This window comes from Crotalus tigris, unplaced genomic scaffold (genome assembly GCF_016545835.1).
Source record: "Crotalus tigris isolate CLP2741 ecotype Arizona unplaced genomic scaffold, ASM1654583v1 scf7180000017765.3138416, whole genome shotgun sequence".
Taxonomy (NCBI): domain Eukaryota; kingdom Metazoa; phylum Chordata; class Lepidosauria; order Squamata; family Viperidae; genus Crotalus; species Crotalus tigris.
The window spans coordinates 48-272,738 of NW_024096620.1; the positions used below are offsets into that span (position 1 = coordinate 48).

Sequence of the window (272,691 nt, forward strand, 5' to 3'; positions counted from 1 at the left end):
CCACGGGCGCCGTGGCCAGTGAGGGGCAATGCAGACCATCTCTGCACCCTCCAGGATCATCTTGCGTATGGTCGCTGGTATTAATGGCAGCGGTGGGAAGGCGTACAGGAGTTGCGCCGGCCACCGGCACCTGAGAGCATCCGTTCCCTCCGATCCCGGGGACGGGAATCTGGAGAAGAACCTGGGGAGTTGTGTGTTCTTGTGGTTGGCAAATAGATCTAGGTGCGGTTGTCCGAACCTCCGGGAGATCTCCTCGAAGAGAACCGGGTCCAGACGCCATTCCGACTGGTCCACCTTGGCTCTGCTCCGGGAGTCTGCCTGGGTGTTTGTCTCCCCTGAGATGTGTTCCGCTCTGATGGAACTCACATTGGTTTCTGCCCACCGAGCCAGAGCCAATGCGTCCTTCATTAGTTCCACTGATCTCGTTCCTCCCTCCTTGTTTACATGTGCCTTGGCTGCTACATTGTCTGTTAGCACGAGGACGTGCCTCCTCGTTACTAGGTGAGAGAACTGACGGAGGGCCAGGTGTATGGCCCGGAGCTCTAGCCAGTTGATGCTGTGTGACAGGTCCTTCTGTCCCCACTGGCCCTGTGCTATCTGGGTTCCCAGGTGGGCTCCCCATCCGAACAGGCTCGCGTCTGTCGTGAGTGTGACCCTGTTCGGTTCCCTGAATATGCTCCCCTTGAGTGTCGTGGGGGATAGCCACCATTTTAGTGATTTCATCACCTGTGCTGGTACCAGCACTCTCTTGTTGGAGGTGCTGAGGTTCCTCCTCTGGTAGGGTAGGAGGAACCACTGCAACTCCCTCGAGTGGAGCCTTTCCCATGGGATGATGCCCATGCAAGATATCATCTTTCCCAGGAGCTTCGAGAGTTGTAGCAAGGGCACTCTCCTGATCTTTTGAATTTGGTGGATTAGCGTGGATATGCTGATCAGTCGCTCCTGGGAAAGGAATACCCTGCACTGTGACGTGTCTATCACCGCGCCCAGGTGTTGCAGTCTCCTTGAGGGAATGAGGTGGCTCTTGTTTAGATTGACCGAGAATCCGTGCCCCTGGAGGGTTCGGATTGTGGTCTCGAGATCTGCCCTTGCTTGCTCCCGAGATCTGGATTGAATCAAGATGTCGTCCAGATAAAACTGAACGCGAACCGGGATCAACCTGAGATGGGCCGCTATTACAGCTAGGATCTTGGTGAATACCCTTGGTGCTGATGATAGTCCGAAGGGTAATGCCCTGTATTGGTAATGCCGACCCGCGTAGGTAAATCTGAGGAATTTCCGGTAGCTGGAATGGATGGGGATGTGTAGGTACGCCTCTATGAGATCTATTGAGGATAATAGATCGTCTTCCCTGACGCTGGCTAGGATGGATTTCAAGGAGTGCATCTTGAACCTCCTGTACTTTATGAAATAGTTCAGGCCCTTCAGGTCCAAGATTGCTCTCCACCCTCCTGATGTCTTTGGGATAACGAAGAGGATAGAATAAAATCCTCTTCCCTCCTCTTCCTTTGGTACCCTCTCTATGGCCTGAATTGACAGGAGGTGGGCTATGGCCGAAGTTATCAGCCTCGTCTTGTGTACTCGTCTGGAGATGGGACATCTGATGAACCGGTTTGGTGGGGGAGAACAGAAGTCTAAGGTCAGGCCATGCCTGATCGTTTCCAGAACCCAGGCGTCGGTCGTGGTCTGCTCCCAGACCTCGATGAAATTTCCTACCCGACCCCCAATGGGAGTATCCTGTTTGGCGTCACTTGGTACGCTTAAAGGATCTGCCTCCCGCTCCCCTATATGGGCGTCTGGACTGGAACTGGCCCCTGGCTCCCGGGCTTTGGCGATCCTGGGTTCGATCCTGTCTCGGGTAGAAGGATCGTGAGCCTCTGGGCCAGTCCCAGGATTGCCCTGATCTAAAGGGCTGTCTCCATTCCCAGGGGCTTCCTGGGCGGGAGCCCTGTCTCCGGAAGTCCTGACTGCCTCTCCTGTCTAACTTCTTTGATGGATGTACTAGGATTTTTTTCTTGTCTCTGCCTTCGCTGACATGTGGGTCCAGAATGGAACCAAATAGGGCTGCTCCACTGTATTTGGACGTCGAAAGACGCCATTTGGACCTCAGGTCTGTCTTCCAATTTTTGAGCCACAGTAGCCTACGCGAGGCCACTGTGGCCGCAATGGATCGTGCCGCATACTTTGTTGCGTACAGTGAAGCGTCAGACACGAATTGCGAGGCCGCGAGGAGCTTAGCCAATGTTTGGTGTACTCTGACCTGGTCTGGAGGCACCGTGCCTTGCAGTTCCCTCAGCCACATGATACTGGCCCTCGCGAAGAATGATGATGAAGTGGCTGCTCTGGCCGCCCAGGCTGCAGCCATATGGGAACGCCGGAGGAGTGTTCAAATTTCTTCTCCTCAGGTCTCAAGACCTCCGCCATGTCTCCTGGAATCGCGGAGGTAGAAAATAAGGAAATCAAGGGGTTATCTACAGTAGGAACCTCTAACATGTTAGAGAAGGAGGGAGATAGGTTGAAAAGCTTTCTTTCCGCGCTGTTAGGTGCCGGTGGGCTTGCAAGTGAGGACCATTGTTCCTCCAGCGTGGTCATAAAGACCTCCGCACATGGAATGTACTTATCTTGTGGAACCTTTTTGGCAAATAGAGGATTGGCCTCCTTGCTTGTTGAGGGCTTCTCATCCTGTACTGATGTTAGGTTGACTGTGGAAACTGCCTTTATCAGGAGTGATTTTAGGAGCGCTGGGTTAAAGAGGCCAGAGCTCGTCGCCTGCTCAGGTGCAGTCTCCTCGTCCTCTGAGAGGGGCATGTCTGACATGTCAAGGTCTACTGAGTCACCCTCTCCCAGTTGAGAGGAAGTTTCAGAGGTGCTGGTAGGGGGTGGCCTAGCCCATCCCTTACGGGGTGTGTGAAAGGCCACTTGCCCCTTAGAAGCCATGAACTGGGAGAATGCATCCTGCATGAATGCATGAAATTGTGCCGACCATATGTTCTCCTGCGCCTTGTCGTTGGGGTGAGGCGCTGGAGTGTGGTCGGGTGACGAAGCTGGTGAGGAGGGATTGGAGGAATCTAACTGTTCAGTTTCCCCAGGAGGAGACCAAGTCTTGAGCACTTCCTCGGCAGTAGGTTCTGTGCTGGGTGCCACCGCTGGGACAGGGGAAACCAAATTTGTCCCATTGGCATTGGTTCTCTGTGCCCTGCTAATTTGCCTTTCTAAAGCCAAATGTCTCCTCAAAGCCTCTCGCTCAGCCGTTTTAGACTGTCCCTTCTGAGAAAGGTGCTTTGTTTTAGCTTTCTTCTTCCCCCCCCCCTCTGATTCAGAAGATCTGCGTTTTTGTTGTTGCTGTGGGGGGGACAATTGAGGGACCTGCGTGACTGAATACGAGACATTGTCTGCCATTGTGCCAGACACCCCGAGTCGGTAATGCCTGGAGTGGGGGAATAAGATACGCAGATCAGATGCAGATGCTTGGGGCTGAGCCCTCCTCTGCCTATACAAACAATGGCCGGACAGACAGGAGTCTTTTGACAGAAGATCCTGCAAGGCAGTGACTAAAGGCCACTATAGGAACAGTCAGGGAAAAATACTCCTCCTCACCTCCTCACCTAGTCCAGACACAGTGCAGTTTATATCTCTCTCTCCCCCAGTCTGTGGCTGTGGCAACAGACCACGATCAGAACGGTTCTCTTTCTTTTCCCTCTTCCTTCCTCTTGTCTCAATTTCTTGAGATAACCTCAGATCATAGCATAAGGGGTCCCCCTTTGTCTGCAGGGAAATGGAGTCCGGGTGGTGGCCCCACCCCCAAGGGAAAAACGGCGGGTAGATCCGCTCGTTCAAAATGGCGAATGGGGAAGAAGCCACGCCTCCCAATGGTAGCCCGGGAATCCACGAGGTTCAAAACAATGGCGGATCTTTGAATTTAGCTATCAGGGAGACTCCTTTAGTCTTAAGAGGGCTGCGCCTCTCCTCTGAGGAGAAAGAAAATTTAGCGCTAGTTCTGCTCTTGTCGGGCTGCTTCTCGCGCCGCTCAGCTGATCTATGCCGAGCGGCGCCGCGGTTTGCCGCTTCCCGCGCGGCTCAGCTGTTTCGCACTGAGCGGCACCTCGTTCTGTCGGCCAAACCACTCAGCTGTTTGGCGGACCCGGAGGGCGACGAGCAACCCGGTGTGAGGTCCCCGCGCCAAACAGCTGCTCGGCGGGCCGGAAATCGGCGAGCGATCCGTTCCCGCTCCAAGCCTCCCGTTAGTCCCTGACGCCCCACTCACGAGTCCGCCGATCCTGGCTGCATCTCTCAAGTCTTATCAGCTGCCAGGAAACTTTTCTTTCAACTGGAGGAAGAGGGGATTCCTTTTCTCTCTCTTTTTTTTTTGAGTTAAATTAGTTTTGTTCTGAGAGCTGCCTCTCGCACTTCTACCAGGCTTCGAGACTGAGTCAAAACTGGGGTCACGCACAGAGGAAGGGGTGTGGCCGAAGTTTTTACCCAGTCTGCCAGGCAGGAAGGCCGTCATAGAACCCATCCATTTGGACTCTACAGCCATCCTGCTGGAGAAATAGCAAAACTAAGATATTGTGATATGGGATTTATGCAAACATCATCCGAACTGCCACTACATATCCAAATATAAAACGAAGAGAGAAAAAACTCATTCATTTCAAGCTTTCATTGTTTGCAATTCCCACTTTATGTCTTGCTGGAATATAAAACAACAGTGCCTTTGTAACCAAGATTGGAAGGGGGAAAAAAGTAAAGAGAATTTGCAGTTATATTTTTGAGACAACAAAAAAAAAGCTGCCACATTAATATACAAGTATTACAGAGACAATTCTGAGCAATGATTGAAAGATTGAAAATAGCATTAGAAGAGTTTAGGTTTTTAAGTGGCAATTGATTATGTCTCTTAAATACACAGAGAATAGGAGTTATGGAACATAAGGATGTCTTGAAGGCAATTGTTTCTCAAGCTTTTTGACTTCAATATCCCTGTTAAACATACTATATACTTGTTCTATAGATGCAAGAGAATTCATTACTTTGGTAAGGACACTAATGAGCTAACAAAAACATCCTGAATGTTCACAAAAGCTTCACTTCCCAAGAGACATACATACACATAAAAATCTGTCTGCAAAACACATCTATCTATATTTGCTTGTGTACTTATGCACACAAAGAAATATATATACATTACCATGCCGTGGTCAAATGTGAAAACACCAACATCGCGCCCGTGATGAATGTGATTTCGTCTTATAATAGGGTTTCCGTGGTTTTTAACCCAAATCCCAGCTAATGCATTATTAGAAATCTCATTATCCTCATATATCCCCTAAAAGGTTGGAAAAGAATGGCTTTAGAATGAGTTAAAATACTTAAGAAAACAATAAAAGAGATAGCAAAAAAGAAAAATGCAAGAAGTGTTACCTGTGCATGATCTGTGATGTAGAGTCCAACATTTTCACAGTCACTTATGTTACAATGCTTGATAGTGGGACAAGCCCCTTGGCCACTAACACAAACTGCAGAACCAACTGAAAATGAAGTTTGTACATATAAAAAATGAAATAAGTGTTTGACTTTCATAATATATGTGAAACAAATGCGACCAATTGTTTTTGCAACTAGAATAACTTGAATAGTTATTGCAATTTATGTAATCTTGGCCTTTCAAAATACAATACTAAGCTAAGTAAATTACTTTTTATAGAAGACAAAGAGCAGTGTAGCAATCTATAGTACTAAATTAAGAATATACAAAATACTCTGCTCTAGAGCTCTGTGGAGTAAGAACACAACAAACCACCTCCTGTTCTGGAGGTCTACCAGACCACTCCCAGAACAGCTGGACTGGGTTGAGCTGTAAGAAGCATAACATTTTCAAGTACTCCTCAGAATGGAACTTTTGCATATCCCTACCATAAATTATCTGTTAAGGACACCTGGGAACAAGTGAAGAAACATTTAAAAAGTAAAGCTCATTAGGCTGAAAGTTCATATTAACACATGAAATTTCACCACCTAGGAAAGCAGGTTCTATTACACACACACACACAATTTAGATATCTACAAATAATATTCGCTACTTAATTATTTCTACAAAGAAATTACTTACCTGTACAAGTACTTCGAATAATACAATGATCTATTATTGGACTGCAGTTGACTGTAATCTCTAAGCAATGGTGCGCATTGTGGTGTTGTGCAGATTTGTCATCAGGGTTAAACTGAAATAACATACAATAAATCCCTTTACTAGCTATTCATTTCTTTCAGTGGAGTAGGTTCAAGACAAGTATTTGCCCATGTTTCTTCTTACCCTGATTGTCATATAACCAACATAAGCATCCTCTGATCCCTCCATGAAGACAAAGGTTGAATCTCTTGTGTTTTCAATAATAACTTTATCTGCTACTTTCCCAGGAGCTTTACAAAAATATAAAATTTGTAAATAAATTACTAGATGAAAATTACAAACCATAGTTTCTAGTTTCTTTAAAAAGTAATAACACAGAATCTGCCATCATTTTTTTTTCAAAATCAAACTTTATATTGAACAGTTCAGATGAGTTTGGATTGTTTTAAGTATATTGAGACATTCAGTCCAGTAACTTTATTTTAAAAAAATTCAAAAATTGTTTTTTCTCATATTTAAATCAGACATTAATTTTAGTTTTAGTAGAAGAAACTAGACCCTCAATCAAAGCTCAAATGACAAACAATGACTTTCATACAGTGGACATGACAAGCAAAGAGAAAATCTTTGTGCTTATTTAAGAAAATAGATAGACAAAAGAAAACCCGCAATGCAATGGATTAATACGACAACAACAGTCATAGTTGTTATTCTAATAACGATCAGTCACCTAACTGAAGAGAGAACAACTATCCATAGAGTTGTCATGAGCCAATATTGACTTCACAACACAATCTCATTCAGGGCAGAGAAACAGAACACAAAACTGATTATAAAGTATTAAAGAGTTCAGGTTGTTATATACTATTGTAAAGTTCTTAAAACCAAAATAAGTTATAATGGTACCTATATCTGCACTAAGTTTAAGCAAATGAATATCTATTTGAAAAACCACCAGGAGCACAAAGTTATAATTAATCATTTGAATTTTAATCTCAGCAGTGCTAATGTACAAACTAGCCAGCTGTAAAAATGAAAGAGTACATTTTCAAGATAAATTCAGCACAGGAAACATGCTGTCATTTTGGAACATTTTTTCCATTAAATCTAAGGAAGGTATCCATTCCATCTGATATTGATAAGGGGATGGATAGGAACAAATGGATAGGTGACAAACAACAGGGAGAAAGCAGAACTATTTAACTCGTGTTTTGCATCTGTCTTTACACAAAGGGAAAAAACAGACCAACCTATCAAAAATAGTGCCATAAAAAACAAAACAGAAACACAAGTTAAGATAGGCAAGAAAATGGTTAGGGAGCACCTGTCCAGCCTAGATGAGTCAAATCGCCAAGGACCAGATGGATTACACCCCAAGTTCTCAAAGGAACTGGCAGCTGTAATATCGGAGCACTGGGAACTATATTTTTCAAAGATCCTGAACACATGAAAACTACCCGAGGGACTGGAAAAGAGCTGATGTAGTTTCCCATCCTCACAAAAGGAAAAAATGGATCGCAGGGAATTACAGAAGACCTAATCATCCTGACCTCAATACCTGGGAAGATCTGTAAAAGATAATCAACATACGAATCAACGACGAACACCTAGAGAAACAAAGTCATTACTAAAAGCCAACATGGTTTGTCAAAAATAGATCATGCCAGACAAATCTTATTGCATTCTTTGACCAAGTGACAAAATTAGTGGATCAGAGGAATGCTGTGGACATAATTTACTTGGACTTCAGTAAGGCATTTGATAAAGTATATCACAACCTACTACTTGATAAGATAGAAAAATGTGGGGTAGACAGAATCACCACCAGATGGATCCGTAGCTGGCTGACTGGCCGTACTCAGCAAGTGGTCCTCAATGGAACCGCATCTATATGGAGGAAGTGTGTAGTGGTGTGCCCCAGGGCTCTGTTCTGGGCCCAGTGCTCTTCAACATCTTCATCAATGATTTGGATGAAGGGATAGATGGGGAACTCATCAAATTTGCAGTCGACATCAAGCTGGCAGGAATAGCCAACACTCCAGAAACAGCTTTTAGACAGAAGTAAATCGGACAGACTTGAACACTGGGCGACTAACTAACAAAATGAAATTCAATGGCGAAAAAGCAAGGTTCTACATTTAGGCAAGAAAAACCAACTGTCAACAAGTACAGCATAGGGGACGCAATGCTCAATATAGTACCTGTGAGAGGACCTCGGAGTCACTAGTTAGACAATCCTTAATATGAGCCAGCATGTGCTGCGCTGTCACAAAAGGCAACACATGCTAGGCTGCATGAACAGAGGGATTAGAATCAAGATCACGTGATTATTAATACCACTCTTTTAATGCCTTGGTAAGGGCCGAGCCACTGGAATCTGCATCCAGTTTTGGTCACCACGATGTAAAAAAAGATGTTTGAGACTCTAGAAAGAGTACAGAGAAGAGCAACAAATATGATTAGGGGACTGGAGGCTAAAACATATAAGGAACGGTTGCGAGAATTGGGTATGTCTAGTTTAACGAAGAGAATGACAAGGGGGGACATGATAGCAGTATTCCAATATCTCAGGGGCTGCCATAAAGAAGAGGGAATTAAGCTATTTTCCAAAGCACCTAAGGCAGGACAAGAAGCAACGGGTGGAAACTAGTCAAGGAGAGAAGCTTCCTGACAGTGAGAACAATTAATCAGTGGAACAGCCTGCCTCCAGACGCAGTAAATGCTCCAACACTGGAAGTTTTGTCAAGAAGAGACTGACGCCATTTGTCCGAATGTGTAGGGTTTCCTGCCCGAGCAGGGGGTTGGACTAGATGACCTCCAAGGTCCCTTCCACTTTACTATTATTATTATTATTATTATTATATTATTATTATTATTATTATTATTATTATTATTATTTCAATCATCGCACAGTCAGCCAGATGTTCAGACTGGATTTGGCATTTTGTCTACCTATCGAGTCCTTACCCAGGACCTGGGATAGGCAGATGTGGATGTTTGATGGTATTACAGGTATCGTCGCAGGATGGAAGCAGTTCCTAGTAAGGCCGCCTTTTTCAATTGACTAATAGCGAATTTGTCAATGCCAATGGTGTTCAAGTGGTGCTCCAGTTGTTTTGGGATTGCACACAAGGAGCCTATGACTATTTGTACTACCCTTGCTTGCTTTTGCCACAGTCTTTCTATTTCTATTTGTAGGTCTTTGTATTTTGTTATCTTCTCCAGTTCTTTCTCTTCTATTCTGCTGTCTCCAGGCACTGCCACGTCCACTATCCAGACTTTTTTGTCTTTCTTATTGACAATTGTTAAGTCTGGGTGTTATGTTGCAGGTGCTTGTCTGTTTGAATTCTGAAGTCCCAGAGCAGTTTAATTTTATCATTTTCTATGACTTTCTCTATTTTATGATCCCACCAGTTTTTGCTTACAGGCAAATGATATTTTTTTGCAGATCTTCCAATGCACCATTGTTGCTACTTTGTCATGCCACTGCTTGTAGTCAGTCTGTGCAATCTTCTTGCAACAGCTTACCAAGTGGTCCACTGTTTCTTCAGCTTCTTTGCATAGGCGTCACTTACTGTCTGTTGCTGTCTTCTCAATTTTGACTTTGTATGCATTTGTCCTTAAGGCTTGGTCTTGTGCAGCCAGAATTAGTCCCTCGGTCTCTTTCTTCAATTTTCCTGCTCTTAGCCATTGCCAGGTTTTATTATTATCGGCTTTCCCAGCTATTTTTTTCATGTATTGGCCATGTAGTGCTTTGTCTTCCCATGCCTCTATTCTGTTCTTCATTTGGTCTTTCTTGTAGGCCAGTTTGATCTCTCCAGTAGTTAGTAAGCCTTCCTGATATACTAATTTCAGTGCATCTTCATCATTGTTCTTCAGATATTCTTCCAAAGACATTTTTCTTCTTCAACCATCTGATGTACTTGTAGCAGTCCACGCCCATCTATTTGCCTTGGTAGATAAAGTCTATCAATGTCACTGCGTGGATGAAGGGCATGATTCATTGTCATTATTTTTCTGGTCTGCCTATCCATTGCTTTTAGTTCTTCTTGAGTCCAGTCCACTATTCCAGCTGTGTACCTAATGACTGGGATTGCCCAGGTGTTGATTGCCTTTATGGTATTTCCTCCATTGAGTTTGGACTTTAAGATTTTCTTCACTCTCTTGATGTATTCACCTCTAATCTTTTTCTTGACTTCATTGTGCTTGATGTTGTCAGCTTGAAGGATACCCAAGTATTTGTAGTACTCTTCCTCATCCAGACTCTTAATGTTATTTTCGTGGGGCATCTTGATTCCTTCAGTTTTCACTATTTTTCCTTGTTTGATAGTAAGTGTGGCACATTTGTCCAAGCCAAACTCCATTACAATATCTTGGCTATATATACGGACAGTGTTGAGCAGCGATTCTATTTCAGATGATGTTTTTCCATACAGCTTCAGATCATCCATGTAAAGGAGGTGGGATAGTCTAGCAGATGTTTTTGATGTTTGATAGCCATGTCCTGAGTTATTCAGTATTGTTGACAGAGGAAACAGTGCAATAACAAATAGTAATGGTGATAATGAATCTCCTTGAAATATTCCTCTCTTGATATTAACCTCTCCCAGCTCTCACCATTGATCTGCAACTGTGTCTTCCATTGTGCCATCGATCTTTGCACAAATTTTCTGATGTTTCTACTGACTCCTGTTATTTCTAGGCACTTGATTATCCAATCATGTGGCAGAGAGTCAAATGCCTTTTTGTAGTCAATCCATGCCACATTCAGGTTGGTCTTCCTTCTCTTGCAGTTTTCCAAGATCATTTTGTCTATTAGGAGTTGATCTTTTGTTCCTCTGCTATTGGGGCGGTTTCCTTTCTGCTCAGGTGGAAAGAGATTGTTTTCAACTAGATGCTGTTGTACTGCATCAGCTACCACACCAGTTAGTAATTTGAAAGTTGTTGGTAAGCAGGTAATTGGCCTGTAGTTACCTGGTGTTGCCCCTTTTGCTGGATTTTTCATTATTAGGTAGGTTTTCCCAGTTGTTAGCCACTTTTCAATTTCTCCTCCTTGTAGTATATTGTTGAATTGCTTGGCAATGAGTGGGTGTATAACAGTTAGATGTTTCAACCAAAACCCATGCAGTTCATCTTCACCTGGTGCTGACCAATTTTTGATTTTCTTTGCTCTTTTTTCTACCATTTTTGTTGTTATTACTAGTTCTTTCATTTCAACTTCTGTTTTATTTGCATCCACCTCTTTTAACCAAGCTGCATCCTTGTTGTATTTCTTTGGGTTATCCCATATCTGCTTCCAGAATTGCACTGTTTCTTCCTTGTCATGTTACATTTCTAAAAGGAATACTTACATATAATTCACCTTCCCTATAATTTATTTTGACAAATTCAATATAAATAAAAGCTAACTTTGTCCCTCTTAAAATACTTTTGCCATTAATTACATATATTTGAATGAAATTCTATATGACTCATCAGTAAGTATTTCCAGAATAATACATATAAATACTAACATATAAAAGGAAAAAATGCTGCTAATCAAGACCTTGAGACAACACTTGGACTGTCTTAGAAACAAGATTCAATAAGATCACATTTTTGATGGTAATAAACCACTGCACACTGCCCCTTATTTATAAACAACCAGAAGCTCCTTGGCTTACACTCAGAATAACAGCCATAATAAACTGGGAGATATAGGGATGTGCGTAAAATTCCACACCATGACCGCTGAGGGGAATGGTGAGAGGGAAGAGATCAGGAAAGGAGGAGGTATTTGACTCTTGGTTGATGCCAAGACTACTGAGGAACAGGGCATAGACCACGCAGAGAAAGCAATAGTGGCACCACAAATTCTCATTTTTGAATATATCCAGTCCCTGTTTAAACTTCCAAGTTAGTGATCACAACATAAAATACATACCGTATTTTCCGGCGTCTAGGACGACTCGGCGTATAAAATAACCCCTGACTTCGGCGCCGAGTTGCATGCCTAGAAAGTCGTCTTATACGCCGGAAACTACCGTAATTTCCGGCATATAAGACGACCCCCGACTTCGGCGCCAATTTGAATGCTTTAGAAAGTCGTCTTATATGCCGGAAAATATGGTAGTTAGGTTAAGTATATGCTATCTCTTTTATCTAAATCTTCCAATGAGCTTCACTGGAAGAATTCAAATCCTATTGTTCTGGGAGGATGAAAACTTATTCAAGTTCTTCACAATATTTATAATGTTTATATGCTGTAATCATGTTCACCTTCAGTCTCCCTTTTCCAAAGCTAAAAACACAAATTACACAGGACATTGAAAAGCAATTAAAAAAAACATTTTTTCAAAAGACTAGATGACCACGTTGTTTGAATATGACATATGTAACTGAATCTATTCAGCAATATTAAGTACACTTGGTTTTCATTCGAGATTCTGAAACAATCAGAATCAGAACAAATGTTCTTCAGTCAACCCTCTGAGATACGGGGCGTCAGGAAACAAGAGTCCCTGAGGGTCCTGGAATGTATCTTAACCTCTCTCTAGTTTAACATGCCTAATACAATTAAGGTGCTCTCTACATTCTTCTGACATTACTTTACACTACCTCCCCATCAGAATCATTCCTTCCTCCTGCAAGCGAAGATGGTCCCAGCAGCTTATCAAGATCAAGAAAAAAGTTTGAAACAGGTGTAGTCAAACCTGGAATATGCCCCCCCAAAAACCCCATTGTCTGGCAGTAGCAAGCCGAGGACCTAAAGCAGTAGAAAGATAAAATGAAGGCATTGCTGGGAGACTTGAGAAGTCTACTTTGACCCTACTACAAAAGGTTAGGCATTGCATCATGGCCTATGAGGTAAGCAGATCACATTTGTGGTTATTCCAGTGGAATTTGCTGAAGGATACAATTACCATTTCTAGCTGTTGATTCTGATTCTGTTGATACTGCTGTGGTTTCTAAGTATGGATTACTAAAAATGAAAATACAGCAATGTATCTGTCAATGCAAAACCTATAATGGAAGGTGCAAGAAAAACCTTGGACTTCTTGTTTATGGACCAGTCTACTATGGAATTTTCTGAAATAACCTTGACAATCTGGTCATGTAACAATATTTAAAATCAGTCACCAGCAGAGGGATTTGATGCAGGCAAACCAAGAGGATGAATTGTCTCCTATTCATCTGGAGGACCAGTACCTACCAATAGCAGATGGGAAAACAATTAACTGAATGTATATCTATTATGCCTGTTTTCTTCTAGCAACCTAGACTGAAAAATTTCCAAAGAATAAGTATCTCAGAGCTTTGATTAATAATATTCTTTTGAAATGGTTAAGTTTACAAAACAAGAATTCTTAGCAAATATTCTACTCTTAACAGAGAATAATATATATGAGCAAGTTAAAGTGGCAAGATTCTGCATACATTTCTTGTATTTTTGTGATGTAAAGGGGAATAGATCAGTTTTCTATGAAGACAGCACTTTTTGATTTTTTTGGGGGGGAGGGAGATACTAAAACTAGCTCATAAACTTGCCTAGTAATTGGAGAGTAATTACTTTAACTGTTGTTATGCAGGAGATCTTGAATACAAGTACCTGAAGAATACAGAGTTGCAATAATGGGAGGAAAATGGCTCCTCTGGAGCCATCTACATGTGCCACTATGATTTGGATAATCTGCAAAGAAAGAATGAAAGTTTTATAACTGAGCCATAAATTGATGGATGGTAAATGTTGGATTACATTAGGAATATCTTAGGGCAGAACTGTTGCCTACGTACAGTAACCATTTAGCTCCATGTTTGAGAAGCAGCAGGCTTAATGTTTAAGCTATGGGAAATATGGGAGAAAGAAAAAGCATAACTTAATTTAGGGCTTTTCTAACTAAGGTTTGTGGAGCTCTAGGGTTCCATGGGATCTTGATGGACAAAAACAAATAAAGTTCACTCAAATGCAGCCAATTTTCTATCACTACAGCTTTGCCTCAATTGTTCCAGTTTTTTTTTTTTAAATAGGTTCAGTGGTTGTTTGAAAACCCAGTTTCAGTGATGGGAGTACAAGTAGTCCATCAAGTTGGAAGTTGGGACAAATGTTAAATAAAGTGCCTCAAGTAACAACTAGCTATTGTTGCATTCATTAAACAAATATATGGTCTTTAAGTGGAGGTCAGGGGTGGGAGATACTGGGAGGTCTAGTGCAGGGACAGGCCCATCTGCCTCAGGCCTCCCCCACTCCAAGATATCCCATGCTCGGCTTCTTACCCCAAGTGCTTCCTATGACAGCATGCTGGCCAGCTGAACAACTGTCTTCCATCGAGAAACAATGGGGAAGGAAAACACTGGGTGTGCCTGCCTTTCTTAATTCTGCTCCTACCCTTTCTCTTGCCAAGGTGGTCTGTCTTTCTGGGGTAAAAAAAGGACCAGTTCTCTAGCTTTCAGAACTTTCTCCCTATTAGCTCCAAAAGTTTAGCAGGATACAATATACATGCAGCAAAACAGGAGAGACAATGGATCCACTAGGACTTGCCTTTAAGTCACACAAACAGGTTTGCAAGGACCAGTGTCAGCTAAACTTTTGGAGCTGAATTCAAGGCAAAAAGCTGCAGAAAGATGTTCTTTGCTTGCTTGATTCCATCCCTTTACTGTTCAGCCTGGAATCAAGGTAAGGTTTTTAAAAGGGTTAGAAATTGGAGAGCAGAGGCAGAGAGTTTAGTTTTAGTACTTAGCTCTGAGGGATGGGGGTGGGGAGACAGCAAAAGTCCAACCCTTCGAGTTTTTTGTGTTTTCTTCATTGAAGAACTGTGACTTCCTCAAAGAGGGAGGGATTAAACAAGGAAAAGGTTTTGAAAAGTTTATCCTGAAGCTGCCGGTTTTGTATGCAGAGCTAATTGCCCAAAGTCTAGCAAAAGCCAGGAGACATTTGCAGCCTTGCAAAGGCTAGCTGATCAAAGCAGAAAGCTCCAAAAGCGGCTGCCATTTTCTGCAAGGAATTGTCAGGGTGCTGAAAATGGCAGCTGCTTCCAAGAGAAATGGGGAGCAGGCCCAAGCAGTGCAGGGTCTTTTTGGGATGGAAGGAAGAGAGGCGGGGTGGGTGGGTGCTGCAACTGTTGTAACTTTGAAACAGGGTCATATGTAGTTTTGGGGTATCTGTCATAACTTTGAACATTCATTAAGTGATCTGTGGTTTCTTGAGGACTATCAGTACAAGAAGGGTACTTTCATACTGGCATAGCAAAATTAAATGACCTTGTTTATTGACATACAATAAAGATTCTTATCAAGCCATGCCTTATTGAACAGATACCAAACTGAAGTTTAACAATTCTGCAGGCACACAACCCATAAATGTAAATCACAGAAATCATAATGAGTAACAATATGTTTACCAGAATGATTAGGAAAAACTGGCCAGAATATGTCCTTGTTGTTGCTTGACACAATGACTGAAAAAGCAATCTAGTGAAAAATACATTTCATCCACAGCAGGAAGATTTGTGATCACATACTTGACCTAAATATCTTGGGAACTTCTGCAAAGTTCAAGCCTGAAAATTTGATAGTAGAAGGAGAGGGACTTGAGTTACCCAGGGAAACAGTTCAGCATAGGAATGTACAACTGGCACAGTCACCCAATAAAGAAACAAAATACCTTGATGGTGAAGGAGCATAACAATTCATTTTTAAAAAAAAATCTCAAGAGCATGGGGAAGTCAAACAGTACAACACTGAACTGGTAGATGTATTCAGCAATTATAAATTAAAAGAAGAACAGTGGTATAATAACTACAAAAGTAGTAGCCTATTACACGTACTGAATTGTTTTCCTATATTTTGGCTGTTCTAGAGTGAGACCTCATGAGGTAACCAATTCTGATATTAAAATCATCAAAGGAGAAAGTCTCAATTTCAATCAGTATAAAGTATAACAAGATCTCACTTTGAGATTAATTCCTCTACCTGAACATAACTGGAAAAACATGAATACTACTAATAAGAAGAATCCATAAATGGAAGAACTGGTGTTAAAGGGATTAGAGAATACCACTATAGAGACTTTTCAAAATTAATTCAACCACATATGCGTTAATCCTATGATAGTAGCTATGCTTAGACATATGGTATGCATGGGGGGGGGGGGCTACTGAACTGTTGAAGATCCTATATTGGTCTCTCTGCAGGTACATAACCATAAGTGTAAATCTCAGAGAACATGATGAACACGATGTTTACCAGAGTGGGCAAGAGACTGTCTTTCATTGTACCTAGAGACATAAAAGTAAATTCTTTGGTCCTGTCTGGTAGAATGATAGAAAAAACGATCTAACAAAGAATATGCTCCAGCCACAGTAGGAAGATTTGTGATTGCACATTTGACCAAAAGAAGTGAAATCCGCTATGCATTTGCCAGTTTTATAATTCACAAATGATCACAATGGACAGCTAAGAATTATGATCAAGAAGCAAAGAAATTAAAGGCAATGGTAGGGCTACTTTAACCTAAAACGTCCATCAACCATTAATTGGGAAAGGAATTGGGAAGGTAGCAAGAGTTGTCTGCTTGCAAGGTACCAGCAATGTGAGATTGTAGGGGCATCTTGGGCTCAGATTCCCAAGGTGCATGACTGTTGTCTTGGCTAATGAGCAGTAAGATCCTTTCACTGAGAACCATTGAAGGTAAGTGGCTCCATTCCTTTCCCTTTACTCTGCTACAGAGGTGTGACCACTGTTTATTCTTCTTTTGCCACTTTCCCAGTTGGCAGTAGAGAATGAATTGTAATCAAGCTCATATGAACATGTAACTAACAAAAGAGTTTCATGGAAACAGTACCTTTAATCAAATAATGCTCTTCTGGAGGCAACAAACATTATTTTCTTCTGTGTGCAGTGATCAATTCAGGCAAAATGGAATACAACTCAGAAGATCCATTAATGTCCATGGGAGTTAAATGGATTCAGGGGAGTACTTTAAGATTTTGATTTGGAGGAGGCCAAGCAGATGATTAAATATTTTTGCTGGCTCCTAATGGCTTTGATTACAAGTCTGGAACATACATATAAATACATGTTTATTCAGACATTTTGGACTTAGTCAGTGACTGGCCCAAAGCCACATCTGAGTTTCTGTGGCTGAGAGTAGTCTAAAACCCCAATTTTCCTGCACCTTAATCACTACATTACATTGGTATTAGATTAGGAAAACAGCACTAGGAAATTATTATTCTTTCTCCCATCGTGTTTTCCTATCCACAAATATCACTCTTTTAGTTATTAAAAGCTATTTGGGAAAGAGATATATCCAGTGGTGGGATTCAGCCAGTTTGCACCACTTCGGCAGAGCCGGTAGCTAATTTTTTGTTGCCCAGGACCAGAACTGACTTCCGGAAACGGCATCCACACAGAGAACCGGTTGTTCACATATTTGAATCCCACCACCGGATATATCCTTCCCTCCCGGATATATCCTTCCCTCCTTCAGAAAAGAAGAAAGGTTACATGAATTTTGAATGGCAAATTATGCTATGAAAAAGGTTATGTATATCTTCCATCTCCAACTAACACACACCTAACTAAACAACTTGATTGCTGCAGGTTGTGAGATACCAGGAGAGCTGTTTGATTCAATTGTAAATGAATGAAGATTTTAAGGTGTCTGCAGTTTAATTAACCCAATAATTATATCAGTCGATTCAAAAGGCACCTTTAATATTATTAAATAACAACATCTATCCAGGTCCTTGGGAAGGACTTGATAGGTGGACCTAAATTCAAAATCTAGTCTAAACATCTGGCTGACTGTGCAACCAACCACAATATCTTAGTCTCTAGTGCCTCAAAGTTGGCACGGTTGTCGTTTCCTTATTGGCACGTCATGTTTGTGTCAGAAGCAACTAAGGCACTTCTGGGTTGAAAGGATTAGCTGATGACATCACGGTTGCCTAGAGGACACCCAGTTAGGAACTTTTTTCATGTCCCCATTAATGCACCCACCAAAGTGGTACCCATCTATTTACTTGTGATAACTTGTTCTCAAACTGTGAGATTGACAGGACCTGAAGTAAATGATGGGTGCTCACCCGGCCATTGCTATTAGTCAATCCAGCATCCTAACCATGTGAACCACTGCGCTCCTCTATTTTTGGCATTTAATACTACATCATAATGTAATTTGTTTTCTGTTTAGTATAATGTATTAGCATGTTCCAAAAGGAAACCATTGTTTATTTTTTATATATAAGCCACTACATTTATCAAGATCTTGGCTTGCTTAGGATCTTAAATTACGTCTAATTTCTTTTTGTGCCTGTCCATTTGGAGGCAGGGGAGAACGAACTGCCAGAAAAAAGACATAAAGTAAGAAGCGGCCAACCTATTCATAATTGTTTCAACACAATTCTGTGTTAATGTGAAGGGCAAGGCTAGCATCTTTAAACTAAAATAACATATTCTAAGGACAAAAGAAAAATTTATTGACAATAAAATTGTATCCAATGTAGAAAAACATTGGGGTAAAATACTGCATGGAAGTTTCCACTGCAGAACACAAAAGTAAAACCCCCGAACACAATTAGGAAATTTATAATTAACATCCCTCTGCTAAGGAAACTCCAGTTTATTAAGCTGTTTCTGTCAAGGTCAGTAGAAAGGCTTTAGGAACAAAAAAAATGCAGTATCAAATATAGAAACCAAAAAATAAAGTGAATTAGTTTTACAAAAGTGCAAAATATATAATCATTTCTACTTTAGCTCAAGAGAGGAAGAACAATAAAATAATCATAAAAAAGAGAAACCAGCTATTGCAAAATAAGTGGGTTTATTTGAAATATTGGATTAAAAAAGAGGGAAATAACTTAAATGCTGGTCTCTTTCTAAGAAAGAAATCTGATGAGGCTGAACTTTATTGTAGAAAAGAAGAAGGGGGGAGCTTGTTCAATGTTTTAATGTTTCCTCAGAAACAAAAAAAACCCTAATACGAAATGAAATAAAGAGTGCTGTCTGGAACTTAGTGTAGTAAAAATAACTTATTAGTTTTGTAGCTTGTTGTCTTGGTATTTCTCACATGACTATAAAGCAAATGGCTCTGTTTATGAAAGTTAAATACAATGGTTAATTAAAGCAAGTGATACTAAGATGTTTTCAAATTGAATACCTGCACCAATCATCGTTATAGGAGATTCAATGTATATCCATTCATCTGTGTATATGCCCGAGTGAACAAAGATAAGTCCATCAAAGTGAGCTTCTTGTACACCACCTAATGCATCTTCAATGGTGTCATAATACTAAAAGAAAACAAAGGAACTGCTTAGAGATAAATAGCTATTGAAAAAGTATACTAGTAATCAATTAGGGTAATTTTAAGATGTACCAGCATATTTTCTCTTCCTTTGTATCTTGCTGGGTTGCTGTAGAAATATTCAGCAAATCCTGGCTTTACATGTGCTCCTTTATACTAAAATTTGAGAAAAAAATGTTAAGTTATGGTAAACCGTATTTTTTGAGCTACACCAGAGAAAGAGAGAAATAATAACACACGTGTTAAATATTGCATTGCAAAACACCTGGAAGTAATTCACATCATTTCAATACATTATTAATTGTGCTCAGTAGATGGTTCTAAATTTCAGGCTTCTTTAATTCAAGAACAGATATGAAAATAATTTGGTGGGAGTTAGGAAACAGACCTAATTAGAATCTTGTTGAGGTGCTTCCAACTTTAAAAGGCAACACTGGTCATAGGACTCCCAGAAGAATGTGCCCTTGGTCTGAAATACAGTGAACTTCATTCTTTAAAACTTACTGGAATTTGCCATAAAGCTGGCTCAATAATGTATGAAGAATGCAAAATAATATTATGCATTTTGCTATTATACACTGCCTAAGCCATGTTACTGCTTGCTTTACATACACACACAAATATATTAAAATACACTGGCACTGCCGTAAGCCAGCAAAAATGAGGAAGACTATGAATAAAAGAGACTATGAATAAAATGATTTCCTAAGAATTCTCAACCTGTTGAATTAGTCATATTAATTACTATTCTTGATTTACCTTTTCTTGATTTCACAAATTATGTGACAATAGAATGTATATGGATTGAGTATTAAAACTTCTCATTTTAGTAATCACTTTTGACTTAAATTCTTGAGTTCTCACTCAATGTTATTTACACTTTATTCATATTACAAGTAGTCCTTATTTACAGATTGCCTCATTTAACGACCACTCACAGTTGTGATGATGATGATGAAAAAGTAATTTTATGAGCAATCCTCGCATTTACGACCTTTGCAGGTCTGTAAAGCAAAGGAAAGCTGAAGTAAGGTCCTAAATACAGTTGTGGATTTAGTTAGTTATCACTTTGCTGAATAAAGTGTTTCTGGAACCAAATATGGTCCCTAAGACTATCTGTATACTACAATATTGACATACTAATTGTCTTTTATTTCATACCCTTTGATCAGTTCCCTTCTCTAGTTTTTAAGTTTTTCTATTAATATGCTCCCAATAGAACATTCTTCTCAAAATAAAAGGCACCCTTTTCACTGCAGTTTAGCCCAAAGAACTGTATATTAAATGCACCATATAACATCTCAAGAATTATATTTCATCAGCGTAGAAATGAGGAACTTTAATGTAATGATTTGAGAATATAAAACTGAACCAGGGACTTAGGAAATGAAGCTATCATGGTAGTAGCGCAAATCAAGATCTCAAAACTATGAACTGATTGAAAGATAGCAGATGAATAAATGTTGAGTATCCCTACTCTTGACTATTCTTCAGCATTTCAACCATTGTAAACATGTAACATAAATAAGGTTTTAAAAAACATATATATATACCAGTTGCTGAAAACTTTCTTTCCATGGATTTGGATGTTCATATTCTTCTGGATTTATTTGATAAAATTTACCAGGTTCAGGATGCATCATTGGACGTGTATATTCAAATACTTCCATGTATAATCGCTTCCTGAATAAAGACATTATGAATAGAAAATTGCAAATAAATTTTAAGAGAACACAGATATAAATTATACAGATAAAAATTATATGAAATCATAATCATTAAGAGTAATTTTTAATATAAATTTCTTTGAATACAAGGAAACATGAACAAGGAATTAAGGTTATAGATCTATAAAAGCACCTGGCTGAACAGAAATTGTTTATCAACTCTTTTTTTCTCTTTTTCCTTCACAAATTAATCCTCTTATTCTACTAAAGATTCTTGTATAAAAGCAAGATGTGCTGCCTTTTTCCATTTTCTAAATGGAAAATTAAATCAAGCAACTGCTAAGCAGCATTCATAGAACTACATGATGTTTTATGAAAGAATGCACTCTGCAAATACAGATATATATTACTCCTGTTATGAAATAGTCCTTCCTTAAATTAATATCTGAAGAGGTGAAAGAACTTCCACATTTTAGCATTGATTCATGATTTATTCTGTGTTCAAGGTCATTAACTTTTAAAGCTTGTTGTTAATTGCGAAGTCGTGTCCGACCCATCGCGACCCCATGGACAATGTTCCTCCAGGTCTTCCTGTCCTCTACCATCTTCTGGAGTCCATTTAAGTTCACACCTACTGCTTCAGTGACTCCATCCAGCCATCTCATTCTCTGTCATCCCTTTCTTCTATTGCCCTCAATCTTTCCCAGCATTAGGCCCTTCTCCAGTGAGTCCTTCGTTCTCATTAGGTGGCCAAAGTATTTGAGTTTCAACTTCAGGATCTGGCCTTCTAAAGAGCAGTCGGGGTTGATCTCCTCTAGGACTGACCGGTTTGAACGCCTTGCAGTCCAAGGGACTTGCAGGAGTCTTCTCCAGCACCATAGTTCAAAGGCCTCAATTCTTTGGCGCTCAGCCTTTCTTATGGTCTAACTTTCACAGCCATACATTGCAACTGGTAAAACCATGGCCTGGACTATACGCACTTTTGTTGGCAAAAGGCTTTTGCATAATCAATGAAGCAGAAGTAGATGTTTTTCTGGAACTTTTAAAGCTAGAGCTTTTTTATTTTAGGTGCTAGCTAAAATCAAGTTTTTGATGACATATGAACTGCCTTTTTAGATGTATAATGTTATTTACAGACCTCTATTTTTATTATTGTTTTGTTTTAATAGATTTTTGTTTTGTTTTATTTTTTTTCCTGTGACCGATTTTTTTTCTATTTTACAAATCTTTTGTTTGTATTTTTTAAAAACAACATTCAAAAACTATGTTAAATACAGTCCTTACACCTCAGCAGGTGGCAGCATCTGGCTAATCTTATTTAGGCTTGGAAACTAAGTAGGATTGTAAAGCTACAGGGATGTTTTCCTAAAGTCATTAGTAGTAAAATGTAAACTTAAGGAGTTTACTTAACAGTTAGTATTCAATATATATTGATATGGAGATAATCAGAACATTATTAGCATACTTTTACAATGGTGGAAATAAAATTAGAGAAAGCAAAAATCCTATTGACTATGAAGAATTCAGAAATCTTTTCTGGATTTTTCAACAGCATTTCCACAATTCTGAGTGTACAAATAGGTTTCTATTTAAAAAATAGCGAAATTTCTGTGATTAGCCAAATTAGACTGACAGGATGCATTAAAGAAAAGTAGGCATACAGTTTGAAGCATGTGCCAAACTAATTTCTTGCAAGTCAAATATCTGTTTTCATTCAAGGTAATAGGAACAACTAAGTAGGAATTCATTTTTTCTTATGGTTGCTTGATAACATGTAGGATATTTCAGAATAATTAAGAATTATCTTTTCACTTACCACAAAATTGGATCATTAGCTAGCTCACTGAAGCGTTTACATACACATGCTGCTCTACAAAGATCTTGTTCCAGCAAGTATGAAAAGATTTTCAGAACCACTTCATCAGGTAATTTTTCTTGAAGATACTGTTCTGCAGGTGCTGCTATTAAAATACAAAATAACAGGATTGAATTGTCTGGATTATTTTTATCAAGAAAGATCATAGACATCTTGTATCTTTCTTATATTCATGATCTGACTGAAAAAGATGTTATTAGAAGAAGCAGCTTGTAGGTTACTTACCAAAGCATAAAAACTAGGTATGCATAAAACTAGGTATGTTGACAGATTTTGGATAAATTCCAACAAACCACCCTTGCTTAGCAATCAATACGGACAGGCAGTGAACAATATTAAATTTCTGATTTTTTTTATCTTCCTGATACTTGCACAATGTAGACAGAAATCACTCAAAGATTTTGATATCTCTTAATTTCAAGTAAGGAGCCATCAAAGAAGGCAAGCGCATATTCCAAAATCTAGTCTTCGCATTCCTGAATAATTCATAACAGTCAAGATATACATGGCTGGTGGAGATCTTCCAGTCTTTCTGTGTTAGGAGAAATTATTCCTACATTAACTCCCAATTTAGTGAATAACTACAACAGCAGACTTCTATACAAAGGGGACAATATGTAAGCAAAACCTTATCATACAAAAGTTGAACCAAAGTTGGTAGATGGCCAACTTTGCTGATGCAGAACAAAAGAATACTCAAAATAGCTTTGCTTGCAGCATGGTATTGTATGAGGGGAGAGCTTCTAAAGACATAGCACTCAGGACCAGTGTAAGTTCAGCTGTCTGGATGACAGGAAAATACAGGAAGAGGAGGGGATAAAAAGTTCTCCAACACCCAGACGTTCCTAAAAGAATTCCTCATTCCAAATGGAATGTCCTCCACAAAGACATTCTTCTAATGTAATGGGTTTATATATTTTATTCCTTTTGCTCAAGCTGCTTAAATACAATAAAAATAATAAATGAGGGCACATTGGTACAACAGCAATGGGAAAAGGGCACATTAAGCAACAAAGAACATGTAAGAGATTTTTCCATTTCTTCAAATAAATTTCTTTGTAACACCCAGTCAAAAGATTACAAAGAAAGCAACTAAATTCTTCATATTTATTTGATATTAATACTTTTCTTTTAAATGGTTTGCTTAAAGTTTTGAGAACCAAAAAATACCTCTATAGCCAATTTACTGTAGGCAGGGTTTATGGATTTTATTTTTTCCAGTTTTTCTTCGAGGCTATTCTAGTTACTTGCACATATAGCTGGTAATAGGCTGAAAAGGGGGGATGGGTGAGACTCCTGCTGCTACTTAAGCTGCACAGAGGCACTTTGATAGTGAGATGAACAGCACATAAATTTAATAAAATGAATCAACAAATAAACATTAGCATTACTACAAAGATAATGTGCAGATACACATCAACCAAACTAGCACTGTGCTAGACATTTATTCAACAACACTGGCAATACTTCTGTGCAAAGTGAATTAGTGTACATACATCTTTGCATTATCAACCTGCAAAATAAAGCACCAGACAACATTCATGAAAATGGATATCTATATGAGGTCTAAGAAGAACCACAGCAGTAGTATACAAAACAACAGTAGCAACATGCAACTGTTAAAATCTTCTGTCAGCTATATTTTAACTGTTTCCTTTCCAACAATTCATCCCCACATAATGTCATTGGTCTAAGCTGATAATAGCAAGAACATGCTGATGGTTTTTGTTGCAATGTGGCTAAGCTACAATAAATTTGAGGAAACAAGCAGGACCAATCACAAGCCAAGGAATATCAGCTCAACTACACTGCTTACAAAAGCCTCAAAATGACACCTCTTGAAACAACTAAGTTTTGTCTCGTGCTTGAAAGAGAATTTTAGAAAAGACAATTCATGCTCAGAACACTCAAAAATAGGTGTTTTAAGGTTTACAATGCTGTAATCTTTACTATATCTCTATAAGATGAGATTTTTTTACTTCCTTCTAAAACGACTCATAGGATTGTGTTGTTCAGAAGTGCTATCACGTTTCCCCAAAAATAAGACCTACCCCAAAAATAAGACCTAGCTTGATTTTTGAGGTTGGGCCTTATATAAGCCCTACCCCCAAAATAAACTTTACTTGACACCCCGCCCACTTTGCCCCACCGTAAGTTTTTTGGCAGGCCGGATCGTGTGTCCCCCCGCCTTGCCTGCTGCCAGTGCTGCTGCTACAAGGTGGTCTGAATTTTAAGAGAGCCGGGGCCTGAGGCAAGCAGAGCTGCCTCTTTTCTATCCCTACCCTGGATTGGGGAATCCAGCAGGCAGGCAGGGGTGGGAACTGGCCAGGGCCTCAACTATCAGCTTCTTTCACCCACATCACGAAGCAGCTTCCAGAGGTGGCCTGCACTGTCCCACGGGCTTTGCCAGCTTTCTCTTCCTCTGCAGAAGGGCGGGAAAGAAATCTGGGCATCCCAAGATGTCTCATTATGAGAGGCGACTCAGGTTTCCCTCGTTGGGGGAGGAAGGCTTTGGAAACTGCCTTTTCACTTACATTAATAATCAATATTGTAATCCGTCCCTTATCCAAGGCGGCCAGCCAGGCATCAAAGCGCTGCCGAAAAAAGCGGCGTCTATATGCGCATCTGTGTGCGCGTCTGTGTGCCCATTTGCCTTGCTGTTTTCGGGAGCACTTTGGTGCCTGGCTGGCCGCCTTGGATCAGCTGCAGCACACCGTGGAAAGGATGGCTGAGGTTTGGGGAATGGTCTATCCCCATTCGTAGTGTGGCCACTGTTCAATTGCCATTCCGCCTCTCGGGAGGGCAGCATCAGCTGCCAATGCAGTGGCGGGGAAGGCAGAAAGCAATTCTGCCCACCAGATCAGCCTGGCGGGGATGGGGTGGGAAACTGAGTGGTGCCAAAAACAGTGCTCGGAGCCTCCAGGAGCTGCAGGGATCAATGCACACCCTTGGCAGTCATCCTGCTGCAACGCGCAGCCTCTCCCTGTAAGCAATCCGGCTCGCCCAGGGTCAGGTTGGCTGTCGTGGGAGGCTCGTCCCGTATGTGCAGCAGAGGTGGAGGATGGGGATGGGCCACGCCTCCCGTGATGGCCAACCTGACTCTGGGCGAGCCAGATTGCTTCAGCTGCGAGGAGCCTGGCCTAAGGTTTCTATTGCCCAGGTTTCCTGAAGGTGATGAGAACTGCAGCCCACTGCAGCTGAAGAGTTTAGCTGAGCTACAAAGTTGAATGCACCTGTAAAGCAGTGGTGAACCCTGAGCAAGGAAGTGTGAGATTTGAGGGTGCGAGTGTTTGTATTTCTGTGGCTCATGCGCAGAATTCACACCATGCCTTCCCACTGACTATCATGATTCTGACAGATGAAACTCTTCAAAAGAACTTTGAGGCATTGTTTACCTTAAAGAATCTTTTATTTGAGAAACTAAGTATGGGCACTACATAGTCAAAACCAAAAACTAAATTCTCCTCCCCTGGACACAAAGTATCAAAGCACAACTCCTTCCTCTAATCATAAATCACATTCCCCAATTAGTTTGAAGCACGGGCTTTCTCCCAAGCTCTCCAGTCTGCCAAAACTCTATCAACTCTGAGCCCAATGACCTTGGGTTCCCAAGGCTGAGTTATTATTGTTATGACTAGCTGGACTCTCATCCACATTCCCCCTCCCAGCATCAACTAACTCTAAAAGCAATAGAGAAAGATGGCTGCATTTCCATCTGTTATCAAAGCAAGAACATCCGATGTTAGCAGAGTTGACACTGACATTCAAGGAGACTAATCGTGTTAAATACAAATCATTTTTTTGAAAAATAAAGGGACGGATTACAATGTTGATGATGAATGTAAATGAAAAGGCGGTTTCCAAAGCCTTCCTCCCCCACCAAGAGAAACCTGAGTAACATAGGAAGCGCCGGCCGGACTGGGCCTTGTGATGAAAAAAATAAGACATCCCTCGAAAATAAGCCCTAATGGCTCTTTTGGACCAAAAATAAATATGAGATTCAGACTTATTTTCAGGGAAACACGATATTAACTGCATCTATCAGTTAAAAATCTTGTTCTTCTACCTAGCAAATAGGACTACTTTATCTTATCTGATATTTATTAAAATCAGATTACTTAAAACAAAGAGATCTAAAGTCGGCATCCTAATTGTTTTCCATTTAAAAAATTCAAAGGATGTAAGACTAAATTTTTTTACACCGCACTCTATACCATAAAACAGTTATTACCTGATAAATCCTGTAATTTTCCAGATACTCTAGCACGTTTTGCTCGATGGCCGAAGTTTTCTGTAGCTGAAGTAGAAGCACCCTGACAAGAAAAAAAACATTTTAAGCAGCTCTTCTAGCTACTACCCCTCAAAAGTTAGACCCAGCCTGATAGTAAGCCCTAGCTTGATTTTTGGGGGTAGGCCTAATATAAGCCCTACTCCAAAACTAAGCCCTAGTTTTGCGGCAAGGCACACTCCTAAAAATCAAGCTAGTGTGGGGGTAGGGGGATGAAACTGTCCCACGCGCCCTGCACCCACTTACCTTACCGGTAGGACCAACACAGCTAGGCCTCCCACACCTCGACACCTGTTGCAACGCTAATTGACTTCTGAGACTTGTCGCCACTTGTGGCCAGAAGCCATGTGGCGCATTGCATTGTTGTTGCTTCTCCCAGCAGGGTGCCTAATAGTGCTTTGGGCAGCTTCTGCTGCTCACGTGCTTTGGGCTGCTTCTGTTGCTCGCTGCAGAAATGGCCCAAAGAGCCACACAGTGTCCTGCCACGAGCAGCAGAAATGGCGCAAAGCACCATGCGGTGTTCTGCCGGGAGGAGAAGCAATGGCACAATGCAAAGAAATCAGGCAGCGGTGCGACAGGTGTCAGGGTGTGAGAGGCCTGGCTATGTTGGTCCTAAGGTAAGACATTCTCTGAAATTAAGACCTAGTGTCTCTTTTGGAGGCAAAATAAATATAAGAGCGGGTCTTAATTTCGGGGAAACACAGTAGATACAGTCAAGCATCCCAACCAGTCTTCATCGATTTTTTATTGATATTGGTATTCTTACATATGCTCCCTTGACAACTCTCTGGACTAGATTATGCCCACAGTATTATTTATCTACTCTAAAAAGCTACATGTTTTTTTAATACCTCCATATTGCTCTTTGCAGGACAAGCTGTTCTTTTAGGTAAAAGAGTTTTTCTGCGAAGTTGGTATGGACTATTTTGTGCACCAGGACCCGATTCTTCTGCAACCATATCTGCAGGTACATCATCATCTACCAAGAAACAAAGAACACATCATAGTTTTTCATACAAAATAACTTATTTTATCACAATAGGAAAAACTTTGTAATTAAATTATAGGAAGTCAAAGCTGGTGTATTAATGCAATTATCAGTCACATGTCCATCACGGTTAAATATTATGCTGCATATCTATATATTTATTTAATATTAGTAAACACAATTGCATTGTATTCATATATTTTAAACTTTTAAAATCCTTATTGTTAACAGCCTTGACTTCTTCTAGAAAAACCAGAAATTTTGAAACAATACAAGGGAATGTGTCTGAGTTGTTAAATCAGTGGTGATCTAACATTTCAATAACTGAGCAGTTATTTCAAATCCTGCAGCAGTTTAGAATAGAATATACAGTGATATATCTCAAGTTTACTGATCTAGTGTGTACACACAAGGGCAATACAAAAGTTAGGAGCACAAGACTTACCTATAGTTAATTCACAAATATATATTAAAACTAAAAGCATTGTAGTCTTCTAATCTTTTCTGCAATGTGCAGTGAAACAGATGGCACTTTCAAATTTACAGGATCCAATCTGGGTTAGTCACCGGGACAAGACGTTTAATTCGAGAGAAGTTCCCTGAGGATGGGCACCAGAACGAGTCTGAAAGCTCGGAAGACTAAACCTCTGGTCCTAGTGGCCAACGAAGACTAGATCTTGTGATATTATCCTGGAACACATATATTTGCCTTTATTTGTGCTTCTCAAATTTTTGCAATTATTTAAAACATTAATTTTAATTCAAAAAAGTGCTGAATGTATATTGTACACTTAAGGTTTCAAAGAAGCTGATTACTTTCCATTTGCAATGCTATATGTTGGTTTAAGATGCAACTTATTATTATTTGGTAGACCAGTTTGTATTTCTAAACATAATATCTCCTTTGAATTATGCATCTTTCACTATTAACTACTACAATAATGCTAATATAAAACAAAATAAATTCTATATTTTGAAGTCCAGGACGTTACTGATGGGATACACAAAATGAGAAGTTTATAGTCTTGGTCTGTCTGCTATTCAGAATAAAAAACAGAAAGAAAAGTCTTCTGACTTGTTAATATAAATCATTGCATCTATTTTCCTAAAGGTAAGAACTCCATTATCATAATGTTACAGCTAGAAAGAAAGCTAAATATTACCAAGCATTTAACTGGTACAGGCATAAAATGCCCTGGTAAAAATACAGGTAGTCCTTGATGTCCAATCATAATTGAGTCCAAATTTTTCATTGTAATGCAAAGCAGTTGTTAAGTGAGTCTTGTCCCATTTTACAACATTTTTGCCATACTTGTTAAATGAATCATTGCATCTGTTAAGTGAATCAAGTAGTCTTTAAGTAAGTGGTTCTCAACCTGTGGGTCGGGACCCCATTTGGGGTCAAACGACCATTTCACGGGGGTCGCCAAACAACACAGTCCGCCTTTTTTCCCCCCTTTTCCTTAGCTGTGCTACTCCCTTTTATTCTATTGGCTTTTGAAAGTCAATAGGAATTGTCCAGGCTGTCTCTGCCCTGCTGAGCCCGCCAAAAGTCCCATTCTTCAAACGGTGCTGCACCAGTTGAGTAGTCCTCGACTTACGACCGGTTGGGGGTCGCGGCATTAAAAAGGTTGAGAACCATTGCTTTAAGTGAATGTGGTTTCCCCCATTGACTTTGCTTGTTAGAAGCCAGCTGGGAACATTATAAATGTCTCCAGGATTTTGCCAGGTGGCAAATGCCCAAATTTTGAACATTTGACTATGGGGATGCTGCAATGATCCACAGTGTGAAAACCGGCCATAAATCACTTTTTTCAGTGCCACTGCAACTTTGAACTGTGATTAAATAAATTGTTGTAAGTTGAGGACTACCTGAACAATATAATCCACAGTGTAGGTAGTCCCCAACCTATGACTGTAATAGAGCCTGCTGGTTGTAAAATGGATCAGCAACATGAATGACCTGTTTATATAATTTTTTTCCCGGCAATCATTAGTGACTACCAGTTATAAAGTGCTCATCACAGTCATTAAGCAAACACTGCAGTCATTAAGCAAAAATGTTGGAAATACAAATGCAGACTGATTGCCGAGTGCCCAGCATGCAGTCATGCAATTGGGGGGGGGGGGTGCCGTTGTAATGTTGCAGCCAGTTTGTAAGATCTGTCCTGTAATCTATAAACCAGGTAGATCTGTCCTAACTTCCAAACTATCTGTAATATAAACAAAATGTCTACAATAAAAATTATTAAACTAAAACTAAAATAATAACATACATAAATAACATATAAATGAACAAATAATATCAGAATATGTATCATGTATTTGTAATTAACAGCAACATAGATAGCATCTCCACCTCCATACTCTGTCTATATATACCCCTCATGTGTATCAGCTGGCTATCCTCCAAACTCAGGATGATGCTGGTCACTGCTTTCTCATTCTTTCTCCGGTCCCCATCATCCAGGGCTACAGGTGGATCAGCAATTATCACCCACAGCTCCTCCCTTCGCAGTTACATCTCCATTTTCAGACACCAGGAGAGGTAGTTTGTCTCATTCAGCCGAGATATTACAAAACCTCCTTCCATTACGCTGACAGAGTCCGTATTGCCTGTTACTACCACAAATCACAAGCCTTAACTTTTCTGGCTCTGGGTCAAGCTCTCACAGGGTTTCTCCTCTCTCTGGGCCCATAACCTGTCAGAGCGTGCACAGTCTTATTGTGCGAGATAACCCAGGAGTAAATACAGTAAACAGTGGTCTATAATAAATGGTGGTTTATCTTACACTATCTACAATATCATACACCAGGACCAATATACATACAGGTGCTAATATAGCAGGATCCAACAAAACACAGTTACAGCAGGAAACGGAAAAGAGAACACATCAGCAGAGCCTTCCCTTTATATAAAGGCTCTTAAAGAGACACAGACCCTGTTGAGTCATTTCCACCATTACAACTTTTATCTTACATTACATAAGCTGGTTAGCTGTTAAATCAATACCTTGACAGAAAATACTCAGTTTTCATTAACTTCTAGAAAGACAACAACATGGGGGCATGTCTAATCTCTGACTGCTTCATAGATCAGGTGCACCAACTTGTTAAGAGAAAATATCAGTGCTAACAAAGAACCTTGCTACATAAACAGCAACTCTTATCTTGCTTGGGTTCAACTACAGCCTGTTTCATCCCATCTCTGACTGTTTCCAGAAATAGATAAGACATCTCTTGTATAGCTTCAGGTGATAATGTACACTGATGGTATCATACCCTACTCATAGATAGCCTTCTCCAGTAACTTTATGTAAATATTAAAAATATTATGCACATATTACGTCTCAAGTCCTTTTGCATTCCTGAAACATCTCCTTCCCATTTGCTTTTCCTCCCCCAAGTTCTAGCGAATGACTTTCTGAAAATATAGTAAAACATCTGGAACAAAGGATTCAAAGTGAAAGGAGCAAATGGAGACAATGTTACTAACATAGAAGAAAGGCTTTTTCAAAGACATGAGAAAATAATTCTCTAAAACTAGGACACAGAACATTTTATAGAGTATAAAATGGAATGGAATTACAAAATTGAATTGAATAGATTACATCTACCTTCATCCAACAAAATATAGCATGCTAAACTGATAAATGACTGTTTATTACATCATTAACAAAACATAAATGAATTTCAGTTTCTAAACTCATATTTAGGTTTCAATGGAAATAAATACCAGAATTAATTTTATCAAAAACAAAAAAGTACTATTTGATGGACTGAAATTTATAATCTTCAACTTTCACTTTGCGCTCCTTAAGATTCTGAAAAATGGAATGTTTATGTGAACTGAAAAAAGGCATTCAGTGCTCACTTCATACACAAGGAATTCAGGAAAAATGAGAAATGAATATGATTATAGGTAGTCCTTGGATTGCAACCTTTTGCCCAATGACTGTTCAAAAATATAACTGTACTGAACAAGGGGGATTTATGACCCGTCCTCAAAAGTTGCAGCCATGTCAGCATCTCCGTGGTCACATGACTGTGATTCAGGTGCTTGGCAACTCACCCTCACAACTGTTGCAGAGTCCCAGTTACATGATGACTATTTGCATCCTTCCCTGCCGGCTTTCCACAAGTAAAGTCAATGGGGAAGCTGGCAGGAAGTCACAAGCCATTCCTGCAAGTAGCTCTTACTGCTTTTTTTTCCTTAAGAGCTGCAAGGCAGCATGGAGATCTCATATTCCATAGCACTCTTCAACCTGCACTTCATAGCATTCCCTATAGCACTTGCTCACACTCTATAGCACCAATGACAGCCATTCACCCACACATATTCCATAGCATCCATAGCATCTCCTTGCCCAGCTGACCCCCTAACACTTACCCACAGCAATCATCCACCGGCCTATTTACCCTGGGATACGGTTTTTTACCTCTTCCAATGTCACAGTCGTGTGAAAGCCTTATTTAACAACCTGTTAATCCTTTGTTAACTACAGAAACGGGAATGACCAGGACTGCCATCAATAAGTAATGTGGTCATGTAACATTACACTTTACAACTGCATTACTTAGCAATGGAAATTCCAGGATAAATTCTTGGCGTAACCCGAGGACTATCTATAACACATTTCTATCTTATACTCTGATATCACACTTATGAAAATGATCTGAATTATGCAACATTTGAAAGTAGCCAAAGGGCAATAGCATTCCAAATTGTGCGCTGAGTGAGCAAATAAATTGATGACACAAATAAAATGCTATCGTCACAAACATTAATACTTTAAGATCGTGTGTGTGTGTGTGTGTGTGTGTGAGTGAGAGAGAGAGAGAGAGAGAGAGAGAGAGAGAGAGAGAGAGAGAGAGAGAGAGAGAGAGAGAAGTGGCTATAACAATGCTACTATAAAGCACTGCTATGAAATATCTAATTATAATTCAGAAGAAATTCCTTCCTCTTTTCTTCCGTAATTTTCCATCTTTCCTTGAACATCCTTCATCTCAAGTATGTCATTTTTCCACTAAGGACCCTAGAAAAAATAAAGGGTTTTTTTTCCTATAAAGACAGCATCTGGAAAAACTGGGCTGCTTTACATCTTTTAATATGTTTTAATAAACTCTCTTTACATTTAAAATATTTTCTGTATAAAGCCAAAATACACTTTTGTAGACTAGGTTGTATAACCTTAATAGAAAGTTATACCTATTTAACTTGTTTAGATTTAGCAAAGCAGTGCATGAAAGATACACCAAATAACACACTTTGAAAATTTGCCACTATCTAAATGAGTTAAGTAAAACCTGTATCGTAATTGGACTGAGGAATAAGGATTTCAGAGCTATTTTGTCCAACTGATGCAGCATATAAAGATTGTTATAAACATGCAGACAAACAGCAGCTAGGAAATGTTAAAACCTTCACTTTATATTTGCTAATAATTTGCCATCCTGCAAATTTTATTTATAGCTAGTCTCACTTGTATAATCTCTTTGTATAAACAGACACTGTAGGAAATTTTCAGGAATATTATTAATAGTTACTAAAATGCATACAAAATGAATGAAACAGAAATGTAACAGCACACATGAGTTGTTAAAAATCAGAGAAAAATAAGTTAGAATAAGCTGAACAAACACTTTGAAATAAGATTTTAAGAAAATGCACTCTGTGATTTACATCCATATTCATTACTACATATTTAAGAAAATAATAATTTTCTTGTATTACTTATACACTAAATTAGCATCTTATTTTATCTTATTTTTTTTAATATATGAATACTAAATTCAGTATACCCCAAGAATGCTGACACAACTATTTTATATCATGGAGTTTTCATCAAGTAGGGCCGCAGAAAGCATACATGCCAGTATTCATACCATTAAGGATGTGCAACTTCAAATCTGAAGCCAAAAAAAGTTGTCTCCCAAGAGGAACTGAAGTGAACTCCTTCAAAGGCCTATTTTTGGCAGAAATAGCCAAAATCCCAATGATTGCAGCTCTGTTCCAGCACCCCACCAAAGGAGTTTCCTTCTAAGCACAGAGGGAAGCCGAACTCCTTTTATGGGTGCAGAATTGGGCCCAAAATCCTGAAGATTTCACTCATGTTCCTGCACTCTACCAAAGAAGTTCCCTTTTGTGCATGGAGGAGAGCTGATCTCCTTTGGCAGACAGTTCTTTCAGTCAGCCACCAGTAAGAGGGAGCTAAAATCCAAGCAAATAGTGGAGAGTCAATGTGATAAGATAAAGAGTACAGAGTGCCTCAGGAAAGAGAGAGAGGCCCTGGGAGGCCAGCCACAGGGTGCGCACAAGCATCTCTCTGCTCAGGGGCTTAAAATCCTGCTTGGATTTCAGCAGGGAGGATTTTCAGTTCCTACGTGGAGCCTCATATGGTTCTCCCCCCCCACCCACAAAGTATCCCGTGTTCCATACCTGGAACTCTGTCTGCTTAATGACCTATATAATTGCTTGACATCAACAACTAGGAGTGCCAAGATTGCAGTTGTTGAGCAAAGCAATCACATGATTTGTTGCTTAACAACCACTTTACAGCAAGCATATACAGTAATTTTGTAGCAAACATAATGCTGGAATTAACAAATTCCATTTGCTATACCCATAATTACATAATCATACTGTACTTTCTTAGCTACCTTTTTTTTAGCTACCATATTAAGAAATATTTGATAAAAGGTAATTCTACATATAACACAATGGAAGTAGGCTGAGAGTAATAAAATGTGGACTTATACAGAAGACTGAAAATTTCAGAATACAGGTAATCCTCAAGTTACAAGAGTTCACTTAATGCTCGTTCGAAGTTATGCAATAAGTGTCCCCTAGTGCTTACAAGAAAGTCCCAAAATTGTGAATATTGCAGCACCACGGCAGTCTTTCGCCCTTACGAGCAACCGCAGTGCATTGCAACATTCACCCTGGTTATTCCCTCCCTCCCCATCCACGCCCCGGATCTTCCTAGGCACCAGGCCTTCAATACTCACCTTGCTAAGATTAAGATACTTCACTTTCTTGGCTGCTCCAGGCCTTTGGTACATTTGCAGAGAGTGGAGGCCTAAGCTAACGCAAGATCAGTGGGGCAAGATCTCACACTACTGATCTCACATGATCTCATGGTACTTTAGACTTCTGTTCTCTGCAACAGAGAAAGGAACCGAAGCTGGGAGACCCTTCCATAGCCCAATCTGGGCACCAGAGGCCTTCTCCAGGCCGCTCCCACCCAGATCTGAGGCTGGAGGACACTTCCGCAGCCCTCCAGTGGCCCTTTTCCAGGCAGCAGCAGCCTGGATAAGGCCTCCGGCGCCTGGATCGGGCCACCAAAGTGTCCCCCGGCCTCATATCTGGGCAGTAGTGGCCTAGAGAAGACATCCGGTACCCGGATTGGGCCACTGGAGGGCCACAGAAGCGTCCCCAGCCTCAGATCTGGGCAGCAGCAGCCTGGAGAAGACGTCTGGTGCCCAGATTGGGCCCCTGGAGGGGCATGGAAGCATCCCCCAGGCTCAGATCCAGGCAGCAGCAGGAACCACGGCAGAGAGGAGACTGATCTTTTCAAGGTGAGTCCGGTGCGGCAAGAAGGGAAGGGGAAGCATGAGGTATCTTAGTGGGTTGGAAAGACCTTAGGGGCCTGTTCCATCACTAGGCTCTCCATGGCCTTCCCCATCCTGAGATACCTCATGTTCACTTAATGAGCCATATGCGTCTTAATGAGCAAGGGAGTAATCTCATTTGAGGTACGAGATTCACTCCCATGAGTTTTCGAGTTACAAGTAGAATGGGCAGGCTCCATTACACTTGTAACTTAAGAACTACCTATAAGTGGTTCAAAAGCAAGATATCTTATTGAATTTGAATTTGCCATTTTCTAATTCATATTTGGTCAGAATACACTTATATAACTACTTGGTTATCATAACAATAACAAATATACTGGTCTCTCATATTACCTAAGACAACAATTTAAAATAACATCTTACTGACTGGATGAGAAACAATGGAGAAAGTAACTATCCCCATTGGCACTTTTTAACGGTATATAAATAGATTGATAAGTAATCTTGTAAAATTAATTCAAAAACCTTATAAGCAAGCTTAGCAGGGAGTACTTGCATTACTGAATAATGTGTCTTGCTGGGCTTTTTACACTAATAATTTTTCAGAAGCAAAGAATTATGAATATTTTTTCATTTCATGGAAAATATTCATGTCAATTGGTGAATTCAAATTCAGTCACAAGACATCAGATTTATAACATAAAATAATCAATTTAGGTATATGATCATGATGGGACATAGAAGTATGTGTGTGTTATAAAAGAGAAAAAAGATTTGAAAAAAGAAAAAGGAGAATCTCAGGGAAGAGAAAAAGTGAAAGTGCAAGATAGAAAGAGTAAAAGAAAAATAGAAAAAGAATTATTTCCTATTTTTTTAGTATAGATTTAAGCAAAAAAAATCAAATTCCTACTCTAAGGTTAATATTTGTGTACATTATTTTGATAATTTCTAAATTTAAATAAAATTAATATATTCTATATTTCTAAAGATAGAAATTCTATATTTCTAATTGTCAAATCTCAAAATCAACCTTTCACTTCTTTTGGTTTCTCGCAAAAAGTCCAAAAATAGTGTCTAGGTAGAAATAAAATCTGTCAAGGTCTTTCCTTTCATCAAGCTGTCAATTTCATCATTTCCACCAATTCCACCAGCTTTACCATCTATTTTTCCACTGCAGTTACAGTATTTGTTAAGTATTTTCACCTGTGAGCATATAAAGGTTGTCTTCATTTGTTTGTCCACTAAGCCCAAAAGAAAGATCTCTGGTTTAATTTATACATTCACTTTTAAAATTTTCTGCATTTAAATAAATATTGATTCCAATATTTTCCACTTTGTTACATGTTCATCTAAGATGAAAAAATGTTCTCTCAATTTGATTACATTTCCAACCAATATTTGAAATTCATTTATATATTTTTGACAATTGGTATCAACAACACATCATTTTATAAAAATTCTCTGTAAGATTATAATTCAATGTAAATTTCAACTCTTTCTTCCACATACTGTCCCACTGATCCAACTATATATTGTATCCAATATGCTTTGCCCATTTCATCATACAATCTTTTAACCTGTTTCCATTTTTAATCAGTTTATATATTTTAGCAATATATCATTTGTACAGAGCTCTACATCAAATTCAATTTTACCCTTTTCAAATTCATAATTCTTCTTATCCCATTTAAATCTTTCCATTAGCTGAGAATAAGGAAACCAACTGCATCAAAAACTTCCAAGTTTTCCAATACATTCCCAAATCAAGCGCAGAAAAGGAAAAAAGAACGAGTGAAGTAAGTGTCCCACATGGCACCCAAAATGGCGCCTGCAATGAACTATACCGAAACAGACAAGCTTGAGGCTTCCTTTGAAGCCTGCGAAGTCTGTTGAAGAACTGGATGGTTTAGCGCTGTGTTGTTCACAGCGCAGTAAAGGGAATGGGGGGAAAACAAAAAAGCAATAACTATACAACTTGAGCACTGCTTCTGTCTAAGACTAAGAGCCAAGCTTTACCATGTCTCTCTCGTGCAAAGACTAAGTCATGACTGAGGATTCCTAGCCTAAGGAGGCGTAGCAAAGATTGATTGACTTGGTCCAGTGGTGGCGAACCTATGGCACGCGTGCCAGAGGCGGCACTCAGAGCCTTCTCTGTGGGCACGCATGCCGTGCTTCGGAGATGGCAAGGGACTGGCCCCCGCCTCCCTGGCCCCACCCACCCAGTCTGCCACGCCCACAGTGGCCACACCCACCTGGCACCCGGTGATAAATAAATGGGGCTTGGGTTGCAATTTGGCCACTGGGTCTCTAAAAGGTTCGCCATCACTGACTTAATCTCTAGGGTAGGAAGACAAGATCAACCCATCTGTGGATTCTCCATTCGTCATACTGGAGAAGTTGTGGGTGCACCATCAACAGAGGCTTTTAGAAAAGAACTAAACAGACATTTGTCCTAAGTGGTATAGGGTCTCCTGCTTGAGCAGGGAGTTGGACTAGAAGACCTCCAAGTTCCTTCCAACTCTGTTATTCTGTTAATACAATAAACTGAATTGTAAAAGCTAGACTACTATATTATAATAAGTACTGCTATGAAAGGGGCGTTGTCTTACCTGAACGCCTTTTCTCAGCATGACGATGGAGAATCCACCAATGGGTTAGCTTCGTCTTCTGCCTGTATAGATTAAGTCAGCCAGCCACGCCTCTCTCCCTGGATCAGGAACCCACTCTCAACTGAGGCGCAGCTATTGGCTATGATTCAAATACATTGGCTCAGTTTTCCCTGACACAGGACATGACAGGCCCTAAGGGTGGGAGTGGATTCTCCATCGTCATGCTGAGAAAAGGCGTTCAGGTAGGACAACGCCCCTTTCATAGCAGTACTATCCTTGTCTTCCTGCCCAGAGACTAAGTCAATCAACTTTTGCCATGCCTCTTCCCTTGGCCCAGGAGTCCAAGTTTTCGACTTAGTCTTCACCATAATGAGACGTGGTAAGATTGGCTTAGTCTTTAGCCAGAGAGAGATCAGGTAATATTCTTTTACTTATTTCCATCTATTGTGGATTTTTCTCCAGTCGCTGTGCCTTAATAGTGCAGCGTTAAATCACTCCATTTAGGGGATTGAGGCTTCATATGGGAGCCTTCAACTCATCCTGGTAGGCAGCCTGTTTAGCGGGCACTGGAGGACGCCTCATGGAGGTGCGATCATTCCCCTTGTTCACTTGCTTTTTCGCATTGTTTGGGAGTGTGCGGAGACCTGTTGTTTGCAGGTTCTCAAGCGATTTCGGATCGTTTGTTGTTGGCTGCCCCCAGGCGTTGGCTTGAGTCTCTTCTTTTGTTTTCGCTGGCAGTGGTCGCCATTTTAGGCGCCACGCAGTCACATTGCAGGGGAGGCAGCAATTGTGTTGTTTTTCTTGGAGATGCTTTCTTTCGTTTTCGTCAGCAGTGGTCACCATCTTGGGCACCACGCAGTCACGCTGCATGTGAGGCAGTGATTGTTTTTGGCTGATTCGGTCAGAGTGCTCCTTTTAGGGGCAGAGTAACCTGTCTTGTCCCTTTGGACTGAATTTCATCAGGACACAGGAAGGCAGCAATAGAATTCAATTCTGGCTGCAATCTTCCCAAGGGCTATCTTGGGCTCGCACAAGTCCCCGGCCTAGCGTGAGCTACTCCTTATCCTGACAGAAGAAGGTATGGTGGCCATACAATTAGGTTGGTCCTACTGCCACTAGCAAGGCTAGTGTGCTGGCCGTGGCCATTAAGTGAATTACTTGCGAGCTGACCATACCGTTGAACTTAGGTTTTACCACCATGGCGACACTGACCAGAGCACGGGACGTGCTCTTACTGGTCCTGCTGCCATCAGGAGCATTACATGAGTGAGGGCAGTATCGTTAATTTGGTCCCGCAGCCACGTTTAGTCCTTGAGTACAACTGTTCATTCCATCGAGTGGCCCTACTGCTATCAGTACTCTGCTCCTTACTACTGAGACCCCTCTCGGCACACCACTGAGACATCTCCTTTAAGATCCCTCTTGGCCATCACCTAGATATCTCTGATTGCAATGCCAGACAAGGATGCAATGGCAGACAACGATACAAGGGCAGACAACGATGCAATGCAGACAAAAATACACCTCTCAATCCTTGAATTTAAAGGGATTAAATACTCACTTGGCATACGAGAGGTTCAGGCATGAACGCTCCAATCCGGCATTTCCTTAGGTCCTGCTACGCATGCCAACACTTCATTGTAGGGCCCTACTCTTCGGCCTCTCATCGGCCCTCAGGGTGCTTACAGGGCCTTGGCAGCACTGATCGCACATTTAAGGACTGTCCGGGGCGTATCTAGTACTGTTTGGTCGATATCTTCATTCCATCTTCCTTGGTTCAGTCGGCTCGGTCAGGCCTGCCATTGTCTGTCAAGACCCTTCAAGTCACGGGTCTTCAGTACATTTCGGAAGAGCCAGACAGTTCCCTCCACCCGGATTCATCACCGGGGCGCAGTGAAGAGACACAGAAGGTGCAAAGTCTACCTATCTCGGGAACGTCTACACTGCATCCAATCCCTGGACATCCAGGTATAAGGGGAGCGGGTAGCTGCCCTGGCTATGCTTCCCAATTATTTGGAAATATGATTTCCTGCATAGCAATAGTGCCTTGGACCAGACTACATTCCAGGAGCCTGCTATGATTCTGGTTTCCGTTCCAGAGGCCGGGCACAAGTCCCCCCAACCCAAGGGTACAGGTTCTGTCTCAGACCCTATGATCCTTCCAGTGGTGGATCTCCACAGCGAATAGCCAAGTGATAAATTGAATTTGGGCTGGGTTGTCAGTGGCTCAACTGGTACAGGGGGATGCAATTATCCCTGGACGAAGATGGTTTTGCTGCTGAGGAGAGGGGGTGGTGTGCGATTCCCTTCTCTCCCCTGGTCAGAGCTTCACCGGCTCATGCACTTCCCTGATTCAATTTGGAGAGAATTGAAGCTAAATCACACTGTGCCACTCTGAGCCAGCTGCAGCTTACCACTGCTGCGCTCCAGAGGCAATTGATGCGTAACCTGTTAGATTCTGAGAGGAAGCTGGCAAGTCGGTCCTTTTAAATTTCGCGGCTTGAAAAAATGGTGGCCGCAAGCTTTGTCTTTTAAATGGCGGCCGTTTTAAATTCGCTCCCTATAGCTGGTGATGGAATGAGCTGATAGCAAGCGATCCGGAGGTTCAGCGATGACTAGGCTGTGATCTTTCCACCCGGGGGAAAATTCCTCCCTCCTCCTTTGAAAGCCCATGCAGTGCCAAAATGGTGACTGGCTCTTTGTTAGCCTGCCGATGATCAGCTGGGGCTTCAAACAAAGCCTGCCGGATCCACTCCGAGTGGCTGAAGCGGTGGCGAACGAACAGCTGTTCGTTTTCTACCCCTCCACTCTAAGGGAAATAAGAATAACTTAAATACAACCTGATCTGGTGATCTGGATCCTAGAGCCAAGAAGCATGTCCTCTCGGGCGAAAGACTAAGTTGAGACTGGGTTCCTGGTCCAAGGAGAGAGGTGTGGCAACTTGGCTGACTTAGTCTATACGGGCAGAAGACGAAACTAACCCATTGGTGGATTCTCCACTCATCATGCTGGAGAATTGCTGTCTGCTAATTTCACACTACCATGTCAAGATTCTTAAAATCAGCTCAGGCCAGAAAAAAAATATTTATTGCACATAGATCTTGCTTAACAACTACTCTGTTTAGTGACATTTGAAGTTATGATGGTGATTAAAAAATCCTAATTAAAGAAATATTTGTATCTTTGAAAATACAGTCAGGTCCAGAAATATTGGGACATCGACACAATTCGAACATCTTTGGCTCTATACACCACCACAATGGAGTTGGAAGGAAACAAACACAATGTGCTTTAACTGCAGACTGTCAGCTTTAATTTGAGGGTATGTACATCCAACTCAGGTGAACGGGGTAGGACTTACAGCAGTTTGCATATGTGCCTCCCACTTGTTAAGGGACCAAAGGTAATGGGACAGAATAATAATCATAAATCAAACTTTCCATTCTTAATACTTGGTTGCAAATCCTTTGCAGTCAATCACAGCCTGAAGTCTGGAACGCATAGACATCACCAGACGCTGGGTTTCATCCCTGGTGATGCTCTGCCAAGCCTCTATTGCAACTGTCTTCAGTTCCTGCTTGTTCTTGGGGCATTTTCCCTTCAGTTTTGTCTTCAGCAAGTGAAATGCATGCTCAATGGGATGCAAGTCAGGTGATTGACTTGGCCATTGCATAACATTCCACTTCTGTCCCTTCACAAACTCGTTGGCTGCTTTTGCAGTATGCTTTGGGTCATTGTCCATCTGCACTGTGAAGTGCCGTCCAATGAATTCTGCAGCATTTGGCTGAATGTGAGCAGATAATATTGCCCGAAACACTTCAGAACTCATCCTGCTGCTTTTATCAGCAGTCACATCATCAATAAATACAAGAGAACCAGTTCCATTGGCAGCCATACATGCCCACGCCATGACACTACCACCACCATGCTTCACTGATGAGGTGGTATGCTTAGGATTATGAGCAGTTCCTTTCCTTCTCCATACTCTTCTCTTCCCATCACTCTGGTACAAGTTGACCTTGGTCTCATCTGTCCATAGGATCTTGTTCCAGAACTGTGAAGACTTTGTTAGATGTTGTTTGGCAAACTCTAATCTGGCCTTCCTGTTTTTGAGGCCCACCAATGGTTTACATCTTGTGGTGAACCCTCAGTATTCACTCTGGTGAAGTCTTATCTTGATTGTTGACTTTGACACACATACACCTACCTTCTGGAAAGTGTTCTTAATCTGGCCAACTGTTGTGAAGGTTCTTTTCTTCACCAGGGAAAGAATTCTTTGGTCATCCACCACAGTTGTTTTCCGTGGTCTCCCGGGTCTTTTGGTGTTGCTGAGCTCATCGGTTTGTTCTTTCTTTTTGAGAATGTTCCAAACAGTTGTTCTGGCCACGCCTAATGTTCTTGCTATCTCTCTGATAGGTTTGTTTTGTTTCTTCAGCCTAATGATGGCTTGCTTCACTGATAGTGACAGCTCTTTGGATCTCATCTTGAGAGTTGACAGCAACAGATTCCAAATGCAAATAGCACACTTGAAATGAACTCTGTACCTTTTATCTGCACATTGTAATTGGGGTAATGAGGGAATATCACACACCTGGCCATGGAACAGCTGAGAAACCAATTGTCCCATTACCTTTGGTCCCTTAACAAGTGGGAGGCACATATGCAAACTACCCCATAAGTCCTACCCCGTTCACCCGAGTTGGATGTACATACCCTCAAATTAAAGCTGACAGTTTGCAGTTAAAGCATATTGTGTTTGTTTCATTCCAACTCCATTGTGGTGGTGTATAGAGCCAAAGATGTTCGAATTGTGTCGATGTCCCAATATTTCTGGACCTGACTGTAAATAACTTGAAAATATCAAAACATCATTAACCAGGAATCAATATCAGCACGGTAACATTCTATTAATTTTCCAAATAATCAGTTTATTAAAGTGCATGCCAATGATTTATGAAACAGCAGAACCTAATTCTAAACATTTGAACTATCAAATTGTCCAGAAATGATATGCCAAATAGAACCAGTGTCCAGACGAGATCTCATTACATTCAGTAACAAACATATGCTAAAGCCAATCCAAACCAAAATTAAAAAGTACAGATGCTCTCATTCAATTGAGTTGTTTTAGAATAAGTCTTTCTAAATAATTTTAGTTTAATAACTCTAGAATTAAATTCTGATTATTATTCTCTCTTCACAACAATGTTAAGTCACAACTGCCAGTTCTGTAGTTGATTTTGGCCTTCACACAAATTCTTCCTAAGAACCTAGGACAATGATGGCAAACCTTTTAGAGACCGAGTGCCAAAACTGCAACCCAAAACCCATTTATGTATCATTGGTGCCGGGTGGGTGTGGCCGATTGTGTGGGCGTGGCCGATTGTGTGGGCGTGGCTGCAGTGGTAATGGCAGACTGGTTGGGACTAAAAAATTCAATCAATCAATTCCAAATTTGCGAGATCTTTTTTTTTTCCCATGAGAAGTTGAAATTGATTGATTGAACCTTTTTTTTTTTTTTGCACATGGTGGTGGAGATCTAAAGCAAAAAGGTTTTATAAAACCCAGCTGAAGGCCCAGGACTGGGGCGACAGTGCATGTGCTCACAGAGAGGGCTCTGCATGCCACCACGGACCTAGGATATCATAATCTTTTAGCATAGTATATGTGCCAATCCAAGCAGTGTGCCTTTTGCAATTGATAGATGGAAATTTTGTCAATGTGCAGGATTTTCTTAAGTGCCGTCCAATATTCTTTTTGTATGACACCCAGTATGTCTCTAATCATTGGGACCACCATGGCCAGTTTATTATTGTTTATTACTTATTAATAAACATAAACATACACTTTTGTGCACACACATATACATGCACAAAGATAGTCCTTGATTTACAACCATTCACTGGATGTTTGAAGTTACAATAGAACTGAAAAAAGTGAATTACAACCAGTACTCACACTTACAACCATAGCAGCATCCCCATGATCATGTGATCAAAATTTGGGCATTTGGCAAACAGCATCCATTTTCGATAGTTGCAATACCCTGGGGTCATGTGATAGCCATCTACAATCTTTCCACAAGCAAAGTCACTTAACTGCATCATTCACTTAACTGCAGTGATTAACAACAAGGCAAAAAGGTCATAAAATTGGGCATAACTCACATAACTATCTGGCTTAGCAATGGAAATTCTGGCCCTAATTGTGATTGTAAGTTGAGGACAATACATATATGGATGATAGAGAGAATCAACTGAAGGCAATATACGAAATGTAACTGGGACTGACAACTCATCATTAAGTGATGCAATCGTAAAGCGAAACATTATGTAACTGTGCCAAATTATGACATAGTTGTTAACCACATGCACAGTTGTTCAACATAATATCAGTTTCCTATCAGCTTCCCCCAATGGCTTTGCTTGTTAGAATCTGGCAGTGAAGGTCATAAATGATGAACACATGACCACAGGATGCTGTGGCCATCATAATTGCATGCCAATTGCCAAATCCTAAATCACTAAATGTGACTATATGCAATGGCCACAATTTCAAGGACTGGTTTTTAGTCTTCTCATTAAGCACTACTGTAACTCTCTATAGTCGCTGAATAAATGGTTGCCAAGTGATGACTACCCACAATCCTATTTTCCTCACAATAGGTCTGTGAAGAGGGTTAGGCTGAGAAAGAATGGCTCAAAGTCATTCAACTATTTTTCATGCTTAAGGGAAGCATAGAATTTAAATCTTCTGATTTCTAGACTAGAACTCTAACTACTATATCAAATTGGCTCCATGTAATCCTTTTACTAATATTTACAATATAAAAGAAGATAAAATATAGCATTGACTAATACAAGAGGGGAGATAATATTCAAAGATGTAGAAACAGAGGGTAGGCAGAGGGTTTTCTTCTTCTATAAAGACAATTTGTACAGTTGTTCAAGTGCAGGACTAGGAACTGTGAGATTCAATTCTATTCTACTTCAGCCATGTAAACTCCCTGCATGGCCTTGAGCCAACTACTCTCCTCAACTACTCTTCCTCGCAGGCTGCTGCTGTGGGGAAAAATAGCATAAAAGTGCTTTGTACATCATGAATTTAATAAATTTATATAATCTCTAATACTAAAATACTGTTTCATACAGCAATGCTGAATTGCAAGAAATTCAGGGGCAGATAAAATAAAATTCTTTACACAGTATATTCATTACAGGTTTATTATCAAGAACATAGAACAACAGGGTTGGAAGCGACTTAAGAAGTCTTCCAGTCCAACTCCCTGCTCAAGCAGGAGACCCTATACCATTTTGGACAAATGGCTATCTGGGTCTCTTCTTGAAAACCTTCAATGATGAAGCACCCACAATTTCCAGAGGTAAGATCCATTCCACAGATTAATTGTTCACATCATTCAGGAAATTTCTCCTTAGTTCTAACTTGGAACACTCTTTAATGATCTTCTACCCATTACTTCTTGTCCTCAAGTGCCTAGGAGAATCCCCTTCTTCATGACAGGCTCTCAAGTACTAAAAGACTGCGATTATACAGTGAGGGGGAAAAATTTGATCCCCTGCTGATTTTTTACATTTGCCCACTGACAAATAAATGACCAGTCTATAATTTTAATGGTAAGTTTATTTTAACAGTGAGAGACAGAATAACAAAAAAATCCAGAAAAACATTTCAAAAAAAGTTATAAATTGATTTGCATTTTAATGAGTGAAATAAGTATTTGACCCCAGGTTTGCTATCAGGTTTGCACACATCTCAGGAGGGATTTTGTCCCGTTCCTCTTTGTAGATCCTCTCCAAGTCATTAAGGTTTTGAGGCTGACGTTTGGTATCTCAAACCTTCAGTTGCCTCCACAGATTTTCTATGGAGATAGGGATGGTGTTCTTGGGGTCACAGGCAGCATTTCTCCTCCAAACATGGCGAGTTGAGTTGATGCCAAAGAGCTCGATTTTGGTCTCATCTGACCACAACACTTTCACCCAATTCTCCTCTGAATCATTCAGATGTTCATTGGCAAACTTCAGACAGGCCTGTACATGTGCTTTCTTGAGCAGGGGGACCTTGCAAGCGCTGCAGGATTTCAGTCCTTCATGGCATAGTGTGTTGCCAATTGTTTTCTGGGTGACTATGGTCCCAGCTGCCTTGAGATCATTGACAAGATCTTCCCCTGTAGTTCTGGGCTGATTCCTCACCGTTCTCAGGATCACTGAAACTCCACAAGGTGAGATCTTGCATGGGGAGGTCCAGACCAAGGGAGACTGACAGTTATTTTGTGTTTCTTCCATTTGCGAATAATCGCATCAACTGTTGTCACCTTCTCACCAAGCTGCTTGGCAATAGTCTTGTAGCCCATTCCACCCTTGTGTAGGTCTACAATCTTGTTCCTGACATCCTTGGAGAGCTCTTTGGTCTTGGCCATGGTGGAGAGTTTGGGATCTGATTGCTTCTGTGGACAGGTGTCTTTTATATAGGTAACGAGCTGAGATTAGGAGCACTCTCTTTAAGAGACTGCTCCTAATCTCAGTTCGTTACCGTATAAGGTAGAAATCTTGCTGATTGATAGGGGATCAAATACTTATTTCACTCATTAAAATGCAACTCAATTTATAACATTTTTGAAATGCATTTTCTGGATTTTTTGGATTTCTGTCTCTCACTGTTAAAATAAACCTACCATTAAAATTATAGACTGATCATATCTTTGTCAGTGGGCAAACATACAAAATCAACAGGGGATCAAATAGTTTTTCCCTCACTATACCACCCCAGCCCTTCTCTTCATTAGACTAGAGTACCTAGTTCCCTCAATTGTTCATTGTATGGTTTAGCCTACAGACTCCTTAACATCTTTGTTGCTCTTCTCTGCACTCTGCAGCTCAACATCTTTTTTGTATCATGATGACTAGAATTGGACCCAATATGCAGTGCAGTATAAGGCTGTAGTATCACTTCATGTGATTTGAAACTAACCCTCTGTTGATGCAACCTAGGATTGCATTAGCTTTTTTGGCAGATACAGCACACTACTGACTTATCCTTAAGTAATGGTCTATTACAGTGGTGGCGAACCTATGGCACGCATGCCACAGGTGGCACACAGAGCCATCCCTGTGGGCACGCGCACCATTGCCGGGCTCCTCCCGTCCCCCTCCCCACGCATGCACACTCCGGGAACAGCTGCGAGAGCTGGGCGGAGTCAGGGAACCTATAAAAGGAGCAGTTTGGGTGGGAGAGTGAGTGAGCGGCCTTTGGAAACGACCAGTGTTGGGTTTAAAATCATTTTAATAACCGGTTATCTGCCTCGCCTTCTCTCCATCTTGGTCAGGCTGGGCTGCTCGGGGGGTCAGGTGGAGTGGGGGCAGGAGGTTGGGGGTCATCAGGTCCTGACTGGGAGAAGGTGAGGGAATCTGGCCGGGGAGTGGGAGGGACCGAGACACCTCCTCGAAGGAAAGCCGCCCCCCACTGGCCGAGCCTCTCATCCACATTGCAGTCATGTAGGATTGCATAGAAGGGGCCACCGGGCAGGGGGTTGGGGGGCGGCCAGCAGGGGGAAATCAGAGTCGCCATCTCCCTTCTGCAGTGCAGCCCCATCGGCGTAAGTAGAGATGGCCCCGAGACAGCCAGAAAGGAGCCCTCACCTGGTGTGGGTCTTGTCTACATGGTGGCTCTGACGGGGGCGGGGGTGGCGGCTGCTCTCAGCCCCTTGACCGGCCAACCACACAGGGAAGCAGGAAGTGGCGGTGGTGATCCCTGCATTGCCTAGCCCGTCTGGCTGCATATCTGGAAGTGAAGCTGTGCCGACCATCCTCATGCTAGTGGAGGCAGCGGTGGGGGCAGATGAGCTATGGCGCATGCCCATCCCTCCCCGCTGCCCCCATCATCCCACATGCATGTCCCAGAGGCGCACAGGGGACTATGTGCGGCAGCAGCGGCAAAAGGTGGCTGCATGCCAGATCATGCCTTCCCCCGCAGTTGCCTCCACAAGGTAACACCTATTTCGTACCTGTACATATGGTTTTCCTGTAGGACCTTACCTTTCTCACCACTGAATTGAACTTTGTTGTATATGGCCCAGTGTTCACGGTCTTTCTGAATTTTGAGTCTATCTTCTAAAGATAGACTCAAGATATGGAGTCATATTCAATTTTTTTCTCTCCTTCTCAAGTTCTGCTATACTACTTCCTTATGATATGGGGATGGTTCTTGGAAGGGATGAACTAAGAATGCTACTTGGTATACTGTAACCAAGGCATTATGGTTGTCCTGGCTGCACAGTTAAGCGAACAAGGACTTTACCAGGCTGGAGATTATCATTTTAGGGATAACAAAGGCATCATTTCATGAAATACCATTTCAAGAAATGGTAAGTTACTTGTTTATTTTACCAAGAATACTACATAGGCAGGATAAGGTGATTAATGATATAGTGTCACATGATGAGACCTTCAGATTGGATAGAACTCAGCATGCTAAGGAACAATTGAGGATTTTTTAGAGTACATTACTGATCCTGTTTATAATGCAGTAGATTACATCTTTCAAAATTTAGTTATTGGTAGTTCCATGCAGGAAAATAAAATCCATCCACAATTTACAGCAGGAAAATGGAAAATAATAAGCATGAATATGGGAAAGCTTACCATGGTGAAAGATGAAATGAATTAATGACATATTGACATTTTAAATATGGACTGGAATTGGATACTTTCAGTTGAAAGATCATACTATTTACTATTCAGAACACACAAACGTATACATACAAAAAGAAAAGAAGGAACAATACTTTCATAGTCAGGAAGGTTATAATATAAACCAGTGGTGGCGAACCTATGCACATGTGCCAGAGGCGGCACTCAGAGCCCTCTGCGTGGGCACTCGTGCCGTTGCCCCAGCCCCGCCTCCCCCTGCAGCCCCCTCACCAGTAGCCCCCCTGAAGGAGAGTTGCCCTGGTTCGTGGCCTGCATGGAGCAGTGCAGCCAAGGACATAGCTGGGCAGCAGGGACAAGACTCCACCTTCACGCCCCATAGCATGCAGATGATGCTGCAGGGTGTGGGTGGAGGGCGTGGCTGCCATGGCACTGCAGGGCTGCCTGGGTGATCTGCGGCGGGCCATGGAGGCGGTACGTGGCCCTGTGGGTGGGCAGGGCAGGCAGGGACAGAGCAGGCAGGGTGGGAGGCGGACCAAGGGTGGTGGTTTTTGGGCACTCGGTCTCTAAAAGGTTCGCCATCACTGATATAAACAATACTTGATTGTAATGCAGTCAATAACCACATTTTTTATTTATCAAATTTATACATTGCCCATCTAAGTCAGGCATGTCAAACTCGCGATGTCATATGATGTCGCGCAACATATTGGGCCGGTTTTGCCATTGCCCACAATGGGGTGGGCGCAGCTTCCACATGACGCGTCCGACCCGCGGGCCGGCAGTTTGACACCCTGATCTAAGTGATTCTGGATGGTTTGCAAATATAAATCATAAGTTTCATACAAAAGGAGACAAAGTTAAAAAGGCTGAGGGGGAGCCTTCAAACTACCAACCATCCCTGTTGCATACCGCTACTGGATCCCCATATTAATTAATTTAAAACTGACAGCCTGGGTTCAAGACCCAAACGCTGGACAACAGGGTGAGCTCCCATCCTTACTCCAACTCCTGCCCATCTAGCAGTTTGAAAGCATGCAAATGTGAGTAGATAAATAGGTACCACTTTGGTGGCAAGATAACAGCATTCCATATGCCTCAGCATATAGTCATGCTGGCCACATGACCACAGAAATGTCTTCGGATAATACTGGCTTTCTTGGCTAAGAAATCGAAATGAGCACCACTCCCTAGAACCGGACAGGGGAAACCTTTACCTTTATTCAAGTTTATGCTTCAACCACTGAGACAGAAAAAGAGGAGCTGATTAATATGTTGCTTATGGAACATACTGTTTCCCTACTGGAAACAGTAAGGAAGAAAACAGTTGGACTATATGGCCTAGGAAATAGAAATAAAGCAGAATGACTTATCAGTTTCTGCCAATCTGTTGTTTTTTCATTGAATACATCAGTGGTTCTCAACATTTTTAATGTCGCGACCCCCAACTGTCGTAAGTCGAGGACTACCCAACCTGTCGTTAAGTCGAGGACTACCCAACCGGTCGTAAGTCGAGGACTTTCCCTGCCCAGGAGCGCCGCGCATGCGTGGTGCCGCCCCCTGCGCCAGCCAAGGCATAGCTGGCAAATGGCAGAGACGGAGCAGGCCGACCACCGGCTGGGCCACCAACTGGCCCAGCCCAAGGGAGGTAAGGCACCCGCCGGGCCCCATGTGCACCAGCAACCCTCCCTGCGCCCGCCGGCCTCCCACCTCTGGCCCTCTTTTACTTACATTTTTAGTAGTTGCTCAGCAGGGAGGGGTGGAAACTTCCAGACAGCTCGCCTTCGCTGCAGACAACTTGCAGCACCGTTTGCAGAATGGGACTTTTGGCGGGCTCAGCAGGGCAGAGACAGCCTGGACAATTCCTATTGGCTTTTGAAAGCCAATAGAATTAGACTCTATTCAAGAGAGTCTATTCTATTGGCTTTCAAAAGCCAATAGAATAAAAGGGAGTAGCACAGCTAAAGAAAAGGGGGAAAAATGGCGGACTGCGTTGTTTGGCGACCCCTGTGAAATGGTCGTTCGACCCCAAATGGGGTCGCGACCCACAGGTTGAGAACTGCTGGAATACATTGTTGAAAACAAACAAAACAACACTCAGGTATAAATTCCAAATCAAACTAAAGCAGAACAACAAAGCTAACCACTTTCCACAATATAATCTTGACCATGTACCTTTCATCTTCAAGAAAAATACCAGGAATTACTCTGGTCCTGAAACTCATAGGGAACCAAAGGAAGTATGGAAGGAAATGAAAATTGTTAACACTGAGCACAAAAATGGACTGCTAAAGGCCAAGAACTATAAGAAAGCAAATTGTGGAAATTGCCAAGAAAAAAAGAGAAATCAACGTTACAAAAAATAAATATCTAAGAAAGAACTTAGCAAAAAATGACAGAGATGTTAGAAGAGACAATGAGAATTTCTATCTCACCTCAAAAGAAAGTTCCAATCTCAAACTGAATGCGGAAAATGCCCAGGGACTGTATAATTATTAGTAAAAAATAATAACTTTCATAAAAGATGAAATACAGATGGAAGGAGCACACTGAAATTCTGCACAGTAAACATATCCACATCCCAGATATAATAGAAGATGCTCTCTATTTACAAAAACCTCTAACACTGTAAAATGAAGTTAGATCAGCAATCTGTTCTTTACTAAGTCCAAAAGCTTTTGTAGAGGGAAGAGGGAATGGCCTTGGTGGACAAGAGGAAGAGCTGCTAGCAAGATAACATTCTAATGCTGTTGGTATACCTTTTCAATAAAAATAGTACTGACCTACATGACATTGGATTCCTAGCTTGCTCTGCCTTGGATGGCTGATGGCTATAGGATTTGTTGGAATTTACAAAACCATGATAAGCAACAAAAAAAGAATCAATAGAAATTGCAACTAAACTGTGCCAACAAATCTGGAGAATGACCCAGCAGCCAACAGATTATGTCAATCTATGGATCATTATCAAAAAACAAGACCTAATAGAATATGTAAACTATTGCACAGTATTCTTAATTTCATACACTAACAAAATAATGCTTAGAACTACAAAACATAAACCAGAGGCAATATTTAATAACTCTAACCCTTAAGAAAATGAAAATCACACATTCCAACATTCACATCTATCAAAGTTATGCATTGGAAAAGACCCTATATTGGGAAAGATTGAAGGTAAAAGTATAAGAGCATGGCAAAGGATGAGATGATTAGATAGCGTTATCAATGCAGTGAACATGAATCTGGGATAAATAACACAAATAACAAAATCAATAATGTGCTTTAACTCAAATACAAAACAAATTTAAGCAAATTTTAAAAAAATAACAATATAAGCAATTCCAAATTAAAAACTAAAAATTATTCATAATCTAAATAATACATTTAATCCCATATCAACTCTAATCATAATTTATCCATTAAATCCCATATTTACATGTAATTTATCCACCTTCTCCACGCGGAGGTTTATATTTCTTTTAAACAACCATTCATCCATAATAAACACAAGATTTTCCCTCCAATATAATCCCACAAACAAACTTACATTCAATAAACTTGGCTCTTTGCTTTTTTTCCCCCCACCCTTAAGTAAATTTATTAATATCCTCCTACTTAAAAAGTTTTAGCAAACCATTCATCTTAATCACTAAAATTCTCATTAAGAATAAACAATGAAAGCAACAGCTAAAAAGCTTTTTTGCAGCTTGTTTGCATAACTAAGACCTGACTTCAGCAAACAAGCAACTTTTTTTTCAATTTAACATACCTACAACTAACCAGCACCACCTCAGTAAAATATATTTCTGTGGCTTTGGCTGGGTTCTTTCTAATGCACATATCAACTTTTGCTTTTGGCAACCTCCTTGAACAGGAAAGCATGAACTCTTTTTCAGAATTAAAAAACAGCAGTTAGCCCTGCCTACTAGTTGGCAGCAATGTATACATAACAAATTCTTCCCAATTCTCACTCCTCCCCTTCAATAAACTCCATTCACATCAAAAAAGCAGAGCTCATTCCTGCAGCTTTATTGGCTTTAAATTACTGTGGCTTTAAGGAAAACAACATCAATATCTGAATAGTGAAACCTTTAAAACAATATAAAATGAAATTTCATTTTGTCTCAAATTTGGGACAAAATTTATACACAACTGGTAAGGGGATGCCAACAAGTATTGGATGGAAGCACTGGTGGAAAAAATGGAAGAGATTGATAGTTAAATCTGTACTCTGGAGTACCTTCTAGAGGCTATTTAATTTACAGCAACATAAATGGACAATGTTTCTTCATTAGGATTTAATACGGTGCATCAGTAGTTAATATTGCTAGTAATACTTTTGAAGTCTTCAAAAACTCCTTTTTTACAATCCTATAATTTCTTAATTCAGGGTAGTGTCAGGGTGACTGGATAGAGCTGAGCATTTACTTCCTGATGCCATGAGGACAGCAGATATTTTTTTTCTTTGTGCCCTAGGAGAGAAACATCTGCCGCTACCTAGGATTGAACTCTCACCTTCCAAGTGGGAGCAAGAGTCTTCACCACTAAGTCAACACGCTGCTCTTTTGAAGTCTTCAAGAAAAGTATTAAATTATTTAACCACACCTTTGTAATTTATGCAAACTTAAAACCTATTAAATAACTAAAGGGTTATTTTCCACATATTCTCTACTGAGTATGTGCTGCATTGAACAGCAAGCTCCAAAGATTTCAGATTTCTCTTTTAAGGAAAAGGGATATCATCAATCTACCACTAGTTTACTGAAAACAGTCTACTGAAAACAGTTAAAATAAAAAAGTCCTTAAATGGATCAATTCTGACAATACTCAAATTCAGCCCTTGGCAACTGCTGCATACAGAATTTTCATTAACTGTAGAAAAAGGCAGACAGGATACTCTGCAAATCACATAGACTCAAACGTGGTACTGTTAAACAGAATATTCTAAGGTTAAAGATACAATGGAGCATAGAGAGGTGGGTCTTTGGATTACGATAGTAATTGAAACAAGGATTGTCTGAAGTGGTGAGAGACCCAGATAAGGAGCGTGAAAATGCAGTGGGGGGGGGAGCCCTGGGATGCCCTGTGCATGCCATTTACAAGTTGGAGAAGGAGGTGCTATGTTGTAGCACAAGAGTAGGAAGGTTGAGGAGAGTGCAGGTATATGAGAATACAGAAAGGCCAAGAGAAGGAGGGTGGCACACAGGAAATCCAGGTGAGGTGGGGCAACTTACCAGAGTGGCTTGCAATCTTCCCTGCCAAATTCTCCATTGACTTTGCTTGTGGGAACCTGGCAGGGAATGTGGCAAATAGTGATCACATGACTGCGGGATGCTGCAACTGTCGTAAGTACAAGCTGGTTGCCATGTGCTGAAATCACAACCAAGTGTCTGTGGGGTTGCTGTAACACTTGAAACTTTGAGGACTGGTCGTAAGTATCTCTTGTTCAATACTATTGCAACCTCAGTCACTGAACAAGTGGTTGATAAGCCAGGACTACCTGCGTTATATAGACTGATTGATCATTTAAGACTAGCATCTTAAGTTTACCAAAGAAACTGCATACAATCCAGAACACTGCACTGCCCACATTTCCCTAGCTGTTTCTGTATCATTTTTTAACCTAGCACCATCCAACCTTGAACTTTCAAATGTTATAATTTTCAAAAACTAGGAAAAGGCTTGAAAATCTATAAGCGACACATTTCAATGTTTTGCTCTCATGCCATGGCAATCTTTTATAATATTCAGCCATTTTACAAAGTCTTCATAAAAGAATGAACTGATGAATTATTTCTCTCAATTGCTTTTAATTGCCCTATTGATATCACATATTTTAGGTGTTACTAAAATTATCACAATCTAAATTTTAAAGATGTGGGGGACATATTTTATAATCCCTAGCAAAAAGTTATAAATAAATTTTAGAAGTTACATTAATTTATTATATTTTTATTACTTTATTTCTTATGAGAAAAAAAACTAAATACTGAATAACATAGTATCTAAACAGTAGACCAATTCTACACAATCAATCTGTACTTTGCCCATCATTAAGCATTTTAGAAATTGTAGTTTTAAAATTTGCTGCATATTGTTCCAATAATATTGTTTCTAAATCAGTCATGATTTTAAAATATATTATTTCCTTTTTCTTCCTTTTTTAATTTAATCATTTTATTTAAAAACTTTTTTAAAAAAGGAGAAAAATTAAGAAGTTAATGCAAAGATATAGCATCGGTGTAAGTAGACAAAGAAATTGAAAAAGTTGTACAGTTACTGCTCATTATATCACTGAGGAAGGATTAATCTTAAAAAGCAGAATATACTGATTTATTTTTAACCAAAAAAAGGAAAGGTTTTTTTTAAAAAAATTAAACTCTTGAGCTGAATGCCAATTCCACTACTTTATTTTATTATTTGAACATAAATCACAACATAAAAAAAGAAAACATCCACTAAAAACACTACTTTCTAACATCCCTTTCATTGTACTGATAAGACTTAAAATTTTCATATTTCTAAACTCAGTTCTTTAATTATTTTCCCCATGAAATCATACTCTGAATGTTTAAATTTGCAATGAAGGTAGATAGACAGAAAGACAGATATGAAAGCCATTCTTGTATGTAGTCATCCATTGTGAATATATATATGGTGCTATTGACATGGTACTCCTCGACTTTTGATTGTAATGGATCCTGCCTATCATAGTTTAAGTTGTTATAAAAATGGATCATAAAATGGATCATCCATATGGCCCACTCAATTTTACAATCTATGAATGCTGTTGTTGTAAAGTGAACACTGCGGTTGTAAAATAATTACACTGTTCATTATAGGCTAGTTTTGCCAAAAGCTTGAAGTAAATGCCGGTTTTGGGGAACAGTGTTGTAAAATGTGGCCACATATTCAAAGGACACTCAAAACTGCCATAAACACAAGCTGATTGTCAAACGCCTAATATGCAGTCACATGATTTTTCTCAAGTTTTGTCTTAAAGTACTTTCTTTTTACATTTTTGTCCTCTTACGTGTCCCTATACCACAGGCATCTACAAAGTGCATGAGCTAGGACTGTCCTTCAATACTGAAGTTCTACCACTTGGGAGACAAAAATCAAACAGTAAACTACTTGCTCTTTAATATACTCTGCGCTTTCCCCTGATGGGAAAAAAAAAATACTCTGCTTTCTCTTCAAATCTTATAAATCTTGTACCTTTTACTAAAAGACTTCATTTTCAGCTTCCAGATTTGAACAAAAAAACACACAGAACATAAAGAATTACAACTGAAAAGTTAAAGAAAACTACTATATTCATAATGAACCTAGTTCAAAAGTCTATACTAAACAAATAGAAAGATTTTAATGCAAAATTCTTCCCTAGTCAGTTAACATACACAGACTTCAAACAGTTTGAACCTAATCAAAGTGCTAGCATTTTTAGAAACAATCTAAAAAGCTAGAAGTACCAGACCTAAGAAATTGCAAATATTAAAAACCATCACTTCCAACCTATCTATAAATTTTCTTCATAGCAAGTATTAGGGCCGCTATGTGGTACAATGGGCATCAATATGCTTACACATTTTGTTTTAAATTTATATCAATTGGAAACAGGAGTACACCAAAGTTAACATCATCCTTTTTATTTACCAATAATGTCCTAGCATTATATATTTGCACAGCCATTATTAGACAAGAAAATGCTTATTTCATTCATCCTAATGCTTTGTTGGAAAATGTGGCTGCATATCCCACCTTGTCAATCAAATCAAATCAAATCAATCAAGGTAAGTTTATTAAATACTGCATGTTCTACTAACTGATAGGTCTATAAAGATAGCCTTGCCACACAGGTTTTTCCCTTCCCTTTTCCCTTCTGTGAAACTTTAAGTCAGTAGTAGCTGGGCCACACTGGCACTTAAGTGTAGGAAGAGAATACTTTCGGCACATAAGGCATGAATGTTGAGATGAGAGCTTGCAGTCAAGTCATGCAACAGAGTAGAAAGAGAAGATACAGAGAAGAAACACCAGGAGAAAATTGGCTTGGTACAATTGGTAATTGGTGATATGGGCAAAGCAAGTGCAGAATTCAGATATACAAGCAACTCAAAGCTGTACAGAATGAAGGATCCCAGCAGTCACCAACTCCTCCAGAAATGCTTACAACAGCCAGCTGATTTGCTAATTCCCTATAGCTATACAGATATTCTTATGTGTTGGTATCACAATCTTCATATTCAATAATATATTTATATTTTTGGAGAATTTTATTCATAGTTTTATCTCTTAATATTATAAGCCTCTGTGTTACTTTGTAAGATGGGTGGCCAATAAATTTAACAAACAAACAAATATGGGGATTTTAAGCCACACAGGCTTTTGGAGCTCCACAGAGCTCTTTCAAAAGCAGCAGGAAGCAATATTTTCCATTCTTTCACTTGAAAAGTGGAAAGGACAGAGATAGTGTCTTTGCCAACAGTGAATAAACAGTGAATAAAGTGTTTCAGGTGCCAATCAGTCCACATCTTTCTTCTTCTCTCTGCTGCTCAAGAAGTAATTGAGTTAATAAATTTATTTGGGCAGGGAAAAAGCCAAGGGTTAAGTTTAAAATTATGCAAGACTTCCGTGAGAGGGGTGGACTTAAGGTACCAAATTTGAAATTATATTACGATGCGGTGGTCTTAACACTAATCAGTGATTGGGTAAATTTGACAAATCCTGAGATACTTCATTTAGAGGGATGGGATTTACTTTATGGGTGGCATGCCTATTTAATATTTAATAAAAAAATGGACTGGGTCTTTAAATCTCATATTTTAAGAATTTCTTTACTTAGGATTTGGAGAAAATATTATAAAAGTGATTTTAAAGTTCCATTATGGGCTATACCTTGGCATGCGATAGAAGGAATAAAAAGAGGAGTAAAAATGGACATGGTGTCTTATAGTCAGTTACTTAGATGGGATGGGCAAAACTGGCAGTTAAGAATACGGGAAGATTTAGCGCAAGAAAATATTATTTATTCTTGGTTTCAATATAGGCAACTAGTAGATAAATGGAAGGTGGATTGTAAATTGGGTTTTCTTAGAGAAGATGGAAATCTTATTAAGCAAGTCAAGGATCAAAGACAAACCCATATCAAGAGAATTTATGGGGTATTAGTTGAAATGGACTCAGAAACGGAATTAATTAAAGATTGTATGATTAGATGGGCGCAGAATTTTGGTGTCCCAGTCTCATTGGACATTTGGGAAACCATTTGGGTGAGAAATGTCAAATTTACACAAGCACAGAACCTTAGGGAGAATTTTTATAAAATGTTTTATAGATGGCACCTTGATCCACAAAAAATGTCTCTTATGTACCCTGACGTGCAACCCAAATGTTGGAGATGTGGTTATAAGGATGCTTCCTATTATCATATTTGGTGGTCATGCAGAGAGATAAAAGCATTTTGGATCAAAATATGGTGGAATATCCAGAGAATTTTTAGAAGGAGGGTAAAATTTACTCCGCAATTATTTTTGTTAGGCATTGTTACAGATTGTGATACAAAGGAGGTTGTATTGATGTTAAATTTGATTACAGCCGCTAGGCTGTTAGTAGGACAATATTGGAAGAAGGAATCTTTGCCTACATTGCAGGAATGGTTACTTAAAGTAGCTTATCTGGCGGAAATGGCAAAGATTTTGGCTTTCTTAAAGCAACAAACGCAAGAGAAGTTCCTTGCTGTTTGGGACAAATGGATAAAATTTATACAATTTAGATTGGGTATACAAAAATATCACATAGCTTTTTTATAAGTTTTATTTTTATATATATATATAGATATTTTTTTTATATATATATATAAATATAAATTTTTTAATTTAATTTTTTATTTTTATTTCTTAATTTTTAATTAAGCCTATATTCTGCTCTGGGAAGCTCAGGGGGGGGAAGGGAGGGTTTTTGTGAGGGGTGGGGGATGGGGTTTTTTTTTTTTTATATATATATATATGTAATGTTTAGTTTCTTTTTTGTATATGTTGCCTTTTGTTTTGTATTGTTTTTGTCTTTTTGTAAAATTTATAAAACTTTCAATTAAAAAAAAAAAAGAAGTAATTGAGATCACGGTATTAGGGAAATGCATAATACAATGCTCACAAGTACACTGAAGGTAAGATTAGTTATTTAAATGAAACAGGATTAGCTATTTTCATTGTAGTTATGTTTCGGATCAATTTAAGAGTTGGGCTGGAAGCTAAAAATGTATCAGGAATACTCTAAGCCACTAGTGTAAAACTCGCCACTTCACGTGATGTGTCGTGACTTTTTTTGCATTGCTGGAGCTGGAATGGGCGTGGCCTCTGTATGATGCAACCAGCCCGCGGGCCAGCAGTTTGACACCCCTGCTCTAAGCAAACAGGGATGTTTCTTCCATCCTATTTCAAAAAAGGCTATTCTGCTTCCTTTTTTCTAAATTTGTTGTTGTTAATTGCGAAGTCGTGTCCAACCCATCGCGACCCCATGGACAACGTACCCAAGTCTTCCTATCCTCTACCATCTTCTGGAGTCCATTTAAGTTCACACCTACTGCTTCAGTGACTCCATCCAGCCATCTCATTCTGTCGTCCCATTCTTCTATTGCCCTCAATCTTTCCCAGCATTAGGCCCTTCTCCATTGAGTCCTTCCTTCTCATTAGGTGGCCAAAGTATTTGAGTTTCAACTTCAGGATCTGGCCTTCTAAAGAGCAGTCGGTGTTGATCTCTTCTAGGACTGACCGGTTTGAACGCCTTGCAGTCCAAGGGACTCGCAGGAGTCTTCTCCAGCACCATAGTTTAAAGGCCTCAATTCTTTGGCGCTCAGCCTTTCTTATGGTCCAACTTTCACAACCATACATTGCAACTAGGAAAACCATGGCCTGGACTATACGCACTTTTGTTGGCAGGGTGACGTCTCTGCTTTTTAGTATGCTATCTAGATTTGCCATAGCTTTCCTCCCCAGGAGCAAGCGTCTTTTAATTTCTTGGCTGCAGTCCCCATCTGAGGTGATCTTCACTCAATTACACCACTTGAAGCAGCATCAGTGGCAAAAAAAAAAAAAAAAAGCCACGGAATGTTATTTCCTGTCTCTTTATTCATAAAAACGTTCTACACTACAATCATGAATTTTAAGATACAAAGATTATACAAAGATTATACACAATTTATTTTAAGAGTTTGTTCCATTAAAAAAAACTATAAAAGAGTTTAATTACTTGATTAAAATACTAAACTTTAAACAGATTTCCATTTTTAGCATAATATGCCTTGGTTAACATTTCAGACATGTTAATGTTTCCAAAGAGTTAGAATTAATTGAAATTTGAAATGCGCATTTTGTATTCAGAAGGAGCTAGAATTAACAGCTAGTTTTAAACAACTACTGCTCCTAAGTAAATTTTATTGGCTATATGTCAACCTTTATCCACTCAAATTAATTATATAGATCTATTCCAAACAATCCACCACCCACTTCAAAACAAATTCTTTTGGAAAGCAATTAAAGGTAGCATAGAGAATTATACAAAAGCTATATAAATATGAAAAAAGCCTAATTTTGGATTACATTGGTTGTCATTAATGTAATAACCTAAGTTTATAATATCATATGTAGGATAACCAAGTTTTAATTAATTTTTCATACAATTGTTAACTTAAAAGCAATACATTTTGAATCAACATAGTTAACAAGCAACACCATAGAAATCTCAACTATATAGTTCCTACTCAGCCTCTCTTGGCATAGCACCTTAATGTTCTCCATTGTACAGACCAACTAAATTGTGATTCTATTTATACTGGTCAGGACAATGGGGAATTAAATACTTAAATACTAATACACATCTTACATCTTATTTATTTTAAATGTATCTATCACATTGTTACATTTGATATGAGCTAGATAGATTATGGAAGGTATATCAACTGTATCACATTTATTCATATATATACTAAATCAGCACATGGATTGAATCTTAGGTATATATACATTTTCCTTATTTTCCAAACATTCCAGCACAGTACTAGTTTACATTTTAAAAAGTTAAATGATTTTTTCCTGGAGATGAAAATAGAAACAAAATGGAAAATACGGGAAAGTGACAAAGACTATAAATACATGGTTTCATCTATCTCTAAATCTGGTCTGCATAGGTATTTATGAAAGTCCCAAAGGTGCTTTTTCAAAAGGCAACTGGACTTGCTTTGTTTTTCCTTGAAGATGTTTTGCTTCTTATCTAAGAAGCTTCTTCAGTTCTTGAATGAGAAGCGAAACATCTTCAAGGAAAAACAAAGCAAGTCCAGTTGCCTATGAATCGGATGACTGAAAACCTCCTTAGATGTATTTATGAATGCAATTTCCACTTCATTGTTAAGTTTTGATATCCAGTGAGGGAAATCTAAAAGTCAAACATCAGAGTTTGTCAGAACTTTAAATGAATATCTTGTCTTCAACTAGATACAGAAACCCTGGGGTAGTATAAACAGAGGCAAACTTTCTAAAGTCCAGTACCTTTCAAATATATTAAAGTTTATCCTTAGCTAACCTCATTAAACTCAACACTTTAGAAAGTAACCAGATGGGGAAAATTAGATAAGTTTAATAAAGAAAAACATGATTTCATTTATGCAATCTTGCACCAAGTATTACTCTGAAAATCAACAGCCTTTAATAGTGGTATCTGCAATCTTCTGCTACTTTTGTCAAAACAATGAAAGCAGTTCTGCCTTTTGGGATGTGTCTATATAACATAATGCAGACAAAAAAGAGATGGGGCTTACATTATAATACTGCTTTCATTACTTTGACCCCCCAATTACTCTTGGAATCTAATGGCCTCTTAAGTATTTCTTGCTGGGAATCAGCATTCTATTTACTGAATATGAGGGCTGAGATTTTGATGTTGGAGGGGAGATTCCAAATGACATTACTCTAGTCTTACTCCTCAGTAAGTAATTCAAGAAGAAAGCCTTTTAACAAAATCTACTTCATTCCAATAAGGTATGTTTAAGAAAAGTTCCTTATGAATTAACCTATAATAAACATTATTACCTTATCATCCAAAGATTTGCTTTTTACATAAAATATCAAATAGTTTGCTTTTCTGATATTTATCAGACAGTAAAATATCTTAAACATTTATCAAATTTTTGCTGCCTAATTTCATTATATTCAAAATCTTATAAAATAGCATTTTATAAGTGCAAGTAGCTCTAATTTTTATCAGCCATCCTGAGTGACATATTAGTGCTGGAAAGTAGACTATAATTTTTTTTAATCGTATAGGATATAAAATCCAGATTCCAATTTATAATGTCTATATTGCCTGCCATCATCTCCTAAGCACAGTACTTTTGCACTGTTGCCAGATAATATTGTGCATTTTCACATATATTCTTAATGCTACTTAAAGTCTTTTGTTTCATGGGAGTCACATTTGTAGACTTGCTGTTTTGTCTCACCATAGAAATAGAGCCAAAGGACCAGGAGTTCAACAGCAACTTATTCAGAAGCTTATCAAACAGATGTTTTGTGCAGGTGTTTATTTAATAATAAATTCATATTATTTATCTATGTATCTGTTACATTCTGGAATACAGTGGGGCAAAAAAGTATTCAGTCAACCACCAATTGTGCAAGTTCTCCTACTTAAAAAGATTAGAGAGGCCTGTAATTGTCATCATAGGTAGACCTCAACTATGAGAGACAAAATGAGAAAACAAATCCAGACAATCACATTGTCTGATTTGGAAAGAATTTATTTGCAAATTATGGTGGAAAATAAGTATTTGGTCAATATCAAAAGTTCATCTCAATACTTTGTTATATATCCTTTGTTGGCAATGACAGAGGTCAAACGTTTTCTGAAAGTCTTCACAAGGTTGGCACACACTGTTGCTGGTATGTTGGCCCATTCCTCCATGGAGATCTCCTCTAGAGCAGTGATGTTTTGGGGCTGTCGTTGGGCAACACGGACTTTCAACTCCCTCCAAAGGTTTTCTATGGGGTTGAGATCTGGAGACTGGCTAGGCCACTCCAGACCTTGAAATGCTTATGAAGCCACTCCTTCGTTCCCCGGGCGGTGTGTTTGGGATCATTGTCATGCTGAAAGACCCAGCCACGTTTCATCTTCAATGCCCTTGCTGATGGAAGGAGGTTTGCACTCAAAAACACACGATATGTGGCCCCATTCATTCTTTCCTGTACACGGATCAGTCGTCCTGGTCCCTTTGCAGAGAAACAGCCCCAAAGCATGATGTTGCCACCCCATGCTTCACAGTAGATATGGTGTTCTTTGGATGCAACTCAGCATTCTCTCTCCTCCAAACACGACGAGTTGTGTTTCTACCAAACAGTTCTACTTTGGTTTCATCTGACCATAGGACATTCTCCCAATCCTCTTCTGGATCATCCAAATGCTGTCTAGCAAACTTCAGATGGGCCCGGACATGTACTGGCTTAAGCAGGAGGACACATCTGGCACTGCAGGATCTGAGTCCCTGGCGGCGTAGTGTGTTACTGATGGTTGCCTTTGTTTCGTTGGTCCCAGCTCTCTGCAGGTCATTCTCCACCCCCCCCCCCGTGTGGTTCTGGGATTTTTGCTCACTGTTCTTGTGATCATGTTGACCCCACGGGGTGAGATCTTGCATGGAGCCCCAGATCGAGGGAGATTATCAGTGTCTTGTGTGTCTTCCATTTTCTAATTATTGCTCCCACAGTTGATTTCTTCACACCAAGCTGCTTGCCTATTGCAGATTCAGTCTTCCCAGCCTGGTGCAGGTCTACAATTTTGTTTCTGGTGTCCTTCGACAGCTCTTTGGTCTTCACCATAGTGGGGTTTGGAGTGTGACTGTTTGAGGTTGTGGACAGGTGTCTTTTATACTGATAACAAGTTCAAACAGGTGCCATTAATACAGGTAATGAGTGGAGGACAGAGGAGCCTCTTAAAGAAGAAGTTACAGGTTTGTGAGAGCCAGAAATCTTGCTTGTTTGTAGGTGACCAAATACTTATTTTCCACCATAATTTGCAAATACATTCTTTCCAAATCAGACAATGTGATTGTCTGGATTTATTTTCTCATGTTGTCTCTCATAGTTGAGGTCTACCTATGATGACAATTACAGGCCTCTCTCATCTTTTTAAGTGGGAGAACTTGCACAATTGGTGGCTGACTAAATACTTTTTTGCCCCACTGTATATTGAAAGCAGTTTTATGTGTATTACGAATCAGGCACAAGTTATGCTTCTATCACGTATCTTCCATTCCATATACTCTTTCAACTTTCTTAGAATCAATGCAAGCTATGCATAAATGGAAGAAGGACTAACCAAAATTATACAACATTTAAAAGAAGTGGCCAAATGTTTTTTAAAAAGACAATTGTTGTGAGTGAGCACCATCTGCAATCCTAGGTGCAAAAAGTTGGATCTTTTACTCTGGAGAGTTAAGAAAAGCAATAAAAGCAGATAAACATATATATTCATATACTCTTTAAAGTTAGTTTCTTTATTAAATATTCATTTTCTAATTCAGGGCACATCTTATTAAAACTTTATGATCGATTAATTTAACTGATTAATAAATAATGTTTACAAATTGGGCAAGTTAAGTGAATTTCAAATTTGTATTCTGGAAAAGGCATTCTTTGGAAAGTTTAGGAGGTTCCACAGTAACATCACTAAAAAGCAGAAACTTTCCCTGCGTAACAGTAGCTACTGGGCACTAAGTTTCAGATGAGCCAAAAAGTACATATATTCTGGAATTCACTGACAGCAAAAACTTAAGATCTTTAGTGAACAATGCCCCTCACTCAAAGTATTTGCCCTTTCTCAGGTCAGATAGGATGGTCACACTCCAGGTCCCTTTCATTAAATGTTGTCATCTAGTGGTATCTAGGCAGTGTGCCTTCTTGATAGCTACTCATGCCCTTTGGTACACCTTTCCCCCAGAGATCTGGCAGGCACCTACTCTCCTTGCTTTCTAGAAAGCCTAGAAGACCTGCATTTTCCACAAATGTTGGAGTAGAACTGACTGAGGCTGGAGCCCAGTAAAGCTGTTTGTTGATGTTTGGGAGTGTGTTTTTTCCAGTGATATTGAGAGTTTTATGATAGTTATGTTTTTACTGTCTTTATTGCTGTTTTTAAGCTGCATGAGGTTATGGTTCATAAGATAGGTGAATGAAATAAATAAAAGCCTTTTATTACTTTTGATACTACCCCAAACCACAGAAACTGAGAAAAATGATCTGCCACATCAAAATACTGAAAACTGGCTCTATAATTACTTCAGTAATAACTTTGTTGTTTTAAATTTTGCATGAACATAATATAAGTGACCTTCTACATTTTAAACAGGGGTGTTGTGGCTCAGCAGTTAAAGATACTGAGGGGGTCAGCTGGAAAACTGACAGCCCAGGTTCAAGACCCAAGCACTGCATGACAGGGTGAGCTCCTGTTGCTTGCTACAACTCCTACCCATCTTACAGTTCTAAAGCTTGCAAATGCAAATAGATAAATATGTACCACTGTGATGGGAAGGTAATAGCATTCTGTGCGCCTTGGTGTATAATCATGCTGGCCACATGGCCATGGAAAAGACTTTGGACAACGCTGGCTCCTCAGCTAAGAAACGAAGATGAGCACTGCCCCCAAAACTGGACAGAGGAAACATTTACTTTGCATTTTAAACATTTATTTTCTAACATACCAAGTATAATGGGCATTCCATAGCAAACATTCACTTAATAAAGTGGCAACATTTTAGCAGAAACAGTAACTTCTCCTTTATCTTTATATCAGAAAAAAATCTCCCCATCTGTTGATAGTAGAATGCATACAATTACATTAAGCAGTAAGTTATTTTATTGCAGTTATTTTATAGCAGTAAGTTTGTTGAATAAAACATGATTGGCTAAGTTGTACAATATACAAAATCACATATTTCTAGCACATGTGACATACTGTATACACTAAGCTGAATCAAAAACTGCATTATGTCTCAATATGAAGTGTGAGCCTAGCCTGCATATTATTTTTTATTCCTATATTTATTCATTGTTCTAACTGTACGTTGGACGATATTTACAAGAGCTGGTTGTTTAAATTAAATAGGTGTGATTTTTCTTTTTAAAAAATCAAAACAGACTTTACCTATCTAGTTAAGCAAATATTAAAAAATATATATGTAAAAACAGCATTATGATCAGGCCATGTATTATCCATCCATGATTTATAAATCAACTGAAAATGTAACTATATCATTGTGGAATACAGGGCTGGATAATTTCATTACCTGAAGCCAAATACATATAGTTCTACATTTATATATTTGTCTATGGTCACTTTATACAGCCTATATTGCTTAAGAGATCCTCAATGGCATAAGATACATTAATATTCATCTATTACATTCATAAAATTGTGGGAATCATAAGCCATTGAAAAACAGTGTATTTCATCGTCTATGTAAACACAGGAAATAGACAGCAGTCAGTAAAGACATCTCATTCAATACTCATTCCAAATCCAGTACAGGTACTTGAGATTTTTAGGACATAGGCTTTAGCTCTAGCGTTAGAAATAGACAGGTCCTTGAGTGAATGAAATGCATAAATGAAAACAGAGCATTCTATAACTTTCAGTTTCTCTTCTATAAGTCCAATATATGTATATATTAAAATAATGTGAAGTAACTCAAGGAATAATTAAACAATTCAGCAATTATTCTGCAACAATCACTGATTTCAAAAGTGTTTGAGATATTTGATTATTGGCTTTTTTAACGATAATTGAAATGCATAGGTTACATAGCATCTACTAGACTGGCCTAAAGCTAAATATATAACAGAAGTTACTAACCTTTTTGCCAGCAACTTTCACAAATCATCTAAAAACAGAAATGTGTCTGAGTTTTACAAATTACTATGTTAAAACAGCCTATTTTTTAGATTCATGTAGAACAAAATATGTACAACCAGAGTTTTATTTCAGTTTTTACTTCCATTTTAATCTCAATCTCTCCCCCCCTCTCTGTGTATGTGTGTGTGTGTGTGAGAGAGAGAGAGAGAGAGAGGGAGGGAGGGAGGGAGGGAGGGAGGGAGAGAGAGAGAGAGAGAGAGAGAACTTGCTGTTAAAAATACTGCTTAATTCTAACTTTTTAAATGGAATATGTATTCAGGAAATCTGTTTTCCATGAAAGAATAGATCAGTGGTTCTCAACCTTTTTAATGCCGCGACCCCCAACCGGTTGTAAGTCGAGGACTACTCAACTGGTGCAGCACCGTTTGCAGAATGGGACTTTTGGCGGGCTCAGCAGGGCAGAGACAGCCTGGACAATTCCTATTGGCTTTTGAAAGCTAATAGAATTAGACTCTATTCAAGAGAGTCTATTCTATTGGCTTTCAAAAGCCAATAGAATAAAAGGGAGTAGCACAGCTAAGGAAAAGGGGGAAAAAATGGCGGACTGTGTTGTTTGGCGACCCCAGTGAAATGGTCGTTCAACCCCAAATGGGGTCCCGACCCACAGGTTGAGAACCATTGGAATAGATGCAAAATTTATTTTTAAGTGCAGATTCTGGCAAATATATACAAATAACATCAAACCTAATGAAAAATACATTGTCACTGTATTGAATTCATATATGCAATTTCCCCTCTCAAATAGGTGATTATAGCAATTAGGTAATATAAAAAAACACATATATGCATTTTGTTTGAATTAGAAATCTTAAAAGTTTATTCAGTGCAGATAAATACTTTTCAGTCTGTACATATCTGGCTTCATGAAGTTGTCTTCTAATTATTTCACTTTTATTTTAGCATTGTGAAATGAGCATCATATCTGGTATACTGTGAAAGAGAACTTCCTCTTATGTACCACTGCCAATAAATCTTAATATAAAATCAAAGGCTACATCTGTCACCATTTGAGGTGTTGGAGCTCCACCCTCCCGTCAGCATATATTCTTATGTAAGTATCTGCAGTTATATTTTTAATACTGAAAATACATCACATATTAAGTATGAAACCTTTTGCATAAATTAAATTTGAATTTACTTTTGATTTATCAGGTATGTATGAAATACTGATTTATCTGTAGCAAATTCTATTATATTGTTCTATAGCTATCTACAGACCAACTCACATGAATCATAGTGCTTCATACAAGCAAAAGTGGACAAAATGCACTAGGCTAAAAAAATTAATATTAAAACAAAGACTATGTTGAGTTACACAATTCATACGAATTTATATTCTATTTATTTATGAAGAACCAACTATTTTTATTTATTTATTTATATTTACACACACACACACACACACACACACACACACATTTTCATGGCTGATAGAATTATTAAATTGAAATCAATTTTAAAAAATTAACTGCAGAATTTAAATAATAATTACTTTAAGATCAAACTTAAAAAGGCCAAATTTAAAAAAAATCCAGATTTTATTCTATCACCACAACTAAGCTAAAGAGCGCCATATGCAGATACAGATGTCAGCTATATATTATTTACTAAAATAAAAACTATTCATATTAGTATCAGAATGCATGCTGGAACATGCATTGAAACATGGAAGTCATCAACCAACACTCCTTTAGCAATACTGCTTTTGATTGGCTACACGTAATTTATATTAAAAGATAAATAAATCAATACATTGGGAGGAACTAGTGATATGTAAATATTGTCTAGAAGCTAACAAAGTAACTATATTATAGAGAAATTGGGTTGTGTGGGCATCTTTTTGTGAAATTAAATAACTATTGCTTATTTAGCACTCTAAATCTGTAAAATAAAACTCTTCAAAATACCATGTTAACAACCTTTTTACATTTATCTTTAGTAAAAAAAAATACTTCTTTATTATCATTTTTCCTTATTTCAAAATAACTGATTCAAGGATATTTTGAAGATAGCTGTTAATTTGGAATAAATAAGGAAAGATCAGAATCATCAATTCAGTACTGTATAATTCACTTATGCTTTGGACAATGCTCAAGATTTGCACATAACTGCATTTTTTTAAAAATATCTGCAAGTTACCAAGATTGAATATGTTCCTCTTGAATCCAAATCATCACTATTTTGACAATGCATTGAGCAAGAAAATAAATACTTCATTCCAAACCTGTCAACTAAATCATTTATATAATGAAATTATCATTATCCTTTGAACATTCAAACCAAGCTAAATTCAAGTTTTTTAAACTTTAATGAATAAAGTATTGATTCTGGAGTATGATGTAGATCTAAAATTTGTTAATTTTTACAGGGAATGTAATTTACCCTTTTATCTTATTATATGTTAATAACTGTATCTTACATTTACTCTTTCACTTGGGTGGTTTCTCTTAAAATTCCTGTCAACCATTCCCTTGGTAGGTTTTCTATTAAATAGATTTAGGGAACAAATTGATTTTGTAACATTCTTACAACTCAAGTCTTATTAAATATCTTATTCATGTCTGAACCATAAGTTGGGCAGTAAATACATACATACATACATACATACATATACATACATACATACATACATACATAATATATACATACTTAGGCCAAATGCCTTAAAGATTTAAATAGAAATTTAAAATACCAGAAAACCAAAACTAAAGGAAAACATGCTATTAGCTAAAGACTTTTAATAATAGATTAAAATCTTATTAAGAAGCACTTTAAAGTTACATTTTTATAAATTTGCTACTCTAACACTTCTTCAATCAATGAAATAAAAGTCTTCTATGTGTTAATTAGTGATCTAGCTTCATAAAATATTCTTTATCTGACCTGCTATGATTAACTAGATATACTCCTTTTTGTCTTAGTTGCAGCATGAATATTTATGTTTGATATAAACACAAGGATATTATCCAATTTTAATGTGTTACAGGAAACATAATTTCCAGGCGCTAAACTATACTGCTTGACTGCTACTTCTGAGATCTAATATCTAGTTAATTTATGTTACAATTCTCAGTCAAGCAGTAAGTAAATGAAATGCAATGTTACTTTAGTTATAATTTTCATTATTTACAAAATTTGCTAAACTATTTAGAAACTTTTTATATAAATCCGAAAGAAAAAAGTCTATAACATGATATTCAGAAGGAGGAAGTGATTTTGTTTCAAATGGTATATTAGAATATTACTAATTATGTAATTGATATCAGAATTATTTTTAAGTTTTACACAAACCCTATAGTTAGCCAAAAAAACCCACATTTTTTAAAAATAATCTGGTTTCTGCAACATTCTTGATTGGATGAATGTGGGGAATAGAGCTGAATTAAAAGCATTTTAGGATTCTTTATGAACAAATTCAGAGTTAACAATCCCACAATTACATCTTTTTAAAAAAAAAATACTGTATCACCATGTACTTCCGAAATCTATCATTTTGTCCTTAGTAAATTATTCTTACATACGCAAACAAAAGACATTCCTCTAACAACAGCTAAAGGTGTTTTATTAACCGACCAATATCATAGGTCATTCTCCTTTTATCATGAGAAAGGTGCGACACACTGTGCATAAAAAATTAAAATCCAGCCCAATGGATAATACATGCAAAATGTCTCCTACGATCCCACCCGTTCTTCTCCTTTAGAAAATAACCCTGCGACGACAGCACACCAACACTGGGAGAGAAACCTAGCCAATTAATATGGCAACAGTTACGCAGCCTAGAGAGAAAATGATCGCCCTCCTCCTCCTTTTCCAACACTTTTCCCCGCCCCCAGACACCCAGATCTGGGTTTTATTTAATTTTTCCAGTGATCATATAAATCTTCTATTAGAGAAAGAAAGAAAACAGGAATCCCTTTCATGATTACATTTCCAATTCTTTCAAACAATGGTGCTTGTCTAATTGGTCTCAATCTAATATTTTTATGCTAGGCCCCGACCTACAAGCAGGGAACTGAAACCTTCACACGCGCGAAAAACGACGAAGGTTTCTCTACCGCCACCCGCAGCAGGCTGACACCAGGAACAAATATTTGTGGATTTTTATTTAGGCCAGTGTGTGAGAGTGGTGCGACAGACTGAAGGGGGCGAGAAGGGGAAAGAGAAGCAGATAAATAAATGGCCGATGATCTACCCCGACAAAAACGCCGCCTATGTAGGGATGAGGGTCTGCAATTCCTTTCTTTCATGCCACCCTCCGAACACTTCCCTATCGCGGATCATTTTTTCCTTCAGGGTCCGGGTAACTAAAGCCATGCAAACTGCGCAGCAAAAACACTGGGGCAGGGCGAGGGAGGAGAGAGAGAGGGGAAGAGGAAGGGGAGGGGGTGAGAGAGAGCAGTTCTTGTCTCCATGAGACACCATTACAAAAAGAGAGAAAAACGAGGGGGGAGAGGGAGGGGAGAGCGGAGGAGGAGATGATTAAGAGAATAAAAGGAAAGGTGTCAACACAAGTTACTGGGATACACACCGTGTCCCGGACACAAGGGGAAGCTTTTTCCTCCCACAGCTAAAATAAACCACCGAGGAGAAGGTGGAAAGGACCCGGGCCTCTTCGTCCTCTTACTCTCCCCTTTTCTTTCTCCTTGGGCAACCGAGAGGAGGCTCTGTGCTCTCCATTCGAACCCCCCAACCCAACCCAAAAGTACCTGAGAGGAACCCGTGGTTTATTGGCAACCCAAACCTCAACGAGGGCCCGAGCCAAACAAAGCGCGGCCTATATGTCCCTAACAGGTCCTCGGAACGGGGAGAGCGTATCCTCCGCTTGCAGAGGGGTGGGGTGGGAAAAGGAACCCCACCCGCTTCGCCGTCTTTCCTCTGCCCGCGCCCCTTTGCCGCCCTTGCCCTTGCCGCCCCTCCCTCCCTCCCTTTCTCTTACCCCGTTCCCCAGCTGCGATAGCGGCTGCGGCGGCGGCGGCAGCTACGGCGTTGTTGTTGTTCCTCTCCGGCGGCGGTGGCGGTGGCGGTGGAGGTGGCGGCGGCAGTTGCAGTGGCTGCTGCTGCTGAGGCGGCTGAACAGGAGGAGGCGGTGGCGGCGGCGGCTGCTGCACCGGGCGCGGCCTGGACACTCGCCTGGGTCTCCTGTTGGCGGCTCGGACCGAGTTCATTTGCCGGTTCGGGCGGGGGGAGGAGAGGGGGTCGCTCCTCCGGCAACGAGACTTGGGGAGGGGAGGTGGGGGAGGAGGAGGAGGAGGAGAGGGGGAAGGAAGGTTTCCTGGCTGAGGAGACCGGCCCAGAGGAGCTCGCTCAGAGAAAAGGAAGGCGCCTCCTCCTATGCCTCCGTTGCCGCCCGGGTCTCTCCTCCGCCGGCGGCGGTTAACGAGGGGGATGCTCGTGCCGCTGGTGACCCCCTTCCCCCTGCTCGGGAGCTCGCGCTTTTCCCTCCCACCCCTCCCCAGCCCCCCCAAGAAGGTCTCTCTCAAGGGAGTCACCCACAGCCGGCCCGGCTTCGGCTTAAGTCCGTCGCCTCTCCGTGGCAGGAGGAGCCATGGACACCGCCAGAGAGCGAGAGAGACAGAGGGAGAGAGGGGGGGGGAGGAGGAAAAAAAGGCCCTCCCTCTCTCCGTCCCTCTCTACACTCTCACAACGGGCAAGGCGACAAGCCTTGGCTCATCCAATCAGCGCATCCCGCATGGAAAGGATGAGGCTGTTTGGCCAATGGTGGCGAGGCTTGCATGTTCAGGCCGAGGGGCGGCTGGTATTGAGGAGGTGGAGAAAAAAAAAGGAGCGGAGAGGGAGGGAGGGAGGAAGCTGAGAAAACTAGTGGGAGGAGAGACGGCGGGGTAGGGTGGCAGGAGGAGGCCGCAGAAAAAGGGGGCTGTATAAAAAGCTGAGAAGCGGGAGGCCAAAGAAGTACGGGGAAGGCTTGAGAGAGTGGTTCAGGGCAGAAAAGTCTCTAATTTGTCCAGAACTGAACTCGAGGTTCAGGAAAGGGAGAGAGCAAATGGGGTTCCGTCTTAGAACTGGGTCAAAGGTACAAAGAGTTCCAAAACAGTGTTCCTGACAGAGAAATATAAGAATTTCGTTTTTTCGAGAGTGAAGTGAAGGAGCATGGGATGATAGTAATGTAGTTATTATAAATGATTATCTCAGCTCCAAAGAAATGATTAATCAGTTCCTGAGTGGGGAAGGTGGTGGAGCAGAAAAGAAACAGTGGTTTAGTTCTGAAACAGGATTTGGTTTGGCTCATCTGGGACTCTTCGGTTTTCAGGGAGGCTGAAAATATTTCAAAGAACATAGAATAAAAGGGTAGGTATGAAATAATTTTTAGAAAATAGTCTCAATTGGGGGGGGGGGATTCTTGATATTTCTTGCCGGATGACTTTCTTCCCGTCTGTTTGGATACTACAGTATTCTGGAGTAGGTGAGTATAAGCTTTCTCAGGTGGAGGTACCAATATGTTATATTTTGTGGATCCAGTCCCTTTTCTTAGAAGCTATTTCTTCTGTTTTAAAATATCAGCATTGGAAGTATATTGTGGGATGCATCAATGAGTTGAATTTGTCCAGGCAATTTAAAAATGCCTCCCTTTTTAAAGCTGCACACTTATTAAAGTTAACATATTTATAGATCCCTCTTAATCTTCTGTGCTAGAGAGCCTACTCGGTTTTTATGATCTTGGATTAGAAATTTGCTTAGATGCTTATATTAATGTGTCTTTGGCAAATGCCCTTTTTATTTTCCTGACCATTTTTAACCTTTCCAAATTGCTTTTATGACTACAGCATTTGGTTAATTCTTACTGCCTTTACATCTATTTTCATGATATTTGTTTTAATGCATTTAATTATAACTTATTTTATCCCCCCACCTCTGCAAGATAACTATGTTACTCCATTGCATGAAAAACCATAAAGATTATTATAAAGGCTAACAAATTTGTAATAGGTTTTCAAGGACTACAGAAACTACATAGATGTACCATTAGATTTATATGAAAGGTTATCTTATTGTTCTATGACCTATTAGTCTTAAGATAAACAATTTAGAATTTGTAAAAATGCAATCTCTGTTATAATTAGAACATATTTACATTTGTTACAACTGGAATAAATTAATATCACAAATTACTATAGTTCTTTCTTTGGATAGCTATTTAATTTTATTCCCCATCTCAAAATCATCTTCAGCATGTTGGTCATATGTATTACATTTTTTATTAAATTATTTTGGTTTTGCACATCCTATATGTTTGATATATTGAGTGTTCAATGTACAGAGTACTCTTAACCCTAATAATTTCAAGCATATCCTTCCAACATGTGTGTGTGTGTATAGGAGGTAACCTCTCAGTGCCACCAAATTCTGTTATTCTAAAGTTCTCTTCCTCTTCCATTTTTATTTTTTTAATATATAAAAATCCTTAATTCTTACCAAGAAACTGGCATAGGTACAATCTAACATTATCTTCCTAACCAGAAGCAAGCAACATGGCATCATTCTTAAAAGACTAAAGATAAAGAATCCTCTACCGTCAACATATTTGTTGAGGGACCTCTTCTTCCCAGTTACATTTACCCATCCTATCAGATCCAGCAGAAGAGGCATGTTACAGGTCCCATCTATTAAGAAATGTAATCTGTCAAGAGAAGAGAGTGTTTTCTGCTATGATGTTTGCCCTTATTCCCCCGGAACTTAGATTGACACCTACCCTTCTGATAGGACCTGAAGACTCAGATATGCCATCATGCCTGGAAATCTGACAGTAACAGTGAGCTTTGGCAATGGCTATATTAAATGGGTATATGGTTTATATTCACCAACTAACTATGACTATGCTTCATGTTTTACTATCTAAGCTGCTGCAACTGTCTGCTTACCATAGTGGGAGAGCTCATATATTCTACAAAATACTGTGAACTTATCCAGCCATTCAGCCAAGGAGAATTGTCCAACCTTTCATGAGGTGTATCCTTTGACCCACTAAACCGACACATAATCTACAACTTAGATGAAACACTTTGTTTTCACTTGAAGAATACTATTAGTCCATTTAGTGATCTTTCAAGGTTATGACATTACTGAATGAACGCTATTTACAACCACTCCTTGCAGTTCTGACCATTGCAACACCCTCTTGGTGATATGATCAAAATTTAGGTACTTTATGACAAATCACATTTATGACCAGTTACAGGATCCCATGATCACAACTGGGACTGCGGAAACTGCTTCGCTAAGCATCACAGTCAAGTGTTTTCCATGAGGCCCTCTTCACTTGATGAAAATTCTGATCCCAATTAGGGTCATAATCCGAGACCTATACTTTCAAGATATTGTCTGGAACAAACATTCTATTTCTAACACATCATATCCTGGAACAGTAAGCAACCACAGTTCATACCAAACCCAAATATATTTTTAAAAATACTGCAGACATGCCCAGATGGATATTGATATTTGATTTCTACACTGAAAGCTATTGCTAATAAGCCCAAGCCACAGTTGTGTATTCTCCTGATACAACAATATTAGTAGAGCAGAATGCCATTCAAGATCTCAAAAACACAGCTGACGATGGAGGGCAGTTGTCATAAGCACAATTGATTATATTAAGGAAGCCAAGAAGTAACTCTCCAACGAACTACTGTGTACAAACAAGAACCACCATCCCACTCTTTCTGGCAATGGTTGGTTGGCAACTGCTAGACATGGACTGTTGGGCTAAGGAGATGATATTCTCTGCCAATTATGCAGTTTAGTTCCTGTCTCCAAAAAAACTCCGAATAATAAAGATTTCCCATAGCCTGGCTGATTGTGAGGATGCACAATAAGAATTGGCAAGTACATTGAACTTTGACAAATACACAATGATTCTTAAAAAAATCTGTAATATTAAACTACAGGAAATAAATAATTTTCCCTAAGAAAATGTGTGATACATAGTTACGGATATTCAATAAAGTGAAAAATTAGCACATATAACCCTAACGGATAATTATTATTCTGAACTAAATAGTTAAAAATATTATTAAAGCACAAGGAACAATGCAGTTCCATGACTAAAATCAAACAAGTTTGGGACTGATCAAAGCTTTAGCAAAAAAGTAATTTGGAGATAAATTACATACTTACGGAGAAAATTGTATTGAATGACTTGAGATACCAAGTTGCCATATGTCATTAAAAAAACAATAGACAATGGTCCTATTGATTGAGCATGATAATGTTTGCAGTTCAGTATGCCTGTTGAATCTAGGTTGGGAACCCTGCATCAGTATTGTCTATCTAGCTGTTTATCCCACGGGTCGGCAACCCATGGCTCCGGAGCCACATGCGGCTCTTTGAGCTGCCTCCTGCGGCTCCGGAGCCTGTTCTGCCATTTGCAGAGAGACAGAGAGGCACTTGCGCTTCCTTTCCCAGGCTGGCTCAGTCCAAGCACACATGGCTGGGGAGTCGCGCAGGGAAGCCCTGGGATCCCTCCAGGGAGCGGCCCACCAAAGCCTCCGCTAGCATGGGAGGCTCCAGCGTCACTGGTGGACAGAGCTGACCAGTCGGCAGGCCGTTGCAGCGGTTCCGACCCGAAGATGCCGGCAGCGCAGAAGATGGCCAGCTCAGTGGCTTGGGGACGGCCCGGGAAACGATGCCGTCGCTGGCCACCGCCTCAGCTGGGACTCCACGCTGCCCAGGCTCGCCCTCTGCCCATGGGATGTAGCCACGGTGCCGCTGGGGAGGCTAGTGCCACGACAGGCCGTCCCTGGGCGGTGGTGGCGAGTGCTGCTCCGGGGTGCCTAGACAGTGTAGCAGAGGAGGGTGTGGGGCAGAGGTGGCAGCAGGCAGGACACACAGCGTGTCGGGCAAAAGGCTCTCCAGGCTCTTGTTGGCCTGCTGGCGGTGCAGCCCCACCTGGGCGGCCATGACACGCTGCCACTCTTGTGGCTCTTCAGCCATGATAGCACGCCATGGTTGCAGCAACATGTGCAATTGGGCGTCCACTGCAAGGGCGCCTGGGCCGGCTGAGTCACTGGGCCGCCCATGTACAGGTACGGGGAGCCGTAGCCGTTCATGGCGCCCTCTCACCACAGCCGCTAGATCCACCTCACTCGCACCAGGGCCATGCTCGGCCAAACGTGGCAGCGCTGAACTCGTCCTTGGCTCCAGTGCAAGTTGGCTGATGGCTCCCTCGCCCGCCTTCCCCACCTCTCAGGCTGGTCTGCGGTGCCCTAGGTGCCTTTCAACGCCTTCTGCTGTCTCCTGCCCCCCTCCTTCGGCACCCACTCACCCCCCCGGCTCGAGAGTGGAGGCCCTGTCTTTTACGCTGGCCAGCCCGGCATTCACATGACGTGGGGCGGGATGGGGCTGGCGAGAGACGCACCTTCCCGGCACGGCACAAGCGCCTGCAGTCCAGGTGGGCAGGGAGGTTGGGAGGGGAGAGGCCGGTTGGACACTTTTGCAGGGTCCCACCTGGCTCTGGTACCGCCTGCGCTATGCCAGCCGTCCCCAGTGCTGCCCAGATGAGCGCCCGCAGGGTCCAGATCAGGCCGGGCAGAGGGGCTCAGACAGGGCAGGGGGGAAAGCGCAGAGGAGCTGCCCCCAAGTGCTAGGGCGGAGGAGGGGACCCCAGTCATTCGCCAGCGTCCCAGTATGTCTTGCTGGGCATGGACCTGATAAGTTTGTTCACCAGGGTCCTGGCTGGAAGAGGGGAGGTCCCGGGCCAGGCTCACTCTCTGCCTCTCTCTCTCTCTCTCTCTCTCTCAGCGCAATTGCAAGCTCGCCTGCCCAGGGAGGGGAGAGCTTAATAGGGGCGCGGGGGGCGCTCAGCCACCATTCTGGCTGCTGCGTCTGGGCACCAGGGCTGCTACCCTCTTCGTGGCAGCAGCATTGCCTTCCATGCTGGTCCCATAGCACGCTAGGCACGCCCCCGCACGCTCACGGGAATGATGGGGAAAGGGGTGGGCAGTACTGGTATTGGAGTGGGAGGAGGAAGAAGGGATCTGTGGGGGTGTGGAGTATGGGAGGAAGAGTCGGAATCCAAGATGCTCAAATCTGAGTGGCTTCCAGCAAACATGTGCCGAAGAAGTGAGGGGAGAAGAAAGAGAGGAAGAGAAACTGCGGGTGGGGGGGAAGCACCCCGTTTCTTCTTCTGGTGCAAACTCTGCTGAAGCCAGAATGGGGGGGGATGAGGAGGAGGAAGAGTGGCGATTGACAACCTGTGCCAGCCAATCTCTTTGGGGAGGGGGCGCAGGATGGAGAGGAGGGCAGCTTGCCTTGGAGAGGGAGAGGGAGAGGAGAGAGGGAGTCAGACCTTTTTGACATTAAAATGAAGATAACGCTGCATATATCCTTTTTTACCTTTGTGTGTGTGTGTGTGTGTTTATACACACACACACACACATATATATATGCAGTGTTATCATCATTTTAGATATCAAAAGGGTTTTGCGGCTCCCAGCGTTTTCTTTTTGATGGGAAACGGGTCCAAGTGGCTCTTTGAGTGTTTTGGGTTGCCTACCCCTGGTCTATCCTATTTTGTGAGCCCTCCCAGGTTAAACCAGGCAGGAAACATGACTAGAGGAGCTAATTATACACTATTGCAAGGCTACATTAACAGAATTTTGCAGTTCTGAAGGAACAGGAACCCTCCCAATCTGATCAACACATTGTAAAGTTTTATTACTGCTTATAGTACTGTATTTAGTATGCAGTTCTTTATTACTACTTATAGTAATAATTTCAAAAGATGAACAGGAAGTTTGTGGGTTAGTTGCCTTGTAGGTAGGATCTTTTTTTTTTTTTAAATGATCTGAAGTATAAAAGAATTCCAGACAGAAATGGAATATAAGGTAGAGGTTGTTTCTCAGTAACCCCTGCTGAATAAGAAAATGATCATTTGAGTTCTAATATTCAAAAATGCTGGAATAAATTGTGAGAAGTTAAACAGTTAAAAAAAACTAAGGAAAATAATTAATGCATACTTACTATTCTGAACCTTTAAATGAAATACCAAAGTTGTTAAATATTTATATTAATCACAAATAACTAGACAACCCGTGAGCCATTGAGTTAGTTTCAGAGATATTTCCTTACCAGATTCTTCCAAGCATTCAACAGTGCAAGAGCTTCTGTATTGCCTTCACTGTATCTACCTTGAAAATAGCCCATGTTGAACCGTAAAGCATAGTCAAATATCAGTACAAGAAATGTTTTATGACATTTGGCATTAGGTCATAAACTGTTTTATGATAATATTTTATATCCTAAACTGTTTTATAAAAGTTGCCAAATTTCAATTCCATGGGAGTCATAGGTCTCAGATTTTGGATACATTCTGTACGTTAGCCCATTTGAAGTCCCTTGGTTTAAAAATTGTTGCCCCATGATGTACCATTTCATCCAGTTAAAGGTTAAGAGAACAAGAGTTTTAGTAGTATATAAATTAAAACAAACTTCTCGGTAGTTTTTCCAATATCTTTAACAAATTCAGTAATCCAGCTTAAACCAATAGCATCTGAAAAAATGAGAAGTATGAAAACTATTATAAAGAAAATGCTTCCAAAAATTTCCTCCTCAACTTACATTTTGTTCCTGAAGTCAATGACAAAGTTTTCATATTTAGCCTGAAATGAAAATATATCTGAGTGAGAATAATAAACACTAGGGAAAAAATTGTCAAATGAAGAAATAAATTTTAAAATTACATTTATTTTTATTTATTTCAATTTAAACATTTAATGTCCATGAATTTAGAAAGAATCTGTATTTGTATTTCTGCTGGACAGAATTAGCAATTATTTATCAAGTAATATATCTGATTTCATCTTAGATATCTCTTAGGCATCCAATTTCCTTGGATAGATTATTTTCTGTCAACATTGTTTCTGATAGAAAAGAATTAATATCAGACCAACAATCAAGAAATAAACAATACCCCAATCAAGGAACTATCAACTCAGACAAGCAAGCTAATAGTAAACTATCAAGGAACCACTGAGACCACTCGGTGACAGGCTAAGTCACTGGTATAAGAGCAAAATCATATGTAACCTCAATTGTATCCTCTATCAGAAACAGTGTTGACAGAAAATAATCTATCCAAGGAAATTGGTTGCTTAAGAGCTGTCTAAGATGAAATCAAAAATATTACTTGATAAATAATTGCTAACTCTTATCTTTAAGTATTTAATTGTAATTAAAATGGCATCATGTAGTGCCTCAACTAATGCATATTCTCAGGCTTCTGACTTGTCAAGGTAATATAGGAGCAAAAGCAATATTGAAATGTAAGAATTAATTGGCATGTAGAAGATATAATCCTGCTCCTCACAAATTCTGATTCCCTTATGCATCCTAGTTTTTCTTTTGAGCCATGTTTTCTTCAGCTTTGGAGTCAAGTCATTAAATATTAAATTTAAATATTAGAACTACCTTGGGAACCAAGAGTGATATGAAAGCTTTGTCCACATGCAGCTATACATAAAACTCTTCTCTTCAGCCAAATAATGGTGGGGCTCTCAAACTATCTTAAGCCTAATTTTAACCATGATTTAAGTGTGGTTTAATAAAGCAAAACTGGCTGGGATTGCACAACATGCTAAGATGTAAGCTATTGTTTTTGGAATGGGAATAGAATAGAATAGAATAGAATAGAATAGAATAGAATAGAATAGAATAGAATAGAATAGAATAGAATAGAATAGAATAGAATAGAATTTGTCTCTGGTACCCAACTTCTTAATGTGCAGAATAATATAATAATACCAATAAGGGGGGGAGGGGGTAAAGAAGATAAGAAGGATAAATTATAATACTACAGCCATACTACATGGGTAAATATATATAAACATTAGACAGCACTGTGAGAATTAAGTGTTTAGCAGAGTGATGCCATGAGGGAAAAACTGTCTCTTTGTCTGGTTGTTTTGGCATGCAATACCCTGTAGTGCCATCTCAAGGAAAGGAGATGAAACAGTATGTCCAGGAAATGGGGGATCTATAGATATCTTCTCAGTTGAGTTAATATTTGAGTTCATCAAATATTGAAAATCAGATTCATATTTTGGTTTAACATGATTTGTGAGGGCTACTAATTTTGTGCTTTCCAAAACCCCAAATACAAAAACTACCTCATAAGTACCTTCCTAAATCAATCTCCGAATAAATCTTTTTTATTCCCCTACTTCCTTATTAGAATCAAATTGCAAAATGTGTGCAGCTCCTGTGTGCCACTTTTGGATATGCAGGGAAAAAATGCTCTTCTCTTATCCTCATCATTCTTTAATCCGTCAAGAAAGCATGGGGAGCATGAGCAACCTTGAGATCGTTCTGTACCTTTGATCTTAATTTCCAGATCCTGTAATTTCTTTAAAGTATACATATTTTTCTCCTTCTCACCACCAAACACATAGAGTTATTGGAGTGTCAAACAGGATTTTAATGAGTCCCATTAGAGAGTGGGTAAAGCAGCTGTTCAAGTTAGTTTCTGTAAATAATTCTATATGATCCATTGCTAAGATTTTAAAAACCACACTAGAGCTCTTCTGTTTCCTCTCATATCAGTTGGAAAGCAAGTTTGTAAATCAAATAACTTTCCATTAAAGATCTTATACAGCTATTCATTGTGAATCAAAGGCTAGGTTGCACTTTGTATCACCTTGATAGTCTCAATTTAATTATACTGACACAATATAAATTGATTCTGAGAATAATCATTTATATGGATCTTTATTCCTTTTTTCCCCTTTGGTCCATGAAAATGTTTACACAGCAAAATGCATCAATAGTGTATTCAAGTTTAACCTTACATACAATTTATTCCTTGCTGGAGGGATAATATAATCACAATTAAAACACAGTGATCCAACAAAAAATGTAGTTGGGTTTTCCAGCAATTTGCAATACCAAACTTAGCAGCTAACAATAATGAATGATTTTTTAAAAAATGTCTACATCAAACGATGTGTGTTAGGAAATATAAAGAATAAGCAAGATGCCGCATTCCTGCAGTTTGCTTATAATATAAAACCAATGAACATCACAAATAAGAAGCAGGCTACAAAGACCTTTGGACCACTGGATGACAGTGTTGTTATCAAAAGAGATTGTAAAATAAGTCCTCCCCAACTGTCTTTCGTATGAAGGCTGTTTAGCAGCACCTATTTAAAAAATTGTGGACAGCCTTATTATTTGGACAACTGTAGATGAGTTTCTTTAAAAGAGTCATTATTAAACTTGGCACTTAGGGAGTGAACCAATAACTGAAAGAACAAAACAAAGGTAGGAGTTTATGGCCATTTCTCACAATTGACGGATATAAATTGGGAAATCTTTCTGAGATCAGTATTGGAACTCTGCATTTTAACTTGTCTATAAGATGGTGAAATTTGCTAATACTTGTACTTCTTTTTCTTTTTAGAAAGTATCATGGCTTAAACATTTTAGATATCACTTGTTCTTTGGTATATTTGAAAGGGGTAATTATTCTGGTGAATGAACTTTGCTGATGCATCTCCTGATTGAAGTAGCAAGTGGAATTATAGGTGCATAAATCAGTATGTCAGGTAGTAAGTTGGTCAAAAACTTTTCTTCCTGCTATCAACATACAGGGTTTCCCTATACAGGTAGTCTTTGACTTATACCGTATATTCCGGCGTATAAGGCGACTGGGCGTATAAGACGACCCCCAACTTTTGAGAAGATTTTCAGGGTTTAGAAAGTCATCTTATACGCCATAAAATATAGTACAATATTGAATTTCTGTTTATAGATGAGCACAATAGGAGCTCCATTCCTTTGCTGCTAGAAAGCTTTGTCCTGTTAGTGCTTATTTCTGTAAAAAAAATAGGGCTGGTCACTAGGGGGCAGATTGGTTTTAAATTCAGAGAACAGCTACCCGTATATTCCGACGTATAAGATGACCCCCGACTTTTGAGAAGATTTTCAGGGTTTAGAAAGTCGTCTTATACGCCGGAAAATACGGTACCTATAATGGAGCTTGTCCATTATGGCTGCAAGTCAAAATGGTCATTAAGCAAGGTGTGCTGGGAAGGTGTGGCAGTATGGCCCTGGTTGATCGCATTTGGATCCAATCCACTCCTTGCCTTCTTTATATGGTACCCACTTCTTGCATGGTGCCACATAGCCTCCGTGTAAGAAGGTCATGTGGCGGAGTGGCTGCTTTCTAAAGATGTATGGTAAGTGGACCAGGCTGCAATGAGGGGTAGGGAAGAGGGTGTGGGATCCGGGTGAAAGGAGCTATAACCCAGAAGTTTTTTTTTTTTGGTAGGGTGGAGTTATTCCGCCATCTTTAAAAAAAAATTCAGCTATATGCTAGCAGTGGCATATGAAATAGCAGATTAAGCTCTTACAATGGTTGCGAACATTCATTTAACAATTATTCAAGGTTACAACAGTACTGAAAAAACTGACTTACAACTGGTCCTCACACTTTGACAAACACAAATATCTGAATTTGTCAGAATTCAGATATTTGGCAATCAGCATATATTTACAATGGTTGCAGCATCCTAGGGTCATATGATTTTCATTTGCAACCTTCCAAGTTTGGTAACTGTGGCAAATGTAACATTGGGCATGATACACTTAGTAACCACCTTGCTTAGCAACAGAAATTCTGGTCATAAGTCAAGGACTACCTGTATTTCAGATCCTCTCAGCTAGAAATTTGCTGCAAGCCATTAGGGAAGGCCCTATTTTATCCTGAAGGATGTGTAGGTTGTTTTGGTCAGAGGGTCACCCTCATCCTTTTAGTACTCTAATGCTATGAAGAGAGGATTATTATTTTTTATTTACTTGTATCCCACCTTTATTATTTTTGCAAATAACTTAGGGCAGCAAACATATCTACCACACTTTCTTCCTCCTATTTTCTCCACAATAACAACCCTCTGAGATGAATTGGGCTGAGAGAGCATGACTGGCCAAAAGTCTCCCAGCTGGCTTTCATGACTAAGATGGGACTTATTTATTTATTTATGAGACTTATATACCGCTTTAAGTGCGAGCACTCTCTAAGCGGTGTACACCAGTAAGCAATGTGTGTGTGTGTGTGTGTGTTGTGTGTATGTATGTGTGTATGTATATATATTTATATTTATATATATATATATATTTATTCTGAGGTTTTCGCGGGTGTTTGTATGTAGGTCTTTGGTTGTTCGGGTTTTCTCCCGCGTAAAATTGGAAGTGTCTTGGCGACGTTTCGACGAAGTCCCATTCGTCATCTTCAGGCTGGTGTTTTCAGCTTCGTGAAGTGTCTTGGCAGCCCAAAATCTCAAACCCCTCTGCAACTCAGACTAACCTGAGCACAACCAAACAGAACACTCCCCCAGCCAATCAGAGCACAGCCAAGCCCCTAACCATTCAGAACACACCTCCACCCAATCAGAACACAGCCAAGCTCCCACCCAATCAGTTCATACCCCCACTGGCAGTTAAAAGGAAGAAACAGCTAAGACCACACATTGCTGCTCAAAGCAGGAAGCTGAAAACACCAGCCTGAAGATGACGAATGGGACTTCGTCGAAACGTCGCCAAGACACTTCCAATTTTACGCGGGAGAAAACCCGAACAACCAAAGACCTACATACAAATACCCGCGAAAACCTCAGAAAACATATATATATATATATATATATATATATATATATATATATATATATATATATATATATATATATATATATATATATATATATCTCCTCATTTTACCTACCCCGGAAGGATGGAAGGCTGAGTCAACCTTGAGCCGGTGAGATTTGAACCGCAGCTAAAGTGATCTGCAGTACTGCACTCTAACTGCTGCGCCACCTCGGCTCTTGACTTGAACTCACAGTCTCCTGCTTTCTAGCTTGCTGCCTTAATCAATAGATCAAACTGGTTCTCGTTACAAATTACAGTTGTTTACAAATATTGTATGGATGCAAGAGAAAAAATAGTTAAAATTAAAATAAATTCCCCACTTAGTTAATAATTCTGTCACATTACTGACTGTAATCCCTTCCTGATGTATGTACATGTAGCTTCCCTATACAATACTGAGCTTGCTTCCATCAGGGTATGCCTGCATGTGAAGAATTCTTAAGGATAGAGACTCGCTCCTTCCTGACCTTCTGAATTTAAAGATGAATGGCAGTATTTCCTTCAAGAATGGTGCTGGATATAGCCAATCTGCTTCTCACATGTTTTAATAAATACATAGATAAGGAGAATTCATATAAACAATCTACTTGTCCCAATTGTGTGATTTTATCCTCTATAGCAATGTCTTCTTCAAAATAACTCAATGTTAGCCTTCTCCGGGACAGATTCTGTGTGTAACAGAACCATCTGAAGCCATGTGGAGGACAAGATGGAACCACATTTGGTGAAAGGCAAAATAGCTGGTGCAGTGGGGTGGTGAAACAGTGTTCATTTGTGTATGTTTTCATCACTTTTTCTACATACGTATATGTAACAAGAATACAAGGAGAAGTGTTTGTTTATCTGGATTTTTTTTGTCCTCAGTTAGATTCCAGAATTTATTTCAAGGAGTCTGATTACTGCAGGATCCAATCTGGGTCAGTCACCAGGACCAGAGGTGACTGACCCAGATTGGATCTGGCAACATTATCTTGAGACACATATATTCGCCTTCATTCATGACTGTGATTACTGTTTATGAATAGGAATCATATATTCAAGTCTCTGTGAAGTTCATTTATGTTCTAGAACTGCTCATAGTTATCTGTATAGACACCTCAAAATAGTTGTGTTTAGTGAAATGAAAAAGTGTTCATTCTTTCTTGGATTTTTGTATAACTTTGATATCAAATGTTATCAGAGCTTCATGGAGTGTTCTATAGATATATAAGGGGAGTTTAGTGCTCTGTTTACTTCATATACAAAAACATGGGAGGAAAAAGCAAAAGAAAACAGTTACCAATGTGCAGTGTGCCAGTGGGAAAAAGTAATAATTCCTTGGATTCAAAATATGGTTGCTCTACCTTTAGTTACAGTAATTGCAACAAAACATTTTCTGTAATTCTTGATCAGTGTCATATAGTGTAAGAATTATGGCACATTCTTCCATGGCAAACAGTTTCATTCAGCAATATTTAAGAATTTTCCAGTATAAATTGCTCATTTTGGATCCTGCTACAATATTTCTGTGAGGTTTAGGTCTGGACTTTGACTTGGCTATCCGAAAAATATTGAATTTATTCTTCCTTTACATAACTGCTTGTATGTTTGACATTGTTGCCTTCTTCCACTTCAGTTTATGGCCTAACATTCTCCTGTAGCAGCGGTTCTCAACCTATGGGTCGCAACCCCATTTGGGGTCGAACGACCATTTCATGGGGGTCGCCAAACAAGGCTGTCCACCATTTTTTCCCCTTTTCCTTAGCTGTGCTACTTTACTCCCTCTTATTCTATTGGCTTTTGAAAGCCAATAGAATAGACTCTATTCAAGAGATTCGATTCTATTGGCATTCGAAAGCCAATAGAATAGACTCTCTTGAATAGAGTCTAATTCTATTGGCTTTCAAAAGCCAATAGGAATTGTCCAGGCTGTCTCTGCCCTGCTGAGCCCGCCAAAAGCCCCAGTCTGCAAACGGTGCTGCAAGGCGAACTTTCTGGAAAGCTTCCCTCCCTGCTGAGCAACTACTAAAAGTAAGTAAAAGAGGGCCAGGGGTGGGAGGTGGGAGGCCGGCGGGTGCAGGGAGGGTTTCTGGCGCACATGAGGCCCAGCAGGTGGCTTACCTCCCTTGGACTGGGCCAGCTGATGGCCCAGCCGGTGGTTGCCCTGCGCCCTCGCTGCCACATGCCATGGCCGCCCAGGAGCACCTGGGTCTGCCTGCCGCCGCTCCGAACATGCGGTGGCCAAGGTAAGGCTAGCGGGGCAGCAGCGGGCACAGGGAGGGTTGCTGGCGCGCGTGGGGCCCGGCGGGTGCCTTACCTCCCTTGGGCTGGGCCAGCTGGTGGCCCAGCCGGTGGTTGCCCTGCACCTCGCTGTGGCAAATCTAGAAGGACGTGAGATGGAGAGCAGAGGAGGGGGGGAGAGGTTCGACTTCCACAGGAATGGAAAGAAGTAAAATTGCCTTTTTCTTTCCTTGCACGCTTCTTCCCCCTCCCCTGTTTTGGGATAAAAACAGATCGACTCGATGTTACACAGACGTAACGTACTCTTTCCACGCAGGTTCACATATTTTATTGCATTTCAAGCGCACTAATCTCTCTCTCCCTCTTCCCCCCTCTCTCTCTCCCTCCCTCCCTCTCTCTCTCTCGCGCGCGGCCCACCAGAGTCCTCCTTGCCCACCCGCGGTAGCTATTTCTTTAGAGGAGAGTTAGCACACCCGCCTCCCTGCCGGTACGCTCTGCAAAAGAAAAAAAACTCACTCACTTTGCCTGCGCAATGCCTCAAAGTTCTTCTCCTCCTCTCGTAGCCCGTCCTCTTTGCCTGAGCAGCCCAACCGTAGCAGCGCTACTGCTACTGTTCATACTTCTGATCTCTGTATACTTGGTGCTCTCTTTGGGAAAGCTTTTTTTTTTTTACCAGAAACAGATGGAACGGAAGTTTAATGCTGACTTGAGGGAGGGGAGTAGGGGGTGGGGTGGGGGGGATGGAGGGGAATAGAAAGAAGCGGCAAAACGGCAAATGCAGGTTTACCATAGGAAAGAGAGGGGTATTGAATTACAAACTCTGAGCAGAAACTTTGGACCAAGAACCAGCCAGTACTTATTTATGTTGCTTCCAATGCGCTGAGGGGAGAGCTGACTTTGAAAAGAATGCTGGATAGGATTGATTGGGAACATTTAACGACACTTACATGCAGTAAAATGTTTCAGCAAGGGGACATCAGGAGCCAAGGCGAACTTTATTCCTTTAAGCTCACTGGGCAGAATCCATATTTTTTTGAGGCCAAGAACAGTGCTCCCACGGATGGAAAACTGGGGGGGGGGAATTCATTTAATATATTCTGGCATAAACTTGCCTGGGTATACTTTTCTTCTTGCAGAGCTACAAGCGAAGAGAAGAGAAGAGAACCTTGAAGGCCTTCTAGTCCAGCCCCTGCTCATGCAGGATAACTTATACCATCTCAGACAAGTGGATGTCCAGTCTCTTCTTTAAAATCTCCAATGATGGAGTGTCACGATTTCTGGAGGCAAGCTGTTCCACTGGTTGATTGTCCTCACTGTCAGGAAGTTTCTCCTTAATTCCAGGTTGCTTCTGTCTTTCATCAGTTTCCAACTGTTGTTTCTTGTCCTTCCCTCTGGTGCTCTGGTGAACAACCTGACCCTCTCTTCCTTGTGGCAGCCCCTCAGATACTGGAATACTGCTATCATGTCTCCTCTGTTTCTTCTTTTCTTTAGATTAACCAAACCTAAGTCCTACAGCTGTTCTTCACATGTTTTAGTCTCCAGGCCTTTGATCATCTTAGTTGCTCTTCTCTGATTTTTTTCCAAACTCTCAACATCTTTTTTGTGATATGGTGACCAAAATTGGCTGCAATATTCCAGATGTGGTCTTACTAGGATTTTATAAAGCAGTGCCTCTTTATACAACCCAGGATTGTATTAGCTTTTTTGGTTGCAGCTGCACACTGCTGGCTCATAGTCAAGTAATTGTCCACTAGGACTCCAAGGTCCCTCTCACAGTTATTGTTATTAAGCCAGGTCTCGCCCAATCTGTACTTGTACCTTTGGTTTTTTCTGCCTAAATGTAAGACTTTACTCTTCTCCACATTGAAACTCATTTTGTTGGATAGGACCCGTTGTTCAAGTTTGTCAAGATCTTTTTGGTTCCTGAATTTGTCTTCTGGGGTGTTGGCTACTCCTGTCAATTTGGTATCATCTGTAAATTTGATGAGTTCCCCTTCAGGTCCCTCATCTAAATTACTGATGAAGATACTGAAGAGTACTGGGCCTAAGACAGAACCTTGTGGTACCCCACTGCTTACTTCTTTCCATGTGGATGTAGTTTACTGTTGTTATATTAAGACTGTTACTCATGCTACACCATGCTTCAAGACAAAATTTCATTTTTTTGTAATTAAAAATAAATATTTAACAATATATAATTACATATTGTTTTTGTGATTAATCACTATGCTTTAATTATGTTCAATGCAAATACATCCTGCATATCAGATATTTACATTGCGATTCATAACAGTAACAAAATTACAGTTATGAAATAGAAACGAAAATAATTTTATGGTGGGGGGTCACCACAACATGAGGAACTGCATTATGGGGTCACGGCATTAGAAAGGTTGAGAACCCTGTCCTATAGCATTCTCTAAGCAGAATTTATATCTCCTTCAGTGATGGCAAGTAAACAAGTCATTGAGGTAGCAAAACCTCTGCCAACTTGTGGCAGTACTACCTCCATCCTGGATAGTCAATATGAGGTCCTTACTGTGGAATGCAGTGTTTGGTTTCCAACAGACATAACAACACCATGTAGCCCAGAAAATGCCATGTTTGATACATCTGTCCCTAGACTTATGGCAAGTCATGCAGGTATTCATTTTGAGAAGGTGATCATCATTGTTTGTCTTAGTGAGCCACTTTCCTACTGTCTCATAAATCCCATTTTTATCATTTTTTTGTAGTAGGTTTATGAACATTGACGTTGGCTAAGACAAGGGAGATTTGCAGTTCCTTCAGTGTTGTTATTCTTTGTGAGTTTCTAGATGATTTTATGCTATGCTATAGAAGCGGTTTTCAAAAGAGAATAATTATTTGGAATATTTATTATTGTCCCAGATTTTCTGAATTTCAAGACTGTATCTTTGAAGTAGATCAATGAAAATCCAGAACTTTAAAAATAGTTAATGTAATCTTTTCCAGTATATATATATTTTTTTACAGAAGTCTTCAGAAATTTCTTGAGATCGGGCAGACGTCTGCATTTCCTGCATCAGATGAAGAGACCACATCTTTTTCCTTCTGTCCTGGCCACTTTTTACAGAGGCATGATTGAAAGCATTTTAACAAACTGCATCACAATGTGGTTTGGGGGCAGCAGTGCCTTAGATAGAAAGTCCATACAAAGATTGGTAAGGACAGCCGAGAAAATCATAGGAAGCTCCCTCCCTGATATTCAGGATGCTGCTTTATAAGCGCTATGCGCTTAGAGCTCAAAGCATTGTTAGAGACCCCACACACCCACTTTACAGTCTGTTCCTGTTGCTCCCCTCTGGAAGGAGGCTTCAAAGTATTTCTAGCAGGACTACCTGATTCTGTAATAGCTTTGTTCCCTATGGCATCCATCTGGTAAACTCGCAAGATTCATTTTTCTCGCCATGCACATGTATACATAACCCGAACTAAACTGTTGTTTCTCTGTGTCATATAATATATATGGATATATGCATAATTCTGTATTTTATTTATTTTTGTCATATTTATGTAGTGTTTATCGGAGGTGATGACCCTTTGAGAGCTGTATGCAATGAAATTTCATTTTAACGTTTGCCAATTAGTGTACATTCAAAGTGACAATAAAGTTATAGTTATTATTATTCCAGAATCTGTGTTTTGAGAACATCACTATATTGAGAGGTGCTAAAGTCAGTGAGATGTATAGTGGGGTGAGATGGCCAGGATCAGTCCTTTTTGTACTGAATAAAATATTTACACAGCTTGTTTATTAACACTTTAATTGACCTAATTGAACTGTGTATCTGCATACATATAATTGTTTTTCCAAAGTAGCACACTGAATTTTACGTTACTTTAATTATGAAATAAACAAGCATCAAACTTGGTATTTGTTTTCTTACACTTCCTTTTATGTATCAAGTAAGACCCACATTAAGCTTTGATAACAATCACTGACAAAGTTATGCAAAAATTCAGAAAATCTAAAAGGGAATGAATACTTTTCATAGAAGTTACAATTTTCATCTATAATATCCAAGTAGCTATCATTCAAATGTTTATTACTGGATTATAATTCAAAAGACAGATTTTTAATCAGTTTTGGTAAGAAGTGAATCTTAAAAATTATTCATGCTTTTCCAACTTAAATCCCCCTAGAAGTTTGAACTGCAATCCTTCCTTCATTATTTCCCTATAAAATATTACTCATTTTTATTAGTGATTTGAAAAGGACTTTGTATTTAATATGATATGAAGTATTTTAATTTCCCCGTGTAGATGACTTATTCAGCAATTTGGCATAATCAATAGCTTACATTGGTTTTACTGTTTTGTTTTTAAAAGCAAGGTTGGATAAAATAGTTTAAAAAATTATGTTACGTACGAAATGTTTCTCAAAGGCTTTGCTCATTTTCCCAAGGACCAATTTTTTTTAGGCATGTTTAAGTTTATAGGCACAATAATATACTTAGAGTCTGCAGGACTTTTATAGAATTTGCATTCTGCTTTGAAGATGCCATATGCTACACTGTACCAACAAACTGTAAGAAAGTTTAAAATACAGTTTTAAATCAGGGCTCCATAACTTTTATATAGCAGAGTATTTCATGTGCTGACAATGTATCTTCTAAAACTAATTCTAATAGGTATGGTTGTGATTTAGAAAAATTGAAATCAAAACTATCAAGAAAGCACTTTAACTGGCTTTAATGCTTTTTGGCACTAAAAGTAAAACAAGAGAAGTCACTACTGCCATCTATTGGAGAGAAAATAGCATTGCACAGAGAATTACTGCTCTTTCCTAACCTTCAAAGTGCTGTAGATGGAAGGTGCTTGTTTTCTTATTAAGCACATACAATATCATATATATATATATATATTTAGAATAGTTTAGTCTTTTTTGAGATGCAATCTGAATATATATACTTTATTATGGTGATTATTGCATTATTACTATTATCAATTTATAATCTTATTTAATTCCATTAAAATGAATGAAATTATTTCTTAGGACAATTTGAGGGTGCAACATCTCTATATGCAGGAATCTTCCTGCCTTGTTATTTACCCTGAGAAATTCCAATCCTTTTCCTGTGACAGTGAAAGGAGAACTAGATCTTTTTGTCAGCTACTACAGCCAGTACACTTTCCCCCTGTGGTTAAATAAAAAATCCAAGATTGGGAATACAGCTGCTTGTGTTTCTTCAGATGACTTGAATTACAGTGCCTATCATTCTCAATCAGATCATTTCCAAAATCACAATTGTGACTCTGACATTTATGTGCAAAACTGATGAATTCCTGACAGGCATTAATTTAGAAAAGCGATGGTATGCCACTCTCAGCCGTACAAGATTACTGTGTGATTTTGGTGCCAGCTGTTCTCCCTCAGCACACCCTACCTCAGGGTTATTGTTGTGGGGAAAATCTAGAGGTTGGTTTGTTTTTTATATAGTTTATCTACTAGCTCAATCCTTATGGACTCTTAAGTGGCTTACAGAAATTAAAATAGCAATAACAATAAAAATAGATTTAAAACATTTCAGTAAGAAAAAATAAGTAATATAAAAAAAATAAAGTATTTCTTTTCATTATGGATACTTACATATAAGACAGGGACCCACAGGTGCAGTCTCCAAAGGCCTTCCAGAAAAGCCAGGTTTTTTACTAACTTCCTGGAAGGCTGTCAGAATGAAGGCCAGAAGGTGAAAATGTATATATGTCACCTTAAGGTCTTGGAGGAGAAGTGGGATATAAATCTAGCAAATAATAAAAGAACAACACTAAATCAAATAAAAACTGCATAATTTTTTTAAAAAAAATACCTGCAGAAGAGTGTTTTTTTAAAGTACATAATTAAGTCATATATAAAAGTATATTAAGCAGAACTAAAACATTTTGAATATCCATATTTAATATTTCTACCCCTAAAGATATTTGCCCAGGTAGAGGTATATTAGGCATTACTATTTATTGTAAATAAAATATAGACCAAATATTAATGCAACAATCTGTAACTGAAGGATTTTTCAAGTTTCTGTGTTGTCATTGGCTGAAAAAGTTATTTCCTATTTTAAATATGACAGTTAAAGGAAAATGTTAGGTTAAAGTTAGCGGTAAAAGGAAACTAGGCCACCAAAGATCACATGGCTGGACACCATCAAAGCTGACATCAGTCAGAGCATAAGAAAACTCAAAGAAGTAGTGCAAGATTGGAAGATGTGGAGAGACCTGGTCCATAGAATCCCCAAGAGTCGGATACAACTGAATGGATACCGTCGTCATCATTACAGTTTGGTTAAATTGGAAAATTGACCCCATTCTTTAACATAGGGGTCCCCAACCCCCTGGGTCTATGGACCAGCACCGGTCTGTGGCATGCCAGCAACTGGGCCATGCAAACAAGTGAAGCCCCATCTGCAGGATGCAGGCAGCATGCAAAACCACACCCCCTCTGGCCCACGGAAAAACCTCTCTAGACAGAACTGGTCCACGGTGCCCAAAGGTTGGGGGCTGCTGCTCTATGCAGTACTTTATTTTTTCTTGTCATGTGTTTTATCTTTATGTCCAGTAGATGGCAACCTTCTATTTTAAAATGATTCTATTTTGACTCCAGGCTGCTGTCAACAGCAAAGACTACTCTCAGGCATTGTGCAAATGATAATATGATCAGATCAAACAGATATAGATTCTTTCAGATTAGCTATTATTGATTAATCATTCTGATGATTAAGCCACTGAGTGGATAGCCAATTCAAAATATTTTGGAATCTGTTCTTAACTGACAGATTTAGAATCTGTTCTTAATTTCTTAGAGTAGTAGATAGATGCATGAGAAACTTCACAGAAGCAAATTGTCCCCTTGAGACTACTTCATATTAGCTAACAGCAGCAATGCCACTTTTCAGCCACCTTTTAGTTCTAGTGTTGAACCACAAGTCAAAAGTCTTTTCATACCCTGGCCAAGGCAGTCACCTACAGTTAATCAGGAGCCAGGATTTGTGGGATGTGTCAGTAATCAGGAGTTTAGAGCAAGTGCTTATCATAGGACAAACTAGGAGACAGACTAAGAAATAATTGAGAACTCAAAGCCCAGAATTCAGACTACTATGAGGCTGAAGGTGTTTTATTCAGTCTGGAATAAAAGATGAAATAAAAAGGTAGAAGTAAGTTTTTTATATATTATTTCCAGATGGAATAAAAAAGTTGAAGGAAGTTCTCTTATATTCTTAACTTCAATAATCACCTAGTGGAAATGCCAAGTCACAATAGAACTCCAAGATAATTCACTGAAAAAACAATATTTTCATAGTTTTTGACATCTGTTGATGATGAAGATGATGCAGTGAAAAGATTTTGTTGTGGTTTGCCCTGGTATTTCAAGCATCACAAAGATCTTTACTTAAAAAATAGCCTGTCCTCATATACCAATGAGTTCCAATTCAGACTCTGGGAGACTTGACTGAAAGATCTTTCTTTGAAACCTTGCAATGGCATTTAGACTTATATACCACCCCATACTGCTTTACAGCACTCTCTGAGTGCTTTACAATCACAGCATATTGGTCCATCTCCGGAAGGATGAAAGGCTGAGACATCCTTAAGCCCCATCAGGATCAAACTCCAAGCTGTGGACAGAGTTTGCTTGCAATACTGCATTCTAACCACTGCACCACTAGAGATCACAAACTTTATGTTAATCAAGAAGCAATAGTCCAAATAGAACAAGATAAAAAAGAATACAAAGACATGAAACAAAGCTGCATATTTTCCTGAAGGACCTATAGAAGATTTTTAGCTGCAGAGATGCTAAGTTCCAACTTGTTATGACTAAGTTAGATGATGAAGAAATAAACAGAAAGAAAAGAAATAGTTTTGAATTCTGGCATGGCAAAGAAATATGATGAGCTGATACAATACCCGCCATGGGTATCACTCCAGCAATGATAAGAGCAAACACAGTTCAGGATGACTATGCACAGAGTTGTCATGAGTCAACTATAATGTAATATGATTACTAGTAATAAACACTGTTTTTAAAATTGAATTGGTGCAAATTCAAGTGGATTCCAAAAACATTGTAGCCAAACAGCTATGGACATCACTTTGGGAATCCAGGAATTAACACAAGATATGTGAATTCAGTTGAAGGGCTGATGGTTCTGTTTCAGTTATCTGGGATGTTACTCTGTGAGGCAAGAAGACTCAGGGTAAATGCCCAACAGTAACAATAGCAGAGGTGCCCAGTCTTAACGGCAGTTGGAACAAATAATTATATGGTCTTGAACAAAGGACTGAACCATGGTCAGATTTTCAGAACAGGCCACATGTGAGGCAAAACTAGAAATCTCAGGTGACTTGCATCCTCCCAAAGTTTTGAATCAGGACCCCCCAAGCCTTCCAAAGGTTGGAACTGACTAATTGAGAGAATTTTAGCTATATATGAACTGTATTTTTTTTAATGTTAATTCATCCAAAATTTAAAATGATTCATTATATGGTCATAATTGCCATTCTTGAATTTTTTTTTCACACACATACTTAAAGATATCTCTTATTACTATATTATAGATCCTCCTTTCTCCATGTGTAATTTTATTTTAATAGAAGATACTATATTTTTCAGATATGAAAAGTCTTTTGATTGTTCCCCTGTATCTTGTGACTTTTAAGTAAAGAAAAAATAATCAACAAAAATAATACATTTTAGAACAACTTAATTCACCAGCAGAATTTAATTCATTCTAGGAGATTGCTTCATATTCCTTGGCCTCATAATCCTACATGCACATATGAAGTAAAACTAATCTGCATCCGGATGTAGCTTTGTACTGTTTCAAGCAAAGTGCAAAAAGGTAATTAATATGCTTGATTAAAATAGAGATGGGGATTTCACTTCTAACCAGATATGTACTTAAAAATGGCAACTATTATGGATACATTAAGTGATACTGTGTGACATTGTAATACCACCAGAGAAGGCAGGACCAATAAAATGGCTCTTTTCGTGGAGCTTGTGGGATGTTGATATAAAAAAAATCTGTATTTTAAACAAGCTTATTAGAAGGCTAATGAAACACTTTTTCTATTCTTATTTTCACTGGAAACAATGCAAGGCTCCCTCCTCCTAAACATCCCCCCCCCCTCAAACATGTGTCACTGAAAATTGGTACCTTGTTACTAAATTTCAGCAACCTGATCTTGAGGAAGGATCTGAGGTCTTTAAAGCAGCAGTACAATCTCATGCAGTCTGTAGATTTCAGTAGCCTACCCATGGATTAAAAGTGAATAGACCCTGAGTGTGTAGCTTTTATAGTTAACTGCATTTTAAAACAAACTAATCAATGTGCATTGATGTTTTAAGGATAGTAATAGTAGTAAAGTTGGAAGGGACCTTGGAGGTCATCTAGTCCAACCCCCTGCTCAGGCAGGAAACCCTACACCATTTCGGACAAATGGCTGTCCAGTCTCTTCTTAAAAACTTCCAGTGTTGGAGCATTTACTGCTTCTGGAGGCAGGCTGTTCCACTGATTAATTGTTCTCACTGTCAGGAAGTTTCTCCTTAGTTCTAGGTTGCTTCTCTCCTTGATTAGTTTCCACCCGTTGCTTCTTGTCCTGCCTTCAGGTGCTTTGGAAAATAGCTTAATTCCCTCTTCTTTATGGCAGCCCCTGAGATATTGGAATACTGCTATCATGTCCCCCCTTGTCCTTCTCTTCGTTAAACTAGACATACCCAATTCTAGCAACCGTTCCTTATATGTTTTAGCCTCCAGTCCCCTAATCATCTTTGTTGCTCTTCTCTGTACTCTTTCTAGAGTCTCAACATCTTTTTTACATCGTGGTGACCAAAACTGGATGCAGTATTCCAAGTGTGGCCTTACCAAGGCATTGAAGAGTGGTATTAATACTTCACGTGATCTTGATTCTATCCCTCTGTTAATGCAGCCTAGCACTGTGTTGGCCTTTTTGGCAGCTGCAGCACACTGCTGGCTCATATTTAAGTGATTGTCTACTAGGACTCCGAGGTCCCTCTCACAGTTACTACTATTGAGCATGGTGCCACCTATGCTGTACTTGTGCATTTGGTTTTTCTTGCCTAAATGTAGAACCTTGCTTTTTTCACCATTGAATTTCATTTTGTTAGTTAGTGCCCAGTGTTCAAGTCTGTCCAGATCCTTCTGTATCTTAAGCCTGTCTTCTGGAGTGTTGGCTATTCCTGCCAGCTTGGTGTCGTCTGCAAATTTGATGAGTTCCCCATCTATCCCTTCATCCAAATCGTTGATGAAGATGTTGAAGAGTACTGGGCCCAGAACAGAGCCCTGGGGCACCCCACTACACACTTCCCTCCATATAGATGCAGTTCCATTGAGGACCACTCGCTGAGTACGGCTGGTCAGCCAGCTACGGATCCATCTGGTGGTGATTCTGTCTACCCCACATTTTTCTATCTTATCAAGTAGGATTGTTGTAAGCATTGTTGATTTTCCTGCTTTGTGTTCCTTTTCAGAAAATAGTCAGGAGAATACATGCCAATAAATAAATAAATAAATAAATAGGGAGAAATCTGAATCAAAACCTTTTATTTCTGTGCAGTTGCTTTAAATAGCACTAGTTAGCTATTTTTGTGGCAATGTTTGCAAATTGTCGAGCTTATTTAAGCATTTGTACATGTGCACACACACATATATATATATATCTAAAAATGTATTGAGAGTTAGAATGAGGGGAATCATATTCCTAACAAGATACTTTAAAATCTATTTATGTCAAGGTTCAGCGGGAAAACTGTACATAAATAGTAGCAAACCTTCAGCATCTTGTTGCCATGACAATGTCCTACTTATAGCACATTAAGCTGATTCAGGTCTTTTACCACCACCCTGTTCATAAATTATGGTTGCTGATGTAAATGAAAGCAAAAGAGTCTTGGAGAAAACAACCAGTAAATTAATTTGCTCCAATCCTTGCTGGCAAAAGATTCCCCCATGTAGAAAATATAGCAATATAGCTTAGTGAAGTGCTGATTACTTTAAAAGCCCAGGGATAGAACAGTAAGATAAAATGGTATCCTGTATCCTCGACCTTGCTTTTTAATATAAGGTGGAGTGGGAAAGAGGGAAGCATGGAACTGGCTAATGCTGTTAGGTGAAGGTTAGGACAGACCATCCTTTCTCACTTTTGTGACAGACTGAACTCAGTAAAAGTTGACTATGGATGCGATAATGGCATCTTGGAAGGAAAATAAATTCATATGAATTATTTTCCTGTATACATTAGAAGGGAATAATGCCACAGTTACCACAGAATATACAGCTATGTACAAAGTATAAAACAAGATTTTTGTATGAAAGATTGTGTTCTTAAGAAACAAAAAAAACCCCTAAATTTCAAAAATCTTCAAAAAGGAAGATTTTAAAACAAGGAGAGAAAACAGAAGAAACAAAAATTAACAAGAAAAGTCATAAGTGAAGGTGGTTGAATTTGTTGAACAAAGGTTTTTGACTGAGATATGAGAAAATATGCATATGTTGAAGTAGCTGGCACATGTCATATGTAGTGTGAATTTGAATAATAAAGTGTAAAGATTGAATGAACTTTGGAGATCATCTACACCAACTTCCTGCCCATGAAAAGATCTTCAACAGATGGTCATCCAACCTCTATTTAAACAACTTCAGTGAACTAGAATCCTGAGGCAGTTTGTTGACAGTTCTTATTTTTGGAAGAAAAAAAAAATCTCATGGTATCTATCTGAAATCAACTTCCTTGTAATATAAACTCAAAATTTCTTTTTGTGTCTTCTGAGAAACTTCTGAATGATTCTGTCTTTTCTTGTAAATAACAACCCTTCAGACACTTGAAGATAGTTATCCTGTCTTCTTTCAATTTTCTCTTTGTAAGTTAATCCCACCTAACATCTACAACTGAACAGAATTCTCTAGGTATGGTCAGGTGAATGCAGAATAGGAACAATGACTTTTCTTGAGTTTGACATGCTTTGGCTGATGAAACTTATGATTGCATTTGCTTTTTATATATATAACTGTGTCACACTGTTGGTTCTCGTTTAGCTTGGGACAAATATCAGATCCTTTTAATATGTATTGGTGCCCAGTATGGGTTATTGTTCCTATATACATTACTTTGATTTTTCCTATTATAATATACTCCTTTACAGATTAAATAGTATCTCATCCAAGTTCCAAGATGGAGTATCCTACCATCTGGATGACCCAAATACCTACAGCCATTTGATCTTGGTAAGATTGAGTTAGAGATAGTTCTTCCCCATCTGATGCTGACACACTAAATAGTTTTATCTAGTATTGACATCAGACTGACTGGCCTGTGGTTACCTGAGTAGTTTTACTACTCTTTTTTTTTAAAAAAAAAAAAGCAGGGGAGACTTTCTAGATGTAAAAGTTAAATTTTGAAGAAGCAGGATAGAAAGCATATTTAGGCTTTTGAACTTTTATATTGGAGGAGACTCTTGAGAATATCATGGACAGCCAAGAAAACAGAAAATGGATCAGTAAAAGAGAGGAGGACAATAAAAAGTGAGATGGATGGACTAACTAACTCATTACTAGTAGTGATGAGTACTCTGTTGGAAAACCTGAAGCACCAGGTTAGGCTTAGATCATCATGGAGAAAATCTATCTATATGGTTGTTAAAAGTTGATACTGACTTACTCAATCAATAGGTTGGCAGCTTGTGTCACAACACATGAACCAGTCTGTATTCAAAAAATGACTCTCACCTGAGATATATGCCAAATGGAATTTCTAGATTCCTTAAAATTTTGTTTCATCAAGCCTGTCACTTCCAATCACCTCTAATGAGTAACAACTGCTTTTGCATTAAACCAGTAAGGCCCAATGTACAATTCTAATTAAGGATAAACAACTTCGCTTTATTATTTGGCACTCAGAATCAAAATATTGTGAACTCTATTTTACTCTTTGCATTCAAACAATGACTACATAGCTTTACAAGCATATTTACTCAGATAGAAGAACAAAGGAATAATTTTGCAGAACAGTAGCTGTTGAGCTCAGTGGAACTGAATCCCGAGTCCTGGGATGCTTTATTGGAGAAAGTAGTCACAGCATCACCCAACAGAGATAGGATTGTTAAATCCCAGAATATTTTAAAGTCCAACATGCAGTACACAATTCATTAGCCTTATTTGTCTTGCAAGTATCTTATGGAGCAGATTCCCCTCCTTTCTCCTCTATGCTCTTCTGATTCCTTTTGCATCTCTTCTTACTGGTACCAACCTATATCTGGGCAGGCTACTCATTGGTTTGTCCAGTCACAGAACACATATCACATATAGCAAACTTCTAATCTTCTTTCCAAATGAAAGGTTGGGTAAAACTCGCCTCCCGATGGTCCTCTCTTGAATCAACTTTAATTGCATTTCCCTATTTTCCTCCATCCTCTTTCTTACATCATACTAATTACTAAGTGTGGGCAATCGGATTCCTGGTACCTAAAATGTTTCCCCCAGCAAACCTCTACCCATTTGTACCTGTTTAATAATTTCCTCAGCTTTACTGCAAAACCTAACTAACAATAATAATATTTGCCCTTGACAGTATGCAGCCCCTCCGTATTTTCTCAAACATTACAGAAAGGCATCCACAAACTCTTAGGTGTAATTAGTAGGATCTTGGAGTCTTAAAACTCAGATGCTTTTTCCATAACTCAGATGCTTTTCTATATTTATTATATACCAAATAAAATAAAATACCAAAATAAAATAGAAGTCCAGATGTTACTGCCCTAACATCTTCTCTCAGCACAGAACCACCTTTTCTTTTCAATAGTGACATTTTTTTTTATTTTTAGCTTCCCTTATAAGTTTGTGCTTTGTTTGCTTCTCTGTGTACATTACTGTAACTATTTGTTAGTGTTGAGTAATTCTTTGGTCTAGTTTCTCCTTTTTCTGTAGAACCCTGATCCTTAAGATTAAAGTTCTTACCTTTGATGAAAATCCCTTTGGGGTAAGTTTTACTCTTCAGTTCTTGCATTCAGTCATGAGTTTTGTCCAATCAAATTTCAGTAATATATGCTAAACTGTGTAGTATTTTCTTTCCTGCATTAAGAGTTTGTCATATGTATTTGTATAGACAGTGGAATCTTCAGGTCATGTAACCTAACATGCTGTTCTCCTTTTTCCATGCTCCTTATTGGGTTCCTCCATATTTTGCATATCTGTAGAGTAGGGAGTATCCCAGTTCTAAGCACCAGATTAATTTCTTGCCTCTCTTCTCTCTTCCCACAGAATTCATTTTAAAGACTAGATGAAATTGGCAATTGTGACATTCAGACATCTTTTAGCTTCTGTTCTTCTCTGATCTCATAAGCAACATCCATCTCTTGCCTAAATCTCTGATCTCAGAAACATATCCTAGGAACAAATAATTGAAACCAATCCCATAGGCACTTGTATAGGTATGTGTTCATGTCCAGCATTCTTTCTCTTCTTGGGCTGTGTCCTTTGACAAAAGAAAATACCCCATACATTCCCAACTCCTTCAGTCTTCTGCTTAGTATTTTATTGTCCCTTGCAGTGTCTTCAAGGTTATATATGGCTATGTGATTTGTTCCTACATGATCAAAGGAAAGGATATTTTCAGCAGAGGTAAAGTGTCTTTGAAGTCTGTCTGTCACATCCCAGATGTGTGCCCCAAATAAGCAGCACACTTCTGAAAGCTATCCAGCTGACAGAAAGCTGCTTCAGTGCCATTGATACTTCTTCCTCTTCAGGTCAGAGGCAGAAAAATCTTTATTTTTGGAAATCCTACACAGTCCTCTTACTCAGTCCCTAAGGCTTGACAGCATAACTGGTTTTGCATTAGCAGGTTATGTAAATCAGGATTTATTATACTGAATGATTTGTAAATCCATCCATTTATAGTTGCTTCAACAAATCTTGGTTTCATATGAAGTATAAATCAGGTCTTAGAGAAGGGCAAAATCATCAAAAATAAGGACAAAGAGTTTGTGAGGAATGTTAACTTATTATTAATCATTACTTGAGATGAAATATAGATTTATCCAACAAATCTTACTTGTTCTACAAAGCAAGTTCTGCTTTTCCCAAATTTTCTTGACCAGGTTGGATAAGAGAAGGAATTTTCCACTGGTATACTCTGAAAGGTCAGGTTCGCACCATATGCTTATATGTGTTTGAATTTAATCTTATTTTTTATTTATTAATCAAATTTCTATGACTGCATCTTAACAAAAGTGAACAAGAATCAATAAGAACAATAAATTTAAAACAAAAAAATACACACTATAAAAACCTCATTAATAAATACCATAAAAATGAAAAATACAAAGCACAGGAAAAGGAAGATTAAAATAGCCACTTCATCAATGCAGACATTTGAATAGGTCTCCAGTCACCTGGGATCCCTGACAGCCTAGCCAAAACTTGAGGGCTATTTGGAATGCTAAAAAGAATGGAGCTACTCTAATTTCAGGGCAAAGAATGTTACATAAGGTGAGTGCCTCAGCAGAGAAGACACATCTCCTGGGAGCCATTAAATGATAGTCCCTGCTTATGCTGCCTGCAATATGCCTATCTTCCAGATCTAGTGGGCTGGGCTGATGTACATGGGGAGAGGTGGTCCATCAGATAACCCAGGTTATCTAAGAAGGGCTTTAAAGGTTAAAACCAGCACTGTGAATTGGACCTAGAAGCAATCTGGCAACTGATATAGCTTGTGGAGCACAGGTGTAATGTGCTGCTCTAGAAGCACACCTAACTCCCATGTTATTGCATTCAATACTAGGTAAAGCTTCCAGATATTCAAAGGCAACCCTATGTAGAGGCATTTACTCAATCCTATCTTCAGAATACACAATGAATACACAGTGAACTATAAACTAATCACATTGATTATATACATATAACAGTGGTGGCGAACGTATGGCACAGGTGCCAGAGGTGGCACTCGGGGCCTTCTCTGTGGGCATACGTGCCATTTCCCCAGCCTTGCCTCCCCTGTGACCCCTCCTCTCCAGCAGCCCCCCTAAATGAGAGTCACCCCCGAGTGTGGCCCACATGGCAGCCAGGCAGCGTAGACAAGATTCTGCCCTCACACGCCATCATGCAGTTGATGCTGCAGGGCGTGGGCAGAGGGTGTGGCTTGCATAGTGCTGCTGTGCTACCTTGGCAATCTGTGGCGGGTCCTGGAGGCAGTGAGTGGTCTTGTGGGCATGTGGGGCGGGGGATAGGGGGCAGAACGGAGGCGGGGCAGGGTGGTGGAGTGGGGGCAGGGGCAGTTTTGGGGCACTTGGTCTCTAAAAGGTTTGCCATCACTGCTCTATGAGTTCTTGGTGACCTAACCCTAATCCTAAGTGTAATTTTCTTCCTAGGGGATTTTCCCATGTATTTTACCAGGAAACATAGATAGGGCAGCCTAGAAAAGGAAGTGCCCTCCTAACCATATCCAAGCACTCCAAGTTTGTTGGTGATGTCCATTTTGCTCTATGAGTTCTTGGTGACCTAACCCTAACCCCAAGTGGAATTTTCCTCCAATGGGATTTCCCATGTATTTTACCAGAAAAGATAGATAGGGCAGGTTACAAAAGTCAGTGCCCTCCTAACCATACCCAAGCACTCTGAATTTGTTGGCGATGTCCATTTTGCTCTATGAATTCATGGTGATGTAACCCTAATCCTAAGTCCGTGGTGGCGAATCTATGTCACACATGCCACAGGTGGCATGCAGAGCCCTCTCTGTGGGCACGCGCTCTCTCGCCCCAGTCCTAGGCCTTCAGCTGGCTTTAGGCCTCCGCCGCCATGTGCAAAAAAACCAAAAAAGGTTCAATGAATGAATCAATTTCAACTTCTCACTCGAAAAAAAAGATCTCACAAAGTTGGAATTGATTGATTGAACTTTTTAATCCCACCCAGTCTGCCATTACCACCGTAACCATGTCTACCTAATGGATGACGCCCACCCAATTGGTCACACCTAATTGGCCACACCCACTCAATGGGCTATGCCTATCCGGCACCTGATGATACATAAGTGGGTTTTGGTTTGCAATTTGGGCACTCGGTCTCTAAAAGGTTCGCCATCACTGACATATACCATATTAAGCTAATGCCATGGTGGCACAATGATTAGAATGCAGTATTGCAGGCTAATTTTGCTGACTGCCAGCAGTTCAATCCTGACTGGGTCAAGGTTGACTCATCCTTCCAAGGTTGGTAAAATGAGGACCCAGATTGTTGACCGCTGTAAACCGCTCAGGGCTGTAAAGCACTATGAAGCGGTATGTAAGTCTTAAGTGCTATTGCTATTGCAAAGCTAATTTGTGATTAGCTAATTTGTGATTCAACAAGTCCTGCAAATCTAACCTCCTATACCAGCATTGTGAGTGCTACCATAGCAACATCTGAGGCACCAAAACCCCTGGAAAATATAGTTGCCCAGGATCTCTGATACGGATGTCGGGCACTTTGGAAACTGCATATCTTAAAGAGTTTTTTTCCGTTGTTCTATAAATGGGGATGCAAAGAGACATGGTTTTCAGAACTAATTTGGGAGCCTTTGGGAGATATTTTGATTTGCAGGAACATAGCTTAATTTGCCAGTCCTCCTGGAACCTGAGGAGAATTTGCTCCAGGGCTATCAGATCTGGGCCCTAGACATATGGACAGCTACTAGATCTCAATAAAGAATTAGTTTTGTATCTCTTTGTTGCCATGTTGTAGTCCTCTGGAGATTTTGCAGCTCAGATCCAGTTGTTCTAGTTTGCCTATACCAATTATTATTATACAGCTAAAGCATCAGTACTGTAAACAATTGCTGTCCAAAAGTAGGACAACTGTTTGCATAAATGCTGCACCCTTTTAAATTACTTTTTCTTGCTTGGCCTTTCAAAATGGAGACATTATGAAGGCAAGAGACAGATATGCTTGATCAGATGCTGAGTATCTGGAACATTTTGACAAGATATATTTTGTTGCTGAGTGTTTCCCAGAAGTATATGCAGTTTTGTCTATGGAGATTCTCAGTCATCCTGGTCATGGTTATCCCAAAGGTGCTTTTTCAAGAGGCAATTGGACTTCCTTGTTTTTCTTTGAAGCTGTTTCGCTTCTCATCCAAGAAGCTTCTTCAGCTCTGAAATATGCAGTTTTCCTTTCTGAACCCATAGAGGCCCCTGCTTTAGTTTTTCCTCTGTCAGATAATGTCTATACTGTACTCTCTGATTCTTTCAATAAATAGAAAATGGAAGCCATTAAAAGCAAGGCAAAGGGAGGGGAGGGGAGGAAGGGGAAAAATCAATGCACTCAGCTGAATGGCACTTAACTCAATGATTTCAGACTTGCCAGTAAAAGCTTATTTTATGGAAAGCATTCTGGAGTTCTTGACTCCAATTGCAAGAATATTGAATTACTCTAGTTTTGTATTATTTTGGTAATGCCATACTGAATGGGTGCTTTGCATTGTTAGTCACCCAATATTTTTCATTCTTATACAATGGCATTTTAAATCTTTAGGAAATCAACCCTGGAAGAACTATACCTAGATCCCCTCTTGATTTAAATCACCACACACCATTTAGTAGACCTCAGGGAAATCTGGATGTTTTAGTTCACTAATGGAATTGATTTTTTTTTTTGTACTTTACCGCTGATGGGAGGCAACCTAATGTCATCTCAGTTGTTTAAGGTAAAGGCCTCCAATGGCTGATCAGAATAGGTGAAGACTGGGATTATGGAATTTATTTTCTAAATCATTTGGAGGGAATCAGGTTATTTTTTCACAGATTATTGGTTTTGAAGTTCTTCTAACTTATTTTTTGTTTTGGAAGTCTTAGTCAGTTTTGGCTATATAAAGTATCTATTGAAGGACCGAGAGAGAATCTTGAGACATTTACAAAGGAAATTTGTAATTTTCCAGGATAATTTGCAGAACAGTCAAGATACTAGTATTCTTCTGTTTGGATGCAAATTTCCCTAGGCCTATTTCAGTTAAGAAGAGTTTAAATGAGTTTAAATAATCATTTACAGGACAGCTGCCTTATAATTTTTAGAGCTGTCAGTAATTTCCAAATTTAGAACTATCCAACTTAGGTTTATACTTATAAATGGTGTTGTTTTTCATTTGCCAATCCTGAGTTTTGGGCTTATATTTACCATCACTCTCTATAGAGCTTGCCAGTCTGCCCGATAGCTAATTACCATAAATGGGCTACTGTCTGTATTGCTCTTGTTATTGATGGGTGTGCACAGCCAAACATAACCCAGTAGTTGGCAGCTATGGCTAAGAAAGTGAAACAGGGCGCTAGTTTTATTGAATTGTCAGTTTGGGGTATTTATAGTGGCAAGGGAATAGAAGTGCTAGTTTGGTCACTACTGGGAGTTACACTTAGTTTTAACAGTTAACTCTGGAACTTGTTGTCTAAAGTAAACTACAGTATATGAAGCTACCTTCCTATTAAATGTTTTTTTATATTTGATGAAAGGTCTAATGAAGGAGTCTCTGCTGGCTAAATGTGGATACCTTGCAAGAAAATTGAATTCATAAGCCAGACATTGCTCTGCTTTAGAGATGTTGGAATTTTGCAATATCACCATCTCAGGAATGAAATATCTATACTATAATATTCTGAAGGCAATAGAAGATAAAATTAATTAAAATAGTCCTGCCCCAAACAGAAAGAAGAAACATTACCTGCACCATTGCAACCATCTGTGTTATAGAATTAGTAGATAGTTTATTTTTGTTAGAGAATTTTAATTTCTCTGTTGGTGAAAAAATAAATCAGAAGCTCTCACAGTTGACCGCATTTAGCTGATTCAAAATAACTTCTTTATATTTATATCAAAATATTTACAATACCATACATTCTTCCTTACAGCAACATAGCTCAATTGAAGACTTCTTACAGAGAGATACAGAGACAAACCAGAGACTGAAAATTCAGCTTCTAACTCAATACTCTTTTGCACAGACTCAGTAGCTCTTTCTTCACATTGGTTGACTGAGTTACCACATGACTCTTCCTGCTCATGAATATTCCAACAATTTTCTTTAAAAATAATTGACCCCAAGAATGATCATCCCTATATACAGTAGCTGCATCAAACCACAACTGTATATCTTAAGATTGCTAGTAAAATATTGTGCTAAATATTTGCTGTTCCTTTGTGATCAGAGACCAAAATAATATACACAACAACAGAATACAATGAGTGGGAATAAAACCGCCCAAATAGCAGAGGAACAAAAGATCAACTCCTAATAGACAAAATGATCTTGGAAAACTGCAAGAAAAGGAAGACCAACCTGAATGTGGCATGGATTGACTACAAAAAGGCATTTGACTCTCTGCCACATGACTGGATAATCAAGTGCCTAGAAATAACAGGAGTCAGTAGAAACATCAGAAAATTTGTGCAAAGATCGATGGCACAATGGAAGACACAGTTGCAGATCAATGGTGAGAGACTGGGAGAGGTTAATATCAAGAGAGGAATATTTCGAGGAGATTCATTGTCACCATTACTATTTGTTATTGCACTGTTTCGTCTGTCAACAATACTGAATAACTCAGGACATGGCTATCAAACATCAAAAACATCTGCTAGACTATCCCACCTCCTTTACATGGATGATCTGAAGCTGTATGGAAAAACATCATCTGAAATAGAATCGCTGCTCAACACTGTCCGTATATATAGCCAAGATATTGTAATGGAGTTTGGCTTGGACAAATGTGCCACACTTACTATCAAACAAGGAAAAATAGTGAAAACTGAAGGAATCAAGATGCCCCACGAAAATAACATTAAGAGTCTGGATGAGGAAGAGTACTACAAATACTTGGGTATCCTTCAAGCTGACAACATCAAGCACACTGAAGTCAAGAAAAAGATTAGAGGTGAATACATCAAGAGAGTGAAGAAGATCTTAAAGTCCAAACTCAATGGAGGAAATACCATAAAGGCAATCAACACCTGGGCAATTCCAGTCATTAGGTACACAGCTGGAATAGTGGACTGGACTCAAGCAGAACTAAAAGCAATGGATAGGCAGACCAGAAAAATAATGACAATGAATCATGCCCTTCATCCACGCAGTGACATTGATAGACTTTATCTACCAAGGCAAATAGGTGGGCGTGGAATGCTACAAGTACATCAGATGGTTGAAGAAGAAAAAATGGCTTTGGAAGAATATCTGAAGAACAATGATGAAGATGCACTGAAATTAGTATATCAGGAAGGCTTACTGACTACTGGAGAGACCAAACTGGCCTACAAGAAAGACCAAATGAAGAACAGAATAGAGGCATGGGAAGACAAAGCACTACATGGCCAATACATTAAAAAAATAGCTGGGAAAGCAGATAATAACAAGACCTGGCAATGGCTAAGAGCAGGAAAATTGAAGAAAGAGACCGAGGGACTAATTCTGGCTGCACAAGACCAAGCCTTAAGGACAAATGCATATAAAGTCAAAATTGAGAAGACAGCAACAGACAGTAAGTGCCGCCTATGCAAAGAAGCTGAAGAAACAGTGGACCACTTGGTAAGCTGTTGCAAGAAGATTGCACAGACTGATTACAAGCAGCGACATGACAAAGTAGCAACAATGGTGCATTGGAGGATCTGCAAAAAATATCATTTGCCTGTAAGCAAAAACTGGTGGGATCAGAAAATAGAGAAAGTCATAGAAAATGATAAAATTAAACTGCTCTGGGACTTCAGAATTCAAACAGACAAGCACCTGCAACATAACACCCCAGACTTAACAATTGTCGATAAGAAAGACAAAAAAGTCTGGATAGTGGACGTGGCAGTGCCTGGAGAAAGCAGAATAGACGAGAAAGAACTGGAGAAGATAACAAAATACAAAGACTTACAAATAGAAATAGAAAGACTGTGGCAAAAGCAAGCAAGGGTAGTACCAATAGTGATAGGCTCCTTGGGTGCAATCCCAAAACAACTGGAGCACCACTTGAACACCATTGGCATTGACAAATTCGCTATTAGTCAATTGCAAAAGGCGGCCTTACTAGGAACTGCTTCCATCCTGCGACGATATCTGTAATACCATCAAACATCCACATCTGCCTATCCCAGGTCCTGGGTAAGGACTCGATAGGTAGACAAAATGCCAAATCCAGTCTGAACATCTGGCTGACTGTGCGATGATTAATAATAATAATAATAATAATAATAATAATAATAATAATTATAAAGTTGGAAGGGACCTTGGAGGTCATCGAGTCCAACCCCCTGCTCAGGCAGGAAACCCTATACCATTTCGGACAGATGGCTGTCCAGTCTCTTCTTAAAAACTTCCAGTGTTGGAGCATTCACCCTTCTGGAGGCAAGTTGTTCCATTGGTTAATTGTTCTAACTGTCAGGAAGTTTCTCCTTACTTCTAGGTTGTTTCACTCCTTGATTAGTTTCCATCTGTTGCTTCTTGTCCTGCCCTCAGGTGCTTTGGAGAATAGCTTGACTCCCTCTTCTTTGTGGCAGCCCCTGAGATATTGGAACATTGCTATCATGTAATTGCTTATCAATTTTGTAATATCAATAAAAACAATTTTACTATCTCAATTTTTGCTCTGTTTTCTAAAACAAAGAAAAAATGAATCCAAATGGCTGTCCTGGACCCAAAACAAGCTGCTCAAACAACAGATCCTTTATGTCCTGGGGAGGCAAACAGGAACAAGAATAGTACAGTATATAAAAGAGCTTCCTATTAAGATTATGGTGCTGAAATTATCAAATTAAAATTGTAAATGTTGAGTAGAGGCTCATGTTAGTAGAAATAACTTTTATTTCTGTGCAAAGGTGTCCACACTTTTGGATTTACAGAACAGATCTGAATGGAGTAAGCAAAAAACCTTTCTTTCTAGTTTATGTATCTCTGTGTACGTGTATACAGTAAAAACTAATTTTGGGATTCTGTAGTCTTCTGTTTCTCATTTCTGGCTGTCAAAGGGTGAGCTTATACTCTAAGAATTTAATGTTTCTCAAAATACTACTCAGCTCCAATAACAGTTGTATGTTTTTCATTGAAGAATGTCAAAAATAGGTGCTCCTTTCTATTTTTGACCTTTGTCACATCAGGCCACAAATAAATTCTCAGCTTCTCAAGTCCCCAATATTTTTAAAGCATCTTGGTCTCATCTTTTAAAAATTATATTTCCAATAAGGTATAATGAATTGAATGATAGTTTTTTTCCCTTCAACCTGAGGCCACTTTTTCCTTATCAAAAATAACATCTATCTTCTAGGAGAAAGTCCAAACAAAGTTATGATGGGTCCAAGATTGAACTAGCTAACTATAATGTGCTCCCTACTTAGCCTCCACTCCTAATTCATTTACTCTTAGTTGTTGTCTGTTTTTGTAGAACAAAATTCAAAAATATTACTTTGCTAAAAAAATACTTCCTTTTCCTGGAAGTAAAAACTTGTATAAAGCTGAAAACTATGATATAAAACTGAATGTTAAACCTTTTGCAGCAAGTAAGCACAGAAAACATAGAAACTCTTTTCAGAATTACATACAAACCTAGCAGAGACAACTAAACAGGCTGCCTGATTGAATTATTGGTTCAATCACAATAAATAAGCTGGGAGAGAGAAATTTACCACAGGCAAAGCTGACTTAAGACAGACATTTTATTGCCTAAGGCCAGCAGATATCTCCTATACCTCATTTGAATGGCCGCAGATTTCTTTTTGGTGCATTGCTGCCAGGAAGAATTTCAATTTTAGAAGACTTTTACCATGTAGTTTTTGGTAGCACACTAATCCCAAGACTGCCTGAATAGAGCTACAGATCTATTCCTTGAACCCCAAGTTGTTGATAATGAGAATTATGATACTAATACATTTAGAGATCTGATTTCATAGCTTGTAGGTGATAGGAGAACACTGAGCCCAATGGCCTCATATTTTATTGAGAATTGGGAAATCCAGAAAATTGGCTTATATCAGTTCTGAATTTTTATCTAGATCACTATTATCCATCTGACGCAGAGCAGTCATGAAAGTTCTTTTTCTCACTACTTGTTACCCCATTTGTATGACAATCTTGAGAAATGAACATGAATTTTCTACTGCAAATAATGTAATTTCTCACTGAACTCTTCATGAAAGAGGAAATGGACTGCAAAGTAGTGACAATTTATGAAAGGATCTATGGAACATGCCAGTTCCTTGCCTGAATTCAGTAACAGACAATGCAAAAAATTAATGGATAGGTTACAGCATAATAAAGCTAAGAATTTAAACTTAGAACTCCTGGGAATTACATAACTCCACTCTCTAGAAGCAGTGATGAGTTATTAGAGATCTTTGCTTCATGATTCACAGCACCTGCAGTAACCCCCCAGTGTTTTGTCTTCCACTGTCTTTAAACGGTCTGATGTGCTAATGGTTTGTTACTGGCTATCTTAATTATCTGAAATGACTAGATGTTCCACATTGCCAATTAAACAATGCTTGCATGAACATACCTTCTGAATAACTTAACATTTATATGCCTATTTTTTTTTTTTGCTTAATGGCACAGAAATACATACAAATTGTATGTTTGTGTAAGTCAGATACATCAAGACCAAGTTGCTCTGATATTAGGGCTACAATTGCATAAATACTCCTCTATATAGTGAACATAACTGGCTTCATGGAGATATCTATACAGCTGTCCTAGCATGGGTGTGAAAGCAGTTTGATATTGCCGCCTTTTGGAGGTTTTGCTTTATTTTCCTGTCTAACCTTCAACCATAGTATTATCCAGTATGTGTCTCCCATCCGAATACTAACTAGGATTGATCTCTTAATTTTTATGTTCATCTAACATTGGCTACAGACTACCACCCAACAGTGATAATACATTTAAGAGTGCTAAAAACTATTTAAGTCCTTTTTCTAGCAATACAATTTTTTTTCCAGTCCTAAGGTTGATAAAGGTTTCCAATATAAACTGATCTGAGTGCACAAAAGCTTATTGGTTAGTACATATCACATGCTCTGCACAACTCTGTGTGAATACCCTTCTTTACTACATACACAATTTTCTTAAAATCCCACCAATTTGCTTAGATATACATTTTTATCTCCTATTGATGTGAACAAAGAACTTGCTATGACTGCAATATCTTTCTCTCCAACCTTTACTTTATGAGGGAGGAGAAAACCTAAATAAATAAATTGGTGCTGTTGTTACTTCTCATACTTGTTCCATAAATGCTTCATCTCAATTCATTTTGCTAAGCAAAATGCAGGGAATTAGACCAGCACAGATTAGCACAGACATGTTCAATGAAGAAAGAGAGTATTAATTCTATTCACACCAATTACTATATTGCAGAGAACAGCTGTGAAAGCTGAATAGTTTGTGTTTATACAACACAGATAAAGGGAGATTATATAAAGATGAGCTGTGCCTACATTTTGCTAGCCCTTACATTAGTAAAAAGACTTGTCAGGAATACATGTCTTTTTTGCCTATTCTCAATCAAAGACTAAAAGAATGCATGACATATTGGAAATGTAGCCTAAAATCTCACAAGAAGAGTCGGAGTCTCCCAGCTCCCCCTTAATTGAAGCTGACTCAACCAATACAAATTTCACAACCATGCCTGATGTTGATTTCCTACCAATACTTCTGCTTCTGTTTTTAAGAGGGCATTTCAGCCAAATGAGGAACATCTACAGAAAACTAGCAACCTAGCAGAAAATTGTCCAGGGAATTAACTGCTCAGTAATATTAGCACCATTAAATACAGAATTGGAAGCTCAGGCAAAGAACTGTTCCATAAAGTATATAAAATTATTTTTTGGGCAAGGTGGAAATATGGGGTTAGTCCGTTAACTACATGGCTATGTGAAGGTTAGATCAGTTAGATTCCTATTGCTCCCACTATTCTGACTTTCCATGAACTGCTTAAGACCTGCTGTTTCTCCCAGAATTGGGCTAAGTTGAGAGCCAAATCTGTTCTGATGGTTTTTTTGCTGCTTGGCTTTTTATATGTTGGTCTTTGGTCATCTTTTCTTGATGTAGTTTGTTTTCTCTCAATTTTAATTTGTAAGTTTCCCAGAATCAGTATGAAGTTCAGCCGCTTTGAAATTGAAATAATAGGTTTTAAAAAAAATCCAGATATTTTAGTCAGAAGAGAGAAAACATATGTGGTCTTTATTCCAAAACTGATTCCTGTAATTTTTAGATCACTTTTCCCATATCAATGCCCATCCAGTATATTGGGTTATCAATTTCCAGAGTTTCCATCTAGCCTGGCTCACAGTTTAGAAACTGTAGCCTCAACACATGTGGAAGGCAACAAGTTACAGAAGGCTTTTAGGTACTCAGTGATACCCAGGTGGGTCTGATTTATAGAAAATCAATTTTCTTTTGAGTTTTTGTAATAGTGTGAGTCTAATAGCACAGAGTCTGTTACTAATCATTGGAAAATGAATTGTAATAAGACACCAATATTCATGGATGATGCTCTGTCTTTATTTTTAATTAGCATCAGGGGGAATTTATCACATTGAAATTAGAAGGAAAAAATATTGATGAATTTCTATTTATTGAGAAGATGGTATATCTTTTAAAAAATCACAATTGAACCTTCTCTGAATAATTCATGTGAGTTTTGAATTCTATTATTAAGAGATAAGAATAGTTTTAGCTTGATTCAAGCTACTAGATATAGAAGCATTTTGCATAAGTGCATATTTTTTCCTTTGTAAATGCTTTTTTAAGGTGTTATTTCATTTTGCACATTTTCACAATCATTTTAAAGCCAATCTGTATTGATCTTGGAATGTTTTTTGCAAGTCATCCTGGAGGTCCTTCAAAATCTAAAGTAGGGTACGAAATATTGTAATATGCTCCAAGGAACAATGTACATACTTTGATCAATGATAAAACAAGAGTAGCCAACCTGCAATCCCAGAGAACCTTGCAGGATTCAATTTCAAACCCTCTTTTTGTGACCTTTAGAGCTTCCTCTGAACCAGATCAAAAGGAGACAGCTCTCTCCAGGTCCTGTCCTTACAACATTGTCACCTGACAGGCTTCTAAAGCAGGTGTTCTAAGTACCTGCCTTCACACTTTGAAACTGCCCCTTGGCAGAGATTTCATCAGCTTCCTTCCTCTTGGGTTTTAGGAAAATTGTCAAGATCTTGCACAGGAACAGGGTGTGTTGTAATTGAAGGTGGGGTTTGCAAGTGCACAGCATTTGCAGTTTTTATGTTTTATCTCTTTTGATCTTTTCACTTTTATATGTATTTGGTATTGGAGGGCATTATTATGTTGACATTGTTAGTGCCTACAAGAAAGTAAGAAAGTACAGTTTCCACTGCTGAGGCGAAAACTAATAGAAATTGTTCTGCAAGTCCTAAAACAGACATATTACTATTAAACAAGTTCCTCCAATATTCCCACCAAACTTCAGCCCTGCCCATCTGTATGATGTAACTACACCAACTCTGCAGCCCATAGCTCCTCCCAAAACATTAAGTGCATTCTTCCCCACTGAATTTTTTCTCACCCTGGTTTACAACTTAAAATTTTAACAAAGCAATGAAATATTCTATAATTTGAGTTCCAAAAAGTGGCACTTACTCTTCATTACACACCTATTTTCAAACACAGGAAGAATAGAAGGATGTTTTGCACCTTAAAATGAGGAAGCAAGAGGAAGATCATCCTTGGCTTATTATCTATTAATATTCAGTTATCCTAAAACTTTTTATGTAATCACACTACAACACATTTCTCCAGCATGAGGATGGATAATCCACGGATTGGGTTTCCTGAAGTCCCTTCTGCCCAATAGACTAAGTCTGAGAGTTAGCCACGCCTCCCGCTGGGCCATGCTGCCCCAGTTCCGACTTAGTCTTATGCCCAGCAGGACGCATTGGTTCCCTCTCAGATTGAATCAGGTTATATTTCCGTGTATTATCCTTCCTCCTTCTGTAGAATTTATAGTTTTTCCCTATTTCTCCTTTCTTTAGCCTTAATTTCATTCGTTTGTCTTCCTTTGCTTCCTCTTTGTCTTCTGGGCTATTTAAGCCCACGAGGCTTTTCTTTTGATACAGCCAGCCAAGCCACAGCTCCGCCGATCGCTCCATCTGATCGGCTGACCTTCACGGAGGCCCCGAGCAACTGCTGATCAGCTGGGCTTCGGCCCGACAATCTCCGGTCCCACCGGCCCGCCGCGCGACCAGCAGCCACCATTTTGGCAATCCACATTGGAGCGGTTTTGATCGAGGGGAATTCTCTCTACTTTCCAAACGGCTTCTCCTGATTGCATTTCTCAGCAATTTCCTGGCCAATTTCACTTTCGGTTCTCAGATTGCCTGCTAATCAGCGTGGCGTAGACCAGGAGATTAACAGGCTCCCGGCCTCGTCGCGTGTTCAGCAGCCGCCATTTTGAATGACCTAAGGGCCGTTTAATCCTCCAAAATCATCAGCATTCCCCCCTAGGTTCCAATTACAGCAAACGGGGAGAGTAAGTGGGGGGATTTCAATCATACCACTGGCTCATCATAAGAACTTATCAGAAAATTTGCACTTCATGTGCCTTCGGACAGCCTTGCAATCATCCTGCACGTGGACGGCCGCCATTTTGAGTAGCCTATTTTTTGTGATTCTGGTGCCATGTAGCTTTTGCAAGACTACTCCTGCCACATCCACTTGACGTTGCCTCTGGCAATATACTGTGGCACCTGGGAATTATCCTGTAATTGCTACTCCACCGGTTGCTGGCCTCCCACAATATACTGTGGCTCACAGTGGCCTTATCAGGAGCTCACACTGGTTTTATCAGTTCTTCATCAGTCATCGAATCAGGCCTCAGCTCCTATTACCAGGAGCTCACACTGGTTTTACCAGTTTACAGCTGTTATCACATCAGGCCTCAGCTCCTATCTTCATTGAGATCTATTCTCAGACTTGTGCTGAAGGATCTCCATCGTAATGGCAGAAGACAAACAGCCCCAGGTTGTACTGTCACCTACCAGCCCCCCAAGTAAAAGGATGTGCAAATCTTCCAAGTTGGAGGCAGCAGGGAAGCTGAAAGCCAAGGCCAAGGCGTTGTCTAACAAGGTTCCTTCCAAAGCAGCGGAAAAGGAGGCTACCAGGAGGTATTTGGCTTTGGAGAGGCAGATTTCAAAGGCCCAAAAGGTGATTCCAAGAGGGACTCCTCCAGCTTTCACTATTACCTCTGAAGGCTCCCTATTCGGGCCCCAACTAACAACAATGGCTCAAGTTCACAGGCTGTTGTCCCCTGATATTGTGTCCCTGCAGAGGTCCATCAGCCCTATGGTTCCAGATCCAAACCTTACTTGGGTGGCCCCCCACCCAATCCTCAACCAGGCCCCTCAGCCACATTCACCCCCACTGCCGCTGGTCTCCGTCCTGAGGTTCCTCAAGCAATTGGGCTAGAGCAGCTTCAATCTATGCTTGCTCAGGTTTTGGAGAGTATTGCTTCATTACAGAGGCCCAAACTTTGGTCCTCCACTCAGTTCCACTCTGAACCCTCGGAATATGTCTGCTCCATTGCCTCTGATCACTCATCTCAAGACAGGGAGTCATATTCGGATGTTGAGGAGACATAGGATCTGCCATTGTCAGAGGATGAGGAATCACATCAGGAACCCTCTCCCTTCGTGGGGTTGTTTGATCCCACGTTGTTCAGATCTATTCTGTCTAAGACCACTACTGCATCTAAGATAGCGCCTGAGCAAGAACCACAACTCACCCCTTCCACCAGTCAAACACCAGACCCGTTGTTCTCTGAACCCACTGTGACCCAAAAACACATGTCCTCCTTTCTTTATCAATACCATAAAGAAACAATAGGCTAGTCTTAGCACTTCCCCTGCTCCTGGGGCCACTGATAAGAAGATCTTTAATGTGGCTCCATCCTTAACAAACCTACCAGAACTTCTGGCTGTAGATACTTCCTTAACTCCCATTTTTTCCCCCTTCCACCATTCCTGGTGATATGGTGGAAGCCTTAAAGCCAGAGGAAAGAAAATCAGAGTTTTCTTTACGTAGATCGCATCAGGCATCCAGCTGGGCAGTGAAGGCTTCCATGTCAGCTTCCTTCTTTTCCAGGTCTTCCATCATTTGGCTTCGGGAGCTTCAAGCCATGATTCCCCAGGATCAGGTGCGCGCCCACCAGACCTTGGGTAAGTTGATGGCAACGGCTGAATACACGGCCGATGCTATGCTCCATGCTGCCTGATTTTCGGCCAGAGCAATTGCCGCTAATGTTTCCACTCGACTGTTGCTCTGGCTGAAACAATGGCGAGCAGATTTAAAGTCCAGATAGTGTCTGGCCACCGCTCCTTATTCCGGTGGTCAGTTGTTTGGGGAAGCTCTTGACCCCTACTTGGTGGAGAACAAGGATAAGAAGAAGGTGTTAGTCCACCAGGCCAGGTGAGCGGACAGGAAGACTTCCCCGTTTTACCATAAGCAATCCTTTCGTAACACTTCCAGACCGGACTAGACCCAATCAACTTGCTCCTTCCCTCCTTCCCTCCCAGGACCGATCATCAATCAGACCAATTTGGCCCCAAACCCAGACAACAAGGACAGTCAAAACAGCCCTTTCGAGGTATGGGGGGCCCGTCCCTTTAGGAGGAATAAGTGACTCCAGGGAGGGACCCCCCATAGCTGGCAGGCTTTCTCTATTCACACACAGTTGGGAAAACACCACCACCGACGTTTGGGTTCTATCTACCATAGAAAACAGTCTGGCTCTGGAGTTTCTCTACAAACCACCGAATCAGTTCATCCCATGCCCAACCCCTTCAAACCTCATGAAAGAGGCTATACATCACCTTTTGGAGATAAGAGCTGTGGAACCCGTTCCAGCCGATCAGAGAGGGAAAGGCTTTTATTCTATACTCTTTGTAGTGCCGAAGGCCTCGGAGGATGGAGGACCATTCTCAATCTAAAAAGACTAAACACCTACCTGATTTACAAAAAATTCAAGATGCGGACCCTGCAATCCATTTTGTCCAGTATCAAGAGGAACGACTTCCTGACGTCAATTGACCTCACGGAGGCGTACCTACATATTCCAATCCTTCTCGGGCATCGCAAATTTCTCAGATTCTGTTACAAATCTTGTCATTATCAATACAGAGCTCTTCCTTTTGGCCTGTCATCTCTGCTGAGGGTGTCTGCACCGAGGATGTTTACAAAAATCCTGTCGGTCCAAGCCGCCCACCTGAGACAGGGCCCAATATGGGTCCAGTGCTATCTGTATGACATCCTCATACAGTCTGTGTCAGTTCAGACAGCGAGGTCGGATGTGGCCCTCACCATTGAGGTACTTCAGAACCACGGATTCTCTGTGAACTTCCTAAAGAGCCAGTTAGTTCCTTCCATGCGTCTTCTTCACTTAAGAGCAGTAATAGATACAGAACGGTGCATGGTCTATTTGTCACCGGACCGCCAGATCAGTATCCGGGCCCTGGTATGGCAGGTCCAACACGCCCGTGTTATTCCTCTGATTACTCTCTCCCAACTCTTAGGGAAGATAATCTTGTGCATCTCCATAGTGCCTTGGGCCAGGTCGCACTCAAGGGTCCTGCAGTGGTTCCTCCTTCCCTTTCAGAGGCGGAAGCTTGCCTCCTCCAACAGGTCAGTGAGGGTGACACCTCTTGTGTTGAAGTCACTCCGATGGTGAAGCCAGGGGTTCCAACTTCAAGGAACCGTCATGACTTATTCTCCCCACCGACGCCAGCCTATTTGGCTGGGGAGCTCATTTCCAATCCCAGTTGGCTCAGGGTCGCTGGTCTCGACGGGACCTGGAGCACAATATAAACTGGCTGGAGCTCAGAGCCATACACCTGGCATTGCAACACTTCAAACATAAGGTGAGGGGTCAGCACGTTCTTTCCTCACGGACAACATAGCGGCCAAAGCTCACGTGAACCTTCAGGGGAGCACCCGGTCCAAGTCGCTCATGACTGAGGCCAGGCTGCTATGCTTCTGGGCCGAGCACAACCTCTCCTCCATCAAGGCAGGCCATATTTCGGGGGTGATAAACAAACAGGCGGATGCACTGAGCAGGGCAACGGTAGACCATTCTGAGTGGCGTCTGAATCCACCTCTGTTTGCGGAGATAACGGGCAGATTTGGGCAACCAGCACTAGATCTGTTTGCGTCATCAGTAAATTCACAACTCCCGAGATTCTTCTCCCATTTTTCATCTCCGGGGACGGAGGGGTGGACCCTCTACGCAGTCCATGGCCCCGGGTCCTACGGTATGCGTTTTCCCCTCTTCCTCTAATGCCTGCGGTTATTTGCAAGATTTTACGGGAGAGGGCAAAGGTCATTCTCATTGCTCCACATTGGCCGAGACGTCCGTGGTTTGCCGACCTTGTGAGCCTTTCCATCTCGGCACCCTGGAGGCTGCCTCTGGATTGCCTAGTGCTCAGTCAGGGAGCATTTCAACACCCCAAACCCCAATGGCTTCAGCTAACCGCCTGGCACTTGAGCGGCAATGTCTGACTCAAGAGTCTTATCCAGCGAGGGTTATCAACATGATCCAGGCTTCCAGCTGTCCGTCTACCAATAGAATTTATGCCTCCACTTGGAAGGGCTTCTTCAGTTGGTGTTGCAGGAATCAAATTGATATGTCGTTGCTTACTGTGCCTAGAATTTTGGAATATTTGATGGATGGGGTCGACAAAGGCCTCTCTCTGAATACCCTCAAGAGGCAGGTAGCGGCCCTAGCATGGTGCTCTCATGCAACGATTCTTCTTCTCTGGCTCATCACCCAATGATTCATTCCTTCATTAAGGGGGTGATCAACACAAAGCCACCCACAGTCCATAGGTATCCCTCTTGGGATCTTTCATGTGTACTCCAAGCTCTTACTAGATCACCGTTCGAGACACTTAAGTCTTGTGACTTGAGACTTTTGTCAATGAAAGTAGCCTTTCTGGTGGCAGTGACTTCAGCCAGATGCATATCCGAGCTAGCAGCACTCTCTTGTCAGGGAGGATCTGTGCGTCTTTCATATGGATTGTGTGACCCTTCGGCTGGATCTATTGTTTATTCCTAAGGTGAAGACCTTATTCTGTCACTCACAGGAGATTGTTCTGCCGAGCTTTTGTCCTCAGCTGTCTCACAATCTAGAATGCCAATGGCATACCTTGGATGTGCACAGAGCGCTACGCCTTTACATAAAGTGGACTTCTGTCTTCTGTAAATCGGAAGCGCTTTTCATTTCTTTCTAGCCTTCTTCCATGGGGCAGAAGATCTCGTCGACCACCATTGGAAGGTGGATCAAGGCCTGTATCGCCAAGGCATACCAATCCCAGTCCTTATCCATCCCTAGCCATATCATTGCTCATTCCACCTGCAGTGCTGCGACTTCAGCGGCCTGGGTAACTCAAGCGCCTATTGAGGAGATTTGTCGGGCATTGACCTGGTCATCACCCTCTCCGTTTATACATCATTACAAACTTGATAAATTTGCTTCTGCTGACACTTCATTTGGCTGCAGAGTGTTGCAAAGAGTGGTATTGTCTGGTGGACCACATGCCCTGACTGTTTCCCCCCCATAGGGACAGAGCAGGCTTTGGTATGTCCCAATCCATCCTCATGCTGGAGAAGGGGCGTTGTCTTACTTGAACGCCTTTTCTCAGCATGATGATGGATAATCCACTCCCGCCCTTTAGTGACTGCCAGGTCCTGTGTCAGGGGTCAGGGAACCAACACGTTGGACTTTGTCTGCTGCTTCACCTTCGTCGGAGGTGGAGCAGGAGGCGTGGCTAACTCTCAGACTTAGTCTATTGGGCAGAAGGGACTTCAGGAAACCCAATCCATGGATTATCCATCATCATGCTGAGAAAAGGTGTTCAGGTAAGACAACACCCCTTCTGTTTTGTAGAAATAGAGTTCTACTATTTCTATAGTAAAATACTAACTGTAGACATTTTTCTTCTGGCAGAAAATTACAGTATTTACAAATCTATAAGCTTTGAAATGGTATACCTTTTTTCTAAAAGATATTTGAAAAGGCAGTCAAAATAATTTCTCAAGGACTGAGGAATATTATTAAGTTAAAAGATGATTGTTAAAAAATAGATGTTTTTATGATTTCACACAGCTGCACCCACGTGCAAATCCATCACAATATAAGATGGACATAAGCCAGAAAATAAAAAGGACATGCTTTTAATGGAGTCCTTCATTATCTAGCAAAACCTTTCATGGAGCCAACAGCATGTGTCATAGCTGTTATCTTACCATAGGCAGTTTGCATGCACTAAGAATTGCTCTCAATTCTCTGGTTGAAAAGATCATTCTTTAAAAAAGCATGGAGTCATGCTGATTTATTAACAATTAAACCTGAAGAATCTCTAAACCTTCTAAAAACAAAACCTAGCTGAGTAATTCTTCCAAAAAGAGATTATATAGCAGGTTATGTCAGCTGTCATTTTTAGGTTCAACAAAATCCAAGTCCCTTGGCCTGTTTGGAAAGAAGTTTGTGGCCTGTGCAGTTTCTAGCAGCAGTTGCTATAGAAATGAGTTACATGGGAATCCTTTCCAGTTATGAGAGGAACCTCTGCAGATTTCATGTAGAACTCTTCCTGTTGCATTCTGGGAAATTTATGGAGGTGCACTCAGTTGGTTCAGACTCCTGGTCAACTCTGTTTGTTTGCTAGTTTGTTAAAATTTACCCAGTTTATATGGCCACCCATGTCACTGTAGCATTTCTGGGCAACTAACATCCCTCACAGCTTTATTAACAATTTTCGCCCCTGAAATACAAGCCTGTTAATGTCTTAAAATATAATACAAATAAATTGGACAGCAATATAGATTTGCATGAATATGATGAGAATACTTAGAAATTCAACACCATACTGCAGTATTATGATTTTGAATAATTAAAGTATGTTATTTCCTTTTTTACTAAGGAGTTCCAGTGCCTGATTACTACTTCGGAAAGTTTTTATTCATTTTATTCACTGTATCTTGCTTGAAACAGAACTGCCCTGAGGCATGAGACAAATGTACTGAAAAACAGATACTAGTGTTGATTTCTTAGGTAAGCTTTGCATACATTTTATGACACCGGTGTCATATTTTAGTCATCGGGTAGTTCTGATGCCTAGTGAATAGAGCTGAGACTTTAAGCAAATTAAAAACCCAGAATTTAATATTACTCATATCCCATGACAATTTTCTTGTTTGCTGCTAGTGCTTATGGTAAGGAATGTTCATTGGACAAAGTTTATTTCAGAGAAATTAGTTTGCCTGATCAGAACCGGGTCCAGATTGGAATAAATCCTCAACAAGGTGTCTTTTGGAAATCCCTCCCAAAGTAGAATAGGCTCTAGCCACATACGTATTTGGTAAAAGCATGTGGCTATTTATTTTTTTCCCCAGAATACAGTACGGTAATGCTTTATGGAAAACTTAAAGTAAATCAGAAACAAATAAGTGTTCCAGCAGCTACATGTGCAGGCATTTGTCCTTCCTGCCTACTCCTCTGTTCTCAACAGCTTCTTTAAACTTATCAGCAACCTATTATTCCAATCCAATCCAACTTATTCCAAGCTTTAAAAAAGTGGGATAGGCGAGTATTCCTTAATGGTACTATGTCTACATGGAGGGAAGCAAGCAGTGGTTCTGTCCTTGGCTCAGTACTCTTCAACATCTTCATAAATGACCTAGATGAGGAAATAGAAGGGGAATTTATCAAATTTGCAGATGACTCTAAGCTTGCAGGAATAGCCAACATCCTAGATGATAGGCTCAAGATCCAGAGGGATCTTGACAGACTTGAACACTGGGCCCTAGCTAACAAAATGAAATTCAACGTAAAGAAAAGTAAAGCTCTTACACTTAGGCAAGAAAAACCAAAAGTACACATATAGATTGGGTGAAACCAGGCTTAATAGCAGGAACTGTGAGAGGGATCTTGGAGTCTTAGTGGACAATCAATTAAATATGAGCCAAAAGTGTGTAGTGGCAGCCAAAAAAGCCAATACAATTCTAAGTTGCATCAACAGAGAGATTTAATCAAGATCACGTGAGGTACTAATACCATTCTATAAAGCTTTAGTAAAGCCACACCTAGAATACTGCAATTAATTTTGGTCTCCACACTATAAAAAAGATGTCTAGAAAAAATGCAGAGAAGAGCAACAAAGATGATTAGGGGACTGGAGGCGAAAACATATGAAGAACAGTTACAGGAACTGGGCATGGCTAGTCTGCTGAAGAGAAGGACCAGGGGAGACATGATAGCAGTGTTCCAATATTTGAGGGGCTGTTACAGAGAGAAGGGGATCTACCTGTTTTCCAAAGCACTTGAAGGCTAGACAAGGAATAACAGATGGAAACTGACCAAGGACAGATTCAACCTGGAAATGAGGAGAAATTTTCTGACAGTGAGAACAATCAACCAATGGAACAGATTGCCTTCAGCCTCATGGGAGGCTTTCAAGAAGAGACTGGATTGCCATCTATCAGAAATGGTGTAGGGACTCCTGCTTGGTCAGGGGATTGGACTAGATGGCCTAAAAGGTCCCTTCCAATTCTTCTACTCTACTCTACTCTACTCCTTTGCAGATCTTTCTCTCCTGCCGTAGTGGTATTTCCTGTCTATAGTTGTAAGGAAGGAGCAGTCACACTCATGGGTGCTTTGGATGTGGATGTCTTGTGTTTTAGGCTTCTTCCTATTGCTTTTTAACATCTTAATTAAATTACTGGAAAACCATTTATTAGTCTGCAGGAAGGTATCTATATGCTGATATTTTAGTGGATTGATAGGCCACTCCAGTAAGTATAGACCCTGAATTGTGTTCAACAATTGTATAAAATAGATCCATAAAACTACGGAATCATGAGTGCTCTCTGAGCTTGGTTGCTTGCTTGCAAACATTTTATTATCCAACTAGGTAATATAATCAGTAGTATTGAGGATGGAGTTTGCTCCCTGTTTATATACAGTAGCTTGCCCTGTCACTGTTGGTAATGGTATGGTTTTCTCCTTGGTAATTCCTTAATTAGGGTATTGTTTTCTGCTTGATTGATAGTCTGGTGTTAATTTCTCTTATCTGGGTGTTGGCTGCTGGAGAAAATGTATTCTAGTCTTGTTTCTTTCTTAGCTTTTTATTGTCTCTTTTGAATGCTATATAAATATGGTTTATTTCTCTGTGTCTATTGAAATCTGATTTGTGTGAATGCTAGACTTCCAGGAGTTTCCTAGCATTTTTTAATTGGCTTGGTTTAGGATCCTCACAATTTTCCCAGTTAAATTTTGGTTAGTTAACATGTTTTGGAGGGCTTTGGTTGATTGTACGGTATGTGATGCCATGTGGTTGTAATAATCTGTTGGTTGTTTCTGGGATGTTTTTGATGTATGACAGTATTATCCTTTTCATAGCTTCTGTTTGTTCTGCTGCAGTAAATGTAGTGGTCTGGACTTTTTGATAAAGTTGTATGGGTGTCCATTTTGTTGGAAGATGTATAAGTGATCTGTTTCCTTTTTCTGATGTTCCAGGTTGCTGCAGTGCATTAGTTCTCATCTGAATAATGTTCTTACATGGCTTCTCTTGTGGGAATTTGGGTTGTTACTTTGGTAATGGAGCACTTAATTACTGTGGATTGTTTTCAACAGATTTCCATTTCTAATTTCTCTTCTATTGGAACATAAAAATATATAATCCCAAATACCTCAGAGACTGACAATACAATACACATCTAGACATTCCCTGGCAAGGAAGAACAAGATAATGTTATCAAGTCCCAAAGTTCTGTTGAAAAAACCCCCTGGTCTTTATGTCGTTTTGAAAACTAAAGAATGTGGGGGTCAATCTAATATCTGGCAGAATACTGTTCCAGAGTGTGACATGTCGTGATGTATTGTGACTTTTTTTCCATTGCCAGCAATGGGGTGGGCGCAGTTTCGGCATGACGCATCCGGCCCAGTTTGACACCCCTGATGTATAACTTCCAAGGCTGAGCTGGAGATGTTTTGGAAGTTCTGATTCAGTGTCCAGAGGCTGTGGAGGTTGTACAAACCAGCTCAAACTAACTCTTTACAAAGGTTGAATTGCTGCCTATCTGGAAACGAACTCAGAGGCAATTCCAAGGTTAGCTGTAGATAGGGCCACCTTTCACATGAAGAAGCAAGTCTGCAACTTGGTGTCTTCTTAGACTCATGCATTCTCTGAAACACCAAACAGAAACCATGGCCTTTGTTCAGCTGAGATATTGCATCCAGTTTTAGTCACCATGTTACAAAAAAATGTTGAGATTTTGGAAAAAGTGTGAAGAAGAGCAACTAAGATGATTAAAGGCCTGGAGACTAAAACATATGAAGAATGGTTGCAGGATTTGGGTTTGACTAGTTTAGAGAAAAGAAGGACTAGGGGTGATGTGATAGCAGTATTCCAGTATTTGAAAGGTTGCCACAAAGATGATGGGGTCAACTTATTCTCCAAAGCAGCAGAAGGCAGGACAAGAAACAATGGATGGAAACTAATCAAGGAGAGAAGCATCCCAGAATAAAGGAGAAACTTCCTAATAGTGAGTACAATTAACCAGTGGACTAAGCTTGTTGTTGGAAGTAGTGGGTGCTTCATCACTGGAGGTTTTAAAGAAGAGACTGGACAGTCACTTGTCTGAGATGGTACAGGGTCTCCTGCTTGAGCAGTGGGTTGGACTACAAAACCTCTAAGGTCGCTTCCAGCTCTATTCTGATTGATTTGCCAGTTTATAATCCTACTTCAACCATGAAACCCTGATAATAATAACTCCTATCTTCATCACATGTAATTTGATTAAAGGAAAATTCTCATTTATCAACCACAACTGGATTAGCAACTCAACTTTAATGGCTGTGCTTAAGATCTTACTGTATTTCAGGTTTCCTTTGCTTTATGGAGTTGCAAAGGCTGTAAATGTGAGAACTGTTACAAAGTTACAATTACCATTGTAACTGTGAACAGTTGCTCTACAAGGAATATGCTAAACAAGGACTAGATGTAAGGTCAAATACACTGTAAATACAGTAACTACCCTTGAAAGTGGTCCAGAAATTTCACTTGGTATAAAATGTGGCCAGAGGAGAATCACTATTGTGATATGACATCTATTTTTCTGTATCCATGTTAGAATTACATTCAAAACATTTCACTCCAGGATAATTTAGGGACTGTTCATTCCAGGTAAAACCTGCTCAGCCTAGGTAAGAGACATACAAGGTGCAGTCCCTGAAAGAAATCAGGGAACACAGACCTAAAGGACTTACTACTCTTGAATGAACCCCATTCTTTTAGCATTCTTTGTCCCCAAGGTGAGTATGGCACCATTGTTACTGAATTTTTTTTTCAAGGCTGTTCAGACATTGTTATTTGATTTTTGAGGTTGATTGTCATTGGGTTTTGTGATTTTTATGACTAGGATAGTTTACTTGCTGGTAGTGACTGTTTTGATACAGTGTATTGTGTTGATTTATCTATTTAACTTAGTTTTAATCATTGTCAACAGTGAAGGTTGACATATACTTGCAAATAAATAGAGGGAATATTATTTATTTAGTTTATATAAATTTATATAGTTCTTTTACATAAGTATGACTTTGGAAGAACATTATTAGTATAATCATGGTCTTGGTAACTTGGAAGCAGCCATGTCAACAGAAATATAATGTGCAAGTATCCCACAGCACTACTCACATTTTTAAAACTAGGTGACCAATTCTAATCACATAGTTCATATCAAACTTTTATTTCATCTAAAGCAATGATAGGTTCCCATGCTGAAATTTCTTCTCCCCCACCCCATCATTGATAGATTTAATATACTTGTAGTACTGGATCTGTACGATACCTCATAAAGACTAAAATTAAGTTTAAACACAATCTGACTGGAAAACTGATACTGTACCTTCTCTTCGGTATATAATAGAACAGTAATCTCAAATGCTGTGAATATACTGGTTGTGTCATTTCTTGTACTTTTATTTTATTGCCCCCGTGTTTAAATATAGAAGGCTGTTTCTGAAATCTTGTATCATACATATAAGAATGTAAACAAACAGTATCATATATTGACCTGAACAAATGCAATGCTCTTGGAAAGCTGAAAGTACAGGATAACATAGAGCAAATAACTGTGTATGATGACATAGGTTGTTAGATCCTTTACAGTTTGTTGTTCAGTTGCTTGACATATTTTTATATATTTCATCAATTCCTATAGCCTTCCAGTTGAGTAATGAGCGAAGTACTGATCTAATTTCATTTTCTAGCATTAGACATTCAGATAAGCAGGACACATTTTCTGGGATATCTTGGATGTTAATATCTCTAGTATACATAATTTCACTACATTCCTTTAGTCCTTGTTTGATCTTCCTTGAATCAGTTGTTAAAGGTAGTCCTCAAGACGGAATGGAGTCTGAATTTCCATAGTAAGTAATGAAGGCTGTAAATCGTAACTCAAGGCACCCATGTGACCAAACTTGATTTTTAATTTTTTTGCAGCAACTGTTAAGCAAATATGGCAGTCATTAAGTGAACCCAGCAGTCGTTAAGTGAATACACCAGTCATTAAGCAAATCCATATATTCCTGTGGGTATTTTTTGCTGGAAACCGAAAAAAAAATTATAAATCCCAATAACCTGATTGAGAAAACTGCAACTGGCAGTAAAGATGAGCTAGTTGCCAAGCACCTGATATGTGGTCATGTGACTGTGGGGCGCATACAACTGTCAGATCTCTGGATGTGGTAAATAGCTTGGGGAGGGATGTCTGTTGTAACTTCAAATGGTTGTTAAGCGATCAGTCATTAAGCAAATTATCTACCTCATCTTTTCTTCAAAAATTCTGTTGTTTGTTCTGACATCTAGTTTGCTTTCTTCAGTTCCTTCATCTTTCATTGTCTCTCTTTCACATTTATCCTTCCTTAACATCTTCTTTAAGATTATTCATAGTTTCTCTTGTTCCCAATCAATAAAGTTCAGGATTTCCTGATGTTCTCCTTGCAAATGATGAATATATAGTGAAGATCATGCCATGGAAACTGGTTGGCTTTCTTGGAACTTGCATGTGATCAATTTGTGATCTGTTCCACAGTCAGCCCATGGTCATGTTTTTGCTTTTATAACTGAACTCTTCTACTTCCTTCTCTCGATAATATGGTCAATTCCAATAATAGATTAATTCCACTTTTGTAATAGACAAAACTTTAAGGATGTTCCCTGAATGAACTGATTCAAGGTCAAGCTGTGGAGGAACTAGAGGAATTCCATGCCTTTTTCTTTTTCTCCAGAGGAGCACGGGATGCCGGTTGTGCGTGCATATTTACAGATATTAACATTAACTAAACGCCCCCCACCCCGACAAAAAATACCAGCCCACCCTTTTCCTTTCGAATGGATTCGGCTCTTCTGTCCTAGGAGAAGCGAGGAAAGGAATCGGCCCATTTACAATAAAGGGAGGCGAAAGTTGGCGGTGAGCAAGGAAGGTTAGCATGCGGGAAGAGGAGAAGAAGGAGGAGTTAATGGCTCGGACGCCTTGTTGCTATGGGGAGACAGAGGGAGGAGGTGGCTCCGCCGCTGCTATTGCTGCTTCGCAGGGCAGGGAAAGCCAGAGGCGGCGACGCTGCTGTTCTGTGACACATTTCCCATATTGCTGCTACTGCTGCCATATTGTGCCCCCATCCTCTCCCCCCCCCATGCGCCTGCTTCATGAGTACAGTGAGTTGGAATGTTTCCTTTATTAACTATTTCTGGGGAAAGTGGGCGGGAATCAAATATTTCTTTCATTTCCCTCCTAATTTGGGATTTTCTGTTCTTTCCATTTATTTGTAACTTCCAAATCTTTAAATGCTAAGTTCTAGCTAGTCTTTCTCTCTTTTTCCTTTCCCCTCCTTTTTTAAAATAAATATTTCCAGATGTGGGGCTAAGATGTGTGTGAGGAAGACGCTGCCTGAGCTTTTCTTCCCTCAGTTGCACAATGTGAGCTGGGTAACGCCGAGGCTTAAATTGCGCCGCTGGCGTCCTTGCGTGTCTCCGCGCGCTCTGGCTAAACGTTTAATTCGGGCAATGGGTGGAATCGAGCAAAAGCTGCAAATGGGGAGGAAAAGGTGATCGGGTCGAGCGTATGTTAGAAGAGTCGAAGATCTGTGTAAATTGGAGTTTGTACCTCCAGAGGCTCTATTTGTTCATCTGGGAGGAAAAATATTTGCATGGCCAAGGCAGAGCTTTGTGCCTTCTTGCTGGGGGGAGGAGTAGGAGAAGAAGGTTAAGTATTTCAAAGGAGCGACTTAAAAGAAAGAGGGGTCGCTTTCCACCAGCTTCGAAGTAGGGCTTCTTCCAGCCAATTTTGCAGAGGCCAAAGGTTGGGGAAGAAGGACTTTCGGTTGTCTGGCAGTTAGCATTTGCACTGGGAGCAATCGGTCTGCCCGACGGCTCAAATGGGACGCGGGGAGAAGTGAAATTAAACGAGAAAGGCATGTGAACAGGCTAGAAAGGCTTGTTTTATGAATGTAGGGGAACTACTGGAGACGATTGTGCTTGCTGATCGAAGAACAATATCCTCGAAATAGCTGGTAATGTCTGTGCATTGATAGGGACCTGCTGCGAGTTGTACTCCGGAGGCGTTGCGACGTCTAATCGAGGGGAGAGTTTTACGGCTTCGAGAGTAGGCAGGCAGGCGGGGGGGGGGGATGAGTTTCGGTGACGGTGGGGAAGGGCTCGAGTCTTTTCCGCGATCAGGGATTGGCTTTAAGATTCTGGGGACTCCTTCGGGCTGCTCGGCTGTCGCAAATACCACCTTTCTTCTCCCCCTGGACTTGGCGTTGCTCTCGTGGGAGACCGCTGCCATGTGGCTGTTCCTTTCCTCTACGGACGGTCATAATAGAGAGGGGGAAAGGAAATGCTTGAGCAACTGCAGAAATGTTATATCCTTAAAACAACGCGGGAGGAAGGAAAAGCTTGTCAGTTTTCTTCCGTGCGAAGTTGTACGGCAAAAATCTCTCGACCAGATTGCAGAAAACTTAGCTCTTGGAAGTTGCATTTCTTCCAGTTTAAAATAGGATTCCCCCTCCCCCTCCCTTGTCATCGGTTGCGATTTGTTTAGTTCCGCCAGTTTGGCTTCCCCCATTTTGGTTGAGGCTGTGACAGCCACGTGGCCGGCAAAGTCTTGCGCAGGGAGAGGCGGCCATGGGGTCACACGGGCGACTGTGGGAGCGTGTGGCTCTGTGTAAGCAGCTCAACACAAAGCCAGGCACACAGAGTAGAGCTCCTCCTCCTCCAGGGGAGCTTAAGAACAGGAACCCCCTCCATGCGATCTCTGCAATATTGCATCAACCCCTCCTCCCTCTGTGCCGTTTTTCTTTGCTTCCGGCTACTAAAAAATACAGTAATGTAAACTCTTTATTTATAAAACTGAATTGAAGTGCACAAAACAAACTTGCACCCTTTTCGTTTTGATTGTGCAAACGGGTAGAAAGAATAGTAATCTCCTTTTGAAAATTGTTAACTGCACAATTGCAAACATATTTGAAATATTTAGAAAATACATCCTCAGTTTTAAACACACTTTAACCCCCATCTCTCTATGTATGAAATATAGAACTTAGTGAAACAATGGTCTACTATTGTTCTTTTCTAATAGTCCTGAACATGAAAGCCATCTGAAGCCATTTCTGCAAATTGGAGGTTGTTGCATTGTTGTCTAGAAGATGCTAGTATTCTTCCCTCCTCCACAAATATTTTATTTTGCAGGTGAAAGGCATGTATGTGTCTCTGCTCTTTTAAAATACATGTTATATTAAAATACATTGTTCTTTTAATGTATCAGCACAATTTATGTGCTGTTCAATCCAAACACAGTTCTAAGCAGTTTACCATTTACTTACAGTTGTGTTTATTTTTATTGTATTTGTGATGAAAAAATTGCAGCATTTTTGTAGAGATCAGTTAGTTTGAATCAGAAAACACAGTTGAGAATAGTTCAGTGACATATTTTTAATGTGTCCCCTCACAGTAATTGGTTAGTATTAAACCATTAATTTTCATATCTGATGTGTTGAAATTTAATAATCTCAAAAAGCAGTTATACTTGAGAATTATAGCATATTTGCACAGGTGTAAAAGGGCACCAATGGGAGAAGGCTGAACTAGTGTACACCCTAAATTTCTTTACAGCTTAAATATATAACCTGGGTAGTGAGAAACTGGGAATATGTCTTCCCATATTGAAATATGGAATGTACTTCTAAAACAGTGTACTTGGTGCCACAGTTTAGGAAGATGGGAAAAACTTCTTTCACTAACTGTTTAGCAACTATTCATAATGATAGGATTTAATTTTGGCTTTGATTTTAACTGCATTTTTTTACGATGTTGTTTATTATTGAAAACTATCTTGAACATTGGAATAAATAAAATTTTTGAATGAATTTACTAAATTTAATTACTAAAGCTCACTTTTGCAAGAATTTGATTACCCTTCTCAATTTCCGCTACAGCCCATCAGAAGGAAAAAACTTTGTATAATTCATAAGTTCTTTCTTTCATTACAGATTATTAGATGATGTTCTTTTCAGCTGACTTGTATTATGTCACTTATGAATGAGGGTTTCCCCTATAAAGTTTGTCATGATCTCTACCAGTAAGTATTGTACTATCTGACCACCTTGTTTGTAATAATAATGAGTATTAATGGCAATATTTAAAGGAAGGGTTGGCATTTGTTGCAAACTCAGTTTATATCAAAATGATGGCACTTTGCAATGACTATACGGGGAATAATCCACTTTATATATCTGTATCCTGTTTTTTGATGTAATTTGTGTCAAGACTGCACGTTTTATCATTCATTCCCCCTTCCCCCCTTTGTGATTTGGAACAGTGTCCTTTCTGATGTTGATAAACTACAATTCTCAATATCTCTTCACTTACAGCTTTGTTGAGTGAACTGCTGGAGTTGTGATTCAGCAACATATAGAAAATCATAATTTTCTGCTTATGTTCTTCAGAATAGTGTGCATATTGCTAAGCAAAGTTAACATAGGCCAAAACATATGTACATACTGATTTTTTCACTAGAAAATTCAAACCTCCTGGGTGATATGGACTAGATTTTATCCAGGTCTTTTACTACACTCAAATGAAAACTAATGAAACCATTATCCTTTCCAAATCTTGTTTTTTAATGAGGTTGGAGATGGATAGGTTTAGGTGGACACACAAGAAGTAAAGGTAGAGCCAGCACACACTTAGCCCCATATTCTCCAATCATAGTTTACATGCCCTGTTTGAATTTTAGTGCTTCACCAGTGCTAATATGGAAAAAGTTCCTTGAAGATAAAAAGTTTTAAAATCACATGGACAAATTGACTTAAGTAACAGTAATAGTGTAAAATGTAGATAACATCCCAAAAGCTTTTTGCACAGTGCTGTATGTATCCATTCAAATGTGTTCCATTGAATTAAAAAAAGCAATTAAGTATGCATAGGACTGCACATCCAAACTGTTTTGAATCGTAAAAATCTATATTCTTCAAAGGGAACAAAAATCCCTGTTGTAATAGGGAAATGCACAATTGTGCAGCACACAGGTAATGTGTTCTTAATAAGTACTAGAATTTGGAGCAGAGGAAATGCCAGGAGAGCAATCATGACCTTGTATTGGAGTTTTTCTTACCTTTATACATTACATTGTCCAATATTTCAACTCCATCTAGACACAAAGTAAACTGGCAGGCAGTTTACTCATATTGAATTGATATGTTGATGCATATGAGCCTGTAATTTTGAACTACTTACATTACTGTTCCTAGTATCTTGACAGGATCTTTTGCATTTCCACAGTCAACATGATCTTTCCCTAAAAGAGAGAGATTTTATTAGGCAAAATGACATTGTTTTCCTTCTAAGCCTAGGGCAGAAAATCTGAACGAAGTTACATAATATCAGAACTGTACATAGTTGGGCATAAAAGGATTTATGTTTCAGAGGGCCAATATAATTTTTAATAGCCTAGTATCTATTCTGCTTGCTCATTATGAAATATAGGTTGAAATTATGTTTTCATTCCATTTTGAAACTGAGGGAATCAAACATCTGGTTGGCTGTAATACAGTAGGTAGTTGTAAACCAATCGTAAGTTATTCCATGTTATGTTGTAATATGGGATCTTGAATCACATCCATGCCTGCCACATAAAGTTAAATTAATTACTCTGTGTAATTGTTCCCCTTTTAATCTGAAACAAAATATGGTATAGTCCGCTCTAAGACCCATTTGGCCTTGCAAGTAGGGTTTGTAGGGCCTCAAACAGTTGCAATGATTTGCTCTATAGCAGTGATGGCAAACCTATGGCACGCATGCCAGAAGCAGCACTCAGAGCCCTCTCTGTGGGCACACCCGCTGCCAGCATCTCACGCAGGTCCATTAGGCCGCTGCTGTCACCCGGAGCAACAGCCCCACCCACCACAAAGGAGGCGAAGCAGCCGGCTAGCAAGCTCAAGTAGAGGTGGTAGAGCATGCCCCCATGCACTTGCTGGCCTCTGTGTGCGGGGGCCAATGGTGTCAGCAGCCGCCCCTGCCTCGCCTTGCCTTGCCCGGAAGCAATGGCACCCCTGCCCTATCCCCTGCTTTACCCCACAGGACGAGCCTGCTACCCACTGTCCCACCCACCAGAGATCCCCTGGATCTCCCCCAATCTTGCCCAGCCCCACAGGCATCCCCCCATGAGCAATCTGGAGGTGGCCACGCCCATCCCGGCCATGACAACCCAGTCTGCCATGCCCCCCTGCTGCCCCCCTCCGAACGCACCACAATGCTGATGCGGCCCTGGCACTTTGAGATAAATAAGTGGGTTTTGGGTTACGGTTTGGGCACTCAATCTCTAAAAGGCTTGCCATCACTGCTCTATAGGAAATTGAAAGGGTGTAAGGCTTTTGGAATGGTTCTAACTTAGTTAGATAAGAGGTTGAAAAATGGGGACAAGTTGCTCTTGCTCACTATTCTTGCTTCCCTCTGCATTTTAGGACTATTGTAGCATAGACAGCTTGCACGTTACAGAGTTCACAGTTTATTAGGTTTGATATTACACAGGGAGCTCCCATGGAAGTAGAAGTCAACAGATATTTTCCTGGATTATGAGGAGTGGGAAGAGTGTTTTCCTCTTTATGTGCAGAACTAAAGCCATGTAGGCTGTAGTGATCATCACTGAGGATGAGGGATGATTTTCCAATTTGTCTGGCATGCTGACCTGTACACCTTACTGATTTTTGCTATGGGGAAATTTATTTATTTATTAAATGTATTAGCTGCCTATCTCGCTGTGGGGCTACTATGTCTATAAAATCTTAGATACCAGAATAATTAGCACTACAAAATCAAAGAACAGGAAGGGACTATTGGATCCAGTCATCTGACTTCTGGGCATTTTGAAACATAGCTTCTCTTGTACATCTGGGAATTTTGGACATCTTGTATCTATTTTATAAATCTTGTACATCTGCATCTCAGAAAAAACATTCTCCAAACCAACAATCATGTTAATTTATGTATTTCTCATATTAGCATACTACAGACTCCCAACGTCTCTGGTCGGCTGCCTTTGTACTATCTTCTGGGAAATGGGTGCATTGTGACAAAAGAGCCATTTTGTGGGAGCATTTACAGCATAATCGTAAAATTGCAGTTATACATGCCAGTCCAAAAACACTATCCCTATTCTGTGCTCAGCCACTACTGAAATGGGAGGATTATAGGCATTTTTGGAACCTTTTCAGACTTCACAGAGTTTTTCCAAATAGAGCTATGGCCTTGCAAATCAAGTTGTATGTATATTTTGGTTCTTCGTGCTCATGAATTTGCCCTATCCATTCCAATAGATGTGTGTATATACAGCAAAGCAAAATCATCACAATTTACTGCCTGTCTACGGTTATACATTTTATCAAACAAATGATGCTATGTGCGTTGGCAGAAGGCCACATTTATAGTCAGGCTCAACAGTTGTCCAAAAATAGAACATACTATTTTCTTCCAAGTTTTGCTAGAATCTGAGCCTGATATTCTGAAAAGTTACATTTGGTGGGATGAATGGAAATGTTCAGTTGCATATATACAAAAAACAGACTTATGTTATTGAAGGATATTTAATTTAACATTTTAATTGGTAATGTAATTAGTTTGGCCTATGATTTATGTTAGTGTTTCAGGAAGTAGAAATGTTTAGGTGTTGATTCACTTAAGCCTCTAAAATCAACTGGAAATATTCTTTTTTTTCTTCCTTCCCCCCCCCTAAAAATCACTTAATGAAAAACAGTCACATATTGTGCACACCCATGGCTTGTTGAACAATTTGTTGAACTTATTCTTAGGCTAAAAAGTAGTCCAGCTAGGCTAACTGTTAATTTTGACACTGAAGCATTTAATTCTGATGCAGCTTTTTCCTCTCTACACTGTTGAGTGTTATCTGACCATACTTGAATTGGCAGGAAAGAAAAACTGATTGCTCTTTCAGCTCTGTCCACCTCACTTTCCTCCAAAATAATGCATAAATGTAAATTTCATATAACTTGCAATTATCTTTAGATGGTGTGGAAAAAAGAAGGAAAACATTATTTTAACACTGATGCACTTAAGAAGAACTTAAGCCTATCTTACTCATGGTCTGGGTGTAAAAGGAAAGCAACAACATCAAGACGCTGCAAAAAAATAGATATTACTAGGGCATGACTGTATTGTCGGTAGGTGCAAATGGGGGAGAAGCTTTCAAAGTGAAAAACATACGTCCATATTGAAAAACCTCCTTGCTCTGTTCCATATAGATGTACACAGGTAGACCTCGACTTATGACCACAATTGAGCCCAAAATTTCTGTTGCTAAGTGAGACATTTGTTAAGTGAATTTTGCCCCATTTTACAACCTTTTTTCCATGTTTGTTAAGTGAATCACTTCAATTGTTCATTTAGTAACAGGGTCATTAAGTGAATCTACCTGCCCCATTGGCTTAGCTTGTAAAAGGTCTCAAAAGCTGATCACATGACCCCAGGACACTGCAGCCGTCATAAGTATGAGTCAGTTGCCAAGCCTCTGAATTTTGATCACGTGACCATGGGGATGCTGGTCATAAGTCAATTTTTGTGTCGTCGTAACTTCGAACGCTCACTAAATGGTTGTAAGTCAAGGACTACCTGCATGTTTTCCCCCCTTTCTTAAGGCAAACTTCTTCTTTTTTCAGTGTTGAGCATATCAAGACATGGGTCATTTGAACCCAGGAGAAGCAATTGTGGAAAGTCCCAGTTAGCTAGGTTCTTTGCTAACGGCATTATACTTCCTATACTATTTTTCATAGCTGGTTTTTCAGTAGTCCTTTTAATTGCTAAATGAGGTTTACAACAAAGGATGGGTACATATAAGCATATATGAGCCATTTAAAAAATGGACCAGCCACCTGATACTTATGGGAAAAAGGCTGATTGTTGACATGTCTCATTAATAATGCAAATGGCAAAGCTGAGTGCACATCCTGGATGTGCTTAAAATCTTAAGACTGATTTAACTATCAGAAGGTCTTGCCATCAGACAACAGAGAATCAACAATAACTTGGATTTTTTGGTTTTCTGATGCTGAGCAATATTCCACTATGCATGTTTTGTCTGGCCAAGTGATATGCCAGCTTGTCTAAACCTATAACTGAGAGGTTTTTATCCCTGAGGAGAACATAATGCTTCAGTTGTCTTGGATACATGGTGGTGTAAGTAGGATTGTAATCAAGTATAGGCTCTCTGCAGTGCATTTTGGGATTTAAATCTGACCTCTGATCCCAGTAGCAGCTCCGGTGAAATGGGTAGTGTATACTAGCAGATATGTGGTAAATTCTGAGAACAAAGGGAAAAAGAAATGAATATAATTCTTTGCTTAGATCCCTTGCATTTTTCTAGAACGTATCCTACTTTCTGTGAATGATTGTTCTTACGCTTGATGGCTAAGCAAAATGAAGCTTAAGTTGCTTATTTAGGTTTTTCTCTGTTAACATGCAGTGGTTCCACTAGAATATTAAGTTATCAGAATGAAATGGTCATTTATTTCAAAGAAGCTGCATCTACTTTGAAAGTTGGGAGGTAAAATACTCTAATGAACTGTCAAGGTGCAGAATATCAGGATAGATTCAGTCTCCATGATCAAGGTAACATTCTGTGTTTTAGGCTCAAATACAGTTGAACCTGTATAACTGATTGTCAAATACACATACAGTAAGCAAGCAGAACTACTGACTGAGCTAAATCAAGCTAAATCATCATGTGCTCGTTTGAATTTGGCTTAGTTTGTTGGATGAATCTAGTCATTCATCCAGGTTATTGTAAAATTCTATTAATGTGTGATTTATTCAGTAAACAATAGCCTCTAATGACGTGTGAACTTCACCATATTCTTTGTTCCCACAATGCTAAACAGCATCAAAGTTTCACTGTTGCTTTTTGGGTTCTGGTTGCTCTGTGCATGAAAGTCCTCGCTGCCTTATAGTGCTGTTTCAGCTGTCTCTGTTTTTCACATGGAATTCCTCCCTTATTTTATTAAACCAGTTCAGCTTGGAACAAAAACAAGTTTTATGTGATGTCACTTAATAATTACAGGTTTGGTAACAATCCTCCTCTTCCTTCCCTGCCCCCACTTGCACTCTTCTGCACACACACGCCCTAAAAGCATCGTAACATAATGCACTCTAGCATTACATGCCAAAGGTTTAAGTGTTGGTAATGAGGGCACAGTCCATTTGTTCAGACGCTGATTGGAATGTGCAATGCTGAGCAAGCAGGAAGTCATGGAAGCTGAACATGACACTGTTCGGAATGTAGCACACTTGCTAGCTTCAGCCTTCCCAGGCTGCCTGATGTTATTTATTTTATTTTATTTTATTTATATTTCTTATTTCTAAACCGCCCATATCTCTCAGAGAGGGGCTCTGATGCCCAGACTATGAGCAAGGAGGTGAGAGGATCCTTCTACTGGAAACAAAAAATCCTACCTAAGTTATAACATGAGGCAACATATACTTTCTTGGGCAAAGCTTTGTAATGTGGATTTTTAAAACATATGTAGAATGTCCGCTTAATAAAAATAATTAGGAATTTAATAATTACCCATGGTACTAGTTCAGCTTGGCAGTTCCAAAGCTGCATTTGGCTTTTCAAGAAAAAAAGTCACAGTGACTATCTCTCACAAACAAGCAGGGGGAGAGAAATGCTCAGTTGCTTGGATGCACTGAAAAGTGTTTCCAATTCAAGAACATTTGTTTGAGCTGGAACAGCTAGCCCTTCTCTATGTGATACCGTCCCAATTGGATCAATTCTACTCTTGTGTGATCATATTAGTTGGGAATTATGGGCGATGTCACATATAGTTGGAGCGTTCCTAATTGGAGAAAATTGGACTAGGCTGGACAGATAATCTGACCTGAGCAAATGTCTTTTTGTGTTCTGTATTATAGTATGAAGTGGGGAGCATATCATAGCTCACAGGCTGTCTCTAACCTTCCCTCAGCAATCTGTTTCTCCTTATTCAGTTTGCTTATTTTCTAATTTGGCATCACAAATAAACTGTTGTTAGGGCTAACTTGGATTATAATTAGAAGCTAGTTTGAAATCAGCATAGTGCAGAGATGTGCCATTTTGATTTGGCAGAAGCTTTAAACCTTTGTGTGTTGAGATTTTTACAAAAGGGGAAAGGACAGACCAAATAAGTGAACAGGACACAATCTGAATTAGTTTTATGTCTGTTGCACTATATTAATGTGTTATATTAAAAGTTCTGGGACTTGTTCTTTCTACTTTTTGCATGCCTGGCTCAAAAGTTAACACTGAATAGGTTTGCCACTCTATTCATGTATGGTCTACTGTTACTTGCTTAGTACAGACATCATGGCTAACAATAAAACCTAAGGGCTTGGAAAACAGGAATGCACACTAACTCTTTGGAAATTTGAAATGAAATACTTTATCATAAATTTCAAAAATTATATATGAAATAATAAAACAGCAGCAGCTGGATTTATATATTGCATGGCAATTTTTAGGTATTCGAGACAGTAAATAGAAGTTGCGAAAAGGAACAGTTTTTGGCTAAGATTATTCCTTCCAAGCTGTTTGAAGTTAGATGGCTTTATCAGCTTTATGTGGCAAGGTGGAGAGAAATACTACTAGGTAGCTAGAATTAAAATCCCTTCGTTATTGTGAGAAAATCAGCCCTCTGTCAGCTCAGTACGTGGGAGAGAAACAGGATGGTAAAAACAGCAACCTCCCAGAATGCTTTTTTTTCTGTGGATGTTCACATATGTAAAGTATGGTGTATTTTGCCACAAATCAGCTGCCAGTTAGGTTTGAAGAAATCACAGTGCCATTGCTATAGAAACCTGCACTTGATTAGATGTCATAACTCTGTTTGATTCACACTGATGTGCTCTAGGTTCCTACTGTGAAATGAAGACAGTATTTCTTTTATGTAGAGAAAGAATATAAATTCCATTGCTTTACAACTTATCAAATGTCTTTGATGCAGAATTTAATCAAGGTGGGTTACAGCAAACCAGCAAGCATGAAGTTGCAGCTCTGTTGTAAGCTACAGGTTTAATACATTTGTGGTAAAAGTTTTATGGTGTTTTAATTTAGAGAAAATCTGTGTATTACAGAGTTTATCCTTCCCATTGGGAAATGTGTTCTTATATACAAAAAATAATTCCTTATATTCAAATGGAGGCATTTTTGGCTGGGTCCAAATAAAACTGAGCTTGATTAGCAAAAATCTCGATGTTTATTAGACTTTTTCAGTTCACACTTTAATGTCACAAATGTACGGTGCATTAAATTTGCTTATCCAACCATCTTTTTGGAAGGGCTTCTATTTTTTTAAGAGCTTGGTGCATCCAATAGATGAGGATATGGAGTCCTTGGTGATCTCTCAGTTTGGTTGTTCTCCAGCATGATAGATGTAGCATCCACCGATGGGTAATCTCAGCCTTCCTGCTCAGTTGAGACTTTAGCCACGCCTCCTTTAGGCGGTCTTTTCCCCAGTTTTTTCTTAGTCTCAGCTCATTAGGATGCAACTTTGGTGGCTCCTCTGTTAGACTAGTTTTAAACTAATTTGATTCTGGAAAATAGAGATATTTAGAATTTAGACTTAGGTTTGTTTTTGTGTTTTTTTTGCAGTTAGCAGTTTTAGTTCACTTGTTTTTAAGTGATTTGAGGCAGTTTACAGTCCTAATTTAGAAGAGGCTCTTAGGCCTCTGTGAGCCGATCGCAGCCGACTCTGATGGGCTGAGGAATAGCGCTAAGCAGCTGTTCTGCACTTAAACGGAGGCTGTTTTTTCAGTGATTTGGAGCGCGACTTGATCGTCCGGTCTTTTTGGAGCGTGGCTTGGCTGGGAGGCCTCGTTTCTTCCCATCGTGGTCACGAGGCTCCAGCAGGTGCAGGACTTGATCCGGATCCCAGTGGAGGCTACGCAACTAATCGCAAGTGTTCTACCTTATAAATAAAGAGGGGAAAGAGCAATTACTGCAAGGGTCCCTCATTGTTATCAGTCCGGACGGATTAACTGTTGGAAAGTTTCTCCCTGGGGCGTCACCATTTTGGGAGATGAGGAGGCTTGTGGCCGCCATTTTGTTTCAGTTATTGGACATGGTCGCCATTTGACGACCTTATATTCCATAGAGGCTTATCAGGCCTGATAGTTTAATACGTAGCCTGCTGTGTTAGGTTCTCAAGGGGGGAATTACACAGCACTCCCTTGCATACTTCCTAAAGGAAAGAAGAAGCAGCCTCATTCAAGCAGAAATATACATACACAATCCTACTCTGTTTATATTTTCTGAGGGACAATTTGCACTACCTGTTCCTAGTAGTTCGTGGTGCTGTGTCAGCAGGGCCTAGTCAGGCAGTTCTAGTGGACTGTCTGGCTGTTTGCCATTGCAGTTGTTCAGAGCGTGGGGACCTCCCTCTTTGACAACCAGATCTGCATGTTTTTCCCCCCATTCCTGGACATCTCCTATTCAGAATATCCAGCGAGCGATGGCAGACAGTGAAATTCCTCAGACATCGCAGGGTTCTGGAGTTCCCCCCACACAAACAAAACGCAGATCTTCTGAATTGGACGTGGTGGGAAAGAAAAAGGCCAAGACAAAGCATTTAACTACCAAGGAACCCTCCAAGGCTGCTGAGCGAGAGGCCTCGAGGAGACATCAGGCATTGGAAAAGGAATTTTCCAGAGTTCAAAGGCTCAGATCCAGTGAGGCTGAAGTGGTTCCCCCTGTTTCACTGGACTGGTCCCCATTTGAGCCTCCATGTGTGCCTTCTTATGACACCCCCAGGGCTTGGTCTCCTCAAGGGGAAACTGAACAGGTTGATCCCTCTTCCCCTCCTCCTCCTCCTCCTCCTCCTCCTCCTCCTCCTCCTCCCACTGTTTCTTCTGCTTCCTTCACACAACAAGTTCCGGCAGCCACATATATTCCCACAGCAGTTGGAGTTCGCTCTACAGAACAAGGCATGTGGGCAGAGCAGTTCCAGGCATTCATGCACCAGGCGTTTGATCAGTTTATTGCTTCTTCCATGGGTCAAGGGCTTCCCCAGGTACCACCGCTTTTGCCCATATCTTCATCTCAAGCAGGGCGTGTTCAGTTAGCTGGCTCAGGTGTCTCTGAAACATCATCTCAATTAGGAGAAGGGGAATCTGTGGACCTGGAGTCGGTAGACATCCCCATGTCAGAAGATGAGGAGGCGGCTCCGGATCCGACCCCGACAACGGGTCTCTTCGATCCATCCCTGTTCAGGTCATTACTCCTGAAGGCCTGTACCACGGCCAAATTGGTCATGGAGAAAACACATCAAGAAACACAAAAGGCCGAGTTAGTGTCCAAGGCCATATCTCATCTGCTAGAAATAGAGGCCATAGAACCAGTACCTCGGGATCAGACAGGAAAAGGGTTCTACTCCATCCTGTTCATGGTTCCCAAGGCCTCAGGAGGTTGGAGGGCAATTCTGGATTTAAAGGGACTAAATTACTTCCTAGCCTACAGGAGATTCAAGATGCAGTCCCTCAAATCCATTCTTGCCAGTATCAGAAAAGGGGATTTCCTCTCCTCCATAGATCTGACCGAAGCATACCTTCACATTCCCATCCTCCCTCAACACCGAAAATTCCTCCTGTTTTGTTATGCACATCGGCATTACCAGTACAGGGCTCTACCCTTCGGCCTCTCTTCAGCCCCTCGGGTATTCACAAAGATATTGGCAGTCTTAGCAGCCCACCTCAGATTGATTCCGGTGCACGTACAATGTTACCTGGACGATATAATTATCCAATCCAGTTCATTCCCTTCCGCCCAATCGGACCTACAGATTACAATAGAGACACTACAGAAACACAGATTTTCAATAAACTTCAAAAAGAGTCACACAATCCCCTCCACTCGAATTCTCCATCTAGGAACAATAATAGATTCCATCCTTTGCAAGGTTTATCTCTCCCAGGAGTGCAAGGACAGTATCAGGTCGCTTGTTCACGGAATCCGGAGAGAGAAGGTAGTTCCACTGGTTCAGCTGTCTCAGCTGTTGGGCAAGATGGTTTCCTGTCTGGGTATTGTTCCGTGGGCCAGACTGCACTCCAGAACTCTCCAGTGGTTCCTCCTTCCCTTCCAGAGACGGAACGTGAGTGCCTCAACAAGGAAGGTGAGAGTTCCGCACCACACTCTGTTGTCCCTCCTATGGTGGATGTCGTCAGCACTGAACAGGGGGTCCCTGTTCAAGGAACCTCCCAGGCTCATGTTGAATACGGACGCCAGCCTATTTGGCTGGGGCGCACACCTACAGACTCACATGGCACAGGGACAATGGTCCCAGTCAGATCTCTCACACAACATAAATTGGCTAGAACTCAGAGCAATACATTTAGCACTCTGTCAATTTTCCAACCTTGTGGTGGGGAAGCACGTCCTGATAATGACGGACAACGTAGCAGCCAAGGCCCATGTCAACCGACAGGGAGGGACCCGGTCATGGTCCCTCATGCAGGAAGCACTGGATCTGGGTCTTTGGGCAGAGTCCAATCTGAGATCTATCAGTGTGGAACACATATCGGGAGGCGAATCACCAGGCCGATTCGCTGAGCAGGGCGACGGTCAACCACTCGGAGTGGCGTCTAGACCCGGCTCTGTTCAGGGAAATTTCGGAAAGGTTCGGACAGTCACAGGTGGGTCTGTTTGCCTCAGCGACAAACTCCCAACTCCCCAGGTACTTCACAAGGTTCCTGTCACCAGGGGCAGAGGGAACGGACGCCCTCCGCAGCAAGTGGCCCAGGGGACTGCTTTACGCATTTCCCCCTCTCCACTAATACCAGCAACCATCTGTAAGCTCCTTCTAGAACAGGCGGAGGTGATCTTAGTTGTCCCACACTGGCCAAGGCAACTGTGGTTTGCCGACCTCATGGATCTGTCGGTCTCTCCTCCATGGAGGATTCCGCTGGGTCGCGTATCTCTCAGTCAAGGGAATCTCCAACACCCAGAGCCCCAGTGGCTTCAACTAGCCGCTTGGCACTTGAGCGGGAGAGTTTAGTCAGACAGTCCTATTCATCTGGGGTGATCTCCATGATCCAGGCCTCAAGGCAACCCTCCACTAATAGAATTTATGATACCACATGGAAGAATTTCTGCACGTGGTGTAATACACATAATCTTAGACATTTAACGGTCACCATCCCTGATATTTTAGACTACCTTTTGGAGGGATTGAATAAGGGTTTATTAAATAGTACCATCCGCAGGCAAGTTGCGGCCCTATCAATGGTCCTCACGTGTGACAATCTACACTCATTATCACAGCATCTGGTGGTTGCCGCCTTTCTAAAAGGGGCAATTAACACCAGGCCTTCTACGATACACCAATATCCCTCATGGGATCTACCAAGAGTGTTGCAAGCCCTCTCGGCATCACCGTTCGAGCCCCTAGGGTCTTGCTCACTTCCTCTCTCTGAAGGTGCCTTTCTGGTAGCCATCACGTCAGCAAGACGTATTTCGGAACTGGCCGCCCTCTCGGTCAGAAGTGATCTGTGTATGTTTCTGGAGAACAGAGTGGTCCTTAAATTGGACTCTTCTTTCATTCTGAAAGTCAATACAAGGTTCCATAGGTCCCAGGATTTGATTCTTCCAGACTTTTGTCCCAACCCGTCACATCGTCTGGCAGGGCTTTGCAGCACTACGTTAAGCGGACTGCCGCCTTTCGTAAGTCGAAGGCCCTGTTCGTGTCCTTTCAGCCCTCTTCCATGGATGGGTAAGAAGGTATCATCTTCAACCATTGGGAGATGGATCAGGGCATGCATTGCTCACACATATAGATCCCAGTCTTTGCCAGTGCCGACAAACATCACCGCTCATTCAACACGTAGCGCGGCCACATCAGCAGCCTGGTCTACCCAGGCTTCTGTTGAAGAGATCTGTCGGGCAGCGACTTGGTCTTCTCTCTCTTCATTTATAAGGCATTACAAACTTGATAAGTTCGCTGCAGCGGATGCCTCATTTGGCAGAAGTGTCTTGCAGCAGGTTGTTTCCTCACAGGGGACACATGCTTAGACAGTCCCTCCTGGCAGGGACATGGGTGGCTTTAGTATGTCCCACCGGTGGATGCTACATCTATCATGCTGGAGAAGGGGCGTTGTCTTACCTGAACGCCTTTTCTCAGCATGATGATGTAACATCCACACCCACCCTTAACAGTCAGTCTAGGCAGTTGTAATTACAGGAGGAGCCATTGCGTCAGACTTCGTCATGGTTGCTTCGCCTCGTCAAAACTGGGGAAAGGACCACCCAAAGGAGGCGTGGCTAAAGTTTTTTTCTTAGTCTCAACTGAACAGTAAGGCTGAGATTACCCACCGGTGGATGCTACATCATCATGCTGAGAAAAGGCGTTCAGGTAAGACAACGCCCTTTTGCTTGCACAAATTTCATTACCCAATAGGTAATATCAATGCACTGATCAGTGCAACAGCCACTATTTGAATAATGAAATGTATAAGCTAATAACCAAGTTCAGAGAACACCAAAGACTCCTACAGCTTAGTGCATATTGGCTATAGTAGGTGTTTCACTGTTGGCAAGTCAGATTTTGACAGCAAAGCATACCTAAACTGAGGACATCAAAGTGGAATTGTGTAAACATTGTGTATATGTTGTGACTAGCCATTGTCTCAGTTATGCAGCATTTAGTTATTTAATTGACAGATCTACTACTTTTATTATTGTTTCTTGGAAATTTAATATGCTTAAAGATTATATGCATTATCTTTAAGTCCTTTATTTTGAAATAGAAGCAGATTATATTGCCAAACGACAGTGCAGGTGAGTATTAGCAACATCATGTACAGTTAGTCCGTTAGTATTATTATGCGTAAGCCAGTTAACACTTTCCATGGCCAAATTTTTCTCACTTCATACCCTGCACTTTAAGTATTTTTTCTTCAGAATGATGGTGCATTTCCATCAAGCCAACCTATAGTTCTTTAAATGACTCCCTGTTGAGGATCCGTCTTCACTCTTCACTGCTCTAAATGGAAGCAAGTTGCCAGTGAAAGCTGAACATTAACTCGGAGATGAAAATGATAAGCTATCTTTATCTTACATTCGCTATATTTCTGATTTCTCTCAGTATCAGAGGAATGCATAATAAATTTTTGTCATGACACCACCATCACCACTGTGCCTTTTGGGAAATCGCAGCTAACTCCAAAGGGAAGACATTTAGGAGATTCCTCCAGTTTTAATATTATTAGATGAAGAGCTTGTAATTGTTGTAAGAATTATTAACAGATGGAATAATTGGAAAGATAGGGGAAGTTTCTTTTTATTTATGGCTATAAAAGACTAACTAAACTAGCAACCTAAGTACATTATGGAGTTTAATACATAAACTATAGGTAGATGTCAATTAGTACTAATAATGAATCCCATGAAATGGTCATATTATTTGAATTTGCACAATTCAGACTGATATTTCTATGAAAAATAAGATAATAGGTCCCAGCTTGATGGAAATAGGCAATGAAAATTTTTAAACATAATTTTTAAATGTCTATGAATGAAATGTAACAGTAAAAAAATAAAAAACATATTTACAACTTAAATGTATTTTTGCAAAGTCACAGAGTAGTTATAGAAAGCAAAATAAAACAAAAAAAATTCTAAATGTAATTTCTAAAGAATAAGCCTACACTGACAAAAACATCTTTGACATATAAGGAACGGTTACTGGAATTGTGTATGTCTAGTTTAACAAAGAGAGGTTATTAGTAGGTTTATACTTTCTTTGCCTACTCTAGAAGAATGGATATTTAAAGTATCTAGTTTTGCAGAAATGGCAAAAATTTCTGCTTATTTAAAGGATCATACACAAGAAAGATATATTATTCAGAAAAAGTATGGAATTAAAAAGTTTCATTTATTTTATGAATGAATATTAAATATTATAGAGAATTGCTTTATAGGTTATGGAGTTAAAGGTTAATTATGATATTTTTTTCTTTTCTTTTTTTTCTTTTTTTATTATTATAAATTTTGTTATTATTAACCCTGTATTCTGCTCTGGGAAGTGAAGGGAGGGGGGTTGGGGGTGGGAGGGAGGGTAAGGGGGGGTAAAGGTAGTATAGACAATGGTTGCTTATGAATTTATTTTACTTTAAAATTTTATTGTATTTTTATAATGTTTGTATGTTAAAAAATAAAAATTTTCAATAATAAAAAACAAAGAGAAGGATGAGGGGGGACATGATAGCAGAGTTCCAATATCTCAGGGGCTGCCACAAAGAAGAGGGAGTCAAGCTATTTTCCAAAGTGCCTGAAGGCAGGACAAGGAGCAACGGGATAGGCAGATACGGATGTTTGATGGTATTACAGGTATCGTTGCAGGATGGAAGCAGTTCCTAGTAAGGCTGCCTTTTGCAATTGACTAATAGCGAATTTGTCAATGCCAGTGGTGTTCAAGTGGTGCTCCAGTTGTTTTGGGATTGCACCCAAGGAGCCTATCACTATTGGTACTACCCTTGCTTGCTTTTGCCACAGTTTTTCTATTTCTATTTGTAGGCCTTTGTATTTTGTTATCTTATCCAGTTCTTTCTCGTCTATTCTGCTGTCTCCAGGCACTGCCACGTCCACTATCCAGACTTTTTTGTCTTTCCTATCGACAGTTGTTAAGTCTGGGATGTTATGTTGCAGGTGCTTGTCTGTTTGAATTCTGAAGTCCCAGAGCAGTTTAATTTTATCATTTTCTATGACTTTCTCTATTTTATGATCCCACCAGTTTTTGCTTACAGGCAAATGATATTTTTTGCAGATCTTCCAATGCACCATTGTTGCTACTTTGTCATGCCGCTGCTTGTAGTCAGTCTGTGCAATCTTCTTGCAACAGCTTACCAGGTGGTCCACTGTTTCTTCAGCTTCTTTGCATAGGCGGCACTTACTGTCTGTTGCTGTCTTCTCAATTTTGACTTTATATGCATTTGTCCTTAAGGCTTGGTCTTGTGCAGTCACTTGGTCTCTTTCTCCAATTTTCATTGCCAGGGTAAGGACTCGATAGGTAGACAAAATGCCAAATCCAATCTGAACATCTGGCTGACTGTGTGAAGATCCATAAATAATAATAATAATAATAATAATAATAATAATAATAATAATGAAGTTGGAAGGGACCTTGGAGGTCAGCTAGTCCAACCCCCTATAAGCCTATACCATTTCAGACAAATGGTTGTCCAGTTTCTTCTTAAAAACTTCCAGTGTTGGCGCATTCACCGCTTTTGGAGGCAGGTTGTTCCACTGGTTAATTGTTCTAACTGTCAGGAGGTTTCTCCTTAGTTCTAGGTTGCTTCTCTCTTTGGTTAGTTTCCACCCATTGCCAGGTCTTGTTATTATCTGCTTTCCCAGCTATTTTTTTAATGTATGGGCCATGTAGTGCTTTGTCTTCCCATGCCTCTATTCTGTTCTTCATTTGGTCTTTCTTGTAGGCCAGTTTGGTCTCTCCAGTAGTCAGTAAGCCTTCCTGATCTACTAATTTCAGTATATCAGTATTATTATTATTATTATTATTATTACTAGGACATTGTAGCAACATTGTTACTAATACTACCTTTCAGTCATTTTTATGTGGTTTTAGCATTTTTATTGCTTTCTAATGGATTATAGATCTCATAAATATTTAAAATATATACATCAAGCAAACAAAGGACATGCTGGAAGATAAACTCATATCTCTTATACTGCTGTAGTTCTTCAAAATGAATCTCATCTTTTCTGAGCTTTCTCCAGCAGAATCGTCCTTTTCTCCATTTTGCTCACACCATGATTAGCTTTTAAAACAAGTCCGCAACCTTTCTGTCTCTGTGGACTGTGGCTGTCAAATGGAGCTTTGTGCACTTGCCACTGCTTGCACTGCCCAGTTCCCAGTCCATGGACCAGGGTTGGGGACTCCTGCTCTACCAGATCTGGGACAACTCACTGCTAGACAACTCGCCATGGGACAATTCAATCCTGTATTGTTTCATCCAGTTACTTTTATTATTGGTGACCATGTTTTTGTCTAAACTATTGTAACTCTTGCATTTCTGAATTGACTTTATGTTATTATTATTGCCAAGGTTCCGTGAAAATTAATTTAGCATTTGTATTTGTTGAATTGTCCGACGGCAAGTTGTCTCGCAGCAAGTTGTGCCATTCTGGCCTCTAAAACCTCAATGACAATCACAGATGTGCTAGCCTCAACTGTGGATATGCTAGCCTTGCATTAACTGAATTTTGGTTGGCATTATACAGTAGGTTTTTGCTATCTTGCCTAAGATAAAGTTCCTGGAAACTTAAAAGTTTGCAAATATTTCATGAACATTGCTAACTAAATAAAAGTGTTGTCTGTGTGGATTTTAGATTAGGTAATGGATGTTTTAATGTTTTAATAATCCTGATCTACCTTGCAAGTTCATACTAGTTGCTGAAGTAATTAGCTTGACTGCTTTGAATGTTCAAGCTGTTAGGATAGTAAATGTTATAATCGTAATTACCAGAATAACTATATTTTACCATTTGGAATTTTTGCTCTGTGGGTGCTATTAGCTCTTGATTTTGTTTTTGTAGCAACAATATCCTCTAAGCACTAAGGAATGGAAAACTTTTTAGAGATTTTTTCTTGGCAGTCCTTTCTAGAATGGCCGCATGAAGAATCAATATTGGTCATATGATCACTTTGCTAGTGAGATTGGGGGCATATAAATTTAATAAATAAATAATAAAAATATTTATGTGGCTGCACAGTCTTTGCAGAAATACTGCAAAGAAGCAGAGTCCACACTCTTGTGAAGATGTGGGGTATTTTTGCAGTGAAGTGACTTTTTTTGAAAGCCAAGAATCCTTAACATCACTTTCAGATTCAAAAGTAAATAAATCACTACTTCACCATTAATAAGACTACAAATAGTCTTCATTTAGTGACCACAATTGGGTTTGGCAACTCAGACATTAAACAAAGTGATCTTTAAGTAAAACTGTGACTGTGCGCTCTTGATCTTACTTCAACTTGGAGGAGGGGTGTGTGTGTTATTGTTTTTTTATTATTTTTTATACTGTGTTTTATTGTTTGTAAGCTACCTAGAGTCGCTGTGAGCAAGTAGGCAGCAATATAAATTTTCTAAATAAATAAACAAACCTTTATTTGCTTTACAGACCTATGAAAGTTGTAAACGCAGGGTTTGTCATAAAGGTACTTTTTCATCATCGTAACAGAAAAAAATTGCTAAGCAAGTCAATCAGTAAACAAGGAGTATCTGTATCCCATTTTTGTCAGATATTTTGTAAAAAATATAGATGAAGATTTGTTAAAATAGAAATCTTAGATAATACTGAACTAGATGATCCAGTGATCAGACTAGATATAGGGCCACTAACAACCTCTCTTTTAATGCTTAATGTTTTATTTTTATGTCTAGGCCTACAAGATTAAATGGGTCCAGTAACAGGAATGACTCCGGATAAGAAAGCTGAAACACCAGTAGAAAAAGCGGCAGGTCTAAGGCATATCCAAAGAATGGGAAGCTTGCCGGAGGCAGGTGATGCTGCTCGACCAAAGGCCACAGCTGTGGATAGTGAAGTAGCGGACGATGAGCTCACCAATTTGAACTGGCTGCATGAAAATAGTAATCTCCTAACGAACTTCAGCCTGGGAAGTGAAGGTCTTCCAGTTGTTAGTCCTCTATATGATATTGAGGGGGATAATGTGCCAACATATCCATCCTCCTGCTATTCTAATCCGAAGAAGAAATCTGCCACATCTAAGCCCCCATATTCTTTCAGCCTTCTTATATACATGGCAATTGAACATTCTCCTAATAAAAGCTTGCCAGTGAAAGAAATTTACAGCTGGATTCTGGAACGCTTCCCATACTTTGCTACGGCTCCTACTGGCTGGAAGAACTCCGTTCGGCATAATCTTTCTCTGAATAAATGTTTCCAAAAGGTGGAGAGAAGCCATGGCAAGGTGAGATTAGAGTTGTTTACATGTGTTTTTTAAATTACTGTAAACCTATTTTCCTTATTGGAACCCTTGATTCAAATGTTTAGTAGAACATAAACAAATATGGAATGTTTGGGGTCTTTGTTACCTTATGCTGGTTTTACTAAACCAAGTGCCTTCCAGATATGTTGGGATTTCAGATTATGTTGATTAGACAGCCTAATCATTATAGCGTCAATGCATCTGAGAGAGACCTAGTTGAGGAAACCGTGCTCCTTATAAACATAAGGCTGTTACAGTCTGTTTTGACAGCCTGATATCTTTTAATCATCACATACAACCCATGTGGTTCAGAAGTTAGTGTGTTGGTCAGTTCTAAGGTGTAAAAGCTCAGTGGGTGAGTATGTATTTACAGATGGTTTTTATACTGCCCCAATTAAAAAAAAACAATTGGTAAGAGAGTAATTTTAGAGCAATGTCTGTCTCTCAGTTCAGTCTACGTCATAAAGTGATTGTTTGGGGGGCTGGGGTGAAATGGAAGGATGGAATGCTGTGTATGTTCCCTTGAATTCCTGATAGAGTTCAAATGATAAATATTTGTACCCACAAAAGCTGTGATAACAAATGACATTTGCATGAATTGAACAGCTGGAAATGAGATTATGCCTTTCAGTTCCATCCTCAGCTTCACTACCAGTTTCTCTCCCACTTCTATACTTATGAAGCTACCTTCTCCCCAGGCAGACATTGTTCCACCCAGCTCAGTACTGTTAATGCTAAATGTTAGAAGTTTTCCAGGATTTGTGGTACAAATTTTTCCCAATCTGTAAGAACTTAAACTGGTATGTCAGGAATTACTGGTTCTCAGGCTAGACAGAACTGTTGTGTAAGCATTGATAAGATGCCTCCAAGCCTCAGCATGGCCAGATTTCCACTGATTGAAAAAACTCTAAACCAGTGTTTCTCAACCTTGACAATTTTAAGGCATGTGGACTTCAACTCCCAGAATTCCACAGCCAGCATTGATGGCTGTGGAATTCTGGGAGTTGAAGTCCACATGCCTTCAAATTGTCAAGGTTGAGAAACACTGCTCTAAACAAAAGTCTTAAAATTTAAACCCTGGATCATATATTTAGATAGACAACTTGATACCTGCAGCTGGCAGATCTTCTATATACCGTAAATGCCGGCGTATAAGGCGACTTCCGCGAGCACTGAAATCGGCGCCAAAGACGGGGGTCGTCTTATACGCCGAGTCGTCTTATACGCCGGAAATACTGGTAGTTTCCGGCGTATAAGACGACGTTCTAGGAATGCGGCTCGGCTATAAAGACGGGGGTCGTCTTATACGCCGGGTCGCCTTGTACGCCGGCATTTACGGTAGTTTCTATCTTGTTTGTGGCAAGGTAGCAGATTGGACAGTGTTAACACCTGTAATGTGATTAGTTACTAGTTTGCTTCTGGGTCCAATTCAAGATACTGGTGGCCAACTTTTAAGTTCTACATGGCTCAGTTTCATGTAGATAAGACTATCTTTTCTATCTTTATTTGATTGAACCCCATCCATTAAGCCACCTGTGAAAATCAGTCACATGGCAAATATCCAGTGTGTTATAGATGTTTTTGACTGTGAAAGATTTAGAATAGAAAGGCAGAGCCATAATTGGACAGGGTGTTGCATTTATTTATTTATAATGGACATATGTTTTGTATAGTTCAGATTAAAAGGAATAATTTTAAATATACATCATCATTTTGGATGATCTGTTTTCCTACGGATGCTAATATCATGGAGAAATATTGCAAGGTTGCCATCAGTATGAAGGTTTAAAACAACATAAAACCTAGTATGTTGCCTATAATTTAAAAAGTAATAATGCCCTTGTATTGAGGTAATGAGTTGATTGACATTGCAGGTTCAAATCCAGTCTTAGCAACAGAAATTCACATATGACTTTGGGTTTGAGGAAGAAGCATCATGTATTTCAACTTGAGCTCTCAAAGGAAAGGTATATGAATCCATATAGTTTTCTTGGCAACAGTAATTAGTTGTGGAGATTACCTGCATTATGAGCCAGCAAATTTGGGATGACATAGCTGAATATACCTTCCCTTGTACTCAACAGAATGGGATTCTGTCTCTTAGAATGAAAATTTAAGAACAAGCCTGAATACTTCTGCATCTTGGATGTAGTCGAAGAGCATTGAAGACAAAAAGCCTGGGTTCACATAATGTGCTAGATTTGTTCACACAATGGGCTAAACTACCTGTAATCCTTGACTTATGACAGTTCACAGTCACGAGGTTATGAATGTTGTAGCACAACATTCACCCTGCTTATTCCTACTCTGCTGAGTCTCCACAAGCACTGGGCCTATGACCAGGCACAGCAGGATTGGGGGGGGGACGACAATTGTGGGGAACATGAGGTATCTCAGTGGATCGGAGGAGGCCTTGGGTGGCCTGTTCCATTACTAGACCCCCCCATGGCCTCACTCCCCCCCAAGATACCTCATGTGCACTTAACCTGCACAATCAATTAGCCAATGCATGGGCAAAAGGAGGGTGTTTTCATGTTCATTTTATATGATTCACTCCGACTCCTCAGTTTGCAAATGTAATTGGCAGGCTCCATTACATTCGTAACTTGAGGACTACCTGTATTGTTCGGTAATTTACAGTTTAATGTTTTGGGAATTCAGTCATTGCCTTAATACATTGTGAAAGCCAATTCATCATGTTAAGCCATAATATATTTGGGGGTAATTATGTTTATAGGCATTATGTTTTTAAGGTTAAGTTGCGAATTTTGCAGTTGTGTACTGAGTCAAGCCAACTTGTTTTGTTTTGCTTATACCAAATGGATCATTTCTAAGTTTTCCGAACAGCTTTCTTCCTTCACACAACCCACTAAGCTAAAACCAACCACATTACAACAATGTGAGTTGTGAATCCAGTGTGTTTATAGTAATTGAATTACATTGGCAGCTCAGAATCAAGGTGTTTTGCTTGTACAAAGCAAGGGTATAATTAAAGAAAAAAGTATTCAGGTGTTTACTCATCTTTGGAGTTGAAGAATTGTACCCACCCTTCCCCATTTGCAATTTCAGTGTTGGGAGGAAAGCTTAGACTTCTTTCACTCAGCATAAGGTGAAAAAAAAGCTTTGTGACTGAATTTGCCTGTAAGTAGGGTGTGGCAGGCCATTGTGAACTCTTTCAGATAAGACTTAAAAGGGCAGAGTGGGGTAGAGAATTGTTCCTGGGAATGCATAGCTAATCTTAAGGTCTGACAGGTCTGAATGCTTAAAAAGTCATGCTAGAAAAATAATTTGCAAGAACATTTTATATTTTTCTCAGAACAGGAAAAGAGTCATTCTTTTCCTTCTTGATTCCAGAAATACAATAATAGGGCTGGATATAAGCCAAGTATGCAGTGACCGGTAGAGTATAATATAAATGCTTACATCTCCAACAGTACTTCTTTGAATAACACGCAAGGATAGTTTTCCAAAAAGTAGTGAATGAGGCCAGGTTAAAAACTAAAATTGATTTTCTGTATCTTACATTTCATTTTAATTAAAATAGAATTAATAAGATTAATGTCCAATCATATACACCATGTAATATTTTCCCTAGTGTATTGAAAATGACAATTTAATAGTAACTTCTCACTGTCTCTTTAAACTATATTCAAGAAATGCATGTAACTGCACACTTTTGAACTAAACTCTAACAGTGTAGTTAATGTATTTTTTATTCCCTCATAACCTAATTTTTCTAATACTTTAGTTGGTGAAGAAATTTTAAAAACTGCTGAAAGCTTGTCTGCTTTTGAGATTTTTAAGTTAACTAAATGTGTTGGATTTGTTCTTATAATTATCTTGGTATATTTTAGAATGCTTGTGATAGCTAATAAGAAATGTGGATTAATTTTGGTAAAGAGGGATTTCTGAAGTGAAACTAGGTGGCATCATTGGCTGGGCTACAAGAATCAAGTAATAATCAGTATAGTGAGTTGTCATTGGGTTTTTTTGCTATTGCTCAACACTTGATTTAATGACTCAAACTACATCTGATTAAACTAGGGATGGGTGGGAAATCAACTTCTCATTTTATTGCAAATTTACAAAATGTGCATTCTTTAAACTAATGCACAAAACAAAGTATACTAAACTGACAATCGTGAAACACATTGTGATGTTATTTATGAGCAGTGAGCCTCAAAACATAATTATTTGTGGGAAATATGGACAAATATTTACATATTGATGGAAGTAGCATGTAATCATGAAATTATAAATTGTACAGTTTGATATGTTAGAAAAAGCAAGTATAAAAATAAATGTGTTTAAGAGAAATGAAGATGCAAAGAGATTGCAAATTAGGGCAGCAATCGCATCCCACAAAGCTGGTTGAAAAAAAATGGAGTACTGGAGCCCGCAAGGTAGACCAGACTATGAAACCAACACCACATGGGTTTGGACTACTTTTATTGTCTATGGAGATTCTCAGTCATCCAGGTCATGATTGTCCCAAAAGTGCTTTTTCAAAAGGCAGTTGGACTTCTTCAGAACTAATGAAGCTTCTTAGATGAGAAGTGAAATGTCTTCAAGGGAAAACAAAGTCTAGTTGCCTTTTGAAAAAATGCTTTTGGGGCTACTTTTATTGTAACATCTATAGTAACAGGCCTCCAAATCTGAATGTGTTTCCTCCTCCCTCACTTTATCTTCATGTGAACTAGGAAAGGGCTTGCTTGATACATTCTGTCTTACCAGTATTACTCAGTTACAGATTCATGATCTTCTTATCTTACTGTTGCTGTGGTAGTAACTCTTCCTCCTGTGCTTCAAGGCCATTCCCTATGTCTCCATAGATACTCAATGGAAAGTGCGCAAGGCTTCAAATTAGAGATGAGGCTATCTTCATTCTCCCAGTTTTCCATGGGTTTAGCTGTGAGATTTAAAAGGCAGCCATACATGGCTTGAACATAAATGTAACTGCACAATCCTGGACAACTTTTATTACAGAGCTGTATTTATATTTCAACTGAATGTGTAGAGGATGGGGAGGGAAAAATGGGATGTATGTGTAGATTTGTTCTTTGCCTGGTTAGTGCTTTTCGTTCGTTCAGCTGAGTAGAAATGAATATAAAGAATTTCTCCATTTATATGTAAACCATCCTGTTAGAATGAATGCCAGTGCATTTATTCACACTTGATTTCCTTTGGTACCTGTCCAGGTGACTTTAATTTTGCCAGCTTTGGGATGTACCTTACAGAGTTTGCATGGTAGGAGGATTGTGGTTGTTTTAGAAAAGCTGGAAATTGTTATGTTGCGTTAGTTCTGTTGCCTAAAGTAGAAAAAATGGCTTATTTGAAAGTTGTGCTGTTTGTGGTAGGGAGAGCTTAATGTGTAAAGTACCAGTTCTTTAAGCAGCCTGGTTTGTGTTGCCATGGTAGCATTTCCTCTTGCTTGGCTGGCTTGTGAGTGACTGGTAGTGCAAGGAAGAAGCTGTGCTGATCTGGTGTGCTGATCCTGGCTGGAGGTGGGATATGTCATCTCTCTTCTCTATCTTTTTAAACACAAGCGTGAGGGTGGATCCCAAGTGTTTGTATGTTTCGGTGTAATATAAACTCAGGAGCATCTGAGGGCACTTAGTTGGCTTTTTTAGTTGTTCTGCAGAATTGGTTTTGTAGAAATGAAAGAGGAACTGCTTATGCAATGGAAACAAGATATGCAAGCCAAATTTATTGAATGTTGCTTTGTTACATTGCAAGTATCTCTCTCTGGTATGATGGTGGTAGTAAGGCTTTCCATCTGAGTTAATGTTGCAGCTCACATAAAGCCCAGTTTTTATGGAGAGGCTTAAAGTCGCACACATTTATCCCTTTCCTTTATTAGACCATTGGGATGACTATTTAAATAAATAAGAATAACTCAGGTGATGGAAAACCCATCCTGAATCAAATGGACTCTTTCCCCTGTGAAGTATGACTCCACAAGAAATATAAAAATTGTTTCATAATAATAAAAATGTACATAAAATTTGCCAATTGTCTGCATTATTTGGCACCACAAACCTCTGGTAAAAGGCTCACTTTTTAAACAGGAGCTTTATGTTCTTAGTATACTAAGGATTAATTGCGAAGCTTTCTCTCTACTGGTATCCTTCCTACATGCTTGGATTAAAGTTTCCAGAACACTCAGCCAGTATGCTGTCAGAGTATTTTATTCCCTAATCCACTGAAACGAAAGAAACATACATTCTCCAGCACAGGAGATGGAGAATCCACCAATGGGTTTGCTCTGTCTTCCTGCTCTTGAGACCAAGTCAGCCACGCCCCTTGTTGCTAGGAGAACCCAGTCTTGACCTGGTTTCCAGCTCTGAGAGACGTGACAGGTTTGGCTATCAAAGTTTTGCAGGTAGTGAATCTATCCCATTAGTGGATTCTTTATTTCCTCACCTCCAAAACTATCTCAGCAGCGCTGGGAACAGCGCTGCTCCAGATAGTTTGTTGGTAATCTGAGGGGGGTTCCTCAGGGTCTGTTATATGGGCCACCACTACCCGTACAGGGCCCTACTGTTCGGACTCTCCTTGGCTCCCAGAGTGTTCACCAAAATCCTGGTGGTGCTTGCGGCACATCTAAGACTGGTGCCGGTATGCATTCAATGCTACCTGGACGACATTGTCATTCAGTTGTCCTCCCTTCTGGTGGCCCAGTCAGACCTGAGTTTGTCAATCCAAGTCCTTCAACAGCACAGATTCTCAGTGAACTTCCAAAAGAGTCACACAGTTCCCTTGACCCGAATCCTACACCTGGGCGCCGTCATAGACACAGTGGGTTGCCTGGTCTATCTATCACAAGAGTGTTGGAACAGTATCCGAGAACTAGCACTCAAGTTATGCAGGGAACGTGTAGTGTCGCTGGCCCTACTTTCCCAACTCCTGGGAAAGATGGTTTCTTGTATTGCGATAGTCCCTTGGGCCAGACTCCATTCCAGGAGTCTCCAATGGTTTCTGCTCCCCTTCCAGAGGTTGGGAACCAGTTCATCCAACCAACAGGTGAGAGTTCCTACCCAAACCCTAAGATGCCTCTGCTGGTGGTTCTCGCCAGCGGTAGCCAGAGGGTCATCCTTCAAGGAACCCGTCCGTCTCACACTTATGATGGACACAAGTCTGTTCGGTTGGGGAGCTCACCTTCGGTCTCAGTTTGCTCAGGGCCAATGGTCCCGAGCTGACCTGAGCCACAACATCAACTGGTTGGAGCTCAGAGCCATATACCTGGCTCTCCGCCACTTTTGCAACAAAGTTGCGAAGCAGCACGTGCTAGTCCTTACGGACAACGTGGTGGCAAAGGCCCACGTGAACCGGCAAGGGGGTACCTGGTCTAGGTCCCTCATGGAATGGCGTCTGCATCCAGATCTCTTCGCAGAGATGTCACAAAGGTTCAGCCAACCGGTTGATCTCCCAAATGTACTACAGATGTTAAACTTTGCTGTATTGATGAAATGCTGTTTGTAATATTGATCCAAATGTTAAAAGGGATCAGATCATTAAAAAAAAGTTACTAACAGAAGTATTCTGAACAAAGCAGGGTAGGATACACAATGCTTAGGTAAATGAGATTTGCTAAACAAATACAAATTCCAGGGGAATCTCTAAGTGAGTACTATCACAGCCTTCTCCAAACTGTTGAGAGGTTGTGCATCAAATTTCTTTGTTTTTCTTCTGAATTTCAGCAGCTCAATTTGGAAAAATAGCCTGGGGCTATATATGATGTAGAAAGGATGGTTGTCCATAGGAACTGGCATAGGAATCAGCACAGACTTCCTCTAAAGGAATTCTTTCCATCCAGAAAAGACTTGCAATATTCCAAAAGTGGTATGTTCTTTGAAAATTTCTGCTAAAGCTATTGGACACATGAACATAAATCACACATGCTCATGCTCACTGGGAATTCTGGGGCTTGTTCCTGATCATGCGGGTTAGACAGCATCACCACCAGATGGATCCGTAGCTGGCTGACCGGCCGTACTCAGCGTGTGGTCCTCAATGGAACCGCATCTACATGGAGGGAAGTGTGTAGTGGGATGCCCAGGGCTCTGTTCTGGGCCCAGTGCTCTTCAACATCTTCATCAATGATCTGGAAGAGGGATAGATGAGGAACTCATCAAATTTGCAGACGACACCAAGCTGGCAGGAATAGCCAACACTCCAGAAGACAGGTTTAGGATACAGGAGGATCTGGACAGACTTGAACACTGGGCGCTATCTAACAAAATGAAATTCAGCGGTGAAAAAAGTAAGGTTCTACATTTAGGCAAGAAAAACCAAATGTACAGATATAGTATAGGGGGTACCTTGCTCAATAGTAGTAACTGTGAGAGAGACCTTGGAGTCCTAGTGTACAATCATTTAAATATGAGCCAGCAGTGTGCCACAGCTGCCAAAAAACACAGTGCTAGGCTGCATTAACAGAGGGATAGAATCAAGATCACGTGAAGTGTTAATACCACTTTACAATGCCTTGGTAAGGCCACACTTGGAATACTGCATCCAGCTTTGATCACCACGATGTAAAACAGATGTTGAGACTCTAGAAAGAGTACAGAGAAGAGCAACAAAGATGATTAGGGGATTGGAGGCTAAAACATATAAGGAACGGTTGTGAATGGAATGGAATGGAATAGAATAGAATAGAATAGAATAGAATAGAATAGAATAGAATAGAATAGAATAGAATAGAATAGAATAGAATAGAGCTGGAAGGGACCTTGGAGGTCTTCTAGTCCAGCCGCCTGCTCAAGCAGGAGAACCTATATCTTCTCCAGCATGAGGATGGATAATCCATGGATTGAGTTTCCTGAAGTCCCTTCTACCCAATCAGACTAAGTCTGAGAGATAGCCACGCCTCTTGCTGGGTCACATTTACTCAGTTCCGACTTAGTCTTTACCCAGGCAAGATGCATTGGTGCTTATCTCTAGACTCAGGTTATATTCAAAAATTTGTTTTTTCCTTTTTTCCTGTCCGTGGATTATTTTTTCTTTCCCCTTTAAATTCTCTTCAAAACGCTGAATTTTCCCGTGCTTTCTTCCCTTAGTTCCACCTCTCCCCTCTGCCTCCCTATTACTTGCCTTCCCTGGCTATTGCAGCCTCACCATGAGGCTTGGGAGTTCAGGGCTTTAGGGAGCTTGCAACCTCAGCACGAGGTTTTGTTTACCTTCTGTGTTCAGAGCTTTAGGGAGCTTGCAGCCTCAGCATGAGGTTTTTTGTTTACCTTCTGTGCTCAGGGCTTTAGGGAGCTGCGGAGCCTTCTGTTCGATCCAGCTGGTTGGCGGATTGCCGCGGAAGCCCAGGATGACGGCAGATCGTCCCGGGCTGCTGGAGCCTCAGCAAGAGGCTTATTTCCTTTGTTTTCGGGGCTTTGAGGAACCACGGAGCCTTCCGGAAGCCCTGAACAACAGTTGATCATCAGAGCTTTGTTCGGATAATCGCGGCTACTGATAAGTCGCCACATGGCTGGCGGCTGCCATTTTATTTCAGTCTACTTTCTTGCATTGCGGAGAGTCATGTGGTTGGCATCCGCCATTCTTGCTGCGAGGCCTGTACTCCAGGGCATGCGCTAGGACCATAGGCTGATTGCCACGTGGCTGGCGGTCACCATTTTGGATGAAAAAGTTACTGTGCAGTTTTTTTCTCAACTTCGTTTATGAAAAACTAAAGTAAGAATTGTGTTTAAATTGACTTTTCTGATCTTATCGAGTGGCTGAAACAGCCCCCCCTTTTCTGGGGAGGGCAGAACTAGTGGAGACAATCTCCAAGCATATTTCCCCAGCCACATCCACTTGTCATTGCCTCTGGCAATATATTGCAGCAGTATAGTTGAATTGTCTTTCATTGGGAGTTAGATTCTCTCACCTCTGCTGCTTACTTAGAACCTATCTACCATATACTGTGTTTCACAGTTTTTGCAAGGAGTTCACATACTGATATCACCAGTTTTGCAGTCCTACACTGGGCCTCAGCTCCTAGCCTGTTTCAGACCCATTCTCAGACTTGTGCTGAAGGGTCTCAGGCCTAGCTCTTTTGCGAGGAGTGCATACTGATTTTCCAGTCCTTACTGCCTGGTGCAACCCATTCTCAGAGTTGTGCTGAAGGGTCTCAGGCCTAGTTCTTTTGCAAGGAGTCCATGCTGGTTTTCCAGCCTTTATTGCCTGGTACAACCCATTCTCAGACTTGTGCTGAAGGGTCTCAGGCCTCGATCTTTTACAAAGAGTCCATTCTGATTTTCCAGTCTTTATTACCTGGTACAACCCATTCTCAGACTTGTGCTGAAAGGTTTTTCAGGTCCTACCTACTGTGCCGAGAGCCTGAACTGATTCTGGCACCCACCAGTCCTCCAAGTAAAAGGAGACACAAATCTCCAAAAGCGGAGGCAGCCAGCAAAGTCAAAGCAAAAGCAAAGGCCTTATCCGGCAAACCACCATCCAAGACGGCAGAAAAGGAGGCCGCTAGGAGACATCAGGCCCTAGAGAGACAGATATCCAGGGCTCAAAAGACAGCTACATCAAAGCAGGAGCAAGCTGCATCTGAGACTTCTGAGACCTCTCCTTTCAGTCCTCAGGTAACCACAATTGCACAGGTTCACAGGCCATTGTCTCCGGAGGGTGGATCTCAATCTAGACCTATTAGTCCTGTGACATCTAATCCTAGTCCAAGCTGGGGGGCTCCCCTCCAAGCTGGGGGGCTCCCCTGCTTAATCCTCAACCTACTCCATCGGCCACGTTCACGCCCACGGCAGCTGGTCTCCGCCCTGAGTCTTCACAGACGATTGCGCCGGAACAACTGCAATCCATGCTCACGCAGGTATTAGAGAGTATCTCATCCCTACAGAAATCCCAACCCCCGGCATACTCCCAGTGTCGGTCCACCACCCCAGAATACACCTATTCCATTGCTTCTGATCAATCCTCACAGAGTGGGGATTCTTATTCGGAAATTGATGAATCACAGGGGACAGCTTTATCAGACAATGAGAATGCTCATCAGAAGCCCTCCCCTTTTGTAGGCCTCTTTGATCCCACTCTATTCAAGACCATTCTAGCCAAGGCCACGACCACATCCCAGATAGCCTCAGAGCCAGATCCACAACCCACCCCTTTCACCAGTCAGTCTTCAAATCCTCTGTTTGATGAACCCACGGTGACTCAAAGACATATTCCTTGTCCGCCATTCTTTGCCAACACAGTAAGAAAACAGTGGACCAATCTTGGGGCTTCTCCTGTCCCAGGGTCCTCTGACAAAAAGCTATTTAGCGTGGCGCCATCCTTAACCAACCTTCTGGAGGTCCCGACTGTGGACACATCCCTTACTCCCATTTTTTCAAACTTCACTATTGCTGGAGATATGGCGGAGGCATTAAGACCGAAGGAGAGGAAATCTGAGTACGCACTACGAAGGGTGCATCAAGCATCAGGGTGGGCAGTAAAGGCTTCCACATCAGCCTCTTTCTTCTCACGATCTTCTATCACTTGGCTCCAGGAGCTTCAGGGCATGATCCTGCAGGATCAGGTACGCGACCATCAAACGTTGGGTAAGTTATTAACGGCGGTGGAATACACAGCCGATGCTACGTTACATGCCACCAGATTTTCAGCCAGGGTGATAGTAGCCAATGTTTCTACCAGGTGGCCGCTTTGGCTGAAGCAATGGTGGGCAGATTTAAAATCCAAAGGGCGCTTGGCCATCGCTCCTTACTCGGGCGGAAAATTGTTTGGGGAAGCCCTGGAGCCATACTTGATAGAAAACAAGGATAAGAAAAAGGTACTTGTTCACCAGGCCAGGCGATCGGACAGAAAGTCTGCTCTCTTTTATCGCAGACAGGGATTCCGGGGCAACACCCAGGGTTCTAGCTGGTCACAACCCACATGTTTATTTCCTCCCAGATCGGACTGTCAAACAGAACATTTTGCCCCCAAGTCCAGGCAACAGCAACAGCAGTCTAAGCGGCCCTTTCGGAGCACGGGGGGCCATCCCTATCAGAGGAATAAGTGACTCCAGGGAGGGACCCCCCCATAGGTGGTCGGCTCTCCCTGTTCTCTCGGAACTGGGGGGACATTACCACCTACGCCTGGTCTTGTCCACCGTCACCAATGGCCTGACCTTGGAGTTTCTTTCAAAACCGGCAAACCGATTCATTTCTTGTCCGACACCTTCAAACCCGTCAAAACGGGTCCTCATGAAGGAGGCCATTTCCCATCTCATCGAAATAAAAGCGGTAGAACCGGTCCCTCCTGATCAAAGGGAGCGAGGGTTTTACTCAATCGTCTTTGTAGTTCCAAAGACCTCGGGAAGATGGAGGGCCATTCTGGATCTAAAAAGGTTAAATTCTTACCTGGTATACAAAAAGTCCAAAATGCAGACTCTACAATCCATTTTCGCCAGCATAAGAAGGAACGACCTCCTGATGTCCATCGACCTCACGGAGGTGTACCTACATATCCCAATATTTCCACCACATCGCAGCTTTCTCAGATTCTGCTACAGATCTTAGCTCTATCAATACAGAGCACTTTGGTTTGGCCTTTCATCTGCCCCGAGGGTATTCACGAAGATCTTGTCGCTTCTGGCAGCTCACCTCAGACTGGAATCCATTCGGATCCAGTGTTACCTGGACAACATCCTTATCCAATCAGTGTCAATCCAGGCTGCGCGGTTGGAGGTGGCCCGTACAATGGAGGTGCTCCAGAACCACGGATTCTTGGTGAATTTTCTCAAAAGCCAACTGATTCCATCCACGCGGCTCCTTCATCTGGGAGCAGTGATAAATACAACACACTGCATGGTCTACCTGTTGCCAGAGCGCATAGCCAGTCTTGGCCCTTGTCCGCCAGGTGCAACGCTCCAGGACAATTCCGCTTCTCACTCTCTCCCAGCTCTTAGGCAAGATGATCTCTCGCATCGCCATCGTACCTTGGACCAGACTACATTCGAGAGCGCTTCAGTGGTTCCTCCTCCCCTTTCAGAGGCAAAAGTTAACATCCTCCAACAGGCAGGTGAGGTTGACTCCTCTGGTATTGAGTTCACTCCAATGGTGGATTTCTCGGGCCATCAACAAGGGCTTGAAGTTTAGAGAGCCGTCATGGATCGTGCTCACCACAGACACCAGTCTCTTTGGTTGGGGAGCTCACCTCGAGTCTCAGATAGCCCAGGGGAGATGATCCAAGGAGGATTTGAAGCACAGTATAAATTGGCTGGAACTCAGGGCAATTCACCTGGCGTTGTGTCATTTCAGTCACAAGGTGAGAGCTGAAAAGCAGGCCAGCCGGAGACACCAAGCTCTAGAAAAGGAATTTTCAAAGGCACAGAAAATAGCCAAGTTGGAGACCTCTCAAGCCGAAGGGTTGACTTTTGACCTTTCCTTGGGGCCCACAACCTGCCCTCTGGGGATATGGTCCACAGGGGAATCTTTGCATTCCCCTACACAGTGTGGGACGGGCGGAGTTCTCCCCATTTCCCACCCCACGGCTACACGGGCTCATCACGGGACCCCCGAGGCTACTGTCACCCCTACTGCGGCCGGGCTTCAGCCAAGTGAACCTGCTCCCCTCCCCATGGAGGATTGTCTAGCCCTGCTGATTGCGCAAGCGGTAGACTGTGCCCTTGAGGCCAGAGCGCAAACTCCTAGGCCAGTGCCTGTCACTCACCTTGCTATTCAGCAACTGGTCCCTGAAACCTATTACACCCCTTCTTCCCCATCTGGGTCCACCTGTTCTGAGGGCTCATCCCTTCGCGAACATGACATTGAAAGGGGATTCCAATGTCTGAGGAGGAGGAGCCTCCTCCCGAAGCTCCTTCATTTACCGACCTCTTCAACCCTTCCTTCTTTGTCCCCTTACTCCGCAAGGCCACATCTACAGCCCATCTCGGGTCTGATCCTTCGTCAACAACAACCACTGTTCCCCCAGACTTGGAGGTGGACTCAAACTTCATCGAACCAGTGGCAGCTCAACATCACATTCCTTGTCCTCCCATGTTCCTGAATGTGGTCCGAAAACAGTGGACAGCTCTGGCCTCCCTTCCCCTCCCGGGTAATTCTGACAAAAAGCTACGTGGCCAAGGATCTGGAGGAGGCCCTGGAAGTGCCCGCAGTGGATGAGCCATTAGGGCCCCTAGTATCACCCACCGCAATTCCCAGCGATGTCTCTGAGGCTCTCAAAGCAGAAGACTGCAAGTGCAAGCTCGCCTATCGCAGGATGCACCAAGCGGCTGCATGGGCCATTAGGGCGGCCACCTCCGCATCTTTCTTTAACAGATCCGCCCTTCGCTGGCTCAGGCAGCTCCAGGCCCGTATCCCAGCAGAGGATATCCGTACCCACCAGGATCTTAGCAAGATGGTGGCGGCCACTAAGTATGCGTCAGATTCCACTCTCCAGGCCGCCAGATTTTCCTCCAGGGCTATGGCTTCCAATGTCACCAGTCGCTGTATGCTTTGGTTAAAGCACTGGCAAGCCGACGCCAAGTCTAAGTGGCGTCTGTTGGCTGCACCATATCAGGGAGGTAAACTGTTTGGAGATGCTTTGAATCCTTATTTTACTGAAAATAAGGACAAATGCAAGGTCCTTAATCATTTCCTTAAGAAATCGGACAAACGGTCCAATTCTTACCCACAAAGACAGTCCTTTCGTGCAGGGGTTAGGTACAACTACACCCAGACCTTCCGCCCTTTCCTGGACAGGCAGGACAGGCAGGATAGACAGTCTGACAGACAGACGGCCAGACCCAGACAGCAATCTCAGGGCAAGTGGCCCTTTCAGGGAAACGGCCGTCCATTCTGCCATTCCAGGTGACTCTCCAACTGTCCCTCCCATAGGGGGCAGATAGTCCACCAGTGAGAGGCCATCACCACGGACGCATGGCTACCCAACACCGTATGTCACGGCCTATCCATCTCCAACCCCCCAAATCGATTTCTCTGTTGTCCATACCCCCGGAATCGAACAAAGAAAAGACTAATGAACAAAGCCATTCAACATCTACTAATCATATGGGCCATAGAACCGGTACTGGCGGACCAGAGAGGTCGGGGATTTTACTCCATCCTCTTTGTCGTCCCCAAGGCGTCAGAGGGATGGAGGGCCATTTTAGACCTCAAGGGCTTGAATTATCATCTTGTATACCACAAATTCAAGATGCAAACGCTCTGCTCCATCTTGGGAAGCATAAGAAAAGGGGACTTCCTGATGTCTATCGACCTCACGGAAGCGTACCTTCATATCCCCATCTCTCTCACCCACCGCCGGTTTCTAAGGTTCACACACAAGGGGCGCCACTTCCAATACAAGGCGCTCCTGTTTGGCCTGTCATCGGGTCCCAGGGTATTTACCAAGATCTAGACGGTTCTAGCAGCTCACCTAAGGATGGTGCCAGTCAGAGTCCAATGCTACCTGGACGACATCCTAATCCAGTCTTCATCGACCCAGGCCGCCCTAGCGGACCTCGAGCTGGTGGTGAAGCTGCTCCAGGATCATGGGTTCTCGGTAAATTTCCTCAAGAGCCATATGGGTCCACAACAAGGCTGTTACACCTAGGGACCATCATAGACACAGTGGAGGGCTGAGTCTACCTATCAAGACAGATCACTGCTCTTTCCACAGTACTCACCTGTGATTCCGAGGTTTCCCTGGGACATCACCCCCTACTCCGCTCGTTCCTCAAGGGTGCCACTAACACCAGGCCCCCTGTAGTGCACAGGTACCCTTCTTGGGAGCTGCCATGGGTTCTTCAGGCTCTGACCAAGCTGCCCTTTGAGCCTCTAAAAATGTGTGATGTTCGCTATCTGTCCCACAAGGTTGCATTCTTGGTGGCGATCATGTCGGCGCGACACATTTCCGAATTGGTAGCGTTCCTATCGGGGATGACCTGTGCATTTTCCACCAGGATTGAATGGTTCTTCGCCTCGACCCTACTTTCCTTCCAAAGGTCAATTCCCTTTTCCACAGGGCCCAGGAAATCGTGCTCCCGGATTTCTGCCCTAAGCCATTGCATGATCTGGAATGGCAGTGGCATCTACTGGACGTCCTCAGAGCACTCCGGTATTATATCTCACGGACAGCGGCATTCCGCAGCTCAGAGGCCCTCTTTGTCTCCTTCCGTCCTTCCTCCAGGGATCGGAAGGTGTCCTCCACAATTGGCAGGTGGATTCAGGCATGTATTGTGGGGGCATACCAAGCTGATTCATTGCCGTTTCCACGACGGGCTACAGCCCACTCTACCCGGAGTGCCGCTACTTCGGCGGCCTGGACCACTCAGGCATACATTGAGGATGTTTGCAGGGCGGCCACATGGTCTTCACCATCTCCTTTTATACGGCACTATAAGATCAATAGGTTTACCTCAGCGGAGGCCTCCTTCGATAGGAGGGTTCTCCAACAGGTTGTATATCAAAGTGCGACACTGGACAGGCCTACTTCTCATCCTCAGGAACAGTAGGCTTTGGTATGTCCCATTGGTGGATTATCCATCTCCAGTGCTGGAGAAGGGGCGTTGTCTTACCTGAACGCCTTTTCTCAGCATGGAGATGGATAATCCACTCCCACCCCTGCAGGTCATTTAGGCCTAGGGTTAATTTTTAGTTAATGAGCCACAATGTCTTGCTGTCAGTCAATGGCTACGCTTACGTCAAGACTGGGATCTCTATGGTCCAGGACAGGTGTGGCAACTTTGGCTAACTTGATCTGATTGGGCAGGAACACAGTCTTAACCCATTGGTGGATTATCCATCTCCATGCTGAGAAAAGGCGTTCAGGTAAGACAACGCCCCATTTCCCTGGATGAAGAATTGCTGGTAGTCCTATGAAAAAGGAGGATAATAAGTATATATTTTAAAAAAATATGAAGTCCAATTATATAGCTATACCCCAGTGAAATCCAATTCTTAAATACTGTTGGCAATATCTCTTGGCCAGATGTACCTCATTTGAGATACTTTGTTAAGAATAAAAAAAAGACAGCCCCAGTTAATTCACCTTGAGTACTTGGAAAGGAAGATAGGGAACCAATAGGAAAAGTCATAGCTATTTTAGAATAGTGCCTGTTTATTCATTGTCTGAAGAGAAAGACATGGCTGACGATGAATGCATGCATTACGTTCTAAACATCCTTTTACAAAAGACCTCTCCAAATAAAAGCCAATTAGAAAGACATGCAGGGCTGCTATTAAGAAATTACTCTATTAATCCTATCTATTGATGTTTTCAACTTCAGTTTTAATGCTTCCAAGTAAGCATTTGAAGACAAAATATTAATATAACATGCATGCAAGCCCAATTGAAAAAGACACCGAATAACCAAATTGCCTAGAACAAGATAAATATATTTAAACCAGCAGAAGGAAGTGGTTTGGCCCTGGGTGTCAGAAAAAGGATTCAAATATGATTCAGCATTTATCAGCCTGCTGAATCTTTGCCTGATACAGTGTATGTTAAACGGGTAACACAAAATATGGATGGTCTGCAAAGACAAAACTAGATTGCCAGGGCCTGGGGTGATATTGGCGGAAAGAGCAAAGCTCAAAATCTTCAGCAAGCATTCCTAATCAGTTGTACTTGTCTGATGAGGAAAGGAGTAGATGCCAAGATCTAATTTTAGTCAATAATTTTAGAATGCATTTTTGAGGAGTTTATTCTAGGCTTTGTCTCAAATTTTTGTCAGTTTTACTATTGCTACATTGCTTTTGTTTTTTGTTTAAAAAATAGCTTTTTCAGAATACACACAGGCAGTCCTTGACTTACAACAGTTTGTTTAGTGACTATTTGAAGTTACAACAGCACTAAAAGAAGTGACTTATGATTGTTTTTCACACTTATGACCATTGCAGCATCCCCATGATCACCTAATCAAAATGCAGATGCTTGGTAACTGACTCATATTTATGACGGTTGCAGTGTTCCAGGGTCATGTGATCACCTTTTGCAACCTTTTATCATTGAGGAAGCCAGATTCACTTAACAATCGTGTTACTAGTTTAAGAATTGCAATGATTCACTTAACAACTTAACAACAAAGTCAAAAAATGGGGCAAAATTCACTTAACAATTGTCCCACTTAGCAACAGAAATTTTGGGCTTAATTGTAGTTGTAAGTTGAGGACTACTTGTATAAGTAAACGTTGGCTCTTTCAAGATCTTATGTTTGAGTGTTCTAGAGAAGTGAAGTCTATTTCTAAACAGGCAGATAACATAGTCTCATGTTTGGAATGCTCCCTGAATAGGGCCATTAAAAACAAAAAACAGCAAACGTTCCCATTAATCCATTAAGTTGAGGATTAAAGGTGATCACAGAATATCTGTTGGGTGTTTAGGGGCAAGAAACATCAGAGAGGATGGAATGGAAATTAATTAATTTGCTTGTTTACTTATTTATATCCTGCCTTTATTATTTTTATAAATAACTCAAGGTAAGCAAACATGTTGAACTCATCTATCTCCTCTTATTTTCCCCGCAACAACAATTTTGTGAGGTGACTTGGGCTGAGAGAGTGACTGGCCCAAGTCCACTCAGCTGGCTTTCATGGTTAAGACAGGACTAGAACTCACAGTCTCCCACATTCTAACCTGGTATCTTAGCCAATCCTGGAAAAGAGAAATGTACCTTGTTATAATGCTGAGCAAGAAGACCAAACTATAACAATATGATGAGGTTTTTACTATATGTATTACGATGGATAGAATTGCTTTCTGTGGTGGTTACTATGTTTTTATCTGATATGAATTGTCATTCAGAGTGGGCTGATTATTTTCTATGACCTGGAACGCTTGGGTTTTCCAGCACTGGAGATGGATAATCCACTAATGGGTTAACGTAATCCTCCTGCCCAGTCAGATCAAGTCAGCCAAACTTGCCACACCTGTCCTGGGCCTGTTTTCCCAGTCTCAACTTGATCTTGCCCATGAACAGACGTGCAGGTTTGGCTCACAGGAAGGTAGTTTTATTCTATTAGTGGATTATCCATTAGTTCTCTAATCACTTTACTTCATTCCAATAACTTTTAGCCCTCTGAGTAGCGCTGGGACCAGCGCTCCTCTGGAGGACTCTTCCTCCCTGATCCCCATTGGAATTCAGTTTCAAACGGAGGCCTCTGTTTTTTTCTTCTTTTATGGGAAGGGGATTTCCATTTTTTCTTCCCTTTCCAGCACAGCGCTGAGCCCAGCGCTGTTGCAAATTTCCCCCCATTCCCTCCAGCTCACCTCCGGCGTCGGAGCCTGCGGCTGCAGCTCTGATGGCCTTAAAGCGTCCAGATCTGCCTCGTGGAGGCCGCAGGGCCTCGGATTGCAATTGGTCGCTCTGGAGGCTTCCAGCGTTTCTCCAAACACTGCCGATCAGCTGGGGAGGGCGTTTCACCCCGTCTCCTTCTGAGAAGTGCGCGGCCGGCCGGGTGAGCATTCTAACCATTCGGACCCGAAGGGGGTGAACGGAGTTTGAGGTGGCCGCCATTTTGCGGACCGCGTGGCCATTCCAAATCCTTGCCAGCTGCAAGGGGAAGCGGGGGGGGGGGTAAAAAAAGTTTTTTCCACCCATTTCGGCAGTGATTAGCTTCCTCTAAAGGGCCTTTCCCCTTCATGGCACTCAGTCCCTGGTTATCGATCCGTCCTAATTAGAAAGTCTAGGCCTGGACAGGAGCCCTACAGACTACGGCCGCCATCTTGGAGGCTTCATCATCTCCTCAAGGCCACCATTTTGGTCCTCACTGAGGCGTCCTCTGACAAAGGCCCTTCCCAGGTTCTTGTAGCCAAGGCATGCCTGGGGGGAAAAATTCTTCCTGATCATCCTTGGAGATTCCCCTTGTGGCATTTGGAATTTATCCTTTCATTCCTTGGCGTAGGCCCAAGAGATTTCATTGGGCCTTCTAGTGTCTCAAATTCTAGTCACCACTTGGCTAGCTGATTACCACAGTAGTCCCTAGTGTCTGACACTGTGCAGTTGCCACCTTTTTCAATTGCTGGCATGGCAACACAGCAAGCCTCACTAGTAGGCCGCAATCCACCTCTGGTGGAAATTATAGCAACTGCGAGTAGAACCGGTTTTTTGGATACCACTGGTTTGGTGACTGGGGGAGGGTAGGGCAGTATCTTTTCAGCCGTTGCCCTACACCCTTATCAGCCAATTGATCCCTTTCCCAGGTGCACCTTCTCGCACATCTGAAGTTTTAATACCAGCATGGAGGATAACATGGCCTCCCAATCCAGGGATGCTTCCCCTCCTTCCTCAGCCCGGAAAAGGCACAAATCCCCTACCCAAGAGGCTGCTGGTAGGATCTCAGTCAAGGTCAAACCCAAGGCTGTTTCTGGGGAAAAAACCCTCCAAATTGGCTGAAAAACAGGCCAGCAGGAGACACCAGGTACTGGAAAAAGAGTTTTCAAAGGCTCAAAAACAGACCAGGGCTGAGACTGCTCAGACTGAATCCACCTTTTTTGATTTGCCTCTTGGTCTTTCCTCTTCTCCTCAGGAAGTCTGGTCACCGGTAGAGCCTTCCACTTCCTCCAGCCAAGCTGCTCTGGAACCTGAAGCACATACATTCAGGTCTCATACCACTCCACGGGCCCAGCAGGACCCAGAGGCCACCTTCACGCCCACGGCCGCAGGTCTCAGAGGGGAGGAGTCCACCCTTCCTTCCCTAGACAATAGGCTCCAAGTCCTGGTGGCTCAGGCGGTGGAGCGGGCCCTTGCGGTCAGGACTCCGTCGGTGCCCAGAGCAGAATCCTTACTTTCCCTCCCTTTCTCGCGCCCAGTGCATCAGAGTTCTCACGATCCTCCTTCCCCTTCCCATTCTTCTTATAGCGGGGTCTCATTAACCCCGGAGCAGCATCAGGCGCTCGACGTCTCGTGGTCAGAGGAGAAGGAATCGGCCACGGATCCGTCCCCGTTCGGCGGTCTATTTAATCCATCTCTCTTTCTACCTCTGCTTCGCAAGGGTAGTTCGGCAGCGCACGTGGGACCTGACTGGTCCATTTCAGTGGCATCTGCAACGGATTCAGAGGTGGACACCGTCTTCATTGAACTGGTTCAATGACATGTTGACATGTTCCATGTCCAGCACTGTTCCTCAATGCAGTTAAGAAGCAATGGGCTTCCCCAGGTACCTTCCCTCTTCCAGGTGGGAACGATAAGAAGTTATTTAGCGTGGCCTCTTAATTCGATGAAGCACTGAACGTTCCCACGGTGGATGAGCCCCTGTCTCACCTTTTCTCCCCTTCCACTATTTCTGGGGATATGGCTGAGGCCTTAAAATATGAGGAACGCAGATCGGAAATGGCATTTAGAAGGTCACACCAGGCAGTGGTGTGGTCTATCAGGGCTTCCACTTCAGCTTCCTTCTTCACTAGATCTGCCCTCATCTGGCTTCGTCAGCTCCAGGCCAGGATCTCTCCGGACGATGTCCGCACGCATCAGGACCTGAGCAAGTTAGTGGCCGCGATGGAATACGCTTCCGAAGCGTCTCTACACGCTGCACGGTTCTCCTCCAGATCTTTAGTGTCCAACGTGTCAGCCTGCCGCATGCTGTGGCTAAGACACTGGCAGGCAAACACTAAGTCCAAGTGGAGGCTAGCAGCAGCCCCGTACCAAGGTAGTAAATTATTCGGGGATGCCTTAGCCCTGTTTCTAACGGAGAATAAGGACAAAAAGAAGATTCTGGCCCACCTTGCCAAACGGTCCGATAGGCGGACTACTCCTTATAACCAAAGGCAGTTCTTTTGTTCTGCCACTACTCCTCCAACCATGCAACCTTCATGGCCCTTCACTCCCAGACAGGACCGTCCGGTCAACAGGCTGGCCTCAAGACCCAGGCAGCAGTTTCAGTCCAAATGGCCCTTTTGAGGCGGGGGACGTCCCTTCCGCAGGAAGTGATTCCCCAATGGATTCTCCCATAGGGGGAAGGCTTTCCCTATTGGTCACTCAATGGAAGGTCACCACCACAGACACCTGGGCCTGGACACCGTTCAACACGGCCTATCTTTGGAATTCATTTCCAGTCCACCACGATGGTTCATTCCTTGCCCCCAATCAAGAAATTCTCTAAGGAAAGGTCTCATGCAGGAGGCCATCCATCACTTATTAGACATAAAGGCCATAGAATTGGTACCTCCGGCTCAACGAGGTTGCAGATTCTACTCCATTCTCTCTGTGGTCCCCAAGACTTCGGGAGGATGGAGGGCAATCTTAGACCTAAAAGGCCTGAACCTCTATCTGATGTACCGGAGGTTCAAAATGTAGACACTTCAGTCCATCTTAGGCAGCATCTGAAAGGGGGGATATCTTAACATCCATAGACCTCACAGAGGCATACCTACACATCCCTATCATCCCCGGCCACCACCAGTTTCTCAGGTTCAGTTACATGGGGCATCATTATCAATACAGCGCACTCCCCTTCGGACTGTCGTCGGCCCCAAGGGTGTTTTCCAAGGTTCTGGCGGTTCTAGCTGCACACCTGAGGTTGATACTGATTCGGGTGCAATGTTACCTCGATGACATCTTAATATAGTCGTCCTCTCCCCTGGGGGCTCAGGCGGACCTGAGACTGGTGATCAAGGTCCTACAGAGTCACGGCTTTTCGGTCAACTTCAAGAAAAGTCAGACGGTACCATTGACCAGATTGCTCCACTTAGGGGCCATAATAGATACAATAGAATGTCGGGTTTATCTGTCCCAGGAACACAGGGACAGCATATGGGACCTGATTCTTGAGGTCTGCAGGGATAGGACCCTGTCACCCTCCGGTCTTTCCCGGCTTCTGGGAAAGATGATAACATGTATCTCAATCGTTCCCTGGGCCAGGTTACACTCACGGTCTCTCCAGTGGTTTCTGCTTCCCTATCAGAAGCAGGGGACCAGCACTTCCACCTGAGAGGTAAGGATCCCACCTCAGGTCCTGCACTCACTCAGATGGTGGATCTCTCCCGCCATGGCCAGAGGGTCTCTCTTCAAGGAGCCTGGTCTGCTCATGATCACGACGGACGCCAGCCTATGCGGCTGGGGAGCACACTATCAGTCGCAGTGGACCCAGGGACGATGGTCTCAGTCAGACCTGAGGCACAATATCAATTGGCTGGAACTCAGGGCCATATATCTAGCCCTTTGCCACTTCTGCCACAGCATTGCGAAACAACATGTGCTCGTCCTCACGGACAACATGGCGGCGAAGGCCCATGTGAAGTAGCAGGGGGGCACCCAATCCCGTGCTCTCCTGAGCAAGGCCCAGCAGCTGGGGTCCTGGGCAGAGACCAATCTCACCTCAATCAGGGCAGACCACATCTTGGGAGAGGCAAACACAAGGGTAGACTTCTTGAGCAGGTCAACCGTGGACCACTCGGAATGGCGTCTGCACCCGGATCTATTCAGGGAGATCTCCCACAGATTCGGCCTTCCCATCGTAGATCTGTTTGCCTCCCAGACAAATACACAACTCCCGCGATTCTTTTCACGCTTCCCAACTCCGGGGGCAGAGAGAGTAGATGCCCTTTGAGTTCCATGGCTGGAAGGCCTCCTCTATGCCTTTCCCCCTCTTCCCCTTCTCCCAGCTGTCATCCACAAGTTTCTGCAAGAGAGGGCAGAGGTTCTCTTGATAGCCCCTTACTGGCCACGGAGACCTTGGTTCGCCGACCTCGTCGGTCTTTCCCTGTCGCGACCTTGGAAAATTCCTCCAGACCGGATAGCACTGAGCCAAGGGTATCTGATTCATCCGGACCCTCAATGGCTCCATGTAGCCATTTGGCACTTGAACGCCGGCTCCTATCCCAGGAGTCTTGTTCGCCAGGGGTCATTGCCATAATCCAGGCATCTCGTAGGCCAGCTACCAACCGCATCTACGATGCCACGTGGCGGAATTTTTGTCGGTGGTGTTCCACTCATCAACTACTCTTATCGGAATTGACTGTTCCGAATATTTTGGACTACTTACTGGAGGGGCTGAATAAGGGACTGGCACCTAACACTTTGGGAAGACAGGTGGCAGCCCTCTCCACCTTGATTACTTGCGACATTGTTAACTCTCTGGGTCAACATCCCTTGATCCGTTCTTTCCTCAAGGGCGCTACTAATATCAGGCCCCCTGTTGTCCACAGATATCCCTCGTGGGAATTGCCTCGGGTCCTTTAGGCTCTCACAAAAGCCCCTTTTGAGTCCCTCAGTTCATGCGACATGAGATCCTTATCTCTTAAGGTCGCCTTCTTGGTGGCTATTACTTCAGCCCAACATATTTCTGAGATGTAGCTCTCTCAGTCCGGAAAGATCTGTGTGTATTTCACCAGGACCGGGTTACCCTTCGCTTAGACCCCATCTTTGTCCCAAAAGTCAATTCTCTTTTTCATAGGGCCCAGAATATCGTTCTCCCTGATTTCTGCCCTAATCCTTCTCATGATCTGGAACGTCAATGGCATTCTCTGGACGTAAGCCGGGCTCTCTGTTATTATATCAAGCAGACAGCGGCTGCCTTCCGCAGCTCGGAGGCACTTTTTGTCTCCTTCCTCCCTTCTTCCAAGGGTCAGAAGGTATCGGCCTCCACGATTGGCCGGTGGATAAGAGCTTGCATTGCAGGGGCATACCAGTCTGATTCCTTGCCGGTTCCACGTCGTGTCACGGCCCACTCTACGCGTAGTGCAGCCACTTTTGCGGCCTGGGCCACGCAGGCTTCCAACAAGGAAGTGTGTAGGGCAGCCACGTGGTCTTCCCCTTCACCGTTTATAGGCATTACAAACTGGATAGGTATGCATCCACCGAGGCATCCTTTGGCAGGAGGGTTCTCCAGCAGGTGGTCCCCCACGACACGGTTCCAAACTTGCCCCCTTCCCTCCTGTAAGGACAGTGGGCTTTGGTATGTTCCCATTAGTGGATTATCCATCTCTAGTGCTGGAGAAAGGGCGTTGTCTTACCTGAATGCCTTTTCTCAGCACAGAGATGGATAATCCACACCCACCCATTCAGGTCCTTAGGCCTAGGGTTAGTTTCTGTGAGCCAACACATCCTGCTGTCAATCAATAGCTGCACGCTCGTCGAGAGTGGGAAAACAGGCCCAGGACAGGCGTGGCAAGTTTGGCTGACTTGATCTGATTGGGCAGGAGGATTAAGTTAACCCATTAGTGGATTATCCATCTCCGTGCTGAGAAAAGGCGTTCAGATAAGACAACGCCCCTTCTCTTTCAAAAGGTTTAACTAGTTGACAAAAATTGAGGAAGAACAACTTTTTTTAGATTTATACATTATCTGAAGATGATCAGCATTGTATTCACAGGTAGTTTTTGAGTTACGACTGGCTGCTTAGCAACTGTTCAAAGTTACAATGGATCCCCCAAAAGATACTTACGACTGGGATTTGAAATTCCAAAAACCTTCCCCTCTTGGTCACTAGATCCCATTGTGGTCACTTGGCAACTGGCCCACATTTATGGCTGTTTGCAGCATCCCACAGTGATGTGACCACAATTTACATTATTTGCTGGAAACTGGTGTTTACTTCCAGTTTCTGGGAGAAAAAAACATTGCAGACAATGACCATTGTGTTTGTTTAACAACTGCTGCAAAAAATGTAAAATCGGGTTGGTCACGTGGGTGCCTCAAGATACAACTCTCATGATGTGCAACATAAATTCTGGGTTCCATTACGTCTTAAGTTAAGGACTACCTGTAGCCCAACAGATTTGGATGACTCCAACTTGAGGAAGGTTGCATTTCAAACCCTGTATTACAAAGTGTGTAAACAAAAAGTTATTCCATTTATTCCATTTTGATCATCCTAATACTAAACATCAAAGACACTGAAGTACAAGATGGAGGAAAGGAAGGTACAGCACAATCAAACTTTTAGAATTTATAGCCAATCTAAATGAAAATAGTTTTAGCCTTCATGTGGAGCTGAATTCCTGGTCTGGTCTGCCTCGTGGGGCTGACAGTATGTTATCTTGGGCTCCAGAAGGAAAAGCAGGACATAAATCTGATACATAAATAATACTAAATTTTTAATATCTTATGAAAATATAGTTACAGGTTGGAGAAGCTTGGCATGGGAAGGTATCCATTGTATTGAAAAAAAGGCTGGTTTTTTTAAGTTTGGTAGTGGCAAAAAAAAATCCAAATTTTTCAAGTTGGTGAACATTAGATTTAAATGTTTTTAACTGTGTATTTGTCCATAAATATGATCCCAGTGCTGCCATGAGGAAAAGAAAAACACTTGTGAGGAAAGTTACAAGCCCTTTCTTTTCCTATCAAATTTCTGAGGTCAATCTATCTTCTGGAGAGGCACAGACCTGTAGGAATGGCAGCTCCCTTATAGGTCTTCTGCTGCTGTTACCAGAGATGAATACAGTGCCAAAGAGATGGGATTGCAGTAATGATGCCACAATGATCCATTGACCACATTGATTCAGAGAAGTGTGACTCCAGCTGTGTTCACATTCATCCTAAGGTCTTTAAACATAAAAATAGTGATATGTTGTGTTTTAAACAAACACCTATGGAGTGTAACACACTTTTAGATCTGATGGTCCTATTGAAACTGCCTGTAATCAGTGCTAATGCAGGGTTGTTTCCTAGGTGAACGGAAAAGGTTCATTGTGGTGTGTGGATCCAGAATATAAACCAAATCTTGTACAGGCTCTGAAGAAGCAACCATTTCCCTCTGCGTTTGCATTTTATACCCCACCAGCATCACCACTAAGGTAAGATTTCTTTTTTCCAAGCAGTACAATGTTGGAAGAAAAGGTTTTCCAGATAATATTGCTAAAGAGAAGACGGGACAATTTGTATTTTGACAAGACTGTGACAGAAAGCTGTCTTTCTATATGTTTTTTTTTTTTTTGAAAGTTGGAGAACAGCTCGTATTCAATGGCAGATCCCATATTTTGTAGGCAGAAATGCCTTCCATGTGCAGAGAAGAGACCCTCTATTCTCTGTCCTCAAATGCATTGAGTTTACTCCCCCCCCCCCATCAGCATACCTCAGTCAAAGAATACAGGAGACCGAGCACTGAACAAGGCAGTTATATATTTTCCTCTCAGTAGTCAGCCTTTTATCATAGTTACTGGGATTATGATACTGGGATTAAAAAAAAAGGAATTTAATTGTGATATTTGAGAGATGTATAGGATTCTGTATAAGACAGGTGATAAAGCTTCTTGCTTAATATTTTGAGACCATAAACCCCCTGGTTTGCAGATTATGAATTAATTACAAAATTCTCATATACTTTCTAGTTAGAGTGTAAGTTTACAGAAAAATAATTGTCTGATACAATTTTTGTGTTACATTGTTCATTTTGGAAGAGGTAATAGCAAGAGTAAGATTTGGGGCATGATCCAAATCCCAATGCACCATATGAGCCTGAAATACCACAGACGGCCTTGTGGAGAAGAGGACAGAGCTACTTTTGCTCCTGGGTCTCTGCCCTGGCTACCTCCGGGATGTATCAAGCACCTACAAGACAAAGAGGCTTTTGCAGCTCCTTTCAAGGCCATGATGACTTGTAGTGTGGCAATAATCTGAGAGAGAAAACTAGCTTATATTTCACATGAAATTACAACTGAATAAAGGAATTAACAGAAAAGACACTTTAAAAAAATTGATACAATTGCATAAGGCCTTTTAAAGAAAAAATCTAAAAATGATGAAATTTCTGAAGAAGTATTAAGGATGAGATGAATTTTTTTGAAGCACAGGTATGTGAGATTGAAATTCAGACTTACATTCATGCCTAGCAATAACTGGACAAAAAAGATGAATGAATTTTGTTTTCTATTCTTGGGAGCATTGCACATTCAGTGAGGCACAGAAATAAAATTTCTGCTATATCACTTTATATTATTGAGATTTTTTTCTACTTTCCAACTTAGCTATCACCAAAAGTGCATGTTTGTTACAGTATTAGATTGCAGTGTCTTGCATTCTTTGTTTTGTGCCATATCTAGCCTTAAAAATAGGTCTCTGAACCTTTAAATATAGAATGTTGTTTAAAATATTAATACCATTGATACTTATATTTTGCTGTCGATGTAATTTTTAAGATGGCTGCAAGAACATTGAAATACAATAACAGACTTAGTATGGTAAAATATACGTAAGCAATAAATAAAAAATAAGATGGTATAAAAATTAGGCCAATTAGGAAGTGAAATGAGTAATTCAAAAAGCAATTTAGAAAAACTTTCAGAAGACAATTTGAAAGAGTCATAAATCCATTAAAAGAATGGTCAGTATAGACTTGAGGGCCCAGATGAACCCTCCCTAACTTTTCAAAGATAGTGCCAGCCTTTGGGAAGTACTAGAGTGAAAGAAGGATGGAAAAAAATCAGGTTGCCTCACATTGTTTTGATTCTGGTGACTCCTGTATTAATACACTTAGGATATTGCCTGAAATTGCCTGAGGCTAAAAGGTTAAAAAGAAGGGGTCAAGGGAAAGGGGTCCATAACGTGGGCTATCTATAAAAGATGTCTCAGTGATAATTGTCCACTAACTCTTAAATTCTGGAGAAGAAATTTGAAATGTTGTAAAACAGCACTATTAAATTAAATTGAATAATGTATATAAGGGCTGAAGCTTCAGAGCTTTTAACTTTTTTAAAAAGCCACAAATCCATCATTTAGCTTGTTTCTCATTGATGTAGAGCAGACATGTCAAACTTGTGATGTCACGCAACATATCGGGACTTTTTCCCCATTGCTAGCAATGGGGTGAGTGCGGTTTCAGTGTGATGCATCTGGCCTGTGGGCCGGCAGTTTGACATGCCTGCTCTAGAGCAGGGATGAGCAATTAATTGGACCACATGATAAACTGGGATTCTTATAGAGGGTGGAACCCATACAGCTGTGATAATGTCTAGGCATGCACACATATACTTAAATTAAAAAAAAAAGCACTCCCCTTCAAAATAATAAAAGCAATGCAGTTGTATTGTGAACATAGCATATAGTTACTTACATTTGATTTCTAATTTCCAATTGACCTTATGTGGGCCGGACAGGGATAGCCAAAGGGCCAGATTAGCCCAGGGACTATAAAATGTCCAGGTCTGTTCTAGGGAGTGTATAATATAATATTATAGTGCAGGTATACTCCATTCTTAGTCTTCAGGAGCTGATGTGAATATAAATTAGCATGTAATAACTTGAAGATGTAGGCTCAGGTTTCTTAGCAGTATCTCAATGTTTCTGGTGATATAGTTTTTTACAATACAGGTGAATTGAATATCAAACCAAGAGCTTTCCCATTGATTAGACGTAAGTACTGCTTTATAGATTAGAAAGCCTTTGAAAATTACATAGGCATTTTAAAGTATGGAAATCATTTGCCCTGAGGTAAGTGCAGCACTGCAAGAAGGACAAGCTGCTCCTAGACCCTCTTCCAAAATAGTCTTGATGTATAGGTACTCCTCGATTTACAACAATTCATTTAGTGACCATTTGAAGTTACAAAGGCAATGAAAAAAGTGACTTATGACCATTTTTCATACTTAATGACCATTGCATCATCCCCATGGTCATGTGATCAAAATTCAGATGCTTGGCAACTGACTCAGATTTATGACGGTTGCAGTATCCTGGGGTCACGTGATCACCTTTTGCAACCTTCTGACGAGCAAAATCAATGGAGAAGTCAGATTCACTTAACAACTGTGTTATTAACTTAACACCTGCAGTGATTCACTTAACTGTGGCAAGAGAAGTCATAAAATGAAGCAAAACTCACTTGACAAATGTCTCACTTAGCAACAGGAATTTTTGGCTCAATTGTGGTCGTAAGATGAGGATAACCTTTCAGCATTAGAAAACGTCATTTACTTCTGGACAAAAGTTTCAGGCTTTGTGCCAGATAGTAATGTGTGACCTGAAATAAAGCCTGATCCAGGCATTTTGTTCTGGGACAAGATGCAGTAAAAGGCTAAGAGATCTTTAGAAAGCAGTAGCAAATAAGTTCAGAAAACCTGTTAGTAGCTTGTATAACATCTGCATAATTCAGCATATTTTATTTTGGTGGGCAGATAACTTTCTATGATTTTAGACAAATATATTTTAGATAACCTGCTATAAGGTTTTAAATTGAAAATGCTAGAAACTTTGGGATCTTTTCTATGCCAGTTAAGTGCTTTATTGAGGAAATAGTGGGCCTACTCCAGTTCAATTAAAGGTGCTGTTTCATTTATGATATAGTAATCAAGTGGAACCATAAAGGGAGCTGCAGCCAGTCCTTAGTCTGATGAGTACACCTGGTTGGATAATCTTTTTCAATATCAGTTTGTCCTGTTTCCAATATTTAGGTATAAGATTGAAACATGACTAATAAAAAAAAGGATGGATCACATATTTAAAATGTTTTGATGTGCCATGGTTTGGAATCAATAGAAAACTGGTATCTTTCTCTAATAGTTGGTTTAGAAATCAGTTTGGTATGGTTCATTTGAGGATCCATTTGGAAGTTCCTGGAGTTTGTTATATACTTTTAAAATTATTATGTGTATTGAAATCATAACAGCTGAAAATATGATTAGCTCACGTTAATTTTGTCTTCCATAGCATAGATTCTGAATTTTGAGGTTCTTTTTCCTCTCTTCCAGTGGTTCATCATCTCCTTGCTATTTAACCTCAATTCGGAAACAGTGTCAGGGACGATCTATCAAAGGTAAGAATTTTTTTTGTTGACCCTTTACCTACCTTTTGTTAAAAAGTCTGAATTGGTCAACCCTTTAAGGTAGGCAGATCAGAAACAGATTCCACAAATCTGCCTGGAACTGTACTTTATTGATATAAGGGAATTTGATCACATGAGAAGGAAGACTTTGAACTCAAAACTTGTTCATAGTTGCAAAGAAAGACTTTGATCACAGCATTTGTACAGATAACAAATCAGAAAACTAAGAGTACTAAGATTAGAAACTTTCATTTGAAGTTTCAATAGTGGTTTGTTTGTATTATTTGAACTACCTGTATTGCTTGAGAAGTATGGCAAGTTTTTGTTGCCTTAGATCAGGGGGGGACTAACTGCCAGCCCATGGGCTGGTTGCATTGTACGGAGGCCGCGCCCACCCCAGCTCCAGCAATGCAAAAGAAGTTGCGATATGTCGCGACATATTACATGGCGTGGCGAGTTTGACACCCGTGCCTTAGATAACTCTGTGAGAATAACATCCTGCAATGAGAAGAAATCTGGTGGCAGTTAAAAAAAGCAATCAACAGATGAAAAGTGCCTCACCTTGATATGAAATCAGCTTTTGCAGTGAAAAAACATAAGAAAAGAAACCAGAACTGCCATTTTAAATGTTCTGTATAGAGGTTTCTCATTTGAAAGCAGACTTAATTGCTGAGATTTGGGTTATATTAATCATTTTCTGATAAATATTACTGATCAAAGTTCTAAGAGTCTTGCTCTTTGGATAATTGTTTCCAATCCAAATTGCCAGGAACAAATTCTGACAGGTTATTCTGTGATAATCATACTGTTCTAGATCAAACTTAATTGAGGTTAATGACATGGGGTGCTTTTTTCTTTTTCTGATTTTCAGATTCAGATATTGATGCTGCTACTGCCATGATGCTCTTGAATACTTCCATTGAACAAGACATTTTAGATTGTAAGTACAATAAATCTGTTTTCTTTTCAAAGAATATTGTTTTTTTAATTTATTTTAACTATACATTTTTAAAAGTATGTCTGAGTTTAAACAATTGACAGTTTAATAGAAAGATGTTCATTTAGAATCTTTATTTTTTTTTTAAAAAAAAACCTTAATTGCTTTTCTAGTGAAATAAATAATGGAAATCTGATTGCTTAGCAGAAAGTCTCACTGGGAATACTGTTGCCAAGTTTTAGAGTTGCTATGGGCCCGGAAAAGTTGTTAAAAGATATAAAATCTCCCTCAAATTGTCATTTGACTCCTGGTGATTTCATAGACATATCCATGAAGCTTTCTTGGCAACTACACAGAAGTTTTATTCCAAAAACACCTTGTCATGTTTTTTCAACTTCTCAGGTTACTTAGAGCTCTAGTAATTTCACCCATGTGTGATCCTGACCTTGAAATCAATCAAAATCATTTGAAAAAGGGCAACTAAAACAATTCTGGGATTGTTTAAAGGAAATGGGATAGAACTTATGTAGCATTTTCTGAACAAAGGGGATGGAGAAAGATTTAAAGCAACTTTGGTTACACCAGTTACAGCTTTGATGTTACTATTTTTTCCTGGTAGGGAAGAAGTGTTTTCTTCCCCCTTCTTTTGTTCTTTCCTAACCCAGAACTCAGGATCATCCACTGAAAGTAATAGGCAGGAGATTCCGGGAAACTGAAAGCCCTTCTCACATAGTTTTATTAATTTATGGAATTAGCAACCACAATGCAAAGTTCACTACCTTTGATAATTTCAGAGAGGTGTTAGAAACATTCATGGAAAACTGTTCTGTTAACAGCATGCTTGTGGAGGTAGTAGGCCTCCAAGTTTCAGTTGAAGGCAGTATTGGCATAGATAGCTATTGCCCTTATTGTCAGTTTCCCCAAGACACCTGGTTGCTCTCTGGGAATCAGGATCCTGGATTAGATGCCTCTGATGCAGGTATGGGGAACATGTGGCCTATGGGATTATTTCATATACCCTTTAGTTTTACAGGTAGTCCTCAATTTAACATTTTTTTAACAATGGTTCAAAATTATAACGGCCTTGGAAAAAAGTGCTTATGATCTGATTGTTACATTACCCTATGATTGTGTGAATGCAATTCAGGTGCTTGGCAACCAGCTCACATTTACAAATGGTTGCAACTTCCTATGGCCATGTGATCATGATTTTCAACCTTTTGCCAATTTCTGGCAAAAAATACCCATTGGGAAAGCTGGATTTGCTTAATGACCACCATAAAAATTGTCATTAAGTCAGGTCCAACTTGACTTATGACCGTAATGACTTAATGACAGAAATTCCAGTTCTAGTTGTGGTGATAAATTGAGGATTACCTATATTTTAGAATATCCGCCAGAGATTCATACAAACCTCCAATACAGTTTTATTTCCATGCAATTGATTGGAAGAGTGATATATTTGTGTTGTGTGTATATAAAATTTCAAAAGGAAGGGATTGAGATCCTTATCCACTTAACAATTAAAGCTTTGGTTTAAATCAACAATTACTCCCAAAATATTGTCCCTCATAAGATGTTATTAGCGAGAGAAAGATGGTTGCCCAGCTCTTTGTTTGTTAGATCTACTGGATCTGTTCTTAAAGATTGCATGCATGCCCAGTAAGTCACTCGCTTCCAGACTGAGCAGAATTATTAATTCCATGATTAGGTTCAATTTTCAAATAAAGTGGTAGTGGAACTTGTGAAAATTCATTGAACACTGAAGAAGGGGATGTGGGAGTTGGGATGGTAAAATATTGAGTCAGTGCCCTGGAAACCAGAAAAAAAATGAGCAGAAAGTGAAAGGGAGGAAAGAAGAGGTTGTGTGTGATGAAGGAGAGAGGGAGATGTGTCAAATAACATAGCAACGTATTCCCTACCTGATGCAGTCCATAAATTGAACATTAATTTCCATAAACCTTCAGGCGGTAGAACTATTATACACGCTGTCTAGGGAAGTAGAAGTCCAACACCCTTAGAGAATACTTTGTTGATTTACATAATGAAAAATATTCCAGAAGTGAATGATCTAAAATTTCAGCTAAGAAATAAAAACAGGGAACGGTTATATAATAAAGGATTTCATTCATATTCTTAGCTGGGTTTTAATTGCATCGTTTCCTGATGCTTTAAATGTGGAAACATGTTTACTGGATTCATTGTCTCCCTTGAATTTTCAGAAGATTCTTGTTTTTTCTTAGGTGAAAAATCACCATCTCTCAAGCTCTCCAAGAAAAGGAAATATGGTAGCACATTCCATAACCACACCCAGGAAGAGGGCGATCCAGCAGTTCCCAACATTGACCCCAAGGAGGACCACAATTATAGTGCCAGCAGTGTGGCTGCACAGCGTTGCGCATCACTCTCTAGCATGTCTTCCCTGTCCTCTGTTGATGATGTATACAAATTTGTCTCAGAGGCCACCCGGACAGGGAGTGATGGCAGTGAAGGATTTCAGAGTGAGGTGGACACAGATGACAACGAAGATGATGATGATTCTCTGGCAGACAGTGGTTATACCTCACAGCCATGTGTCAGTATCACAGATGAGGCCCAGCCTCATCAGAAGGTCCTGGAGGAACTCTGCCAAGAAATTGATGATGAACTCAAAGAGGCTGCTGGGTCTCTTCTTCATCTTGCTGGGATCAGCACTTGTCTCGGCTCACTAATAAGTACTGCAAAGAGCCATACCCAGAAGAGAAGGAAAAAAAATGACAACACAGTGTGAAGATAATTGATCTATCTATCTATATCTATATACATGTTTTATTTTTTAGGCTGGCAATATTCCTCCTTTTACCCTTTGCAAGGGAGATCAAAGCCATAAAAGGACTTTTTGTTTGTTCTTAATTTTTGCAGATTATAATTTTGCCATTTATAAAATTACATTATTTTTAATTATAAGAGCAATTAATTTGTGCATTGAAGGGCCGACCAAAATTGTGTGAAATGGATGAGGAAGTCTCAATAATTGTAAGGAAACAGAATATTCATTATTATCATTGGAATGGTTGATTCACATGGATATCATTGGCTGGGTCATTTTGTGCTAAAGGTGTGGCATGTAGGGTCCAACAGATAAGTGGAATGAATGGTCCTATGCATAAGAGATTCTTTAAAAAGTGTGCATATTGTGGAGAAGAGAATTGCTTGCCATTTCCCAATATGCCTCTTCAGTTTCTAGGCCTACAAGTTTTTTGTATGTTGTACTTTAGAATAAGATGCTAGATGCAAAGGGGTTGATCACACCAAGGAAAAGATCTCTGTCTCTCTAGTGTTGAGGATTAGATACTGAGTGAATGAAATATATTTCATTTATGTAAAATAGGCCTAAATTATATAATTCTTAGTCCTCAGAATGGGGTAATAAAAATTAAGCAAACAACACATACAAATATCTAATTCTCAGTTGGTGCTCAATATGCATGAATCTGGTAGTCCTGAAGGTGTAGAGGCCCCTCTGAAATTGGGACTAAGCAGGTAATGTCCCCAGTTCTCACTGCTTATGGAGTCCACAGTGTTTCCATTTTTTTTTTTTTTTTTGGTGATATCGAATGCAGAGCAAGACATGTTGTTATTGCCTTCAGCTTTAGCTTCCATTGTTAACTGATTTCCTCAATTTACAAATCAAGGGTCTGTGATTACATGAATGGTATAAAACTGCCATGATAATCAGTTGCAGGATGACTGGTATTTGCAATTATAAAATTGATGGGTAGGGGAGAGATACAACACGTGAATCTTCCTATTTTTGAGAGTGGAATCTTGAATGGGTAATCTAGAAGTTTCTTCCTATTTTTAACACAAGGTAAGGAGCTGGTTCTTTCTCTTGTGTTTGTGTTAATTGTAATTATTATATATTGGATCAATGATGTATACATCTGTTTGCAAATCTGAGGCCCTTCTTTCTGTCTTGTTATCTAAATTAAGTGCAAAAGAGTGACTGCTCAATTGCAAATGACCATTGCACAGAGAACTTGAATTTTGTTTAGGTTAAAGTAGTTGATACTTGTTACTAATAAGCTAAGAGTTGTTTGGGGGGCTCTAGCGCATCACTTTGCAAACCATAATGGAATTATATTCCATATGCAACAGAAATAAGTGCATTGAAAAGTCATTGTTGGCTGAACAATTCTAGACTAATTTTCTCCCTGATTCTTTATGAGTAAAGCTTTTAAAAATTATAACGGGATGATCATGAGAGATTCTTCTTGTTTTTTGCAGCAGTATAGTTCAGCTGTGTATCACCTGAGCGAGAACAAGGGCTTTCTGTGGCACTTTCTAACAGACTACTTCCCCTGCCCTGCATTTTTCAGTTTTGCTTTGATTTAACCCAGCATTCCTAGAAACAACAGAGGAAGCTTAGAGATACATATTATCCACTCCTGGCAGCCTCCATTTTTCTTGGAGATGGGATGGATTTTGTTTATGTTTTATATCTGTTATTTCAGCAATAATATAATCTCCCTTGTTGAATTCTGAGATAAGTCCAGATGCAGCGTGACAGTTGCATGGAACATAATATTTATAATGCATGGACCATGTAGTATGAGAATTACCTGTTTCTGTGGACTGTACTGGGAAATTCAAATTCTGGATGTGTGTCCTGATGTCATTTGTGTATCCCCAGCTGCCTAAAATTGTGGACTTGTGCCTCTCCTAGGCATTTATTCAGAAACAGTTGTGCATCTTTTCAATTCTGGGGGCCATAAGAGAGGACATAGGGCTACTAACATTGCTGTGTTGATTGGAAGCTAATACACAGTTGGAATAGGGCAGTTATTTGCCTGTGGGATAGTCTGAAGTGCAGGGCCAAACTGTATTATCCAGACATCTTTTTGTTGTTACCATCAGCCATATTGATGAATTTGGAGTCATATGGCAAGCGCCCCTGGTTGTAACAAACAGCTAGGCAAAGCACTGGAAACAGTGATCTTAACTCAGAAAAACAGGAATCTCCAAGTTGGCACAGCTGTCTTTGGCTGCAGTCTATTAATGCAGTTCTATTACTTTTCAGTGGTCACTTGCAGAAGAAATGTTTGCATGCTACAGGCTGGGGCTGTTGTGTCCTGTGAATGTCTTGAATGTTGCATAATGATCAAAGCATTGCTTGTTTGGAAAGCAGCTTGACAAATGGCATTTCATCTGCACATTTTCCATGCTTTGAGAATGAAGGGAAGAGAGTCCATTAGTGGCCGTTTGAGCAAATCTGCCTGTTACCTCTCTGCATTTTGCATTCTTGTGAGTTGTACATTACATTTCTATTGATGACATAGAGCTGCTTTGGCTTCTAAGTGACAAAAGTGACAAAGATATAAATGTCCGGGACTTAACTTCACTGCCTTTTCTTCCATACTGTCTCTTTCTATCTGCTAAAAACTCTGTCACTATAATTTTTGTTAAATGTTCTGTAGGAGTTCAATGCCTTAGCCAGGTTCCAGTGATCCTAACTGGACTGATTATAAGAGCTCCAGAACTAAAAGGAGTGACCCCTCCCCCCTTGAGGTTTATTGTAAGCTTGTGTATAGTTTTAGATTCAAAGGCAAAATGGTCCTTCGGAGCTTATAGGGACAATCGCATAGCACCTATCTACAATCTCTTAAATCACATTTATCATTTCCTGAGTTTTCCCAGCAACTGGCAGGTATTTTGAATTAGGAAAAAAAAAACAGAGAGATGTAATGTTCACACCCCATATGCTCCAATGACCTTTTTTGCCTTAGAATGCAAAGCACTGCACAGCCCTACTTTGTTGAATGCTGCTACTGTTACAACTTCCCTGAATTTGGCAACATCCAGCTGAAGTGTAACTGCAAGTCACAGAATTCCCAGGCATCATGAACAATGGAATTTTTGAGATTTGCAGTCCCAGCACACCCAGGACAGTGCTATTAGAATAATATCAGCAGAGATTCTCCTGGTGTAGGCCTTAAGTTTGTAAGAAATTATGTAGTTTTTAGTATTTCAGAATAATTTTTTTTGTTAAAATGATAGCAACCTATAAGTGAGTCAACCTTGTAATCACATTGTTATTTTATAGACAGAAACAAAAATCTAATGCATGGATGTTTGCACGCTCACCTGTTTGTAGACAACTTTCTTTGATGTCAAGTTTAAACACAAATGGTGCTCATTCTGTATATTGCCTGCTTCAGCTCTTCAATCCAGAATTCTCATGGATTGGTGAAAAACTGCCTGTTTGCCACAATCACTTTTGAAATAACCTGCTGATTAGGTTTTGCTAAGGAAGGAGTTATGTAAGGGTCTACTTCCAAGTCAAATAGATTTTGTATAACTTCCTGTTTTTTTCATTTCATTAATCAGTATTGCAAGTTCCACCATAGCATAGTGATTGAGAATTGGAAAAAGACCTATGGATTAAAAATTGCTTTCAGTGTATTGGTTTTCTTTGCTGTTAAATAATATTTGCCCTTCTTTGAATAGGGTCTTCCATTGTATGACTACTACAAAAAATAACTGACAGTGTTAGTAGTTCTTACTTTTGTAAGAAAAATCATCTGAAAGCCTAGAATGCCCTGCAAATATTCTAAGTCAGGGTTATTTAAGGCTCTTTGTATGCTTGAGAAGTATATTGTTTTCTGCCAAAAGGTACCTACATTAAATAAAAGAAGCAGTCGATAAACAGGAATACTGTATAGTTGCTCAGTAATCAGGTTGTTACTGGGTAGAATTGATTCACAAAAATCTCACCCAATCATGGGAGTTGGAAGACTTTTACAGAAATTCAGAGAAAGCAAAATTCTCATTTGACCTTTTGAATGGTTCTAGTCATATATCCTTCCTATGAAATGGAGTTTTCTATATGGTAATGTGGCTAAGTGAAGAATATTGTACTATATACATGATCCAGAGCACCTACAGCATGGGGATTTAATATAAAGTCACCACTCACAAATTTATAAGCAAGCCTGTATATTAAGTGCCAAGGCACATTTTAAGTCCTGTATGTTGTGCAGAGATGTCCCATTTAACATTTGTCCAAAATGTGTGTTTAATAACTTGCGTGATGTGAAAATTGTTTCCATAGCAATGCAGGTAATATGGTTATAAAGAAATGTGTTTCTTTGGGTTTTTTTGAAAGTTGAGAAAAGTTGAGTTCAGTTCTCAGTACAAATTGGCCAGATTTTCATGCTTGAGGCTACTTTCCCTAAGAGCTCCTTTGCTCAGTTTTGTCGTCTTACATTTGACCTGTTAAAAGTCTGTTTGCAGTCTCTTTTCTTCAGACAAATGTTGATGTGTGCACAATTGTCTTTCAGTGTCCTACCATTAAGAAAAAGTCTAATGTCATCTCTATGATAGAAAACGTATAGTGATCATTAACATTAGTAGCACTTTCCCTGTTGGTCTTCAAGTCCAAAGGCAGAGCAATAAAAGCATTTGGTGAGAACAGATGCTTCAAAAAGTCCAGATTTAAAGAACTATGATTGTAGATGCTTGCAATCTTAGTTACCTTATACAGGACGACTTTGGGAAATCCTCTGATTGTACAATTTCTGCCTATAAATGGGAAGTAATATATGTGCAGGTAGCAAATAGCATATTGAATAGAGGTTTAGATTTTTCCTCCTTATATGCTTGTTTACTATATGCATTGTGCTTTTTGAGTTGCAAAAATATGACATCTTGCACCCCCCCCCCATTTTGAGGTGATCCTAAGCAGGGATTTACACATGTACTTTCCCTAGAATATTTTGTAATATGTTAGATTTGATTCATCTCCAAATTCATTGTGGAAATTCTATGAAGAAGGGAACTGCCATATCCAAGTTCCTGTGGATATGGGGGAAAGCTGCATTTTTTGTTTTATTTATTTTTTTTGCCTTTACTAGCCGTATTCACAAAATATATGTGTCTTCCTATGGCCAAAATTCACGCTGAACTTACTGTTCTAATTTTCAAAGAGAAATAAGTGTTTTCATATTTTCACAGGCAAGTCCTCATTTTATTTGTTGGTATGTCTAAAACAGTGGTCCCTAAATTTTGTGGCTTGGGGACCCAGCTGGTGGGAAGGGGAACTGGGCCGTGTACATGTTGGCCTGCCACTCACACAAGTGGAGCTGTGTACACCGACCTGCTACTTGTGCAGCCTGGTGGCAAATAGGCATGGCTCAGGAGTTGGGGACCCCTGGTCTAAAACACATCCAGAGTGTGCTATTTTGTTTGATTATTAAATTAGGCTTTTATTGTAATCATGCATCTCTCTCCCCTCTAAAGTTTGTGTGCTCTAGTGCCAGCCCAGCACAAATGGGAATGGCCAAGGTTCTTATCAGCAAGGTTAGAGATCTATTATTATGAAGTAGCTGTGATGTAGATTGAGCATGTATCCACACCCTATGTGGATGTTCAATACAGAACAGCAATAGAGTTTGTTTCATGAAAGGATAATTCTTGCACATAGAACATTAGTAGACTAGACTCCTTCCTGATGCATTAGCTTCTAAAAACAAGGAACCTATGTTGGGAATTTGGGATGACTACAGATATATTAATGGCTTTGTACATTTCAGAAGAAAGGGAAATAGGATGATTTAGCACCATTGCATGCATCTCAGGATGTGTTAAATTAGCTTTCTTCAAACAAGTATTGTCTGCATGTGGTGGTCCTATAAACTCCTAGTAGTCCTTCTCAGCATAGCTAAATCTCTTGGGAGGAAAAAAAACGGCTAGGGACAGTTGCAATGATTTAATAGTGCGGAACTGATATGTGTGACACGTACTTGCTGCACAGAGAACATCCCTAGGCCAGCCAGTCTGTGCCCTATTAACATATGGGATCATTTGCTCTTGGTCAGGCTGCATTGATGTATTCTATAATGTTGTCTACTACCTGTGAGGAAGTGTGTGCAGATTGTGGCCCTTGGCCAGTGATTGTATGCTTCATAGTCAGGAGAAGCAGATATGGACATGGTTTGTTTTAGATGCAAAGTGTAATCTTACCTTTATTTTTATTTTATTCTTTTTAAAAAAGTAAATTCCTTTCAGAAAATTAGTTTTAGCTTCAGGGAAAAAAGAGGTGGTAGTGGAATATTACCTGATCCTCTTCAACTCCTAAAAATTATCATGGAGGGCTTTCTGCGGAAGACCCACCTGTTCTTGAGGTAGAAGCTGATGTCAGTATTGTGCAAATCTTTCTCCATTTCATATTCTGGAGCTAAATTATAGCTTCTGGGAGAAGTGCAGGCAGCCTTTCTTGGAAAAGCCCAACTTTAAATTGGAACAGTTTGCAGCTTCTTTATTTGGCTAAAGCAAATACGACAGTAAAAGCAAAGCACACCCTGCAATGCTAATGATGGGGTAGTCAAAATATTTATTGAAAAAGAGGAATAGAGTATTTTTTAAAATCTTGTACCTGCTGCATTTATTTGAAAAAGCACATTCTCCAGTTTAATTGCCAGTGCCAAGAAAAGATTTGTTTTTGGAAGTGTATTTTTTTCAGACTTAAAGTGTATAATTTAAAAGTATTACATTGCCATCTTGTAGTGATAGACCATTTACAATTGCCAATTCATTGTAACTATTATTTATTAAAAATGGAAATTGTAAGAATGCTTTCAGATCAAAGTACGCAAAATTCTTTTTTTTTAAAATTTACATTAGCTGTTTCTCCTCACCACCTGCCCCTGCAACTTTTTGGATTGACTGAGACTAACTCTGCCAGTAGATTAACCCCTTTCTAACCTGAAATTCCTTGAGCCCCGTTTAGTAGTTGACCTGGTTTAAAAATGTTTTTGTATGCTAACCTCTATTAATTAAAATGTTGATGGAGTTTATTTTTACCAAAGAGATGCAATTCATTATGATAAAGTATTTCAAAATAAACTTTGTTTTTTAACACTTTGGAGTAATTCTTTGCATTTTGGCTAATACAGCAAAACGTTATTTTACACTTTCCATAAAAATGCAACATCAGTTTGGTGTAGTGATTTAAGGTACTAGGCTAGCAACCAGGAGACTGTGAACTCCTTGGGGGACCCACCTGGGTGACCTTGGACCAGTCATTCTCTCCTAAGAAAAAGGCAATGGCAAACAACTTCTGAAATCTTCCCAAGAAAATGGCAGGGGCTTTTCAAGGCATTTGCCAGGAATCAACAGTGACTCAAAAGCACACACCCCCCCCCAAAAAAACTTCACCCAACAAATTTGGGGTGGAGGAACTGGACTGGACTTTACAAGTTTTGCATATTAGCTATAGTGTGACACCCATATGAGAGGTAATTCTTGGTTGCGTGCTTCTTGACCCTTCAGTTTTCTGTCATTTGCTCTGTTCTTGCAATTACTAAAAAGCCACCATTCACCTGCATGCAGACACATTAAGGGTTATGGTTCCAATTTCATTTATATAGGAAATGTTTTTCCCTCTAAAACCTGTTTCAATAATATAAAAGATGGTTTGTGGGTGACAGATGCTGGAAGAACGTCAGGTGGTTTCTTGATGGTTTCAATTGTCATTCAAGGGATCATTTCAGTTTTCCCTGCAATATTCTGAAATTCCATTACAAAGATCAGAGTCAAAGTTTTGTGCTGCTTCTTTTGTTTCTCACATGGAAGAACACAGGGTTGTCCTAAGGTGAAGTAAAATGTGACCTTGGAAAATTAGGTTAATATTACTGTGTTTTCCCAAAAGTAAGGCCTACACCAAAAATAAGTCCTAGTTTTGAGGTGAGGCACACACCTAAAAATCAAGCTAGGGCATGGGTGGGGGTTTGGAGCTACCCCACCCACCCTGCACCCACTTACCTAGGCCTTTCTTTGCTGGCCCACCTCTTCTGCAGCCAGGCCTGTATTTCTCAGTCACAGGGCTTTCCAGAAGGCCTGTGCAGCCAAGAACCAAGCTATGGATTCAATCCGTAGCTCAGTTCTGCAAAACCTCAGCAGCTGAACACCAAGCTACGGATTGAATCCGTAGCTCGGTACTTGGCTGCTTAGGTCTTCTGGAAAGGCCTGACTGTAAAATGCAGCCCAGAATGCAGTTACAGAACTTCGACCCCAGAAGAAGTGGACCGGCTGGGTGGGGCTGTCGGTGCTGGAGGTGAGGTAAAAATAAGACCTGGTGCCTCTTTTGGAGGCAAAAAAAAAAAAAAAAGACCTGGTCTTATTTTCGGGAAAACACAGTAGAAGCCTTCAGTGTTTTATTACATTTGTTGGCATGGTTAATTCAGCCGGCTGCTTCAAACTATGCAGTCACATGAAGCAGTGAGCAGTGATTAGAGTATTGATCTAGAACTGGGTAATAAACAGCCCAATCATCCATCTTGCAAAGTGATTTTGGGCCAGTAATTTACACTTAACCTTATCCTATTGTACATGTTTGCTGCTAAGATGAATTAGAATGGGTGGACTAAGATCTATATCCAGCACTTCAAATTTCTGAAGGAAAGATGAGATATAAATACATGTTTAAAGGTTGTGATATCTAAATGTAAAATTTCTGGTAATGCAGTGGTAATTCCATGATTGTAAGCAAGATGTTTTCCTTTCCTTTGACATCCTAATAAATGGAGATATTGGTGATCAATACGGCAACATCCATATGAAAGGAGAATGCCCAGCTGTTGAGCAACATGGAAAGCCAGCTAGTAACTTGTGATAGGCAGCAGAGAAATCCAGAGTTTAAGCAGCCTCCCCATTGCATACTGCCAAATCCATAATTGAAAAAGTAGTTGGGAATTTGCAAACTTCAGTCCTCTCAGGGCTGGAGAAGGTTTAGCATGAATTCCAATTACTTGACTATGTAAACTAAGTCATATAAGCTAGCTTTTCAACATCAACTTGCTGCCAGTGTCTATTAATTTAAGTGAAGTGGCATTTTAGGAGAAGAGGGGTGGTTTATAGATAGATTCATGGATATGTTAAATAATACGGAAGCTTGTAGAAGAACCTTCCTCAATCTGGTGCCCTGCAGTTTTGTTGGACTTTAATTCCCATAATTCAGCAGCATTTTTCTATAGGAAATAAAGTTCATCATATCTGGAAAATTCCAGATTGGAAAAGTGTTTTAGAAGGGGGAAAAAAGGAAATATCATTTATATTCTGAAAGATAGTAGTCTGTGTCTATGTTTTGCATAATTGTAATCCCTAATCATGTGACACAATTTGGTTCAAGGAGTAAAATGCACTTGTAACTTGTACAGGCTTTGCCTACGTATACATTGCCTCCTTTCATATAAGTTTGTACAAGACTTGTATTCATTCAGAAATGTCCTGAAATGTGGAAACAAATTGGATGTCTGAAAAATATTCTTTCACTTCTCTTATGTAATCAATAATAGCTGTGTCTACTCACTCACCTTTCTTTCTACAGATTCTCTTGCTAAGGTTAGCTAAACTAATGAAGGCTCTCAAGGATGGAATGATACCTTTACAGAAATTTTGCTTTATGAATCCAGAAGCTTTTCTTCAACTCTGTGGCAACTGTAGTCCAAAGCTTCAAGAAAGCTTTGCATTACAGACAGCTTTTTAAAACAAGATTTCTTCTTGAATGAATTTGAAAGTCATTGCATTCAGAGATGCCTTTGGAACAATTTCTATCTCTTGTCAAATAGTGTGATGTCATCTCTACCCAATCATAACCTGTTTTGTGTGAGCAGAAGGTTGACTCTCCAGGGAAGTATCCAGTGAATGACAGTAGCATCCCATGCAGTGGTTGCTAGGATACCAAGCCAGCTTTCTTTCAGCAAGACCTAATTTTAAAGATTTAACTCTAGAAGAACCAGGATTCATTTCACCTAGAGATAGATTAGATTAGATAGATAGATAGATAGATAGATAGATAGATAGATAGATAGATAGATAGATAGATAGATAGATACAGAATTTTGATACATGGTTTGGGAGAAAGAATATTAGAAATACTACTAAGAAATACTAGTAATTGGGCTGATAAAAAGGCAAATGTAAGAGATGGCTGCATAGATCCATTCCATCTCAGGTATCTTTGCCATCTGCATACAAAATACTTTGCCTTCTAAAGCAGCTGGGCATTCTCTAGATATATTGAGACTGAAATACCCAGAATTCTCAACCAATGATGACTCAGTGGTTTGACATTAAGTACAGTTATTACCAAGGAATATTGGAAGAAGTTATCGGGAAATATGCTTCTGGCTCCATGTAGTGCTCCTCTGCCACTAATGTTTGTTAATGAAACCAATTTTCTTGGTTTCTTCCATTTTGTGATCAACCTAACAAGATCATAACACTGTAATTCAGATCTGTTATAGCTTTCTCTTTTCTCTTTGTTTCCTAGACACACATTTTCCTCTTTCATTTCTTTTAAGTTGTACTGTTTAGCTATCTTATATTACAAGTTTCCACCTTCCATTTGACATGGTCAGATGCACCCATAGACATTAAACTTGCTGCCCATCATGATGCTGGTCAATCAAAGCTTTCAATTAATGCTTTTTAGTAAGCCAAAAACAGTATAAGCTAAATTAGCAGCTTTGGTTGTATGTGTGACACATGCAGCATTCACAACTAAAAGTAAAGATGGTATCAATTTTGGCACATCTGGTATAAGAACAACAGAAAGCTTTTTAAAACAAGATTTCTTCTTGAATGAATTTGAAAGTCATTGCATTCAGAGATGCCTTTGGAACAATTTGTATCTCTTGTCAAATAGTGTGATGTCATCTCTACCCAATCATAACCTGTTTTGTGTGAGCAGAAGGTTGACTCTCCAGGGAAGTATCCAGTGAATGACAGTAGCATCCCATGCATGCTCTAAGCATTTTACTCCAAGCATGCACATAATATTCTATGCAAGCTAGAATCAGGCAAGCCAACATGCTGTTATTCACTTCCAACCATTTTGGATGAACATGCAATAAACTGGCACTCTTGAGATGACCAGAAATTATTAAGGAGCAAAATATCTATGGAGATTCTCAGTCATCCAGGTCATGGTTGTCCCAAAGGTTTTTTTTGGACTTCCTTTTTTTCTCTTTGAAGACATTTCACTTCTCATCCAAGAAGCTTCTTCAGCTCTGACTGGATGGTGGGAATGGAAGGATGTATATTCCTTGCAGACAGTTAGTCATTTGCATTCTTTTAACGAGTCATTGATACCACCTGGAGGCTTATCTGTGTCATCAGGGTCACCTGATTAGTGCAAATGGGTGTAGAGCAAGAGTGTCAAACTGCCGGCCCATGGGCCGGATGTGTCATGCTGAAACCACGCCCACCCCATTGCTGGCAATGGAAAAAAAGTCACAATATGTCGCGACACTTCATGTGACATTGAGAGTTTGACACCCCTGGTGTAGAGCCTTCTTAGAACTGTTGAAAGGACTGTGTTGTAGACTGGAGATAGATGATGTTGTATCCCTCCCCCTCTGTTGAGAGAGGGCTGTTCAATTTTGACATAGATGGCCTCTTTGATCCCTCTTTCAAACCATTGGTCCTCTCTGTCCAAAATATGGATTTTGCCGTCTTTGAAAGAGTGGCCTTTGTCTTTTATAATCTTTGCGTCTCTTTCATTTTCTCTTCTCCCACCCAAACTATTCTGCCTGATTTTATAAAATAACAATAAACAGGTCAGAAGGGCTCTAAAAGGTATTGCCTCATTAGATAAATGTGTGAGCATTTCAATAGGGAAAGCACATATTTTAGTAGTCCAGTCCTACAGTTGCTATGATAAGAGAAACAAAGCAGCAATTCAGAGCCTGGCGCCATCAGAAGCTAGAGGCCTGATTTCAGCTTTGGCTGATGGCCTTTGATGATTCACAATGGCTCTTTCTCCAAAAATGGCTGCACCCAGCCCCAGCCTAAACTGGAAACCTTCTAAACTGTAGAAATTTTTCTTATTGATGCATAAGTTGTACAATTTGCCATGTGGTGTAGGATTTTACTTCAGATGGCTTCCAAAATTGGATATAGGGAAAATATGACATGATAGCTAAATTAAGCTTTCAGGTCCTCAAATACTATATCCCTGAGTACAAAGATGCTGAGACAAATCATAACATTTGAACCACCAGAGCCTCTTAACAACTTAAGCTTGGTGGAAAAAATAGGTACTCAGTTTGATCTAGTGAGACAAATTTAAATGTGTTTCACATATTTATTTTTATTTTTAAACAATACAAATATATATGGCAATAAAATTATAAATTAAGATAAAAAGATGGGGAGGGAGAGAACAAGGTATGCAGGCGGTGAGGTGCAATCTGTTATTACTCCATCAACCACTGAGGCTCCATGCCAACTGGTTTTCAGACCCTTATGTAAGGTCAGAAGGGTGGGAGTAGATCATACCCCAAGGGTAAAATGTTCCAAAAGGCAGGAGCCATGGCAAAGAAGGCTCTTCTCTTGGATTCTGCCAGCTGAAATCCCTTGATTGATGGGATCTGCAGCATGCATCCTCTGCTGGCACAGGTGGGGCAGGCCCGTCCCATCAGGATGAGGCAGTTCCTCAGATAACCTGGACCCATGCCATGCAGGGCTTTATAGGTAATAACCAACACCTTGAATTGCACCTGGAAGCGAACCAGCAGCCAGTGTAGCTCACTGAACAGCAGTATAACGTAGGTCACTCTAGGAACTCCAAAGACTGTCTGTTCTACCGCACTCTGCACCAGTTATAGCTTCTGAATACTCTTCAAGGGTAGCCCCACGTAAAGCACATTGCAGTAGTCCAGACATGAGATGATCCAGGCTTGAATGACTGAGACAGGTCCTCCTGGTCCACTAGTGCAACTAGTGCACAGCATAAAGTTCTGCAAAGGCTCTCCTCGCCATGACTGGCATCTGCTCTTTGAGCAGGAGTTGCAAGTCTAGGAAAACATATAAAAACACAGATGCAAAAAAGGAGTTAAGGCATAAATTTGAGATACTATACTTTGAAGTTTTGTTTATTTAATATTTTTCAAATCGCTTCTGCTTTACAAATTGGTTCAGCCCACTAACCAACCACTTTAGTTCTATTTCACATGAAAGTATTTAAATACAGGGTCTATTTGCACATTTGGGCACTGTGAGCTAAGAGATCTTCGCCTGCTGTATAAGCAGTGTTTGAAACAAAGCATTGGTGTTAATTGAACAAGCTAATCTTGGTTGTAAAATAATAAGCTTGCATCAGTATACAAAGCCCTGAGTCCAAGTTGCCTACTGGACTGCCTCCTCTGTAATCTGTTCTCTTCTTTCCAGATTTTTTTCTCAGGCTCTTCTTACAGGTTCTTCCCAGCCCCACTTGATGCATCTAACATCAGTAGTGATTTCTGCGGCTTCCATGGTAAATGCCAGTGCTGTGGAACAAACTACTGTATTATTGAATTTCAGTCCTCTCCTGAAATTGTTTATGGGCTGTTATGAATTTTCTTGTTGTTCCAGCTCGCAACTCAAAGAAAAGGGAAGTGAAGCAGGAAGTGAAAACTTCCTTTGCAATGGCTGAGAAGACTGCAAAAATGATCTTTACAATATAGGTCAACCATCATGTGCTGCAAGCACAAACTGGGAGCCTACTGGCTGGGAGAGACTGGGTTTTTTATGTTGCGATAAAATGACCAATATACTGTACATTGACATCAGGGAGATATATGCACTTTCCTTTCAAGAGGGCAAAACAAAAAACCCTGCAGAAATCCAAAGTAAATAAACATCCAGATATTGGTTTACTTTATATATAAATTCTGATTCTGAGGAAAGTATTGTCCCTTGAAGTATTTATTTGTTTGGACACCTATGCTAAACCTGCTTTTCAATCTGCAGTTCTGATCCAATTGAACAGAGAATTTCAGAACTGAATTCTGGAATTTTTCCATTTCAGGAAAAAATATTCTAGGTTTTGGTTCTGCTTTTCTTTGATTCCCTGGTTAAAAATGATATGTCTATATTTTTCTACATAATTACTTCTTCTAATATATTTTTCCCTCATTTTTAATTCAGAAACTTTCAAGTCTTAATCAACTGTGGAACTTAAATAAAAATATGAATGAGTTTAAAAGTAGTTGAATGAATTTCAAAGGCAGAATTTCAGATATAATCTAAACTATCCAAAAGAAAATTATTTTTGTGAGTAAAGCAATGATGAATGTCCAAGATTTTCACATTCCACCTGATTACTGTCTCACTTCTTCTAAGCCTTTATTTATGCCCCAAAACTGGAAAAATGTTTTCATCCATCCATTTGCCTCTATTTCTCATTAATTCAGGATAAGTTGTCATTCTCTCTCCTGAATATCTAGAACAGTGGTTCTCAACCTGTGGGTCGGGACCCCATTTGGGGTCGAACGACCATTTCACGGGGGTCGCCAAACAAGGCTGTCTGCCATTTTCCCCCCTTTTCTTTGGTCACACCCCTGGGAGCCGGTGATGTATAAGTGGTTGGGGGTCACCACAACATGGGGAACTGTCTTATGGGGTCGTGGCATTAGAAAGGTTGAGAACCACTGATCTAGAATGTATTGATTTTATCTGTTCATAAAAATTCTGGTTTGTGAATCTATTCAATTAAATATATTTAGATTTCTGTAGAAAATATGTATTCAGAACTGAAAAATGGTATGGCTGAATGTGGATAGACTGAGCCATGATAGATGAGACACAGGGCAGAGGTTTAGCCCCATCTGGCACTGGACATAACAATAATACTTTGCCTTATTCTTCATAAGAAAGGATACCGTAACTCTCTGATAACACTGGACAGCAAAGACTTTGCTTCCCAAACACTTTTGGATATCTTACAGATTTTTGGCTGTAAACATGAAAGTAATCAGTAATTTAAACTATCATTTACTATCAGTTACTAATAGTAACTATCAGTTACTATTAAATAGAAATCTATTTTTGCAATTTCTTCTTATACAGGAAATCCTCGACTTATGAACAACAATTAAGCTCCAAATTTTCACTGCTAAGCAAGACAGTATGTAATTAAGTGAATGTTGCCCCATTTTCCACCTTTCTTGCCACAGTTAAATGAATCGCTGTAGTTGGTAAGTTAGTGACACAATTGTTAAGCGAATCTGGCTTCCCCATTCACTTTGCTTGTCAGAAGATTGCAAAAGGTGATCACATGACCTCCAGAATACTACAATCATCATAAATACATGTCAATTGCCAAGTTTGATCATGAGACATAGGGATGCTGCAATGGTCCTAAATACGAGAAATGGTCGTAAGTCACTTTTTTCCAGTGCCAGTGCAACTTCAAACAGTCATTAAATGAATGGCTGCAAGTTGAAGACAACCTGTATATATTTTAAGTTTACTAGTTTTTGCATGTGTGGTGCTTTATGTAATTCCTGCATGTCCAGGCATGCGCTCAGGGCAAATTGCGTAATGTTTGTAGAACTGGACGCTGATTGGAAAGGCTACAAAAGCAGTTTGCATGCACAGATGTTACTCATTTCATTAACATCAGTTTCAATGTATTTTTATGCGACCGTTTCAAGGTTTAGCATTGTCTATGTACAGTATATGTAATTTACATAACAAGTAAGTCAGTTTAGAATAGAGTAGAGTAGAGTAGAGTAGAGTAGAATAGAATAGAATAGAATAGAATAGAATAGAATAGAATAGAATAGAATAGAGCTGGAAGGGGCCTTGGAGGTCTTCTAGTCCAGTCCCCTGTTCAAGCAGGAGAACCTATACCATTTTAGACAAGTGACTGTCTAGTTTCTTCTTAAAAACCTCCAGTAATGGAGCGCCCACAATTTCTGAAGGCAAGCTGTTCCACTGGTCAATTGTCCTTACTGTTAGGAAGTTTCTCTTTAATTCCAGGTTGCTTCTCTCTTTGATCAGTTTCCAACCATTTTTTCTTGTCCTGCTCTCTGGTGCTTTGGAGAGTAGTTTGACGCCCTCTTCTTGTGGCAGCCCCTCAGATATTGGAATACTGCTAATACTGCCGAGATGGCGCAGCAGTTAGAGTGCAGTACTGCAGGCCACTTTAGCTGACTGTGTTCAGCAGGTCAGCGGTTCAAATCTCACCGGCTCAAGGTTGACTCAGCCTTCCATCCTTCCGGGGTAGGTAAAATGAGGACCCAGATTGTTGGGGGCAATGTAAATATATATATACATTGCTTACTGGTGTACACCGCTTAGAGAGTGCTTGCACTTAAAGCGGTATATAAGTCAAATAAATAAATAAATAAATAAATAAATAAATAAATAAATAAATGTCACCCCTGTTTCTTTTCTTTAGACTAGCCAAACCCAAGTCCTGCAGTCATTCTTCATATATTTTAGTCTCCAGGCCTTTGATCATTTTAGTTCCTCTTCTCTGAACTTTTTCCAAAGTCTCAACACCTTTTTTGTAGTATGGTGACCAAAATTGGTTGCAGTATTCCAGGTATGGTCTTACTAGGGTTTTATAAAATGGTACTAATACTTTGTGTGATCTTGATTCTATGCCTTTGTTTATACAACCCAGGATTGTATTAGCTTTTTTGGTTGCTGTGCACACTGCTGGCTCAATTGATCATCCACTAGGACTCCTTAGTGACAGCAGAAATATTTCACCAATGTTGGAACAGCCGTGATATATTCTGCTACATTTGTGAGAGTACATGCTTATGCCTCAAAATGCACCATGATTGGACTAAATATTTTCAAGGGCAATTATAATTATCAAAGTTTTTTTTTAAAAAAACATACTTTTATAACAATAAGACTGTTAAATTTTGCATTTTGTTCATTTACAAATTTTATATTTTAAAATTAAATGAAGCTTTAAGGAAAAAAAACCAGTATTTCTCTCCTATTCAACAAAATCAGAAATTACAAACCAAATGTAGTAAAAAAGCTCCCCCTAGTGTAGCAAAAAGAAAGAACAAAATTATATTATGCACCCAACAGGATACTGTAATCTTAACTACCGGTAGTTTTCAACAGAAAGATTTAAATATGCAGAAGAAGTTTACCCTAATCCTCCTTCCCTCCAGAAAGTGCTCAAAATGGGGATGTCCTGGTAACTGGCAGCCAGCATGTTGGCTACATTTTATGCAATATTTCTCCCCTTGTGATATTGTTTTATCTTTATATTTTAATTGTTTTAACTGGTTTTGTTAGACACTTATCAGGATTAAGAAAAAAGTTTAGCATCACACTTGTCCCTCATTTAGCCCCCAATAGCAGCAGCAAATCATGGTCTGTGCTTGACTAATACTCATTTCTATCCTGGCATTTTCTCATAATCATCTTCTTGGACATTTTCAACATGCAGCCAAGAATTGTTGTGCTATCATGTCTATTACTGCCTTTTTGCCTTGAAATCATCAAGAAACATATCTAGCAAGCTTTAAGAAATAAGATATTGTATTAAAATGCTTAAGCTTTCTTGAGCTGTAACTTACTTATTCAGATATTAATTCCAATGCTCTTCTGCTCTTCTAGAGTTTAAGGGGATTGCAGCCTAGGAGCTGGACCGGAAAATATATTATTTTATTAACGGACTTTGCTTAATAAGAGACATTTGCCAGAACTAATCTGAACTCTTAAAAATACCCAATCTTAGAAACTCAAGAAAATCTGTCTCAGAATCTTGGAGGTCAAACAAACAACTCATACCTGAATTATGTATGTCTCAACTAGTTACTTTTTTTTACAACAGATGAATACATATCGTGTTGAATCTTAATGTTCTGACATTGGATACATTTAGCCAAGTTTAAGATACTATAGGGCAGTGGTGGCAAACCTATGGCACGCGTGCCAGAGGCGGCACTCGGAGCCCTCTTTTTGGGCACACGTGCCGTTGTCCCAGCCTTGCCTCCCCCCACGACCCCCTCCTCACCAGCAGCCCCTCTGGAGGAGAATCACCCCTGAGCGTGGCCCACGTGAAGCAGTGCAGCCAAGGACATGGCAGCCAGGCAGCGTAGACAAGACTCTGCCCTCATGCCCCATTGCGCAGTTGATGCTGCAGGGTACAGGCAGAGGACATGGCTGCCATGGTGCTGCTGGGCTGCCTGGGCGATCTGCGGCAGGCCTTGGAGGCGGTGAATGGCCCTAAAGGCAGGCAGAGTGGGGTTGGGGCAGGGGGTGGAGCGGGGATGGGGCCAGTTTTTGGGCATTCGATCTCTAAAAGGTTCGCCATCACTGCTATAGGGCAGTGATGACGAACCTTTTAGAGACTGAGTACCCAAACTGCAACTCAAAACCCACTTATGTATCACTGAGTGTCGGGTGGGTGTAGCCCACTGGGTGGGCGTGGCTACGGTGGTCATGGCAGACTGGATGGGTGTGGCCAGGGTGGGCATGGCCATCACAATGTTCCTCCTGGGGAGGGATGCCTGTGGGGGCCGGGCAGGGTTGGGGGAGATCCAGGGGGTCTTTGGCAGGTGGGGCAGTGGGCAGGAGGCTCGTCCTGCAGGATGAGGTGAGGGGGGGCAGGGTGGGGATGCCATTGCCGTGGGGCAAGGCAAGGCGAGGCAGGGGCCGGAGCTGGTTGCAGACAAAAGGGGGCTCTGGTGAAGAGGAAGCGGCAGAGGAAGAGGGTTTAAGCAAGCTTAGAAACTGGAGTGGGGATTCCCCCCCCCCAAAACAAATATGCTTCGTGGGTAACCTCAAAGCACAACAGAAAAGACCAAAACCTGCTCCTAACCACCCAGCAGATGGGAGGGGAATAAAAACCAAACAGCCCCCCCCCCGCCAATCCTCAATAGAAATGCTCACAACAACGAAAGCCTTGGACAGGGGGAAAAGCATGGGCAGGCGGGCGTCTTGCTCAGCTGATGGCTTGAGGGGGAAGGCGGAGCTACACCTCCTCCCAAACACTGCCCTGTCACGAAAGTAGGATGAAAACTCCAAAAAACACTAAGGAAAAAAAGTTAAAACAGAAGAGTGTCTTGTGATTGTTTTCTTCCCCACTTCCTTCTAGCTACAGTTTAAATATGTAAAGACCACAAAAGAAAAAAACTTGGCTTTCTATCTTTTTAATTCAGAAGACAGGAACGGGAGGATTGGGGGGGGGGGTTGTTTGTTTCAAAGGAAGGGAAAGAGGGGCTGGGGGAGCACATCAGGTGAATGGCGATGGCACAAGGCTTCTGGTTATGCAGGGGGGTGTTGGGGGCGCATTCTCTTTAAAAGAGCAAAATGAGGCAAAAAGTAAAAATCCCCCACTCACTCCACCTCCCAAAAACACAATAACAGTGTCTTGGATTTTACAGGTTGTTGGAAAAGTATTCATTCATTTTGCCAGATACTAAAAATAATAGAAATCTGAAGCAGAACGTCTGTATTAGAAGATGCAACTGATATAAAATCTGGGCAAAGAATAGTCAATAAAGCATTCTTGGATGTCTATTTTATCTTTCCTAATAAGCCGTAACCAATTTCCTCACTTAATTTTGCAAAACCTGTGGATCCCATGCCATTCCACATACCTGCAAGAAAGCAGCTGCAATCCGAGTACTCTAACTCAGGGCTTTTCCAGTCACCTAGCAAGGTGTCAAAAACTTGATGACCCCCCCCCCAAAAGGGAAAAAAGTGATAAAGTACTGTAGTCCTCATCTTACAACAGTTTGTTTAGTGACTGTTTGAAGTGACAACGACATTTTAAAAAGTGACTTAAGACCATTTTTCACACTGTGGCGCATACCCACCCCTCGCTGCTGCCACGAGGCTGGGCAGTTAGTGTGCGAACGCTGCCTCATTGGGGCCTGCTGAGGCCAGCGAGCAACCAAGGCAGCTCCAGACACCCAGCCGCCCCCTCCTCCACTACATGGCTGACTGGCCTGACAATGGAGGGATCGTTGCTGACATCACTGCCATTCCCACCTTTGCCATTGCCTACATCGCTGCCATTTCTGCCATCGGTGCCACTATTGCCTGCATCGCTGACACCATTGCCACCATTGCCGCCATTGCCTGCATCGCTGCCGCCATTCCTGCCATTGCTGCCACTGCTCCACGAGGCTGGGCAGCCATTGAGTGAACGCTGCCTTGTTGGCCCTGCTGAGGCAGCTCCAGACACCCAGCCACCCCCTCCTCTGCTGCGTGGCTGGTTTCACTGCCACTGCCGCTATCACCGCCACCAAAATTAGTATGATATATTGACTTAAAAGTAAGGAAAATTGCAGCAGTGTTGATTTGGACTGTGCTGTGCTCTGAATTTGATTGGGAAGACATACTTCTGAATGTACCAAGAGCTAGAACAGGCACTTGCTTGCAATTTATTTAAATCACTAGGAATCAAATTTGATTTAAACAGTATTTTTTCTTTTATTCTGCCTAATAATTCTCTGGCATTTTCTCAGACATGAGATGTTATGAAGAAGGAAATGCAACAAGAAAATAATAATCAATGCATTCTTACTGTATCACATTTTTTATCAGACTGGAATTTTATATTGCATAAAATCTAGCAATTCATTTTAGCGTCATGAATTTCTCATGAAAATAGTTTACAAATGGATCTAAAAATATTCCTTGAGTTTATTTTCTTATAGATATCACCAATTCTATATGAACTCCTGGAGGTTTACAAAAAAATAATAATACCCATTAACAAATAAAATCACAATATTTACCATGTTAAGCAACCACACCCAATTTAAATGTATGATTCATTAAAATTAGTTAAAAACTTCTGTAGAGGAGCTTGGTATTTTACTGTCTTCCTGTGATGGAATGTAGTACAGTCCCAAGAGGGAGCTCAGCATGGAATCTTTGGCATGTAGAAAGAAAAGAGTGACAGGGTGGACCTTCCCTAATCTTTCATAAGGCATGTCTAATAATCATATAGATTTGTGCTTTAGTCTGGCAAGATTCCTGTCTATAGGCAAACAACAATAAACTGCTCTGGAGTAAATACTTGTGTCATTCTTGGTTCCTTGAATCAGACATTAATCTTTGTGTATGTGCTGTCTGCATCCCAGCAAGTTGTTGGTTTTCTCTTACAGGAGGAGCTATTCCATCTTCAGAGTTATTACTGAGCAGGCAGAATGCCAAATGGTTTCTAGACAAACAACACTTTCACCTTGCAGGTTTTAAACTTCAATTTGCTGCTTCATATCTAGACATCAGATCAAGACTTATACTATATACCCAGCTTGTCCTAAAGTGTTAATATATAACACTGGGTCATCATTTAAGAGAATTTTTTAAATAAAGCTAGTTATTAGGTTAAATTTGGTATATGACACCAGAGAAATTATCAAAAGTGTACAAAAGCATTTCAAACCAGAGTTGAAAATGTGACAAGCATGAGGGGACTTTTTTTTCAATAAATGTTTTATTTTGTTCACACATTTAAAATACAAATTCCAGAAAAGAGAGAGAAAAAATACAAGAACAAAGCAAAACTAAACAAGACATTAAAAAGTGCTTAAAAAATGCATACACATAGATTGCCACCTCTAGTGGAATACTGATAAATGTATTTCAAGGATAACAGTTCCTCCCCCCCTTGCAAAAAAGGCCCACAATTTATGAACTTTTATAGCTCTGTTTACCCAACCAATTTGACCTAGCATCAATCTACTATACATAAAAAAACAGTTAACGGGTAAAATCAACAGCAAACTTCAAAGTTCTCTGTTAACAATCTATTATTGTAATTAACTTGAAGAGATAATTAACTCAGAGATAATGATTGCAGTGGTTTATGGTAGATCAGAAGTCAATGACTTCTGATCTACCATAAACCATTGCAAACATTATCTCTGATCCAACCTGGATCAAATATCCTCGATTGATTCTTAATGATAAAACTTTTCTTAAAATTTTTATTGAGATCTTTCCCAAAAATTGCATCTCATCCGCTAAGCTCATAAATCTCTTGTAAATATCTCCCCAGCATTTGTTGTTCAAATAATTTTCCTACAAGTTGAAATGCAGCATTCCTTGACAATTGTTTTTTGATTGAATATAAGTCCATTCTCCAATCTCCATCAGTCTTTAGAAAGCCCAGTCCATCACTCATCAATTGTCATCTCTAAATCTTTTAGAAAAATAAAATCTCTAAGTCTTTTCCAATAAGCCTGCAATTCTCAAACCAAGCTCCTTCTTCAAATCTGCCAGCCACAAATTGGATTCCAATTCATTCAATTGTAAGTCTGGTTTAGCTACTGTTACTTGTATCTGAGAGCCATCTCTGGGTTTATTTAAAACCATTTTTAATTTATCAACATTTTATCTAGATTTTCAATTTGAACTTGTAAGTTGAAAAGCATTTTTTTCAAAGGCTTTCCAAAGGGCTTTAACAGTTGATCTGGCTCTTGCCTTAATATCTCTTTTTATAGACATTGTAAGGAATATATAATGTACAATATTTAGAATCCTTTATTTATTGTTTGCATTGTTAATATTTAATATTTTTAATATTGTCCAAATCTCTCTTATAGCTGAGCTTTCACAACAAAACATAAATAGTTCCTCTCAAGGGCAGGAGTAAATGTACTATAGCATAATAATCACAGAAAAAAATTGAGATAATATTTCCCACAATAAAAAATGAATAGTAAAAAGGAAAGTTCCCATCAGCGTTTAAAAGAAATAAGATCAGAGCTTTTAAAAACTAACAGAATACAAAATCCTTGTAGCAAAAATCTAGTGTAAATGTAAATCAAATCAGGTCACTTTCATTATGCAGGGGAAAATCCCCTCACCATCGTTTTCCATAGGTGAAAATGAAAGCCATTCACAACTCCAAAATAGAGCAGTAAAAAGATGCAAAAAATACACATTAAAATCCAGCAAGGTGTTAGAACAAATCTGCATTTAACTAGTTGATTAGTAGTTGAAAATGAAAGTCAAAGAGAAAAAAGTAAACTTCAAAATGTGCAGTTAAAACCAAGGCACACTTAAAAAATCCAAACAGTTGAAAGGAAAAATGACGCAATCCTCTGGCCACTCCCACAGAAAATTGGGTTGATTTGGATCATTCCTAATTGTTCCCGTTCAAACCTGGGAAGCCCGCAAAGGACCAATGTTGGTGGCAAAATCAGTTGTTTATTGGTAGGAGGAAAAAACTCATCCTGCTGCTCAGCACACCATTGTGCCTTGCAACAAAGCAAATAAATTTTTGATACAAATTCATTCAATGATGCAAAGCATTTTAAAGATTAACATTATGAAGAAATCAGAATTCTTTTTGCTGGGACTTATGGAAATTAGAAAAAAAAGTTGTGGTACATTGATTTTGTATATGGTAACTGCGGCAATACTATTATTATACACAACAGTGGAAAAATACTGAAACTCCCAGTGATAGAATGGATTGTGAAAATGTCAGAATTTGCAGAAATGACAAAACTGAAATGTTTGGTTGGAGAAAAAAATAACAATCACTTTTTAGAAACACTGAAAATCTTATATTAACTTTTTGCTGACAAGAATAAATAAAATGATTATATTTTGAAAATTAAGACATAGATTAAATAATAGGATGAAGGAACATATAACATCTAAAAGCAGGAAGGGATAATATTGTAATTATCTGTTAAGGTCAGAGGTCATCTATGTATTCCTTGCCTTTAGCCTTCTTTTTTTCTTTTTCTTTCTTTTCCTTCCTTTCTTCCTTCCTCCCTCTCCTCTCCTTTTCTTTTTCTTTCTTTCTTCTTTATTTCTGTCAAAAATGTATTTATAAATATTAAATAAATAGAGTGGTAATATAAAGCAGGGTATTATCCACATACTAATAATACCTCGCCTTAAATTTATCCTTATGGTTTCATACAAATACTAAAAGTCAAAAGGGAGAACAACAAACTCTGCAGTGCCACACATGTGAATAGCTGTCTGGACAATCTCTTTTCCACCCCTAATAACTTCTGTTGTCCACTAATTGTAACTGAATATCACAATCAGGGGAACCAAGACAGTTCTGCTGATGTCTGGATTCCAGCTGGGAAGAATCTATTTGCTTCATCCAATGTGCTCCCTATTTGTGGTTCTCTTTCAACAAACTTCTTTAAAAAAGAAAACTTGGAAACTCTCTACATTGGCTACAATAGGGGAGGTCCTCAGGAAGGGATGCACCTCTAGTTCCTTCAAGGGGCACACATAATAACTTCCTGTTATTTATATTGTAACTCCATGTTTTTGAAGAGACCAGATAGGACAGGAATGTAATCCACATGACAGATCATCCTATCTATTCCTTGGATTCAATAAGCTGAAATGAACCCTGATAACAACACAAGACCAATCGGTCTTCTGACCCCACCCACATGATGTCCAGCCAGAACAAATCTGAGTAAATTCAGCTGCAAAATCCCATCCCAAGATTTCACAGAGTCCTGCACAAAGATCCTTTTGCTTCTTGCCTCTCATAAGAGTGAAACTCTTAAAAATGCTGATGGGGCATTCTACTGATGCAATAATTGTGATGGAGAAGATATAATTACATTATCACATAGCATATTATTATTTCTGATGGCAAACCATTGTAATTATGGTTGAAGATTTTGAGGAAACTATTGAACCATCTTTTTTTATTTCTCTGCAGCTTTTGATATCACAATATTCCCTTGATTCCTATTTAATATCTACCTCAGCCCTACATATATACTCCCTGAAGCAGCCATTTGTGATCCACTGTTTTTTTTTTTAAGGAAATCAATAAATTCCACCGCAGACACTGCCAAGTGTCTCTAACACTTCCAGGTCTCACCAAGGTTGCCTGCTCCAGTGCTGCTGACCCTTGCTAAGGGCTAAATAGCTGATTGGTGCACCAATCTGCAATGATTTTTAATGATCAATGTCCCCTCTACAAATTGCACAAGCCTGAACTATATGAAAAGTATGGGCAAGGACATATGTTAGCATTGGGTAAAATGCCATCAATATGCCGATACATAGCTTTATATTTCCATCCCTGGTTGCACAAGTTCTTCTGGACGGGACAATTGCTTGTAGTTCAACCCTGGCAACACCAAATGGCTTTGGGTTTAACTCTACATGGGATAGCACTGCACTAGACAGAGTTAGTGTATAATTTGAGGTCCTCTTAAACTCATGGCTCCTGCTGAAAGAGCAGTTAACACTGTAGCTAAGGGAAGTCTTTGCATAGATTCATCTTGTGCATCAGTTGTGCCAACTCTTGGACCCACCCTTAGTCATTTTCCAGTTGGATTACTGCAATATGCTCTACATTTGGACTGCCCTTGAAGATCACTCAGAGACTTCAACTGGTGCAGAAAAACAGTAATATCACAATTTTGGGTGCTCAAAAGTTTGTAAATGCAACAGTGTTGCACAAATTGCACTGGCTTCCAGTATATTTTTAGGTTCAACCCAAAGTACTAGTTATTACTTTTATAGTCTTACATGGCACATGCCAATTTACTTGTGGGGTTCCAGATTTCACCAGATCCATGGGGACAGGCATGCTGCAAGATCCCTCTATCACAGTGGTTCTCAACCTGTGGGTCGGGACCCCATTTGGAGTCGAATGACCATTTCATGGGGGTCGCCAAACAACGCAGTCCGCCATTTTTCCCCCCTTTTCCTTAGCTGTGCTACTCCCTTTTATTTTATTGGCTTTTGAAAGCCAATAGAATAGACTCTCTTGAATAGAGTCTAATTCTATTGGCTTTCAAAAGCCAATAGGAATTGTCCAGGCTGTCTCTGCCCTGCTAAGCCCACCAAAAGTCCCATTCTGCAAACGGTGCTGCACCAGTTGAGTAGTCCTCGACTTACAACCGGTTGAATAGTCCTCGACTTACAACCGGTTGGGGGGTCACAGCATTAAAAAGGTTGAGAACCACTGCTCTATCAAATAATGCCATCTTGAAGGGAGAAGAATGCATGTCTTCTCTGTCAAAGCAACTTCCCTATGGAACAGCCTCTGCCCCGAGATTCGGATGGTGCCAATCTTCTTGTTCTTCTGGAAGGCTACTAAAACCTGGATTTTTTCCAGGCATTAGAACTAAGATGTCAGGGGAACCCCAATATACATTGCTAAGCAACGGTTCGGTTTCCTTTCCCTGCATTGAATTATTGTAATTAGTTATGTTCATCGCCCAGACTGATACGTTTAAAATGGGTAGCTTTTAACACTTTTTAAAATTTTCTAAGTAATGTTTATTAGGCTTTATTAATTAAAGCTCCTGTAGATACACAAGAACTTAATCCGTTTTTTGTTGTTTGAAAAAAAAAAACCGGCGACTGCCACAAAAATGCTAAAGTAGACAGCAGGGAACCGCCTTAAAACTGCCCAAAACATAGAAGCACCCCCATCGACCGCCATTGTAAGGCGCAACTAGCCCGCATTCGCGCATCTCACCCCTCCCCATCTTCCGTCCATCGTCCCCGTTTCCTTTCCTGCAAAAACGGGGTGGGGCCATTTTCAGTTCCCGCCCCTTCGCGCTAAGTCAGATCAGCTCCTGAGCTAAAAGCTGCTTAAGATGGTGGACTGCCGAACTGTGCTAGGCGGGGTCGGGGTGGGTTATGCTTGACGTTCGCTCCGCCCACACCCGGAAGTACGTTTCTCACAATGGTTGGAGCAGAAGAAGGGGCGCTTTCCGGGTAGCGGCTTCTCGTACACCGGGTGCGTCATGGCGGCAGCGACCGAGCTGCAAGGGAAGTACCAGAAACTAGCGCAGGAATATTCCAAGGTACTGGCACGTGCCAACCGAGACCCTGAAAAGTGCCGGTCCGCCGCCATTGGTTTCAGCCCCCACAGTGTCCCCTCTTATCGTTTCTTGGTGCCATTCTCCTGTTTGAAATTCTGAGCTGGCATATCTTTGTCTCCTCTGCCTCTTGTTTAAGTAGAGGAAGGAAACGCGGTTCTTTACCGAATTCGTTTGCATGCATTCACTCCCTGATGTTTAAATCAATTGAGGTAGCAACTGGTGTGAAAAATTCTAGCCTGAGGATTTCTTATTTGCTTCAGCCTTTCTGTCCTCAGCTTCAGCATCCCACCTTCATTCCCGTTTAGGGAAGGCTGGGATCGTATATATAACCTGCTGCTCACATGAGCATGAGGGGAATTAGGAAAGAAAGATGTGAAGAGTGTTAATACTTTATTGTAAGAAAGCCAGCAACTAACTTGTGTTAAAATTGCAAAGAAATATAGCATTTTATTGAGGGTACAATATTAATGTAAACGTTAATATGTGAATTTTTTAAATTAATTTTTTTATCCAGTCTCTTATATTGTGAGGTTGTTTGGTGTAGTGATTAAGGATAAAAGTTGGTGAGACCATAAATTCTGGTCCTCTCTGGAAAGCTGGCTTGGTGACTCTGTGCCAGTCATAGTCTCTCTCAGCCCAACCCACTTCACATGGTGGGTTTTTTTTTTTGGGGGGGGAAATTGAAGGTAAGACCTTTATACTTTAACCATCTTAAGTTGTAAAAAATAAAGGTGGGCTATAAATATAATATTAAAAGAATGTACATGCTCATATTGATTAATCCATTGCTCCTTGTGTTATATTTCAAGAACTCTGATTGGAATCCTTTTACTTCAACATTGCTTCTTTACTAAGACCCTCTTTGGACCAATGCTATTCAATTCTTCATAAAGATTATTCTCAGATATTTTGTAGCTATAGTATTACAGAACCAAATTCTTTTTGTGCAGAAGTTCTGGTTCATCTTAGCTCTGAAACATTTATACTGATAATTAAAGTTTCCAAAGCTTAAATTTGTTTTGGAATATTTTTCCCTGTCTTGGGTATCTGTATTTTTCCAAAAGTGTTTAATATTTTCCTAAAGGATGTCGAAGACCATATTGCTTCATAGTTGAGTTAATCATTTCTCACTCTGTTTTGCAGCTTCGAGCTCAGAATCAAGTATTGAAAAAGGGTGTTATGGATGAACAAGCAAACTCAGCAGCTGTAAAGGTATAGCTTAAAAATACTGAAGTGAATAATAGCTTGATTAAAAAAAATTTCTCAATAGGGCTGGCCATGATTCTGAATTAGCTGGTATATAATGTGTGAAAGATTCTTTCAGATTAAAAATAAATTGTATCAGAGTTTTAGTTTAATCTGTGTGAAATCTGTTTGTGTAAAACCTCTTGACTACTTGTAGCAGAATAGGTTTATAGTGAAAGCTAATCCATGAGAGAGAATTGCTAACTGTCATTTACATAGAGAAGGGCAAAAATCACATTTTGATGTTTTGAAAGTCTGTCACAGAATTGACAGCAGTCAAAACAGTGCTCAAATCTTCTCTTAAATTTCCATATAGAAGCATCATTTTTATTTGTTGATCTTAAGTTTGTTTTCAGTTGATACATGAAACCTATTGAAAGTTTATTTTTTAAAACTCCCACCAAAGTATCAGTAGTAAGAGTGTCAGTGTAGTGTAGTATTAGCCTTAAGCAAGAAGTCCAATATTCAAATCCATATTTGACGAAGAGTTTACAGACCGGTCATGCTCATTTATTTCAATCTGCCTCATAGAATTGTTGTTATGGGGACAACATTAGGGAGACATTCCTTTATAAATCACATTGGGTTTTTAAAAAAGAAAGGCAGCCATCTGTGCAATGAATATATTTTATATCTGTCAAATAAATATTATTTTGATACTTTAGTTCCACACAGTAATGATGAGTACATCACTTAGCACCAGGGACCAGTTCCATGGAGAAAGGTTTTTCCGCGCACCATAGTGTGGTTTTATGTGCTTCCTACATTCCATGGATGGGGCTTTGTGTGGACCGGTTGCTGGTGTGCCGCGGCCTGGTACCGGTCCACGGACTGGGAGTTGGGGACTCTGACTTATTTGGCTTCAGTAATCTTAGATAAAACACCATGATTCTCTATGGTGTTTTAAAGACATTGGATATAACAAGGAATTGTTAAAATCAATCCATGGTAGAACTCAGTGTGAGGAAACATTTGATCTTAATACAGGAACAAATGAAAATGAAAGACCAATCACTCAGGAAGCTGCAACAGGAAATGGATAGTTTGACTTTTCGAAATCAGCAGTTGGCCAAGAGGGTAGAGCTCCTTCAAGATGAACTTGCATTAAATGAATCTAAAGGCAAGAAGAACAAGGTAGGTAGCAAGCTGGTTTTCTAGAATATTCTATAAATGTCGTAATACAAATAGTTAAGAATTTTCCCAGATTAGAATTCTTAAACTAATTATTTTATTGTAAAAATCCATGCAAATAATGATGTGAAAAGTGCCTTTAGCAAACAAGCATATTTTATTTTGATTAGAAAAGTGGTGACTCCATATCTCAGTTGAGTCAAGAACAGAAAAATGTCTTTGGTGAAGATCTTCAAAAAAAGATAGAAGAAAATGAGCGGCTACATATTCAGGTATGTAGTTTTGTTTAATACATCATCCAAACACTTATATTCTTGACACAAATTAATAAGGAAAAAGTGGGGCACAATTGGGTACAAAGGTTGTATCCCTCTCCAGTCACTCTTACCTGGTCTGAGTAATATTATTGTAGATGGGGCCAAGTTTATAAACTTTATAACTAGTTTATCTTCTTGTTGATTTTAGCAAGGTGCCAGAAATATGTCTTCTAGGGCCATCTTTCTGAAATAAGTGGATTTGGGGAAAAAAAAAGAACCTCAATTGTGTTACATGACAGCAAGATGGGCTGCATATAAATTAAATAAAAACCTTAACCCACAGGCTGGACAAATGGTCTTGCAAGCCTGATTAGGCTTGTGGGTTAGTGTTTCTCCATTCTTAAAATAAATTAGAACAAAACCTGAATATAGTTTTATGTCATAAGGAGAGCTTAGGCAAAGATAGCGAGTTGATCCAATTCTATAACCATGCTATGAAATGAGTAGGCTTGAGTTAGTACAGGTCCTCACTTAAAAACCATTTGTTCAGTAACCTATTCTAGTTGCAATGGCGCTGAATGAATGGTACTTATAACCAGTCCTTGATGTTTCAGTTGTCACAATTCCCTGCAGTGATGAGATTGTGATTTGGTTGCTTGGCAACTGGCTTTCAGAATCCCTAAATTGTGATCATGTGACTCTGACCATCATAACTGGCTTGCAGTTATGATCACAAGCACATGATCACAATTTAGGGGTTCGGTAACTAGCTTACAATTCCAACATCATAGCATCTCATGGGCATGTGATCATCATTAGCAACCTTCACTTTTGCTTCTGACAAGCAAAATCAGTGGGAATGCTGACCTGACATTGCACTTAATAATGTTGCGGGATTTATTTAACAACATCAATCAGTTAAAGTGCCAGAAGTGCCAGAATTTCTGTTGCTAAGCAGCATGGTCACATGATGTTGCACTTTACAACCATGTCACTTAGCAATGGAAATTCTGGGCCCAGTTGTTAATTGAGAACTACCTGTAGAAGTAACAGGACATCTTAGAAGCATATAACTTCTGAGAAATACTAAACAGGCAAATTACCATTTGTCTTAATATGTTTTGGAATTATGCCGAGTAAGAACAATTGTGGTTTCATTTCAGATTTGATTTCTAAAATTCTCTGAATATTTCTTTTCAATAATTTTAAAGTTTTTTTTAAAAAAACATATATATCATATATACTAAACTATTCCATCTACTTCATGGGATTTCCAACATTTATTATTATACAGTTTATCTATCTTGGCAGCTACTGATGGAGTTTTATATCATCTGTGATAACTGTTCTGCCCTTCTGATTTCAGTTCTTTGAGGCAGATGAGCAACATAAGCGCTTAGAAGGTGAGCTGAGAAGCAGACTTGAAGTTTTAGAGATGGAGACTGCACAGCATCAAGCTGTGGTAGATGGCCTTACTAGGAAGTACATGGATACAATAGAAAAGCTGCAAAATGATAAAGCCAAGTTAGATGTAAGTTTAAAGCTGTAAATTCCCTGTTGTAGAACTCTGCTCTTTTGGGACTTATTTGATTTAAGCAGTGGCAGTTTGAGAATTGTATGTTTTAAATTTAAGATAGGACCAGAATGAATCTTGCACCCTTGCATACAACTATTTTGCTTCTTCATTTGTCTAGTTCTATAACATTTTTAGTTATCTAGTTTCCTAAAAAAAATTGTTGATTGTTTAGATTTTTTTAGTATATAGTGCTCTTTGATGCTGATTTCTGATCTTGGAATAGAATTGATTGTGCAAATACGTTCTGCCAATTCTGATCTTTCTTCTGCCTTTTCTTTTAGATCAAATCTCAAAGCCTAGAGAAGGAAGCCAAGGACTGCAGAGTTCGAACAGAAGAGTGGTATGCTTTTGATATTGAAGATTAAATACTATTGATGTCTACCTAGAGAGAGTTATTTTTAATTCAATTACTGATTATTATCTCCTTGATCATCAAGCACCAGCATTAAACTTAATTGCATATCTAATTATATATTAATGTTAGTTTTAAAACTTTGTATATATGCCTTTTAGTGTTACTGCCTTTTAGTCCTGTAAGATTTTTGCAGTTACTGCCTTTTAGTCCTCTGTAAGATGTAAGATTTTTGGGGTGGGTGAGTGTATGCATTGACCTCATGAATCACACCAAAAATCTACTGCCAAATCAGAGTGTGTAAAAATAATATACTAGTGATAGTTAAAATCCTGATTTTTGCATTCAGATGCTCAAGTTACTGTTGAATCTTTTTTTGTCATTGTAATTATGATTGGGATGTAATATTTTTACCTCTAAAAACAAAACAAAATAAACAGTTAAATTGGTCAAAAGTCACTCTGATTTAAGGTCTTAATCGTTGGTTTTACAATAATATAAACAAATGATTGAAAAGTACTGTTGTAATCTACTTGAATATTCTAACTGCTAGGGAGATGCAGATATTTGTAGTTAATGCAGCAGTATTGTTGCACTGCTAATTTAAGTAGTCCACAACACATAACCAAAATGGAACCTAAAATTTCTGTTGCTAAGCGAGACACTTAAGTGAGTTTTGCCCCGTTTTATGACTTTTCTTGCCACAGTTGTTAAGTGAATCATTGCAGTTTTGGTAGCACCATTATTAAATGAATCTGGCTTCCCCATTGACTTTGCTTGTTAGAAGATCGCAAAAGGTGATCACATGACCACGGGACACTGCAACCATCATAACTATGAGACAGTTGCTACAACGGTCAAAAGTGTGAGAAATGATCATAAGTCACTTGTTTCAGTGCTGTTGTAACTTTGAATAGTCACTAAATGAATTATTGTAAGTCAAGGATGACCTATATTAATAATGTAATACTATGTTATGACCCAGGTGGTCAAAGCAAGGCAGATCTCTAGAAAGTCCTTTATTGCTCTCAGTAAATGTTCCAACAAACGGCCCTCCAACGACCAGCAAGGTTCCATCCCATGCTACCCTGAAGGCAGCCACCCTCAGTTCCCCAAACAACAGCCCTTATATTACAAAGAAAGACCACAGAGTAGGAACATGATTATAGGGCAAGATCCAGGGTTTCAAGTCCAGTCCACCCGGCTAAGCAAGTCCACAAGGCAAAGTGAAGGCACAAGACAAATGGCAGTCCTCAGGGCAAAGACAAAGTACAAGGCAAAAGGCAGTTCTCAAGGCAAAGCTAAGCAAAGGGCAAAAATCAGTCCTCAAGCAAGGGCAAGGTACAAGACAAAAGGCAGAAGGCAATCCTCAAGGTTAGGCAAAGCAAAAGGCGAAAGGCAAAAGGCAAGCTGGGGGAGTGTAAGTTAAAACAAGCAATTGTTCCTGGCAAGAGAACTGCCCATGGCTTCTCCTGAAATCAATCCACTCCAGGTGTTCCTTTTGAGGAGGGGTGGGCAACCTTCTGAGTAGCCTTACAACCCTTCTCTAAGCTTGCTTATGTTCCTTCTTCGTGCCCTTGGATTGAGTGGGGGAGGTAGCTCTTTCTCATTAGAGGGGATCTGCTGCCTATCAGCCTCACTGCCTGTCAATAGCCAATCCTGTGTCTGTGAGGGCAGGCAGCTCTCTGGTCGACCACCTCCCCCAATGCCTGAGGGGCCTGGGACAACATCGTCCACAGCCCCTGGCCTCTCGAAACATGCCGAGGGAGATGTGTCATCCTTGTTGGGTGGATCTGATTCCAACTCCTCCTCTTCCTTCAAACCGGGCTCCAATGGGGCCATGGCATACTAATACTATGGTATTAATTACTATTATATTAATACATTTTTTTTGTTTTCTTGATTAATTGTAATGTTGGCATTACACTTTTTTATTTTGTTTATCAGTTTTTTAAGAAAATGAGCAAAAAATAAAATGTTGATGTCTTATTTTTGTCTGCTAGCCAGCAACAGCTACAGCATCTTCATAGAGACCTGAGTAGCAAATTGGATGAGTCTTTACAGATTATAAGTGAAAAAGTCCCTTTCAATGATACAAGTAGGTATTGAATTGAATTGATTGCATTTTCAGTTGAATAAAGGGAAAAAATCATAGAAAATTGAAAAGCTGAGATTTTTTTTTCTTATTCTGACTTAATATATGTTTAACATGTATTTATATATTTATTTTATTTTCATTTTAAAATGTGGTTACTGGTACAGATTGTAAAAATACTGTCCATTCTTGGATGACTTATGAACTAACAAAAAGTTTTGAAAAGATTGTCAGGGAAATATATTTGATTTAATACTGTGAATTGATTATTTTGTAGGATCTACCCAGTATAATGCTCTGAATGTGCCGTTACATAATCGACGCAGGCAAGTGAGTAATACAATTAAGGGTGCCTAAATTAAGAAATGTGCATTTCTTTAGCATTTGTGAATCACTCACATGTGATGCTGGTTCCCCATTAAGTATGTTTAAATGATTTCAGATTCTGGGTAATACCTAGTACAGTAGAAACATTTTTTTAGAAGAAGAGAGTCCTGAAACTCTGCTTGATTCCTTTTAAATGAGAAATAAGGGGACTGGTTTTATAATGCAGGACAGGAGCACTTAATGCCAGAATTTGTTTCCCCAAAATAGATTGATCTATTTTCATGAAAAGATAGAAAGTTCTTGAGCTGAATTCAATTTCTGGTGGTCACATTGATACATTCATTTGCATTACCATTGTCTATTATGTTTTTTCAACTTTCCAGTCTATCCTACATCTCTGGGTTTTTCTTATGATACCTTAACAGAATATTAATCAGGTCCATGCTACTTATATTTTCAAGATCAAGGTTAGCTAGATGCTGTATTTAATTGAATACAGGCCCCGTATCTTTCAAATATGATATTGAGTATAGTGTTGTAAGACAACAACCTCAAACTAATTGCAAAACTCTTATGTCAGCTGTGGTTCCACCTCATTTGGGAACAACTCCATTCCTTTGCAGCGAAACCTTATGTAACCCAGTCTACTCTAACATGGAAAAGGTATCTTCAAAAGGAATGTTAGAGAAGGGTGGAAGAGCAAAGTCACTTATATGATCTGTTTTTTGTTTGTGTGCCTCTTACATTTAACTCCATGTCTAATTTGAAATGCTAATATGTGCTACTGAGCTTTGCATATCTGATCTTTTAAATATCATCTTGGCGGTTCTGTTTTTCAGTTGAGAGCACTATTAGATAAAAGCTCTTATAAAGTTGTATCTTAGATCTCTATACTTTTACAGCTGAAACTTCGTGATCTTGCTGGTCAAGCTCTGGCCTTTATCCAGGATTTAGTGACAGCTCTCCTTAATTTCCACACCTATACTGAGCAGCGAATTCAGATTTTCCCCATTGATTCTGCCACAGATATCATTTCACCATTAAATCAGAAGGTAAGATTATTAGGGGAATTTTATACTATTAAATGTAATGAACTGATAATAACATACTACTTCTAAGCTTTCTACAGCTTGGCAAGTACAGTAGAACTGTTAAAATAACTTTTGCATTTGTGAAAACTTCAGTATGCAGAATTGGGTGAGATATGCTGTTCTAATCTTGTGTCAGTATATCTTCATTTCTAGTTTGGCGATTCCAGATTATATTGCAACTTCAAATGAAGAAAGTAACACATGACAGGGAAAACTGCTTAAGATCTCAAAATGTTGATCCCAGCTACTATATACTATACTTGGCCAAATGGATCAGTAATCTGATGATATAAGATAGCTTCTTGTTTTATATACTGTGTTTTCCCGAAATTAAAACCTGGTCTTATATTTTTTTTTGCCTCCAAAAGAGGCACTAGGTCTTAATTTCAGAGAATGTCTTACCTTAGGACTACCGCAGTCAGGCCTCCCACGCCTCGACACCTGTTGCGCCACTGCTTGACTTCTTTCATAAATGAAGCTTCCCCCCCCTCTTTTGGGGGTGATAACACACACACAAACCCCTCCCCCCCAAAACACAAACCTGGCTTTTGAGATTTTCTCCTAAAAGTGGCTTCTTCGGGAATCTCCAATAATATTTTGGTACAGGATCTTCTGATTTAGGGCTTCTGTTTTTGAATTTTATTTCTGAGTTTTCCCTGCACTTGTGGTTTTAAATACGCATACTCCCTTATTATTTTATTTTAAATTTACTTTAAGATGTCCTTGGATGGTTTGTTGGCATTGTGAGTTAAAAATAAATATAACCACGGGAAGTATTTGGTGCATCAATTTGGTGCGTGATAACTGAGAATGCTGTTGTTCATGGAATGCTAAAAGATGCTCACTTAAGGATATGATTACACAGAACGTGAATAGAGGTCCAGAAAAGGACATTTATTAATATTCAAGATGTTTTGTCACTTTTCTAACGGGGACACTGAAACATTTGGAATTTGCTTCATTTAGAAAAGTGTTATTTAAAAGGGAACTTAATAAAAATTTATAAAGAGGGAAAGAGAAGTGCCTTCTGGACTCGCTTCGGCTATTAAGATGGCTTCTGCTAGAAACAATGTTGAATTTGATGAAACAGTAATCAAACTACGCAAATATCTCCTTTGTATAAATAACTTCAATTTTTAAATTGCTTCTGAGCAAATTAGCTGTTCACATTAATATCTTTAAAAGTTTGTTTTCTTCTCCTTTCTCTCCATTCCAAGTGGCAGTATAAAATCAACTGCCAAATCTTTCTCTTATCCCTTGAGGGTAAACATAACTATTGATGTTGCAATAATGCCAGCTAAAGCCACTGATAGATCTCTTTGCATTCAGTTCTCACAGTACCTTCATGAAAATGCGTCCTACATTCGCCCAATGGAGGAAGGAATTCTGCATTTGTTTGAGAGCATCACAGAAGACACCATCACAGTGTTGGTAATAGTTATTCTGTTGCTATAGTTCCCTGTTTAAAGTTTCTTGGTACTAAATATCTAAAACTTCTTCTTTTTTTCTTGCAAGGAAACTACAACGGAATTAAAAGCTTTTTCTGACTACTTAACGTCTTATGTCTGCTTTCTCAGGAAGATTCTTCCTTATCAGTTGAAAAGGTACTATCAGAGTTCCCCCCCCCCCAAGCGGTTTGGAACTAGATAGATAAATAGAAGATACATAGAAAACAAGCCACTTTTCAGAATTTTTTCCCACCAGTTCAGGAGAAAGGCAAGAGGAAAACAAGCAAACTTGATTGTGCTCCTCCCTTATACAGTAATGCCAACTGTCATAAAGAAGATTAAGTAGGAAATGTGATGCCTGAATACCCATCAAAATCTAACATGTCAGAGCATGCCCCATCAAAATTGATTTATAATAGCAAATTGGATTTTTTTTTAAAAAAAATACAATAGCACAAACTTATTTTCCCCAGATGTAATGGTATCTGTAATGGTTGGGAATTCTGGTAATCATAGATCCATCTGGAGATTTGTCAGGTTGGTGAAGGCTGCAACAGTGAGCAGTTGGGAGCCCTCAGTGCACCTTAATGCATTCTGGCTTTCTTTCCTATCCTTTTACAATAGATGGTGAAACTGTCCTATCACTATTATGTACAGTTGCTACTACCACATCTTGAAAACAATATTACAGAGCTAAAAGTCTGTACAAATGAGGCATCAAAATTATTAGGAGGCTGGAACATGAAGAAAGACTATAGAAACTCAAGCTCTTTAGCTTGAGTGAAGATGGAAAGGGAAGACAAGATAGAAACATATAAAATCATTCATGACTTAGATAATGTAGCATTTTTAGTCATTCATTGAACCTCATACAGAAAGATTCAGGACTCAGGTAGGGAATACATTTTCACATCACATAATTAAATCATTTATTTATAATTAATAACTAATAAATTTCATTATAAATAAATTAATTGGAGGAGGAAGGAGTATATTTGCCATCTTGGGTTATTTATAAAAATAATAAAGGAATGAAAATGGCTTAAAATCTAATCTAATCTAATTGAAGTTGCTGCTTGGACTTCTGCAAATAGCAGTCAATATGGGTGATTTTGAGTGAAGGACTGAAAAGCTTAGTGGAGGATCAAACTTTCAATGACTACTAATTCTGATGATTGTATACTGTCTCCTGAATCAGGAGGAGCATGCTTAGGTTCGAAAGTGACAGTGGAAAGGACTTATTACTCTTGCTGGCTTTATGCTGCCCAAATCTATGCAATTGTCACTATGCAATGCAGAATGCAGGTCTAGATTGGTTTTATAGCCTGACCCAGCAGGCTCTTTCTTATGTTCTTTTTCCTCATACTTTTTTTTTAAAGTATCAAAGTACCATCATAATACTCACTCTCAAATACATAAATTCATATGTTCCTAGTTTGGAAGAAGAGTGTGAATCTTCTCTTTGCACAGCTGCATTAAGAGCCATGAATATGAACCTGCAAAATGATATGAAGAAGCTGACGGCAATCTTTGAGAAGCTGCATATATACATTAGTCTTCTAGCCTTACCCAGTAAGTGTGGGCTTTGGGCAACAGCAGTTCAGGATTCAGTGTGATGTATGAAATGTGACTTCTTCAAGAAGACAAATACTGAATTATTTACATGTCATTCTCTTAATTGACCCAATGAAGCTGGCCTATTCATCTGTATCTTTCACTGTAATAACTCATGTAATAGATGAAGGAAAATAATTGAAATCAATCCCATGAAATGATTTGAATTATTTAAAGTAGGAGTGATCTAAATTTTACTAATTTAGGTTTTCACTCAGATTTGTGTTTCTAATTTTGTTTAACTGCTGATCTGAATGGTAGTGATTTTATTGTGTGCTGACAATTATTAGAAAATTTAAAAAATGCATTTAATTCAAATATTTTATAATGTAATGCCACGTAGTATTTTTCAGTTGGTTTTTCTGTGCCATCTTAATTCTGCTTAAAAGAAGAAATCTGAACAGTACAAATGTAATAAATAAGCAGAAAAAAAACCTATAATTGAATATTGCAGCCTTCTGGGCTCATTTATTACACTGTTTAACCAAATTAGGTCTGTGGTTTATTTCAAAAGAGGTGTTTGATTTGTTTACCCAATACTATTCTGTGTTTCTCTTCCCATTTCATGCTTTTTTTTAATACTGTATTTGTCACCAAGTTTCTATTTACTACTGTTTATACAATCTAGGCACAAAAGCAGATCACTTGCTTCGAACGAACTTCAGCTCTGTGTTCACATGCATTGCTTCATCTCTTAATGGATTTCATGAAGTTATGAAAGGTGAGACCATTTGAACTTGCTGTGTAGTTCACCCTGATTCAAGGAAATGAGAAGGTGAGGGAAGCAATGAGATTATAATACATTGCAATTTTTTATCTGGCAATCCTGTTAAAAAAAAACAAAATTGATTACTGAACAGTAACATGTGTAAGCTATTGGTTTCTATAATGGTGAGGAGGAAATAAGATATATCTTCTTGCAAAAATACTTTTCTGAGTAAAAAAAGTAAAAGATAGAAATAGCAAGGAGAAATAGATTTTCAAACTGGATTAGAATGAGAAGTTCAAAGTAAAGGAGAACTAATGTGATGTAACAGTTTAGACTGAGAATTTAAAGATTTTCAGTCCATCTTCATTTATGTGTGTTGACAGGATTTTGTAGGGAATACAATGAATACAAATTCCATGTGAACTATCTTGAGATGGAATATAAATCTTACAGGTAAAGGTGCTGTGACCTATGTGCATAACTGATGCATATTAATTCCTTTTGATTTTAGATATTTCCAAGCACTTTAGTCAAAAAGCTACCTTGGAGCATGAGCTCCCTATAGCCACGCAGAAGCTCATCACCACCAATGACTGTATCTTATCCTCTCTGGTGGCATTAACTAATGCAACAGGCAAGGTAAAGTTTCTTTTCAACTCAAGGGTGATTTATCTGGAGAGCCGTTAGTGGTGAACGGCTTCAGGTTAGAAACTGGGAGACCTTGAGTTTTAGTCTCACCTTAGGCACAAAAACAGCTGGGGGCCAGTCACTTCTCTGAACTCTAAGAAGCAGGCAGTGGCAATCCACTTCCAAAGTCTTGCCAAGAAAACTGCAGTAACTTGTTCAGGCAGTCAACAGGAGCTGACACTAAATTGAAGGAATCAAGAAAAAAAACAAGTTTAAAAATGGAGATACATTTAGAACACAATATCGTAATGTGACTAGTGTTATTTTTTTTTAAAAAGTACTATTCATGAGGTAAATCCTTCAAAAAAAAAAAAAAAAATAGCCAGGTAGAATATAAGTTCAATATATCTAGACTGGGACTTCTGCACATTTACTTTACTTGCATGCCTTCAGCCCCCACTTTTATTATTATTAGTTTCATTCTTTTAATTAAAGGGGATGCTGATATTGTAAAATGTCAACCCCTAACATATTTTGCAGAAGTTCAAAGGCCCTATGGGGTTTAAAAATAAAAAAAAGGGTGGTAGGTGGCTACCCAGTGTTTGTGTGTCCATATAGTGTTATCTTAAAGGAGACAGTGGCTGTCTCACCTATTGGCTTTCTGGGATTTGGATGTTTTGTGATTGGCCACCATCATCTTTTTTGAACAGACAATCTATCATATGGTTTATTTCTCCTATGTTAAACCATGGTTTAATTTTATATCCAAAGCAGACCAGTGCAGTATATCATGTCTCTGTTTTTGTATGTCTAGATCGCTTCATTCTTCAGCAATAATTTAGATAGTTTCACTCAATCACTGAGTTATGGACCTAAAGGAGGAATGGCATTTATCAACCCCCTCTCAGCTGAGTGCATGCTTCAGTATAAGAAGAAAGCAGCTGCCTACATAAAACTTCTGAAGAAGGTTTGTGCTTGTTCACATACAATAGATATACCAACACCAACTTGGATTCCTTGGGTGAGCTCAAAAAATCCTTTCATGTGGGACTGAAATATTTTCCTCTTATGAAGAGGTTCTTTGTTAGAGACGGAACCATTTTTGTCACTCAGTTGTGTATTAGCTAGTCTGAAACTGAATTCAGAGATTGCAGAGGCTGAAAATTGATGGATGAGCATGAGAGTTGTAATAAGCTTCCTGCTGTTAGCCTATGAAATATTATGAGGGAAACTGACAGGAATTCCAAGAAGTGGGAAACCTAGGATAGAGATTATGGTGTTTGGGGGAAAATATATCTGGGATTTCCATATGGGCTGAGAGGGAGATTGAGACAAATTGAGCATTTAAATTAAGAAGAACCATGGAGAATTAATGAGGCACTTGGCAGAAGGCTTGCATGTTTAATTTTCAGCAGAAGGAGCAGATTCTTAGTGATGGACCTGTTTATGTTAGCAATAAGGTTCATGGGTATCTTTTCTCATACCTGACATTTATGTGCATTGTTTAATTGCCATAACCAACAATCTTAACAATATTTTTGTGTTTTACTCTGACAAGATTTCTCTAAACTTTATGCCTAAATTCAGGAAGGAGCAGAAAGCAACAAGGCACTGTGCTATGTCCTGAATATTTTTATGGCTTACTGCTGTAGGGACATGTACTTCTTCCTATTTTTGAAGCTCAGTGTAATGTGGCAAAATCTCTTCCCCTTCCTCTTAGATAGTAGGCAGAGTTGGTGCTAACCACAAATTTGTGATATACTAATTTCTGCTTAGCTCTGTGGAACCCTTCTTAACATCTATACAAATGGTTGCAAAATAATGAGAAATTCCCAGAAGCTTTCTCTTGTTTGCAGATAGCCAGAATTATAGTTGTGTTCATTTATATTAGCCCCATGAACAGATTTCCCCTGCACAGTGTAAATTTGTTTACCTTCCTTCCACATAATGTATTATACCTGCTATACTCCACGAATCTCAAGTTCTGGAGTACAGTCTTTTATAGTTGTACAGTAGAGTGTGCAAAAAGCTGATAAGACAATTTATCTTCCAACTGATGACAGATGAGTACCTATACAAAAGTGTAACTTCAGGATTATGCTTAATTTTATAATTGGTAAATTCATCTCTGTTATTAGAATATATTGTGGTGGATGCTGAAACAGACATTCAATTTTTAATTTAAAAAGTTTTTTTCAAAAACTATGTCTGTTCATAGTATTTCTGTGCTATACTATTTCCGCTCTAAAGATTCTCAGCTGCTTAAATAGAACCATTTAAAATAATAATGGGTTTACAATATAAAAATTGTGATAAAAAGGAAAAGGGAAGCAAAAACAACATATCATGGTGGACGAGAAAAATTTTCACACAAAGAATATAAGCATTAGGAAGGATTCAGACCTCTAATCATATACAGCCTGTTAGTTTGAATTCTCATTTTTTTTTAATTTGTGAAGTGCTATAATGGATATAAAGGCTCACTTGATATAAACACTAATTTAATGAGCATTGTTTTCATATTATCTTTTAGCTGGATGGAGAAAACTGGCAAGAGTAACCCTCTCATTTGTGTTTATCAGTAGCAAAGAGCTGAAAAAAAATATTTCTCATCTGTGACTTTTATCTCTGGCCAGCTGTTATTTACTGCATTTTTTCCCATGCAGCCATAATCTCCTCCTCCTCCTATTCCCAATATTTCTTGCAGTCTTTGCTGTCTTTATATCTCCTGCAGTTTCAAACCATTCTTTTTCATCAGACAATTTCTCAAGAATAACAGCCATGATTTAAATCATTGCATTGAGGTGTGATTTATACAGAGGAGAAGCAAGACTTTCCTTTGTCTTTTTGCTAATTCCCACTCTGGGATGCTAAGAATAATGGCACAGACCTCTGCCCTAGAGGACTGAAAAGCATCTGGAAAGTGTTTTTGTTAACAAGGGGAAGGGTGATGAAAAATACAAGATATTTGGCCTAGCCTAGTTTACTAAAATGTATTTTTTTGGTTCCAGACTTGTCCTGATTCAGTGCCTTACGAAGAGGCTTTGGCCAATCGCAGGATTCTTCTGAGCTCCACAGAGAGCAGAGAAGGACTCGCACAGCAGGTACTCATGATCCAATATGCAGCCCCTTCAAAGTACAGTACATGTACCATGTTTGGGAGTTGTACTGGGGAGACATCTTCATTTATCACATGTGCTATTAGATATCTAAATATGGACATCCATAATAAAGGGAGAATGAAACTTGGGTTTTTGAACTTTCCTATAGTATAAGTTCAATCCAAATGCAGAACACTGAACTAGAGCAAACAGGTTCTTTTATAATCTTTTCCTCCCAAAACTAGTTTTCTCTGCAAAAACCCAGTAACACTATTTTATAATACTTAGAGCTATATTTTGCTTTTCTGCTGATGTATATTACCCTATCTGTATAAAATGTGTGTGTGTGTGTGTGTGTGTGTGTGTGTGTGTGAGAGAGAGAGAGAGAGAGAGAGACTGAAATTAGGCTGTAGTATAAATGGGTACTAGTAGTTCATAGGACTATTATATGATGCTTCTTAAATTCATTTCAAGGTAAAAAGTGTTTAGTTCACTGGTAGACAGAAAAGAATTAATATTTATGAGATCTTGCTCTAGTTTTCAAGTATAATTCAGTTTGCACTAATCAGAAGGATTGATTTAAAAAAGGGAGTTAGTAAACAGATGGAAATATATATCCAAAATGTACTTCCTGTTGGCGCTTTTGGAGGATAATTTCACATTCTCTTTTTCCCAGCTGCAAAACATTATCTAGAGCGAACAATCCATTAACCAAACTTGTTAGAGTTGGGGAAAGATCACACTAATGTATTCATATCTTAATTAAATCATACTGTTCCAGGGTTTTTAAAACAAATAATGTCTTTTTGGTTGTGATTTATAAAATGTTATCTAATCTGCTATTACAAGCATCTGTTTCTTCTGCTGTTGAATCTATGTGGCTTGTGTACACAGCTGTGCAATTTGTTAGTATCATATGTTTACATTTTAAAATTAAGGAAACATTACAGCTTCATAAAAATCTGCTAGATAGTTCTCAATGCAAACCGCTTGGGTGTGTGCAGACCGCATGACAGCATATTGAAGCTATATGTTGGTATCTTCTATTCCTCCAACCTCCTCTTGCAACCAGTTCCATGTGAATTATTTTTCAAACAATCCACTGCAGCTTCCCCCCCCCCCCCAGAGTAGCTTAAATAGGCATCATTTTGCTTCATGGTGATAACTTTCCTTATTTTCCAGGTCCAGCAGAGTTTGGAAAAAATTGCAAAATTGGAACAAGAAAAAGAGCACTGGATGCTGGAGGCCCAGCTAGCCAAAATTAAGCTAGAGAAAGAGAATAAAAAAGTATCTGAAAAGGCCAAAACTTCTGTGGGCAACCAGCTGATTGAAGCAACCACAGAAAAATCCTTTGTGTTAAATGCAGTGGAACAAGAGAAGGATGATGGTGCAGAAAAATCACTGAGAGAGCCAGTTCAATGTACAAGTTTGGTAAGTGTATTACTTGCCACTGAGGTGGTGAAATATCGTATTTTTTTTCATGGATGTTTATTATGAAACAATGGATTGTGCTTCTGAAAAGAGTTTGGGTGCCCAATCTGAAGAATGTTGAAGACCAGAAGAGGAGGAAGAACGTCAAGGGACAATAGCTAGCTAATGTAAATAGCTCAGTGGGTAGTATGGTAGTGTGCCAGTATTTTTCTAATAGAAGTACACTGTTCTTATCAGCAGTTCAGATTTCGTTTCTGCCAATCCGTCTTTATCTTAAGCAAATTTTATGCAGCTTAACACTCCTGTGATAAATAATGGGAGATTATTTAATTGTATATTTTAGAAACTTGGTAACTTGATGCATTATGTCTATTAGTGCTTCAGAGTTTCTTTTTTTAGCATTTGTTACCAGTAGGTGATAATACACTTGCAATTCTGATTTAATGTTTTTAACGCACAGTATTAAGGAAAACAATTCAATGCAGGTTTTAATGTTTCATATAGTCTTATTGAGCCCCATTGATTCTGGTGGGAGGGAATTAAGCATACTGTATATTCAATATGTCCTTTGAAATTGATAAAACTAAGCATGGTTATGCTTTTAAAATTTAGAACATATTCTGGTTAAGCTTCTACTAAAGTAAGAAAGAGTAAATTCTACTGTATATAAATGATTTTAGAAGAATAAATTACTACTTTGAATTAACCTTGTCCTGACTTCTTTTAAAGATTGGAATGCTAACAGTGACCACTGGAAATGAAGAGGTACAATATTAATATTATATAATGTTATATTTAGTATATCAAATAATGCAAATTATTTGGGCCACTGGGATTATAATTCAATAATAATAATAATAATAATAATAATAATAATTCAATGTAGTTGAATGGAAGTTATTCTTGTTCCTCTAGTTTTACTAATACTAATTCTGCAACCATTTCTGGTAGCTTCCATTGTTATCTAACTTTAAAGATACAAGAAAGTAAATTCCATATTTTAACTATGTGCAATGTGAAGAAATTATTTTCTTTCACCAGTCAGCTAATTTGAGGTTCTACTTTCTGTATATTATTTTATAAATCTCAGTGAGCGCTCAGCCTTTTCTACTTTCTGTATATTATTTTATAAATCTCAGCCTTTTTTCGCCCAGAAAATCTTTCCTCATAAATGAGCTATTGCCATCTTTTCATAATTTTGTTTGCACTTTTTCAACTCTACAATTTGTTTGTTTGACTTATGGCTTTCACAGGCATTCAATGCAGTGGAAGACATGTTTGATTTGTGATGTTTTTCATACTTGAATAAACATTTACATTTTTCCAACATACTTGCTTGGAAGGTTCCAGAAGCTGATACCAGAGAAGATTTGATAAAGAACCACTATATGGCAAGAATAATAGAGCTTACATCACAGCTGCAGCTTGCTGATAGCAAATCTGTACATTTTCATGCGGAGGTAAATGAGCAATAAGTTGCTTACTCTGAATATTCAGACTTTAGTGTTACTATAGATGTTCTATTTCTTATAGAGGTCTTTTCATTGGCTAATTCCTTGCCATTTATTCCTGGTAACCAGGAGAATAAGATATGATTGTTTCAGTTATTTGTGCTATAATTTGCTTTTGCTATAAAGAAATATTAGGACAAGGAGGGCAAGTAAAAGATTACCTAGAAGAAATGGATTTTCAGAAAAAAGGGAAGTTGCTACATGGGCATTTGGGGAAGGAAATTCCAACTATAAAGAGCAGCAAAAGTAAGTAAAATAAAGTGCTTTAGATTCTCGAAAGAATGGAGCTGTAGACCCGAAGATTTACAGATGTTTCGCTTCTCATCCAAGAAGCTTCTTCAGCTTTGACTGGATGGTGGACTGAAGAAGCTTCTTGGATGAGAAGTGAAATGTCTTCAAAAACAAGAAAAACAAGTCCAGTTGCCTTGTGAAAAAGCATCTTTGGAATAACTGTGACCTGGATGACCAAGAATCTCCATAGACAATGGAGCTGTAGAGTTACATGAAGAAATGTATTGGGCTGTAAATAGTTGAGAAGGAAGATCATGAAGCTTTTACAAGGTGAAGTCACTGTGGAATCCTTGGTGGTCTCTGAGCTTGGTGGTTTTCTTCAGGATGTTTCATTACAAACTAGCTAACATCATCAGTGTTAGAAGGGAGTAGGGTTATATTAGTGGCTTGCTCTGTCAGCATTGGTGGGTGTATTCTTTCTTTGTGGTTCCTTGATTAAATGTTGTTTACCATTAGCTTGTTTGTGCTGATCGTTCCTTGATTGGGGTATTGTTTATTTGATTTTGGTCTAGTGTTAATCTTGGTGTTAATATGAGTGATGTGGTGGCCAAATGGTGAAGAAGCTGAGAATTCAATCCTAAGTAGCAGATGATGTTTCTCTCCTAGGGCACAAAGAAAACAAACTCTGCATAAGCATCATGATGGGTATTGGGCCAGTAAATGCTCAGCTCCATCAGTTGCCCTGTTTCTACGTCAAATAGGGACTATAGCAGCGGTTCTCAATCTGTGGGTCGCGACCCCATTTGGGGTCGAACGACCATTTCACGGGGGTCGCCAAACAATGCGATCCGCCATTTTTTTGTCAGCCGGCGCAGGGGGCGCCACAGCGCATGCGTGCTGCGCAGGGGGGGTGCATGGGGGCACCGCCGTGCATGCGTGGCACGCAAGAGGCGGCACCGTGCATGCGTGCCGCACAGGGGGCGCTGCCGCGCATGTGCGCCACGCAGGGGGTGGTGCCGTGCATGCGCGCCACCTGCTTATGACCGGGGTCACCGTATAAAAAGGTTGAGAACCACTGGACTATAGGATGGTAAAAAGGGGAGCTAATTTCTGTTCATTTGGGTAGTGATTGCTAATTTCTGTTTATTTGGGTAGTGATTGCTGTGTTTTGATCTTTTTATTTCCTTTTGGGCTTTTTGATTGTCTCTTTTGAATGGTATGTAGATGTTGTTTATCTCTATGTGCCTGTTGATAGCCAATGTGTCCTAGTGCCAGGCCTCTAAGAATTCTCTGGCATTTTTGGACTTGGCTTGATTTAGAATGCTCACAGTTTCCCAGTTGAAACTTTGATTGAGTCTGTCCATGTGCTGTGAAATTAAGGAGTTTTCATCATATCTTCTGACTGCTAGCTGGTCTTCATGGATGCATTCTACTAGTCTTCAGCCTGTTGGCTATTATATAGTGGCTGTACAGTCCTTGAACAATCACGAATCATCATTGTAGATGATTCGTGTTTTGAAGTCAGGAAGCTTATGCGATTAGGAATAGTTAGGAAACCAGTAACAGGGATAAAGAAAAGTTTTTGCATTGTCAAAGTGATGAGATAGATGAGTAATTATCATTGAAGTGCTATATCCATGTGAATGTGATGAAGCTAAAACAAATACAAGTACAAGATAGAAAGAAAATAGCAGGAGAGAGATAATCCGGGCCTGGTTAAGACACAGTCCAGAAGATGGAACTGAGGCTCCAAGTTTTTAGTTTTTGTTTTATGGTTTTGTACTTTCAATATTGTGGTGAGTTGCCCAGAGCTGTGTTCTAACATATGTGGCTGTACAAATCTTATAAATAAATAAATAAATAATAAAATGGACAGTGAGAAAAGGTTGAAAATGTTATAATGTTATAATGATATAAAGGAAGAAATGATGTGATACATTGTTTTTGAAAATAGGCAATGTCTGGATCCTGAATAGAAAGGGCTGGTGAGGGTAAAGAATAATACTGAACATATAGTTGATAGAAAGTGGCAAGATCAAAGAGGTAGTTGAAGTGATTTGATAAAGATAATAGTGGTAGTTGATATCTAAAGAGAGAAAACAAAAAAAGTGTGAAGGTGGATTCACTTTTGGCTGTAGAGGCAAATTCTTCAGCAGAATGGGAAGCAGAATATAAAAAACACTTGTCATTTTTAGGGTTGAATGGGATGAACTGGCATTGTTTACACAGACTGATGTTACAGGAAAAGAGCAAAGAATGAATTTATCATGAATGAAGTTGCACAACTCCTTCTTCGTTCCAGTTCAGATGTCTGAGGAAATGACTGAGAAACAAGTCAAAATTAGGGCAGAAAGCCAAGAGTTCATTGTGAAAAAGCAGCAAATGTGTCATGAACTGATAATGAGGAAAAACTGAAGATGCAAACAGAAAAAAGCTATTTTGAAGAAAATCAGTTGCACGATAGGCTGGAGGTTACAGAAGGAAAAGCATGTACAACATAAGGAGATATTGAGCAAATTGGTGATAAAAAGAATTGCATGGTTTTGCTAAAAACAAGATTAAAAAACAAGTAGTCCTCGACTTATAATGACACTGAAAAAGGTGACTTATGATCGTTTAACTTATGACTGGTATAGCATTTCCATGGTCACGTTATAAAAATTTGGGTGCTTGGCAACTGATTCATGTTTATAATGGTTGCAGTGTCCCGGGGTCACGTGATCCCCTTTTGCAACCTTCTGACAAACAAAGTCAATGGGGAATCCAAATTCACTTAACAATCATGTTACAAACTTAACAACTGCAGTGATTTACTTAACCACTAGGGCAAGACAGGTCCTAAAATGGGCAAAATTCATTTAACAAATTTCTCGCTTAGTAACAGAAATGTTGGGCTTCAATGTGGTCATAAGTCGAGGACTTTCTGCATAGGTGAAAACTTTTTGTTATTGGATTATAACAAAAATATGAAGAGAAAAAAGGGAACCTAAAGCAGTGGGCCTGGCTGGGGACCGAGGAGTATCGAGCTGTGTCTACAGCTAGGAATTGAGGAAGGAGGTTAAGGAAAAGTGACAGAAGGCAGTAGGATCAGATGGACTATCAACATCATTAATATAACTTAAAAATCAGAGGAAGAATAAGAGGCATTATTAGGAGATCAAGTAGTTATCATTTCTGGGGCATATGTATATGCTGTAGCTACAGTTGTTGGAAACTTAACTTACTGAGTTTTTTGGTATTTTTTTATAGTGTCGAGCACTTGTAAAACGGCTTACTTTAGCAGAGAAAGCAAAAGAATCATCATTGGAAAAAATGAAATCAACAAGACTTAACATCAGCAAGTTACAGGCAAGGTTTTTTTAAACTTCAGGTAGTGGTGTAACCTATTTTTTAAAAATTGTTTTGCAGTTTTAATTATGGTTTTTAGCATTGTCCAACTGGTGAAGATTTAATTATGATTACTTGAATTTATTATAGCTGCCCAGCTGCAACAGACAATCCAGTTCTGTTGGTTGTTTTTTTTTATCTACTTGGTCACACTGAATTTCTCATCACTGGGGGGGGGGGGATTGGCAGGGTAAAGTGATGATGTTAGAGTCTCTTTTCCAAGCCTGTTGTGTTATATGTTTTTGAGGTTAAAAAGTTTCTTTGAGTTCCAGTTGTAAAGTGTCTTCAATGCCATTTGCACTTAACATCCAAAATGGCCCCAGTGTAATTCTTTAAAATAGGAATTGATTAATACCTTAAAGGAAATGCAAAATCACAATATGTGTTAGAATATGAAACTGTTCTTTTTTTCTCTGCATGCATCCTGTTTTATGGGCTACTTATTGATTGCTGCAATATGTCATTGCTTTGTAATGTTGGGCAGAATCTAAAGCTCTCCTCCTCTGGATTTTTAGGATGAATTGACAACAACCAAGAGAAGCTATGAAGATCAGTTAAGCATGATGAGTGACCACCTTTGCAGTATGAATGAAACCTTAACCAAACAACGGGAAGAGATAGATACATTAAAACTGGCTAACAAAGTAAGTAATCTCAATGCCATGAGTGATGTTTGGTTTCTTGTGCAATTTATTATACGTTCTGCGCATTTCTGGATGTTTAACTTAACAATCTGTGGAAATGCCTTAGGCCTCACAAGGAAGATATCAGTTTGAATCTTACATCAAGATTCATATGAATTCAAACTAAGTATGACATGAAATAAACTCAGCAACCAAATATTGATTTGTTAGAGATCAGTACTATGAAATTCTTGAAGAAAGTAATTAATTTACCTCCCGAACCATAATTTTATTTCCTACTAATGAAAAATCTTCCTTTTTTTCCAAGTAGCCTTTTTATAAGAATGCCTTGTGAGCAAGGCTTCATTTTTGAAATGTGTTAAGTAATAAGCTTTATTTATATCTATTTATGCATTTTTATTTATAATATGCTTTTGTGTTAAACAATTTTTGAAATAAAATTGAAACCATTTATTAAAGTTAGATCTTTGACTAGCTGGAAGATGCATTACCATATTTGTAGTATGAATCCATCTAGTTGGCATATCAGTTGTCTACACAGCAGTCTTGTTCATGTATGGAATCTGGTATTTCCTTGCTACATTCCCAAGTTCCAAAATCTGGCTTGTAGCTAAGATTTAACACCTGTGGCTTTTGTAAGTGGTGAATTTTCCCCCTAATGCCAGTTTCCTGGTAAAATTTTGCTTTTATACGCCACCCTGAGTGCTTTGGGATTGGGCGGCATATAAATAAAAATAAATAAATAAATAAATAAATTTAAAAAATAATAAATTATTTAAAAACTTTAAAAGAAGCCATGCTTAACTGTTGCCATCTAAAAAATTGAGCTGGAAGTACAGAATCCAATGCAATTATACAGCAGCATTCTGTCATTTTTTTTTATTATGTGTATTTTTTCTTTGATCTAGGGGAATTCCAAGAAGAACAAAAGCCGATAGTATTGGTTGGCTAGCTGTTTTTATGATTGTGCTGCTACAGAGGAAACACCGATGCTGGAACTGGATTTCAGTTGGTCAAATCACCTATTGCCTGGATATGGCTGTAATTCAGTTTAGGCTTTGATGTTATGCATAAAATTGAAACCATACTGGCTTTGTTAGCCAGCAAAATCTAAACTGAATTTGGTGTGCTCAAAAACACAGGCTGAAAAATGAATATTGTATGGATAGCATGCATAGGACTTAACCATATTTTTTTTCATCATACACTTTGGATACGTTTTAATCTCTATCTCCAAAGTTCTTCAGTTGTGTATGTTTTGGTGCATACTAGATGAACAGATTGGACATCAATGCAGTAGTTGTCTTATCTTTCACTCCTACTCATCCATTCTTGTCTGTAAGAAATAACCGACAGAAACAAATACATCAAGATTTTTTGGGGCATTGTCCACCTGTACAGTAGTATTGTAGTATGTCTTCTAATGAGTTTAGATTTTCTAAGAGAGGCAGCCTCAAAATGCTTATACTGAAACATTCAATACAATGTGACTAATACAAATTCCTATTGTAATGAACAACTGAAACTATACAATAATTGTTTTTTTGAAATGAAGGAGATAAAGAGGGTCAGAGAAGGAGTTAATGTAAAATTGTGATGGACTTTTCTCTTTTTTTTGTCTTACTTATTTTTCACACAAAAGTGATCAAGTGATTACTAAGAAAGCAGTCTCGCAAGCTGGAATAAGATGCAGAGAGGAAAAACACTGAAAAGGTCATCAGATAAAGGCTGGTATATAGGATAAGAGATAATAAGATACTGAATTAGTAAAGCTGTGTACAGAAGGACTCTGTGGAATTTGATGTACCCAAGAATAAGTCTTCACACTAAGAGGTGCAATGCAAATATTTGAAGATTTGTTTGCATCTATGCCTATATTTTTTACACTGTAGTTTATTGTTTTCCCTATCCTGTTCATGTCCTCTTGAGAATGGTGGCTTGAATCTTGAGATTCACACTGCTTCTTTCATTGAGATATTTGTTTTCATATTCCAGCAGAATTCTAAAAGTCTTATCTGGTCCTGTTAGAGGCCGAATCAATCCTTCGTTGATTGCTCTTGGGAATTTGATATTGCCATCTAAATATACTGATATTTCCATTCACTTTTTTTGCAAGGGTTCCCTCAAACCTGAAATTCACAGAAAAGTTCACTATTCTATTAATTCTACTAACCTATATGAGACAGTTGTTTTACCATCAGGTTACTCCACTGTATTAACTATGTCAATGTGCTTTATGAATGTAGAATAAATGCACTGCCAGTTAAATATTCCCTTTAGAAGTTTTTTGAAGGGTGATAGTGGTCCACAATTTCACAATAGATGTAATATTGAGCAACACTGTCTTGAGTAAGTTTTTATCTCATGTTTTATGTTTTTTTAAGAATATATCTGTACTACAGTGTCTGGAACAAATATTAAAAATCTTGGCTAACGGAAACACAGGAGGATTTTATGCATTGAAGAAAATAATGTTTTTTTTTCAAAAACTAATCTTAAACTGTTACTTGTAAAAGAGGAATTACTCTTGAATCACCTCAAACAGTCTAGAAAATTCATAAGATTTACTTAGATTGAAATACAAATAAGAGAGAATAGACTTTAAAATGACTGGCTGATTTGACCTTGGCTATTTTCATATTATGTTGCTGATTCCTGAAATCCTTTTGTTATCTCATTCTCAGCCTTTAAGATAGTTAGGCAGCTGTTAAAGGGGGCTGGGGAAAAAACATCTGGTAGAGGAAAATTAATGAAAAGCTCATATATAGAGAGAAAACTGCATGCAATTTTAGATATACAGTATGTTGGTTTACATTTGCAGGGTTTTTTTATACAGTGAACCACATATGCATTGTGGTTTTAAAGGACCACATTGCAGCAATTTCTGAATTGGCCCTTTCTCTATTTTTACCTATCCTTATATATTAAATATCTTTCACCCTACATTAAGCCATATATTATCTGCATCTGAAGTTTGGGAACTATTTTATTTATTGCCACCTAACTGGTTTCATTTCCTATTCATTTCTGTAGAGGAATTGAACATGAGAAGCTTTGGTTTGGAATTGTAATCAATTGTTTTAGTACAGTACAGCTTTAATACTACAAAAGAGCTGCAAGCCAATGGAAGAATTCGTGAAATGATATGTAAAGGTTGAAACACTTTACTATATACAGTACTTCAAAAGGTCTTGAGGCCTGTCTGTTGCTACTTTGTTGATTTCTTTCTTGATTTTTGCCTTTCTGAACTCATCTAAAATGATATAAAATAGGTTAGCTAAAACTAACATAAACAACCCCATAGTTAAATTTATATTAAAATCAGTCACAAAGCAGTAATATTGTTATCCCTTTTCATGTTGTAGCATATATTTGCTTAATCCTTTCTTATGTATATTTATGCAGTGAGACAATCCTCTTATTTGCTCATGTCCTAGAAAAAGATTTTTTTTAGCTGGGATCACTTTTATGTCTAGTTTTGTGGCTAGATACAAATAAGAGTCTTATTAGTGCGAATGATCTGTCTGCTTCAATTGGTTTCTGGGGGCATTATTGGACAGGATGGTACAGTCACAATGATCAGAGCTTACAACCTCCCAACTTGGCTGATTATTTATTTATCATGGTGACCTATATCTTATTTTAGCCCTAGTTTACTTGCTACAATGGCTAGGTCACAGATGTTATGAGGCCATGAGTCAAGTTCATGGACCACAAGCAGCCTATAAAACCTTCTGGAGTAGGTAAGGCAACTTTGTCTTTTTTAAGAGTTGAGAGAGGAAATTGGAGGGAGGGAATGGTAAGAGGTGAAAATGTGTGTTATTTAGTTACAAGTAACTCAAAGTGGCAAACATACATAATAATACATAATACCCAGTCCTCCTGTTTTCTCCACAACAACCACCCCATGAAATGGGTTGGACTGAGTGAAAATGACTGACCCAAAGTCACCCAGAAGGCTTTCATGCCTAAGGCGGGACTAAAACTCACAGTCTCTGGTTACTAGTCCAGCACCTTAATCACCACATCAAACTGGCTCTTCAAGGATAGGTTTTACTCTTCAAAAGTAAAAGCCCTTGAATGCTTTTGAAACAAAATGGTTGCCTAATGTACTTCTTTGCAACAGATTGCAAATCTGAAAGTGGAGGACATTGTCTTCAGTCATTTTTCATCCAGATCACTTCCTGGTTAACCTGTGTCTCACTGAGACCTGTGAATTCTCCAAACGATAGAGCCAATTAGCAAGATCTTCCTTAGATGCCTAATGGGTCTGGTTGGTTGCTTCAGGATTTTCCAAGCACTTTGGCAGAAAGTCCTCCATATGCTTTGTTCAACCTTGGAATTCAGAGATGACAAAGGCACCAAGTGATCTCATTGCCTACTGATCTTATCAAATTTTTGAATTTACCAAGGAATCCAGGGAGATCAAGTAGCAGAAGTGATGCCTAAATTTGCAGTGGTGTAAGCCAAGGAATTAAAATATGAATTAAATATGAATTAAATTAAAATTAAATTTATAAAATATGAATTAAATCCAGGTATCTGGATTTTGTGTGGCAAAGTGCTGTTACTTGTCTGTGCTTATTTCAATGACAAAATTATGTTTAAGAGGGCCTTGTTAATGAAGGACAAGGAAAAACCTTCCTGCAGCACACAGAGCATATTTGCTGAATATTTTGTCAATAAATGTAGTTACATTCAATCAGGTCCAGATTGCTCATGAACATAATTCTGTGAAAAGACTTGGAGAAGGCCTTGCATGGATATTTGTGATTTGTTTGGTCTTGTGAATTCTCAAGAAGTGGCAAGATCATTTGCATCAAGAATTCTGCCACCCGAGGGCTAGATCCATGTCCCACCTGGCTCTTTTGAACAACTATATGTCTGCATTTGGATTCAAGAGATGACTAATGCTTCTTTGGGAGGAGGGTTGGTATCTACCATCTTAGAGGAGGTGGTGGTGCACCTGCTCCTGAAGAAGTATATTTGGGGGACACATTGATGTAAAAAGTGGGGTAATAATTGCAGAAAAGATGTGTAATAGAGCAGATGATCTAAAAGTGTTCCAGTGTGGGTTCAGATTAGATATATCGGGGGTGTCAAACTGGCGGCCCGCAGACTGGATGCATCACGCGCAGGCCACGCCTATCCCAGCTCCACAAAGGCAAAAAACGTCGCGATATGTCATGATATTTCACATGACTCGATTGACTTTGACACCCGTGAGATATATAATCAAAATGACATTACTATAGTCACTATAGTGGATATTCTTTCCTGGGAACTAAATAGAAGGAGTGAGGCCCTCCTCATCCTACTTGCTGTCAGCAGCAGTTGATATGCCTGATTCTAGTATCCTTAAGCACTTTGAGAAGAGGGGTTCTGTTTTATGGTATGCTCTTTCCTGAGTGGGCAGTTCTAGTTCATAGCATGGGACAGACAAATAGGTGAAGAAACCCCTCAGTCCCTTCTCTGTGGGGTACCACAGGTCTTGCCTATTTTCCCCATGTATCTAATATCTATATGAAACACAATTAGAACTAATTAACATTTGCACAATATCACTATACTGTATATATCCCATAACTGTTAGCACCATCCAATAAACATATTACTGAATTGAGTCCTGAAATTACTTAAGCCACTATTAGTGGGTTTAAAACTATTGTTTTAAGAAACTATTACTGAAGCCAGATCTACATTGGTTACATACAGTGATAAAATGATCTTTTCAGAAGAACATCCCACAAAAGAGGAACTGAGAAAGGCTAAAATTATACTTTCAGTTACATACACATAACTGGACAAACTGGACACAAATTTCAGGGCTTAAGAGTTCTCCAGGTTGACCAGGTTTAAAAAGGAGAAGATAAAGAATAAAGTGCCAGCTTTCCCAAAGGGTGAACATTGCAAAACAGGCACTGAACGCAGGGCCCAGATGGAAGGAAACAGTAGTTCCTTAGCATATCTCTCAGGCCAATTGTGATCAAGCAGATCTCCACCCACCTCCATCTTACCTCAAACCTCCTCTTTCTCCATGCACCATAGATGGTCTTGCATTTTTCAGTGAAAATATTCATTTCATGCCAGAACACCTTGGATTGAATCTGCTTCAGCCTGGCTGGCTCATTATGTGTATGTGCCTGTGTGTTGATGAGCTCAGTATCCTCCTTTCTGAAAAAAGGAACTTGGAAGCTGGAGAGGTCATTAAATGGAAGAAACACCCCCTATAAACTTGGTCTCCTTGTAAAAAGCTAAATTGTTAAGGCTTCTAACCAGCCACTACTCTAAGACTGATAATTAACCTTTGAAGTGTAACAGAAGGTCTCTTTATCAAGGAAAGTGATAGTTTACTGTAAAACCAAAAAAAAAAAAAAAAAAAAAAAAAAGAAAAGGAGAAAATCAATGTGTGTGTGTTTGTGTAAGTCAGTCAGATAGGCAATGCTGGTATTTTGTTTCTACCTCCCCCCCCCCCCATGCCCAAACTGACTTTACTTTTGTGGTGTTCCCTAGCAAATTTATCAGTATTGGGAACCTGAGGCTTTCTAAGAGTTGTGTGCATATAGTTCTTTAAAATAAATTCTGGTTCTTTTAAAGGACGCAATAAAGTAGAACTTCACTGAGTTTTCAAAATTGCCAGTGCAGCAGATTGCATTGGTTGTCCAAGTGTTCATCAGTTTCAGTAAATAATTTGGACTGCACTCTTATGCCTATTCATCTGGAAATAAAGGTCATTTGAATTAAATAGGGTTTTTTTATTATTAAAATGTTGAAAAAGGAAGATGAGCTGGTGTTTGAGTTTAAGAAGAATGCATCTTTCCTTGCACAGCCAACAAGCCCATTTGTTGAAAAGCAAGGCTGAACCCTTGAGGTGCTACCTTTCTATACGAAGGGACCGCATTGCTCTCTCCTGTTTTGAGCAATCCTGAACACTCCGCTGTATGATTTGGTCCAGGCAGCTTGGTTTGCCGACCCCGCAAAAAGATGCGACCTCACTCTCCCTCTCTGCTTGTTATCCGAAGGCAGGATTTCCACGCGGCTGAAAGTTATAGCGCCTGCGCAGGGAATGGAGACCCAAACACGCCAGGCGGGGTTTAACTGGTACCCTCCGCCCAGGCTGGCCTCCCTCCACGTCGATTAAAGATGCCCCGCGGGAGTTAGCGGAACGCGCAGGGCTCGCCTTTGCCGGGGAGCAGCGAGACTCGATTGTCAGTTGCGAAGCGCGGGGAAGCGAAGACAAGTTGGCCGGAGCGGAGGGGAGGGGGGGCGGGCGCGGGACCCCCTGTGGTGCCGAGGGTTGCCGGAGTTTGGGACCGGGCCAGCTGGTGAGGAAGTGAAGGCGGTGGCAGCTGATTTCTCCCTCCTCTTCCTTTTCCTTCGCTTTTTCGCCGGCAGAAGCTCTCTCATTCTCCGTCTGGCACCCAATTTGCGGAGCCCAGAGGGAACAACAGTCACGCCGGTAAGAAGGGGGCGCAGGACGCCCTGTTTGTGCGTCTGTCTATAGGGGCGAGCTGGACGGGGAGGGAAGGAGGCATCTGAGTGGGCAAACTCGAGGGCGGGGTTAATGTGTCTACCTCAAGGTATCGCCGTTTTTTGTGCGTTGGCCTCAAGATTATATTTCCCCATTCCATCTGTATCGTGCGTTAACATTCCCGGGGACCGCTAACTTTGGGGAGAAGGCTTGGTGCCTCCGATTAAATGCGCTCCAGGTACAGAAACCGCGGTGGCCACGTTCGTGCTGAAGGACCGCAGGACCAGCCCAGCAGAGCCCTCTTCAAAGAGTCCGCGGAGAGGACTGAAGCCCGCCCGCCTTACTTCGTAGAAAACGCTCTGCTGCTACAAAGTAGCCTTTTCCTCTGGGCTTGGTCGCGTCGGCTTTTTTGAATGCCTCTTAACTTAAAATCAGAGTTTTCCCGCATGCTGGCAGGGGAATTCTGGGAGTTGAAGTTCACACATCTTAAAGCTGAGAAGTTTGAAAAGATTGACTTAAATGCTTCTTGATTCAGGATGTACATCTGATTCTTTCTGTTAATCAGAGTGGTCATATTTATAATGGGAGGGATAAACGCAACTTTAACCAAGTATTTTTTTTCTCTGTAAATGACCAGCTTCTTGACTTCTTGTGTTTCCTAACTTCTAGTTCCTGAACAATCTTATTTTCAGTTAAATCTAGAACAGCTGACATTACTCTTCCTTGTTATTTACCATCTCTGCTATTGGTCTTAATATTGGTAGAATTTCATCCTAAGAGTTAAAGATAATATTGTAGCTGAAGCAATTTATGCAATCTGTTCACTTTGTGTGTTTTGAACAATAGTTCCATAAGACTGACATTCTGGTCAATTGGGGTTTGAAAATTGTAGTCCAGAACATGTGGAGGACATCTTGTTGCCTTCTGGCTTTTTGTTTCCATGCTTCAGTCCAGAAAGATAAAATGGCTCTAGTCCAAAAGTAATATTTATCAATGTCACTATAAAATGAAAAATTATACACTGAACCCACTTGTTAAACTCATAGGTAATGCCAAATTCTAAAAAAGATTCAGTGGCACTACCATAAAATAACTGTCATGAGGTCATGGCTTTCACAAAATGGCTGCCATGGGGAGGTAGATATTTACAAAAAGGAACTGGATTAGTCTATAATTTATATAGTTCTGTAAAATAAATTCAGCGTTCCTGGTCTTTCTTTGTATTTTGTTGTTCTTTCAAAACAGAAATGCTTGTATACCAAATACTGCATGTTTACAATGAGTGCCTTTTGTTTTCTATTTTTTTGTTTAAAAAGATGCTAATTTGAAGAATTTAAAATAAATTTGATCTGGTGTCTAGGAATTTTTAAAAATAATTATTGGTAAAACATATTTCTAATCCAAGAATTTCTTCAAAAAACTAAAATTGTTTCCTCTTTGACATTTATTTAGGCTCTGTTCACGGAGACACTATTTCTGTTATAGATAACTGTAGCTACTTACTCCATTTGCAGAATATGCCACTTTGAAAAAGCTAAAAGAATCTAATATTCTTTGTGACAGACAGCTTTAAAAATATTTCTGTTAGAAACTCCCACATATCATCCCTGCAGAGAATTACTGAATCAGTGCTATATGGTGATAATATCCAGCTATATATCTCCACCCTGGGTTGGGCAGGTGATATTGTTGCAGTGCAGACCCAGTGCCTGGAACTTGTGAAGGTCTGGATGGGGAAGGATGACTCTGGCTCATCCCTGGCAAGATGCGATAGCTTGTTTTTGGCTTTCCATGGCCTGCTGATGTGTTATTTTATACTCTGGATGGGGGAAATGATAGTGGACTGAAGGATTGGACAATTTGGGAGATCTCCTACACACATGACTACTATCAAGGAGCAGGTGGTAACCATGGCTAGCAAAAGTCTTTGCGCAGATTCATCTTGTCTGCCAATTGTCCCCTTTTCTGGACCACTTGTTTCACCAGTTCAAATAGAAAAGTTGTGCTCTCATTCCACAATTTTTGCCATCTAGTGAGACATGAAGCATGCTTTTTCCATGGTAGCCTTTGCTCTATGGAACTCTTCCCCTTATGATCTGGCAGTCACTCACTCTCTTGACCTTCTAGAAAGGTATAATGACCTGATTCTTCCCCCAAGTAGTCAAACAGGGTGACTTGGAACCTGAAGATATTAGTGCTGGCTGTATTGATGGATATTGGCTGTGATGCCAGGTTTCTATTCTTATTATTTTCTGTTTTTATCTTTTGTTTAATGTGTGTGCACGCCCATGCATGTGCGTGTATAGTTTCTAAGAAAGTTGTCTTACTAGTCTTTTAAATGAAATAAATATTTATTCCTTTAGACATTGATAGTTTCAAAGGTTAATAGGATATTTGAAATACTGATGGATTGGAAAATCCTCTTTCTTAGTTTATCTCTCAACTTTGCATGTTTTATTTTTAATCTAGATCAGGGGTGGGGAACAATCCCAGCTCAGGAATTCTGGCAGTTGAAGGCCATAAGTCACAAAGGAGCCATATTTCCCCACCTCTGGTCTAGATGAAAGGAGGATAATCTGGGTAAGTAAAGAAAATACATGCATCAGGTTGCAAAGAGCTGACTGTTTCATAAGAAGTAATTATTTTGTGGGCAGGTGGAAGGGGACCTAATAACAATAGAAAACATAAAATCTGTTGGTAAATAAGATTTTGCAAAAATAGATTTACTTTCAGTTCTAGGTATAAGAGGTGAAATATTTTCCCCTCCAAAATTTAATAATTAGAAATATGATATCACTGCAAATTCCATTTATCAACCATAATAGGAGGGATTTTCTTTGAAGAATTCTGGGCTGGTGGAACAAGGTAAGACATTTGTAGTTTTTGTTGCAACATTAAATATACCATGAATAATCTTCTATTGAAGTAAGGATAGATCCAACTAGAGTAAATCAATTCAATTTTAATTGATATTTTGCATTGTTCTTGATTACATTATGAATTGAAGATATCCTAGATTTATTTTTCCTAAATGTGATTTTTATAAATTGTGGTATGCAAACTTTTAAACTTAGTTTTGTTCTGTTTCATAGAAAATTGTAACATGGTATTGGGCTGGGCTGGTGAAGAAACAATTTTGTGGATATACAAAGTCAATTTCTGAGACTATCAAGTTACAAATCTTAGGCATAAATTCTCAACTGGCATAAATAATCAAACGTCAGTGTAGTTGATGCCATTGTAAAGTTTTGCAGGAACATTTCAATACTGGCTGTGAAACATGCTGTAGAAAAAAGAGGTTCTGGAAATTTCATGTTCTTCAAATGCATTATGATAGGCTTGATTGCTTAAATATTAGTTAATTGTTTATATAACAATAATGGAGAATGTTTGTTTTGCTGATGAGGAAAGAACAAAGGTTTGGGGTAAAGTTTTTTTAGTTTTGTTTTTGCAAGTTGCTGAAATTGAAAGTGCCAGCATTTTCTATTGTCAGACATGATTTTTTGTGGTTATAACAGTCATAAGGGTTGGAAAAAATGACTGTATTTTTATTGCTGTTCAACATTCCTACTCAACTGCCAATTTTCTTGTTTTTAAATCAGCTTTATTATTAGGTACTGCTTGGATTTTTAAACTATAGTACTGATATTTATTTCTGCTTTTCAGTATTTGCGGCAGCCTTTCCCCAAACATTTATTTGCTATCTGACAAATACATTATGTTTTTCAACCCATCATGCCTTGAAGTAGTGCTTGGTAAAACATTGGGATGGCCAGCAACTTATATTTTCTTCTCAGTACTTATTATGCAAGAATGTGGGCAAAAACCACAAAAGAGCCAAGAAAAGCATATTCATATAACTTTTGCCAATTTAAACTGTATAGACATGTAATATCTGTAAGAAACAGTTTTGGGCTACCCAGAGATTCATTAACATTTCATTTTATTAACTATAATAATAAATGAAACCTAGACTATTGTGAAGGTAGAGGTTTTAGAGAAACAGATGTAGGAAAAATCTTTTAAACTGTAATTTTGAAAAAAGGAAGTGTCTGGTTTCTGAATAAGATTAGATGGTAAATGCAGGCACAGTTAGTTTGCCCTTATCAGAAGCTCAGTGTCATGTGACCGCAAGATGCTGCAAAAGGCCATAAATATGATTGTGCTGCCAAACACCTGAAGTTCAGACACGTGACCATTAGAACTTTAAATCTGGGTTGTAAGTAGCCCCAAGATAGGTCCATCATAACTTCAAACAGTTGCTAAGCGACTGCTCATACATGGATGACTATTTGTATATTGCTTTTTATGAGTTCCTGTAGCTCTCACAAGTTGTGGATGAGGCAAGAACTAGGCAGATATATTTTCATAAATAATCCTCAAGAATGTTTATAGATTATAATGATGATGATGCTATCTGTTCAATTGTATCTGATTCTCAGTGATTCTGTGGATCAACTCTTTCCATCTTTTCTGATTTTGTACAGCTTTTTTTAGTTGTTTTCTACTCTAACTGGTCTTGGCTTTGATGGTGTCTAGTCATCGTATTTTTCGATAGCCCTTTTTCCTTTTACCACTGACCATTCTGAGCATAACTGCCTTTTCCAGTGACTTTCAGCGCATGGCCAAAATAAGGCAGGATTTTGTGATTTTTGCGTTCCAGCAATATGCCTGGTTTCATATGCTCTAGTATTTGGTTGTTTGTCATCTTGCTGTCCAAGGAATGCATAGGTATCTTCTTCAACACAACTTGAACAAATCAATGTTTCTCCTGTTTAATTTTTTTCATAGTCCTGCTTTTGCAACCACAGAGACCAATGGGGAATACAATAGTATGGATTAATCTGCATTTAGTTGCCTGGCTAATGTCCTTGCTTTTCCATACTAAATCCATGCTTATCCTCATAATGACAAAGTGAAAACAGAATTTTAGAAACATCTGTAAATTTATTAAAAAGAAGAACTGAAATATCACATTGGCATAAGTATTCAGACTCTTTGCAACAGGAGTGTCAAACAACCGGCCCGTGGGCCGGTTGCATCATGTGGAGGCCACGCCCACCCCAGCTCCAGCAATGCGGAAAAAAGTTGCAATATGTTGCAGCATGTCACGTGATGCGGCAAGCTTGACACCCGTGCTTTGCAACAACACTTGAAATTTAGCTCAAGTGCCTTCCAGTTCTCTTGATAGTTGCTGACGTGTTTCTACACTTTGATTGCTGTCTATCTGTGGTAAATTTGATTGGACATGATTTGGAAAGGCACATATCTCTCTATAGAAGGCCTCACAGCTGACAATGCATACTGTAGCAGAGCAAAAGCCATGAGGTCAAAGGAACTACCTGCAGAGCTTAGAGACAGGATTATTGCAAGGCACAGATCTGGGGAAGGCTACAATAACATTTCTGCTACACTGAAGGTTCCTAAGTGCACAGTGGCCTCCATAATTCTCAAATGGAATTATGGACTAGAACTCTTCCAAGAACTGGTCACCCGGTCAAACTGAGCAATTGAGGGAGAAGGGTCTTAGTAAGAGAGGTGATCAAGAACCCAATGATCACTCTGACTGAGCTCCAGAGATCATGTGTGGAGATGGGACAGAGTTCCAGAAGGATAACCATCACTGCAGCCCTCCACAGATCTGGGATTTATGGCAGATGGGCTAGAGTCTAGACGGAAACCTCTCAGTGCAAAACACATGAAATTTACAGACATTTTTAAAATTCTGTTTTTACTTTGTCATTATGGGGTTTTGAATATAGATTAATGAGGAAAAAATGGTTTTCAACAACTGTAGAATCAGGCTGCAGCATAACAAAATTGACAAAAACGAACGGGGTCTGAATACTTTCTGAATGCACTGTATGTTTATTTTGTCTAACATGTTTTACATTTCTTATTATAGATAAGATTCTATATCACTTGGCTGCTATTTGTATTTAATTTCTTTTTGTACTATGTTTTAATTGTTTTTACAATTATTCATTGCCCAAAGTCACTAGTTTGAGGTGGGTGACTATATAAATTGAATAAAGAAATAAAAATAAATGTCATATACAGAGGGAGAAATTGGAAAGTTTTGCTGGGTCATGAAATCTTCCTCCTCAAGAAATTAACTTGTTTTTTAATATTTGCTAACTTGTTTTTTAATATCTCAGATGTTATCCATCTAGTTGCAGTACTATCACTAAAATTCATATTGTTAAACGAGGTTGGGCCCTCGTTTAGATTTAAACAGCACTGGAGTAATATGGCTACCTCTTCTTATGGTTGTTTTCCTAATTTAAATTGTATATGACATCTCCATGTTGTACTTGTGTAAAACACAACACTATACATGTATAATGCTTATATACTGTACAAAGTTTCAAGAAATTTACTTTAAATTAGGAATGTATTAAATGTATAGGCTGACCAACTCCCAGCAACTCTGGGTGGCTTATGGATTGAATTAGTTGAGTTGAAAAAATTAAATCCCATCTTCAATACCATGGACTTTTGGATTTCAGGTCTCTGTAATTGATTTTAACTACTTATTTATTCAATTTCTAGAGCCATTTTATTTAAAAATGATGGAGAGAATGTTCTCCTATATCACACCTTATTTAGTTTCTGTAGTCTTGATTTTTTTTACCTATTTCCAGCCTTCAGAATGATGTATAAATATATCTGCTGTTGTAAATATATTATTATATAATGTGTATCGATGGATTTTCTTTTAAAGTAAAATGCTTACTTGAAATCAAGACACTCTGATGATGGTAATAAGTTATTTGAGGATAACAATATAAAGTGAGAAAAATGGAAATATGCATAGTTTGGGGAATTGAGTCAAAGAGATCCCTGGTATGTTTCTACTTTAGGAAATGTTTTTGTCCTTTTTATTTTTTTTATGAAAAATATGGCATATTTTTCTGTATAAATAGTTGTGGTAAGGAAAAAATAAAAATAGTTTGTCTGCCATTGCCTGGTGCAGTCAGAAGTTGAACTTAAGTAATATTTGGAATGTAAGTCAGACTAACAGGAAATTCCAAGCTGACTGGCATTTCATTCTTACTTAATACATGCATATAAACGTCCAATCCGTTCTCAGATAATAAGAGAAAAGAATTCTATTCCTCTGAATCTTCAGTGTTTGGAACAAAGCAAACTGTTGCTAAAAAAATAATAATACTGTAACAGATTTGCCTGTTCAATTGGCTAACTTCAATCCCCAGTAGTATGTTGCTAATTGAAAGATAGGTAATACAGTTTGGATAGGCATTGTACAGGAAGTCCTCGACTTATGACTACAATTGAGCCCAAAATTTATGTTGCTGAGACATTTGTTAAGTGAGTTTTATCCCATTTTACGACTTTTTTTGCCACAGTTGTTAAGTGAATCATTGCAGTTTTAAGTTAGTAACATGGTTGTTAAGTGAACCTGGCTTCCCCATTGATTTTGCTTGTCCAAAGGTCGCAAAAGGTGATCACATGACCCCAGGACACTGCAGCCATCATAAGTATGAACCAGTTGCCAAGCATCCACGATCACATGACCGTGAGGATGTTGCAACAGTTGTAAATTTGAAAAATGGTCAAAAGTCATTTTTTGCAGTGCAGTTGTAACTTCAAACAGTCACTAAATGAATGGTTGTACGTTGCAGACTACCTGTAGTAAATAACAGTTGTGAAATACTGGTATAATAACATTCGGTGATCACCTTTTGCAAACTTCTGACAATCAAAGTCAATAGGGAAGTCAAATTCACTCATTTGGGCTCAACTGTGGTCATATGTCAAGGACTACTTGTACTTGGACATAAATATCTGCTTTAAGGTTTTGTGCAGTACCATATTTCCAACTTTTTATCATGATCTCTTTTATGCATTATAGTTTAAGAATGAGTAGTTAGTTTGAAATGACTATCAATACTGGTTTATTGTCTGTAGAACTATCAACAAGTCATAGGAAGATGTCCAAATACTGTACATAGGCATAAAAGAAAAGATGTTATGAAGCTGACATAGATTTAAAAGCAATTAGCAGTGCATGAAGTGGTTCTATAAGTCTCAACATTAAATTGTGGGGATGCATCTGTTATGCTCCAGAAGAAACCAAACGAAATATGATTGCATATGAACAATAAATATGAAGTGCAGACCATCTGGATCAAGGTTGTTGTGGATTTACACCTTACAAAACTCATTCTTATATTGTTATATTTTTCTTAAATTAAGAAAAATTAACTACCATGCTAGGTAAATCTATTTGTTTTATCACTGTGATCTTGAAGTGTGATCATTATTCTGTATATAATAAATTCAGTATTACAACTATTTGAAAGTACAGGGCTTCTTCCAGAGTACTTCTGCTTTTGTAGGGTATTTCCTTTCCTACCTTCCTTGTCTGCTCAGATATACTTTGCTAAATGTCCAAACCACTAGATTATTTTTTGAATTGGAAAGAGAATCCATTCTCTTAGCAGATTCCACTCTTCTGATAGATGGATAGTATTGGACACTACTGATAACTGAGCTTCCCTAACAGCAGTTGGCGAAGGTCTATGACAATTTGCCATGGTCAACTCACCATAGCCAACTTGTCGTGGCCAACTCACCGTGGGACAACTCGCCACAGCCAACTTGCTTTGGGACAACTCACTGCAGGATAAGAGTTACACTAATATCAATAAAATGGTGGAACAGAATCATTAAAAAAAGGATGCAAAAGGAGGGACAGTATGAAATGTGAATGACAAAAATTATTATTATTTATTTAAAATAATTGAATTAAATTGTTACATTGTCCTTCGAAAGTTGTCCCACGGTGAGTTGTTCATTGTGAGTTGGCCGCGGCGAGTTGTTCCATTCCAGTTGAGGATGTATTTTCCATCTGTTTCTCAGAGGGCCTTGTTAGCAGCTTTGTGAAACCCAGAGATTACAAGCTAGAGATGTAAATAATATTTTGGTCTCAAAAAAAGCTGTTTTGAGTATTGAACAAAAAATAAGGTACATTTTTAGAGTTATATAGATGAAATAAAATAAAATGCAGTTTTGAGCAAGAAACATTTGTCTGGTTTGAACAGTAATGTTTCCAAAATCCTGAATGGATTATTGTTTATGACTGAACTGCTTTTAGGCATGTTCCTTTTGCTATTGGTTTAGACTAATTAGAGAAATATGGGAATAACATGAAGAGAAAAGAAATAGTTGAACACATTAAAAATATGCCTTGTATTTGTGATGAAATCTTCGTCCTGTCAAATATGTTTTTGCTTTGCTAATGGCTGAAATAAAATGAAAATTAAGATTACCAATTTCATAGTAAATAAAACAAAATATTTTACTACCATGTACATAAGTAGAAACTTATTTACAGCAAACCAGCAAACAAATAAGCATATACTGTAATTAAAAATAGCAGGAAACTTGTATACTGCTATGTTTAATAGAATATTCAGCCATTAAAAAGTAAGATTACAGTTATATGTGCATAATTAGAGTGAATTCTTAAAGTAATAGTATGCAGAGGAGCAGTATGAACTATCCTGCACCCTTTTCTATTCTATTTCTATCCTGTTTAAAATATTCAGTAATATTTTCAATACTTGTTTCTAAAAATCCTGGTTTGGACTTTGACAATTTTAAATTTGAATATTATAGTCTTCAAAAAATGGAAAGGTTGCATTGATTGAAAATAAGTGTTATGGTAATTATTTTTATGAACTATATTTTCAGATTTGTGCAGAAGACTGACGAATTGGAGTTTATCAGAGTTATTCAAATCAGGAATTTTTAAGTCAGTAACAAAAACAACAAGTCTTTTATTTATACTTTATTTCCTAAATTGTACAATTGTACAAATGTACAATTCCAACAGAGCCATGCTAATTTAAAAATAAGTAGAATATTATTGTATTTTCATTGTTTCATTTTCATGACCAAGTATTGTGTCACTGTTATAAGCCTTGCTTCCTTCTTGAAGCAATATTCCAATATAAAGAGGATAATTCTTTTTTTCTTTTTATATTTATAAGGTCCTCTAAGAAATATATATATGTATAAAATTTTATACAACAATTTCATAAAAGATGACTATACTGCATTGTAATAATTCATATCTAATCCACTTCTATAAGCAACTTTTAATAAGTGACAAAAACATCGTATCTTCAATCTTTGATATAATTGGGCCATACATTGTTGAAAAACTGAGGGGATTCCACTTTTGCTATCCCCCCATACGTGGGGCAGATCCCACAAGCTGACACTAAAGAAGACTCCTGACACAGAGGCTTTCTTGGGGTGGGACTGCCCCGAACCGAAGTCCGGGAACTACTTTATTGATTACAATATGCAAATAAGCATTGATTACATGTGATACATTTGTGCCATACATATAATTTCTTGCTGCGCCATAAGCTTAAAACCACTCCCATTACTTAGTCTCAGAGCATGTCAAGAGTACATGTCATGTTTGACCTATATTGCCCACCTGCCGACACAAAACAAAACCCTGTGGTTAGTGCCTTCTCGAGCTTAGTTCTGCATAACATCCTGTTTAACTGTCATGCGGTTTGCCATTTGTGTTACGAGCTAGCGAGCTTTGCCGCAGACGTTTCCTCTAGAAAGGGCAATGAAAGGGCAAGGAGGGGGCGAGGAGGGGGCTACAACTCCAACATCTCCCCTGTCTTTTTCTAATTAAAGGAAAAATCATCTTCTTCACTGCTAAGGGTTATGGCTAAAGGGTCCGGTACGTCCATGGTTGGCAGTGCCTTGTACCTAACCAGGTGTATGGTCCTTTTGAGGAAAATATATTTTTCTGCTCCTTTTTAATATTTCCTTCTGGGGGGGCTAACTTCCATCAATATCCCCACTTTGTGCCTTAAGTGTGTAAATGTATGACATTAAAATTGATCTGGTCAGAGAGACTTGGTAGGCAAGCTTTTAAACTGTTAAGCAAAAAAAGGAAAAGAAAATTAAAACATTAATGGAGGCAGCAGAAAAAGATCCCTTTAGTGGCATCTATAAAGTTCTAAAAGTTAGGGCAAAATTTTGTTAGGTGGAAAAGAAATTTATAGTATCCAATATTCTGTGCCAATCATTTTCAAATGTTGGATGTCACCTTTAGCTTCCAGTCAGGTTTGCATACCTCCCAAAATTCTCCACAGCCATGGTTTTCCTTAATACATGACCACTGGCTGCCCAATTTCAAGGGTTGTTTCCTGCCTTAGCTCTTAATTCAGTGCATCCAGGTTTGTAATGTCCAATATGCCAGTCTATTAAATTTTCTTTAAATTGCACATAATGAGTTCTAGGAATCCCAATCTGAGCTCACCAGTGTAAGATATTCAGGGCTGAAGTTTGGGATTTTTCCTGTTGCCTCCTTAGTCAGGGCATATGAATTGCAAATCACCTGAGGGGGCCTAGTTCCCTCCCCCTTGTTATCTGTTGAAAGTTGGTCCCACAAAGCTTTGGTGCAATAGAGCAAAAATCAGCCTGAGGAACTTTACTAAAGGTAGGTGGAGGAGATAAACTCAAGTGTAATTCTGAATGGTGTGTGTGTGTGCATGTATGTGCAGCTACTTTTACAAAATAGTCAATACAAACATTCTGGATCAATTTTCCCTCCCACCAGATAGAAGTTCAAGGTGTTCAGTACTTGTTCTGCCACATATTCCCAAGTGCCATCTCTCTATTAATACATTCAACTGGCTTGTTACAATACAAATGGGGCAAGAAAAAAAAAGTTTACAATGAGTTTCCACCCTCCCCCCACAGTCTTAATGTTCTCTTTTGAGGCTTTACATGGCACCACCTTCCTTCTGCAGCTCTCACAGGCATCTGGGGAAATGGTAGGACTTGGGAAAATGTTCCACTCAGATTGCATGGTGGCTTTTTAGTGGATGGCTGGATTCAAAATTCAATTCCATGGCTCAAATGGATGGAGGCAGCATCTGGGTCTGTGTGTTCTGCTTCCAAAGGCTTGGGAGAGGGTTTCAGGGCTGAAAGATACAAGAACAGGGTCTCCCCCCCCCTTTCTGGGTGGACTCTACCAGGAGAGGCAGACAAAAGGTATGGAGAACAGAGATTAGAAAATGCTTATTTGTTTCAGAAAAGTTTCATAGTAGTTTCACCAGTAAGTTTTAGGATATGAAAAGTAACTTAGGAAAATTATTTCCCCACACAAGCAGACTTGAGCTTCAAAAGGCTCTTGTAGATAGACACACATTTTTCAAAAAAAGGATAGATGAAATACATACAGTAAATGCAAGTGAAACTTTTCCAACAGATAAACTTAAAACAATCCCTCCTGGTAACTTAAGGCTGTTCTTGAGCGTACACAGAGAGAAAGAAAAACAAACAAACAAACAAACACAATTCTTTTTCTTCACTCTGTTTGTTGGCTAGACAAACAGAATGAGGTATTTCCTTTTTGTGGCTTATTTTAAGCAGAATTTCTAGCAAACTTTAAAATTCTTTTTCCTTTAGATTTGAAACAATTAACAGTCACAGTTTTACACATCCTGATCATTCATGAAAATACTTTTCTAATTTAACCCACACAGATTGTTTGAATAACCCCTCTTCAGGGTAGGTTGGGCATTGTTGATAAACATATTTTAGCAGACTGACCAGGTCTGACTTGGTGGGAACGGCCAGATTTTTCCATTATTAAGTCGGGTCTTGGTCAATTCCCTAAGTTCGTGGAGGTGCGCAACCTGAGGCTTAGAGAATTCTGCCCCCATACTCACGAGTTTTAGGAGGGTACTTCGTTCTACGACGACCGGCCCTGAATTGCAGTAGGCGTCCTGCCGAGTGAAGTATGAGGGTACCAAGAGATGTCTAGGAGGGTGCTTCGTTCTGCGACGACCGGCCCTGAGAGTTGCAACAAGACATACACGTCTAGGAGGGTGCTTCGTTCTGCGACGACCGGCCCTGAGAGTTGCAACAGGACATACACTCGACTTGCGGGTCGAATCACGTCGGGGTCACCACCTGAGGGGATTCCACTTTTGCTATCCCCCCATACGTGGGGCAGATCCCACAAGCTGACACTAAAGAAGACTCCTGACACAGAGGCTTTCTTGGGGTGGGACTGCCCCGAACCGAAGTCCGGGAACTACTTTATTGATTACAATATGCAAATAAGCATTGATTACATGTGATACATTTGTGCCATACATATAATTTCTTGCTGCGCCATAAGCTTAAAACCACTCCCATTACTTAGTCTCAGAGCATGTCAAGAGTACATGTCATGTTTGACCTATATTGCCCACCTGGCGACACAAAACAAAACCCTGTGGTTAGTGCCTTCTCGAGCTTAGTTCTGCATAACATCCTGTTTAACTGTCATGCGGTTTGCCATTTGTGTTACGAGCTAGCGAGCTTTGCCGCAGACGTTTCCTCTAGAAAGGGCAATGAAAGGGCAAGGAGGGGGCGAGGAGGGGGCTACAACTCCAACAAAAAACTTAACTTTTAGCAGTAAAAAGAGCTGGAAGAAACCAATTCTGTACTCTAGCTCTCAGTTTTTATGTTTTTTTAAAAAAAATACCTTAAATAAAATTAATCTCTGTCCTTATTTTTCCTCAGAACATCACAAGCTAAGGACAATTGAAAAATTTAACTTTTAATGCAGCACTGTTCTTTCTCCATCTCCAAACCATTATGATTTATTGATTCTTTTTCTATACAAATGTAATAGGATAAGTAACTCTGATTTTGTTGTTCCTTTTGAATAAGCCATAATCAAAGATCTATTGAAAATACTGATTTAACATTTTTAAATGTTTAGAAATACTGATGTTTAAGAGAATTTATATAAAATAGGGATGTCCAGTTCCTTTATCCATCCAGTCTTTAGCAATTGCATATTGAATGTATTTATTGATAACAGGTATTTTTAAACACAAAATATGGATTTTTTTGTCTAATGCCATTAAGCATTCACTTCACATGTCTCTGAACCTGAAAATTACACTGATTGAAATAAATACGGTATGTCAATAAATATTTTTCTTACTTTCCCCCCTTCTTTTTCACAGATGAATTACAAATGAAACTTTTGCTCAGTTTTTCCAGATTTCTACAACAAGATGTTTACTGCAAATACTGCAAACTGGGTTACTTTTGACGATGAATCCCAGTCTCCTCAGAGGGCAAAAGAAAATGACAACGTTTGCAAACCAAATGGGCTTAAACTCACACTGCCTAAAATGCAAGATTTTTCAAACCAATTGTCTTCCATCACCTGTACTTCTCTCTCTTCTCCTATAAGTGACTACTACTATAGCCCTGATCCCCCCAGTAATTCTCCACTCTGCACACCCACCAGAGACTATCCTGTTAGTCCTTGCTTTCCCAAATCAGGAACTCATTTTCTAAGTCCTATTCCAGAATTGTCATCCAACATTAATCATCTCCCACTGATTGAATCACCTTCTCAAAAATTGATTGGAATATCTCAGCCTGTGCACAGTTCAGAATTTTCTACTCTGAAACCAATACATGGCGCACATGTTATGCATCAAGAAAACTCAAAAAAATTGGAAAATTCCTTAGACTCACAAACCTTGTTTCAGAATGTTTCAAGTGACTCTGCTTTCTCTAATCCATTTTGGTCAGAAGATTCATGTACTATGTCTTTGTCCAGCTTTCATGGACATGGAAAAGAGTCAGATTTTGAAAGAGATTATTCTTTTAAAGGGAAGAAAAGCTGGCCAGATCAGAAAAGCCTAAATCAGGGTTCATTCAATTATATTTGTGAGAGGCTTGAACACTTGAAAACAGAAACTTCGAACACTGAAAGAGCTTTGAGGCCAGTTCCATGTATGTGCACTAGAGATGGCCTTTCTTCATTTATTCCAAGCAGTCTCTTTAGCAGCCAGAGAATAGATGGCTGGCCTTTCATGTTGAGGATTCCTGAAAAGAAAAATATGATGTCATCAAGGCAGTGGGGTCCTATTTACCTTAGAGTTTTATCAGGAGGAATCCTACAAATGTATTATGAAAAAGGTCTTGAAAAACCTTTCAAAGAATTCCAGCTGCAGCCATTTTGCAGGCTTTCAGAACCAAAGTTAGAGAACTGCAACATCTCTGGAAAAATCCATACAGTGAAAATTGAATATGTGACGTATACAGAGAAAAAGAAATACCCTAAAACTGAAGTAGTTCATGAAGCAGAGATCGAACAGATGCTGAAATTAGGAACAATTGATTACAGTGACTTCACTGACTTCCTAATGATAGTTGAGGAAGAGTTAATGAAGCTTCCTGCTATTTCAAAACCAAAGAGACATTATGAAGAACAAGAAATGATCGTGGAAATAGTGGATAATTTTTGGGGGACAATTAGTAAAGCAGAAGAGAGGTTAATTGAAACTGCTGTCATAACTCATATTTATTCATTAAACTTTTTGAATGGTAATTCTGAGTGCTTTATGACACTAAATGACTTGGAGCTTCAAAAAAGGGATGAACATTATTTTGAGTCAGACATTAAGAAAAAATGGATCAAAATGAGTGACTATCACTTTCATCAGTGTGTGAAGAAACAAGAATTTGAGCAATCAAGAATAATCAAATTTACACCACCAGATGGCTGTAGAGTAGAACTAATGCGTTATAGGACACAATATAATGGATCAGATCTTCCATTTTCTGTCAAAGCCTTGTTAGTCGTTCAAGGAGCTTATGTCGAACTGCAAGCTTTCATAAACATGTCTTCAGCATATTCACACCCTACAAAACACTGTGAGAATGTAATGGTTCACTTTCCTGTTCCCTCACAATGGAACAAAACTCTTTGGACTATGAACCTCCAAAGACAGAGATCCCTGAAAGCAAAAATGAACAGAAGAACTTGCCTTGGCTCTTTAAACGAGGTTGAATCTGACTCCATTATTCATGTCTCAGTTGGAACAGCCAAATATGAAAGTGCCTATAGAGCTATTGTGTGGAAAATTGACAGACTACCAGATAAAAACTCAAGTAAATAATTTTTAGAAAATTATTTTATATAAATGCTGTACGAGAATTGAATCGAATTATTTCAGTAGTTTATTAATATGACAGAAATAAGATAGTGGCAGAATTAATGGTCAAGTAAATAAAATATATGATATAGTGGAAGACCATGCCTATTTCATTCTGGCTAGCATACTCCCATTGCTAACAGTGGGTATGATGATATATAGTAGATATCATTTTAGTGTATGTAGGGATATGTTTTGAATGTTTATCATTGCTCTTGCCGGTTTAATCTCAAATTCTGAATTATTCTATTCACCTGTGCAAAATATAAAATCTTGTCAAATCACAACCATTTATATTTTATAAAACAAATGTTGATTGACAAGATGATATCATTTAAACTTGTTTTATACATTTCTTCTTAAAGGGCCCTAGAGTTATGTTAGAATGTGTGTTTTGGGAAAATCTTTTATTGAGTTGGATCCAAGTATGTATCTCTCCATAGATAGCAACAAGTATGTTTTCTAAATACAGTGGCTAAATATGCATTAGCCTTGAAAAACAAAAAAATATGCATAGAACAGCTTAACAAGTTGCTCTAGAAATTGTATATTTTCTCCTGTTGAAGATAGCTATATAAATCTGAAATCTTATCATATGATAGCTGCATTTATGTCTTCAAATATATGCAAAAAAGAATGAATACGAAGTTTAATGTAAGATGGCAAGAAGTAATTCTGTATCTTTTGAACTATTTTGAACAGCAAGGGGATAGAAAATATATTGAATATACTATATTGCCAGAATTAATACTTTGATATCAAGTATTTGGTATGCTGGGCTCTTCTGTGTTTTTTATGATTGCCCAACAAATTTGAATTCTATCTGCTAGTGTTATATTATGTTTTGGTTAAAAAATGATACAGATCAAAATTTAAGACTGGGGCAAATATTCCAGGGGATATTTAGTGGCCCTTCATTATTGTTGTTTCCTGTCAAACTACTTAACTATGACTTGATTGTTCTCTCAACCAGCTGTTTTTGTAAAGCTTTGCTATAATATTTTCCCCTCTTTCTTTCCAAGATCCAGATCATCTGCACAGTTTGTCTTTCAAACTAGAACTTGGCTCAGATCAAGAAATCCCTTCCAATTGGAGCCCTTTTGCTGTGGTGCAGTTTGTTGTGTCTGACACATGTGCCTCAGGAACTGAAGTGAAATCATGGGGTATTGATAGGGATGTACAGCCTCAGAAACATGTGATTCAGAAAGCATGTTATAATTGCCAGGTAATGTCTTTCTGTTCCTGCTTAATCAAATGACAACCTACACTTACCATAATCATATTTAACTTTATTTAATTGTATGTCTTTTGCTAAGACATGCATCTGATAATGTAATTGCTATTCTGTGGAACCTTATCCAGCACTAGCACAATGCTTATGTCTAGATAACATATAAAATGTAGCTGCATCCTGTTGGACCAATTGCCTTATTTCTCTGCTGTACAAACCTTTCTAGTGGTTGTCTCTGTCTTAAAATTTCCCAAATCATCTACCAGAGCAACTGGCTTATCACACGACCTGCCCACAACTTTTTATCATGCCAGCCAGAAAAAAATAAATGTAAAACAAATCATGATTTTTGCCTCTTGCCTCTCTGCATACTGTTTACTGAGGGTCATGACTGAGACAAGATAATATGTATTAAACAAGCCAGTGGTAACCATTGTAAATTCATATAGAATGGCAGGAAACAGCCATCTGGCATGATGAAGCACATAGACTAATATAAGCTTTGCTTTATATGTGCCTTTAATTTTTAAATTACTGAAGAATTTTAGCAAGCAAAGATATCTGTTCTTCTGAACAAGTCTCAAAACTCTTGTTCTCTGTATATTATGGCACAAAGGATTGTGTCAATGGGCTCATTTAACTAACATGATGCTTCTACAGCTCAGAAAACCCCATTTTTATTTTTCTGTAAGTTTTAGATCTAATAATGTTCTGTGACTGTTTTCACAGCTTATTACATTTTTATTTTAAATATTTAAGTAGGGCTTATTTATAATATAGGCAATGCTTCTGTTGATTGAGGTAAAATAGGTGGAGTGGACCATGCACATATTTGCTGGGGTTACATTAGAATATTGTTTATATTTTTAATGAGATAGGATGGTGGTCTTAAGTCAGTATCACAGCAACATGTTTTTTTTATTCTATATATTTATCTTAAGTGTTCTGTTAATATTCCATTTATATTTTATTTCAATAAAAAGGGCTATTATTAAATAGGAATGTCACTAATAATATAAGCCTTTTTTAATCCCATTTCTTTTGCTTTCATACTATAGGTTGAAATTGAGAAGAAATGGATTAGACTTGAGGGAGAAGATCCCAATAAGAGTGGAGATTGTAACATACAGTAGAAGAGAGAAGTAATCTGGATTCCTTTTGAGATTGTGAGAAATATTTTAATATAAGCAGGATAATTTAAATGCAGTAAAGAAATGGATATCAGTATATAATTTTCCAATTGTCATGTAAAAAGTTTAAGTACGTAATTATCAGTTTGCTTTCTAAACATTTAATATATTAACTATAACATTATAAGAATAATACTATAAGTTGATTCTGTTTCAGAGTTTGTGGGAAACGAATGGAACTCCATAAAGCAGATATACTTTTCCTGAGATAATACAAGTACGATATGCACTGCAAGTGCCATATAATTGTTGGAGAAAATATATTTGGGTTAATGAACTGCAGATAGATTCTGTTTGTACTTTTGTGTATTCCTAAATACCTTTCTGTCTTTCAACACAAAGGACATACTATATTGAAAATAACTATATTTTATATGACTTCAAAGTCAGTTCATCAGAAATCTTTTTAGTGATAGCATCCAAATATTTTAACTTTTGATGTTGTCTAGTATTATAAGAAATAGATAAAATCTGTCTGTATAATCCTTTATATTCTTCCCGACTTTCACTAAAAAAAATGCAGGCCCAGCTATATTTATTGGTAGATTCATTGGTGAGCTTAAACTTTTTACTGTAAGTTGAATCTTATACATTGTAAGTACTTCAGTATGTTCTTTTGCTACATAAAAGTATACGTGTGGAAAATGATTCACTAGAGTACAAGATATTTTTCAGGATAGTATGGTTGGCAAAAATAGAGAACTAATCCATTGCTTTCTTCCAAAATTGTTAATATAGGGGAAGCATTGCAATAATTTGAACTGTTCCCTTCCTTTGGGGTTTTGGTGAAAATAGGTTTTGCTTTGTAATATTTTGCCTTTGGTTAAAAAATATTTGAATCTCCAACAAGAACAAATGTTAGATTGGAAAAAAAAGCCTTCATTTGTTCTTCGGAGAAGTTGAAGAACAAGGTGTCTCATATGAACATGAAAAGCAAGATGTTCTTTGTTTTGCCAGCTGAGCTAGAGTTTACTTAAGGAGTGTGGAGTGGATTGCACCTGACTCTAAAGGAAAATAGCTATACCCTTTGGGCTATTTTGAACTTATTTTTAAAATTTATTATTTAGATGTGTTTGGACATTTGGGAAGAGGACTCATCACTGTTTTCAATCTTGAGGTATATACTGAATATTTGGGAAGCTAAGAATTTATATTGCTTGCATTCTGATTAATTTTAATTGTTCCACATGTTATTTTTGTTTCATGTAACTCTTTTTGGAATAAAACTGCAACAGCACATTTCATTTCACATAACATGTTTATTCTTGCTGCAGATACTAAATACAGGTAATATTATTTAAAATTAAATTGAGCTCAGTTGATTTGCAAACCATGTCTTATATTGTATTTCCAGTTCAACGTGTCATGGAATTTAATATTAAGATACTTAATAAGTAAGATTCAAAATTTAACAAGACTTAAAAGGAGGTGGATTTGAATTTCCTAAACTGAAATTATATTATCAAGTGAGCTGTTTATTGTGGATAACAGAATGGATAAAAACCCTAAACAGCAGAATATTAATTGTAGTAGGAACTGACTTAGTCAATAGATTTCATAGGTATTTATGGTATGAAGAAACAAGAGAAGTATGAGAAGAAGCATATTATAAGGCAAAGTTTGTTAAAAATATGGAATTGTCTAAAAAACAAGGATATATCTGGTAATTTCACCATTAGCATTATTGTCAGATGCCTTTTACTTTGAAGACAACTACAGTAAAAAGGATGCTAATAATGTTGTACTCAGACTTGGAAAACAGATTAAAGCCATAGTAAGAACTGTTCTGTGAAGGTAGGAATTCACCATGGTTAATTGCTGGAAGAATAAAAACTGATCTCAAGAAAAGAGGAACTTTGAGAAAAAGGGCAGAATTTAGAATACTTAACCAAGACAATCTATTAGGGGTATATTCTTATTGAAATATGACATGGAGACAAAATAAATAAAAATTGTATGATAAAGTGGATGCAAACTTCAAAGAAGTAATTACAATAGAATAATGGACTTATGGGAAAAATACAATTTACTCTAAGCTATATTTTGGTAAGGTGTACTTCATCAATGATTACCAAGTTCAAAAGAAATGATACAATCACAAATATTGGAAATGCTACAACAAATAAAGAACATTTTATCTATGTGTTTAGTTATGCTAATTCAAAAGTATTGGAAGGAAATGCACCAAAATATTCAGATAGTGTACGTGTATGTGTGTGTGTGTATAAATACATACATACATGCACACTTTTCTGTAGGAACAATCCATTTATGCCAGTGTGGTTTTCCTGTTGTGGAAGGAATCATCATTTAAAAATGTGTATATTTTATGAAAAAAAATACATAAAATTAGCATGTACACAATATAAATATACATAGAGTATTTCTGACACAATAGAAATGAAAGCAGAGAAATGTCTTTTAACTCTAATGCAGTTAGATTTTTTGGTAAAAGAGAATCATGTTGTAGTTTTTAAAGTAAGAACACACTGTTAATCACAAAGCAATACTTTTTATGTAAATGAGTATGCACAGATCTAATTCTGTTTTCCCACAGTGCAGAAAAGTATTCTTGGGGTGGTTCTTTCTGTGTACTTGATAAAAGCAACAACTGCAGTCAATACACAATTTGGAGGAGGAAGTCCTCTTCTGTTCCTCTTCTGCCTAACTGTGGTGGCCATACTAAGAGAGCAGCTCTACTGTCTAGTACTATATGTAGGTATCCAGATGAGGAGAACAGAATGAAAGGAATTTAGTCTATCTTGATCCTTTGATGCCTCAGAAGATCACTCCAGAAGGATCTGTTAGACTTGTGCATTATAAGTTACAAGGGGAAGGTCCTTCCATATGGGTGCTGCCCTCTGTTTCTGTGGGAGTAATTGCAGAACCAGTGGACAACACCAAAGGAATATGTAGCTCATGTATGGATCTTCTTTCCACATCCTGTTTCAAGGAACTGAGCCATTAATAAAGATAGAGCCTTATTTGGGCACACAGTCATCACCTTAAATTTTGCAGTTGAATTACATGAATAAAGCTATGTGGGCTTGATTCATGCTCTTTGCAGCTCCCTGTAAGAGGAGAAGTTTCCTCAGTCATGGGATTTTTCCCTGTTGCCTTCATTTCCTTGCTCCCTTCACTGTCATTGGCTGTCTATCACTGATAAAAACACAAGGGCTGAAAAAACAGTCTTGGCTGATGACCATTCAAAATGTTGCAGTCATGTAGGGATATTTTCATTGATATAAATTTCTTTTTCAGATCCCAAGTTAAGAAAGCAGGGTTCAAGGAGAGCTGTTTCCACATTGATTTCTTTGCTGTTGGTCTCTTTAGCAGTTTCCCCACTTCCAGGCTGCTCTGAGACCTTGTAGTCACCTTTTATTCTCAGAAAAGGGTGAAAGAAAACTTAATGTGAGTGGTTGCCCCCCCTCCCATTTTTTATACTGGCACATTGTGTAAAAACTTCTGGCTGAAATAATAAAATATTGATTCCAAATTTAAAGCTGCAGTACATGTGAGGTCATTCAACAAGACAAGTTAGTCTATGATACACTATTTGAGGAAATTTAAGTACGGTACAAACCAGAGAAAAGGAAAAGGGCTTCCAAGTTGTCCTGAAAGATTTCAAATGCTTCAAGAGCTTCTTCTCATATATCTGTTCAGCTGTTAAACCTGTTCCCAGATCTCAAGAGAACAAGATCATTTTGGGACAAATCAATCAAGACATCAGCCTCAGGCCAAATCTTTCCATAGCTTTTTCCGTAAAGAAGGTAGAAATATGAAAGGATTCTAAATTATTTATGTGGGAGGCCAGTTATACTGTAGAAACCCAGCAGAGTTTGGAGTTAAATAATAAATGTATGTTTTTCTCAGGGGTGTATAATAGATTATGTTCAAATTCCTCATTATTTTGTATCAACTCTCAGGCTTTGCTGCTCACAGAAGAATGGTTTGATGCTGAAAGTCTTATCAACATTTGAGCTAGAGATCTGATGTGCTTTGGTACTTACTCAACATTCTTTATAGTTAAAAGAGGGATTACTGGAGGACACTTGTACACGTGAAAAGGTAAACTGGTTTATGCAACTGCAAGTTCTGTATGGAATCAGTTGTGCATCAACCTCCCTGAAACTGTGAGAATACTGGCATGTTCCACAACTAATTGCCATAGGAAGTTACTCAGCATTTATTGTTAGGTGGCTCATTTCCAACACTCAGTCCTCCCTCTCAATCTTCCAGCTTCAAGAAACCTAATGAGTTCCTGCTGAGCCTAATGGTGAGAAAGAACGGTCTCTGACAATTCTGACAATTGGGAAAGGGCCATACTTTTGGTCAACCTAAATAAATATTAGAAGATAGCATTGTACCATTTTTTATATCTGGGATTCATTTAATTTAATAGTATGTGTTCATCTCAGTGCTGCTATCTAAATTACTTGACAAGGATTGATAATTAGGACTCATATTGTTTCTTGGACCAAGTTTCACCTTTGAAATCTGCAGTGGACTTATCATATTTTGTTCAGAAATTTCTCCAAATATCAAAGTCTTTTCTGGAGACTTCTGCCAATATTCAAGGAAGACAAACCAAAGTGGTATTTTTATGTTCTAGAGACAACTGATGGAAGGAGCTTCAGGATCTGGAAAGTAGATTGCAATAACAGGATGACTCAGAATCTCTTATCTTTCTGGGAGTTCAAATACAGTACATATTTTCAAGAAGAAGTGAGTGGTCAAGCTGTCATTAGCCTTTTTCAGAATCAGCATATTCTCAACTTGACAATCACATGACTTGCAACAGTGATGCTTCAAAATAGGACACAATGTAAGAAGTAAGCATCCTTCCAGCATAAGCCAATATCACCTTCTCCTTTTGCCAGTTAAACCCATTCAAAGCCTGACAACAAGCTGAGTTGAATAAACCTGTAAGTAGAAAAAGATGCCTTCATCAGAGAATGTTTGTCAGACATTTTGGCTTGCCTGTTACCAGTTTGGCTTTCACTTCAACAAAAATTGTTGACACTTTATTTTTGTTTTCCCACTGAAGACATGGAAACAGCAGATGCATTAAATTACCTGATGACATAGAGATCTGTTGTACATGATCCTACTGGATCCTCTGATTATCCAGGTCCTATCTATAGCAGTATTGGAAGAAACAAAATGCCTTTGATGGTACATATGATTTTGCAGACCCTAGTTTTTGATCTGAAACAATTATCAATCAGTTCACTGCTGGATCTTTCTGTAGCCCTGAACATTTTTTTCAAAGAGATCTTTTCAAGATTTAAATCTGAATTGGTTGTAGCTTACCATGTCAAGATTTGAAGAAAAGAACATTTCAATGTCTTTGGCTTTCCTAAAGCCAGTCCATTAACTGCATGTATAAAATAGGAAAGATAAATTGTTTTCAGCCTGCAGGTGCTTTAGGTTCCCAGATGCAGCATTTTCTAGAGTTGTGATTGGACAAGGGTTTTGGATCCCACACATCTCACAGACATGTTTTTAATACTGTTTACCAAATCATCATTTTTGTCTTGTTTAGCTTTATTTTATTTTAAACTTCATGTGGATCTTCAGTGGATATTCTCCAAGCTCTTCCATTTTGTGGCTATTATTTTAGCCAGAAGAGCATTGGAGCTGACATTAGTAACTTGTTCAGCACATGAGGAATTATATAGCTTCTGTCTAGATCCAGGGATGTTCTTTCTTTTGGATCCAAAATCATTTCCATATGAATCAGGAAGTGACATAGTTTTAAATAATCTTTGAGAGTAGAAGAGGAGTGAGATAATCAGAATTTGTGATATAAATTGAGGTCCTACCTGATTAATGTTCTGAAAGTCAAATTTTCTGCTCATTTTGTTTTTGTAGTTACGTTGAAAAATAATACAATATTAAAATCCCATCAAGCAATAATCAGAAATGGTAGTGGCAGAAAAAGTGTCAATTTAATTTTTTAATAAGATAAACATTGATATATATAAACCATACCTAGAAGAGCTCGTAGGGTCCTCCATAATTTTTAAAAGTGAGGAAAAATAAATTAAAACACAATTTCTCTATTCCATGAGAAAGAGGCAGTTATGAAACTGGTAAGCTCCCACTATAAATTAAGAAAACTGCACATTTTCAGAATAGAAAGAAAACAGTCTTCCATTTCTCCACCCATGAAAAGCAATACCGAATAAGTGCACAATGTATTTCTCTTTTCCTGTTGTGCTATTTACTATTCCCCTTGTCTACTTTTTATCGCTGTAATTTGAAGTCGGACTGACAGCCTTGAGAATCTTGGTATTGAAACTATAGTGCTATCTGATGATGAGCAAATAAACTGCAGTTTTTCTATTGTTTGCCTCCCCCCACAAAGGTACATAGAAATAGAATCAAAGTTAGGATGTTGTGGGCGGGATAAATTATTATACAAAATTATTACTCTATGTGTGAAAATATTCATATTACATAATACAATACACTTATTTCTTTCTTTGGATCCTGTGCCGGATCAGTTTTACAATGCAGTACAATAGCATATGCTCCTGGAAGCCACCAAACATTTACATTCTGAGATGTTTGTTCAGTTAGTTCTGGGAGACTTTCAGAAATCAATAGAATGAGTTAAGAATTGTTATGTTCCATTGACTAGTAACCTCCCCCCCATACACACACATACAAAAAGGAGATAAACTAGACATAAAGAGTTCTAGGTGTATTTAAGGTAGTAGCAGCAAGATTTTAAAATCTATTTATGTCCAGAATAAATTTAAGAAAGGACATGGGGCCCAAAATCCAAAGCCACTCCACCTTTTCAAGTTGAGCCAAAGTTGGTTCATCATTCCCATCCAGACTCTTACAGCCTCCAAGTACTTGGACACACCACAACAGCATCCCCTGCCTGGCCTGGGGTAGAGATATAGTATATAAATCGCTATCATTAGTATATGATGATATCATACCCTGTGCTGTCAGACGACTTCACCCAGTAGTTTCAGGTAGATATTAAAGAGAATGACAATTCCAGTAGTCCTAGTTGTTGTCCTTACACAAGGACCATGTGGGCTATTAAACAAGGACTTCATGTGATGCAACTTTTGATTGGCTTCACCACTGACTTTGTTTGTGAGAAGCCAGCAGGGAACATCAGAAATCATGCTCACGTGACTAGTTGAATGCTGTGATAGGTGAAACTTCAAGGACCAATTATAAGTACAATTCATTCAGCACTTTTCTAACTTTGAATGGTCACTGAACAAATGGATGTAATTCAAGGACTATCTCCATTTTTCTCATATACGCTACCTAAATAATTTTTGCTACAAACAATACAAATGCTCCTTGCTTGCTGACTGCCTCATTCAATGGTCATTTGAAGTTAGGATGATGTAAGAAATAGCTTTGCAACCAATCCTTGCATTGATGACTGTAGCAGTATCCCACAATCATGTGATTGCCATTTTCGGCACTTTGTAATTGGCAGAAATGTATGCCCATTGCAGTGTCCTCAGTCATCTGATTGCCACTTGTCTGCTTCACAACTGGCTTGCAACAAGCAAAGTTAATGGAAAATGTGGAAGTAAAATTGCAAATTGCAATCATATGATGTTTCATTTAATATTATGGTGACTCACTTAACAACCAACTGGAAGCAACATAGTAAGTCCATCACAGTTGTGTGATTTTTCTGCTTAGTGACTGGTACTTAGCAAAGGAGTTACAGGGGTTGCTAAACAAGGAATACCTAAATGTATTATTAAATTAAATAATGTGGCTATTGGGGAACATACTACATTCATAGCAGAAAGATAGGATCTAAACATTTCAAATAGCGGGTAAATAGATTATCTGTTGTCTTCCATAGATTTTAATATCCTGTTTTCAAAAACGAAACTGTATCACTTGGAGCTCAGGAGCAAAATAAACCAAGTCCTATATTTACGTTTTGAATCACATGAGGAATTATCAGCAATTTTCCTCCTCCTCTGATTCTCTATAGAGACATGATTTCATTTGGCAGAAGTTGGCTTTCCTGCAGTGTGTTTATTAAAAACTAATCTGCCATTATTTGCCGATACCATGATTGCTGAATGCATATTGTGTGCTGATTGACAAATCTGGCACAACGAATGCCTATTGTTGACATCTGCAACTGTATGATTGCATGTTTATATTCAATCCTACATAAAGACTATAATCTTTCTATTCTGGTTTCTTGCTGTATTACATACTGTGTCATTCTGACAGGATTCAGTATGCAAACTAAAAAATATGAGAAAAAAATTAAATTAATTGATACAAATAAAGTAAAGCTAGAGCAACCTTCCCTCTTGAGAACTGAATGATCAGCAGTCAATGGAGGAGAAACATGGCCAAGACTTGGGCACCTCACATATATAATGACAATCACTGAGTTGATTCCTGCTGATTGAAACAATTAGTGGAATTTAATACCACTTACTAAAATATAGATTAAATTGCCATTATCTTTTTTTCCTAGGTACAAAATTGCCATTATCTTATTTTTCCTTATTCCTTCAGTTTTCAATCACAGTACAGGTAGCCCTTGACTTACAACCACAATTAAAAACAAATTTTTTGTTGTTAAGTGAGACATTTGTTAAGTGGGTTTTGCCCCATTTTATGACTTTTCTTGCCTCAGTTGTTAAATGAATCACTGTAGTTGATAAGTTAGTAACTCCGTTGTTCAGTGAATCTGGCTTCCCCATTGACTTTGCTTGTCAGAAGGTCAGAAATGATGATCACATGATCCTGGGACACTGCAACCATCATAAATATGGATCAGCTGCCAAGGGTCTGAATTTTGATTACATGATCATGGAGATGCTGCAAAGGTTATGACTGTGAAAAATGACGTCATTTTTTTCAGTGCCATTGTAACTTTGAATGGTCGCTAAATGAACTGTTGGAAATCGAGGGCTACCCGTACATGCAGGATTTACATAGATCAAGCAAATGTAGGTGGTATGTGGACCTATCCATTTTTTGCAATCCTCAAATTCCCAGATTGTACCTCAGAAATTTGGCTGTGTATGGTATTCTGCTGTTGTTATGGAAATTGTCATTTCTGTCAAATAAGAGGCTGCTCTCCAAATCCACATATAAATACCAAGCTGAAAATGTTGGACGTACTCTTTCAGCTGATATCACCCCATCACCAGCAGATGCTCCTCTGATCAATGGAACAAACAAAATAGCCTTAGGAATATTCCCAGGGAGAGTCAGATTCAGGTTCACTTCAGTCACAGAAATCTACTGGAAATATACAAGAGAGGTGATTTATTATCTTTGCTTATAATGCTACCCAACTCAAACAATGTGATTGTAGGTGAGACACAAAACAAAAATGGCTAATAAAAAGAAAAAAAGCCATAAACTTTACAAAAACAACCCAAAATGTAAAATAATAAACATTATAAACAACTAAGGGGACTCCATTCAATTGGACCCAAACATCTGGGAGAAAATGCTTGATCTTAATAGGTTTTCTAAGGGCAAGCGGAGTTTGGGTCCATCATATATGGGGAGATCATTCCAGAGAACAGGGTCAACCACCAAGCAGGCATAATTTCTAGTTTCCACGAGATAGTAATTTATTTATTTATTTATGAGACTTATATACCGCTTTAAGTGCAAGCACTCTCTAAGCGGTGTACACCAGTAAGCAATGTATATATATATTTACATTGCCCCCAACAATCTGGGTCCTCATTTTACCTACCCCGGAAGGATGGAAGGCTGAGTCAACCTTGAGCCGGTGAGATTTGAACCGCTGACCTGCTGAACACAGTCAGCTAAAGTGGCCTGTAGTACTGCACTCTAACTGCTGCGCCACCTCGGCTCATGTTTAAATGTTTAAAAGAGGGAACCTGGAGCATGCCCTTCCTCTGAGAGTGTCTGGGACAGTTCTTGTAGGAGGAAGTCTCCCATATAGGGCTGATAACCAGCACTTGAAATCATATCCAGAATTGAGAGCCAGTGCAGCTCAGATAGGATAGTGTCATATGGGGATAAGAAGCTGAATCCATAATTACCCAACTGCTTCATTCTGTACCCACTAATGTTTCTAGATGGTCTTCATGTAGCCTCATGTACAGTGTGTTGCAATTGTCTGATTGGGAGAAAACTAAGGCAGGAGTGACCAGGAGCAAAGCTCCTGGTTCAGGAAAGCCCCACCTGGCCACAGCTACCACTTTCTCTTATTTTGAAGTAATTACTGTTTCTATGGGGATATTCTTGAATAATATTCAGAAAACTCCACTGAATAGATATACTATAAGTACAAGAAAATAAAGTTGGATGAACTGGTTAGGACGTCAATCTAGAAACCAAGAGGCCATGAGATCTATTTTCTCCTTAGTCACAAAGTGAGCTGGGTGACCTTGGGCCAGTCACTCCCTCTCAACCCAATGGCAAATCACTTCCAAAACATCTTACCAAAAAACCTGCATGGATTAGTCTGGGCAGTTGCCAAGAGTCAATGCTGGCTTAAGGGGACCAACAAAATGAAACAATAGCAATAGCATTTAGACTTATATACCACTTCATAGTGCAGTGATGGCGAACCTTTTAGAGACCAAGTGCTCAAACTGCAACCCAAAACCCACTTATTTATCACCAGGTGCCAGGTGGGCGTGGCCCACTGGGTGGGCGTGGCTGTGGTCACGGCAGACTGGGTGGGTGTGGCCAAGGTGGGTGTGGTCACCTCAATGTTGCTTGTGTGGAGGCTGGTCAGGGTTGGGGAAGATCCAGGGGGTCTCTGGCAGATGAGGTGATGGGCAGGAGGCTCGTCCTGTGGGGTGAGATGAGGCAGGGTGGAGGTGCCATTATCGCAAGGCAAGGTGAGGCAGGGCCGGGGCGGCTGCTGCCTGACACCATCGGCCCCCACACACAGAGGCCAGCGAGCGCATGGGGGCCGACAGTGTCTGGCAGCAGCCACAGCCTGCTGACCCCTCGACCGGAGCACTCTGGGACTCCGCAGCCTGCCGCCAGCAGTTCAGAGAAGCTGCCTCTGAGCTGGACAGCCAGCTGACAGCTGAGGAGGCGATGCAGTGGGTTGTGCCCAGGAAACGGAGAGCATGCGAGGCCAGGAGGGATGGGACGGGGGGGAGGGAAACCAGCCATGCTGGGATGCATCTGGCCACGTGGGACATCGGCGAGTTAACAGGCGGCTGGTTGAAGAGGGACGGTTGCCATCTCCAGGGCATGGTGCACGTCTCCACAGAGAGGGCTCTGAGTGCCGCCTCTGGCATGTATGCCATAGGTTCGCCACCATTGTCATAGTGCTTTACAGCCCTCTCTAAGCGGTTTACAGAGACAGCATATTGCCCCCAACAATCTGAATCCTCATTTTACTTCCCTTGGAAGGATGGAAGGCTGAAACAACCTTGAGCCAGTGAGGATTGAACTGCTGGCAATCAGCAAAATTACCCTGCAATACTGCATTCTAACCATTGCACCACTATGGCTCATAACAATACAAATCAAAGCATGACAATTATTTCAGTAGCTACAAGTTAATAACTCTTAATAGTTACAAGTGTATTTCCAATCTGCTATTTAAGCCTTGACATCAAAGTACAGTTTGGCAACAATAAAAATTGTGACTAGTTGGGGGATGTTGATTTCTGTAGATCAGTGTTTTTCAAACGTAGCATGTGTGGGATTTCAAGTCCCAGAATTCCCCAGGGAGGGACTTTAATTCAGAGTACTTCTGGGAGTTAAAGTCCACATATTTTAAAGTTGTCTAGTTTGAAAAACATTTCTGCAGATTGCAAAGGAGTTATTGTATAAGTGATATGCAATCTTTTGGGGGTTTGAAGCAACATTTAAACATTTTTGGAAGAATAGGGCCACATCTGGAGGGACAACAGGTGGAGATCATGTCATGTTTTCCCTTGATTTAAGAGCTAAGATATTCTTTTGGGGCTGTGCAAATTACTCGAATTGAATTGTTTTGAATTTGTAATGTAAGGCATGGCTTTCTTTAATAATCAGCTGCTTCATTTTATTTTATAGCAGTACTTCTTTAAAACAGAAGATGGCATTAGCTATCTATCAGAACTACATTTTTAATGGATCACAGCTCTTAAAAACAGTAATATTTATCGTTTTAAAAATAAAATCTGACATTAAATATAAATCATCTTTAGCTATCAAGCACAGTGTAAATAAGAAATAATTAAAAATGAACAGCCCTGGATATGACCAATGGGTAAAACTTCTCACTCTGAATCCCATTCTTACTTTCAACCTTTTAACTTCAATTTCATACAGTAGTTAAGGAATAATTCAATCTTGCATATAATTAAATGTTAACCAAAC

General features: G+C 39.6%; 4 protein-coding genes across 14 annotated transcripts; 3 read left to right on the plus strand and 1 right to left on the minus strand.

Moving 5' to 3' along the window:
• Positions 1 to 2,397: 2,397 nt before the first annotated feature.
• LOC120307121 (F-box only protein 11-like) lies at positions 2,398 to 72,489 on the minus strand. 5 transcript variants are annotated; one of them, XM_039341420.1, is made up of 12 exons: positions 71,974 to 72,334; positions 28,098 to 28,225; positions 27,190 to 27,271; positions 22,899 to 23,043; positions 20,969 to 21,098; positions 19,488 to 19,571; positions 19,269 to 19,401; positions 6,314 to 6,420; positions 6,110 to 6,221; positions 5,422 to 5,528; positions 5,189 to 5,326; positions 2,398 to 2,429 (listed from the first exon to the last, which is right to left on the minus strand). In XM_039341420.1, the coding sequence occupies exons 1-12, from the start codon at positions 72,200 to 72,202 to the stop codon at positions 2,409 to 2,411; spliced, it is 1,416 nt and encodes a 471-aa protein (XP_039197354.1). In that variant the 5' UTR covers positions 72,203 to 72,334; the 3' UTR covers positions 2,398 to 2,408. The 5 variants fall into 5 exon arrangements, with proteins under 5 accessions (XP_039197354.1, XP_039197353.1, XP_039197355.1 ...); XM_039341422.1 differs by lacking the exon at positions 2,398 to 2,429 and adding an exon at positions 66,975 to 67,002 and having other exon boundaries at positions 4,538 to 5,326; positions 71,974 to 72,080; XM_039341419.1 differs by lacking the exon at positions 2,398 to 2,429 and having other exon boundaries at positions 4,535 to 5,326; positions 22,899 to 23,040; positions 71,974 to 72,337.
• A 909-nt stretch (positions 72,490 to 73,398) lies between these two features.
• On the plus strand, positions 73,399 to 191,985 carry FOXN2 (forkhead box N2). Of its 4 annotated transcripts, XM_039341425.1 has the most exons (7): positions 128,459 to 128,677; positions 131,509 to 131,597; positions 149,951 to 150,498; positions 177,065 to 177,189; positions 181,078 to 181,142; positions 182,023 to 182,091; positions 184,332 to 191,985. In XM_039341425.1, exons 3-7 carry the CDS (start codon positions 149,965 to 149,967, stop codon positions 184,856 to 184,858), a joined length of 1,320 nt encoding a protein of 439 aa, XP_039197359.1. In that variant the 5' UTR covers positions 128,459 to 128,677; positions 131,509 to 131,597; positions 149,951 to 149,964; the 3' UTR covers positions 184,859 to 191,985. The 4 variants fall into 4 exon arrangements, with proteins under 4 accessions (XP_039197360.1, XP_039197359.1, XP_039197358.1 ...); XM_039341426.1 differs by lacking the exons at positions 128,459 to 128,677; positions 131,509 to 131,597 and adding an exon at positions 73,399 to 73,458; XM_039341424.1 differs by lacking the exon at positions 131,509 to 131,597.
• Positions 191,986 to 211,500: 19,515 nt separating this feature from the next.
• Positions 211,501 to 236,881, plus strand: PPP1R21 (protein phosphatase 1 regulatory subunit 21). Its single transcript, XM_039341429.1, has 22 exons — positions 211,501 to 211,646; positions 212,808 to 212,876; positions 213,897 to 214,043; positions 214,211 to 214,312; positions 215,664 to 215,828; positions 216,155 to 216,213; positions 218,229 to 218,323; positions 218,598 to 218,650; positions 219,550 to 219,699; positions 221,068 to 221,169; positions 221,254 to 221,342; positions 222,622 to 222,758; positions 223,429 to 223,521; positions 224,021 to 224,148; positions 224,951 to 225,103; positions 227,148 to 227,240; positions 228,420 to 228,668; positions 229,398 to 229,433; positions 230,012 to 230,128; positions 233,660 to 233,758; positions 234,313 to 234,441; positions 235,350 to 236,881. Exons 1-22 carry the CDS (start codon positions 211,587 to 211,589, stop codon positions 235,377 to 235,379), a joined length of 2,355 nt encoding a protein of 784 aa, XP_039197363.1. The 5' UTR covers positions 211,501 to 211,586; the 3' UTR covers positions 235,380 to 236,881.
• A 4,138-nt stretch (positions 236,882 to 241,019) lies between these two features.
• On the plus strand, positions 241,020 to 263,854 carry STON1 (stonin 1). 4 transcript variants are annotated; one of them, XR_005556454.1, is made up of 6 exons: positions 241,020 to 241,900; positions 255,943 to 257,887; positions 258,954 to 259,156; positions 260,221 to 260,328; positions 261,420 to 261,469; positions 263,614 to 263,854. XR_005556454.1 is itself a non-coding variant. In XM_039341431.1 (5 exons), the coding sequence occupies exons 2-4, from the start codon at positions 255,994 to 255,996 to the stop codon at positions 260,293 to 260,295; spliced, it is 2,172 nt and encodes a 723-aa protein (XP_039197365.1). In that variant the 5' UTR covers positions 241,020 to 241,900; positions 255,943 to 255,993; the 3' UTR covers positions 260,296 to 260,328; positions 261,420 to 261,596. The 4 variants fall into 4 exon arrangements, 2 of the variants coding, with proteins under 2 accessions (XP_039197365.1, XP_039197364.1); XM_039341431.1 differs by lacking the exon at positions 263,614 to 263,854 and having other exon boundaries at positions 261,420 to 261,596; XR_005556453.1 differs by having other exon boundaries at positions 241,021 to 241,900; positions 260,221 to 261,469.
• The last annotated feature ends 8,837 nt before the right edge of the window (positions 263,855 to 272,691 follow it).

What these genes read in the sequence shown, in the direction of transcription:
- LOC120307121 (XM_039341421.1), bottom strand. Translation starts at nt 72,202, where the DNA reads ATGAACTCGGTCCGAGCCGCCAACAGGAGACCCAGGCGAGTGTCCAGG. An exon ending in CTGCAAAGAGCAATATGGAG is followed by an intron (nt 27,272 to 28,097) that starts GTATTAAAAAAA and finishes TTTTCTTGTCAG; the next exon opens with GGTGCTTCTACTTCAGCTAC. An exon ending in AAGAAAGTTTTCAGCAACTG is followed by an intron (nt 19,572 to 20,968) that starts GTATATATATAT and finishes CTCAAATTTTAG; the next exon opens with TATAAAGGAGCACATGTAAA.
- PPP1R21 (XM_039341429.1), top strand. Translation starts at nt 211,587, where the DNA reads ATGGCGGCAGCGACCGAGCTGCAAGGGAAGTACCAGAAACTAGCGCAG. An exon ending in TAGCGCAGGAATATTCCAAG is followed by an intron (nt 211,647 to 212,807) that starts GTACTGGCACGT and finishes TCTGTTTTGCAG; the next exon opens with CTTCGAGCTCAGAATCAAGT. An exon ending in AGTCCCTTTCAATGATACAA is followed by an intron (nt 218,324 to 218,597) that starts GTAGGTATTGAA and finishes ATTATTTTGTAG; the next exon opens with GATCTACCCAGTATAATGCT.
- FOXN2 (XM_039341426.1), top strand. Translation starts at nt 149,965, where the DNA reads ATGGGTCCAGTAACAGGAATGACTCCGGATAAGAAAGCTGAAACACCA. An exon ending in TCAGGGACGATCTATCAAAG is followed by an intron (nt 181,143 to 182,022) that starts GTAAGAATTTTT and finishes TCTGATTTTCAG; the next exon opens with ATTCAGATATTGATGCTGCT. An exon ending in TGAACAAGACATTTTAGATT is followed by an intron (nt 182,092 to 184,331) that starts GTAAGTACAATA and finishes GTTTTTTCTTAG; the next exon opens with GTGAAAAATCACCATCTCTC.
- STON1 (XM_039341431.1), top strand. Translation starts at nt 255,994, where the DNA reads ATGTTTACTGCAAATACTGCAAACTGGGTTACTTTTGACGATGAATCC. An exon ending in ACTACCAGATAAAAACTCAA is followed by an intron (nt 257,888 to 258,953) that starts GTAAATAATTTT and finishes TTTCTTTCCAAG; the next exon opens with ATCCAGATCATCTGCACAGT. An exon ending in AAGCATGTTATAATTGCCAG is followed by an intron (nt 259,157 to 260,220) that starts GTAATGTCTTTC and finishes TTCATACTATAG; the next exon opens with GTTGAAATTGAGAAGAAATG.